The sequence below is a fragment of the Marmota monax genome, unplaced genomic scaffold, assembly GCF_021218885.2.
Source record: "Marmota monax isolate L192 unplaced genomic scaffold, Marmota_monax_Labrador192_F-V1.1 WCK01_AAM20220418_F8-fsc00148, whole genome shotgun sequence".
NCBI lineage: Eukaryota > Metazoa > Chordata > Mammalia > Rodentia > Sciuridae > Marmota > Marmota monax.
Window position 1 is genome coordinate 1,747,719 of NW_026693034.1, and position 243,793 is coordinate 1,991,511.

Here is a 243,793-nt window from a genome sequence, read left to right on the forward strand (position 1 = left end):
CTGGTGTCAAAAAATAAATAAAAATCACAGGAATCAGTTATTTTGAACCACGCTCCAGCACCAGGCCTCCACAGACCCGCCCACAAATAAAAATGCAGCCATTCATATTTAGGTTCCACCCAACGGAAGCTGAAGTGGTCACCGGACCTTCCTCCTCGTTTAGAGTGAGGGTCTTTTGCGGGTATCATTAAAGCGAGGATCTTGAGATGGGCTTATCCTAGGTTCATGTGGGCCCTAAACCCAATGCCAGTTAACTTCATGAGAGACAGAAAAGGAGAAGGCACACAGAGACACAGAGAGGGCTCCGGAGGCTGAGGCAGGAGGATTGCAAGTTGAAAGCCAGCCTGGGCAGCTTAGCACGATCCTATTTCAAAATGAAAAATACAAAGGGCTGGGGGCACAGGCCAGTGGTAAAGCATCCCTGGTTCAATCCTCAGTACCAATCACAAACACACAAAGAGAGAGACAGACAGAAGGTGGCCATGTGAAGATGGACAGATCTTGGAGTGAGGCTGCTACAGCCCAAGGAAAGCCAAGATCACCAGCACGGCCAGAGCGGGAGATAGGCCTGGGACACAGAGCGCATCCTCTAAGGGAATCAGCCTCGCCCAACCGTGAATTCACGCTCTGGCCTCCGGATCGAGACAACACGTTCCTGCGGTTCCAAGCCCCCAGCTCTGCGTTCATCTGTTTTGACAGCCCCAGGGAGGCAGAGTAAAGAGGGGAGACCCGTTGGCAGAAGGCTGTGGTCATTCAGGCAGGAAATGATAGGCTGAGGTAGCGAGTAGAGAAGAGAGTGGAGAGAGACTCAGGTGTGACCATCACGACGGGGCCATCAGTTGGATGTGGTGGAAGAGCAAATGGGAAATACCAAGGGTGCTCTGAACTTGGGCCTGTGCAGCTTGCAGAGCTGTAGTAGCCACTGGCTGGACATGCACAGTAACTCAGTTAAATCATCACATCAATCCAGGGAGGTAGGCGCTGTTACCGACCAGATTTTATAGACGACTAGGAGATGGAGGCACAGAGAGATTAAGTAAACTTGCCTAAGGTCACACAGCAAACTAGGGGCTGAGATTCCCGCCCCCCCCCCCAGGCAGTTTGGCTCCAAGGTCTTCAAACTAACCCACCACACTGCCCTGGTTCCCTGCATTTCACATCAGTTAAGGAGGAGAGAAAAATCCAAAATGTCTGTCCTTACTGATGACAACGGTGAACAAACCAACCCAAGCCTTCCAGAAAGTTCAAACGATGTGAGGTTTAATGTCTAGTAGGGTTTCTCTGGCTCCCCCTCCCCCTGCCCTGCTTAAATTCACTTAGTTCATAGTTTTTTTAATTTTTTATTTTTTAATAGCTCTGGGACTTTAAAGCTGAGACAGGCAATATTCAGAAGTTTTATGTCCCACATTATGAGGGTTTGATGTGGCTTCTGCAGGATTCTCCTTTATTGATTCAGGATTAGCTGCCACAGGGGAGTTTCATTCTCTGGTTGTGGGCCAGAGCTCCGTAGAGAGAGGAAACCGATGGCACTGCTCGGGGACTCTCAGTAAGCAGTCGATTCCCTGGGTCACTGAGCTGTAGGAGAGGATGCTGGAGGCACTTGGGGCAGATGCTGCTGAACCCACTCGTCAGCCTGGGCCTGCATCTGCCCTTTACTCCTCCAAGCCATTGAGAGCAGAGGGTACCAGCTTGGATTGTCTGTTCCCCATCTCAGCCCTGCTGCCCATCACCTTCACTGTAAGGTGGCCAACCTGGGCGGGGATACACAGACACAGTCCCTCAGTGTCCCCAGTGGCTGCAAGGAGGACTCACTGTAAGTGCTCAGTAAAGATTGAATGAGGGGCTGGGGTTGTGGCTTGGTGGCAGGGCGCTTGCCTTGCATGCATGAGGCACTGGGTTTGATCCTCAGCATCACATAAATAAATAAAATAAAGCTAATGTGTCCATTTACAACTAAAAATTTTTTTAAAAAAAATTGATTTGTTAACAGGGTGAGAAATAAGGAGAGGCTTTGGAAATAACAAGTGAGCTGGGCATGGTGGCACATGTCTGTAATCCCACAGCTCTGGAGGCTGAAGCAGGAGGATGGCAAGTTTAAAGTCAGCCTCAGCAACTTAGTGAGGCCCTAAGCAACTCAGGGAGACCCTGTCTCTTAATAATAATGTAAAAAGGGCTGGGGATGTGGCTCAGTGGTTAAGCACCTCTGGGTTCAATTCCTGGTACCAAAAAATAAAGAAATACTGTGTAATTTGAGTTACAAGGAGAGTAACTGCATAGCACCAAGGAGGCAGCAAGCCAGCCCGGAGGAATTGGACAAAGGAGATGAGTTTGTTTCTGAGATGTGCCTTAAGGACATAGCGTGTCCCCCCTTTTTTTGTGGTGCTAAGGATTAAACCCCTTGTGCATGCGGAAGCAAGCATTCTACCAACTGAGCTATCTCCCTAGCCCACGTGTCCTTCTTAAAGGGGACAACGAAAAGAGTCATGAGGCTCTGGAGTACAAGGCCCGGGGTTGGGACTCTGTCCCATGGCCATCAGGGACCTTGCATGGGTTTTTGAACTTTAACTTGTGGTCGGGGACATTTCAAACATATAAACATACATGGCCGAGTACGGGGACCCTGCTGCCCATGGTCCTCGGCTGTAGCAAACCTTTAATTCAAGGCAGCCTCGCCGGGCCTCCACCCGCTCCTTCGCCTTCCCATATGGTTAAAAAGCAAATTCCAGATGTCCTACTGCTTAATTTGTGAAAGTTTCATTATATATCTCAAAAAGGTAAGGGATATGTTTTAAAGAAAAAAAAAATACCCATGATAATAGAGACATTTTCCAGTTAGAAGATACTTTAAAAATCGAAACTTTTAAAGTTTTTTTTAAAAAAGACACAATACCACCACGGAAAAGAATAAGCAATTCTTTCACATCTTCAAATACCCCGTTTCACTGAAGGGTTTTTTGTTTTTTTTTTTCTGGGTGGGGGCATCAGGCCCAGGGCCTTACCCATGCTGGGCAAGTGCTCTACCACTGAGCCACAATCCCCAGCCACCAGAGAAGGTTTTGAACAGAGAAATGGTGTTATATTTTGTGAAGACATCAGCAGGGAGGAAGGACCAAAGGAGACTGGGAGGAGGCCACTGCTTTCTCCTAGGTCATGGTGGCCAGAGCAGTGGGACCAAAGGAGACAGTGGAAGGAGGCAGATGTGAGGCCTTGTGGGGATCTGTCCCCACCCCATGTGGAAACCCAATGGATCAGCAGAGGGGTTGGCACAGGAAGGAAGGCGAGCATCCAAAGTGGGGCATGTCCTGGGTGGCACCTGGATCCCGACCCTTCGGCCTTTCCATACTGCATAACACACAGGCCTGCACCGCCCTCCTCTTCACTGGGCTCGTGGTTTACTCTGCTAGCTGGCCCTCCCCACCACCCTCCCCAGCCTGGCAAAAGCTTCCCCCCTGTCTCATGCACAGTGTCATTGCCACCAAAGACAGTGAGACACCTTTGCATGGTGTATCAACCTCGTCTTCTGTTTTCTGAGCTTTTAACAACTGGGGCCTTGCTGACCCTGGAGGGACGGCTCTCCCAGACTCAGGAGAAGCCTCTTCTTTGGGACAACATACCCCTGATCTAATGCCCCCAGAGCCAGGTACCGGACAACTAGGGATACTCCCTGTACCCCTGAGCCCACGGACATTGTTCCAATTGGCCAATCTTCTGCTTACCCGGCCTTACCTCTTCCTTCCCAAAAGGAAAAGCCCCTGCCCACATTTCCCACTTTTTTCTGCTTCTTGAACAAAGTGGCCTGCACAGTGTGTCAGGCCCCTCCTCTTGGGAACTGAGTAAAAAACTACTTCTTTTTTTTTTTTTGTACTATGATTGGACACAGGGGCACTGTCTTAGTGACCTACATCCCCCAGACCTATTTTGTTTAAATATTTTGTTTTGAGACAGAGTCTTGCTAAGTTTCCCATGCTAGCCTCAAACTTGAGATCCTCCTCTCTCAGCCTCCCGGGTCACTGGGATTACCAGCAAGTGCTACCATATTTTGTTTGTTGGTACTGGGGATTGAAACTCAGGGGTATTTGACCATTGAGCTACATCCCCAGCCTTTTTTCTTTTTAATTTTGAGACAGGGTCTTGCTAAGTCGCTTGGGGCCTTGCTAAGTTGCTGAAGCTGGCTTTGAACTTGCGATTCTCATACCTTGGCCTCCTGAGTCGCTGGGATTACAGATGTGCACCACCATGGTTGGCTTTGGTTTTTTGGTTCCTTTTTTGAGGTGTGGGGGTGGGTTTGGTCCTGGGGATGCATGGCCCCTCACAATACTAAGCTATTGCTCTGCCACTGAGCTACATCCCAGCCCCTCCCTTTTGTTTTTTAATTAACCACCACATACTCTTGTTTGGGAAGGACCCCTAATAAGGATGTCCAGGGAGTCATGAAAGTTTGGACCCATGAAAGGACAATGAGAAGATCATCTCTGTAGCCCCATGGAGCAAGCCTACAAAGCGCTTTGCCTTTCCCTACAAGTCAGCAGAGATTTCAAAGTCCCCAAAGAGAGTTTTGTTTTTTTGTTGTTTTTTGGTTTTTGGTTTTTTTTTTTTTTTTTGCTAAATATCCTGCACTTTGTAAAGAATTCACCTTACCCAGAAAGAGAAATCGGTCCTTCAACTTCAGCGCCTGAGAGGTAACTTCTAAGTCCTTGGAATGTCGGCCAGATAAGAATATCTTTATCTGGGCACCTTGGGCCATGCCAAGCAGTCTAAGAATGTGATCTGTGGAGCACCTCTGGGCCATGGAGAATCAGCCAAAGCTCTGGGAGCACTGGAAACTGAGAGCCACGTGGGCTGCCAACCAGGTCCACATGATCCAGCCTCAGTCAAGACTCTGGACATCAAGCCTTCGTTTCCCAGCTGGGTACTCTGCTTTGGGTGTGTTGTGACGCATCACCGCTGGGAGAAGTTAACTCTGCCTGTGGCTCATCAGAGGGGACAACCCTGTGGGCTCTGCCCAAGGTGCCTCTCTGCCTGGCTAATTTTCATCTGCATCCTTCTCCTGTAATAAACTGTAACCATGATCAGCTTCCTCGTGACTTACCAAACCTCAGGGTGGTCTCAGAATCCCCTCAAATGGTAGATTTGTCAGAATGAGGGGGGTCTTGGGGGGCCTCTGAACTTTGAAAAAGGAAAATCCTGGGAAGTCAGGATGCCAAGTCTCTGGGGTCACTTCTGACACCAAGAGCAAAGTGAATGCAGGCCCAGGGAGGTGAGGATCCCACCTGTGAATTAAATGACCAGAGGAAGACAGTGGACGTTTGAGGAATCACCCCTATTCAGAGCCCATGGGCACCCATTCAAGGGACAATGGACCTCGTTCTTTCTCTTCACTGAGAATCCGAAACAAGCACTGGCCAGGTAGAACAGTCACTCCCCCGCATCCATCCATACCCACCCCGCGTCCTCTCCCTGGAAATTCCTATTTTTTTATTCACGTATTTACCCCATTCCAGAAACCATGTGGGAAAGGGGGCAGGAGACACAACCTCAGCCCACCCTGTCCCAAGAATTTAAGTTGGTCTCACCCAGGCATTGAGACCAATGACAGTTCCATGCCATTGCTTGTGATTGGCCCAGGCGTGAACATGTGGCCCAATTCTGTCCAGTGAGAGGTCTTCTAAGGGACATTAGAAGAAGAATCAGATGCCATCTGTGGATGGTGTGCATACGAAGGTGACACTGACGTATCTGCTATCTGAGGGAGCCATCCTGAAGTCCCCTGAGGTTCAGTCAACACACTATAGGTGGCCTTGTTGAACAGCTCGACATGTCCACCCTAGAGCTGCCAAGGGAGATAAGTACCCTTACTCTTGCTAAGGGAGATAAGTACCTTTACGGTTTATCCCAACTCGGGTTCAGGTTTTCTTTTCACTCCAGGAAAACAACAATAACAACAAAACTCCTTTAGGTCAGGCCTGGGGGCCTCTAAAGTGGACATAGTTATCCCTGGTTGGTGGAGAACTCTAAGGTATCTCAATTAAGATGTCAAGATGCAGTAACAGAAAACACACTTGGATCAGCTCAAATAAATAATGGGACTCAATAGAAATATACAAGGGCGTCACCCAAATAAGAACAAGCAGCCTATTCATTCAGGACTTGCTAGAGCAAGGGTGTCGACACCATTGTTTGCATTTGGTGGAGACTCAAAAGCTGTCGGTGGAGAAGGAAAGCATTAGAGTATTAAAAGGGAAGGCTTGGGGTGTGTGCTGGTTGGAGGCTGTTGGTCTAGAGAGGCTGGAGAAAGCTAATTAGAAGTGGAACATTCTGTGATCGATTGGGAAAGCGGTATTTGGCCTCCTTGGGTCAATTCTGAAATGCAAGTGGTTTGGAGGCAGGAACAAAAATTAGGGAAGCTGTGGGTCATTGGCCAAGTTCAGACCATTCTGAGACAATGCATGATGCAAAGGTGTGGTTTGACTTCCTGGATTGGTTGCTACAGAGGTTTTATATCAGAGTCTTATGTCATACATGGACGGGTCAACATCTATGGGGATCTCCAGAGGAGGTTTATACCTGCTTCAGTACTGGTTTGATCCAGGGGCTCACCATTTCGTTCTGTGTTTTTCTTTTGCTTTATAAGGTACAGACTCCCTTCAGGATGCACAAAGATAGCCCAGAGCTTCCAGGGCTGTGTGTTTCTTTCTCACATCCTATGGAGGCCTATGGGGCTAAGAAGCATTTTCCCCAGAATCCCCCAGCCAGGGGCCAGATGACAGGGCAGGAGGAGCAAACCACCCTGAAGATAGGCAATAAGGATGTGCACTCTCTGTGGAGAATTTAATAACAATAATAAACTCAATCCAAAGTTCATCTGCTTCTTATTATCACCTTGTGCAAGCCGAAGCGTCAGCAATAAACTACAAATGCACCTTGACTTAATGATGGGTTTAATCTTGAAAAACCCATCATAAGTCGAAAACGCATTGCACGCCTAATCTAGCAGGCATCCTAGTTTAGCAACATAGTAGAGTGCTGGTTATTTCTGCTTGTGATCACAGGCTCCGTGGCAGCTGCCTTTAGCGGCCACCGGCCAGTATCTTGATAAAGCTCGGCAGTGATTATTGCTAAAAAAAAGAAAAGATCAAAATTAAAAAATTGAAGTGTGATTTCTGCTGAATGTGTTATCACTTTGGCACTATTATGCAGTTAAAAAAAATTTAAAAATGATCAAGTGGCCAGTCATAGCGGCATACACCTGTAATCCCAGCAACTCAAGAGGCTGAGGCAGGAGGATCATAAGTTAGAGGACAGTCTCAGAAAATGGTGAGACCCTGACTCAAAATAAAGAACAAAATAAAAATAGAAAGGGCTGGATACGTAGCTCGGTGATACAGCTGGGTTCAATCCCCAGTATCTCACACACACACACCAACATTAAATGGAACCATATAAGTCAGGGACCATTTGTACTTCTCTATGAAAAAAATACTGTGGGTTTAAGTTTTATACAATTGGGGCAGTTCTTGTTGGGTTTTAATACCTATGCAAAATCCTTTTTAATACCTATGCAAAATACCTTTGCATATTTAAAATTCTCAACTGTAAAGCATTGCATACAAAGAGGTTAACTTAGAGAGGTCTCAGTTTTGCAGTTGGCCCCTACTGTATACACACTCACTTCTCAGTGGTTCCATGTGTTGGAACTTACTTTGGACCCAGTTTGTCACTCACGTCTATGTTCCTATAACATATTCCAGGTACCATGAGTGTAAAGACGAGACACAGAACTTGGGTTACTTCAATTCTGTTCTTTCGTGCAGCTGCTGGAGTTTTGATTTGTGTTTAAAGTTTGAAGGAGCAAGCTGATATGCCAACTGTGAGGTGGGAAGCTTTTATTAGGTATAACTTTCAGTCTGCAGGTAACATGTTTTGCTGAATTTGGGTATCAATAACCATAGGGACATGTTCTTCTCTCCTAAATTATTTTAGAACTGAAAAACAAATCTAGTCAATATTGTTTATATAATTGTTACTGGAGACATATCCTGGAACAGGGATGTGTTAAAAATAATCTGATTAGTGTTCCAGGTGCTTGGCACACAAGCCCCCTGGAGAAATGACTGAGACTGGGCTCAGGCTGCAGTATGTAGACCACATAGCCTCCCAATGGTCGGGGGGCTGGGAGGAGGGGGTGCTCCTCAGACACCAGGGCTTCTGGGTGTACGCCAGGGGCTGAGGGTGGAGGAAGTGGGGACTCACTGCTTATTGGGCTCAACAAGGTCTTTTTGATAAAAATATTCTTGAAACTGGATAGAGGTGATTGCACAACATTAACTAAACATTACTTTTTTTCTTTCTTTCTTGTTCTTTTTTTTTGGTGGGGGTGGCAGGGAGGTGAATAACAAGGGACTTGGAGCTCTTGATTACCTGGAACTACAGTAGGTGCACCCTCACCTCTGGCTGAATTAATTGGCTTTAAGAGGGTTAATTTTGTTAGGTGAATTTCACCTTCATGGAAGAGAAGAAAAGAACCCACGTGGGTTTCCAAGAAGAGGGACAACCATCAGGGCAGCCACCAAGAGCAGGGGAAGAGGCGTTTCAGCCATGCCTCTTCCATGCGTGACGGTGAGCAAAAGGGAAGGTTCAGGAGTGTTTGGATGGGAGGCCGCTGGCCTGGGGAAACTGAGGCAGCAAGGGAGAAGCCGGGCATCCTGTGTGATTAGTTAGGAGAGCACCATTGGCTTCTCCACTTGGTCCTCAGTCAGAGTCCCGGGCCAAAGCGGGGAAGCTGTCAGTCATTGATCTGGCCCTGGCCATTTGGGGCAGATGGGTGCAGAGGCTGTGTTTGGCTTCCTGGGCTGGTGGGGGCAGGTGTGGGTCACAGCCCTATTGTCCTATAGGGTCTGATGGCTGTTCCTTTGTATGCTCAGGCTCTCGGAGGGAAATGTGAGGAGTAAACACATTTGTCCCCACACCATGCAGCGAGCACCTGAAAGGCCAGGTGCACAGAGCAGCAGCTCAATCACATGAATACCCAAGCCTGGGCCCAAGCTCCTGGGTGCTGTGTGTCAACTCCACAGCCCTCTGCTTGGAGCCCATGGGTCCTGGCAGGATGGAGTGATGTATTTGTGGGACTAATCAGTGTCACAAACACATGGATGCCAGGGTATTATCAGGGCTCTGCATCCTCTGGTCCCTGCCCCTCCCTTCCTCTCTCCTCTTTTCTCTCAAAGCCATCTCACATCTTTACGGGCCAGGACCTGCCTGCAGGAAGTCCTTGGGGCCCTGCCCACCACAGGCCCTAATTTCACCACTGAAGTGGCCTGAAGCCAGAGCCAGGCTTCCTGCTGCTGGAGGAAGACACCTCAGAAACCAGGAGACTTCCCCATTCCAAGGGGCTCCAGTTAATGTGTATATAGGGGTGAGGACACCAAGAAAACTTGGGACCCCACAGAGGGGGCTGAAATGGAGTTGGACATACTCAATATCTCTTCAATATCTCCCAAGAAGACAGGGGACCCAGGGCCCTTGGTTTGGTTTCTCTAGAGGACAAAAATCCTGCATGGAATGAAACCTGAAAAACAAGCCCAGCCCCACACTTAGGAGGGCAGCACACACCGGAAATGCCAGGGACATTCTTCTGTTTTACCCTTGACCCAGAGATAATGGCTCCTAATCTCCCATCTTGAAGAATGTTCATGTGAGATCCTTAGGAAGAAGGCAAGAGCCAGGAACCAAGTGGTGATTTCTCAGCAATTTCCCAGCAAGCCAGAAGGGAGAGGAGGGGAACCCTAAACCCAGCACCAAGAGCCAGATGTGGGGAAAAGGGTAGCCAGGGTGTGGGGGCAGCCTGGATCCTGGTACAGAAAGAGGCTGACTCCCTCTTGCAGGGGAAGATACGGAGGGAGGGGCAGACATGGAGGGCGGAGCTTAATCCAGGCACAGCCAATCAGAAGGTGGGAATGAATGCTGAGTGACAGCGGGGCCTCTCCATGGCTCTTCATCTCCTTGGTGCCCTATGGCACAGGCCCCACCATTTTTCTTCCCCCAGAGATCATTCTCTATTTAGCTTAGGCCCTAATTTCAATAACTGGCATCCTTATAAGAAGAGATATGAGGAGAAGGACTTGCAAAGACAGAGGCAGAGATTGGAGTGATGCAGCCATAAGCCAGGGACTGCAGGGAGCCACAAGAAGCTGGAAAAGGCAGGAGGGATCCTTTCCTGGAGTCTTTGGAGGGAGCATGGCCCTATCCACACTTGGATTTGGTCTCCAAATTGAGATAATCTGTTTCTGTTTTAGGCCTCACTTTGTGGCCATTTGTTACAGCAGCAACAGGAGACTCATACGCTTGCCGTCCTCCACCTGTCCTCCCTAACCCCACTCCAGCACCCAAGGGAACTTCCAGGTCATAACCTTTGCTGTCTCCTTCCAAGGTGCAGAATAGAATTCACCCTCCATCCCACAGACTGGGGCTCCACAGGCTCTGGGCCCTGCCCTCCTCCCACTTCTCTCTTCCCTTGCTGAACTCCAAGCGTCAACTGTCATCTCCTTGAAAGCTTTTGCATCTAGAAACTTCTGTTCCAAGAAAAGTCACCAAGCTTGTTCTCCACCTCAGGACCTTCTCGGTTATTGCTCCCTAGGTGCCCTTCCTCTGGGTCAGTGGATCTCAACAGGGTTGATTTCTTTGGAGGGAGCATGGCCCTGTCCACACCTGGATTTGGTCTCCAAATTGAGAGAATCTGTTTCTGTTTTAAGCCTCCCTTTGTGGCTTAAAACAAGTCTCTGTAAAGACTTTGATATTCGGGAGGCTGCCCCTGGCCAGAGATGCTGCTCATCATCCTGCGACGCACACAAAGAGCCTCACCAGAGAGAATTATCCTGCCCAAAATGTTCACAGTGCCCAAGTTCAGAAACCTGGTTCTAGATCTTTCCATAATCCAGTCTTTCTTCCAAGCCTCAACTGAAATGCAACCTCCTCAAACAGACCCTCCCCAAGCATCCTTTGCAAAGAGGTCCCTCCCGTCACCCCTTTCTCTAGCCACCTGGGCTTTCTTCCTCTTGGTCCCTATTGTCATTAAAAACCCTCTTGCTTGTTTGTTTGTTCTTGTTTGCAAGCCTCTTCCCCACCCCCACCCCTGCTAAGCTATCCCGGTGGATTTTCACAGCCACTGTGGATGGAAATTTTTACTGTCTCGCGTCTCCCCGCCAATCCTCACCCCCACAACCCCCAGGGAGTCATTAATTGAAGGTTTGTTCTTTTCCATTTTGCCAACAGATACTTCTCCCGGTCTCCTGGGTCTTGGCGTGGAGGTGAGCTCCGCAGGCTGGGACCTGCCAGAACAAGCTTCAATCTTCCTGGTTTCACTGGCACTTTCTAGTCTTGCCAGGGCTGTGAGGGCGGCTGTGGAGAGGGTTGGCCTGGCTTCGTGCACAAGGAGGCTGAGGCTGAGGCTGACGCAGCTGGGCCCTTGTCTCTGAGCGCACCTGACTGACTGGGTTTCCTCCTGGTCTAGACACAGCCCTGGACCGAGGAGAGGCCAGACAAGGTCCCAGTAAATCTACACCTCCACACTTCAGAATTAAGATGTCAAAATGACAGGAGATGGGACCCTTAGGGACTGATGCTGTCTCTCTCTGATATTCACCTGTTGAAACCCTAGGATATCACAAAATGCCACTGTAGTAGCCCAGCACCGTGGCACATGCCTGTAATCCCAGTGGCTCAGGAGGCTGAGGCAGGAGGATCATGAGTTCAAAGCCAGCCTCAGCAACAGTGAAGTGCTAAGCAACTCAGTGAGACCCTGTCTCTAAATAAAATACAAAAAAGGGCTGGGATGTGCCTCAGTGGTTGAATGTCCCTGAGTTCTATCCCTGGCACACCACCCCCGTCCAAAAAAAAAAAACGACTGTATTTGGAGACCCGGTCTTTAAAGAGGTGATTAAATTACAATGAGGCTGTCAGACTGGGCCCTCATCCTCCTTACAAGAAGAGGATATCAGGACACAGACACTCACAGAAGGATGACCCTGTGGAGACGCAGAATGAGACAGCTAAGGAGAGGGGCCTCAGAAGAAACCAGCCCTGTCCACACCTTGATCTTGGACTTCCGGCCTCCAGGACCCTGAGACAGTACCTTTCTGTTGTTTAAGCGATCCAGTCTATGGTACTTTGTTATGGCAGCCCCAGAAAACGAATACAGGGGTCAACGTAGGTTCTATCGCCTTCCTATTCACATACTCTCAGGCCCCCTGGTCTTCCTGAGGGTCACGTTTGCTAAAGTCTGGGTTTGGCTTGGGGGTGTGCCCCACATGCTCAGGTGATAGAAGGGTGGTCCCTGGTGGGGTGGTGTTAAGAAGTGGGGTCTGGTGGAAAGTGGTTAAGTCATTGGGAGGGGCATTGCCTTTGGAAGGGACCCAAGTTAGTTCTCTCAAGAATAGGTTGTTATAAAAAAAAGACCAAGAATGGTGCCTTCCTGGGTTTTGGCTTCTTGTCTCCCCACGTGATCTCTTCCACATATGCGCCCACTATGATGTGAGCCACCCTATTGTAAAGCAGCTAAGAGACCCCTCGCCAGAGGCCAAACAGATGGGGCCACCCAATAGATCTTGGGTTTTCAGGCTCCAAATCTGTGAGCTAGATAAACCTCTTTTTTTTTTTTTTAAATAAAGTGTCCCACCTTAAGCTTTTGTTATAGCACTGGAAGATAATTACAATATTCTTCATTAATTTTGTGGAGATAGTAAGGCTGTACCTACTTTATAGAGCTCTTGTGAGGTAAATGAGATAGACTCCAAGTTTCTCAAGCACTCCAAGCTTTTGCTCATGATTTGACACGTATTTGTGTTGTTTCATTCTCACAATGACTCTTTGGAAGAGGTTCTCTTGTACCCATTTTAGGACATTAAGGCCCAGAGAGATCAAGTAACTTGCCAAAGATCACACTGCTGGTAAAAACTGTGCTGTGATTGTGCCTGACTCTAAAACCTGGGTATTTAACCATAAGGTATGTGATGTAGCTGGTGTGCAGAAAAGACCAGTGATTGTGAATACAATTCTTCTTTACCATAGACTGAGCTACGTAAGTGTTGGATAGCTATGGTTTGAACATATTCTCCAAATTTCATGTGTTGGAAACAACCTCCAGATTCATGTTCATAGTATTTGGAGGCAGGACCTTTGGGAGGTCATTGGGTTGTGAAGGCTCTACCCTCATGACACAAAAAAATTAGTCCATTCATGGATTCATTATCACAGGAGTGACTTTGTTATAAAACTGCACTCTCTCTGGCAGGCTTGTTCTGTCTCACCATATGATGCCCTTTGCTTCTTTTGAGACCCTCACCAGACACTGAGCAGATGCTGGCACTACACTTTTGGCTGTCCCAGCTTCCAGAACCATGAGCTATGTCAACCTATATTCTTTATAAATCATCCAGTCTATGGTATTCTGTTATAGCAACAGAAAATAGACTAAGACGTGGATAGAGGATGTAACTTTAGTACTTATTAAAGGATCACATCACTCAGAACATGGTGAATTCAAATTTGTAGACATTTGTTGAATACCTCATATGTTCTTAGCAGTATTTTAAGTGCTAAAAGGACAGGCTCTGATGTTAAAACTTGTAATTCATTCCCCAAAATTTTCTGCAAAGAAGACGAGTATGTGGTATAAATTAGCTATTGCTGCATTAACAAATAACTCTTACATATAGTGGGGCTGACTTTTGTGGCTCTATAATTTAGGGTAAGTAAAGCAGGGACAGCTTGTATTTTGATTTTTTTTAAAAGTTTTTTAAATTGTGACAAATATACATACAGTAAAATTTATCTTTTTAACTATACCGTTTAGTTGCATTAAGTACATTCACAATTTGTGCAATCATCATAACTATCCATTTCCAAAATTCTTCTCTCCTTCATTGTTTTTGCTTCTTATTTTATGTGTGTGTGTATGTGTGTGTGTGAGTGTGTGTGTGTGTGTGTGTCCCTTTCATGATGGGGTCTTGCTATGTTGCTGAAGCTGGTCTTAAACTCATGGGCTCGAGCAATCTTGTGGCCTCAGCCTCCTGAGTAGGTACAGGTGTGGGCCACTATTCCCAGCTTCTTTGCTTCTCAACATCTGGAACCTCAGTTGGAACTTGGGGAGGCAAGGGCAGTGGGAGATGCCAGAGTCATGTCATACACTACCAGATGAAGCAGCTGATGCCTTTAGTTGGAATTGTCACTTAAAGCACTTTCATATGTGGCCTCTGCATAGAGCCTGGACTTCCTCCAAAAAATGGTGACTCAATTCCGAAGCATCAAGAAAGAGACAGACAAGGGACAGAAAGCACCAAGCAGAAGCTGGGTCCTTTCGTGACTTAGTTGCAAATGGCCCAGAGCATCACTTGGGCTGTGCTCTATTCTATGAGAAGACACAAGACCAATGGCCAGACCCCTGGGGAGGGTACACAGACTCCACCTCTCAAAGGAGGCATGCCACTTAATCTGCAAAAAGAGCATAAAGGACAGGTAAATATACTGGTGACACCATCTTTGGAAGGGACAATCTGCTACATGCAGAGAGACTGAATGCATTAGTGCTGAGAGATTGCAAGTCATGGAGATGACCAGGGACAGATGCTGCTGAGCTTAGAACCAGTGAAATTGGAGCTTAATAGAAATAGAGGATTTCACATGGTGGGGAAAAGGAAGCAAAGATAGTTAACACTGACTAGAGAAGAGTTCAGGGATTCACAATTCCTTCATGATACCGATGGCCAGAGCTGAATGGGAGAGACTTGGGGGTGGGTGGGGCTCATCAGAGTGGTGCATTAGCCAGTAGAATCACATGCAAATCCAGCATATGTGTTTTCGATCCCCAGAGCCACTAACCCAACAGAGAGTCAATATGTTTGTGAATTTAGAATCTAATAAAGATGGCCCAGCCAATCAATGAGAAGAGATTGGGTACTTTTTAAAAAATTTTTTTAAATATTTTTTTTTAGCTGTCAATAGACCTTTATTTTATTTATTTATATGTGGTGCTGAGAATTGAACTCAGGGCTTCACACATTAGGTAGGCAAGTGCTCTACCACTGAGCCATAACTCCAACCCCAAGATTGGGTACTTTCATAAATGACTCTGGGTCATTGGTTAGCTTATTGTGAATAAGAATAAAATCAGATTTCTTAGTTCTCACTTGATGGTATTAAAAAAAACCAACCCTCCAGTTGAATTCAAGAATTCAATTAAAAATATGAGTCATCAAGAAAGTAAGCATATCTCAGAGGGTGTTTACCTGACTCTAAGGAGGGAAAGGTCCAAGTCAACAATCAGGAAAGGGTGTTCTCTATGCTGTGGTTTAGGAAAGAAAAACATCAGGAACCTCCCCACCCTCAAATGTAATAGTGGAGAATTAATAAAATAATTATTGGGTATATTCATATGCTGATATGTGGTTATTAAAAATCATGATCTTTTTATCTTTGTGGGTATAGGAAAACACTCATGATGTAATAAATGGAAAAAAGTGGGTTATAGAATATTTTAATTATACCATGCTATGTTTTTGCCGCTATAATTGTAACACTGGCTGAGGTTCTGATTACTATGTGTTCAGCACGATGCTAAGTACATTATGTGCATCATATCACTGAAAGCCACCCAAAGACCCTCCGAGGTAGATCATTACTATTCCCATATAATGATAGGTCAGAAAAGCGAGGTGTGGAGAAACTCATTCATTTGCTCAAGATGGCAGCTAAGAATAGGAGCTGGGGTCCTAACCCATGCCCACCTGTTTCCAGAGGTAATGCCTGAAAGTCACTCTGAGGTTATGAATTTCTGATTTGTCAAGAAACCAATTCCTCCAAAATGCGTGTAGAAAGGGGGCTACTGGAAAGAGGAGGACCCTAATGCTAGCTCTGATTATTAATACATGGGATGATGAGATGATTCTCCACATTTTCTACAGATGGATGTTACTTTTAAAGTAAAACACATTTACAAAACAAAGTTTTATAAAAGAATGGGCCAATAGAGAGGTCCACACTGATTGCTTATGAACCCCACTCTTGTCTCAGGGTCTGCGAGTGACCTGTCACCGAGAGCTCTGGGGGTTCCTGTAAAGACACAGTCATAATCAATGCCCAGAGCAGTGCGGGACACCAGGAGGCACCCTGCAAACCTTGGTCGGTCAATGACAGCAGCCGAACGTGAATGACAGCGCCTGGGGCAAGGCTGGATGATGCTCTATGGTGGGCAGCTGCAGCCAGAAGGGACCTAGAGGTCCCCACCTGGGGACGCTTCAGAGAGCGTGCCATGGTTAGGAGCAGGACTTGACGACTGGTCCAGCCAGGCAACCGAACCTAGTTGCCATGGATACCGCTGAGTGGTGGTGGTGGGGGAGCCAAATGGGATCCCAGAAGTGGGGAGCTGTTCTCATCTCCCAGTCTGGTTTCGTCCCCCACCCCATTGCCTCCAGTCCTGTCGCCCCGCAGTTGTGGGTTTCCCTGTCTTTCCAAGGAGGGGGGTGGAGAGGACCAGGTTGGACAACGAGAGACACTTTACACCACTGATTTGTTGTTGTTTTAAATTATGGAATGCCAAACTTTCATTTTTTTTTATTGTTTCCTTTTTTTTTTTTTTCTATTGCAAACAATGCCTTGATGAACATCTTCCAATCTTGCAGCTGGTGTTCCACACAAGAGATTGTCTCTGTAATATGTTAAGAAACACAGTTTCTGAGCATCTTGATTCACTGGGGATTGTCAATTGCTCTGTAAGTGCCCGAGGCAATATATAGCCCACCCGCAGGGAGGAGACTCTGCTTCCCCCTTGTACTTCCTCATGGGGTGGGAGGCTGGGTGACATGGGTGGTCACAGACCTCTCCTAACCAATTGACCCTTCCCATCTTTACTCCAGATTTTCCAAAATGACTCAAGGTTAAGAAAATGAAAACTATGGTCACGCACTGGGACAAACATTTGCAAAATGCTTATCAGATAGAAGACTTGTATCCCAAATATTCAAAGAACTCTTTAAAACTCAACAATAAGTAAGTAAACAACCCAATCAAAATATGGGTGAAAGAGCTAAACAGATACCTCATGAGAGGAAGCATACAGATGGCAAATAAGCACATGAAAAGATATTTACATGCCACGAGGGAATTGCAATCGAAGCAATAATGAGATACCATCACATGTGCATTATAATGGCGAGAGTCTGGGAACTGATATCATCAGATACTGGTGAGGATGTGAAGCCACTGACCGCTCATTCGCTGCTGGTGGGAATGCAAAATGGTGCAGCCACATGGGAACACAGTGTGGCAGTTTCTGGAAACGACTAAGGTGTCAGGATACAGAGTAATTTAGTACAGAAACACAAGTGATTTGTTTCTCTATTTTTTTTTTAACTTATCCACTAGGACAGAAGTAGACAGACCATCATTAAAGGAGAGTTGGATTGGACACTGGTTGGGTGAGAAGATAGAAGTGGTGAGGGCTGTTTTCTGGAGAAAGATTGATTGCAAATGGGATTCCAGGGCCTGAGACCTGATTTTGAGAGATTTCCCCCCATTAGTGGCAGAGGACTGAACCCCAACAAGCAGCACTCCACAGGGCACTGCTAAAGTGCCTCAGGACATCCTGGTTTGGAGTCCTTACCACTGAGTCATCGAATCTCCCCAGGAGCAAGGGAGACTCTTAGACCTATGCCCATCTTTCAGTCTGTGCAGCCTGGGGAAGTTGTCTCTGTGTCCCCCAACACCTGGGCAGTGACACCCAGCTGTGCTCCGGAACTCTGCATCGTTACTCTTAATCCATTCTACTGAGCAACTTTTATGTGGTGTCCAGTTTTCCTCTATTTAAAAACAGGGGGGAAAATGAACACCCATATATATATATCCAGTTGGCCCTCTCTATCCGTGAGTTCAGCCTCTGCAGATTTAGCCAACTAACAGCAAATTGAAAATATTTGAAAAAAGAAATTGTCTCTACTGAGTGTGTCCAGATGTTTATCTTAGTATTCCCTGAACAGTGCAACATAACAACACTTACATAACGATTACATTGCAGCAGGTATTATAAATAAGCCAGAGATGACTTAAGGTATACAGGAAGAGGTGCATTGGATATAGGCAAATATTATGCCATTTTACCTAAGAGGGTGGAGCATCCTTAGGTTTGGGTGTCTGAGAGAGGGTGTTCCTGGAACCAACCCCCCTCCCGGATACCAAGAGACAACCGCATGTGCGTAAAGGAGGGAGTATTTCTCCAAACACGGAAGCCACTAGTCCCATGTGGCTAGTCAAATAAAGTACATGTAACTGCAGGTATAGCTCAGTGGTGAGCACTGGCCTAGCAAGTACAAGGCCCAGAGTTCGGTCTCCAACTCCGCAAAAACAACAAAACCCAAATGAAGTACGTGTTGATATGATAAAAACCCAGTTCCTCAGCCTCACCAGCCACATTCCATGGCTCAAGTGCATTGCCAACAATTGGGACAAAGTAAATACTAAATATTTTCATCATTGCAGGAACAGGGCTGTGAGATCCGAGGCCTACGTTGTGTCTAGAAATAGGTTGAATTCTCAGCTCCTGTTCAGATTGGAGGGATGGGACAGCTCCCCACCCCATCCTGCCTGACCCTCCAGCCTTGTGCAGGCAGGACACAAATGGGGGAATCCCAGAGAAACCTCACAAACACATGAACTGGCAAAGAAGGAATGGGCAGACCTGAGCAGCCCAAACTCGGCTGGGAGGGGCAGAGCACTGTCAGTACCTGTCCAGGCCCGGGAGTGACCGACCAGGAATGTAGGTCTCCAGAGAGCTCAATTGCTGAAAGATGCCAAAAATCTCTCACTTGCTGACGCAAATCTCCACCCTCTGGAGAAGAGGCCACTGTTTTCGAGTTTTCTCGGCTGCATCCTGTAGCTTTTCTTACCCTTGCATAAGCCTGTGCGTCTCACACTACATTTATATCCCTCGGACCAAATTAAAATGCTTGAGATCCATTTGTGAGGTCAGAGCTGGAGGCTCCAAAGTGGGGGCAGCAGAAGCTGCAAAAAACAGTAGCTGATACTTGATTCTTGAAGGGAAAGCTCTGATTTGGAGCCGTTGCTGACATCCCTGGTGCGAATACTTTCAGTGTTGGCTTTCAGGTAGATAACTAGTAGGACAGGATTCCGGTGGAGATTGTATGTTGGATATTAGAACGTAAGAGGGTGAATGTGGTGGAAAGAGAAAGCCTTTGGGGACAGACTAAGAGTCCCAGGTTTGTCCAGATTCTTCTACTTGTCAGCTCAGGCAATTCCTTCCACTCCCTGAGGCTCAGATTTCTCATATAGAGAACAGGGATAGTAATGGCTCCTGGTTCATTGAATCACGACAAGGATGAAATTGGGGACAGTTGCAATAGTCCGTCACAACTGCTGCTTTGGACTGCCTCCTATCTCTTCACCCTTATTAGCAGTACCCCAAGCTTCCCTTAGAATATCCCCCCAAGGAAACGCAGTGTGTTTCTGGCAGGCAGTCTTCCTCCGCCTATCCTCACACCCCTCAGACACTGGGAGGAAGAGGAGGCTTGAGTTCATTGGGACAATCACAGTCCTGTGACAGTGATTAGTTCACAGACGAGCCTGTGACCTCAGATGGACCAATCGGCAAAGCCCAGAATCTGTTGGGTAGTTAAAAGTGTGCTGCTTCCTGCTATCTATTATCCCAGAAGAGTGCAGAACCCCATGAGCTGGTACATTTGCCTTATGATCACAAAGGGAAAACCTTGCATCAGGCGCAGTGGTGCACATCTGTAATCCCAGCAGCTTGGGAGGCTGAGGCAGGAGGATTGTGAGTTCAAAAGCCAACCTCAGTAACTTAGCAAAGCTCTAAGCAACTCAGTGAGACCCTGTCTCTAAATAAAAATTAAAAAAAAAAAAAGGGCTGGGTATGTGGATCAGTGGTTAAGTGCCCCTGGGTTCAATCTCCAGTACCAAAACAAACAAACAAACAAACAAACCAACCAAAGGAAAATCCTTTATGGCACCAATCCCAGGAAGCAGAGATGAGATGTAGATTCTGGTGAAGTTGTGTGTATGCTTGATCAAGCCCCACCTGAATCCCAAATGACTTGTGTGTGTCCACAGAACTGGGTGGATTTATTTTCACATGGTTCTGGAAGCTATAAATCCATGATCAAGGGGTCTGCAGGGATGATTTCTCCCAAGGCTTCTCTTTTGTTTTGCAGGTGGCTTCTGTCTCACTGTACCCGCAAGTCGCCCTTCCTCTGGGTACATATATCCTTGGTGTCTCTGTGTGTCTCAGTCTCCCCTTCTTTTGGGGACACTAATCAGATTAGCCAGGGTTTATCCCTATGGCCTCATTTTAACTTAATCATCCTTTTAAAAGCCTCGTCTCCAAATACAGTCACATTCTGAGCTCCCGGAGGTTAGGCCTTCAACGTATGAGTTGTTTGGAGGAGACGTACCGTAGCCCATAATTCTGCAGCTGCTATAATGAAATATCACAAACCAGGTGGCTTCAAAAAACAGAAATGCATCATTTTGCAATTCTGTAACCTCAAAGTCCAAAAATCAATCAACAACAAGAACAGAAACGCCACGCTTGTCTTGAAATCAGGTAGGTCACATTTCACACTGGGAAATGCAGATCCAGGTGGCAGCCCTGGGTGTCCAAGGTCCAGGGAGTATACCTTGGCATGACCCATGCAGAGAGCATCCACACTGATTAAGCCACTGGCAGCAAAGAAGAGGACAAAGAGAACTTACCCGTCCCATCTCTGCCACTCTCCAGGGCCCACCCAGTCTCTCTACACCTGTAGGCGTATTTTCTCGAAGTTCTCGTCAGCACAGATACAATTGTGGATTCTGCTTGTTTCGCTCAAAATTAAGTCATGGATTTTTTTTTTAAACATATTCCTGCAGTCCTTGTGGCTGTTATTTTTAAGAGCTGCTTACCACTCCATCTGGGAGATGTACCATCATTTATTTTGCCATTCTCCTACATCGTGGCCTGGTTTTATTTATTTATTTATTTAAAAAGGGGACCGGCCAACAGAACCCTCCAAGGACTCCTTCACCACCCCTAGATAAGGACCAAGACCAGACTTCTCTTCAAGTTGGGTAAAATTCTTTTTTGGATACTGAGGATTAAACCTTTGGGTGCTTAACCACTGAGCCACATCCCCAGCCCTTTTTTATTTTTTTATTTTGAGACAGGATCTCGCTAAGTTGCTCAGAGCCTCACTAAGTTGCTGAGGCTGCCTTTGAACTTGCAATCCTCCTGCCTTGGCCTCCAGAGCCTCTGGGATTACAGGGGTGTGCGCCACCACACCCTGCTCAGTTTGGGTAAAATTCTTTACCGCACAAGTAACTCTTTTGAGAAGTCAAAAAGATGAACAAGCCCCTGCGTAGGGAGAGTACAAGAAAATAGGCCTTCATAAATGATGATGATCCTTACGGAAGACAGATTGATGTTCTTGTACTTTATTGGGGGAAACAAATAGGAACAGACTTTGGAAGACCATTTGGAAAACTATTTATCCACCTGAAATGTCAATGGGCAAGTTCTTTGAAACAGCATTTCCACTTTTAGTGAAGGAGGTCACCTGACCAATTTGCAAATCCGGATGTTTTACGAATTGAAGTTTTATTTAAAAGAGTAAAATAATGAAAACAGCAGACATGTGCATTAATAGGAAATTGGTTGAATAAACCATTGACTATGATTGCTTTGAGTCTAGAGATCAAACAAATGGCTTTCAGTCATGATCAATCTTACTCAAAATAAGAAATATAAATCAAGCTGGGCCTGGTGGTATAGACCTGAAATCCCAGTGACTCTGGAGGCTGAGGCAGGAGGATGGTGAGTTGGAGGCCAGCCTTGGCAACTTAGCCAGACACTCAGTAACTTAGAGAGACCTTCAGTAACTAAAATTTTAAAAAATTAAAAAGGATTTGGCCAGGCACGGTGGCCCACGCCTATAATCCCAGAGGTTCAGATGGCTGAGGCAGGAGGATTGCAAGTTCAAAGCCAGCCTCAGCAACAGCGAGGAACTAAGCAACTTGTGAGACCCTGTCTCTAAATAAAATACAAAATAGGGCTAGGGATGTGGCTCAGTGGTTGAGGGCCCCTGAGTTCAATTCCTGGTATCAAAAATAAATAAATAAATAAATAGGGACAAGGGATGTAGCTCAGTGGCAAAGTATTCCTGGGTTCGACCCCCAGTACCCCCAAAATGTGTGTGTATACTAAATTTATATACAATTATATAAGTATAGAAATTAATATACATTATATACATTAGATAATATATTATGTAGATATACATTAATATATATTAATAGAATATATAGGTTATTATGTATTATAATAATCTATATATTCTATTAATATACCTATATTAATCTATATACATAAATAGATCAAACAAAAATGAAGCAGTATTTTCTCACCTCTCAGATCGACAAAGATAAAAGGTAGCACGTTATTGCTTAGAATGCAGGGAATGTCGGCATGATTGATGGGACCGTCGCCCACGGATGGTGCAAGCCATGTTTGGAAGACAATTTGGCAACAGCTATCAAAACAGAAAACGCTCAGGCTCTTGATATGTCAGTTCCACTTCTGAGAATTTCTGCCACAGACATACCGGGATGTGGATTCAAAGACCTGAATACGAAGCCCTTTATTGTGACATGATTAACAGCAGTCAAGGCGGGGTAAAGGCAAATTGTGGATGGTCACATCCGTTATGCGGCACCCATCCACCGGGAGGCCGTGCAGCAATTCCTTCTCGCAAGAAACATTTCTTGAGCATCTCTCCTTACCGGGCGGTATTTTAGGGGCTTGAGAACTAAAATAAGGTCCCTCCTCTCCCGGTGCTAAGGCTCTAGTTGGAGGAGACAGAACACTTTTCTAAATATTTGTAATGTTCATGCGGTCAGATGTGCTAAGAAGAAAAATGAAGCAAGATCAGGAGCAGAAAGTGTTGTGGTGTGTGCTTGTGTGTCCTATTTTATTGGCCAAGGAAGACATTTCAGATGACGCTGGGGGAGACAGCCCAAGGAAGTGAAGTGATCCACGCAGGTATCTGGGGAAGTGTTCTAGGCAGAGGGAAACAGCATGTGCAAAGGCCCTGAGGTGGATGGGGGTGATCCTTGATACCCCAGAGAAACAGCCAAGTGGTCCAAGTGGCTTGAGGAGCAAAGTAAGAAGAAGGGGGAGGAGGTCAGAGGGATGTCAGGGTGGCAGATCACCAGGGGCCCCGTCAGTAAGATTTCATGGCTGGAGGATACTGGTCTGAGCTAAGGTTTCCACGAAAAAGCAACAGCAACCACTTTATTCCAATGGGATTTACTTGTTATACAATTCATCTATCTAAAGTGTGCCATTCAACGGATCGAGGTGTCTTACAGCATTGATTTTTAAATTTATTATGATTAGCTATTAATTTATGATCATTAGCTATTAATAGCACTTTAGCTATTTTTAAGAGTGCCCTCCGTGGCGTTCCTTGCATTCGCTGGCTGTGCGACCAACACCGCAGTCTATTTCCAGAACTTTTTCATCGCCCCAGAGACTCTGTAGCCACCAAGCAGTCACACGCAGCCCCTGTGCCTGGCCAGCGCGTGACACCCTCCTATCCCCCGGCTCCATGCGGGCCTCTGTTCTAGGTGTCGCATACACATGCATCCTGCTGTGTCTGGCTCCTTGGGCGCAGCATCCAAGGTCCCTCCCTGGCATAGCATGAATCAGAATTTATTCCAAGCCTCCCGTTGTTTCCAGAAAACACGTGGCTGCCGTGTGCAGCCCCGTGAGGTGGAGGCAGGGAGAGGAGGAAGCGCTGGAGTCCAAAGAGGCGGTGACAGCTGCATCCAGGAGATTGGCACCAGGATGCAGGGATGGAGGAGGTGAGAACTGGAGGTTGATGGGTAGACTTTGAAAGTGGAACAAGTGGGGTGCCTAGAAGGGTTGGATGGGGGGTGGGCAGAGAGCTCTGACTCTGAGAGGGTGACCCAACCAACAGCCAGGAGACACGTGGCTCTGGAGCCATCCTGGCTGAGTTCAAGTTCAGCTCTGTTTCTCATTTGCTGGGTAACCATGGGCAAGTTCCTTGACTTCTCTGTTCCTCATCTCTAATAATACATAAATAAACAGTAGGGACTTATTTCATGGGGTTGTTATGGGGATTAAATGAGTGAAAGCACTTAGACTGGCCTCTGGGTCTAGTCTACACACTCTACACATTTGTTAAATAAAAATAAACATATAAGTCCTTGTCGAAAGTGGCTGCGCACTTTGGCACATTGGTTCGCTGAGGCTAGTCACTCCTCAGAATCAGAGAGGATATCTTAGGGGTGCTGAAGGGGGTGGGAAGAAAAGGTGGGACCCTTTCAGCCAGGTAGATGTAATGTGAAGTCCACAGGGGTGGTCAAAAGGATGGGGAGGCGGTAAGCAGGTCTTATTGACCCCCGAAGCTAGTCTGCTGCCCCAGAAGCCACTGCACCGAGATATAAAAGGGTTAAATGAGGACAAAGAAAATACCCTACTTTGCAGGCAGGGTGGCACAGGAACAGCTCCAAAATGAGGGATGCTAAGTGGAAACATAGACCCCTGGTAAGAGGATGCCCGGCAGAGACGAGGGGACACAGCCTCCTCCTTGCAGCTCTCCCTCTGGGGGGGAGGAGCAGATGATGAGGTGCTGAGTGGGGGCTGGCCTGGAGGTCGTGGGCCTGGGGGAGGCTGGGAAGGCAGCAGGAAGGCACTGTAAGGAACCCTGGGCTCAGCGCGCTCCAGAGAGGTCTGCCCTGGGGAGGGGGCATGACTCTGTGTGACCTGAGGCCTCTCTTCAGGGTGGCTGAGGGCCACCGTGGCAGCTGTCCCTGCAGGGAGGGAGTCAGTCCCTCACTCCTGGACAGGGTCACGGTGCTCGCCACCGCTGGGGACTGGGCAGCCCTCCTTGGGAGTGTGGGGAATCTGAGAAAGGGCAAAGCGCCCAGGGTGCCATCTGTCCTGCCAGTCTTGTGTCCTCCAGTCACACTTCTTTCCCTGAAGAGGTCTGGGGTTGGAGGCTGGGGGAGACTCAGGGATGGGCAGTCAGAAGCCACCGATCCTGGGTCTGTCGTTGGCCAGGAAAGGAGCCCTCTCTGCATGGCCCATCTCAGCCCCACTTCTCCCCTCCCGCTGCCCAACAAGCAGACAAAGGACAACTCCAGAGCCAGCAGCTTAGCCTCCCAGTGGCCATGTAGCCTGCAAAAAAAGGCCCTGCCTCCGCCTGTGACCAGCTGGGTTCCCCCACACACACACACCTAATATTGACAAAAGTGCTATCAGCACAAGGGTAGGGATCTCCAGGGGGGTCCAGGTCCCGGTTCCTGGCATCCCAAGCAAAGAACTGAGCAAAACCTTGGCAGGTATATTAAAAACAAAAGAACATTCTGGAGAGAGGAGTGGGCCAAGTTGCGAAGTAGCTCCAACCCCGTCTACATATACCCTGGAGCTTGCTCTTATTGGGCTACTTCTCCCCTTCTCCCAAGGGTGGACCTGGGGTTGACTGGAACCTTGATTGACAGCTGCATTTGACATAATGTCTTCTCTATTGGTCAAGCACATGTTTCTTTTCCCTTGGAAAATGTGCAAAAGGGTGTGGTAACCACAACTTTAATGATATGTTAACCTGCAACAAAGTAACTTTAGGTCAGTCCCTTGGGCTATTGCGCATGTGCATCGCATGCACAAGATGGTGGACTTTCCCTTCGGGATCTTGCGTTCACCTGTGGACTTCTGGCTTCCTCCCTTTAACTGCAAGATGGCCCAGTTTCCCTTCGTAGGAAGTGTGTTGGGTGGGACTGAGGTCCCTAGCCCTTCCCCATTCCCTGTCTCTAACCTGACATTGTACCCAGAGCCCAGTGCCTGGCAGTCAATAGGTCCTCTTACATCAGAGCCATTATTGCTATGATTTTGCCCCAGGGCACAAGCTTGGCTGGTAGAGATGATAAGGTGATGGGTTTCACTCTTAGACATGAGTTTACACCAGAGGGGGGACTTCTTTCCTTTTTCTTTTTTCTCTTTTTTTAGACCCAGATTCACTCTATTGCCCCCAAGCTGGCCTCCAACTCCTGGACTGTCTCCTAAGAAGCTGGAGCCCTGGGTGTGCCACGGTGCTCAATGAAAGGGAGATTTCTTAAAGGATATGGGTGTTTTCCAGCTGCTGTGAGATGAATTGTGTTCCCCTGAAATGTATGTGGAGATCCTAACTCCTAGTACCCGTGAACGCACCCTTATTTGACATACTGTCTTTCTACAGGTAATTAAGATGAAGTCACAATGGATGAAGGGCAGGGGACCTACATCCAAAGGCTGGTGTCCTTAAAAGAAATGAAGAGACGCAGAGGCACCCAGAGGGAAGACCGTCATGGGACATCGGAGATAGAAATTGGAGGAATGCAGGAATGAGCCAATGAGCACCAGGACCTGCAACAGGACCAGCCTGCAGCAGGAGCAGTGGCCCTGATGACACCTGGGTTTCAGAGTTCCAGCCTCCAGAATTGTGGAAAAATATCTTTCTGTTGTTTTAAGTCACTTTTCTTGTGGTCATTTATTACAGGGGCCCTGGCCCCGGGAGACTAAGACACTGTCCAACGATAGCACCTGGCCTGCTGTGGGCGGGCCCCAAGGTTCATTGGGAAGAGAAAATGCAGGCTTTGCAGGCTTTGCAGTCTTGGCGTTCTTTAAAGGGCTGTTTCTGCAGGTGCGTAGCCTGCTTCGATCTAATTTAGTCTCCCAAAGGCTCGATATTACCCCAAAAGCCAGGCTGAGTTCGCTCACTAATTCTGCCATCACTCTTCCCTCTCTGCAAGATTCCTGTCGGTCTAGTAACAATGAATGGCATTGGAAATGTAATCATAGAAACCATCCTCAAAATAGGTTCTCACTCAAATGATTCTATCATGAAATTCAAAATTGAAAAAGCACATTTGGGGAAAAAACAATTTCAACACTACTTAAACTGCTAGACCATTCAGAAGGAAAATTTGCCAAGTTCTTTTTACAATGACAGTCTAATCCCCTGTACTAAAAACTGATAAAAATAACTCCCCAAATAGAAATCTGCAGAGCAATCTCACGTCTAAATATCAATGCAAACAATTTTTTTTAATTTAATAAAATTTCATCACTTCTTTTAAAAGGCACATTACCAGAATGCAAGGATAGTTCAATGTTTGAAAATGTAAAGATAGTGCATTCACTTGAAAGGTCAAAAAGTGTATTCTTCCCTATTATGACTGTACAGTGGGTGGATCATCATGTTTAGAGGGGAAACACTAGAAACTTGTAAAAAAAATTTTGTTCCAGGTATTGAACCCACAGGTGCTTAACCACTGAGCCACATGCCCACATCCCCACCCCTTTTTATTTTTTATTCTGAGACAGGGTCTCGCTAAATTGTTGGACTTGAACTTGTAATCCTCCTACCTCGGTCTCCTGAGCTGCTGGGATTACAGGCATGTACCACTACACCCAGTAAAACCTTGTCATTTTAAAGGGAATAATAATGAGACTGCTCACTTGCCTCAAATTATTAAATCTTGTTCAGGAAGAATTAATTAAGGTAAGTAAACAAGAAAAAGAAAAAAAATGTTTGAAGTTATAATTATTTGCAGATAGAATAACTGGTCAGCAGACACTCCCTGCCTTATCTCCAAGGGGTAGTTCCAGAACCCCCCGTGGGATGCCTGTGTGTTTTGTTCTTACCATAAAGCTTAACAACATCTGCACATGATTTTTTTCCCCCTTTCCTGATTGAGTCAAAAACTTTCACCTTTTCACTTACAGGAAGTCTTTTCTCTTTGGCATATCTGAATTGCCAGCTTCACTCTTGTGCTTTGGGCTGTTATTAGGTAAAACAAGGGTCTTTGAACACAGGCACTGTGAAACCCCGACGTTGACCTGATCACTGAGATGGCTACTAAGTGACTCATGGGCACATACAATATGTATCTATTGGACAAAGGGATGATTCACATTTCAGGCAGGATGGAGGTGAATGGTGTGATATTTCACCATGCTACTCAAAACAGCATGCAATGTAAAACTTGTGAATTGTTTACTTCTGGAATGTTCCATGTCATATTTGTGGATCTCAATTGACCACAAAGTTTCAGCTAGTGGCAAAACTGCAACTAAGCAGTGACTACTGTGTATGTAGAATGTTGAAAAGAAACTATGCATTAGATAGGCTTCATTCAGGTGAGGGTGATAGTTTAATGTTAATGAATCAACTATATACATAGTATATTATGTATAATATGTGATATAGTGTGTGTGTATATATATATATGTGTGTGTGTGTGTGTGTGTGCTATTTATAATGCATATATAATATAAGCATAAAGTTTAAGTATTTATTTTTATTTAGGTATCGGGGATTGAACCCAGGGTACTTTACCACTGAGCCACATTCCTTGCCCTTTATATTTTTTATTTTTGAGATAGAATTTCCCTAAGTTGCTTAGGGCTTCACTAAGTTGCTGAGACTGGCCTTGAACTTCTTTCTGGTCCTCCTGCCTCAGCCTCCCGAGTAGCTGGGATTACAGGCATGTGCCACTGTGCCCGACCATGACCTGAGTGGAGAGGCGGGGACAGAAAGAGGTTGAGAGGCAGAGAATTGAGAGACATCTTTTTGAGCAATTTGGCTGCAAAAGAAGAGAAAGTTGGGGTTGAGCAGAGGGGGCTCTGGAGGGCTTCAAGCCTTTTGTTGTCTTTCTAAGGAGACAGGTTCAAAACCAGGTGAGAAGCTCCCAGCCAGTTTGCTGGGAGTTAGTGGAAGGCGAGGAGGAGGGTTCCAAGCATGGATGGGCAGCGGGTTCAAACAGAGGAGGGACAGCAGGGAGGGTCAGTCTTCAGGAAGCCACTGGCTCAGAGTGGGGAGTAGGGAACAGGGATCACAAGGGTGGTGAAATGGTTATTTCAGAGTGTGGAGGTGACAGGACCCCAGGGTCTCCCAGGAGGTCAGGTGCCTTGAGGATGTTCCTTGGTGAATTCACAATAGGAAGCCCTGGGTCTGCATGATTCTTGGGTCTCCCTGTCCCTAACCCTCCCTCAATACTCATCTCAGAAAGCAAATTATTTTTTTTCTGAACCTTCCCCCAATCCATTGGCCACTTACTGGCATCTCTTAAGAGATGCCAATGAAGAAGCTGAGAATAGGCACTTGCTGAGAATATGCACTTACAGAAACCTGGATTTAAAGAGACATCTGTCTACAAACTACCAAAACCTTAGCCTAGGGAACAGAAAGCAACTGTTTAGCCGGGCGTGATGGCGGATGCCTGTCATTCCAGCAGCTCGGGAGGCTGAGGCAGGAGGATCGAGAGTTCAAAGCCAGCCTCAGCAATGGCTAAGCAACTCAGTGAGAGCCTGTCTCTAAATAAAATACAAAATAGGGCTGGGGATGGGGCTCAGTGGTGGAGTGCCCCTGAGTTCAATCCCCAGTACCAAAAAGAAAAGAAAGCAACCATTCAATGTATTCACAAGGTCCAAGTTCAAGGCTTCCGGCTACTGGTTTTTAAAAAGAACACTGCGGTCAGCTCCTTCTGATGTCAAGAACGGGGAGGAAGTTGGCTTCATTCCGCCGGCACGTGGAAGAGACCCAGAGCAGGCTCCTCTCCCCCACAACTGCCATCTGTGCCTGAGAACAGCCCTCCCCGCTTGGCTGGCTCTGTTTCTGAGAGTCTGCGAGGGAGCGAAGCTTCTCAGATGTGGAGCCCACGGGAGACCCACACGTATGAAGCAGTAGACGAAAAAAGGCAGCTCAAAATAGATTCTGTCTACAGCAGAAAATGACTTCGTTCCAGAATGAAGAAGACTGACCAGAAATGAGCCCTTTTCAGGACCCTCTGGGCAACACACTGTGGCCGTGGGTGATGGGATCTCAGGATCCACTGGGACCCCCCGGGTGCAGGTGGACAGTTGCCTTGATGGAGAAGCCCACCCTTTTGGCCTGGCTTTCTAGAACCCACCTCCCCAGGATGAACTGGAGGCAGGACCCATGGCAGTCGTTTGGAAGAGAACACATGATATGCATATCAGGACATTTCTAAACACCGTGGGAGAAAAACCAGGGCGGTTTCTAAGTAAATGGCTTTAAAATAATTTTTGCACAGTTGCTGGGGGAGGCGACACACCTGTAATCCCAGCTACTCTTGAGGATGAGACGGGGAGAGCAATCGTGAGCCCCGCTTGGGCAACTGAGCAAGACCCTGTCTCCAAATAAAAATAAAAGAAGCCAGGCACAGTGGTGCACGCCTGTAATCCCAGTGGCTTTGGAGGCTGAGGCAGGAGGATCGAAAGTTCAAAGCCAGCCTCAGCAATAGCAAGGTGCTAAGCAACTCAGGGAGACCTTGTCTCTAAATAAAATACAAAATAGGGCTGGGAATGTGACTCAGTGTTCGGATGCCCCAGTACCCTCCACCCCACAATAAAAGCTGGGGGTGTGGCTCAGTGGTAGAGCACTAGCCTGGCACATGTGAGGCCCTGGATTCCATTCCCAGCACACACACACACACACACACACACAAAACCACGTTCTCATATATTTATAAATCCATTCTCATATATTTATATCTATCTATCTTATCAGTTCTATTCTTCTGAAGGTCCTGACACTATTCTATTCCTGCACATGTGACCCAAAAGAGAACAGGATTAATTTCTGGCCCGGACGCTGGCCAGACAAGCCTTGTCCCCAGGTGCTGTCTGTACACAGCAGGGACAACTTAGCACATGGAAATGCCTCTCTGCTCCCTCTTGGGCTGCCCACTGGTCATTTTGGCTCATCCAACATCCTGGGCATGGCCCAACACTTGCTTATGTCCTTGGCTCTGGTATTGAGGAGAAGTTCAAACTTTCAGCTTAAATCTTAAGAAATTGGAACTCGCCAAACACTTTCCCAGATTTAGCCACTTACCTTGTTTTTGTTTGTAAAAAGAATATGTATTTTCTGGAGATAAAAATAGCATGAGGTAGCCGAGTGGTGGCTTATACCTGTAATCCCAGAGGCTCCGGAGGCTGAGGTAGGGGGAATCACAAGTTCAAGGCCAGCCTCAGCAACTTAGCAAGGCTCTAAGCAACGGAGCAAGACCCTGTATTAAAATAAAATAAATAAATAGGGCTAGAGACATGTTAATGCCCCTGGGTTCAATTCCCAGAAACCAAACCCCTGTCAAATAGCATGAGATAATTACTTTGGGGATTTATCAGACAACAGCCCCACTCACCCAAATGCTGGTCTATATAAGAACTAAGTTTAGGGCATATCAAGTTCCTGCTCAAAGGTGAGCTGGGGGTCCAAATGCACGATTTCCAGGGATAGCCTGAAGCTCAAGTGTGTGTTGTCAGGAGGGGGACTGGGATTCCTGATGTGAATTTCCTGAGAGCGCCAGGACTCCTGGGAGGTCTGAGGCCACGACTGAGACTGTGCATCTTGGTGAGGCCATTTCTTAGGGCTCAGGACCCTCTCTCAGGCCAGATCCCAGGGATGAGCATCTGTGCAGGAGGGGTCTGCTCAGCACCCTACACTGCAGATGCCTCTTCCCTTCACACCTGGAGCCACATGCCCCAGGATGGTCAGCAAAAAAATCCTGAAGCATCCCCAGCTCCAAGTGTCACCTTGTGATAGCACTTTGGTTCTCAGTGGCAGCTGCTGGGGGTGATGTAGAGACAGTCTCTAGAATCCACGACTGAGTGTAACTCCTGGCCCTGTGTCTTGAGCAAAGCATTAATTTTGTCTCTCTGGGCCTCAGTGACCTCATCTGTCAAATGGGAATATTAATGGGACTTAACAGATGAGGTCACGGAGAATATTAATGGGATTGTCTTAATCCATTTCTTTTGCTGTAACGGAATACCACAGACTGGTTACTATCTGAAAGAAAGAAATTTATTTTTTATTTGTTTATGGAGGCTGGGAAGTCCAAGGCTGAAGGGCTGCAATTGGTGAGGTCCTTCTTGCTGGTGGGGACTTTTTGGTTTTCCTTACCCTCCTCCCTGACAGCTGTTTTCAAAGCGTGAGTCTCAAGGCGATGCTGGGCGTCATCTGGTGAGACAGCCGGCTAGTCAGAGAGATCTCACTTTTATAACCAAAGGTCTTGATAGCTGTTAATCCATGAATGGTTTCATTCACTCATAAGGACAGAGTCCCCATGACTAAATCCCCTCTAGAGGTCCTACCTGGTCTCATCTCTTAATACCTCGTGATGGGCATTACATGTCAACATGAGTTTTGGGGTCATTCAAACCTAGCATCCCTCATAAGGCTTATTTTAGCATTCAAACGAGTAATTTAGCCAGGTGCAGTGGGGCACCCCTGTAACCCCGGTGTCTCAGGAGGCTAAGATAGGAGGATCGAAAGTTCAAGGCCAGCCTGGGCAGCTGAGTGAGCCCCTGTCTCAAAATAAAAAAATAAAAAGGGCTGAAGATGTAGCTCAGTGGTAGAGCATCCCCGGGTTTAATCCCCAGTACAAAAAAAAAAATTAATCTATAGACAAAACACTTGGAATATTGCCTGGCATAGTGTAAGTTCTATAAATTATTAGTATTGTTATATTTCAAGTGGAGACAGTCCCCTAGACCAATGCATAAGGTAGTTTCAGAAATATAGTGTCTAGGAAGAAAACAAAATAGGAAGGAAGATCTTCATTTGAAGATACAACACACAAACAGGAAGTCTCTAAAGACTAGGAGAGAGAATACGGTGGCTTACAATTAACTTTTAAAAGTTAAATTTTAGTTATACAAGTAATACATGTGTTACTTGAAATATCTTTTCCATATAAAAATCTGAAATGTTACAGATCAGGGTTCTCAGAAGCAGGTCTAGAAAGGGACAGCTGGACTCCTGGAGATGGAGACGGGACTCCAACCCTTAATCCACTCACCCCCCCTGCATCCCATGGATGTGGGTGAATTCATGGTAGAACCAGGACAGTTTGTGGTAGAACCAGAAGGTTCCCTGGCCCAACACCCAGAGGTGTGTAAGTGGTCTGATCTGTTATTTAGATACATTCTTTTGAGTTCCACAGGACTCCAGACCTGCTCTCTTGGAGACCCTCCCATTTCCAAGCAGGACCCCCTTCAGAGACATGGGGATCTCTGGCTTCACTTGGGGAGACTGGTAATGACGAGGGGTGAGGAGGCTTTCCCTTACCCTCCTCCGTGACACATATTTTCAAAGCATGAGCTCAGCGGTGGCACCCAGGTCCAGGAAGCCACTTTTGTTAATTAAATAGAAAATGCATTCGCCCTTTGGAAGTTGCAGACTCCAGACTTGGATTCGGATTCTGGGGGCTCCCCCTGGCAGGGGACCAGTGCAAGTCAGCACCCGGGATGGTGGCCAAGAGTGTATACATCCTGTCCCCAGACCCTATGTGGACACACAGGCTGCCCTGGCCAGCCCAAACTGCAGGGCGCTCCTCTCTCCTCTTCCCCTCACATGTCTCTGAGAATGCTGCTCACATCACCAGACCCCGAACTCTCCAGCCTCATTTGGGTTCCCAGGAGGGACACAAGGGGATTTCAGAGCAAAAAAAATTCCTCCTGCTTGTTCCTTTTGGACCAAGCCATGGCGATGTCTGGCGTTCTCTTCCCCAATGACATCAGGCCTGGTCTGATCAGCTGCAAAGGTTAGAGGGTCCTTTCTCTTCTAATGACATGAAGGGTCCAGGAGTGTCCCTAAAGTCACTCATTCCAACCTTTTTTCTTTCATACGTGGAAACTAAAGCGTGGGTTTACCCAGGGCCTGAGCTGGCTTCCTTGGTCCTGCTCCCTGGTGCAAAGACCATGCTCATCTTGTTGCATCTGGGACGTGAGGGAATGATAACCTTGATACAGGACAGCGTTGGACTCCAGTGCACAGGTGCCAGCCTCAGGCTGCCCAGGGGCTGCTTGGCCATTCACCAGCCCCAGGACACGGAGCAACCACTTGATTCCCATTTAATAGCTGTTTTAACTTCAGAGAGTCCATTTGTGAAACAAAGAATAAAAATAGCAGCTGTTTCATACACTAGATGCCCAGCATCTGACATGTGGTTAAGTACTCAATAAATTCTAGATATTATCGTTATTGACTTTGACATCTTTCATTTGGGGTCTGTTTGTGAATTATGGCAAGAGGATATGCTGCAGAAGCGAAGGAGAGCATTCCTTTGCTCTCTCTGTGGCCAGGTCTGCAAATCCAAAGAGTTGCTACAGTTTGCATTAGCATCCAGTCATGCCTAGGGATAGTATGTAAATTTAAAAAAAGAAAAAAATACCCCACTTTTTTGGAAGTGCTGGAAATTGAATCCAATGCACTCTACCTCTGAGCTACATCCCCAGCCCTTTTTTTAAAAAATTAATTTTTTACAGAGCAATAGTAACAAAAACAGCATGGTACTGGCACCAAAACAGGCGGGTGGACCAATGGTACAGAACAGAGGACACAGAAACCAATCCACAAAACTACAACTACCTTATATTTGATAAAGGGGCTAAAAGCATGCAATGGAGGAAGGATAGCATCTTCAACAAATGGTGCTGGGAAAACTGGAAATCCATATGCAACAAAATGAAACTGAATCCCTTTCTCTCACCATGCACAAAAGTTAATTCAAAATGGATCAAGGAGCTTGATATCAAATCAGAGATACGCCGTCTGATAGAAGAAAAAGTTGGCTACGATCTACATACTGTGGGGTCGGGCTCCAAATTCCTCAATAGGACACCCATAGCACAAAAGTTAATAACTAGAATCAACAAATGGGACTTACTCAAACTAAAAAGTTTTTTCTCAGCAAAAGATACAATAAGAGAGGTAAATAGAGAGCCTACATCCTGGGAACAAATCTTTACTCCTCACACTTCAGATAGAGCCCTAATATCCAGAGTATACAAAGAACTCAAAAAATTAGACAATAAGAGAACAAACAACCCAATCAACAAATGGGCCAAGGACCTGAACAGACACTTCTCAGAGGAGGACATACAATCAATCAACAAGTACATGAAAAAATGCTCACCATCTCTAGCAGTCAGAGAAATGCAAATCAAAACCACCCTAAGATACCATCTCACTCCAGTTAGATTGGCAGCCATTACGAAGGCAAACAACAACAAGTGCTGGCGAGGATGTGGGGAAAAGGGTACACTTGTACATTGCTGGTGGGACTGCAAATTGGTGCGGCCAATTTGGAAAGCAGTATGGAGATTTCTTGGAAAGCTGGGAATGGAGCCACCATTTGACCCAGCTATTCCCCTTCTCGGTCTATTCCCTAAAGACCTAAAAAGAGCATGCTACAGGGACACTGCTACATGGATGTTCATAGCAGCACAATTCACAATAGCAAGACTGTGGAACCAACCTAGATGCCCTTCAATAGATGAATGGATAAAAAAAATGTGGCATTTATACACAATGGAGTATTACTTTGCATTAAAAAATGACAAAATCATAGAATTTACAGGGAAATGGATGGCATTAGAGCAGATTATGCTAAGTGAAGCTAGCCAATCCCTAAAAAACAAATGCCAAATGTCTTCTTTGATATAAGGAGAGTAACTAAGAACAGAGTAGGGTCGAAGAGCATGAGAAGAAGATTAACATTAAACAGGGATGAGAGGTGGGAGGGAAAGGGAGAGAGAAGGGAAATTGCATGGAAATGGAAGGAGACCCTCAGAGTTATACAAAAGTACATACAAGAGGAAGTGAGGGGAAAGGGAAAAATAATACAAGGGGGACAAATGAATGTCAGTATAGGGGGCAGAGAGAGAAGAGGGGAGGGGAGGGGAGGGGAGGGGGGATAGTAGATGATAGGAAAGGCAGCAGAACACAACAGACACTAGTATGGCAATATGTAAATCAATGGATGTGTAACTGATGTGATTCTGCAATCTGTATATGGGGTAAAAATGGGAGCTCATAACCCACTTGAATCAAAGTGTGAAATATGATATATCAAGAACTATGTAATGTTTTGAACAGCCAACAATAAAAAATTAAAAAAAAATTAATTTTTGTTTTGAGATAGGGTCTCTCGCTAAGTTGCTGAGGCTGGCCTCAAAGTTGTGATCCTCCTATTTCAGCCTCTCAAGTCATTGGGATTACAGGTGTGTGCCACTGCACCCAGCTAAAGTAGCCTATTTGTGTTGAATACTCCTAGACTTCAATACTTAGACTTTGCTATTTAGGAACTAGATAGAGATAGTGATTGCCCAGCATAGCAAATGTAGTAAATGCCACAGAACTGTTTGCTTAAAATGGTGATCTCTTTTCTTTCTGTTTTTAAAAACTGGTCCTGGGAATGGAATCCAGGGCCTCGTGCAGGCCGGGCCAGCACTCTGCCACTGAACCACATCCTTGGCCCTAAAACAGTAAATATTATGTGATGTGAATTTCACCTCAGAAACCCACACAAATGCCTAATCCATCTACAAGGAGCATTCAAAAATAAAAAGCAAAGAAAAAAATTATAAATAAATACAAAGAACATTCATGGGGATGCAGATCAGTGCCTGAGGCACTGTGTTAGTCAGCCTTGCCTTGTTATAACAAAATACCGGAGATAATCAACTTAATAAGGAAACATTGGCTCAAGATTAAAGGTTTCAGTCCATGGACACTTGGCCCTGTTGCTCGGGGCCTGTGGGGGCCCAGAGCAGCGAGCATAGCAGAGGAGGCCTGTTCACCTCGAGGAAGCTGGGAAACAGAGAGACAGGAAGGGGCCAGGGTCCCAATATCCCCTCAAGGACCTGTCCGCATGACCTCACTTCCTTCCACTAGTCTCCACCTCCTGAAGATTCTACCACCTCCTTGTAGCGCCACAGACTGGGGACCAAGCCTTATCACATGGAGCTTGGGGGGACACTCAAGATCCAGGTTCTAGCAGGTACATTTACATTGGGCCTTATCTCATGTTAAAAACAAATTAAAAAAAAAAAAAGTTCTTAAGGGTCTCTGTGCCTCTCAGATCCTGACGGCTTCAACTACGAAGCCTTCTTCTCCCAGGTGAGTTTAGCCAACAAGAGCATGGATCGTCTCAGGAAAGCAGCTTCCACCCTAGAGCAGGACCAGAGGGGCTTCATCACAGAAGATGAGCTTCAGTAAAACTTTTCCAAATATTGGGGGTTGGGGGGAGTGGACAAAGGGAGAGTTAAAGGTCCCTGGGGATTGTGACTTCTATGGGGACCTGAGAACGGCCCCCTGAATCCCACCCTCTCAATCAAGTGACTTGTTTTCCAGTTTGCTCCTCACCCTGTACCTGCCCTGGCAATCACAGGAAATCCAGAGGCTGCCAGCCATGGGAGCAACAGCTACACCGGCTGGGGATTCCCAGAGGGCAGTGCAGGCCTCCCCTGGCCGCCCAGCCAGGCCTCCTAACATGCCCTATTCCTCCAGACTGGATCTGACCCATTTCTCCCCCTCTGTCTGGCCCCTGACAATAAAGAGGTCCAGACCTCCCTCCAGGCAGGAGACTCTGACCTGAATGGCAAGACAGAAACAGATATGAGCCTGGCACAGTGGCACAGGCCCACAGACCCAGCTACTTAGGAGGCTGAGGCAAGAGGATTGCAAGTTTGAGGCCAGCCTCAGCCATTTGGTGAGACCTTGTCTCAAAATAAAAAATGAAAAGGGGCTGGGGAGGTGGCTCAGTGGTAGTGCACTCCTGGGTTCAATCCCCAGTACAAAAAAAAAATAAAACAGAAAGGAGCAAGTGGTGAGCAGGGCAGCCTAGCCTTCCTCCCGCCACAGCCCATGCACCTGTGTCAGGTGCTTCTCACACCCACCTGCCCTGCCCATCCCAGGTCCTCTGGTTCCCTGCAGGAGTTCCCAGCCATCCCTGCCAAACCCAGCCCCTCCCTAATTATTACTTTTTATTATTATAGAGGTCTCAGTCTGATTTAATTGAAGACTCTTAATTTCTCCTATGCCTGTCCAACCAGTGATTCTCAAGGAGGGGGTGATTCTGCCCCACCTGGAGATACTTGTAGCTGTCACAACTGGAGAAGGAAGGGGGGAGGGCAATTGGTATAGAATAGGTAGTGACCAGAGATGTCATTAATCATCCTACAACACACAGGACAGTCTCCCACACTTGGGAGTTAACCCAAGATGCCAATGGTTCCAAGGCTGAGGAGTCCTGCCCTGAAGTCCACGTTTGTGTGTGCTGAGAGAGAAAGCCCAGACCCAGGTTCCTCCATCTTGAGTAACATTGGGACCCTTTGAAGGAAGTCTTGGCTGGGACCCCTGAGAATATACTCTTAGGGCTCTGCGGATCCGTGCTTGAGAAGCAACAACTTCAGAATCTAATCTCTTATTCAATAAAAACCTGTGAACTACAAAGTATCCTCGGAACAAAGGATGAGTGTTTGAACTGCTGAGATAATTGTTGGAAAGACAGAGAAGGGGCCCCCCCAGGAACTTCTGTGGCGACAGAAATGTCCTATATCTTGATCTGGGTCATACATGGATGAAAAAATTTATGCATCTCCATGAAAAACTAGCCAACTGGGGAAGTGATAGAGGCAGAGAGGAGAGGGAATGGAATAAGCTGTATCAGGCTTTCTACCTGGAGAAGATAGTGGGAGGTGGAAAATTCTAGGGCAAAGAACTCGTCTCACCTCTCCTGGTCCAGCATTCATTGATGACTCTCAAATTAAAGCATGCTATTTTATGTAAATAAAAAATAAAAACACTGAATTTTTAAAACTCTCATAGAGACAACAGGCCCCCATTGGAGAAACTCTGGGCAGGGCACGAGATGAGTTAGGACCTGGGCCCATAGGGCTACAGCTCACCTGGCCACATGTGGGAGCTGTGCTCTGGGTCCTCCCATCTTCCACCCTCTTTCCTGGATTTCCGAAGGCCACCTTTGCAGAGCAAGAACCAAGTCTCAGAACTCTATTCCTGCAAGTCTACAAGGCTGTGTGTCAGAGCCAAGGTACCCGGATATGCTTCGTCCCCCAAATATCACAGATGCTGGCTTTTCAATTGGCCCCAAGTGATAGTGTGACTCAGAACACTTCCCTCAGCCTCAGTGACCCCCCTCAAGTTCCACCTGTGAGATGAAGCTATTGTTTGCTGAGTGACTCTGAGACCTCCCAAGTGCTCTCCAGTTCCACAGATGTCTACAGCTTGGAAAAGGTAGCCCTAGGATCCAGTAAGCCTGGGCTCCCCTCCCTTGGGGCTCTCTGAGAGATGGGGTGCTCACTTGTAGAGCAGGGAAAATAACCCCTCAATTTTTGCTGCAAGAACTAACTTGAGTTAGGAGATGAAAGAGACAGTAGATCCTGGGTCGGGTAGGACTGGTGCTTGGGGCTGGGTTTGAATCCCAGTTTCCCTTCTTGTCCAATTATATGGAACTTGGAGCAAATTATATGACGCTGAGCTTGATCAAAGTTTAGTTCCCTGGTAAAAGAGTCTGCAATACTCCTTACCTCAAGGGATGGTTGTAATTTAAAAATCCATTTAATCAATGAGCAGACATCCAGGATTTGGTTGGTTGTTGTTGTTTTTTTTTTTTTCCAGTGCTTGATTCAAAAGTTCTGGATAAATGTTGGCACTTGTTATTAGCCTCAGCCTGCTGGTACCTGTGCCCTCCTCCTGGGGCTCACCCTTTTTGACAGCAGCCTCTGCCTTATATGTGAAACACAGAGGCAGAAGCAAGATCTGGACCAAGGTTGGAAAGTGGAAAGAAAGAGAACAGATGGATGACAGAGGCGACGGAGGGGTCTTCTCTCTTCGAGAGAGACGGATGCACCACAATACAGAAGCAGCTGCAAACCAGAGTATGGATCTTAGGGTCTGCAAACCTGGGGTCCCGTCCTTGCTTCACCTTTTGCAACTGATATAACTTTGCACAGGTCCTTTAGTATCAGAGCCTGACTCAGTCTACCCATCTGTAAATGGGGATCCTAGCAGCACTCTTTCCAAAAAGTGATTTTTGAGGCTCTCGTGATGCAAGACACTTTGAGTTCTCAGAAAGTTTTCCAGAACTGGGACCCAGACCCTCTGACAGATGAAGTTTGTGATGCTTTTCTCTTTCCAGGGACCTGGACATGAATGTATTATCCCAAAGTGAAAGTAGTCACATCCTGTGCCCTGGCCCGCATGAAAAAAATGATCCTTCATTTCCTAGCCTGTGGTCATGATCCTGGGAGAAGATAATGCTCACATGTCTATAGCTCATTATATTTTTTTTTCCTGGAATTTTAACATCATGGTCTTTGTAAAATAGAACTTGGGGACTTGTGCGGGCAGGTGAAGTGTACATTGAACTGATGAGAGTCACACAGGTGGCCCAGGTTAACCCTGCCATTTGTCATCCCGCCCCACTTCGTCCTGAGTCAGATTAAACTTGGAGCAACCTGGAAGTTAGCAATGATCTGGCAGGAAGGTTCCCCATGTCCTTTTAGACATAGCCTCCAGGTGCTGCCTGCAGATGAGCCCTGGGATGGTCTGGCAAGTGTCCTGAGGGATGACAAAGATACTTGTCAGAGCAGAACTTTTCATGGACCAAGGACAGGCAGCCCAGGGAGGGGCTTATGTGGCAGGCCTAAGCCTCTAGTCCAGGGACCCAACTAGGGCATCAGATCACAGTTACATGGGGTAAAATGGTATTTCAGTCTATGACAGGGTCCCCTACGATTGGGACGGAGCTGGAAATTTCCTACTGGGTAGGATTTTCACTATGCCTTTTCTATGTTTGGATATGATTAGGCACATAAACACATCTCATGCTGTCCCAGTTGCCTGCAGTATTCAGTACAGTGACAGTCTGTACAGAGTGGAGCCCAGGAGCCCCACATAATCCAGTGTGTGGCAGGCTGCACCCCCAAGGTTGGTGGAAGGACACTCTGGTGTTTTCACAGTGACAAAGTTGCCTAATGCTGCATTTCTCAAAATGTCATGACAAAACAGCCCAGCTTTTGGCCCCATTCACATGGCCCAGGTTACATGAGAGAGCCTTCTGGAATTAAAAACCACCTCACCCCGTTTTGAGGCTCGGGTGGTTTTTTTTTTTTTTTTGGTACCAGGAATTGAACCCAGGGGTGCTTAACCACTGAGCCACCTCACCAGCCCTGTTTTATATTTGATTTAGAGACAGGGTCTCACTAAGTAGCTTAGTTCCTCACTAAGTTGCTTTGTTCCTCACTAAGTTGCTGAAGCTGGTTTGAACTCGAGATCCTCCTGCCTCAGCCTCCCAAGCTGCTGGGATGACAGGCGTGCACCATCATGCCTGGCGGGTCTGTGATTTGTGACACTCTAGCTGCCTATGTCTTTGCCTGCGTATCTTCCAGAAGTTCCCAGCAGAAAGGAAGGCCGGCCTAGGAAGAAAGGGAAGTTCCCACAGCTGTGGGTGAAGAATGGCCCTGTGGCCGCTGGCTGGGCTCCACTGGAAGCTGCATCTCTGAGTCCTGACCAGAGCAGAGCCCTCGGGCCCAGGGCACCTTGCCACCACCTTCTCTTGGACCCTAGCATGCTTATTCCTCAGGTTCTGCCCTGGAATCTTGCAGAAATGACTTGATTTGGTTGGCCTTCCTCCCTGTGCCATTTCTAATATGTATTTTTCCCAATCACTGGGAAAGGCTGAGGCAGCTCTGGGCCCAGCACAGGTCAGGACAGACCTCAGTGTTTTGTCCCCGAAGCCCTCTTCATTCTCCTGGGCTCCTCTCCGCACATTTCCCCATCATTTTGTGGCATCGACCCATCAACTGTCCATTGCTAACTGCCCAATCAGGACTGTTAGCCAAGTAGGCATATTAGGTGACACACCGTGGGTCCCAAGGGGACAGAGTCAGAGGCCAGCGATGTGGCAAATCACAGTGTGGCATTTGGGGCAGAAAAATAACACAAAAAGAAATCCACCAAGATATCAGATATCTGTCTTTCTCCCTCCCGCACCCTCCTTCTCTCCCTGTGCTGCCCAGCTTCCCACCAGGAGCATCTTTGTCCATGGATCCAGTGGCCAGTGGAGATTTTGGTCCTGCCTGGGTAGCCATCCTGGGACAAGAAGGCAGCAGAAAGTAGCAGAAACTGCCATGAATGCTAGGAAAGGCAAATGGCACACACACAAAAAAAAAAAAACAGGAATATTCAACTAAAGGGGAAAAAAGGATATTTGATGAAGACACAGGAAGAAAACATTCACATATATGTTTAGAATGTAAATTAGTATAAATTTCCAAATTCCTACTTGGCAAATGTAATAAGTCTTTAAATTTAAAATGTGTGTGTGTGTGTGTGTGTGTGTGTGTGTAGGAAAATATGGGAAGAGATGGGCCAACACAGCATAGTGGTTTATCTTTTTCTTTATATGGTTTCCTATAATCCCTCCCCCTCAATGGGGCTTTATTTCCTCAATGAACAGAAAAAGATACCTTTTAGAGGGAAAAGAAAGGAAATGAGGACAAGACAGCATGAAGGTGACTTCTGTTCTTTTTTGGGGGGAGGATGGGGGTGATCAGAGATTGAACTCAGGGGCACTCAACCACTGAGACACACCCCCAGCCCTATTTTGTATTTTATTGAGAGATAGGGTCTCACCGAGTTGCTTAGTGCCTCACTGTTGCTGAGGCTGGCTTTGAACTCGAGATCCTCCTGCCTCAGCCTCCCAAGCCACTGGGATTACAGGCGTGCACCACCGTGCCCAGCTGAAGGTGACTTCTTTAGCACATATGAGTCAAGTCAACCTGGGGAGGAAGACTTAGGATTATTTTCCAAAGCAACATTACCCCCAAACACAAAAAGACTTGGGGCCATGCTTAGAAGGGAGTTTTGTAACCCTAACAGGTAACTTAATCCCTTGAAAACTTGGTTTCTTTGTAAAATGGGGGAAAATACAGTCATCCCTGAATTTCTGCTGAGGATTGGTTGCGGGACCCTGAGGACACCAAAAATCTGTGGATGCTCAAGTCCGTAAATAAAATGTCTTAGCATTTGTATACAATCTACAAATATACTCTCATATACTTTAAATCCTCTTGATTACTTGTAATACCTAATACAATGTACATGGCATAGAAATAAATCATTGTTACACTGCACTGTTAATCAATTACGCCAAGAAAAAAGTCTACATGATCGGTACAGACATGGCTTGTGTTTGGTGGAGGGTGGCCCTGGGGACTTAATCCAGGGTCTCACACAAGCTGGGCAAGTGCTCTCTTGCTTAGCTACACCTATAATCTTTTTGGCTTGATTTTGAGACAGTCTCACTATGTAGCTGAGGCTGGCTTTGAACTTGCAATCCTCCTGCCTCAGTTTCCCTAATTGCAAGGATTGCAGGTGTGCACCACCATGCCCAGCCAGACACGACTTTATACAAATATTTTCCATCTGCACACTGTTGAATCCAAGGATAAGAACCCATGGATACAGAGGGAGGGGGAGCCCTATAATTATGAGGGTCTAAACTCACACAGTCCAGTACAACAGTCACTAGCCTCCTGTGTACTTATATGTAAGTGTATTAAAGTGAAATCTTCAGCTCTCCAGTCACCACATTTCAAGGACTTGAGAGCCATGGGTGGCTAGTGGCCACCACAACAGCCAGGCAAGGCGGAGGCCTTCCATCATGACCAGGGGTTCTATTGGCAGGGCTGTGCTAAGACACCTACGGCACCCAGCCCCTTTTAGGATGCAATCAACCAGCTGGGGGCTGTGATTAGGGGCTGGGGTTATGAGTCTTTGGAAACCCCCAAACCTAGGCCCATTGCAGTAGGCAGGGAAGTGAGAAGAGGATGAAAACTTAGAAAAAAAATGGAGATGAGAGCCAGGCACAGTGGTGCACATCTATAATCCCAGCAGCTTAGGAGGCTGAAGCAGAAGGATCGCAAGTTCAAAGCCAGCCTCAGCAATAGTGAGGCACTAAGCAGCTCAGAGAGACTCTGTCTCTAAATAAAATACAAAATAGGGCTGGGGATGTGGCTCAGTGGTTGAATGCCCCTGAGTTCAATCTCTGGTACCCCCATCCCCCCCAAAAAAAATTTTGAGATGAAACAATAGTGGAGTTTTTCTCTGGTAGACTCAGAACAGAGACATTACATCCCAGCTCCCCTCCAGAACAGCAGAAGAAGACTTCAACACAAAGCTTTATGTGCTCTGCCTACTCCAGAGACAGAGGTCACTGCCCCCAAAGAGATGAGACCATGGATTCAGGCTGAGCAGCAGTGCCCATGACCTGGAGAAGGTAAAGGGAGTGGCTCTCCCCTCCATCAGATAGTGTATTTACAAGCCAGGAAAAAAAAAAAGTTCTGTGATTAACCTCATCTGTTTTGAACAGTACTATTTCCAAAATTCCACTGCAGTGATTTAAGGGCACGTGTGTGTGCACGTGTATACAGGGTGACCATGTGCATATATGTGCATGCAGGCATGTGTGTGTAAGGTTAGCTCTTGGGCCAGCTACCAAGAGAGGGGATCAGAATTATTCTGCCCTTGGCTGTAACAAGGACAATCCTTGTTAAAATCTGACTTAGTTCATTCCGTGGAAGTTCATCGGGAAGGGATAAAGAATAAATGTGTCTGGGATGACAGCATTCAGCTGTTCACCCTCCCAAATGAGGGAAAGGGGTCCAGCTGTCTGCCTGGGGTCAGAAGCAAGGACACACCAGGTCCTCTCCAAGAGGTCTCATCCCCTGGATACTCACCGGGGAGGGCGTGCCGTGTCTGGTTTCCTTCTGCATACATATTTCAGCTGGGCATGTGAAGCCCCATTTCAGCACCTTAGAAGGACTTCTGCCAAGCACATCTATTTTAGATCCTGCAGCTGCGATCACACTCACTAAGTGGGTGTGAAGAGCTGAGCAACCAAGGACTCTCCACCCAACCCCAGCCCCGGCCACTGGCTCCTGTGGATAGAGCTGTGAGGACAAGCACCCTCGAAAGGTTCAGAAGGACCATTGCACTGTCCAGGGGGACTCTGAGGTCAGCCTGGCTTGGCCTGGCAAGACCACCAGGGTGGAGTTAGCTCCTTGGGAACATCAGCAGTGCCATGGTGCAGAAAGATGGGCAGATCTGATGCTTCTGTTTAGAGAGTCCAGTAGGCACCCGGGTTATCCAGCGTCTCTACTGCTCAGGCCAAAAAAAGTCGGTTCAGAGAAATGGGATACAAATGGAGATTTTCACACCTGTAGGTTACTATTTCAGCTTAGATCCCAGGGAAGGAGCCATAGGATGTCCCCTCACCAAACCAGGGGTCCTGGTTCATCCCCAAAGAGGTGAGACCCAAGGAGACACCAGGGAGCAGAAAACTCAGTCGATTCCCATGATAGAGTCCTGTGGTATTTACTCTCCACCATTGACTGTGTCTTCCAGAAGATTCCACCAGAGACTGCAAAATGGCACCTGTAGGCTAGACTGTAGACTGTTCTGTGGGCCCATGCAGCGCTTGAAAAAAAAAAATTGTAACTGCCAATATTGAAACACTTGGAGATTTTCTGTGGGAAATACATATATATATATATATGCCTTTTTAGATTCTCTCACAAAAATTGCCTATCTGGAGACATGGAGCCCACATTTAAACCTGGCAAGCATCCATGCAATGAGCTATTCAGGAGTGGCTGCCCCTACTTCCAGCCATGAATGGTGCTCCCTCCCAGGAGCCTCATGGGCTCCAGCTCTATGGACACGGACATGTATCACCCAGTTGGGAAACCGCAATTCTCAAAGCATGTTCCAACCAGGAAGGACCCTTCAGAGCCCCAGAGGAATGACCATCCGCCCCAGGCCTGAGGCTCACCACAGCTGTGCCAGCCTCCATCACCACCCCAGGTTGTGTTTATGAGGTACTTTCCCACGTAGGACCTCACCTGACGCTTACAAAAGCCCTCCAGAGGGAAATAAGACCTGGTAATGACCCACAGCAGGCCATCATTTAGGCCATCTGACTATGCCAATGTGATAGGCCAAAGTTTCACAGAGGAAACTTACCCTGGGAGGGATGGGCACGGGTCTTTGGATAAGATGATCTGACCCGTGGTGAAAGGGGTCAGGGTGAGGGGAAAGGGCTGGGGGCCTGGTCCTGAAGATGAGGAGCTAAATAGGGGCAGCAGAGGAAAGGTGGAGGCCCCAAGGGCCGCCCTGGGCTCAGAGCTGTGGGCAGCAGCGACCCCTGGTGGCGTGCGGAAGCCTTCTCTCCTTCCTCTGGGATTTTATAACCAAACCAATCATGGCAAAAAATGATCCAGAGCCGGGGAAAAATGTGGAGTCCACACTCCAGCATGCAGGTCAATAGGACCCCTAAAACTCAGGAAATCACGCCAAGAGTTAATAAATTGGGTGATATCAAATTTAAAAGCTTCTACACAGCAAAGGAAACAATTAAGAATGTGAAAGAGAGAACCTACAGAATAAGAAAATCTTCACTAGCTACTCTTCTGACAGAGGATTAATATCTAGAACATAGCAAGAACTCAAAAAAGACTCAACACCCAAAACAACCCAATTTGAAACAATGGGCAAGTGAATGAAACAGACATTTTTCAAAAGAAGAAATACAAATGGCCCACAAATGTTCAACATCCTTACCAATCAGGGAAATGCATACGGAAACTACATGGAGATTTCATCTCACTCCAGTCCAAATGGCAGTCATCAAGAATACAAGTAATAATAAGTGCTGGAGAGAATGTGGAGAAAAGGAACATGTTTACACCGTGGATGGGATTGTAAATTGGTACAATCCTTATTCAGGCATAAAGAAGAGAATGGAGGGAACCAGAGACAATAATATTAAGTGAAAAGAGCCAGACCCAGAAGGTCAGGGGTCAAAGGTTTTCTCTCACATGTGGAAGAGGAGAAAGGTGGTGGGGGAGGGGTCTCATGAAAATCAAAGGGAGATCAGTAGAAAGGGACCAGATCAGGAAAGGGAGGGGGGGGGGAGAAGGGGAGGGAGGCAGAAAGTGGAAGGAAGTAATGTCGTCCAAATTATATTGTTCTATTGTGTGCATGCGTATGTAACAACATTCCCACCATTGTGTACAACAATAATGCACCAATAAAAAAAAAATATGAAGCCAGGTGTGGTGGCGCAGGGCTGTAATCCCAGCAGCTCGGGAGGCTGAGGCAGGAGGTTTGCGAGTTCAAGGCCAGCCTCACAACTTAGTGAGGCTCTAAGCAACCTAGAAAAACTCTGTCTTGAAATAAAAATAAATTAAGAAAAGGGCCAGGGATGTGGCTCAGTGGTTAAACTCCCCTGGTAGTTCAGTTCCCCACTACCAAAATAATTTATTAAGCATCTGGAAGCTCAGGAGTTTGTAGCCAACCTGGGCAACAGAGTGAGACCTCCACCTAAAAAAGAGTAGTTAATTAATTAATTATGTACTTACACATGGATCCTAGAAGAAAGATATTCTCCGACTCCTCAGGTTTCCCAGCCATGTCCCTGTCACCCTTTCTTGGCATTCCAGAATCACCCCCTTTCACCTCCTGATAAAATTAACTCCTTCATAGAAAGAGGCGAATCTCAGGCTGCAGGTTCTCAGTGAGCTGCTTTGTCACCCTGGACCTCTGTTGAGAGGGTTAAGCTGATGTCCACTAAGGGGATCTTCCCAGCCAAGGGTGGCTGGGGATGGACCACTGCTCCATTCAACGTGGGCCATTACAACACACCTGAAGGGGAAGGAGAGGTTGGGAGGACATTCTCCTGGTGGGTAATTAAGCAAGACCGAGCACCGTGGCCCTTGGCCCTCATGCTAGCTGAAAGACGTCGGCTTGCTGTACTACCTCAAAGGCCCTTCCCTGTCCTCACCCTTCGGTGACCCACACTGGATGCATCCTCTTCCCTGCCTGTCCCTTCTTCCTTGATATGTCTGCATTTCGCCCCCATGGCCGACAGAGATCCAGTGTAGCGGAGTGGCTAAGGGCACGGACCAAGTCCTGGCTGTACCATTTCCCATCTGTGTGCCCTCTGGCAGATCACTAAATCTTGCTCCAGGCTTCAGGGTCCTGATCTGTAAAATGGGGATGATCGTAGCACACATGAGAGGGCTGTTGGGACGACTGAATGAGTTGGTACACATCAAGTTGTTGGGAATCGTCCCTGCAGGGGGCCTGTTCATTGACCAGGGCTGCCATAACAAAGTACCACACACAGGGTGGTTTAACCAGCAGAAATTTGTTTCTTCACAGTGCTGGAGGCGAGAATTCCCAGATCAAAGTGTCTACTATGCCTGGCCAAATTCCCCTTTTATATAAGGCCACTCTCCTTATTGGATGAGGGTGCACCCTAATGACTTCATTTTATCTTGACTATCTCTGTAGTGGCCCTGTCTCCCAATAAAATCTCACACTGAGGTCCCAGGGTTAGGATAAAACACATCTTTTTGGAGAGACACCATTCACACCCATACCCACATGGTGAGAACGATGTGTTTGCTGGAATGAGGACAGGAGCAGGGAGGGGAAGAAAGTGAATAACAGGGGATTAGCACCTTCACGGCCTTCATACACATCCTTTGCCCTGGCTCATGAGAACTGGGGAGTTAGTGCAAATGGCTACTTCTTTTTGGGGGGGTCAGAGGATTACCAGGGATTGAACTCAGGGGGCACTCAACCACTGAGCCACATCCCCAGCCCTATTTTGTATTTTATTTGGAGACAGGGTCTCACCGAGTTGCTCAGTGCCTCGCTTTTGCTAAGGCTGGCTTTGAATTTACAATCCCCCCTGTCTGAGCCTCCAGAGCTGCAGGGATTACAGGTGTGCCCCACTGTGCCTCGTGGCTACCTCTTTTTGATAGAAACCCTTTCTATTATATTTTAATCAGCCAGAGGGCAGGAGCTGTGTCTTTGAATTCTTGTAGCTCCCTCCCCAGAAATCACAAAGAGGACCCTCCATGAAGTGGGTCCCAATGAATCTGGTCCAGATCCAGCCTCACAAAACCTCTCCTGTCAGTCCCATCTCTTAGCGCCCTCTTGTGGGCATCTTTGAAGTTCAGGGGAACTTTACTGGGACGTTCAATTTTCAGACAAGGGTATCCAGTTCGTACACATGGTTAGTTGCCACCACCCACCTCGATGAATTATTAATATTTAAAACCATATGGAGCATTTTATAAATTTTTTATAATTCACGGAGCGTGGGTACTCCACAACGGATTCCTTTCTGCCTTGAAAATAATCTGAACTATGCAATGTGCTCACCCTTTAACCTAACAAGTCCTTATGAAAGGGTGCCTACCTCTCTGTCCTTGCATCTAAAATGACTTGGAGATATTTTGGCTCTTTTGGAATGATTCCAAGACTTTTGAACACTCATTCAATGGATATTACAGCGAATAAGAGAATCAAATACTTAACTCTTTGCAAGAATTAATCATAAGTGCTTTCATTAGTATGCTAGAGTTATATGTAATAATTGGGTTCATTCTGACATAATCATACATGCATGGAATTTAATTTGCTCCTTTTCAGTCTCAGTGTTTCCTCTTTCCCGCCCCTACTCCCTCCGCCTATTCCCTTTCCTCTTCTCTACTGGTCTTCCTTATATTTATGTACTTTTTTTTTTCTCTTTTTCTTTTGGCACCAGGGATTGAACCCAGGGGTGCTTAATTATTCAGCTACATCCCCAGCCATTTTTGTTTTTTTATTTTGAGACAGAGTTTCCCTAAGTTGCTTAAGGCTTTGCTAAGTTGCTGAGGCTGGCTTTGAACTTGTAATCCTCCTGCCTCAGCCTCCCAAGCTGCTGGGATTACAAGCATGCACCATACTTATTTTTTTTAATTGGTGTGGGGTTTTTTTTGTATATATATATATATATATATATATATATATATATATATATATATAGAGAGAGAGAGAGAGAGAGAGAGAGAGAGAGAGATTTCACTGTGATATATTTATACACAAAGTATAATTTTATCAAATTCATTCCACATTTCCTCCCCTTTTCCGTCCCTTCTCCCTCCCCTTCTGTCTCCTACTCCACTGATCTTCCCTCTATCCTTTTGAAATTCAACCCCTGCATCTTTTTCCCCCCTTGCTCTAGCTTCTGCATATGAGAGAAAACATTCAACCCTTGACTTTCTGAGTCTGTCTTGTTTCACGTAGCACGATGTTCTTCGCTTCCATTCATTTACTGGTAAATGCCACAATTCCATTCTTCTTTATCAGTGAGTAAAACTCCATTGTGTATATATATCACACTTTTTATCCATTCATCTCTTGATAGGCACCTAGGCTGGTTCCATAACTTTGCTATTATGAATTGTGCTGCTCTAATTTTTAAAAGACAGTGTTTGGGGGCAGCAGGAGTTACAGGGGTTGGGGGGTGGCAGGGAGCAGCCACCGGAATCAGTAATCTCCTGCTATATCCTGGAAGATGGGGGGTGTCTCCTGGTGGGAACCAGGAGGGTCTGGGGGCTGCAAATCCATCCAGAAACCGTTTATGAGCTCCTCTGTGGTGCTTCCTGCATGAGAAAACCCCTTTTAAAGATGAGAAAACTGAGGTTTGGAGTGGGGAGTCAATCTTCCCCAAACCAGAGAACAAATCATTACCTAGATAAGAGTAGTTGAGAGTAGATACTGCATGGAAATGCCTCATGTGCATTATTTCATATGCTTCTAAAATTTGGAGGCCAGGACTTTATTGGTTCTGTATCCTTTACTGGAAATGCATGGAACCAGCAGTGTTTTGGGTATCCGATTTTTTTTTAAATTTTGGAATGTTTACATATACATCATGAGAGATCATGGAAGTGGGACCCAATTTCAAACACAAAATTCATTTGTTTCATAGACGCCTTGCACACATAGCTAGAATGTCTTTTTTGTTTTGTTTTGTTTTTTGGTACTGGGGATTGAACCCAGGGGCACTTAACCATGGAACCACACCCTCAGCCCTTTTTTTTAATATTTTATTTAGAAACAGGGTCTCTCTGAGTTGCCGAGGGCCGTGCTAAATTGCTGAGGCTGGCTTTGAACTTGCCATCCTCCTGCCTCAGCCTCCTGAGTCGCTGGGATTATAGGTGTGTGCCACCATACCCAGAATATAATTTTTACACAACATCTTAAACAATTTTGTGCCTGAAATAAAGTTTCACGGGGTGGAATTTTCCACTCGTCATATCACAGCAATGCTCAAAACATTTCAGAGTTTGGATTCTGAATTTTTTTGGAGGAGGGATGCTCAATGCTACCATTAGAGTGAGAGAACCTAGACCCACAGGGACAGTGGAGCTTATCTGAGCACACAGCTTGTGATACAGCGGATTTGGGACTGGACCCTCCCCTGTCAGTCACATCCTACCCACGTGATGCAGATGTGCCATCCTGTACATGATGAGGCTGGAGCTACAGCCTTCGTGGGGTACAGCTGTCTTGAACCCCACAAACACATGCAGCAACTACGTATTCCTCGGGGAGAGCTGCCTGCCTTTAAGGCTCAAAATAAACTCATCCTCTGAAATAAAAAAACCTATTAAGCTGCTTTGCCAAAAAGAGGTTCAGACACACTGTTATGGATTGGATCTGGAACACCCCCCAAAGACTCATATACTTAAAGGCTCATTCCCAGTGCAGCGGTGTCCAGAGGTAAGGCTTTTGGGAAATTACTGGATCATGAGGGCTCCAACTTCATCAGTGGATTAATCCATTTGATAGATTAGAAATGTGAGTGGACTACTGGAAGGTGGTGGAAAATGTAGGCAGGTGGAGCCTGGTTGAAGGAATTAGGTAGATGAGAGCATGCCCATGGGGACTATATCTTGTCCCTGGCCTCTTTTCTTTCTTCTCCTTTCTAGAGCATCTTTTCCCTGCCGCGACCTTCCATCATGATGCTCTGCCTCACCTCAGCCCAAAGGGATGGAGCCAGCCAACCACAGACTGAGACCTCTAAAACTGAGCCAAAATAAATCTTTCCTCTTTTAAGTTGTTTTTCTCAGGTATTTGTTACAGCAACACAAAGCTAACTAATACACACTTTTATTAGTAAGTCTCCAAACTCTTCCTGTTCCTGTGGCAAGAGACGTATTGTAACTTAAGAATGTGCACTCCAGCTGGGGTTGTGGCTCAGTGGTAGAGCACTTGCTTCACATGTGAGGCACTGTGTTCCATCCTCAGCACCACATAAAAAATAAACAAGCTGGGCATGATGGTGCACACCTGAAATCCCAGTGGCTCAGGAGGCTGAGGCAGGAGGATCCCAAGTTCAAAGCCAGCCTCAGCAACAGTGAGGTGCTAAGCAACTCAGTGAGACCCTGTCTCTAATTAAAATACAAAATAGGATTGGGGATGTGGTTCAGTGGTTGAGTGCCCCTGAGTTCAATCCCCAGCATCCAAATAATAATAACAATAATAATAAACAAAAAATAAAGTTAAAAAAAGAATATGCACTCAAATGTAGCAATAAAGAAAAGTTGATATGATCACAAGGTCTCATTTTCATGTTAGCATCTATTTCCTTGTATATTTGCATGTTGTCTCCCTCCACAGGCAGGTGAGACTCAAGAGAGTTGGATCATGTTTGTTGATCAGCACTGTGCACCCAATATCTTCAATAATAAAGGTTGTTAAGTTAATGATATCCCTCAGTTGTAGTCAGCTTTTTCACTGCTGTGACTAAAAGACTGACAAGAACAATTTTAGAGAATGAAAGTTTATCTGAGGCTCACTGTTTCAGAGGTCCCAGTCCATAGACAGCTGGCTCCATTCCTTGGGGCTTGAGGGGAGGCCGGACATCATGGCAGAAGAATGTGGTAGAGGGAAGCAGCTCATATGATGATCAGAAAGAAGAGAGAGACTCCACTTGCTAGATATGAACTATATACCACAAAGCCACGCCCCCAATGCCCACCTCCTCCAGCCACACCCTACCTGCCTTCAGTTACCACTCAGTTAATCCCCATATTAATTCACTGGTTGAGTTAAGTTAATCCCCATTTTAATTCAATGATTTGGTTAACCCAATCATTTCACTTCTGAATGTTCTTGCATTGTCCTACACATGAGCTTTGGGGGGACACCTAATATCTGAACCACAATACCCTTATGGAAATGATAAATGCCAATTACTCTGATTTGATCATTATACAATGTATACATGTAGCAAGACATTATATTCCATTCCACAAATATGCACAGTTATTATGTACCAATTAAGTTTGGAATTTTGTTTTGTTTTATTTTATTTTGTTATGTGAGCTCAGTGGTAGTACACTTGCTTAGCACGGGGGAAGCCCTGAGTTCAATCTCAGCACAGTAAAATAAATAAATACAATGGAGACACGCACACACACACACACACACACACACACATTATTTCATGCAACAGAACAGACTTACAAAGGGTTCCTTAGGAGAAACATCTGCTTAAGCTCCATTTGAAGACCCAGCTTTTGAAAAGAAGATTTTGATAAAGTTTGACCCGAATTACATGGGTCCATATCCCAGAACACAACCAGATCTTTCCTCAATATTTGATTTTGCTGCTCATACTAATATTTATTGTAATAAGAATTGGCTCCATACTTGTTGAAAATCTTGGTTCCGTGGATGAAATTCCTTGACTCAAAACAAAACGCTCTTCTCTAACCTTCTGCTGTGGTGCTGTGGTTTTCTCTTTGGGATCTTTGTCCCTTCTGACTTGCCTTCCTCTGGTGACATCTACAGGCAGCTGCAAAATTCATGCCCAGAAACAAAGAAGGACTCAGGAGGCTGAAGCAGTCAGGATTCCACTGGAAATAAATCTTCTGCTGCACACACACACACACACACACACACACACTTTTTAAAAAGAAAATTCATACCCCTTTCCTACTAAAAACTTTAATATTTTATAGATTTTTCTCAAAATTCTTCTTCTCGGAACTAATTTTTTTTAAAAAAATTATGGAAACATCCTCTACTTGTGACAATGATGAATTAACCCTCCTGCCTTCAACACCTATAAAATAGAGCTGCACTATGAAACAGAAGTTTTTAGACACAGCAGCAGGTAGCCATGCGGGATGATGATCCCTAATAGAGCTGAAACAAGGTAAGGCAAAGCTTTTGCAGCCTGCAGGGCAAGGAGGGTTAGGCCAGGCAGAACAGCCTCCCTGAGCTAAGTCAGGAAGGCAAACAGCTGGGATCTGCAGGGCAGGGCATCAGAGGGGACAGGGCATAGGGACTAGATTTGAGATTAACAAAGGCTCCCTCTTGAGTTTGCAGCTCAAGCGTGTGAGGAAACCACCTGACGGCAGGGGAATGAATCCATGATAGAAGCAAGCAGAACAATTCCAGAGCCCACAGGGAGTGGCCATAGGTTGTGGTTCCCAGCAGATAGAGAAAAACACCTCACGATACCTGGGGCAGGAAGTCAAGAGCTCAAGAGAGTGGAGCGAAAGTGGCCCTAGGCTAAAGCTTGCTCTGGTTCTGCCCTGGGTTCAATCCCCAAATCCATAAAAAAATAATAATAATATTTTTTTAAGTTGTGGTTGGGCACAATACCTTTATTTTATTTATTTCATTTTATGTGGTGCTAAGGACTGAACCCAGTGCCTCGCATATGCTAGGTGAGCGCTCTACTGCTGAGCCCCAGCCCCAGCCCCCCAAAAAAATTTTGTTAAAGAATATATGCATATATATGTGTATATACATACATACATATGTATGTATATAATAGAAGAATATTCATCATCCAGCACCCAACAAAACAAAATTCACAATATCTATCATTGAAACAAAAATTACCAGGCATAGCCGGATGCGGTGTCTCTTGCCTGTAATCCCAGCAGCTGAGGAGGCTAAGGCAGGAGGACCACAAGTTCAAAAACCAGCCTCATCAAAAAGTGAGACACTAAACAACTCAGTGAGACCCTGTCTCTAATGAAAATACAAAAAATAGGGCTGGGGATATGGCTCAGTGGTAAAGTGCCACTGAGTTCAATCCCCAGTAACAACAACAACAAAAAAATACCAGGCATGCAAAAAAGCAAGAATTGTATCCCAGGAGGAGGAGAAAAATCATCAAGAGAAATGACACAGTTAACAAGGACATTAAAATAATTACTACAACTGCATTTGGAATATTTGAGATGGTGAAGGAAATATGAACATGTTAAGAAGTGTGACGCAGGCGTGGTAGTGCACGTCTATAATCCCAGTGGCTTGGGTGGCTGAGGGAGGAGGATAATAACAAGTTCAAAGCCAGCCTCAGCAAAAGCGAGGCGCTAAGCAACTCAGTGAGACTCTGCCCCTAAATAAAATACAAAATAGGGCTGGGACATGGCTCAGTGGTTGAGTGCCCCTGAGTTCAATCCCTGGTGCCAATAAATGAATAAATAAATACGAAAAGAAAGAAGATGAGGTGTGAAAAGAATTTTAAAAGACCTACATTGAACTTTTCAGCCCCTTCTGAATCCATGGGATTTCACCTGGTTTTTTAATAGAGTCGTCTACACAATGGGATTCTTATGGGTTGTGTGATGCACACTCATTTTAGGTGTATCGTTCCTGTACCAGCAATGTTTGGTGAATTAATTATCCCATTAATTAACAATTTTTATTCTTAGTGCCAAGCACCTAAGAGGCATTCCATAAAAAATGTATTGGGTAAATGAACAGGAAAACTGACTTTCTAAGAAATTACATGAATTTCTTAAGATCAGATGGTTGGGGAACTCAGAGGACAGTGAGATTCCATGTCTCCTAATCTCCCATCCATTCAAGGTCATGTAGAAATTGGAATATAAAGCCTTCCTAAGACTTTCCAACAATCTCCTGGATTTCACCCTGAAGTTGATCCCAGGTCTTTGAAATTTGGGGATGAAAACACCCTTCCTTGACATTTATCTTTTTGGATGGTTTTCCTGAGGGTCTGATTCTTAGGGGCATTTCTGCCCAGTGTAAGGAACCCCTCAGAACACTTGCCTGACAAAGAACAGGGAGATAAGAAAGGGGGGCCCTGGAGCAATCCAGACAGGCTCATTATATGGGGGTCAGTTCCAATTCTCCTTAATTAACTCATTTGAGTCTCCTTTAAAGGTTGCCTCCAGCACATGTAAACTGAGCCAAAGATGCTCACATTTCTTGTTCATGAAAAAATCAGCCTCCTACAGCGTTTTGATTCTGCTCTCCTATAGTATTTCATATGTGCCTGACAGGTTTGGGGCTCTCCCAGGATTTCTTGCCTTTGTTCAAAAATTGGTGCATTCATTAAAGACCACAAAGTTTGTTCAGATGGGGGAAACTCCAAGAAAGAAATATTTTAAGTAAAAACTGCTCAGGATCTTGGCAGGAAGTCCTCAAATGCCACTGCCAACAGCAAACATGCATGGAACAGGTGGGGTTGTAGTTGTCACTCTGACTTTAACAGGATGAGAGGAAGATGTGGCCCTGGAGAATTTCAGTTATTAGAGAGGAAACTAGAGGGGAATGAATGGGTCGTGTGATAGTTGTATCTTTAACAATTTAAGACACCGCCAACTTGTTTAAAGAATAAAAGGAGAATAAAGAGAATGAATTGGTCATCACTTGGGTCCCCCATTTCTCATCGCCCCCCCTTTGGAAGACAATGCCAATTCCTCCACGCCCTCCCTCGGCATCGGTCCATCTTTTTGATTTGGGACATTTGCGTTGTGTGTGTGGTGGCATCTGGTTGAGGTCTCAATCTGCACTTGTCTCAGGATGAATGACGTTCAGCGTCTTTTTCATTTGTGCCTGGACCATCCCCAGGGAGAATTAAAGGTAGGATCGACTCCAGCATGTTCGTGGGATGATAAAAAGATCTATTAGGGAATTAAAAAGTGCCGATCTAGGAGAGAGAGGAGGGTGAGCAGCGAGATGTGCTCAAGGGAGTAAGTAGGAAGGGGTAGGATCCAGTGTAGACACGGAGGAGGTGGCATGAGAGGGACTATGGCCGTTTTATCCCCTAGACAGGAAGGACAGTAGGAGGATACACATGCTGGTCGTGGGCAGATGTGGCTGGGGAGCTGGGGAAGGTTCTCTTCTGATTGCTTCTATTTTCTCAGTTAAGGAGGAGGATTCAAGGTCATCTCCTGAGAAGGAAGAAGTGTTAGGATGCGAAGAGAGAAGACAGGCATTGGGAATGAGAGAGAGAGAGAAGATTAGGGGTGTGAAGTCTGATGTTTCGGCAGACACTTTGGCCTCCCTGAGACATTTCAGACTTGCAAAATTATAACCGGCAGTGGTTGTAGTCTGACACCCTCGGATAGGACCCGGGATTCCCATTAACCAAATTTGGTGTCATCATGACCCAGTCACCCGATCCAGCCACCTTGAGCCTCTTTGTAAGCGCTTAAGGTGTTTTTTGGCGGTCGTCAGCACAGCGCAGCAGTATGATTCTCAAATGTCTGAATTATTCATAGGTCTGACCTATTCTAACGAGAACTTTGCCCAAAAGGCTAAATTATTAAGCACCCAGTGAGATCTAGGAGGATGCTGTCTAGAAAACCGAGACACAGTGAATTTTCTTGCTGAAAATTTTGGCTTCTTAAAGGAGCTGAACCTTTACTGACAGTTCACAATTGTTCCCAAAATGAGAGCCGGCGACGCCCAGTGGCATTAAAATCGCTGCACAGGGAGGAGAAAAGAGACCCTGACTAATGAGACAAAGGGAAACCAGCCACCCAACGAGAAGCCACTGCTGTTTTTAGAATATCATTAAAGGCAGTTCCTGGTGGCAACAGGTTGCCTTTCCTTGTGAGGCTGAGGCAACTTTTAAAAATAAACATTGATGACCTCCAGCAATGGGAGAACTAAAGCACATTGGACAGTGACCTAAAACCCCAAACAGCTGTTAAGCACTTGGGTGACAATACCCGGTGCTATTATTTATTTATTTTAATTTTTTACCCTGTGCTTTTCTGAGTTGGACCATCCACTAAAGTAACTGGATCAAGACGATACTGAAATCTTTTGTCCCTTTCTTCATTTTTGGAAAACAGTAAGAACATACACATTCAGGGCTGGGGATGTGGCTCAGGGGTAGAGCGCTTGCCTGATGGGTGTGAGGCACTGGGTTCGATCCTCAGCACTGCATAAAAAAATAAATAAATAAAATAAAGGTATTGTGTTCATCTACAACTAAAACCAATATATTTTTTTTAAGGCAACAGACTCTTTATTTAATGTGGTTTAAAATACATCAATATCAAGTCCCTGGCTGTTGTGAATACCAAAAGGAGATTAACTACCCCCACCCCCAAAAGCTGTCAGCACAACTTCAGACAAGTCTGGGTGGCCAGGATGGACCATAAGGAAAGCAGTTATAGGAACACAGGCAGCTCCCTCCCCAGGCAGAGTGAGAGGAGCAAGCAAATGCCTGGCTGTCCCAAGTGACCAACCCTGTGCTGTGCAAGGTGAGGGCTGGAGCAGCAGTTCAGCAGGCTTCAGCCTCCCCGCACAGGGCAGCTCCACTGGCCTCTCAGTCAGTCCTTGGCAGGGCCAACATGGTGGGGATGGAGGAGGCTTAAATAACCGTCTTTACAGAAATAACATTCATACACAAAGTGCCTGAGCTCAGCCCATGGTCCAAAAATCTCATGGAAAACAAACAACAAACAAAAAGTGCTGCTGACACCTCTCAAAATCTGGTGTGCATGAAGCTGGACAAGGCCCTGAACATGAGTTACACTTGTTCGCACAGCCAACATCTAGGCTCCAAGCCTCACCTACTGTGGTCCCCTGGAGGGAAAACTAACAATCTAAGAAACCAACACAGCTCTTGGTCCTAAAACTGAGGTTATGTGCATGGGACTCACCTGGGTGAGGAAGGCACTGGCCCTCACTCATGGACAGGCCACCTCCCCCACATCTGGCCCAGACTCCTGGCCAGTTAGAGTGGCACCCAGGCTGACTTTGGAAAGCAGAGTGAGCAGAGCAGCTGTAGTGATTGGTAAGATTTGGTCAATGGAGAGGAAGAAAAAGAAATCCCCATCTACAGATTGGTGTGGGTGCCTAGAAATGTATGGAACTGAGAGCCAAGGTTCCACCTGGTCCTGACCTGGAGGAGTCCAGCCGGGGCCACCTTCACACTATAGCCTCCCATCCCATCACACTGGGATCCAACAGACCTAACCCCCCATGGGCTTTAAGAGGTAGCTGAAGTGAGGCAGGCAATTATGTAGGCCATTGTAGGCCTTTCCACTTTCTTCAAGGGGGAAGGCAGCTCTGACTCCTCTCGGCACCTCTGTAATCTAGCACACCCTCTGTGGAGTTGGACCAATATATATATTTTTTTTTTAAAAAAAAGAATATACACATCGAGGGCTAGAGCAAAGACACAGTTACTAATGATCCAGTTGTCTATTTTTTATTCTTCATTTGAATAAAGATTTTCATCACTTCTATCTCATAATAGTATGGTAGTTGAAATACTATTCATGAAGAATATAGATATTTGTTCAAAATTCTAGGGCTAAAATTTCCTATAAAAGTAATGATAGACTTGCCTGATTTGCTTTAAAAAATCTCTTTTTTTTGGTACGGGTGGGGGGGTGTCTTCTACCTCTAAGTTAGATCCCCAATCCTTTTTGTCTTTTATTTTGAAACAGGGTCTCACCAAGTTGCCAGGCTGGCTTCGAACTTACAATGTTCCTGCCTCTGCCTCCAGAGTAGCTGGGATTACAGGTGTGTGCCACCTCACCCCATTCAAGAATTTCTGAAGATGTAGGGTGTTAGTCAAAGAACACATTGTGTGCATACTAAAGCATTGCGGGTGAAATGACATTCAGTCTAGGATTTGCTTTATTATCCAGCAAAGAAAGGGCAGGGGTTGGAGATAAATGAAGCCTAGCTAGAAAATGTTTATGGATGATGAGTGCATAGTAGTTAGTTCTGTACGTGTTCAGAAATTTACAAAATAAAGTATAAAACACATCATAAAATCCTCTTCTAAAGTGAATGTAGAGCTGTGTGTAGTTCAGTGGTAGAGCACTTGCTTAACATGCATGTGGCCCTGGGTTTGATCCCCAGCACCAAACACTCACACTCCCTCTCTCTCTCTCTCTCTCTCTCTCACACACACACACACACACACACACACACACACACACACCAAATTAAAAAAAAACTGAATCTAGAGATAAGCATGTGATATTCTCTAAACTAAAACCAACTTTTCAGAAATATCCTGTTTCTCTGTTTTGTTTTGTTTCTGACAAACAAAAACCAGGGTCAAGACAAAAATCAAATCAGCCTCCACAATTAGCAGATCAAAACGAAAACCGAATATTTTTACAATACAGTCTCCTCCTCAAGGTCTCTAACATTCTCTCATTGATTTGTTGGACACCGAGTGCCAAGCGTTCTTTTCCTACTGGTGGGAAACAAGATGAACAAAGACCTTTCCTTCATGGAACACAATGGCTGGTTGGGGAGAAAAACATTTAATCATAAATATATAAATAAATATCACCAGTGTTATGAAGGAGAAGAGAGTAGGATGATAGAAATAACAGCTGGGGTACAGGAATGGCTTCATTGAGGAGATGACATTTAACCTGAGATCTGAAAGACGTGGATGGAATTCTCCAGGCAAAAGTGTTGAAGTAGGAGAGTGTTGGAGTGTGGTGGACGGTGGGGAAGAGGCCCATAGAGATGGCACAACATGTACGAAGACCCTAGAGTACATCTTATCCTAAATGCAATAGGAGACTATCCATTTTTTTAAAATGCTGTTTTAGACTTAGTGCCTTTGGAACTAAGTGGCTTTGACAACACCATCTTACTTTCTAACAATTCTGTGGGTCCACAAGTTGGGCTGGGCTCAGCTGGGCTCAGCTGGGAAGGCACATGCATGCTCCACGTGTCAGCTGAGCTCACTCACAGATCTGGGGCCCGGCCAGGAATACTAGGACCATTAGAATGCCCCGGGCCTCGTCCGTCATTGGTCTCTCATTCTCTCATTACAGAGGCTAAGCTGGGCCTGCACAGCTGAATAATCTCAGGATACCAAGGATGAGGAAGAAATAGGAGGACCTCCACAGAACTCTGCAGCAGCCTTGTCCTGGGAGTGCATCAGTCTGATCTGTGGGGACAAAACTCCAGTGGACAGTACTTCCCATTCCCTACCACCTTGTACTGATGAGAAAGGAAGCTGGGAGTTATTTTAAGCAGCGTCAGTTTTAGCAGTTTTAGGCCACCCCAGCTGGAAGCCTGGTGAGCACCAAAGAAGAAAGAGTTAGCAACCCCCAGCCCTTGCTCTCTCAGCACTAGCCCAAGAAGAAGTGGAGCAAAGGCAGAGGCCGTCCGTTCTTTTTTTTTTTTTAATTCCAGGGATTAAACTTAGGGGTACTCGACCACTGAGCCATCCCCAGCCCTATTTTACATTTTATTTAGAGACAGGGTCTCACTGAATTGCTTAGCACCTCGCTTTTGCTGAGACTGTCTTTGAACTTGCGATCCTCCTGCCTCAGCCTCCCAAGCCACTGGGATTACAATACCATGGTACCAGGGAGGCCATCCATTCTTGTCAACTATTTAGATCCTCAATAGAGACAACTCTCATTTTTCATTAAGAATTTTTTTTCCTTCTTCTTCTTTTTTTTCTGTGCTAATTGGTTGGTGGATATATATATACATATACATATCTGTTCCTTTTTTCACATTGTTAACATTTTTGTGAGTTATTTTTCTTGTCGTATCTTTTAAGGGTCAGGGGTTTGTTTGTTTATTTACTTTCTTATTTTTTTTGTTTCTCTTTCTGTCCCTTCTTCTCCCACCAATAGTCAAATACTCTTGTTCTCTCCCTGACTCTCTCTCTCCCTTTACTTTGCTTTTTCCTATTTTTCTCCTTTATAACTATCATTTACTGTATATCTTCTGCTTCTCTCTTTCACATTTTCAGTGAGTAAACTTTTTTCTACCTTCCTCTCACATTTCCTTTTCTCTTAATGAACTGTATTTTTACCATCATTTAGAACTATTTCGTTTATATAACTTCTTCCCCCACCATTCACATTGTTGCAGCTATTAGTGCTATAGATGATGTAGTTGACACCTGCTGTTTACTTTAATGCCAGATCTAGTTCACATTTTTTTTTCTATTGGCAATTGCTGACCCCACCATTCCTATTTTAGGGGTAATCAGTATTGTAGATGTCATAGTAGGCACTAGGTATCAATTTTAATGCAATTTTAACCAAATCACTTGATTTGGTTGCTGCTATTGCTTGTTTTTCCCTTTGCTGTGAACTTCTGGGAAACTACAGGGACATTACAGATTCCTCAACTAAAAACAACTATGGGTGGGGCTGGATTTGTGCCTCAGTGGTAGAGCACTTGCCTAGCATATGTGAGCACTGGGTTTGAGCCTCAGCACCACATAAAGATAAATAAATAAAGGTATTGTCCATCTACAACTAAATTTTTTAAAAAAATAGAATAGCTATGGGTGGGCCCTCAGGTCCCACTCATGAACATCCACTCTTATAGCCAAAACAGAGAATTAACACAAAGGCTGTGGATACCATGCCTACAAAGAGGTCTCAATCTAAATTACTCTAGGACACTCTGTCAAGAAAAGACCGTGCCCTAGAAAGATTCACTCATAAGAGTGGAAGAGAACTTCATCCTAACAGATGTATAAAACTCAACGCAGGATTACAAGCAATGTGAAAAAAAATAAGGTAATACAATGTCTCCTTAAGTTCACAATTCATTGGTAACTGACCCCAAAGATATTGAAGAGGATGAAATATCATATAAAGACTCATAAGAATGATTATAAAAATGATCAATAAATTTCAAGAGAACACAGAAAATTATTGAATGAATTAATGAAGTTACTACAGGACATGAACAAAAAATTCAATAAAGATATAGAGATATCTAAAAACAGAAATCTTGGAAATGAAAGACACAATAAATCAAATAAAATATTAAGTGAAAAGTCTCTCTAATAGAGTAGACCCTGCTGAAGACAGTATTTCAGAGCTGGAAGATAAAGTGGCCTACCTTGAATATTCAGACAGTATTAAAGAAAAGAAAATAAGTAACTATGACCAGAATATACAAAAACTCTGAAATAACATTAAGAGACCAATTTTAAGAATTATTGGAATTGAAGAGGGTTGTAAGAAGTAGCCTAATGGCACAGGTAACCTCTTCAGGGAAATAATAACAGAAAATTTTCCAAACCTTGAGAATTAGATGGACAGAAGGCATTCAGAACCTCAAATAGACAAGATCAAAAAAGAACCTCACCATGACCTATTATTATTGAAATGCCTAACACAGAGAATAAAGATACAATTTTTAATGCCTCAAGAGAAAAACATCAGATTACATTTAGAGGTGAGCCAATCAGAACTGCTTCCACTTTTTCAGCACAAACTCTTAAGAACCAGAAGGTATTAGAATGGTGTGTTCCAAATAATAGGGCGGGGGGCAGGGGCTGTCAACCAAGATTGCTATATCAAGCAAAGCTATCCTTCATCAAAGAAGAAATTAAAAAAAAATCTTTCACAATAAGCAGAAACTCAAAGAATTCATGACTACTAAGGTGGCACTACATAAAATATTTGAAGAAATATTCCACACAGAAAAAATCAAATGAACAAATCTCATTTGAAGAGTAGCTAAGAAACAGGACCAAATTAAACAATAGAAATAAATCAAAACGGGAAGAATTAAAAAAAAAAAATCTATAGTAACATTGAAAGTAGTCTCAACTCTTCAATTAAGAGACACAGGCTTGCCAGATGTATTTAAAAAACAAGACTGAACTGTATGCTATTTGCAAGAGACTAACCTTGCAGGCAAAGACAGTCACAGACTAAAAGTGAAAAGATGGAAATTTATATATCATGCAAATGGAGCCCCCAAACAAGCAGGAGTAGCTACTCTCATATCAAACAAAGTAGACTTCAAGCTAAAATTAATCAGAAAAAAAAAGAAGGTCACTTCAGGGGCTGGGGCTGTAGCTTAGTGTTAGAGAACTTGTCTTGAATGTGTGAAGTACTGGGTTCAATCTGCAGCACCATATAAAAATAAATAAATAAAGATATTGTACCAACTATAACTAAAAAAAAAAAATTTAAAAAGAAGGTCACTTCATACTAGTGAAGGGAATGATCCAATAAGAAGATACAATGATGGGGCTGGGGTGGTGATTCAGTGGTAGAGAGCTTGCCTAGCATGTGTGAGGCACTGAGTTCAATTCTCATCACCACAATAAGTAAAATATTGACATTGACAACTTTATATATATATATATATATATATATATATATATATATATATATATATTATATGATATAACGATAGTAAATATTTATGTCTCAAATGGTACACCTAATTACATAAAACAGACACTCTTGAATTAAAGACTCACATGGACCCCAATACAATAATACTGGGTGATTTCAACACACCTCTCTCACTAATCGATAAGTCATCCAGAATTAACTCAGTAAAGTCTCTTTGGCCCTGGAAAATATTATAAATCAAATAGACCTAACAGATATACATAGGCTATTTCATCTAACAATAGCCAAATACACTTTCTTCTCAGTGACTCATGTTTAGGTTACAAAGCAACTCTTTGTAACCTAAACATACAATTATTTGCATCTGATCAGATAATTAGAAATCAAGACAAGAGAAGAAAATAGAAGACATAAAAACAGGAAAGGAAGAAGAAAAATGATCATTGTTTGCAGATGATATTATCTTACACTTAGAAGATCCAAAAAGCGCCACCAAAAGCCTGCTAGAGTTGATAAACAAATTCAGCAAAGTAGCAGGCTGCAAAATCAACATACAAGAATCAGGATCTTTCCTATACACCAATAATGAATCTGCTGAGAAAGAAATTGGTAAACAATCCCATTCACAATAGCCTCAAAAAAAAAAAAAAAACTCCTAGGAATAAATCTAACCAAGGAGGTGAAAACTATAGAACATCAAAGAAAGAAATTGAAGAAGATATAAGAAAATGGGAAGACTTGGCATGTTCATGGATAGGCAGAATTAATATTGTTTAAATGCATGCTATCAAAAGCGATGTACAGATTCAATATACTCCCCATCAAAAGACCAATGACATTCTTCACAGAAGTAGGAAAAAAGTCTTAAAATTCATTTGGAAGAATAAAAGATCCAGAATAGTCAAAGCAATTCTGAGCCAAAAAAAGAGAAAGAAATGCTGACAGCATCACAATACCTGACTTCAAATTATACTACAGAGCTATCGTAACAAAAATTGCATGGTACTGGCCTAAAAACAGACACATTGACCCATGGAAATTTATATATCATGCAAATGGAGCCCCCAAACAAGCAGGAGTAGCTACTCTCATATCAAACAAAGTAGACTTCAAGCTAAAATTAATCAGAAAAGAAAAAGAAGGTCATTTCAGGGGCTGGGGCTATAGCTTAGTGTTAGAGAACTTGCCTTGCATGTGTGAGCTATTGTAACAAAAATTACATGGTACTGGCCTAAAAATAGACACATTGACCCATGCTATAGAATAGAAGACACAGACAAAAACCCACACAGAGATATTTATCCAATCCTAGACAAAGGTGCCAAAACTACACATTGGAGGAAAGACAGCCTTCTTAACAAATGGTGCTGGAGAAACTGGTTATCTACATGTAGAAGAATGAGTCTTGATACTTATTTCTCACCCTGCACAAAAGTCAATTCAAAGTGGATCAAAATCCTAGGAATTAGACCAGAAACTATGCAACTCCTGGAAAAAAATGTAGTGTAAACATTCCAGCATATGGGCCCCTTTCTGTTTCTCTCTTTAGTTTCTCCACCATGAGAGGAACAGATCACCCCTCCCATTTCCTCCCACCATGATGTACCATGTTGCCACAGGCCCAAAGCAAAAGTTATCATGGACTGAAACTAGGAAACAAAATTTACCTTTCTTCCTAAGGGGCTGATTATCTCAGATATTTTGTCACAGTGACAAAAAGCTGACTAATGCTGTGCATGTGTAATAAGTTGAGTATGTGCCTTGTTTATTCATTTGTTGACTGTTCTGATCTAGGCAAGTATCATCTCAGTGCATATACATGCCAGTCTAGATCCATGCTATGCTTACATCAGGCTTTCCTAATATAATTCTTTTGGTAAACTATGGTAGACTGTCTTGCTCTTAGAAATTCTCCCTAAGAAAATTGGTCCTACCAAAAAACAAATAATCAATAAATGGACTAAGGAACTGAACACACTTCACAAAGAAGAAATACAATTGATCAACAAAGATACAAAAAAAATGTTCATCATCTCTAGTAATTGGAGAAAGGCAAATCAAACTACTCTAAGATTTCATCTCACTCCAATGAGAATGGCAGTTATCAAGAATACAAGCAATAATAAGTGTTGGCAAGGACGTGAGGAAAAAGGCACACTCATACATTGCTGGTGGGACTGCAAATTGGGGTAACCAATATGGAAAGCAGTATGGAGATTCCTCAGAAAACTTGGAATGGAACCACCCTTTGACCCAGCTATTCCGCTCCTTGGTTTATACCCAAAGGACTTAAAATCAGCACACTACAGTGACACAGCCACACCAATGTTTATAGCAGCTGAATTCACAATAGCTAAACTGTGGAACCAACCTAGATACCCATCAATAGATGAATGGATAAAGAAACTATAGTATATATACATGATGGAATATTACTCATCCATAAAGAAGAATGAAAATTATGGCATTTGCAGGTAAATGGATGGAAATAGAGAATATCATGCTAAGTGAAATAATCCAAACCCAAAATCCAAAAGATGAATGTTTTCTCTGATAAGAGGATGCTGATCCATAGGCAGGGGATAGGGAAGAATGGAGGAACTTTGGATTGTGCAGAAGGGAGTGAGAGGAGGGGTCAGGCAGTGGGAATGGGAAGTACAGTAGAATGAGACAGACTGCCATGTATTCTACTGTCATGTATAACTAATTAGAACAAATTTTTAAATTAAAAAAGAAAAGAAAATTGGTCCAGCACACCCATGGTCCTGGATCTAGTACAAATTATCAAGAACAGGTGGGAAAAAAAAAAAGAACAGGTGGGAACATGCCCCACTCTCCACCCTCCCATCATGGACTGCAATGATGCTCAGGATCACGTGTGTGACGTTCTCCCAGGTCAAGGGAAGGGAGCGGCTGGGTTATGTGAATGATTCTATGTTGGACAGTTCTTTGTCCAGCGGCTTCAAGACAAACTTGTGCCTCTTTTAGCTGTCTAAGGTGAAGAAGGGGCTCTAGGAATCCAAGGGCCTGAGTGTCTTTGGAATTTTTTAGCTGGTACCAAGGAAAACACCAAGGATGAGTTCTGGGTCTACCACTTAAGTAGCTATTTGACTTTCCAAAGTGTCACTGTTTTTTTTTTTTGTTTTGTTTTTTTTTTTTGCTCTCTTTCCCTCCATCCTTTCATTTTTTTTTCTTTTTGTGTGGTGGCATGATGCTAGGGATGAAACCCAGGGCCTTGTGCATGCCAGGCAAGTGCTCTACCACTGAGCTGCACCCCCAAGTCACTGGAATGTCACTTAACCTCTCTTTCCCCTCATGGGGATGATGATATTTCACAGATTTGTTACAATAAATGACTTAATGATGTGCTTTGGATAAACTGGGCAATATTGTACTTGTATCTATAAACCACCAGCAGGGCTAGCTTTGTGGATGTGGGGCCTGTACAGTCTCTAGGGCCCTGCACTTTGAAGGGGACCACACTTGCCTTACAGTTCGTGGACATCAGATTGAAATTCTTAATAACTTGAACAAGAAGACTCACATTTTCATTTTTGCACTGGGCCCACAGATGATGTTGCTGATGGTAGGTATGAGCCTTATTTCATTGCCAGACCTGTAGTAGGTCATGAGGGATGTATCTGGTCCCAGGAGTGATAAAAACTCCAAACCCAGGACACACCAACTCTCCTATACATGGGCTGTATGCTTCCTTGGCTAGGAACTTAGCTGTAAACCATGTAAGGTGCAAGGTGCCCGTCTCTTTCAGCCCTAAGATGTTTTACAGTCTCCATTAGTAGCTGCGCCTCACTAAGGAGCGTGGCCTAAGCCCCCATGATTAAACTTATTTACCCAATTATTGCTGAGTCTCTTTGGGTGAGGAAAGGCAATCCACCTCTAGAAAAGAGTCTCATCTATAAATAAAGACACTCTGGTAACTCTAGAATCCCCTTCTTCCCATATCACCACACAGAGACATCAGCTCAATGCTGAAGTTCAGATTTTTCAGTTTTTCTAACTTGTCAGTCAGATGTTGCTTTCCTGTGGGCCTTGCTGTTTCATCGCTGATATTTAAGAATCTCAGCTTTTAATGTCACCATATAGCTTGCTGTGGACCTGTAAGACACTGGAGAATTTCCTTTGGTGTTTGGAATTTGTCTGCCACAAAAGTCTCTCTTGCTGTTCTGATAACATTTTCAGGAAAACTGTTTCCATTGTTGGTCGGTGTCAGGAAGTTGCCTGACTTGGAAATTCCATGCAAAGCGTGGACTCTCTTAGAATGCATGGGGGATGTTTCCGCCATGCTGGTCATAGTTTAAAGGAGACATCAGGTGCCCATCAAGTCCACCTTAGAATCTCTTGTCTCCACTGCTGGACCCTCCAATGTTGTCCATTGCCAGGTGCTGGGGATTGAGGATGGAACAGCACATGCAAACCCTGCCTTCCAGAAATGTCCATTTGGGAGAGGAGAGGACAAGCAACCAACCAGTACACAAGGAGGCAAACCAGATCATTCCAGATCACAGAAAGTGCCTAGGATGAAAAACAGAGTGTGTTGAGATTGGGATGGCCACAGGGAGGTCTGTCTGCAATGGGGCCAGAACAGCGTTGTCCTTCAAGCTGCTGGATAACTTCCTTCCATCCCAAGGCACAGCGCCTAGTGGTTCCATCAAGCATCTCCATTCACAGTCCTGCTATGAACACTAGAAGTCCCAGAGTCTAGTAGCTGGGTCTTGGCTTATGGGAACCCTCCAAAGCCCTCCAATCATTCAGCCAAGAGGACAAGGCCTGAGCCACCACCTGCACCCAGCATACCTCAAGGCCAAAGTCACAGGGCAAGACCCTCGTCCTTCTCCGCCCAACAACCACTCTTTGGAGGTAACAACCACTGTTTTTTAAGTCGACTTTCTATCAGAGTAAAGCACACATAACAGGAAAGCATCTGATAAATCTCCCTAAAATAAAAATGCCCACACACCAGCAGTCAGATCAAGAAATAAAACATTATCAGCACCCCAGGACCTCCCCACCCTCAGGAATTACCCCCTCCTGGAGGGTACCTGCTCCTCTCTTTGAGCACCATACATATTTGCCTGGAATAGCTTCATTTGTAAAAGACTTTACTACAGGGCCAAGGAGGTAGCTCAGTGGTAGAGCACTTTACCACTGAGCTACTTCCCCAGCCCTTGTTATTTTTTAAATTTTTTAAAAAAATATTTATTTTTTTTAGTTGTACACAATAACTTTATTTTGTTTATTTGTTTTTATGTGGTGCTGAGGATCGAACCCAGGGCCTCACACATGCTAGGAAAACGCTCTACCGCTGAGCCACAACCCCAGCCCCTACTTTTTTAATTTTTAGGCAGGGTTTTGCTAAGTTGCCTGTCTGGCCTCATACTTGCTGCAATCCTCCTGCCTCGGTCTCCCGAGTCATTGGAATTATAGGCATACACCACCACGCCTGGCTACATCCACACTTGTAAAAGGGGAAGCTGAGGCTCAATGTCAGAGACTTGCTTAATTTCACATCGTCCATAAATATGTTCACTGAGTGTCTGAAATGTGACAAGGGATGTTCCGCTGAGAAGCTGAAGACAAAAGTGGACAATGGCCAGACCCTCTGTAAAAACAGAACTCTGGCCCATTCTCTAGAGCAACCAGCCCAGGAAGCCAGTGCTCCTCTAAGTTGGATTTGGAGGTCAGACCACTGTCTCAAGCAAATAGTCCAGGAAGCCAAACACTCACCCTGTATAATCCGCTCCCAGTAGCCAGGACTTGGTTAATAACTGCCAGCTTCCCTAATTTTTGTCCCTACTTCCAATTTAGAACCTACCAGAGAATGCCACTTGCCACTTGCGTTAGCCAGGACAATCACCTAGGATGCCCCACTTCTAACGAATCACCTCCAACATGTTTATTCATCCTCTTTTATCACTATTTTCTATCAAAGCAACCAGCAAGAACATCTAAAGTATCTTGTTTAACCCATACGCTATTTTCACTTAACTGGGCAAATTGTATTAGACCTATTGTGTGTGTGTGTGTGTGTGTGGTACCAGGGATTGAACCCAGGAGTTCTTAGCCACTAAGCCACATCCCAACCCTTTTTCATATTTTATCTAAAGACAGGGTCTCACTGGGTTGCTTAGGGGCCTCGATACATTGCTGAGGCTAGCCTCAAATTTGCAATCCTCCTGCCTCAGCCTTTCATTTTTTTTTTACATTTTTATCTCTGTGGACAATTGTAAACACTTCCATGAGGAATGTTTGGCCAGTTCCTATGACAATTTAATGTTAGGAAATTGAATTCAGATAACTTCTTTTGTTTTGGTTTTTGTTTAGTTGTTGGGAATCAAACCCTGGCTGGGCCTCACACATTAGGAAAGGCCTCTACCACTGAGCTACATTCCCTACCCCCACCCACACCTAATTCAAAACTCTCAAAATTTATTTTCAGATTTTTTTTTAAGGACTGGGCAGGTTGATACTGATTTGTAAGAGGGTTTTAAAGTTCTTTTTACTATTTTTATTTATTCTCTGATCAAATAGCTACTGACCACCCCCTAAGGCCCCTCTCTAGTACTCTGGAATTCTTTGCTTTTAAGCTATCTGGATGTTTTTGATTGCAATATGGGATATATTTCTACACCTAAAAAAAAAAAAAATCACCTCAAATCCAGCCTTTAAAAAGAAAATCTGGCCAGTTGTTATGGCTCATGCCTATAATCTCAGTGACTTGGGAGGCTGAGGAACGAGGATCGCAAATTGAGGCCAGCCTCAGCAACTTAACAAGGCCCTGTCTCAAAATAAAATAAAAACAGGCAGGAGGTACGACTCGGTGGTAGAACACCCCTGGGTTCAATCCCCAGTACAAAAAAAAAAAAATGTCCCAAATGGATGAACCTTGGGGACATGAAGCTAGCTGAAATAAGCCAGTCACAAAAGAAAAACATCACATGATTCCATCTAGATGAGAGACCGAGAGTAGTCAAACTCTTAGAAACAGAAAGTAGAATAGAGTTTGCCAGGGGGTGGGGAAGAGTGTAGAGTCTCAGTTTTGTAAAATGAAAGTTTTAGTGATCTATTGAGCAATAATTTGTACATGGTTAACACTATTGTAGTGTGTGTACAATTCAAAATGGTTAAGATGGACTGGGCATGGTGGCACACTCCTGGAAACCCAGTACTCAGGAGACTGAGACAGGAGGATCACAAGTTCAAGGCCAGCATGGGCAACTTAGGAAGGCCCTGTCTCTAAATAAAAAATTAAAAAGGACAAGGGATGTAGTTCAGTGGTTAAGCACCCCTGGGTTGCATCGCCAGTCTCCCCACCTCCAGAAAAAAAAGAGAGAGGGCCAGGGTTGTAGCTCAGTGGTAGAGCGCTTGCCTAGCATCCGTGATGCACTGGGTTCGATCCCCAGCACCACATGAAAAAAATAAAAATAAATAAATAAAGGCATTGTGTCCATCTACAAATATATCAGGGAGACCCTGTCCCTAAATAAAATACAAAATAGGGCTGGGTGTGTGACTCAGTGGTGGGGGGACCCCTGAGCTCAATCCCTGGTACCACCCAAAAACAAACAAACAACTTGAGATCTCAAATCATAATATTGTTATCTACAAATATGAGTTTGGGGGCTGGGCATAATTATTTGCTTTCCTTTGTTTTGTCTTCTGAGCATGTGCAGATTTCACTGGGAAATGTCAAAGTCAAGACTTGTAGGAAAGTCACCTAACCAGCGTGTCTCCTTTGCTGGACAAGCCCCGTGTGTCCATCTGATGACACTGACTCTGAGTCTGTCAACCCTGGATTGAGGTCAGCCTCCCACATCCACGGTTTCAGAAGCTAAAAATGGACCTGCCTCAAACGGCAGCCACTAAGATCTGGGGGACCTTTTCAGCTTACAGAGCACCCCAATGTGTGCTTATCTCATTTCAGCCACTGGCCCCTCCTTATCAGGCTTCCAGTATCTGCTCCACGTTTTGCCAAGCAGGTTTGTTTGCAGAATCGAAACCTTAGTTAGGTTTTGTTGAGGTGTTTTTTTTGTTTTGTTTTGTTTTTAAAACAGGCTGTTCCCAACCACATTCACTTGAGATATAAATAGAAGAATAAAAGGAGGTTTCATTAGTAAAGTAAGACATTTGAGCTACATCTATTTGATCCTTAAGAAGGAAATCTAAGAGGTTGTAACTATCACTTTTTCAATCCTATATAAGGTAGGTCAGTAAGGTAGCAGAAGCACATCTATGTTTTTCTCCTTGAACTTTTTCTCCCCTGATTCTTCTTGGGGGAAAATCTAAAACGGTGAGTAGCTGTGGACCTACCAGACCCCAAGCTCTTCTTCCCCTCATGCATTCATATTAGGTTTGTGCATGCTGTGCTCAGATTTTTCTCTTCCCATGACTTTGGCACTTGGAAGGATTTTGATCTCTAGTAGACCGGCTTTTCATCCATCTAATTCCTATCCTTCAGGAGAGATAGCATATCTTCCACAGAAGATCTGCAAGCAACTCAGGCTGTATCGGGGCCCATGTGGAATTTGCAACAATGCAATTCTCTGGCTGATGTATGAAAATGCTATTGCATTTGCAATGTGGTTTATTTTTGAATGATTTGCAGCCACCTATGTAAATGATTATGTAAATACAATTTTATAAGAAAACGGAATCAAATAGTTCTTTAGGTCGTATATTTTTATTTCATCTTTGGAGTGTATTCAGGAGATGGTGCTGAGACAAAGGGGGCTGGGATCTTTCTCATATCTGGTTTTGTTTGGATATTCTTTCCCATCACCCTTATTGCATTTTAAAAATTCTAGACAGGGGCTGAGGATGTAGCTCAGCGGTACAGCACTTGCCTAGCATGTGCAAAGCCCAGAGTTCAATCCCCAGCCCTGCAAAATAATTTTAAGAGGAGAATAAAATTTCTAGACAAATATACAGCTTCAATAAGCCCAAGAAGGTACCTACACTTCACCTGGATGTGCCTGTTCATCCCTGCTATTTATCACATCTCCTTCATTCCACGTGACTAGGTGGAAAATGAGCATCACAGATGTGCTTAGTGCTGATGACATCGCTGCTGCCCTGCAGGAATGCCAAGGTAAGGGTGTGTACAGCAGGTGCAGGCTGTCCCCCCATAGTCCCACCTCCAGCCAAGCAACAAAAATCGAAATGTGACCCTTGCTGGAAGACTCATGGAATCAGAGAATGAAAATGCTAATACATTAGATATAGGAATCTGGGATCTAAGCCTGTGATGGCACTTCCGTAAGATGAAAGAATCATAAAAGGGGCCTTGGAGGTAGAGGAGGGGTCAATGGATGCAATTCAGCCTGTTTGCATTTCTCCACTAATTACAACAGTGATGTTGGAGGCTTGGAAATACAATCCTTTGAGTGGGAGGGAGTTCGGGGGCAGGCAGAAAGCAGAGAAGGGAGAGGGAGATGGGATGAAATCAAGAAGAAAGATCTGGGGCTGGGGGCTAGGTGGTAAATTGCTTTCAGAGCATGCATGAGGCCCTGGCTTCAATCAAAAACAAATAACCCTATAATCCCAGTCACTAGGAAGACTAACGCAGGAGGATCTCAAGTTCAAAGCCAGCCTCAGCAATTTAGCAAGGCTCTAAGCAATTTAGTGAGACCCTGAACCACCAGGCTTAGAGAATCCTTGTGGATCAGCACCTTGGCCCAGATATGGAATGGAATCCAATGAGCATCAGAATAACCCATTTTCTGTTCTTTAGACCCAGATACCTTTGAACCCCAAAAATTCTTCCAGACATCAGGCCTCTCCAAGATGTCAGCCAGTCAGGTGAAGGATGTTTTCCGATTCATAGACAATGATCAGAGTGGATATCTGGATGAAGAAGAGCTTAAGTAAGCTGTGTCCTGAGCACCCCCAGGATTGCTAGGTGGGGCTGGTGTGCAGGGGGCCCAGTTTGCTTGGTATTTCTGAATGGCCAGGCTTGGCATTGGGCATCCAATTGACTGAGACTCATCAAAGCCAAGTCAGAGGGCTGCACTTCTATGCATGCAAAGCAGTAAACTTGGGCACTGAAAACCATAGCTGCAAAGATTTCTTAGTCTAAGAGATTTCCTTTGCAAATGGAATTGACAAAACTCTTAAAAATAAAATATCTACCATTGTTTTGCTTGGATCCACGAAGCGTCCCTTTGATTCAGGGATATTATGAAAGTACTTTTTAAAAACCTATGTTTTCAGCATATTAGTCCTTTGCTTTCTAAGACCTTGACTGATCATTGCAATTACTAGAAACAAAAGGTTGGTTTAAAGAAAAGAAAGGTCTGGGTGTGGTGGTGCACACCTATAATCCCAACCTCAGGAGGCTGAGGCAGGAGGATTGCCAGCCTCAGTAACTTAGTGAACTCCTGTTTCAATCCCCAGTGCAGGGGTAGGGGGAGGAGAAGAAAAGAAAGAATGGAAGGGAGGGAGGGAGGGAGGCAGAGAGAGAGACACAGAGCAAGAGAAAGGGAAGAAGGAAGGGTGAAAGGAAAGAGGGAAAGAGAGACACAGGTTCTTTTAGAAAATTCCCACCAATCTTTATGATCCTATAGGTTTTTCCTCCAGAAGTTTGAGAGTGGTGCTAGAGAACTGACCGAGTCAGAAACCAAGTCCTTGATGGCTGCTGCAGATAATGATGGAGATGGAAAAATTGGGGCTGATGGTACGTCCACATCCGTGCGTAGCATGAACATGTTAGTTTGGGGATTATCCGCAGGGGCTTGGCCGCTGACATCAAAGAGATGGAGGCTTTGAATCCCCCTTTCTTAACCTTGCTAAACCTCAACCTTCTCATCTGTAAAATGGGACTAAAAAGCAAGGCTGCCAATGTTGTGTGTAAAAATTCTGCCATTACTGGAGATGTTGCTCAGAGGGCCCTGGGTTCATTCCTCAGCACCAGACAGGCAGACAGACACACACACATACACACACACACAAAAAAATTCTGGCTTAAAGCCCAGGATATATATCATAGAAGCTGGTCCCTCTGATTATTATTGATGAATTAGGAGGAAAAAAAATTGGTTGGGAATGGTGGTGCACACCTGTAATCCCAGCTACTCAGGAGGCTGCAGCAAGAGGATCACAAGTTTGAGGCCAGCCTGGGCAATTTAGTGAGATCTTGCCTTTAAAAAACGAAAACAAACAAACAAATAAAACACTGGTTGTAGCTTATTGGTAGGGTGCCCCTCGGCTCAATCCCCAGTACAGCAAAACAAAAACAAATACAAATACAAAAAAAAAAAAAGAAAGAAAATATCCTTGGGGCTGAGGATGGGGAAGTGACTCGGTGGATCAATGCCTGCCTGGTGCACATGAGGTCCCAAATTCCATCCCAGCACTGCCAAAGAAAAGAAAAAAATTCCTTTACCCCAGTAGGGGACTAGTGAGCTGCCTGGCCAGTTATTTTCAGCATGCACTAATGCACTTCAAAAATCATGCAAGAATCTGAGCCCCTCTGGATAAAGGAAGGATGGGCATTCTCAGGATTGTGTCATATCAAAGAGTCTACTGTCTTGCACTGAAAATCCTCTAAGCTTTCAAGGGTTTAAACAAAGACATTTTAGTGGACATTAGACTCTCAAATGCATAATTAAGCAGAAGACAAATAAGTCAGCCACCATTTATGGAGCTTTCTATGTGCAGCTCCCTAGATTCAAATGTCATCATAGTCACATGGCTGCAGGTTATGATTTTTAGGGACTTTGTGCCTGATAAATCAGAGGGTTCTGCTAATAGTGGCACTAGTTTGAAACTTAAATTTGCTACCTTAGATCCGTACTTTTTCCCCTTTTGGGGGATTGAACTTAGGGCTTGGCACATGCTAGGTAAACGCTCTGCCACTGAGCTAAATCCCGAGCCTTTAGATCCTTATTCTTATTGTTATTTTTTGGTACCAGGAGCACTTAGCCACTGATCTACATCCCCAGGCCCCCCTCCCTTTTTAAAAAATATGTATTTTATTTAAAGACAGGGTCTCTCTGAATTGCTTAGGGCCTTGCTAAATTGCTGAGGCCGGCTTTGAACGTGTGATCCTCCTGCCTCAGTCTTCTGACCCACTGGGATTACAGGTGTGTGCCACCACACCCAGCTATATTCTTATTTTTAAAATCTGTTTAAAATGATATCACTATAGATTACTATTCAGGAGTTAATGCTGTTGTAGACAACTCAGAAATTTAGCTCAGGCCTGGGGAGGCTGATTTATTTACACATGAGCAAGAAAGATTTCCAGACAAAATTTACCAAAGTAACTCTCCCAGATTTCAATTTCAATCTGCAGCATCCACATCTTATTATTCTCATCATCTTTCTTGTAGTAATATAAACTCTGAGGGATGAGGTTAGCTCATGTGAATGTTACCTAAAAATGCAATATACTGCTGCAGAAAAAGGGAAGAACAATCTCCCATTTTTGTCTTAAATTGACCCAACACAGAGCTAAATGTATGCAGATTGCAATAGATGATGCTATTGAATGCCTTCCTTGTTGGAGGGAAAATATAGAGTTGGTGAGTTCTACTGAGTAGAACTGCATTGAGTTCAGCTGTTGCCAAGCTGAAGATGTTTGTTGAACGAGATTACACAGAGGGGTGGGAGGCTGTAGACTCCCTGGAGCTGCAGTTGTTGATGCCCACCTTTCTCTTCCTTCCAAGGGGATCATGCTTACCATCTGAGTATCGGCTTCAGTGTTCCCTCTTGGATCTATCACAGTGATAGTGCATCTGGAGAGTCCTGAGCCGTCTCCACTGACCTGTCACCTTTTATGTTCTAGAATTCCAAGAGATGGTGCATTCTTAAAGGCCCCAGTCTATGGAGAAAAAAAAAAAAAGAAGAAGAAGAAGAAGAAGGAACACTCAGTTGGAAAACCTGCAAAGCCCTCGGAATGGGAAGCCCCACATCCTACCCTGAACTCATTTATCAAGTCCCCTTGAAATGCTGCTGCAATCTGCTCATTGTTTGAGTGAGGAAATAAGTCAGTCCATAGTTTTTTAGTGGTGAGTTGGTCCCATGATTTCTCTAAGGACTCCCCGCAGGCAATGCCTTTAAAATCACCCAATAAAGACAGTTCTTCATCAATGGCTGACGTGTGGGTGTGTTTTTTTCTCAGCCAGGTGAAGGTACCAAAGCAAGTGGGACCAAGGGCTTGTCCAAAGATCTTGGGTCCCATCAGGTGCTGAGCAAGCCATACCGGCATTGGGTAGGAGGAAACAGGAAAATCAGGTTTAAAAAAATAAATGGTGTAGTTGTGCAAGGATTCTGCTCTGATATTCATCTGATTCTGAAATTAATATGAAGAGGTTTCAGCCAGCACAAAATCACTCTTACTGATGTGTTTTCTGATACTGGGTGTTACATTGCTCTAGGGAAGACTTAAGTAAAAGCAAACAGGATGAGACAGATCAACGTATGGAGACTTGCTATGGAGTCTCCATAAAGCTATGGAGACTTACTAACCTCATTTAACACAAACAGACTCATTTTCAAGCTTAATTTTTTTTTCTTAGAGAAAAAAAATGAACTCATGGGCTAGGGATACAGCTCAGTGGTAGAACACTTAACCAGGATGCCTGAGGCCCTGAGTTCCATCCCAATAGAGCAAGAAAAGAAATAAAAATGAGCTCTCAGAGAGACTTACCTGCCCTCACCTCCCCCTTCTTCTTGGCCACCATTTTCCTGGCTCTTAGGTGACACCACCTGAGCCGATTACACCCAGAATGGCCTTCCCATTCGAGGCCAGTCTCAAGGGTCCTGTTACAGGGCTGTCATGAAGATTGGGCAGTCTCGGGCCAGGAAATTCTCATCTGTCTTCCAACTGGCACACAAAGCTGTTCTCTGGCTGATCCTGAGAGCTGGGGACTCCTGGGTGTCACTGAGATATTTTCCCAGGAGCTTGTTTAAAAGCACATTCTTAATACAACTCCCAGGCTCACCACATGCTGGGACTTTTCCAGATTGCCTCCTACACACAAAATAGCTTAGTGAGTTTTGAAGCTGTGTTGTTTGAAAGATCATGTCTGGGCAGTTTCTCAAAGTCTGGGATATTACTAGTCTCAAAATGACTTTAGAAGGACAGGGATCAATATTTTTAATTGCAATGGCCATACAGAGATAGTTTCACCTAATCTAGATTAAGGTGGTAATTTCACTATTATTTTCCCTGTCAATCAGGAAATCCCCTGAGTAGGAAAAATGACTGGAATATGACAGAGTGCCCAGGGGACACCCTGTGTCATAGGTCTGACCGTTGATGTTCTATCTTGGAGGAAAAGCTTAGATGTATACAAAGAGAAAAGCTCAGATGTATTTAAAGAGATAAATACTCACAAACTTTTAATTGGTCAGTTATGGTCAATTATTCATGAATTTTATTCATTCTGTTTCAAAAATACGATTTCAATGATTTGTGTTCCCTTCAAATATGCTACATTTTCATTCTTCCAACGTGATCTTAGGACCTTAATCTCATTGTATGTGTCAATAGGCAATCAATTAGAATTAATGATTAGAATTAGCAATCAAAAAAAGCCTCCTCTGTGTTTAACACCCCCCCTCCCAAAGTGCCAAGAGGTATGCTTCAATGAAACAATAATCTTATCTTTACTCTTACCAAGTTTTAATTATGTTGTTTGGATTTGGGGTTTGATTTTAGGGGTTTGTTCTATTCTTGAAGGCAGGTAACAGCTTTTTGGGCATCAAACATATTTGTTAATTAAAACTTTTTGACTTGTTATTTTTTTTCTAAGTTTAAATTTGTTAAAAACATTAGCATTTATCCCAATCTTTGATGGAAACTACCATTTCAAAATACAAATGTTTTTCTAAAATTCTCTTGAGTTTAGTCATTATATGAATTTTGTGCAAAACAATTCATTTTAAAAGGGGTTCAACGTGTATCTCAAAGGAAAAAAAAAAGAATGAAATATATAGTAAAATATTAACCGTGGTTATCTCCAACTAAGAGGACTAGTGAACAATGAGATAAGACTGAAACCTTTTAACAATGTGGAAGATAGACTGGGGTGATAGTTCAGTGGTAGAGCATTTGCCCAACACGAACAGATCCCTGGGTTCAGTCCCAGCAAAACACACACACACACACACACAGTGGAGCACATTAACTAGAGAAAAGATGAACACAGACATAGAATTGTTGTCACTAACCAAAGTCACAGTAAATTCTCATTTAAAAAAAACTTTCATGGGGTTGTGGTTGTGGCTCAGAGGTAGAGTGCTCGCCTAGCATGTGTGAGACACTGGGTTTGATCCTCAGCACCACATAAATATAAAATATAGTGTCCACCTCTAACTAAAAAATAAATATTTAAAAAAAACTTTCATGCTAACGATGTGCCCCACACTCCAACTAATAAAAACCCTGCATAATGTTCTGTTACTGAAATCTCTACCCATTTTTGACTCATGCATATTTTATATGCTGAGGAAAAACTTTATAATATACCCAGAATCAAATCAAAATGGGAAGAATTATAAAGAAAATCTAACAATCCCCCAAAAAAGTTGAATAAGACGCTTGAAGAGCTTTATATCTATGCTTGCCTTCTCTATTTTTACCTAAGTTACAGGTGACCACCGACCTACCTCAAGAAGGCATGTCCAAGGGGCTGGGGATGTGGCTCAAGTGGTAGAGCGCTCGCCTGGCGTGCGCGTCCGGCCCGGGCTCGATCCTCAGCACCACATACAAACAAAGATGTTGTGTCCGCCTAAAACTAAAATAAATAAATAAATAAATATTTTTTTTAAAAAAAGGCATGTCCTCAGCACTGAAATAACATATTTTAATTTTAAAATGAAGATCTAAGCTGCGATATAGTTTACAAAGCTAAAATAACAAATAAACATCAAAAACCTAGGTATCCTGAGGGCTGGGGTTATGGCTCAGCGGTAGAGCGCTCGCCTCGCATGTGCAAGGCCCTGGGTTTGATCCTCGGCACTACATAAAAGTAAATAAAAGTTATTGTATACAGCTACAAAAAAAAAAAAAAAACCCTAGGTATCCTGTTATTTTTCCTAATTGTTTATAAATTAGGGCTGCAACTGGGGCTTTAATTTGGGCTGTTTTTATATAACCACAATTTTGGCTTGGAGCTTGGTACACTAGTTCACAATTAAATGGAATGTAATCTCAAAGCCAGCTTTGTGAATGTTCTCAATTGTTGAGACTGAGAATGATTACATCAAATGCTATCTGGTGGTTTTCTTCAGTACATGCACATTATGAATTATTAATAAGATTTAAATATATACATATAGGCTTTCACAGTAGCTCTTTCCAGCAAACATACACACCAAAAAATAAAAATAAAAATAAATAAATATAAATAAAAGGATGGGAAATACATGTCCATTTATTCAGGTTTACAAGGTGCATAGTTAATTCTATGTAAAAAGTACAGTTTCCTTTTATGCAATGAGTACTCAAGCATCCAATTTCAAGCAAAAACCTATCTTGTATGTCTTCCGCTAGTGTTAAGGTATGGTATTACTTTGCAAACACTTAAGAAGACAGATGAAATTGGACGCACCAGGATAGTTTCCACCTGGCCTGTTAATTGATTCACTGGAAAGACTATACATTTACATAATGTTTTTATCTCTCTCTCCCTCCCTCCCTCTCTCTCTCTCCCTCTCTCTCCCTCCCCCCTCCTCCCTCTCGGTGGTGGTGGGATAGATTTTGACATTGCTTCCTAGGGGTTTTTACAATGAATGTAAATGGATTTACACTTTAAATTGTTTTTAAGTCATGGAGTATTTCAAACATATGGATAAGAAGACAGAACAACATAAATACCTGTGTACCTACAGTTTCACTTTATCAAATCTTGGCATTGCTGGGGTGGTGGCATTGTTATAGGTCAACTGCTTAGGCTATAGGGATCCAGTTAGGGTGGGCCACCAGGCATGTTGCCTGAGATGTGGGGGGTGGCGTGAGGCAGCAGTTGTAGTGTTTTATTCTTGGGAGGTCAATTCAGGTGGACATACACCTGTTGGCTCACCTCTTTGGTTGTGGGATCCCCCTGCAGTTCCCTAATTCCTGGATATGCTTCTCTCTGTGATCAAGGACACCAGCTTTTTCCCGGAGCACCCCCTCATCATCAGAGGTGGAGACAGACAGATTGTCCTCATCCGCTGGTTCGCCTCACTCTCCCCAACTTTACATCCATCACCCCCTCCTGCTCTGCAAGGGTCAAGCTCAGGCATTCAATAGAAAAGCAAGCAGCCTTCCAGAGGCTGTTTGACAGCTCTCCCAAGTGCATAATACTGGCAATCTTTCACATATATTATATGATGACACCATTGCATGAAACATGTAATTTTATTAATCTAAAAATTATATTAGTACATGTAATATAAATATGTAAATGTATTTTTCTAGTAATCCTGCTTCTTCAGTTGAACCTTGATTAATAGAACTTGTTTCCACTTGTTTTTTTTTTGTTTGTTTGTTTTTGGAGACAGAGTCTCACTAGGTAGCCCAGGCTGGCCCCAAACTTGTGGTTCAAAAGATCCTCCAGTCTCAGCTGGGTCCCAGGTAGCTGAGACATGACCACCACACCCGAACCTTTCTTTTTTTTCTTTTCTTTTCTTTTCCTTCTTTCCTTCCTTTCTTTCTTTTTTTTTCCTTTTTTCTTTCTTTCTTTCTTTTTTTTTTTTTTTTGATATAGAGAATGAATCCAGGGGCATTTTATCACTGAGCTATATCCCAGCCCTTTTTGTTTCTGATTTTGAGACAGGGTCTCACAAAGTTGCTGAGGCTGCCCTTGAAACTGCAATCCTCCTACCTCAGCCTCCTGAGTTACTGGAATTACAGCCATGTACTACCACGCCTGGCTGGTTTTAAATTTTGACTAAAAAGAACCATGTTCTTTTTTAAAATATTTTTTTCAGTTGTTGATAGACCTTTATTTTATTGATTTATATGTGGTGCTGAGAACCGAACCCAATGCCTCACACTGAAAAACCAGCCTCTACCTCAAAGCAAAGCCTGTCCAAGGAAGGGGGTGTGACCCTTGTCCTTGGAAAGACCCACAGAGCACTCCTAGGCACATACCCACCCTGCTGAGTTGTTTATCTACAAATAACAGGAGAGATCTGCAGCGCCAGGTGTCCCTGACTCAGTTAGACTAGGTGAGGACCCATAGCAACCCCCTAGCAGCCACCAATCAGCATGAGACAGGGAAAATACCTGGGATGTCAGATGACCCTCCCAGTAGTTTATGGTGGTTGATAACATGTTGGGAAACCATGTAGTTTAGCACGTACTCCCCTCGTGGCTTAAACCAATCAGTCCAAATGAATCCCCCTCTTGTAGTAACCAATCACCCCTACCCAACTTGTTCCCACCAGTGAATGTGCTAATCATGTTTTGGAGTTGTTTTATGATTTTCTCGTGGTGTGTGATGATTTGCTAAGAGATGCTATGATGTACGTGAAGTCCCTGCCTTCCCCAAAGAGTATATAAAAAGAAGACCTTAGCTATAAAAGAGGGAAGATCTTGCCCTTCCACAGATTCCACCTCTCGGGTCCCCTTCTTCCTCTGGGAAGAAGTCTTTTCTGCTGTCCTTAATAAAGCTTCTACTTTCCACTCTAAACTAGCCTCAGCGTGCTTCTCTGGTGTTATACTTCAGCACTGGGGAAGCAAGGACTTGTCACAGGTAAACAGCAGTAACAGAAGGACACAATACCTTTATTTAATTTTATGAGGTGCTGAGGATGGAATCCAGTGTTCTATCACTGAGCTCTAGCCCCAGCCTGAACCACGTGTTCTTGAAGATACTTTCCAGGTGATGATGGAAGAGATGGAGGATGAGGACGATTTTAACTGAGGGAGGGAGGTGTACACCGCATCCAGCCGCTTCCTCTTGGAGCTCAATACTGACTTAAGTAGAGAACTCACTAGAACATTCGATCGGTCTGTGTCCATAGCTCTGTCAGCAAGGCATGAAGCAGCCAGAACCCTGAAGGAACAACATCTGTCTCTGATGTCCACTTCTCCACCCTCCCTGCTCCCTGCCTCTGTCAGTCATTCATTCAAGACACATGGATGTGAGCTTCAAGGTTGGCACTGAGTTAGCAGGAACAAGAAGGGGACTCTGAGAGTCCTACCAGAGAAGCTCATCTTTCCCGGTAGGGATGAGACATACAGTACGTGACAACTTATCCATAGTAACTCGTTCAGGAACCCGCTGTGACTTTCTCCTAGGATATGTGCCTTTCCCACATTTCATTCCCTTGAAACTCTGAGTTCACAAACTGTGCAAAGTTAGAAGTTCTATAACTGAACTTCGTGTGACTATTGTACTTGGTGTCAGAATCATAATTTAGAATTATGTTGGGCAATTTGACCTCATCGTCTCCTTTCTTTCCCTAGGTTTCAGGGAAAGAGCTGACATGTCAAGGCTCTGGATGGGAAAGGAGTGTGTTCAGTGTGTTCACATGGTGACCATGGAGTCATCCTCTTTTCTCTCTGTGATCTTCAGTAGCCACAGCTATCTCTTCATCATCCTGACCTTGAGACCTCTGAATACAGGCTTTCTCTGGATTATCTCTATGTGCAACATGTGGCTTCTTCCTGTACCAAGCAGAGCCTATTGCCTACTCTTGTGGCCACGGATATTTTATTATTGCCAAATCATGTTAGAAACACGGGGAAACTCTATAAGACTAGCCACCATGCCCCAGCTCCACAGGGAAGCAAGACACACATCCTCCAAACCTATGTGGGTGTCTGTCATCTCTCCCACTTGTATCTTGCACCCATGACCGTCCTAGGACTACACCAGGAGAGGAAGGTGAATCAAAGTCCAAGCTTTCTTGTTTCCTTGGCTTTGGAAACTTAAAAGTATTTTCTTCAATTTCTGGGTGTTTTGTGTCCTCTCCCCAGCCCACCTTGTGGTACTGGGATATAATCCATGACTTCATGCATGCTAAGCAAGTATACTACCACTGAACCACATTCCCAGCCCTTGATCTGTCTTAAGATAATAAATGCAATTAATTGTATGGGGTTGGGCAAAGTGTACAAGGAAACAGAAGTGTTCCCTAGGAGAAATCATGACTTGATACCATAAAATGTTAATCTCACACATTTACATAGTACTTTGTACTTTACAAAGGACTCTTATTTGTATCATCTAATGTAATCTTGGCAATCTGCAAGGCATGTTTTCATCTCATTTTATAGAAGAGGCAATTCAGGCTTAGAGGAGAGTTAAGGGATTGTCCAAAGGTCATACAACTGGTAAATGGCAAAGCCAGAACTCAAATGCAGGTTTTCCTATTCAAGTCCTGGGCTCTTCCTATTATTCTTCCAGAAGCATTTGCTCTGACATAGAGGAAAGAATTCTTTAACCTGGAATTTTCAAACTATGTTCCCTGGAGTTGCAAAGTTCCATGTCCATGTTTTAAGGTCCCTGAGAGAAATGGGGATGGTGGGTAGCTTCTGGAAGGTACTCTTAGACATCAGTCTATAGTCTACTATTTGGGCCCTTTCTTAACCTTGGTAGTTCTCTGTTTATTTTATATATTACAAGTTTCCATAAGAATCTGGGGGGAAGAAAAGATTTGTGTGGGTGTGAACCGAACACTGGTACCTTTAAAAAGTGGCTTTGAAAACTATTGCCTTAATGCCAAAATATGTAGTTTTGTTGTTGTTGTTTGTTGGCCTCCCCCTCCTCTTCCTTCTCCTCCTCCCCCCTCCCCCTTCTCCTCCTCCCCCCTCTCCCTTCTCCTCCTCCTTCTCCTTCTTTTTAACCAGGATTGGACCCAGGCAGGACACTTAACCTCTGAGCTACATCTTCAGCCCTATCTATCTATCTATCTACTTTATCTATTTATTTAACTATCTATCTATCTGTTTATTTATTTAGAGATAGGGTCTTGCTAAATTTTGCTTAAGACCTCACTAAATTGCTGGGGTTAGTCTCGAATTTACCTCAACCTCCCAGTCTCTGGGATTACGGCATGAGCCACCCTGACCAGCTCAAAACGCGCGGTTCTAATGGGAGGTCTTCATGCACTTAGAAGCAAGTTAGCAGCCAGGCCCAGTGGCGCACGCCTGTAAACCCAGAGACAGGAGGACTGCAAGCTCAATGTCAGCCTCAGCAACTTAGCGAGGCTCTAAGCAATTTAGCGAGACCCTGTCTCTAAATAAAATATAAAATGGCTGGGGATGTGGCTCAGTGGTTATGTGCTCAGTGGTTAAGTGCTTCTGGGTTCAATCCCCAATACCAAAAAAAAAAAAAAAAAAAAAAAAAAAAAATCCCTTAAACTAGCTGGGAAAGCCCAAAGCAAAGAAAAGTAGCAATCACTTGTTGCGTAATGATTGCATGCTGGGCATTTGAAGTCCATTGATAGTCCCACTTAATTCTCAAAGTGAAATTTCCAGTAGGCAGGAATCAACTGTTAGTCATTTTACACATAAGAGAGACCTGGAGAGGCTGGGTAATGGGTTCAGGGTCCCACACTAAGTGAATGGCAGAGCTAGGATGTGTACCCAGATCTGTCTCTTGAACAAACCCCAACGCTTCACCTCCCGAGACGTGAAGGACTACCCTGAGGGCTGGGTAAGAGAGGCCTTGTTTCCAAACTTCATCTGTGACAGATCTGGGTTTGGCCAACCGGTCTGCTAAGGGCTTGAATTCCAAATGTCGGACCTAACGAGCCCTCCAGCTGTCACAAACCACACGACTCCAGGCACGGGAATCCCAGGCGCGCCAAGGCCCAGAAATGGGCATTCCGGCGAACACCACATCTATTCTCGCCTTTGCGGCTCACACTGAGCAGGAGAAACTGGAGTTAAGACGCCTACTCCAACGAGCGGGGAGATCCAGAAGTCCCTTAAAAGGCATTAGAAACACCTCAGTCCAGGAAACACAGGGGAACAGGATCCACCCGGACGTGCCAGAGGGGACACTGCGTGGCAAGTTCTTTTTCCGGGCCGGCAGTAACCGCTTCCGGGGCTGTGGCGAGTGAGGCGGAAGTGTAGTTGCCTCGAGGCCACTGTCGTCTCTGGGCGGGCCGTGGGAGGCTCCAGAGGTGGGGGCCGGGCCGGGATGGCAGCAGCAGCGGCCGGGGCTGGGGCCGGGGCTTGGGCGGCCCAAGAGAAGCAGTTCCCGCCGGCGCTGCTGAGTTTCTTCATTTACAATCCGCGCTTCGGGCCGCGCGAGGGAGAGGTACGCGGAGGGACTGCGCGCCGGCGTCCGCCGGTGGCTGAGGAGGCCTCGGGGGCGGAAGGGCGGCCGGCCGGCCGGCGTCGGTACCCTGGAGCCACGGGGTGTGCCCGGGAGGCGGCCCCCGTGGTTCTGCGGTCCTCGAACTGCACTGGCTGTGCCTGCTGTGCGCCAAGTGTGCGGCGGGGAGCTGACAGCGGAGGCAGGGTCGGCTGCGTTGCCGGGTCGAGGTCTGGCTGCTGAATGAAGGTCCGCCAGGTTAACCACTCCACGCAGGTTGTCTTCTTTTCGCTTTGCATCAGTTATGGGGAACTGTCTTTATTATTGGAAGTATCCGAGAAGAACTGTGGAACCCGAGTGGTGGGCAGTAGCTTTAAGAGATTGCAAGCTTGGAGGACCCTCGGGAAGTTTTTTTTTTTTTTTTTTTTTTTTTTTTAATCAAAAGTAAATAAGACGCCAGGAGCTTTTGTTTGTTCTTAGGTGAGGATGCTGGTTTCCTCAAAAGATGTCCAGAGCTTTGTTTTGTGGTCAGCAAATCACAGTCCTTGTTAAAGCTGTCAGTCCAAATGCCGTGGAACCAGCTGGATTTAATGTTTGAGAGCTGTGTTCCTGGGCACGTGCGCACACACTTGCTTTTTATAAGCGCTGGTGTTACAACTCATCCCACGGAAAGAAATCCAGAAGTCATTGCAGTTATCTAGGACTGCTTGAGATGAAACGTTTTAGTGAATATCGCAGTGGCCGAAAATTTCAGACGAATGGTCGGTATTTACACAATGATGATGAGATAATTTCTGTTTTTCCAAAAAGTGTCTTTGGTTTTGTCCTTAGAGCTATTATAGGAGAGGTCGTTGTTAAACTTAGCACTTTCAACAGCTAAGATGAAGAAAAGCCTATGTTGATGTTGTGCTTCTGTTTCTTCATATTTTAGGAGGAAAATAAAATTTTGTTTTATCATCCAAATGAAGTAGAAAAGAATGAAAAAATTAGAAATGTTGGGTTATGCGAAGCTATTGTACAATTTACAAGGTAATGCCTTTAAATGTGCCTTTGTAGAGCTCAATGAATTCTTAAAACTTATGGTGGAGAGTTTTTCCAACATGTTATTTTAACTTTTTTAGGACCTTTAGTCCGTCAAAACCTGCAAAATCTTTACATACACAGAAGAATAGACAGTTCTTCAATGAACCAGAAGAAAATTTCTGGATGGTCATGGTATTTATACATAAGCATCTTTTTTTTTTTTAAATCAAAAAAAAATTTAAGTTGCTGATGGACCTTTATTTTATTTATTTTATATTTGGTGTTGAGAATCGAACCTAGTGCCTCATGCGTACTAAGCAAGCACTCTACCACTGAGCCACAACCCCCAACCCCTATACATAAGTATTTTTTTCTGAAGTAGTATGGTATGGGTATTCTTTACCATTAGGAATTTAGGAATGTTATCTCACTATTGCATCAAAGTAAGATTTCAGTAAAATTGGTTGACATTTTAAAGCCAAATTTCTGTTCAGTGTGTTTGTTCTTGGGGCGGTTTTAAGAAATTATGTTTCTGGGGGTGTGACGGGTGTAAATTATTTTTTTCTGTGGTGCTGGGAATTAACCCGGGGTTTTGATATGCTAGGCAAATGCTCTCCCACTAACCTACATCCCCAGCCCTAAATTTTTAAAAGTAAGGCAGAATTTAAAACATACATAATCAATTCATTGTATAATTTCAGTTTATCAAACATTGTAGGTTGTTCGGAATCCTATAATTGAAAAACAAAGTAAAGATGGAAAACCAATTGTTGAATACCAAGAGGAAGAGCTTTTGGTAATGTGTCATTTTTTTTATTTCATATTTTTTAGGAAAAAATTTATTATTGAATATGTTGAATGACTTATGTTTAAACTTATATTGAAATTACCAAAGTTTCTCAAGGTACATAGAAAAGTTTCGTGTTTAGTGTGTATATTAGTACAGTCTTTTAAAAACATATATGCATCCTGTATCACTAATAATTTTCTAATGATCATCTGTATGTGAAGCCTTTCTACAATTAGACTTACTGGTTGGTAAATTTGAATTTTCAACACACAAGTATTATAGGACCTAGTTTATAATTATTAAACTGTTTTGCCAAGAGTTACTCCACCTTTGCTATGCACAAAAGACAGTTTTTTTCCCGTGAATTGAGATTTGTTTTGTTTTCTTGTTTGTAGGACAAGGTCTATAGTTCAGTGCTACAACAGTGCTATAGCATGTACAAGGTAAGTGTGACTTCTTTTTGAATTGAGAGTCTGTCCAGTTCATCCTGTTACAAGCTTGGGGATTGTTTAAAAAGAATTCTTAGGTGCTACAAAATGGCTGTGTAGCTGTTTTGGGGGATAAAATAATATGGCCTTTGAAATAGGTGGTAAGGGGGCTGGGGGGTAATGTGGCTCAAGTGGTAGCGCGCTTGCCTGGCATGCTTGCGGCCCGGGTTCAATCCTCAGCACCACATACAAACAAAGATGTTGTGTCCTCCGAAAACTGAAAAAATAAATATTTAAAAAAAAAAAAAAAAGAAAAGAAATAGGTGGTAAGGTTTATGCAGACATTTATTCCATTTAGCATTAAACCCCCTTCTTTGTTCTAGTCCTGTAGAACTAAATCCTCATTAGGGAACAAATGAGTCCATCTTCTCAAGTAACATAAAAACTGCAGATATTTTGATAATTTAAAAATCTTGGTGATGTTATTTATGTAAATTGAAACTTGAGCCCAGGAGTTGGAGACTAGCCTGATATCATAATGAGATCCTATCTCAAAAAAGAAAAAAAAAAGAAAACTTCTAGAACAATTAAGTGGTTTCATAAAAATGACAGTATCACTTAATGGTGTATTTATTGTAATTAATAACTCAAGCTTTCTCCTGTGAATGTTTTCTGTTTATAAGGAAGTATGAGGGGATTAATGAACTGAATTAATTAAAAGGAAAAGAAGAACTTGTTGCATTGGGAAACTGATGGGCATTGGAAATTGATTTTTTTTTTTTCCGCAATGTCTTACACTATTTTTAGCTTTTTAATGGGACATTTTTGAAAGCCATGGAAGATGGAGGTGTCAAGCTCCTAAAAGAAAGATTAGAGAAATTCTTCCATCGGGTAAGTATTTCAAATTTTATTTATAATTTTAGTAGTATTCAGACAGTTCAGAGAGTTCGAGAGGTTGAGTTAGGATGATTACAGGTTTGAGACCAGCCTCGGCAACTTAGTGAGACCTTGTTTCAAAATAAAGAGGGTTAGGAATATAGATTAATGATAGAGATCTCTGGGTTCAATCACCAGTACCAAAAAGAAACATAGATGCAAACAAGTTTTTCGTTTTGTTTTTATAAAAACCCTGGAACTTGAAGGTGTCAAAGAGCTTTAGAGGTACTGTGGCAAAACCAGAGCAGTGAGGGACTCCTCAGGCCCACACTGGAGTAGAGCATCCTGTCCCTGTTCAGGGCTCCTGGAAGCATCTGGGACACACCTTTGGGCTTTGCCCTTGTTCTACCTGCATCCATCTGTGCAGACTTACTCAAAAGCAGTCATAGTATGTGGTAGTTTGGTCAATTAGCAAAAGGTAAGCAGTTACTAGAGTTGCATGTTATGGATTGGTTCTGTTCCTTAAAAAGGCATAATATATATTGGCTCAAGGAAAAAATTTGTGACTATGATACAGACTCTTATCATATTAGTGGTTTTTAGTATAACTTGTCCCAAATGAGAATGGCCCTAAATAATTGGCATTCTCTTTCATTGCACATTGCATTTTTTTTTTTAAAGAGAGAGAGAATTTTTTAATATTTATTTTTTAGTTTTCGGCGGACACAACATCTTTGTATGTGGTACTGAGGATCGAACCCAGGCCGCACATATGCCGGGCGAGCGCGCTACCACTTGAGCCACATCCCAGCCCACACATTGCATTTTGCAAATCTCACCCCTACTTCTGTCAAATCCAGTTTTATGGAAAGGAATAATTCTGTATTTTCTCCCTATAATACCTCTTATACTTTTTTACTCTGTCTCAGACATTTTTGATACTTTTTTGTGGGTTTTTGTTTTGTTTTGTTTTTATGAATTACTTTTCTTTATTTCTTCTCTTTAATGACCATAATAATCATTCTCATACTGTCTCCTGCTTCCTGTTTTTGTCCTTACTACTCTGGTTGATGGGACATCCTTCAAAGTGTCACTGTCCATCCGTGGTATATTAATATCCTAATGAGTAATGACTTAATCTGAGGAGCACTAATATGAGAATTTAAATATTTTAAAGGGATAAAATAGTAACTAGTTAGGGTCAATATTTTAAAATTGCTACTGATTTCAATTCTACCTATTTGTTGTTCTTGAAATTATACTTTGTCAATATGTAACTATACCATAAATGTTCATGTAACATAAGATTATTAGTTTCAGTTGTCAGAGAGTACTACATTAAATGTACTATTGTTTTATACCTTATTTTTTCCCACAGTATTTGCAAACGCTACATTTACAGTCATGTGACCTACTTGACATATTTGGTGGAATCAGCTTCTTCCCATTGGATAAAATGACTTATTTGAAAATCCAGTCCTTTATTAACAGAATGGAGGAAACCCTGAACATAGTTAAATACACTGCGTTTCTCTATAATGATCAGCTCATCTGGTAGGTATAACTTAAGACTTGGCATGTGAGAGGAGGAAGTCAGAGTAATAAACACAGCTGTGACTAAATCAGTAGCAGGTTGTCAAGCAGGAACCAACAGCAGGGGAATGGATAGAGAGCTTCCTTATAGAGGATGTCATAGTAAACAGGAATTATTTAAAACAAAACTAAGATTGTAATAAAATTACCAAGTGGGGGAGTTTAGAACTGACTCGATACTAGGTAGAGAAAATATCCCCAACTTCAAAGCAATGATAAAGTAAATGTGAAATGCATCATTTTTCATGCTTTCTTGTAAAGAAGCTGATTCTTTAAAATATCCAAGATAGCTGGACAGGGCGGCGCACATCAGTAATCCCAGTGGCTCAGGAGACTGAGGCAGGAGGATCATGAGTTCAAAGCCAGCCTCAGCAAAATCGAGGTGCTAAGCAACTCAATGAGACCCTGTCTCCAAATAAAATACAAAATATGGCTGGGGATGTGGCTTAGTGATTGAGTGCCCTTGTGTTCAATCCCCAGTACCTCCCGCCTCCAAAAAAAGAAAAAAAAATCCAAGATGACCATAAACTAGGAGATCACCCATTGTCATCCCAGCTATGTTTGTATCCTGTAGTGGGAACAAAAACACCATTTTGTTGAAGGAAATGTCAGTGTTCAAGAAGAAAAAGTAATATTAAATGTTATCATTTAAGACTAATTTCTGGGGAACCCACGTGAATGAGCTTGTGACTGTGGGATGGATATACCCCAAAGAGTAGTATGGCAGCCCTGCCTGTCACCTGTGTACCAGTCTGGCTGAGATTTGCCCCTGATAACCCATTAGGGAGCATCTGACCAGTATTCCTCTAGTAGCTCCTCTGGGGCCCTCAATTTTTATGTTTGCGTTTACTGTAACCCACATTTTTAAATTAGGGGAGTGGTTGTATTTTAACATGAGAAACTGAATTCAACTAATAGAAAAGGTGGTACTAAGTTGTCCAGAAGCCCATTCCCTGTCCTGTCAGAATTCTGTATCTATTTTCAGAAGAGAAACAGGATAATCTACAGAAATTTGAGTCCATAAAGTAATGGTTTAGTGGATTTCCCTGTGGACTTGTCTTCTGCCTCCAGATGAAAATCTATCCACTTTTCAATTTAACAAATTGCTTATCAGGCAACTTTATGCTGTGTTAACTGACGCTGCTCTAGTTACTTTCTGTGATGCTAATGCTGTGTTAGCAAAATAAAACTTACAAGGTAGAAAGATAGTTGTGCTTCTACAGCAGCAGTTCTGTGGAGGGAGTGGCCCCTCCACAGGTGAAAATTAGAGGTGCTGGGAGGGTTAACAGCCATCCTTGGTAGTAGGAGATATAGAGGCAGTGGTCCAGGGCCACCTCTGTACTGTCAGAAGACAGTAGCTCAGATTCTGATCTCGTAGCTCACAAGCCCTGATAACAGGTGCAAACCCTGTGAGTGAGGAAGGGAAAGGCCCAGAGCCAACTTGTTCTAGGAGACCCTGGATCCAGAGCAACCAGCAGGATTGGGCTCTGGAAGCCTGGATTCCCACAGCTACCTGTTGCCTGGCTTCAAGGGATCCTCTTGGCATCATCAGATTGTGAAGGGCATCCCCTGGAGTCAAACAGCACCAGCTCTGTGGTCCATCCAGTATGCGGGCAGGGAAAAGTTGCTCCCAGGAGGTAACAACAAGGAGTGAAAATAGCTGGTATATTTAAATACCAAGAAAGAATTTATGCCTCAGAAGCAGAGTATGTATTTACTCTTATTACTTCCTGTATTTTTTTTAACTTGTGTATCTGTAGCACATGACTGTGGCATGACACACAGTAGGTGCTCAGTAAATCTTGATGGTCAGTTCAAAGCAAGTAATGAGTAAAAAAAAAAAAACTCAGGTTCTGTTTGGATGACGCATTTAATGAATGGGTTTGGTTTTTGTAGCAGGCATTGCCTGGGTTAGATATTTATTGTTGTTGGATGGGAGGGGTTAGTTTATTTTCTTATTCAGATTTTGGCCAATTTTTAGAGAAAATTTTCTTTTTAGTTCATTGATTTACTTCTGAGGAATTAGCAAATTTATGAGTAAATGTCTTAGATATTTATTTTTAAGTATTTTTTAATTATAGATGGTCACAATACCTTTATTTTATTTGTTTACTTTTATGTGGTGCTGAGGATCAAACCCAGTGCCTCACATGTGCTAGGCAAGTGCTACAACCCCAGCCCTAGATATTTCTAAGTTACTCAAAGTTGACCATATTCTTTGCTCCTGGTAGATTATTTTATATGCAATATTTTAATAGTAGCACAATCAATATTTTAGAATAAACTAAGAGGAAAGATTCTGCATTTAATGATAGCCACCTCATTCTTGGTAGTGCTTCTGCAAAAAGAAGTTCTCAATAGCTTGATATTTCCATCAAAGACAAGGCACGGGGGATACATGTGGAAGTCCCTTTAGCACTGAAGTTGAATTGGCACAAAGTTACCCACAAAATAAGAATAATAATCAGTTTTGAACAAGTAATAGTGTCACATTGGCACACAAGTGAATCAGTTGAGATTTAAGCTAAAGAAACATTTTTGGGGTTTTTGTGTTTTTTTAAGATAGGGCCTTGCTTCTCTTACCCAGGCTGGCCTCAGATTTTGTGTTCAAGGCACCCTGCTCCCTCAGTCTCCTGAGTAGCTGGGACCACAGGCACAACACTACATCCATCTTAGGTGTTATGTTTTTTAAGAAAAAAAAATCATTACATTAAGTAATTATTTGAGAGACTTGAAGAACATCCTCTGAGTTTGAGTGGGCTGTTTTCCTATTTGATCTGAATCATTGATGGGACGGGGATTATTTGGGCCTGTCAGTGTAGGGTTTCATTTGTTTCACATATTATTTGTGCTTTAGAAGGGGCTCTTCTGTTCATTGTAAACTTTTTGTTTTGAAGTCCTTGAAGATTCACATGCAGTTGTAAGAAATTTTTCACTTAGTTAACTATATTATGATGTATTATTTCTGTAGGGGAGAGGGCCAGGGCACAGGAGGCAGATACTGGGGAAAGCTCACCATGCATGGTACCTTGTGAGGAGGAGGGCCTTTCCGCAGGCACTGAGGAAGCACTCCCTTGGGATTCTGTTGCTTTGCACAGCTGGCTGCAGCCTCACTCAGTCTTCTCTCTCGATTTCCTAAAACCAACACTGAAGTGTGGCGGGTCTAGCAGATCTTAAGTAAAATAATAAAAAGAAATCCCTGAGCACAGTGCATACAGTTAGCGATTCACACTGCTGTCGTCCCTTTCCTCCTATAGTTTGTTTTCTACCCAAGTGTCCTCTGATCGAGGACAGTACTGAATATGATGCAGGTCACATGTAAACTTTACATTTTCTAGTAGTCATATTGAAGTAGAAAGAGACTAGTGAGATTAATCTTAGTAAAATATATTCTTTAGCCTAATACATCTAAAATATTATATCAGTATGTAAACAGTATTTTAAAATTAATGAGCTGACAATTTTGTGCTAAGTTTAAAATCCAGTTATGTATTTTGTACTGTTTTTGGCCAACTACATCTCAGATGCTAATGATCAGATGTATCCATTAGCTCATGCTACTGGAAATGCAGCTCTTAAAAGATAGTTGCCCACACATTAATTCCTTATGTACTATCTTTTCTTACCATCACTCGTGTTCCCCAGTAACACTTACTACCTCTCAACAGGACGGTAACACCCAGAACCTATTGTTTTGTTTTCCTCCTTTTCCCTTATTTCAGTTATTTCTACAAAAGAAAAAAGTTGGTAACTTTCCATGTTTGATTTAGAAATTGTCTACCTGAGTGGCTGTGTGAGACTCTAGAGTTGGTGCTGTCATAAGACAGCATTGAGTGTTTTGAGCCACCTCTTCTTTTCTTCTTTATATCAGGACATCTCTTTCTGTTTAGAAAAGAAAATAAAACAAACATATCTTAGGGTGTAGGGCTTCTGTATCTGTGGTCAAGACTCATAAAAATTGAACCTCATCGTTATACAGAATACATATATGATGTTGTGATGAGAAAGAGAAGAAAAAAAAAGTGTGTCACATTAGATTGGATAGAGAGAAAGGATGGGAGAGGAGGGGAGGAGTAGGGGGGATAGGAAGGGTAGCAGAATAGACAATATGATTGATGTATGTACATTCCATGTATGTATTATATGTCAAAATACATTCTGCTGTCATGTATGACTTAAAAAAAATAAATAAATCGTATGGTTTAAAAAAAAAAATTGAACCTTGAAAGCAGAGTGGTAGTGGCAGAAAAGGAAAGGTAAGATGTCAAAGCAGAACAGTTTAAAGAACGGACCGCACTTATTTGCAAGACAAGCTAGAATATTTTCAACTTCTGACCTTACAGGGAAAAGAAGAGAGCTCCTCTGGAATATGGTGCCAAGGCTTGGTTCATGTAAAGTTAGATTTTCTTCCAGGAGTTTTCAGTTACCTTGAACCAGGAAAACCCCTTTCACAGCCTCATTGTCCAGTTTTTTTTGTTTTTTGTTTTTTCCTTTTCTAAAAATCTTTTCAGAGTCTGTTACCTTCTAGTTTCTTTCTTTTTTCTTTTTTTTTTTTTTTTTTTTTTTTTTTTAGAAATTAGAAGTTTATTAAAGGACAGCAGAAAAGACTTCTCCAGGAGGAAGAAGGGGACCCAAGAGGGGGAAGCTGTGGAAGGGATGTTGTCTCCCCTTTTTATAGTTCTTTTTCTGACCTGCGAAGGAAGGGGAGCATCCAGGAGGAATGGATGCGGGGTTGGGAGTGTTGCATGGCCCATACAGAGGCAAATGTGATTGGGGCTTTCCCTCAGTGCCATTCATCTACCGATCACCCTAGATACCCCTGAGGGCTGTCGGAAGGGGGCTCAAGAGAAAGGAACCTTAAGAATACGTCTGAGTGTAGCCCAGACCGGAATTCCACAGTTGTTCCAAACTCCTTCCTCCTCCTCCACACATCCGAGGCAGATCGGGATTCGGGACACTGTGTACTCACGCCAATTGCTCTCTGGGACCAGACAGAAAAGTTGGAAGCGGCTTTGGCAGAACCCAACATGCCTGCTCTGTATTGAACAGGTGATTGAGAGCTGCCTAGGCCGGGAAACCTCTCACCCGAGTCTTGAAGAGTGGCGGCTGCACTAATTGTGTTTAAGTAGCCGTCGGGTGCCCACCTTACCCTCCAGAAAGAAAGAGAGAGAAAGATGCACCTCAAACAGACATGGGGTGTGTGCACTTACCTCGGTGTAGAATCTCGGTCTGGGACCTCCAATATGTTACCGCTGTTGACCGGTGACAAGTCCTTGCTTCCCCAATGTTGAAGAATAACACCAAAGAAGCACGCCGAGGCAAGGTCAGAGTAGAAATTAGAAGTTTATTAAAGGACAGCAGAAAAGACTTCTCCCGGAGGAAGAAGGGGACCCAAGAGGTGGAATCCCTCTAGTTTCTTTCTTTAAAAAAAAAATTTTTTTTTTTATTTTTTAATTTTTAGTCATACGTGACAGTAGAATGCATTTTGGCAGAATATACATACATAAAGTAAAATTCCTTCTATTTAGACCTTCTAGTTTCTTAATGCTTTTTCTACAGCTCCTTATTCCTACCTCATTTGAAATTAAAGCTTATTTCTTTCTTTTCCTTTTTATACATTGAGATCCAGAGAATTAAAGTCCAGATGTATTTCTGCAACCTAGGATCAAGTTCCCTGTGTACAGCATGCCAGTATTTTCAGAATGTGGTGTTACTGTATAGGCCAGGAAGCTAAGGAACCCCTGCTGCTAGAATGCAGCAGTGTGCTTGTTAAGGCCCCCTAAATAATCCTACTTGGAATTCAGCCTGAGACTCAGATCCCTTGAGATTTCAGATGCCTATAAATTACAGAACTGCATTGCAGTAGCCTTAAGCAGGTTAGGGTGTAGTGCTTGTGCCAGCTCATGTCTAACTCACTCCCCACCTGAACTGCCCAGTTAAGGGCAGCCACCTTCTTAAAAAGGAAGGAAAGGTAAATTTTATCAAAGAGCATCGAAAAAAAACAGAAGACCAATCCAAACTTAACACAGTGCTTTCTGATGTTTCAGGAGTGGATTAGAACAAGATGACATGAGAATTTTATACAAATACCTCACCACCTCTCTGTTTCCCAGGCACATCGAACCTGAGGTATGGTTGGGCTCTGTAGATACACACATGCATACACTTTTGGACAGGGGTAGGGGGTTGAGTAATATGGTGTGTGGGGCATTTCTTAGCTGTGTTTTATTTTATTTGTGATGCAGTGATACTTATTGTGTATCACTTAGTAGCACAGAAACCCATGTGTGTCAGTTTTTCTCCAGTTTGTTTCATCCAAATGCAATAGTAAAAGTGTGTTCTTAAGAGGAAAGAGTGGGTTTTAGGTGAAGTCCAGGGAACCATGGAAATGGCAGGGATCCGTGACCAACTCTGGTCAGTCTTACAGTCTCTTCCATCTACAAATGTGAGATCTGATAGTGAGTAGATGGTATGTTACCTGCCTGGCTTTCCCACTCTGGTACTTAATTTCCCTGTTTTCTGTATAGAACTTTAAATTATGGCTGGGGCTGGGGCTGGGGCTCAGTGGTAGAGCACTTGCCTCACACATGTAAGGCACTGGGTTCGATCCTCAGCACCATGTTTTAAAAAAAATAAATGAATAAATAAAGATATTTTGTCTATATGCAGCTAATTTTTTTTTTATAAATAAGTAAATAATACCAGTGTTCTCCCCAAAGTACCCTTTCATTGCTCTAATTAGGTTGGAAGCAAAAAGTGTTCACAGCCCATAAAGTCATCATTTTTGCTCAGGAGCATGCATAGACCCACGTCGATTGCAGGCTCTCCCTCTTCTCCCTCTCCATCCTTCTTCCATGTCCCTTCTCTCTTAAGGGCTTGATTATGGAAACCAGAAAAATTTTCTTTAATAAGAAATTGAAAGAAAGGTTTTTAAGAAGGATCTCCTCCAGGTCTTAGCTTCTTTCCAGATGGGTTGAGGACAATAGCTGATGGTTCTGGGGTACCTCCTGTACACAGCCATGGTTCCCAATGCCCAACATGCCTGCAAGATCTTATGATACCATGACAGCAGTCCCAAGAGTTAAGTATGCTGTCCCATCCCACAGATGAGGCAATCCAGGGTCCCCCAGCAAAGACTTGACCTCAAAGTCTTCCAAATCCTGAAGCACCTACTTGTGAGCACATCCCTTAAGGCCACAGTGCTATGCCACCATAGACAACTGATATCTCTGTACAGCTTAAGAGAGAGACATAAAATAGGAAGCCACAGCACACAGTATGGCAGCGTGACATGGACACATGAAGCCTCTCAGTGCAAACTAAATGAATGAGAATTGGTCTGTACATTTTCACCATTGGGCTCATAAGGTGTTTTGGGTCTTCTGAGGTTCTGTGTTAAAGCTTTGTATAAACCAGAAGCGCATCAAGCATTTTTAACAGAAGTATCAAGTTTTCACAAACATGACTATTGTGTTTGGATTGTTTCATTTCCTATGTGTGTTGAAATAGTATATTTTTAGCAAAATTAACTAGGGATATGTGACAAATACAAATCTTAGAAGAGACATGGTGTCATGGCTGAAAGTAGAGACTTTGACACTGGACAGGCCTGGTCATAATGTCTGCCCCTGCCACTCATTGTGTTGGTGCAATTCTCCAAACTTCAGTTTCCAATCTAGGAAGTGGGAAGAGGACATTCCCCAGAGGGTAGTGTGTGATTTCCCAATTTATGCCACATGGGAAATTTTAGTTGTTTTTCATTTGTTGTTTGTTTGTTTTTAATAAGGAGCTAAATTAGTTTGTGGAATTTGGGGTGCGGTATGATGACAGGCATGGTTAAAATCAGTTCTTTATGAATGTCTATAATCTTCTACCCTTTTTTTTTTTTTTTTTTTTGGTGAGGAGGAATATGGAAAATTGATACAAAGTAAGTGGAACCAGCTAACAGATGGGAATGTTATTTGTCAAAGCTTTGAAAGTAAAAAAAAAAAAAAAAAAACTAATCAGTCATTTTTGAACTTTAAATGTGTTTACAGTTGGCAGGAAGGGATTCTCCAATAAGAGCAGAAATGCCAGGAAATCTTCAACATTATGGAAGGTAGGACCTTTGTTCTTTGATTTACAATATTGGGTTTCATTAGCTTTCCTGGTAAAGGGGAAATGATGAACACTGAATTACCTTTGTACTATTTTACTGGTGATAATCAACAGAGGAAATTCTTTTGTTTCCAATTAATTTAAACTATTAACTTTATCATATTCTGATTTCATGTTTTCCGTATAGCATCTAGTTGCAAAAATATTGATGTGTATTTCTATATTCCTGTTTATAATTTACCTCATTGAGTTGAGTCATCTCTGTGCTTACTTTTAAGATTTCTTACTGGACCCTTGAACCTTAATGATCCAGAAGCAAAATGCAGATTCCCCAAAATTTTTGTAAATACAGATGACACTTATGAAGAGCTCCATTTAATTGTTTATAAGGTAACAACTGTTTTTCCCTCCAGTGTTACAGATTAATACTAAAGTAAATCTTTCTTGCATGTGTACTTGAGTACGTATGCAAACCTCTTAAATGTTTTTTGGAAAAAATTGTTGGTAGTTCTAATTATTGTAAAACTCAAAATGGGTGCTCTTCTGGATTAGTGTGTTTTCAGCTCTTTTTAAACAATTTTGCTATTAGTGAAAGAATAGCTTGCTAAGGTGGTGCTTCTCAAACATTTGAAATCCTGTGTACTCACAAACCAAAGGCTGTCAGGGTGGTGCCACCTGTCAGTTAAATGCCCCCTGGCTATGGCCACACCTCCATGAAATCTGCTTTTGCTCTGATTCTCAAAGCTGAGGACTTGTTAATTATATAAGGATAGTATTTTTGTTAGGATACTCTCTCTTATAAGGATATGTACATTAGGTTGAGTTTTCTTTTTTTGTTGTTTTGTTTTTGTTTTTCTTGCCTGTTGCCCAAGCTGGTCTTGAATTCCTTGGCTCAAGCAATCTTCCCACTTCAGCCTCCTGAGTAGGTGGGTCTACTGGCACACACCTATACACTGGTTTTCTTTTTATTTAAAGACAGTTTTTGGTGTAAAGAAGAAGACCCAAGTATACGTATTGATCTTCTTTCCCACCCCAAAACTACAGTGAACTAGTTTTAATTCATAAAGACCTAGACATGATGCCCCAAGAGAACAGGAAGAGAATCCCATAACTAGAAGATGGAAAGGAAATATAAGAGTGGTGACTGAGAGGAGAGTGGAGAAGGCTCTGAGCCATGGAGTGAGAGGAGACAGGAGCCCAGAGAAACTCTTAACTCGGAACGGAGGTAGTCACCTGAGTGCCAGTGGGAACTCAGTGTAGAAAGAAGGGGAATAAGGAAGATGTTGTCTCAATTAGTCAGTACCCCATACCACCCCACCACCACTTCCTGTTCTTACACACAGACAGGCCTACAGCTGAGCACCTGTCCCTGGATGAAGAGTGAGGGTTTGTGTAAAAGATAATAAATAATTGAGAGAGACCTTGAGTAGTTAGTGTGGGTCTCAGCATCTGAGAATCAGGTCCATTCATTGTGACTTCATCTACCCAGCATAACTGCTTCTCTGTCCTCACCCCATGTGGAACTTCCATGCATAGGCAGCCTTCTGGTTCCTTCATTCTTAAACATGAACAGAAAAAATAAAACTACAGGCACCCAAAGAAAAAAACGAGAATTCTAGGAATACCCAGGAACTTTTAAAAATCAGTAGCCACTAATTGGAGAAGTTGTACCTACAAAAATTGAAGAGTTCGGGTTATATTGAACTCAGGTTAATTAAAAATATTTTAAGCCAGGCAATGATGTGCATGTCTATAATCTCAGCAACTCAGGAAACTGAGGCAGGGTCATGCGTTCAGAGCTGGCCTAGGCAAAAGAGACCCTGTCTCAAAAAAAAAAAAAAAATTGTTTTATTGTGGTAAAATATATATGTACTATAAAATTTTCTGTTTTAGCCTTTGTGTGTGAGGGACTTAATCCAGGATTGCTCTACCACTGAGCTATACACCTCTACCTCCAGTCCTTTTTTAAGACAGAGTCTCACTAAGTTGCTCAGACTGGCCTTGAATTTGTTATTGCTAGTATGGTAGGCATGTGCCACCCCACCTGGCTGTTTCAGCCATTTTTAAGTGGACAATTCAGTAGTATTAAATGTATTCAGAGTGTTGTGCAACCATCCAGAACTACTTCATAACTTTTAACTGAAACTCTGTACCCATTAAGCAAAACTCTTTATTCCCCAATCCTGAAAATATGATTTTAGACATGTGACATTCATTAGCAGGGTAAAGATAAGTTGGCCTGCTCCAGAATATAGATTAAAAGGACAGTTGGTGAAAATCATGGAAGGAAAGGTGAGAAGAAAGAATTAATTCAGGAATTTCACATAAGATAATGCCTATCTGAAGAGGAACATAATTTTCTAGAGTTAAAGATTCTCTGAATGTCTGCCATAATGAATGGAAAAGACTCATACCTACACAACATTGGGCAATGTTAGAAATATAAGGAGAAGATTTTGAAAGCTTCCAGAAGGAAAATCTAGTCAGTTGCAAAACTAGCACCATTAGTTTTCTAGCTAGGCCCAGATGTTGGGTTACAATGTTACATTTAAAGTTCTGAGAGAAAATAATTTTCAGTGTAGACATTTTGGATAAGCCAAATTATCAATCACAGGTGACACAGAAGAAAAGGTCTTATCCCTGCATCCTTTCAGAATGTTTCATGGAGCCAACCCTTATCAGAGTTAAGTGGATAAACCAGGACAGGGAGCACCTTGGAATCCAAACCACTGGTTCTGATCCAGGAGAGTAATAAAGGGAAGTCTCAAGATGACAGAGCTCTTAAGTTTGCCAGCATCTAACACCTCAGAGGTACCCATAATGGAGCAATAGGAAGAACCACTCTTGGTTTTCAGGGCCTCTAAAATATAAATATTTTTTGTTTGTGAAATGGTTTTTATTTTATTTTATATTTTTTAGCTGTAGATGCACACAATACCTTTATTTATTTATTTATATTTTTTATGTAGTACTGAGGATTGAGCCCAGTACCTCATGTGTGCTAGGCTAGCACTCTGCTGCTGAGCTAAAAATCCCAGTCCCTAAAATGTGATAAAGTGCCAGGGAAATTGAAGTTCCAGAGAAAACATACAAAAAGACGTGTTCCTAAAATGAGGCATGATTTATAGCAGTAGCTAGAGGAAGGAATTGGTCCATTGTCTGTCAAGCTAAAATTCTTCTGCTTTGAATGTCAGACACAATGCCTTTAAACTCTCAGGCTGGTCCATGAGTCCTTATCTTTGTTTCTGTTTTTTTTTTTTTTTTTTGTACTGGGGATTAAACTCAGGGGTGCTCTACTACTGAGCTACATCCCCAGCCTTTTCAGTTTTTATTTTGAGTCAGGGTCTCACTAGGTTTCCCAGGCTGGCCTTGAACTTGGTGCCCTCTGGCCTTAGGCTCCTGGGTAGCTAGAATTATAGCTGTGTACCACCATACCCAGCCTTATCTTTTTATAAGCAACTTTATTGAGGTATAATTCATATACCATAAAATTCATCCACTTAAAATGGTCATTGGTCAATTCAGCAATTTCTCATTGCAAAGTTCAGAAGTCCCCAAGACTGCCTTAAGGTTTGGCAGTTCCTAAGGACTAGAGGACCCAGAAAAGTGTTTATATTCACAGTCATGGTCTGTTACAGTGTAAGGGAACATGTGAAGTCAGCTCAGAGAAGAATATGTAGCAAAGGCTAGAAGTCACAGGCGTGAGCGCAAGTTGTCCTCTCCCAGTGGAGTCCTGCAGGCAGCACAGCACCTACTTCTGTGGCACAGTTGTGTGAAGTGTGTGGAGTGATGCCCTCCAAGGAGCTCACCTGTACCTCCACGTCTGAATCAGGGATTGGCTACATAGATGCAGTTGGCTCCATATGGCTGACCTCGTCTCCAGCCTGCAGAGGTCAGGATGATACTGCAGAGGCTGTGGTGATGAAGGATGTGGCCTGTAGTTTTCTTATGTCATGATAACTTTGTCTGGTTTTGCTATCAGGGTGATGTTGTCTTCATAGAATAAGTAGGGAAATGTTCCCTCCTCTCATTTTTGGGAAGATTTCCTGAAGAGTTGGTGTTAATTCTTTAATGTTTGGTAAATTCATAATAGAGCCAACTGTACCAGGGCTTGCCTTTGAGAGAAATGTTAAAATACTGGTCTCTTCACTTGTTACTGGTCTGATTTTCTATTTCTTCTGGAGACAGTTTGGTAGTCTGTGTCTTTCAAGGAATTTGTCAGTTGCATTGAGTTTTTCCATTTGTGGGTGTGCAATGGTTTCTAGTGGGATACGATGCCTTTGCTACTTTCTTTTCCTGTAAAGTCAGTAGTGATGTTTGCTTTTATTCCTGATTGTTGTCATTTGAGTCCCCATCCCACCCTCAATCTCCAGTCTAGCAAGAGATTTCAGTATTGTTGATCATGCCAGAGAAACAGCGTTTGGCTTCATTTATAGTCTCTTGTTATCTGTTCTCCCCCCTGTATGATTGACTTCTGCTCAGATCATTATTATCTTCCTTCATATTTGCTTTAGGTTCAGTTTGCCCTGTTTTCCAGGGTCTTAAGGTGGATGATTAGGTTATTGATTTGAGACTTTCTTCTTTATAACATTAGTTTAAAGTTTTGAAAGACTGTCATTATTCATACTGGATCTTTTTTAACACTGCATTGCTATGATAAATTTTAATTTTAAACATTTGGGTTATTTATTATCTTGGTTGCTGTAAATTGCTATTACTTGCCTAATGTCATAAGTGCAATTATTTGCTGGAATAAAGTGAGATAAGATAACTTCAATTTATAGTCTTTTTAAAGTTTTATTAATGGAAACTGTCAAGTACACATAGACTAGAATGATGAAACCCCAAGTACCCGTCACAGAGCTTAATCAATAAAAGGCTAATCTCTCATCTGTCCCATTGCGTTGCATTTGTCTTGTTTGCTAGAGCATTTATATTGCCAGACCCCTTCACTTGTAAATAGCTCCCTTTGCATCCCTGACTGATGAGGCTATCTCCTGTAGCATAACCACTAGACCATTGTCACACCTCACAAAACAGTCCTTCCTTAATATCCATTGTATCCAGATTGCTCCAGTCGACAAAAAAGAATCTTTTTACAGTTGGTTTGTTCAAATCAAGATTTAAACAAACTCGCTGCATTTTGTTATTACATTTAGCCTCCTTTTTGTGCTGTTTTATAATCTCTGGTTTGTTTTCTCCAGGCCATGAGTGCAGCTGTGTGCTTTATGATTGATGGTAGGTGCACACCTATGTCTGGTTTCAGCCTGACCACATAAGCTTTTTGTAATTTGCTATGTTCTGTTTTTAAGCAATAAATAATGTGCAGTAAAAAGCAACAGAGAGGCTATATTAAGGGCTGTTCCCCATGTGGGAACTCTTTTACTTGAGGGGCCCCTTCTTACCCTTCCCACTTGTCAACAATAGACCTGTGTATACCTCTGTACCTGCCGACTTGTGTGTTGGGGGTAGCAGTGGTGCCTGATTCAGAGGGACTTGGGGGTTAAATGAGGTAGGAATTTGTAAAGCATCAAGCAGCACATTACAGAGTGCTGTCATATGTTAGATCCACCTGGGCAGCAGCTGATTGCCACCCCTCAGGGTGCATGTAAAGCCACTTTTCACAGTAAGACTGTCTTTGAATCTTTTTTATCTTAAATATAACTAATTTTAATTCTTTCTCTTTTGTTTGGGGGAGGAGAGGTATCTGATCATCTGATTGTTTTATTTCCTAAATGTTTTGTTTGTATTTAATTGATAGTAAAGTTTTATTTGAATACTATTAAATATTGGAGGTAAAAAATAATATTGATATGTTTAACACAAAGTGTTGGTAACACTGAATATTATTTTTTAAATTACTCACTAGCGTCCATACAGCTGACGTTGGATTTTTGCCGAAGACTGGACAGCATTGTTGGGCCCCAGCTTACAGTGCTGGCATCTGACATTTGTGAGCAGTTTAACATCAACAAAAGAATATCTGGGTTTGTACTTTGCTTCGTGTTTACTTACAAGCACTTAACTGATCATGGAAAAATAGGGTGGTTTTTAACTTAAGAATATTGACCGTGTTAATATTCCGGTATTTACTCCAAATGGAGTAATATGCCATCAGCCTGTCTGAAAGTTTCCCAGGGAACTGTGCTTGAGATCTTTGCCCTTTGATGATGATTAGGGCTTAGTCTTCTACTAACATGACCCTTCAGCTCTCCCCATTGGTGGCATGACCAGATGGGGTTAGGTGAGCTGTCTGTGCCTGTGGCTTTGGCCTTTAGAGTGTCCCATAAGCATCCCCCTTGCCCAGCCCAGATTGTTGCATCACCGTGGCAGCATCAGGCAGTGTGGCATTGCTTTGCGTAAAGCAAAAGCAACTTTGCTTCTCCTGTGGAGATGCACAGTGAAGGTGGCCATGGTACAAGCCATTGGGCTCTGGTCCCAAGTCTGACACATCAGGAGACTTGGGGTTTGACCCCTCTTGTCAAAGAGCACTGAAGTCATTGAACTTTTTCTGCTTCTCTGTTCTCATTGTAAATTAGAACTATGATAAAGATAAAATGAGTAAATGGAAAGCACTTTGACATACACGAGCCCTGTTTATCAGGACTTTCATCTCTTTAAGCAGTTACTAAAATGCTGTGAATTTATTTAACAGTGTTCTCAGCCTTCATCTGTTAGTGTCTTTGGCATTGATAAGTGTCAGCCTCTAGGGAGCTCAAAAAAACTCAGGGTGAAAGTACTTTTAGATTTGGTACAAGTGCCTGTGGCTTACTGACAGCTTACTTGGTTTTAGAGAACTAAGAATGGACAGCAAAAGATAAGGTCAAGAAATGAAAGTGCTGACCGACTCCCCTCCTAATAGTGCTGCCTGCTGTTTTAATTTTTTGCCCATGAAACTGCCATATATTCTTTCTTGAAGGAGGCAGGAGTAAGTGAAATCTGTTTTGGATCTTACAAGTTGAGAGGTAGCAGATGGGTTAATAAAGTGTTTCTAGCATCATCCCCAAGCTCTCTGAGATTACTGGACTTGGTAACTGCTCTGCCCTTGCTTTCTGTGAATTCATGAATTCCAAGTGACTCGTCAACAGCTATCCAGGGGTGGAATTTGCTGTTGAGTACCTTTTTTGCAAGTATGGTGACCTGTCCTTTAAATTACACAGGAGAGAGAGCCTTGAATATTATTCTACCTCAGAAAGCAGTTTTCTCTGTGACATTTTATTATGAAAATCATAGTGAATACTTATCTACTCCCTGTTAGATTCTGTAGTTAATGTTTTCCTACACATATTTTATCACACATCCCTCTATCCTAGAGGACAGGATTTCTTTTACTTTTAAGAGAGCCTCTGTACAGTTATCACTAGTTCCCCCCCCAAAAAAATAGGGTACCTGGAAAACTGGATGGCAGGGTAAACATGGTACAATTTAGGTGCATAGACAAGAATCAGAATTCTAGAAATGTTGTTCTAGACCTTTTGATAGTTCTTGATGCATCTGAGATTTTATAAAAAGAAGCTATTGTTTGCTAAACAACAGAAATCAACTGGCTGAAGGTAAAAGCTTTGGGGTACAAAAGATAATGTGCTTTCCTTCAAGAAATCCTTTTGACTCAGACCAAACCATCTTATATACCTGACCGGGGCCCTCCCCTTTCTCCAAAACTCAAATTCTAGAGAAATTAGGTTGGCATGGTCAGGGGGGACTCCTGGGGAGAAAGGAAGACCTTGGCCACCTCTCCAGGGCATTGTTGAGTATTTAGGAGGCAGGGAGCAGAGCAGGGAGCCATCCTAGACCCAGAGGCTAATTCCAGTATCTCTGTACCCATCTGTTCTCAGCCTCAGCCCTTGCTGGAAATGCCCAGAGGCTGTTCTCCAGCATCCTTTGTGGTATGGAATCTGAGTCATGCACTGCAGTTGTTTGCTTCTTGCCAAGATGAAGTCCACCCCTTTAAAGAATGGCATGAAGCAAGGCTATTTGGTCTTGGGTTTCTATCATTAGTGTTATACCTTGCTTTTCTCTACTTAAGGACTTATTATAATTCTTATACTTTCCCCCTTTTTTTAATGGTGCTAGGGATCAAACCAGTGCTTTTTGTGTGTTTTTGTTGTTGTTGTTGTTTGAGAGTAATTTATTAAGAAATATAAATACTGGAAATCTTACCTATTTTTTCTTCTGACTTTCTATACTCGAACCCATGTATAAGCATAGTGATGCAAATACACCATGTTTTTACATGTGACTTTTTATATATATATATATATATATATACACACACACACACAAGTATATATATTATTGTTTTTTGTTTTTTTGTTTTTTTTTTAGTTGTAGATGGACACAGTAGCTTGTACTTATATATTTTTATGTAGTGCTAAAGATAGAATCCAGTGCCTCACATGTGTGAGGCAAGTGCTCCATCACTGAGCTATAGCCCCAGCCCTACATGTAAATTTTTAAAAATATGTGTTACGTCATAAATCTAGAACTTTTAAAAAATATGGCATGAACATCACTTTAAATTAATAAATATGGATCTGTCTTGTTTCTGATGGCATCATGGCATTAGATGCATTCTTGTTTGTTTGTCCTTTAGCAATCCGGATGTAGTCATTCTAAGTATTGTAAAAAGAAGAATCTGGCACATCACATTTTTCTCTGAGGCTATCCTTAGAGTTCACGGGCCAAAGGAATATGCAGTTAAAGGGTGGGTACCTGTTGCCAGATCACTGGCCCACGGTGGTGCCATTCTGTACACTCCCCAGCTCCGCCACCAACACCTATTCTTTGTACACTTTTCTTTTGACATTTTGGTAGGTGACACTGAAGTCAGGTGTTTCTTTGTGGTTCATTGGCATTTCTGTGTCCTCTGCAAATTGCCCTCTGGATTCTTTGAATCTTTCTATTGAAGGGTTTCTTTTTTTTTCTTTTACATCAGTACCCTTAATATAATACCCTTTGGTCATGGTATATATTTTTTTCTTTAGTTTTGATTTTGCTGTTTTGCACAATATATATGCATGGGGTTTGTATGTAATAAGTTTTTTCAATTCAGTTCTTTGGTATTCCATCTTTAGTTTTATACTCTGAGCTTTCCACCCCAATATAATAAAAATACAATCCCATTTTTACCTCTGGTACCATTATGGTTTTATTTTGTGTATTCAAATCTTTAGTTCACCAAGAGTTTTTAAGAAATTGAGGCAGAGTTCTAACTTAAAAATTTTCCCCCAAATCGATCGTTTTCTGAGACTCTAGTTTCTATTCCTTTCACATATCCCTATTCATTTAGTTAATTCTAGTACTAAATCTGAAAAGGATGGGGAGGAGGAAGTACAAAGTTTTCAGAAAAGGAACTCTTTCCTGTGATCTGTTTTTGAAGGGGGAGGTTGCTGGAGATGGGCTGCAGGGCCTAGTGCATGCTGGGCAAGCACTCTACCACTCATCCGCATCCCCAGCCCCAGTGGTCAGTTTTAGTATAGTTCTTTTTGAGATTGAGTAGGCTCAGATTTGTAAAGAAGTGAAAAGTATGGCCATTAACAGTAGGAGTCGATAATGAATCAGATACAGGATTGGACACTGACAGAGGGAACAGATATAGGATTGGACACTGATAGAAGGGAAGAGAAGGGAAGGGAAGGCTGGCCTAGCTAGAGCCATGGTGTGGTAATAGGGAAGAGGGAGGGGACGTCGTCCAGGAGGAGGCGTGTGCATATTTCCAGGATTCTTGGCGTACCTTCGCTTCCTCATTACTTTGGAGAGGCCAGGGGAAAAGAACTTTATTAAGTTAACTCATAAGTAAAGTCCAGTTTTCCTTTTTATGGTACCCAAATTTCTCAATTCAGCATTTCCTCTTGGCCTTCAGTTAGGTCAGATAAGTGAGGAACTCTCAGAGCCATATTTATCTAGAAATCGTGTATCTGGCAGTCTTAGCTGTTTAGAACACAGCCCATCACAACTTGAAACAGTGGTTATCTTTGTGCCTTCAGCTGTTGAAGCCCACAGGGGAAACTTCAAGCAGCTAGGTGCTCACTGGAGAAGTGCTGATTTCCTCCACTGTGTCACGGCACCCTTTCTGGGCATGCTTTTGAAGTTTGAGAATGTTTTCATACACCTGGTACTTAAACATTCAATTCTGGCATCTCAGTAAAATTATTGCTGTTTGTTCATGGGAGGTCTCCTCACATCTTCTCATGACATCTACCAATCATAGTTATGGTCCCATTCAGTACCTAAGGACGTGGATACCAAAATCCCTGGATGTTCAAGACCCTTAAAAGGCACAGCATTGCAGGTAACCCATGCATATCTTCCCATGTGCTGAAAATCATCTCTGGGTTACTTAGAACACAGTACAGTACAGTGCAGGTGCTGTGTAAATACTCATCCTGCATTGTGTGGGGAATAATGACAACAAAATGTCCATGCATGTTTAGTACAGGTGCAGTTTTCCTCCAGTATTTTTGATTCACAGTTGAATCTGCGGGTATAGGATATACAGACAAAGGACTGATTGATTATATTGCGTTTTAGCGTAGAGCAGAAGAAAATGAGTGAAGATAAGGCTGACCAGGAGGTATTTTTTTCTCATGGCTAAAAATGATGGGTCTATCAGAAAATAGGAAATCTTTCTTTAAAGTTAGTGCATACACAAACTGAGCTATAACCACTTAAAATGGACTCCCCCTCCCATGTGTTTTGAAGACATCATTGTGCTGTGGTTACTTTGTATACTGAACCTCAAAAGTCTTCATGAGGGCTGGGCTGTAGCTCAGTGGTAGAGCGCTTGCCTTGCATGCATGAGGTACTGGGTTCAATCTTCAGCACCACATAAAAAATAAGTAAATAAAATAAAGATATTGTGTCCACCTACAACTAAAAAAAATATTTTAAAAAAAGTCTTCATGAAGAATTCTGTACTGTTTCTTTGTGTTTAGAGTTTCCTACATGGACATTGTTAACTATGTTTAGTATGTTCTCTTTATAAGAAGGCATGAAACGTGTGATTTTGTGTTTGAAAAAAATGCTTTGATTTTTAGAAGGAATGTCTTAGCTCTTTGAAAAAGATATGAGGTAACTGTGGCTGCTGCTAATTCAAAACTGACACACTGTAAGGTCATAAATTTGATCACTAATAAGATTGTACACTGAAAATTATTCTGGCTATTTTGAATGCGAGCAAATTTCTCTTTTCCTTTTATTTAATAGTACATTGCAAGTAGCCATTTTTCTGTGTCTGTTTTTTATTATGTTTTGTGGAGGATGGGGTAGAAAGAGTTGCAATTATTTAACCCTGTTTTAACTAGTTAAATAACGTTTTTAATATAAATTCCAACCTGGGGCTACAATAGACAGAGTTTCAGTCCATTCTGAATGGACTAAAGAGTGTTTGGGGGTTAGACAAAACAGCCAGAACTTTAAGTTCAACTTAAGTTACTTGTGTATTGAGACAGCTAAATTGAAATTCTTTCCAAAAGTCTTAAATTTTTTATTTTTTCATCTAGTTTTTTATGTTATTTACTTTTCTTAGTTTTAGGGATCTATTAAAAACAAATTCTGGTTTTGTAAGAGATTTATTTTCATTTTCCTGGAAACTAAATCACCCACATTCTTTCTTTGCCTAGATGTAAAGTATTACAGTAGTAACCCACTTGTCCGGAGGTCGGATTTCCGGCACCCTCAGCCCTCCAGAACGTGGCTGCTAACCCTGAAGTAAGCGGAGAAGGCTTCTGAGCCCCCAGTGGCAGGCTGTGCTCAGGCTCTCCCCAGAACCCAGGGTGTTCAAAAGGGCACAGTGACATGGGAGGGGCGGGGAGGCACCTTATGAGCTGTGTAACCCAGTTGTCCCCATGGTTCCCTGAGAAAGACACAGGGACAAGTGAGAAGTGATTGTGCAAAGAAGGAAAAATATATATCCCAATTAAAATTTTACTTCAGCAGGAAAAGCTAATACATTTTAAGCATGATTTCCATTGAGGAGGATAAAGAGCTTTGTTACAGTATTAAGCTTCAGTTGTGTGACTGGGTAATCCACATGGAGCGCCTCCTTCATTCCCCAGCACTGTGGGATAAATGAGATGTTACTCTCCTGAGTCAGAGTTTGGCAAACTTTTTCTGTAAAGGGCTAAATAGTAAGTATTTTAGATGTTGTGGGCTATATATGTTGCAACTACTCAACTATTATTTTAGCTTGAAAGTAGCATAGATAACGCATAAATATTTGTATGGGCATTCAGTGTTCCAGTAAACTGTTATTTAGAAAAATGGCCAGATTTAGTTTCAGGGCTGTAGTTTGCTGACCCTTCCACTAGAAGATAAATAGCCTGTGTGGATTTCATTTGCATTTGTTAAAAAGTCAGCAAATAACCAAGTGATTACCATTTATAAAACACTATGATTTCGTTTAGAAAATACTTCTAGTGTTTAAAAAAGAAACTTTAAATGGGATAGTGGTGCACACCTGTAATTTCAGTGACTTGGGAGACTGAGGTAGGAAGATCAAAAGTTCAAGTCCAGCCTCAGCAATTTAGTAAGACCCTCAGCAACTTAGTGAGACACTGTCTCAAAATAAAAAGGGCTGGAAATGCAGCTCCATGGTAAAGCACCCCTGTGTTCAGTCCCCAGTACCCTCCCCTTCCCCCCCCAAAAAAAATGGTAAACTTTAGGCCAGACATGATGGCACATGCCTATAATCCCTGCTATATAAGAGAATGAGGTGGGAGAATCACAAGTTAAAGGCCAGCCTTAGCAACTTAGTAAGATAAAAAATAGAAATAAAACTTTTATTTTAGAAAATGGCTAGGGATGCAACTCAGAGGTAGAAACCTGGCATAGCATTTGTGAGGACCTGAGTTCAGTCCCCCTGTACTTCAAATCAGTCAGTTAATAAGCTTCAGCTCTCTGGAAAATTCCATCATGCTTGATATCATATAAGTGATTACTGAGTGAAGAGTCTGTTACATGTTAACTAAGATTCTTGAATTAAAGACCCAGCCTTTGAAAATACCAGGCTTTTGCCATATGGTTTTTAAAATGTAGCTGTGTAGTTTGTATAATGTTCAGAATGTTACCCTCTTAATGACATGTTTTTACAGGTCTGAAAAGGAACCACAGTTTAAGTTTATCTACTTCAACCATATGAATTTAGCAGAGAAAAGTACAATTCACATGAGGAAAACACCCAGTGTGTCGCTTACGTCTGTTCATCCGGATTTGATGAAGATTCTAGGTGACATCAACAGTGATTTTACTAGGTATTCCTGACAACTTCTCAAATAGGTATCCCTTTGTTAAAGGATATTAAAGGAGTCATCTTCAAAACTGAGTAGCCCAAAGCCCCTTCATAGAGGCCAGGTCTGACCACCTTTATGGGCACCCCTTCTGAATGGGTCCATAAGCCCTGTCCATTCACATGGGCCTTCCTGAACTTCTTAAGTGACTATTTAGTATCCAGTGTCTTGTTTTGAAATGCTTTTTTTTCCCACAGTGTAGCTAAGTGTATAATAAAATAGTACATTCTGAAACTCTTGCCTTACAGAGCAGATGAAGATGAAGAAATCATCGTGAAAGCCATGAGTGATTATTGGGTTGTTGGGAAAAAGTCTGATCAGCGGGAGCTGTATGTTATTTTGAATCAAAAAAATGCAAACCTGATCGAAGTCAATGGTAAATTGAATTTGGTATTTGACCGTAATTTTAATGCTACTGATATTTGGAAATTCTCTTCAATGTATTAGGAAACATGGTATATAGAGCAAATGATGATCATTAAGATTTTAGGCAGATTTCTCCATTTTATGTTTCTGTGTCCTGTGACAAGCAAGCTTAATCGAGACTAAAAGGAAATTATTTTCTACAGTGCTAAAATAACCCATGGCTTTATGTATTGTGTGTAAAAATGTCTCTTTTTATCAAAAAGATGAAAACACATCTTTTATATGCAGAGCTGCTGGATTCATATGATAGTCCCAGCTGTCTCCACCCATAGGCAGGATGAGAATTCTCCACCTTGCAACCAGAGTTGTCGGTCTGGTCCTTTGTGCTGAATGAGTCAGTGGGGTTCTGACAGCTGCTGTCCTGGGGAAAGGGCAGTGTCCCCTTCACTAGCCTCTCTGCTACTCTGCCTTACACCTGGAGCTGGGGCAAGCAGCAGTGCAGGTGGGGGGAAACGCACCCCCAGTACAAACTACAAGGAAAGTTAGATGCAAGGTTTTTAAAAATATATCTTCTAAGGCCTGTGAAATTTTTCTTCTATACTAAAACCTGTATTCATTGTGTATTAAAAACATAGTACAAGCCTGACTTAAAATGGGAATTCAGTAAAGATCATGATACCTCTATGGAGCCCTTGATCTACAATTCAAGGTTGCAACCAGAGTATTTGTGTTGTTGCATCAGATTCTGAAATTGACTGTATCTTGGATGTTGTAACCCCAACCTGTGGGTGTCTCAGGTACTATTTGCCCTGGGTTTAAGCTTTTTCAGGCCCAGAGAAGCAGGATTTCAGTATGTTGGGAAGTATTGAGGTCTCATGGGTTTGTTAGGTATGGAGTCTCTTCCCTTTTTCTTGGTTTATTACTTTTTGTTTGGGCTTCTGGAATTTAAAGTCAAAATTAATGCAGACATTTATTTATTCCCAGTTTTATTTCAGAAGAATTTAAGGCACTAACATGTAGCATACAACCTTTTAAGTAAGAACCCCTATTCCTTATGCACTGTTTTCTGTTCTTTTTTGCAGAAGAGGTAAAGAAACTTTGTGCCACGCAGTTCAACAACATCTTCTTCTTGGATTGACTGATAATGGCTCACGGAAAGCATCTTTTAAGAAACTCAGCAAACACTTTGTTTACCATTGCAAGTTATTGGTCATATTATTGACTGGATTAATGACAATAGTAAAGCAATACTTGCTTTGAAGAAACAAATTTCTACTCAGTCTGATGATCCCCTGAGGTTTTTAGATTTTAAATATTTATGCGGAATTACTTAAAGGTAGTTGGCTATATCTCTATCATTCCATTCTTTTGACATGTGAATATTTTACTGGAAAATAAGACTAATAAATTGTTAAAGTTTCTAAAATTCTGGTTTTGCGCTGAGGCACTCTTCTGTTGCTAGATGAAAGCATTACCAGTGGTTCCTGGGACGTGCCCTGGCGATTTAAAAGGTCATTTGATGCTTTCACAGCTATATTCCATTCCCTAGCTGTGAAACCCAAATAAGGATGTATTTGCCCAAAGTAATTGCTAGACTTGCCCTTTTTTTTTTTTTTTTGGTACTGAAGATTGAACCCAGGGGTGCTCTACCACTGAGCCACACCTCCAGTCCTTTTTATTGTTTGAGACAGGGTCTCACTAAGTTACTTAGGCCATCACTAAGTCTCTGAGGCTGGCCTTGAATTTATAATCCTCTTGCCTCAGCTTCTTGAGCCACTAGGATTACAGCATGCACCACACACCTGGCTAGACTTGGCTTTTATCCTGAGTACTATTGTGATTTTTTAGACTCATTTAATACAGAGAGCTTAATGAAAGTGCACAATGTGTTCTAAACAGAAAGCACTCCTCATTGTCATATGGAACTCCTGAGGAGCCATCCCAGGGAGCCACAATTCTGTCCTTGAATGAGATGAAATTCAGCAGTCTTAGTTATGCTGATTTTTATTATCTGGTCAGCCCAGGGTCTAGGTAAAAACTAGCTAAATGGTCCAAAAAACATGATATTTCACTAGTCCTAAAGTTTGCTTCCCATATTCCCTATCACTTAATGTGTATGAGCCTGTTAGGAGGAAATGGCTTTGTTGATTCACGGTACTTTCATTGTCACTTGGTCCTAAATAATTCACAATGTCCATTGTGATTTCCTCATCACCCTTGTGTTACTTCAGATTGTGGCTTTTGTGTTTATGGTGTGCTGTGTGCACACTGTGCAGTCATTTGCAGCTAGAATAGATGTGCTATACACATCATGTGGAATTGCTCTACTTCACAACCTAAAAAGTGGTCAGTGTGTCAAGTGTTAATTCTCTATTGCATTCTGGTTCCTAGCTCTGTGCTAATTCAGGGTTTATAGTTTAGTTGCTCTCGTCATCTGATCCCCATTTTCCTGCTTTCTGCTGTCAAGACGGCACTTCTCCCTGGGGCTCCCTCAGCTTTGCAAGGCTAATGTGTAGGTATGATGTTGCCTTTGGGTTGTGATAGTGCTTGCTAGTGCAGTTACCTTGAACAGATCAGCCTGGCGTATCTTTGTGTGTGTCTTTATTTTCATTCTTCCTGTGTGGCTCTAAGATAGTTCCCTTGTGAAGTGATGTTAAGGTGAATTTTTATTTTTCAGTGCCATTAAATTACCTCTGGGCTCGTTTGGGGGAGCAGTACGAGTGGGTTTAGTCTGTTTCCTTTGGCTGTTGGGGCATCCGCACTTTTCTGTTTCCCATCTTTCTGTTAAAATTGATGGTTTCCTGTATTCCTTTTGCTAATTTGGGTAGCTTTAAATTGGTGGTGACCCTTAAATTTTAACACAAATTATTAACTATAAAACTTTCAACAACCATCTATTGAACACCTGGCTCCTCCTCTCACTGCTGCCTGGACTCACTGCTGTGTGGTGGTTTTCAAATTCGATAGAGAACTGTGGGCATTTGCAGAAACGGGCCAGGGGAGAAGCCACAGGAAGTGGAACCTGAAGAACTCCAGGTGGTTTTGGGGATAGAGAATGTACCCAGTGTGGGAAACAAGAGTGTCTGAAGAAATTTTTTTTTTTTTTTTTTTTTTTTTTTTTTTTTTATATATAATGTAATTTGGCCAATATCATTCCCCAGAGACTTATTTTTTTTTTTTTAATTTTTTTAAGAGAGAGAGAGAGAATTTTTAATATTTATTTCTTAGTTTTCGGCGGACATAACATCTTTGTTTGTATGTGGTGCTGAGGATCGAACCCGGGCCGCACGCATGCTAGGCGAGCGCGCTACCGCTTGAGCCACATCCCCAGACCTGAAGAAATGTTTTGAATAATTTCTTCCATTCTCCACTGTCTTCTTTTTTTTTTAATTTTTAATATTTATTTTTTAGTTTTCAGGGGACACAACATCTTTGTTTGCATGTGGTGCTGAGGATCGAACCCAGACCGCACACATGCCAGGCGAGCGCGCTACCGCTTGAGCCACATCCCCAGCCACTCCTCACTGTCTTTTGATTCATTTTATCAGATTCTAACTTCATCATCATGGCATTACTTTTGATTTTTTAGACGTGTATTTAAAACATGTTCATTAATATGCGTGTGTGTGTTGGATATTCATTCAACTCAATTTCCAAAATGCAGGCCTTTCAGTGATCCAGCTGCAAAAAGCTGGGTGCAGTGGGTCAAGATAGGAGTGTTCCAGAACACCAAGAGCAGAAGTAAACTGCAAACAACTTTATTGTGCAGGACATTTATCATAGTTCCTGCTGTCCTGAGCTGCTCTGTGTCCTTGCAGTCTACCCTCAACATTTCGTGCCTTTACTTTCTCTTCTTCTTACTCAGGGTGGACTTGCTGGCCTGGGACACAGCTGTATCCTCTTTGGGAGGGCTTTGTGTGAGGACTGAGGACAGGGCGTCCCCTGGCTCCTTGATCACAGGGATGTCCATCTCAGTATCTTGTTTCTTGGCCTCTTCCTTCCTTAAGATATTCAGCCTAAAAAAGCAAACACAGGAAGGTAGATTTTTTTCCTTTGAATTTTATTTATTTATTTTGGTATTGGGGATTGAATTCAGGGGGCTTACCCACTGAGCCATATCCCCAACCCTTTTTTATATTTTACTTTGAGACAGGGTCTTGCTGAGTTGCTTAGGGCCTCACTAAGTTGTTGAGGCTGGCTTTGAACTTGCTATTCTCCTGCCTCAGCCTCCTGAGCCACTGGGATTACAGGCATGTGGCACCGTGCCCAATAGTTCTTATTCTGTGTATCAAGTAAAGTTGTCCATATCTGTATTTCAACAGTGCCTGTGACCAAAACTAAACTGCCATCACCTTGCCTGAGTTAGTAATAAGTAAAGCCATAGCTAGACAGCCCAGGTAGAATGCTGTCGATCTGACCTGAGGTGTCAACCTCTTTTTTCGGGGTGACCTTGTGACAGTCCTCATATGTTCCTGCCCTCTAGCATACAGCAATGCTTTCTCTAGTGAGCGGAGACACACATCACCAAGGGCAGGTGTCTGCACTGCTAAAGGACCATGCAGAGCTGAGCCTCAGCAGTGATACTGCGGTGAGTGCAGCATCCCGCCTTGCTTCCTGGACTCCTGGCCTTCAGCTGTCTTCCTGGCCCCAGCGGTCCTGTGAGGTATTACCATGACCCCACCTGACAGGCGAGGACAGGAGGCTTGGAGTTGTGCACAGAGCGGTGGGGGGGCTAGGGTGTGAACCATGGCTTCCTGTTGCCTCTCACACAGATGTCAGTTCCACTTAGACACCCCGGAAAACAAGCAGCTCACAGTGAGCCCCAAGCCCCCCAGACCAGGCGGGGACACCCCTTGACAATTCTGACACCACATTTTCTCTTCACCTCACCAACAGTCCAACACCACTGATATAAAATTCTTACACCATCTACTCACATTACCACAGACCTCACAAGTGACGGGAGTTCAGTCCCACGAGGCCACCCCCATCCAGATGCCAGTCACAAGTTCAGGACTCGGATACCTCTGACCAACCAGCTATGAATCAGAAGTGCCCACAACGCCCCCTTCAGGTTCTATAATATGCTAGAATAGCTCACAGCCTCTAGCAAAAAACTTTGCTTACATTTACTGGTTTACTTTAAGAGATACTACAAAGAATAAAAATGAACAGCAGCGAGCAGTGGTGCTCGACTGTAATTCCAACTACCAAAGGCTGAGGCGAGAGGATCACAAATTCTAGGCCCACTTGGGTAACTAAGTGAGACCTTGTCTCAAAAAATAGAAAAGGGCTAGGGGTGTAGCTCCATGGGAGAGTACACCTGGGTTCAATCCCCAGGACTACAAAAGGAATAAAAATGAACAGCCGAACAGCCAGATGAAGAGGGATGTACGGTCAAGTCCAGAAGAGTCCCCTGAGCACAAGAACTTCTGTCCCTGCAGACTTACCTTCCCATCACATGGATATGTTCAGTCCCAGAAACTAAATCCCACCCATGATTTAGTGTTTCTGTAGAGGTTCCATTATGTAGGCATGACTAACAGAACTCAGTCCCCAGCCTCCCCACCTGCCTAGAGACAAGGGCGAAGCTGGAAGTTCTCCAGTCACAGGTGGTTCCTTGGGCAACAAAGTTATCCAGGGCCCCAGCCACAGTCATCTCATTAATATATAAAAACATGCCTCCAGAGATGCCAGGATCTGGTAGGTCCTGGGGTCAGGAGCAGATGCTAGCCCCTCTATATAAACAAAAGATGCTCCCAGCCCTCTGGAAGAACCGGCAGGAGCAGAGGCCAGATATTTTTTTTATGCTCTGGACAACCTTGGGACGTTGTGTACTTGGCAGTGCAAGCATGTGTTCCCGATGCTCCTGGTAGCTACAAAGGATGGGGAAGAAAGCGGAGTTCATGCCAGAGGAGGGCCGGGGCCCTGCCATACCTTGCTTCTAGCTCTTCACTTTCCATCTTCTTCTGTTGAGCCATGGCTGCATCCCGCAACCGGTTTTCCTTTACTTTTTCCTTGAGCAGCTCCTCGTGCTTGTACGCCTGGAAGAGCGTATTCACAAAGAAGATGTACATGTTATTGACCCACGTGTTGAGCTTCTCCTTCTGGTCATTCTTGGGTTTTTCATTTTTCTCTGGAATAAAGTTTAATTAAAATGAGCGTTAATACAATCCTGCAGCCTGGAGTCTCTTACTCTAATTCTGCCCTTTCCTGTGATGGCCTCTGTGTCCCCATCCTGTCAGAGGGGGCGAGGAAACTGCAGAATGCTTCAGTGACCACCTGAGACAAAGCAAGTTCTCTGCAGACCCTGGCTGCTTGTCAGCACTGCCTTTGAACCTCCTGGTACCTGTTGTTTTCTCCTCAATAGTTGATGTTTTCCATGTTTTGGTGGGGAACCCTCCTGGCTCTTGCTTACGTTGTCTTCAGAGAGATTTAAATCTCTGTTGAATAACAAAGGTAAGGAGACTCTTGTCTTGAGTTCTCGCTACTCCACTATGGAGAATGGGGATGGGCAGTGGTGTTGGAACAGGTGCTGTGGAAGGGAGTGTGACCAGTCCACTCCACCAACCAGCCTCCCAGTCCAGGAGCCTCTATGGTATGCTCCAAGTACAAGGACATCAGGAAGATTCATGATCCCAGTGCCAGATTTTAGAGACTAATGGAGACCTGTGTGTGCTTCCCACATGAACCCCAGGCTGGAGAACACATAACCTGCGGCAGGCCTCGGGCTTGGGTAAGAGTTGTGCATGGAGGAATGAGGTAGGAAGTCAAGAAAACAAGCCCTAACCTGTCAAGGTTCTTGCTTCTTCTGAAGCAGCACTGTGTAGCACAGACTAGGGCCACGTGAGTTAGGCTCAAGGCCCCTCTGTGCCACATACTCGCTGCACAACCTTGGCCAGTTAATACTCTCTGTGCCAGTTTCCTCATCTGCAAAAGGGGCACCGTACTGGTACCTGCCTCACAGGTATTGTGAAAATCCGATGCATTAGCTTGCAAGCTGAGCACCACACACACAGGAAGTACATGGTAATGCCTGTCATGGGCATTACCCATGGACCCAAAGGACCAGTGTTATAACCCGAGGGAGCAGGTAGGATGGAATGGACTGATAGATTTGCAGGAAATTTAATTCTTTTATAAAAGATAGTTCATTGAGTAAAATTCTTAACTATTGATGTCAAGCTTGCTCATTGCAGAAAATACTAGATTTGTTAAAAAAACGTATACTGGGCACCATTTATATAGCAGACCCTGTTCCAAGAGCTGTAAGAAACAACAAAAATATGTACCTCTAGCATAACCAAAACATGAACCCATTTTGTCCCATGGTCCTAGATGTGGAACACCTATAAAAACCTTAGTATACAATATGTAATTATATAGTTACAAAAGAACATAACAGGCTGGGCACCATGGCGCATGCCTGTATGTAATCCCAGCAGCTCGGGAAGCTGAGGCAGGAGGACCTCAAGTTCAAAGCGAGGTGCTAAACAACTCAGTGAGGCCCTGTTTCTAAATAAAATACAAAATAGGGTTGGGGATGTGGCTCAGCGGTCAAGTGCCCCTGAGTTCAATCCCTAGTATCCCCCCACCAAAAAAAGTCTAGCAGTAGGAATATAATACATGTATATAGTGGTATATAGTAGGAATATATGTGGACATGATTATAATTTCAATATATATATACACATAATCTCTAGATTATGATTTCTGACCGATTTTAATGCACTTGTGTTAATTTCATTGAAATATTCACAGAATTGAAAACCTGGGAATTAATTAATGGGCTAATGACATTCTAGTGTACATCCTACTAGTAGTTATCAGAGAAGATAGATAACAAATATGGGGTCATGTGTCCTGTTTTTCTGTCAACACTGTATTCTGTAAGAGTTTTAATGGCTGTAAATCATTGTGATGTGCATGGAAACCACGGGAGCCAAGGGCTTTTCCATTTTCTGAGCAATGCTGCAGTGAACACCCTCATCCACACAGCTTTGCCCACACCTCTGAACATTCCCGTGGTAAATCCCCAGAAGCAGAGTTGCTGGGTGAAACAGAATGCTCGCATTTTAACCTTTGGTGCATGTTTCCAGACTGCCTTTTAGAAAGATTGAGCCATTTTATCATCCACCCCACTTTCAGTGCATGAAACTATTTTTCCCTTACATCACTGCCATAAGCACCATTTATTTTTGATAGCACTTTATTGTTTTAATTTGCATTTTCTTAATATCAGTGAAGTTCTTTTTATGTTTAGGGGTCACTTATGTTTTTGAAGAGTGGCTTTTTCCTATTTTTTTCTTATTTTAAGGATATTCCCTTAATGTTTTCTCTTTGATTTTTCATTGTGTTCTTGGCTTCTTTTGCCAAAAACTGATTTTGATTTCTATCAGTATTTTCTCTGTATTTTACCTTAGTTTTTATACGTAAGCCTTTATCAACACTAAGAATATAACATACACTTTTACATGCTCTCAATTCTATGGTTCCAGTCTTTACATTTACCTTTTAATCCACCCAAATATTTCCCCTAAATTTAGCCAACTGCAGCTGCATTTATTAGATAGTCCATTTTTCCCCTACCAAGGAGGGATAGCTACTATGTACTGAATGCCCATCTGTGTTTATAATAATCAGCCTATTTTTTTTTTTTGCAGAACCAGTTTACTTACTGAGGCTTTACATTTTTAGTATATTTTAATAAATAGAACTAAAATTATCCTCTTGATTTTCTTTTTAATATACTTGTCTGTTTCTGACCATTATTTTTCCAGGATTATTTTTCAAATTTGTAAGACTATTGGGATTAGAATTAGCTGGAATTGCAGTTAAGTCTCTAAGTTATTTTGGGGAGAATCTACATTGCTACAATACCAAGTCTGGGGCTGGGGATGTGGCTCAAGCGGTAGCGCGCTCGCCTGGCATGTGTGCGGCCCGGGTTCGATCCTCAGCACCACATACAAACAAAGATGTTATGTCCGCCTTTAACTAAAAATAAATTTAAAAAATTTAAAAAAAAATAAAAAAAAAAACAATACCAAGTCTTACCAGGTAGGTAATGTTTCCATTTATTCAAGATTTTTATAAGGTCTGTAAAGTTCAGTACTTTGGGGTACTAAAATTGTAAATTGACAAATTTTAATATATATACTTATGAGATATAAATATACAATGTAGAATGCTTAATCAAACTAATTAACATACCTATCACCTCAAACATACACATTCATGGTAAGAACATTTGAAGTTTACTCACAGAAATTTTGAAATATATTATTAACTATAGTCACTACTCCCAATCCTTGATAATCACCATTCTACTCTCAGCTTCTGAGTTCAGTTGTCCTAGGTTGTGAGATCATTCACCATTTGGCTTTCTGTGCCTTGCCTATTTCATTTAGCACAACATCCTCCAGGTTCATCCATATTGTCACCAATGACAGAATTTATTTTTAAGGCTGAATAGTATTCCATGTGTATATCTTTTTTTACTTATCTACTCATCCATTGATGGACATGTAGGTTGATTCCATATCTTGACTTTTGTGAACAGTGCTGTGATGGACATGGAAATGCATGTCTCTTCCAACATCATCATTTCAAATCCTTTATCTATATAGCTCAAGGTGGTATTGTTATGGTTTGAATCTGGAATGTCTCCCAAAGGCTCAATGTGTTGAAGGTTCAGTCCCCAGTGGGCAATGTTCAAAGGTGGCTCATCAATGGGTTAATCCATTGAAGGATTTCTAACTGAGTGGACAAATGGGAATTAGTGGAAATTGTAGGAGGTGGGGCCTGGTTGGAGGGAGTGGGTCCTTAGGGACTATATCTTTGTCCCCCACCCCTTCTTCTTCCCAGCTGTCATGAAGTAGCCAGAATTCCTGCACCAAGCCTTTCTGCCATGATGTTCTGCCTCACCTCAAGCTTAAGCAATGGAGCCAGCCACCCACGGACCAGAGCCTCTGAAACCATGAGCCGAAGCAAATCTTTCCTTTTGTTGTTATTCTCAGGTATTTTGTCAAGTGATCAAAAGCTAACACAATGTTAATTCTTTTAGTTTTATTTTTTTTTTTTAGTTGTAGATGGCCACAATACCTTTATTTTATCTTATTTATGTGGTGCTGAGAATCAAACCCAGTGCCTCACAGAAGCTAGGCAAGCGCTCTACCACTGAGTTACACCCCAACCCCTACTTTCAGCTTTTTGAGGAACCTCTATACAGTCTTCTGCAATGGCTAGACATTCCCACCAACAGTGTACAGAGGCCCCCCTTTTCCTCCACATCCTCACCAACACTTACTTTCATCTTTTTGGTAATAGCCAGTCAGTCTGACAGATGTGAGGTGATATCTTATTGTAGTTTAGTTCGCATGATTAGTGATGTTGAACATTTTTTTTCATGTTGGTCATTTGCATGTCATCGTTGGAGAAATGTCTATTCTAGTACTTTGCCCATCTTTAAGTCACAGTATTTTCTTACTCTTGAGTTCCTCAGGTATATTCTGGGTGTTATATATCTGGGTGTTACCCAGTTCTGAGATGTCCTGCTTGCAAATATTTTCTCCCAATCCATAGTTTGTAGCTTTGCTTTGCTCATTGTTTCCTCTGCTGTGCATAAACTTCTCGGCTTGGTGTAATCCATTCGTCTATTTTTGGCTTTGCTATTTTTTTAATATATATTTCACAAATTCTTTTTGTTTATTCCTAGATACTTTATAGTTTGTTATCATCAACTGAAACTTCTTTTCCTCTTCATAGTTTTTCTTTCTCCATATTTTCTGATTTTGCCGGGGGTGGGAATACCAGGGATTGAACTCGGGAGCCCTCGACCACTGAGCCACATCCCCAGTGACAGTTTTCATCTCTTTTGCAGGCTTCTTTCATTTAGAGACAGTTGCTTAGCACTTCAGTTTTGCTGAGGCTGACTTTGAACTTGTGATCCTCCTGCCACAGCATCCCAAGTAGCTGGGATTACAGGTACAGTCACTCTTAATATTTCAAGTGGCTTTCCAGTTGATGTTATGTATTTATTCATTAATACTTAGCAAGTTTTTATTGAATCCCTAGAAGCACACTTAGCATTGCTAGGCTGTGGGAATGCAGCAGTGATTGACAGCACTCCACTCTCAGAGGGCAGGACATTTCCATTCCAGGAGCAAGGAGAGGACTGAGGGACAGATGTTTCAGGCACTGACACTGCAAAGATGAGACTAAGGCAGAGGAAGGAAGCAGGATGGCCGGGGACACCTGCCCTAATGAAGTGGAGCATTCCAGGTGCCCCGCAGTCCTTAGTGCAGCGTTTGCTACCATCCTTTGCTCATGTCCTCTGATGTCCAGAGGAGGGGCTTGCAAGAGCAATAGTACTGGAATTCTTGAGTCAACTCCATCTGAAGACTAAAGTAAAATCCCAAGCTCATTTTCTCTCTGCTAGGAACTTAAGAAAAACATTTTTTTGGTATTTAAAACAAACTTTCCCTTTCTATTTCTCTTAAGGCAGTCTGATCTTGTTTATGTCTCACTTGCTCCCTTTGCCAGATGTCCTTGGGTTTGCTAATTTGCCTTCCTCTCTGTCTGTCTCTCTCCCTTTCCTGCCCTCCCCACAAGGACTTTTTAGTTGTCCTGGGTCAGGTTTACAGATGTCCTTTGAACATATCAGTCCTGTCTTTTCATTTTGAGAAAATGTTCAGGAAGTATCAATTTTCATATTTAATCTATTGATTTTGTGTTCTTATAGGGAGTCCTGTGACACTAGGACTTATTTGCCTACTTTTTAAATCTGTTTTCTTGAAGTCTTTTAGAATTCTCCCTTTCCCTTTCTATTTATCTTAAGGAAGTCTCTCTTTTTGTTTACTTTTTTCCTTCTAGTTTGGTCTTTTAAGAATGTTTTTCTTTTATTTCTAAATTCTTTCTTGAGCTGTTTTCTCATCTGAGGTTTTCTAATTCTGATTAATTATCCTGTCATCTCTTCTATCACATTCTCAATTTATTTGGGCTCATGTTACAATATTTGTGACAGTTTTCATCTCTTTTGCAGGCTTCTTTCAGGCTTTGGTTCTCCGTGGCAGTATTCTGCTTCTTATTCTTTTTTTCTTGTAATAATTTCATTTTAGACAAGACCATACCCTATTCTTTTCTACAGAAAAGTAGGTATCTGGGGCTGGGGTTGTGGCTCAGTGGTAGACGCTTGCCTAGCATGTGTGAAGTCTTGGGTTCAATTCTCAGCACCACATACAAATAAATCAAAAATAAAGATCCATCAACAGCTAAAATACATACACAGAGAGAGAGAGAGAAAGAGAGAGAGAGACACACACTGACACACATATATTTTAAAAAGACTATCCTCTCTTGTGGATTTTTTTTTTTTTTTTTTTTTTAAGAAAGAAAAGTAGGTATCTGAACTTTAGGGCTTAGGTGGATGACGCACAACAGTTTTTCTAGCCTCAGGATTCTAGAACTCCCCCTTCTGTTCTTTCAGTGACTTCCCAATTCCTTTTCATTGGATCCTTCTTTGCCCTTCTGCTCCAGGCTTCTCAGTGTGAGTTCTACCCAGCACTGTCTCCTCGGGCCTAGGTTTTCCTGAAGGGAGTTTGGGTGGTGAGTTCCTGGGGCTCCGCAGCCCTCATCTGAGCCCTGGAGCTCCCTGGTCCCCTGGAGCATACACATGCTCTCCCCCAGGCAGCTCTGCCAGGCTTGCAGAGTTCCTGCTGGGAGATCTGGATCCTCACATTCTCAGGTCTGGAAGATGCTCTGATTGCTTCTGTGTCTTATATCTGTTCTTTTCCTCTTGCGTCCATTTTTGCATTCTGAGGTCACTCAAGTTATGTAGCTAGTGATTTATCCCTTTCTACTCAAATTTTGACTTTCATGTTAACACCTTATCACAAAATAAGATTCTACTATAGTTTATGCTCTTTTGGTTTTGCATTCTAATTGTGCTTGCTTCATGTGGGGATCTAGAAATATGGAAAAAAAAAACACCCACGTGCCACCCTCATCTTCCCAGAATCCCCACTCTAAGTGGTTTTCATGTTACCCTTTTTCCCTGTTGAGAACAATGGTTACTATTTTCATTTTTTAATCTTCATTGAGTTTTTATAACTTGATTATGCTAATTTTTAAAAATATATTTTTTAGATGTTGATGGACCTTTATTTTATTCATTTATTTATATGCGGTGCTGAGAATCAAACCCAGTGCTTCACACATGCAAGGCAAGTGCTTTACCCCTGAGCCACAATCCCAGCCCTGATTATGCTAATTTTGTTAAATGACCTGGAAGGCTTATTTTATGCTGTTATGTTTTGATTTTTTTAAAAAAGATCTAAGACTAATTCTTATTGTTTCCTTAAATTTTGAATGAACTTGCTCATAAAAGTTTTGACAGTTTTTCCTCATGATTCAGGTTTTCTCCATTTCTTGTGTCTACTTTTGTTAACATCTTCCTATAAAATAATTTCTGGGTATTAGCTTGGAGTTGAACATAGGACTCTTTTACCATAAAGCCTTACTTGTGACTATCTACTTTCTCCTTCCTACTTAGTGCAGTTTGTGAAGCCCTAATCTGAAAATCTGAAATCCAAAATGCTCCAAAATCTAGAACTTTCCAAGTGCTGACCCCACAAGTAGAAAATTCATACCTGACCTTACGACGCATTGTCAAACACAGATGCACTAAAAATATTGTATAAAGTGACATTCAGGCATCTGTATAAGGTGTATGTGAAACATAAATGAGTTTCATGTTTAGACCTGTGTCTCTCCCAGAGATATCTCACTATGTACGTGCAGATATTCCAAAATCCAGCAAATCCAAGATCTGAAACCCATGGTCGTCATCACTTCAACTAAAGGAGCCTCAGCCTCTACATGCATTTTATCACCTCTGTTCAGACCACAAAGCTCAGGTTGTCTTATTTACCTTTTACTTGAAGGACAGGCATGTAGAATTCTAGGCCTACTACTTTTCTTTTGTTTCTAGTCTGTAATCTGTGAGTGTATCCTTTAGTACTAGGGATTGAACCCAGCAGCACTTGACTACTGAGCCACATCCACAATGCGAGACAGGGTCTCACTAAGTTGCTTAGGGCCTCACTAAGTTGCTGAGGCTGGCTTTAACTCATGATCCTCCTGCCTCAACCTCCCGAGCTGATGGGATTACAGGCATGTCCACCATGCTCAGCCTGTGAGTGTGTCTTGCCACTGCCTTCTTCCTGCTCTCTTAGTGTTTCACTATTTCTCCTTTCTGCTTTTTGGGGCTGAGTGTTTAGGTTATTGTTTTCTCGGTAAACTTAATACCGGTTTTTTCTGGTTGTAGTTTTGGCCATGTCCTATAGGTAATGTCTAAATTATTTTAATCTCCTAAGTGTTCTTAGAAATGCAATTTGAGGGTCAGGTGCGGTGGCGCACACCTGTAATACTAGTGGCTTGGGAGGCTGAGGCAGGAGGATCACAGGTTCAAAAGCCAGCCTCAGCAATTTAGTGAGACACTGTCTCTAAATAAAATATAAAAAAGGGGTAGGGATGTGGCTCAATGGTTAAGCACACCTGGGTTCTATTGCAGTACCAAAAAAAAAAATGCAATTTGATTTTCTTTTTTTTAATATTTTTTAGTTGTTGATGGACCTTTATTTTATTTATTTGTATGTGGTGCTGAGAATCGAACCCAGTACCTCATGCATGTTAGGCAAGCGTGTTACCACTGAGCCACAACCCCAGTCCCACAATTTGATTTTCTTTATAAATTATTTAAAATAATGGTGGATTTTTTAATAATTTTTAATTGTTGATGGACATTTATTTTGTTTACTTATTTATATGTGGTGCTGAGAATCAAACCCAGTGCCTCACACATGCCAGGCAAGTGCTCTACCCCTGAGCCACAACCCCAGCCCCTTTGGTGGATTTTGTTCTTTGATTTTTTGCCTTAAATTTTCAAGTGGTTAGATGATATTTTACATTTAAAGTCAACATACCTGGTCCTTTACTAAGAGCATCATCTTCTTCATCAATGTGTGGCAATCCATTATCTTCTTTGACATCTATCACTGCTTCTATATGTATTCCAGGCCCTGCATTTATATCAGACATCACATTTTGGGCTACAATTTAATAAGTTTTATGTTTGTGGAATTATTTTATGGTTCATGAATCACTTGATATCTTTTGCCAAAATAAATGGGATTTTTCTTTCTTTTCTTCTTTAGGGATTGAACCTGGGGTGCTTAACTACTGAGCCACATACCCAGCCCCCCCCCCCACTTTTTTTTGGAGACAGGATCTCACTAATTTGCTGAGGCTGTCTTTGAACTTGTGATCCTCCTCCTTCAGCCTCCTGGGCCACTGGCATGCACCAGTGCCCCCAGCTAAACAGCACTTTTCAAATTATTCACCTTGAAATTAAAGCCTTCCAGACTAGCTTTGTCAATCATTGTTATGTCCTTAGATGTGTTAGGCACATAAGAAGATCAGAGAACCCAAAACACAACCCTCTGGGCCTTCACGAGATGACTGGGACCACACAGGCATGGTGGAGTCACAAGAAGAACTTTTGGTGCCACCCTTCAGCCTCAGAGAGGCTACAGTTAAACTATTTAGATATCTGGGACAAAGTATTTGATAACATCTGTCTGTAATCTGCTTAGTCTGAAGCACCATTAAGACAAGAGAGGTATGTGCCTCAGGAAATTCTCTCTTCTAGAGAACTATGATTATTCTCAAAAGAGTAACTCAAAAGAGATATCCCACTTTCTACCCTTCTTGTCTAGGCTAATTGGTGTAATTCCTAATTTCCCCATCCTTTTAAGTGATGTTGATTTTTTAATCACTTGGCAGATTTTAAAATCAGAAAATCATATTATTGTATGCAGTCCAGGTCAGAACAAGACTGGATATGAAGGAAGATAATTCTTATGTTCGTTGTCATAGACACCTCCTAGCTGAAGGACAGTAAGTCACAGCCACCTGCATGCAAAAATCAGATGAAATGGGACTTTGAGAAAAGATGCCACATGGGCCAAGGGAAAAGCCTTGACAGCTGACAAAGTAGTAGCCATCGGCACAGTGGCTAGCAAACAGTAGGTGCTCAATCATTGCTAAAGGAACAACCAGAAAGATCCAGGGCAAGATCAAGGTATAGCTAGAACTAAAGATGAATCACCAGCTAATAACATCATTGGTGAAATACAGTAACTGGGGTTTCCTTTGTAGTTGTGTTGCTTTCATAGGAACTGTACGTCTTGAGGATGGCTTTAGGGACAGTCATGAGACTGGCTCTCTGCTAGGATGCTGATCACCATAGGAGAAAAACTGCACAGCCTTGCAGATTAGCCCCAGAGGAGAGGAAAACATAGAGTGAGGGTTGCGGAAGGAAGCCAGGGGAAGAGGGTTTCCTGAGAAAGCAGTTCACAGGAGGGCAGGGTTATGGGGCAACAGCGCAAAGTCACTGGTGAGGAAGGGGAGCGTTGGGTGTAGGGATGAGCCACGGGAGACACAGGCAGGCAAGCAGAGAAGCTGGGTGCAGCCTTTCCTCAGCAAAGGGATCAGAGAAAGCGAGAGACTGTGGAGGGCAGGCTGGATGACTGTGATCTCCTTCTCTACACGCTGCAGCGGGTGCTGAGCACGACCAGCTAGAGAGGGAGCGAGTGCCAGGAAGAGACAGTCCCTGCACAACAGATGCTCCAGGAGGAGGCAGCCCAGGACAGAGCCTTGAAGAAGTCACCATTTGGTGGGTAGCTGACCACAGGAACCTAGGCCAGAGCCACTGAAAGCACCTGTGAGATGAGACAGAAAGTCCCCACCAACTGTGCTAAGATCCAGGCCCTGAGGGGTCCTAGTGAGGACAGGGATGAAGTTGGAAGCGATGGGCAGGAAGTGAGGAAGCGTAGTCAGCAGGGGGACAGCCCAGAGGTGCTTCCCTAGGGAAACCAGAAAGGAGGCCAGTGAGAGCAGGCTGGCACACAGACCAGGCCTCAAAAAAACAGGGAGGATGAGACTCTTGAGTAATAACAGGTGACTGGGGATATAGCCCAGGCAGGGCCCAGGTGAGGCAATCCAGCTGTTTAGTCCTGGTCCTGCCTGGAGAGGGAATGCCCATGGCCCTCGTAAGAGGGCTGGGAGCGGCTTACCAGCCTCCTTATATAAGAGAGAAACTTGTAAAGTTTAGCAGACTGGATGTAACTGATTAGCAGCATTTTATAAGTGTGAAAAGTTCTCCAGTTAAGGGCTGCGGGTGTGGCTCAGTGATGGAGTGCTTGCCTCACACATGTGAGGCCCTGGGTTCGATCCTCAGCACCACATAAAAATAAATAAACAAAATAAAGATATTGTGTCCATCAATAACTACAAAAAAATTTTTTTTAAGTTCTCCAGTTAAAATACTCACCATTCTGGGATAAGAAGGCCAGCCCTTTTCCTGAAGGTTTAAAATTCATTTTGGAACATTTGACATCACTTAGAGACTTCTTGATCTTGGGCTTTTCCATTAAAACAACAACAACAACAACAAAGTGAAATATTACTTCTGCATCATCATGGACTATAAAACTAGTTTTCTACATCATAAGTAATTAGAAAATTCCTAATAGGGCCATTCTCAGCTAAATTTGACCTTTTTTGGAGGGTGGGGATACCAGGGACTGAATGCAGGGGCACTCAACCAGTGAGCCCCATCCCTAGCTCTATTTTATATTTTATTTAGAGACAGGGTCTCACTGAGTTGCTTAGCTCCTCACTTTTGCTGAGGCTGGCTTTGAATTTGCAATCCTCCTGCCTCAGCCTCATCAGTGTGACCTTGGCATCACTTAGACCTCATCAGTATGAAGAAGGGTTGTGGTGACAGATGCACATTCTGGGGACAGGCTGCACAGTACAAACCCAGCTCCACCATTCACTGGTTACGAGATCATGGACATAATCTTTCAGTGCCACAGTCCTCTCCTGGAGATAAGACGACCTTTAAGGTCATTTGGGGCATTAAGTGAGCTGACACCTGGGAAGTGCTTGGCATCTGGTAAGGCCCCCATAAGCATGAGCTGCTGCCATTTGCTTGCTAGAATCTCCCTTTCCTCATCAGCAGGTGAGTGCTTGTGAGACAGGCGTTCTGTCCACTGCTGGCCACAGCTGTGTCAATGTGGCATGGTGGGCTGTAAATACAAACCTCTGATTTCCTTATTCTCATATCAGGGAAGAATCCTAACTTGCTTGAAGATGACTTGGTGTTGCTAAAGGTAACGACATCAGACTCGTGGCTCGTGACTACACTTGGACTCCTGTTGTGGATGCTCTAAGCAAGGACAAGCACAGAGGGTTTCCAGCTTCCAGGGAGATGCGTGCACACACGTTCACATGTGTTTTTCTAACAAGGTATAACTGGGTTCCCTCCCCTACTAGGCAACCACTGTTTTGCTTTCCATCACTACACATTGCTTTGTACTTTACAGAATTTTATATAATAGTCATCACACAGTGTCCATCCTTTTTGCCTGGATTCTTTCACCCAGCATAAATTATTTTGAGATTCATCTGTGTTGTTATTTTCTCACTGAGTCATGCCCCACTGGTCTGGATATAAAAATGTCTTTAGCTAGGTGGGCGATCTGAAGATTTTTGACTATTGAACTTGTTTTATGGCTACCTATTAGGTGTGAGGCAGTATCTTACTGTGGTTTTGACTGGGATTTCACTAATGATTAGCAATGTTGATCATCTTTTCATGTGTTTATTGGCTTTTTTTTTTTTTTTTTTGGTAGCAAGGATTGAAGCCAGGGATGCTTAACCACTAAGCCACATCCCCAGCCTTTTTAAATTTTATTTTATTTATTTTTTTGTTTTTGAGACAGGACCTTGTTAAGTTGCTAAGGCTGGCTTTGAACTTGCAATCCTCCTGCCTTAGTTTCCTGAGCCACTGGGATTACAGGTGTGCACCACTCACCTGGCTATTTGTATACCTTCTGTGGAGAAATGCATATTCAAGTTCTCTGCCAATTTTTTTTAACTGGGTGGGTTTTGTTGCTGTTGTTGTTTTTGCTATCGAGTTTTAGAAGTTTTCTGTATATTTCATATGTGTTGTAACCTTTTTTTTTAAGTTGTAGATGGACACAATACCTTTATTTTATTTATTTATTTTTATGTGGTGCTGAGGATCAAACCCAGTGCCTCACACATGCTAGGCAAGTGCTCCATCCCTGAACCACAACCCCAGCCCCTGTGTTGTAACCTCTTAGAGGATATGTGGCTTGTAAATACTGTCATCCCTTACCCATAGGCTAATAATGTCTGATGCACAGAATTTTTCAATGTACACAGTTTATAGGTTTTTATTTTTTAAGCAATCTAATAGTAGTGACCTTTGATACACCATCTTGTCCTTTCATTTCATTCTGCATTTATGATTTCTTGCAGAGTAGGTCTCATCATAACTTACCCACCTCAACTTTTTTTTGTTTATCTGTGAATTTCTTAATTTCTTACTTTTAAAGCGAGTGATAAAAGAATTTTGGTTGGCAGATTTTTATTTTAATGTTTTGAATATATCAACCCACTGTCTTCTGGCCTCCAACTATCCTCGGGGACTTGTTTAGCATCTTTTGTGTACTCATATTTTTATGTCCCTTGATACCTTTGCTCTGGCACAAGCTTTCTGGTCTTTTAAACACTACATACACATGACTGATAATGACATCAGATTTCCCAATGTTATCTAATCAGTATGCATGCTGGCCTCCATTATGATACTTTCACTGCTGTGGCTAGGAGTCTCCTTCTTGGACCATTTCCAGGAAATACATTTTCCCTAACTTAAAAAAGCAAAACAAAGCAATATACACCTTTCAAAACGTGAAAAGGCATAAATTTTAAGTTTTAAATTATTTCCTAGAAGGGTTCAAATGCCCAAGATAGTTTTATTTTTTGATTTTTTTTAGTTGTAGATGGACACAATACCTTTATTATATTTATTTATTTTTATGTGATGCTAAGGATTGAACCCAGTGCCTCACACATGCTAGGCAAGCCATAGCCCAGTCCCCCAAGATAGTTTTGATGGAGGTTTAGCCATTCCAGAATAAAACCATTCCTTGTTTGTAAATTCTAAATTATGTTACCTGACTCATTACCATTTGAATACTTCCAATTTTGTTTCCAAACAGATCATCATATTGAGCATGTAAACAGGATTTATTCATTTGGTCAGGAACATAGCTGACTGCAAAGCATAAGAGAGCTTCAAAGAATTCCAGGAAAACCAGCTGAAATAGAAGAAAACATAGGGATGTCACTCATTCTGACACACCTAAAAGCAGACCAGAGATTGATTTGGGTGTTCATTTCTTATTCATTTTTCTGACATTGAAATATCCTTCTTTCTAATATTAATCTCTATTATTCTAACAATCAAAAATGTATATGTGGGCTGGGATTGTGGCTCAGAGGTAGAGCACTCGCCTGCCGTGAGTGAGGAACTGGGTTCAATCCCCAGCACCACATAAAAATAAAATAAACATATTGTGTCCACCTATAACTAAAAAAATAAATATTAAAAAAATGTTAAAAATGTTAAATATTAAAAAACTGTTTCATATATTTGGGTTCAGATTCTTTCAATCAGATCTTGGTTCTTGGTGTCCAAGGCAGAACAAACACCATTTGTGACACATCTTTACAAACCTCAAGTTCTAAGTTGCTGTCGACCCCATCATGTATGAAAGGATTGTCCTCTGCTATTACTGCCACAAATTTGGTTGCAGTTAATTCTTTATTTATCATCCTAAAGTCCTATAAAAGCAAAAACCAACCACATCATAACTGTGCATAATTAATTATAAACAGGTATATATTTTAATGTCATGCACATGCTAGTGTTATATAACACTTTAAGAAAATATGCCAGAAATCAATATCTTAAAAACTATCATTGTGAAAAGCATTCTGGACTACCATTAGTATTTGCCTCTCTACCCCTTTTCTAATCTCTCTAAAACAACAAAGTATGATTTTTTCACACAGACACAGGACAGACAAAATGGAAGTTGGATGATCCAGGTTTAAAATATCAACACGTTCCATGGGCTGAGCGGGCTGAGCTGCTGGCCCCAGCAGAACAAGGCAAAGGCGCTCAGGGCGGGAGAGGCCAGTGTGCAGCTTGGGAAGGAGAGGTGCCACAGCAGCCCAGCTCAGGAAGTCGAGTGTGGCTGGTCCCCTCTCTACACTGAAGGTTTTCTCTTCATAAAAACTGGGTCAGAGAGAATTTGGGCAGAAAACACAGTGCTTTGCTCAAAAGATAGATTAAATGGGTCTTGATAAGGCCCTTCTCCCACACCCAGTTCTGCCCTTCACTCTGTCTTAAGGCCTGTGATAATCAGGCACCTGTGTCCCACGCAGGAGTCAGGAGACATCTTTTGGAAAACCCCAAGAGAAAAGCTCCATCAGCATTCACAGTTTGCAGCAGGGCAGGTTCCTGGCTGATCCCTCTACAGTGAAACCTATTCTTTGACAAGTGCCACCTAATAGCTTTAGAGCTGCAGCCTTATATGTGTGTGACAGCCAAGGTTCACGACACATCTGAAGGAAAGGCTTACTGTAAACACCAAGGAACCAAACCAGACAGACAAAAAACAGCATTTGGAGGGAACAGAGGTATTCTGTAAGAACAGAGAAAAACCATTAAGCCTCCCCCCTTCAAATCATGTCTTCAGTGGGATAAGAGATATTATGTCCATATTAAAATTAAAAACCCTGAATTGCTAGAATACTAATTCATTATTCTGAAAATTAATCAAGGAAAAAAAATCAACCATTTCTCCCTCCCTTCCTGTATGGATTATATCTCAAGAGTACTCAAACAATGAAGTAAGTTCTTGAAGACTCACAGCTAATGAATGTACAAGAAATGACAGATTTGGAAAATTGCCATTGTATAGTCTCTTGTGAACTAATGGACATTAGTATGACCACTGGGGGCTGCAGAGCCCCTAGACAGGGTTTATGGGAAACATTATAATAGATGATCACACTGACACTGTATGACCCACTGATCAATCACAGCATCACTACAAGGAATCCCTCTTGATGGGATGTAACAGGAAGGACACATACCACCTGTGGCTTGGTCACAAAATAAAAACCTGAATCTCATCAATCCCCTAATCCAGCCACTATAATGAGAGTGTGGGGAAAAGAAGAAGATGTCAGATGCCACCTCTAAGAGCCACACCATTCTCTTCAGAGACAGTCCACAGTGCCTTTGCCAGGAGTATGAACCCTTGCTTGCCGCTCTGTAAGTCCCCCCTCTGAAATCCTTCATGTGGGAGCGTGAGGGCAGATGGCTGCAGATCCCCATGGATCACTTGGGGATCACTTGAGCCCCATGGTCACTTGGGTCCCATGGAACCCCCTCTACCACAAAAACCAGGATGTCTGACTTAGTCTGCAAGGACAGATGACCAAGTTTCTTCAATAATAAATGACCATGAAGAAAGGGGAAGGTAGACAAACAGGTATATAATATTCTAGCCCCCAAATCATATACCCTTAAAAATTATTTTCCTACAGTAAGACACTAAGTAATTGTCAGTTTTTCATAATGCATAGCACTTTAAAAATGTTAAGCACTCTATCATTAGTGTTCAATTTTCCCATCATTTGCATTCCCAAAATTTCAAGTATTGTGGAATAAAACTATTGCTAGTATAAGAACATTGCATAAATAAAGTCTCACTATTTTTCAAATTAACTTTTAAAAATCACTTTTCTGATGAGCATTCTTTTTTTTTCTTTTTGAGACAGGACTCGACGTTGCCCACACTGCCTCCACCTCCCAAGTACCTGGGACCGCAGGCCATGGCATGGCACCCCACATGAACAAGTCCTCCTCCTGTCTTCCTTGAAAGGCAGGATTGCAGGAGTAAAGGTGCTGTCACCCAGGCTGTTCCCTCCCCTCACCTGTGGCACCATCCCTGTATCTGGGCTTCCCACCATCACAGACCGTTTACATGACTCTCTTCTGCCAAAGGGGACTCAGTAAACATTCAGTGACCATGAAAATCCATCCCAAATCTTCACCTCATTACATATCACACCTAGAATACCTTTCCTTTAATTAATATAAAAATACCTATAAATAGAAAACCAACTTCAGAGACTTTGTTTTTCCTTATGGTACTGGGGATTTAACCCAGAGGCACTCTATCACTGAGCTACATTCCCAGCCCTTTTTAAATTTTTATTTTATTTTTATTAGACAGGGTCTTGCTGAGGTGCCCACAGTGGCCCTGAATTTGTGACCTCCTGCCTGAGCCTCCCAAGTTGCTGGGATTTACAGTGGTATGCTACCATGCCAGGACCAGTTAAAGCCAATTTCAAACCTAAGTGGTATTAAACTTACTCTCAACATCCAGAGGAAGTGTCTTATCTTCATTGTAAGCTCATTGGGTGGAGCTGCATTTGGTCTGCAATAAGCTATGTAAATCTCCCAGCACTTATCAATGTAATTCATTGAGTAGAGTGTCCTCTGTTGCTCACTGAACAAAGTGCCTAAAATAGAACATTCCGAAAATGATTATAGAATTAAATTGTGAAGAAATGATAGCAAATGTAATCCTATTTTTCTTTTTCTTTCTTTATTTTTCTTTTTCTTTTTTTTTTTTATACTGGGGATTATACCCATGGACACTTTACCACTGAGCTACATCCCCAGCCCTTTATATTTTTTTGAGATAAGGTCTCACTAAATTGCCCAGGCTGAACTCAAACTTTTGATCTCTGAGATCCTCCTGCCTCAGCCTCCTAAATTGCTGGGATTATAAGTATGCAACAGCACCTAGCCTGATCCTATTATTCTTATATTTACCTTTTACTTGGTAGGCATTTGGATGGATATTCTCAGTCATCAGTTTTGTGAAACACAAAAAGAGCGACGGACTTCTGCTTCTGTGATTAAAAATACCATAATTAGGCCTGGGGTTGTGACTCAGCTGTAGAGCACTTGCCTAGCATGTGCATAGCCCTTGGTTTGATCCTTAGCACCACATAAAAATAAATAAATAAAATAAAGGTATTGTGTCCAACTACAACTAAAAAATAAATATTTAAAAAAATACCATAATTACTCCTCTCCCCAGAAGCTAGAACTTAATTCTTTTCTGGATTGTGGGCAAGATTTAATACTTCTAAAAAATACAGTATAAATAGAAATGGGAGAAGGGGAAAATGTAAGTTTCAGTAGAAAAACTTGCCTAATGCCATTTAATCTGTGAGCCAGGTTAGCATAACTAGTAACAAGACACACTGACATCACACACTGCCTGTATGACATGATAGGAAGGGCAGTTCTCTGCCACAGTGTTCTTCACCCAAATCCACGCCACAGTGTAATCAAGAGAAGATATCAGATGCCAACCAAAACCATGGGACATTTTACCAAATAACTGACCAGCATTTCTTAAAATGTGAAGGTTATGAAAGACAAAGAGTCCAAGAAAGTGTCATAGATTAGAAGAGTCTGAGAAGACATGACAGCAAAATGAATTGTGGGATCCAGGATTAGATCCTGAAACAGAAACAAGAGAGGGGAAAAACTGGGGAAATCCTACTAGTATCTAGTTTAATTAATAATATTATAGCAACATTAATTCCTTACTTTAATTTTTTTGGGGGGGTACCAGAGATTAAACTCAAGGTCACTTGACCACTGAGCCAGCCACATCCTAGCCCTATGTTGTATTTTATTTAGAGACAGAGTCTCACCGAGTTGCTCAGTGCCTCACCATTGCTGAGGCTGGCTTTGAACTCGAGATCCTCCTGCCTCAGCCTCCAGAGCCACTGGGATTACAGCTATACACCATTGCACCCAGTGATTCCTTACTTTTGATAAATGCATCATAACTACATAAGAGTCACCAGTAGGGGAATTTGAGTGAAGGATACACGGGAGCTCTACACACTACTTTGGCAACAACTCTGAAAACCTAAAATTATTTTTTAAGATAAAAAGTTAAAAAAAAAAAAAAAATATATATATATATATATATATATATATATATAGAGAGAGAGAGAGAGAGAGAGAGAGAGAGAGAGAGAGAATCACTTTTGCTCTAAGACAGACAGGAAATTATGACCTAAGAAGTAAGAGTTAGTTGTGATTACTTCTGAATAGAATTCCAAGAGCTATTTGCAATATTAAACAACTCAGATACGAAGGGTTTTCAAAGCCTAATCTAATATCTTAGGGCTTTGTGGGTGATATTTGTGGAAAAATTTTGGTCCTAGTCCTGCATTTCAAAGATATGTAAAAACACTGATTAACAGAGACAAGAGGACAGCACTGTAATTACAGCACAGGTGGGCTCCGCGTCAGCCCCTCACAGGGATCCAAGAGTGGTACTTACTGAAAGTCTTTGTGATAAATGTGGTAAGCCAAGCGCAGCAGATAGTTCAAGAATGTTCTCAAAAGTATTGTTCTAAATGGAGAATGAATTTCTTCAACTGGTATATCACTGTTGGCTAAAATTTAAAAATTGGAAAGGATGTGTAACATATTCTAGAACCTTGAGCATTGAGAGCACTGAGATCAAGGACACAGGTTAATTTCTGGAACTCCTTTCCCGACTTTTGCCTTCCCTACTCTCTCAACATTTCTGAACTCGTTTGCAAGTGGCAGTGTGATACACTGTCCTCTAAACCCAAGGAAGTAAAGGACCTTGAATACTCACCACTTAATATCCTGTCCATATCAGCAAGAGTTATATTGTGGTGATGAAATTTGCAATCTTTTAGAAATCTCCAGAAGTGAAGCTTTGTCATCAGAAATGTATTATCCAGAGAGTGATCACATCCTAGGCTACTGTAGAAGCTATAGATTCTTCTTAATTCTGTAATGTTTCTTAAGACAGCGAATTCTACCTGAAAAAAGTTGGCCATGTATCTTAATCCTGCTTCATAGGAGGAACAGTAAAAGACAAAGCACCTGTTTTCTAAATCAAATGAGGACAGTACATGTAAAGAAAGCAGGTACTTCTTACCTGGGGGAGCTCAATGTTTTATTCTGCCTGTCACCCCTAGTCAATAAAATACCATTTCTGAACAGTAAAAAAAATCTGGAAAATGAAGTTCCTTTCACACTGCAATGTGATGGCATCCTGTCTCAATGGCAGCAATAAAATTCTATTGTCGTTATCCCTCCTGAACATAGATGCAAAAATCCTTGTGACAAAATAATTGAATCCATATGTAAAACAAATAATACATCAACACCAAGTGGAGTTTATGCTGGCTGGGGGTGCAGGGATGGTTTGGACATTTGAAAAAACAATCAACAAAATTCACCATATTGGTACATTAAATAAGAAAAGCTTCATGATCATACCAGTTTATGCATTTGACAGAATGAACATCCATTCATGATAAAACCAGCAGCAACTTAGGAATAGAAGGGAACTCCTTAACCTGATAAACAGCATGTACCAAAGACATCTAGCTAACACAGTTAGGGATGAAGATATAGGCACTAAGCAATGTCCATGTTGATTGCTGTACTAACCTTTCTCTGTCCCCAGTTCACCTTTTAGTATTTTCCCAGGCCTCCGATGCCCTTATGCTCTCCTGAACTCCCCATCCACACAGCCTGACAGCCTGTATAGTGTCCCCCTCTTCAAAACCAGTTAGCCTGTGTCTCTCCCTCTTAAACATTCAGAGAATGTGAAGAATAGCATTTGGGGTCCCCAAGGAGAACCAAAAGCCCCCACCTGGATGGTGCATCAGGCATTGGTTACTCTTGCCATTAACTCCTGCTTTTTGAGATTCAATTCAATGCACAACACAGAATTTGTCTTCATGAAGCTTAAAATCCAGTAATAAACGCAAGACATGCACCTTACGCAATAAGGAGGTATCGCTGAGAGAACTGAACCAAGGTGAAGAGAAATCCTAAAGCAGCAGCTCCTTGGAGGAAGGTGCACTTGAACTGAACCTGGGAGAACAGAATGAGCAGTAGAATTTCACAGAGCAGGCACCCCAAGGAGAGGCCGGGCCTGGAACAGACAGTGGCTGGGGTGGGGGGCTCCAGGAACACCAGGAGGGCTTGCAGTGAAGCAGTCATCCCCTTCTGCCCAGCCCATCCTGTGCAAAATGGGACAACCCCAGATCTGCCCAGAGGCTGCTGGGAGGATTCAGTGAATTGAAGGCATTTGGGACCGTGCCCAGAGCCAAGTGTGACTCTGCAGCAGCAAACCAGTGTTCTGTGGGTCATGGTGAGGAGGAGAGGACTGACAGAGGCAGACTGGAAAGGGGCTGATGTCAGATCACGTGACAAAGGCAACCATTTGAGGGAGAACTGGTAGCTCAAAGGCTCAGAGGACCATGGCCTGTTTGCTTTAGCTTATTCTGGTCGAAAATAGAATAATCCAGAACCTCTACTCAGATACCCACCTTTTGACAGAATGCCAATAATAGATAATAAACACATATACTTGTGAAGAAAATCTTAAACCCAAATTGAGAGAGATTCTAAAAAATAACTAAGGAAGCTAGCCAATCCCTAAAAAACAAATGCCAAATGTCTTCTTTGATATAAGGAGAGTAACTAAGAACAGAGTAGGGTTGAAGAGCATGAGAAGAAGATTAATATTAAACAGGGATGAGAGGTGGGAGAGAAAGGGAGAGAGAAGGGAAATTGCATGGAAATGGAAGGAGACCCTCAGGGTTATACAAAAGTACATACAAGAGGAAGTGAGGGGAAAGGGAAAAATAATACAAGGGGGACAAATGAATGACAGTAGAGGGGGCAGAGAGAGAAGAGGGGAGGGGAGGGGAGGGGAGGGGAGGGGGGATAGTAGAGGATAGGAAAGGCAGCAGAACACAACAGACACTAGTATGGCAATATGTAAATCAATGGATGTGTAACTGATGTGATTCTGCAATCTGTATATGGGGTAAAAATGGGAGCTCATAACCCACTTGAATCAAAGGGTGAAATATGATATATCAAGAACTATGTAATGTTTTGAATAACCAACAATAAAAAATTAAAAAATAAATAAATAAAAAATAACTAAGCAGTCCTCTTGAGAGGTCTCAAGGTCATGAAGACAATGGAAAATGAAGGAGCTGTCACAGGTTAGAGGGTTAAGGACACAGACAACCCAGTGCAACATGGGGTCAGGTTGAATGCCAGAACAGAAAGAGGGCATTAGGAGAAAAACTGGTAAAATTCTGCCCTAGAAGTTGGTAGTGGGGCACCAGGGTTGCTGTAATGCTCATTCCTGGGGTCTGTCCACTGTACCATGGTCATGCACGATGGTACATTAAGGGAAGCTGAGAGAAAGATATATGGAGACCACAATTTTTTCAACTCTCTGTAAGTCTAAAATCAGCTCACAATCAAAAGTAAAAAGTAAGTTATAGAAAATTCACTAAATTTCAATATGTCTATCATGAAATATTATAGTCATTAAAAACATTTAAATGTATTCCCCGAGTGTAGAATCACAGGATCCTTTACTTTCTGTGTCATATTTCCATAATGTTTGAATTTTTGGTAAGAGCATGTGTTCCCTTTGTGATTATGATATAGTCAAGATATTTTTAAATCTATAAGTTGTATAAGACCCACATATTTGACAGAACTCCAAAGTGTAAAATGGTATAATAATAACATATAAGAGATTTTATATATATTACATTATTATAATATAAGAGATTAGGGAGAGAATAATGTAAACAATATGATCACACCTTTCTTGGTAAATCAGTATATATTATTCACCTAAAAATTATATTGTAGGAGCACATCTTATGGCACTGAATAGCTAGCATTAAATTCCATGTGAAGACAAAGATTTTGTGAATGGAATGATTCTAGTTCTATCTATGAACATTAAAAATTGGAAAGAGGCAGCTCAGGAGGCTGAGATAGGAGGATCACAAGTTCAAAGCCAGCCTTAGCAACAGCAAGGTGCTAAGCAACTCAGTGAGACCCTCTCTCTAAATAAAATACAAAACAGGGCTGGGAATGTGGCTCAGTGGTCAAGTGCCCCTGAGTTCAAGCCCCAGTACCATCCCCCACCAAAAAAAAAAAAAATTGGAAAGAAGGAGCTGGGCTTGGTGGTACACGCCTGTAATCCCAGTGATTTGGGAGGTTAAAGCAGGAGGATCACAAGTTCAAGGTTAGCCTCAGCAATTCAGCAAGACTCAGTCTCTAAAAAAATAAAAAGGGTTAGGGATTTAGCTCAGTGGTAAAGCATTCCTGGGTTCAGTCCCCAGTACACCCCCAAAAAAATTTGGGGGGAAAGAGGGTCACAAGATTTTATTGGGATGGAAAGCCTCTTTTACTTTTTCCTTATCTGCTTTCTACATTTTCTACTTCTGAAATTAGGGAATGTGATGAAGACTCCTATTTTTTTTTTTTTCAGTTGTTGATGGACCTTTATTTTATTTATTTTTATGTGGTGCTGAGGGTCAAACCCAGTGCCTCACCCATGCTAGGCAAGCGCTCTACCACTGAGCCACAACCCCAGTCTGAAGACTCATATTTTTAACACGAATCTTGCAGTAGAATTTTGATTCTGGGAGCCTGAGTTACAGTGATGGCCTTGGAACCCAAAATAGGAGGAGAGGAGATGGAGTGAGGCATCTTCCTGAGGCTCAGAGAACCAGGAGCCAGAGGAAGTAGTGATGAGGAAGAGGAAAGGGCAAAGACGCTTTGCAGCGCAGAGGCTGGCTGGTTCTTGAAGTAACATCTTCAACAAGCGTTTCTGGAGGAAACATGCTGGTCCCCAGTCTAAGCAGGGGCTGTGGTCTAACTGGTACCTGGTAGCTATAATTTTCCAGACAGTCATCTGTCTCTAAAGACTTCTCAATTTCCAGTGATTTCTAAGGGCCTGAAGTTCTCCTGAATCCTAAAAGTCTGCAATAATGTACAACAGAATTAGCATCCCACCGAGGGAGGTGGCTACAGTCTTGGCCTTCAAACTGACCTGAGTGTGGGGGTGATGTGACTTTCAGTTTCCCTGAACTCAGAGAAACTGAATCCCTCCCTGTGGGCTTCCATTTTCTCACCAGCCTGCTCACTCACAGGGCTGCCTTGCAAATTAAACAAGATGATCTACTTAAAGCCTGTTATGCGTGTGTATAGAAGACACTCGACAAGTGGCAACAATCACCAGCTCTAGCATACCAGGACTGTGGAGATTCTGTTATTTAAATCTACAATATAAATTTATAGAATAAAAAGGTTTCTACCTGCTTTTTTTCTTCTGCTTGGTTTTCCTTAGGATACATGTTCAGCAGCAAATTTAGGTCCAGTTCAATGCCTGATCCTAACACAGAACGACTTTTACTGCCATCAAGCTTTCTGATAATTTCTAGCAAATGATGAAGACAAATAAAGGGGATAATTAAGAAAAACAATGTTAAAAGTTTTCACCATTATGTCCAAATGTTTTCTAACAAAATGTGATACAACCATATGAGGAAAAAACTAAGAAAACAGTTGCTACAGGAAACTTCTGTTTTTTGAAGTATCAGACATATTTTCATGAATGGACACATAGATAAAAGCAGGCTGATTTGTTTTCAACTGAGTAAATGATCCTACCAGCACTATCAGAAGATTTGCGTTGCCTGTCTATTTGGGCATCATCTACGGGCAGGTCCAGGTAACTTATAAATTCAACTTCAAGATCTGGAAACTGTGCTATGTGGTCATTGAAAAACGGGCCTTCATACACACGCCCATTCTTGAAAGTCAATCGACCCTGCAGGTAGAAAACATTTTGCAGTTTGGGAAATGTTTCCTTGGGGGAAAAAAAACATTGGTGGATGCACATCAAAGGCTCTTTCGAGGGTTTGGAGTTGAGGATTTTTTTGGTGTTGTTCTTGTTGTTGTTGGTGGTGGGGTTTTGTTGTTGTTGTTGTTGTTTTGTTTTGTTTTTGGTACTGGAATTGAACTAAGGGGCACTCGACCACTGAGCCACATCCCTAGCCCTACTTTGTATTGTATTGAGAGACAGGGTCTCACTGAGTTGCTTAGTGCCTCGCCGTTGCTGAGGCTGGCTTTGAACTCTGGATCCCCCTGCCTCTGCCTCCTGAGCTGCCTGATGGGGCTATTTGTTTTGAAGCTGCCGCATACAGCCTGGCTCCTAGGGTATCATATCTCTGTGTAAATCCTCTTTTCTCCTCTTCTTCCTGCTGCTTCTTCCCTCCTTTACTCTTCTTTCTCTCCTCTTTCTATACCTACCCCAGAACCTCTCCCCAACTATAAGCCCCTTTACATCACAGAATGGGTCTTATTAAAACTATGCACATGACCAGCAGAGTGCCCAGGGCACAAGAGGTGCTTCCTGCTGCTTGTCAAAGTTCAATTACTGATTCAGAGGTGAGCAAATGATGCAGTTCAGCTCTGTGAAATGAGAAGACATTTATAGAAGGATTTAGGGAAAAGAATTTCTTTTCTTCTACTTAGTGTGGCACATGGGTGTGAAGTCTTGAACTACAGCAGCTATCCTGCAGTCATGGGGAAGGGACAACACAAGAGTGAAGCTGACATGGGGGCAGATGATGTGGACAGACGAAAGGAAATCCTGATATCAAAAAGTCACCGAATCAAACCAACCTAAGCCCACATTCACATTAGTCTTTATTATATACGGCACATCAAACTAGATTGTCTGATACTTTGAAACCCAAACCATCCTCACACACATACACACACACACATGAAACACAAACTAAATAACCTCTAAATATCCAGGAAATAGAAAACATGTCAAAAATATTTTAAAATTTATGTAACCACCTTAACAGTGAATTATCTATGCAAAATCGATAATGCAATTTACTGGCCACAAATGAGTCACGTTTTACTGCATTTCAGTTGCTCTGTGTAATGTTTTAGATATAATCTTCCCGGGACCCTCACCATGCCGTGTTTTTTATTGGAAACCCATTCTCCCGCATACATGGCTCCACTGGCATAGTAAAACTTTCCATGTCCATGACGACATCCGTTCACAAACTCTCCTATGTATTCATTTCTTAAAGGATACTGGGAGTTGGGGATTCTCTTGAGAAACCATGTGTGTGTTCCAAAGCCATTCTGAAAAGAAAGTGAGATGCCATCAGAAATGCTCAAAAGACTTCCTCCTTTTACCTGAATTCATTTGAAATTAAGACAAATACAGTGATAACTTGGAGGACATGAACTTTGGAGCCACACAAACTAGGTTCAATATCAGCTCAACTACTTACTAACCAATCTCTTTACCTAAGACAAATTATGTAAGCCTTTAAGGGTCAATATCCATTCATAATAAAAACTGTAAGGAAATTGAGAATTAGCTGGGCATGGCAGCTAATGTATATCCAACATCTCAGGAGGCTGAGGCAGGAGGATTGTAAGTTCCAGGCTAGCCTCACCAACTTAGCAAGGCCCTAAGCAACTTAGTGAGACCCCGTCTCAAAATAAAACACAAAAAGAATTAAAATAATAAGAAGAAGAATTATTAAAGAGAGCTTCCTGAACCAGAAAAGGGCATCTATGAAAAATCTACAGCTAACATCAACCCTGATGAAAGACTGAATTCTTTACTAGTAGGATCAAGAATGGCATAAGGATTTCCGTACCTCTATCATACAGGATGTCCTACCCACAATACTATTGTATTATAGTAAGAGGGAAAACTCCAGACAGATTAGAAAGACGATATAAGTTGACTGTACTTGCAAAGATGATTGCCTATATAAACACCACCAAAGAACCTACAAAAAAAGTGAAGCTATTATGTTAGTTTAACAAGATCCCCATTACCAGATTAATATATATTAGAAAATTCAAGTTTTATGAACTGATACCAGAGTTTTTCTCTTCTGTGCAGGAAATCCATCATTTGTTTCTTTCTTTCTCTTGCTTTTTCCCCAGTACTGGGGATTGAAGTCAGGGGTGCTTTACCACTGAGCCACATCCAAAGCCTTGTTTTATCTTTTTTACATTTAAAATAAGTGTTTCCACTTTTCCCTTTTTTATTGGCTCTTTTTAGTTATACATAACATTAGGATTCATTTTGACATAACTAAAAAAGCACGGAATATAATTTGTTCTAATTCAGTCACTAGTCCTTCCTTTTCTCTCCTCTTCTCCCCCGGATTCCCTTCCCCTCCACTGATCTTTCTGCTATTTTTAGTTGTTTGGGTTTTTAAAATTTTTTTTTCCAAATATTTATTTTTTAGTTTTTCACAATATCTTTATTTTGTTTTTATGTGGTGCTGAGAATCGAACCCAGTGCTTCACACATGCTAGGCAAGCGCACTACCACTTGAGCCACATACCCAGCCCCTGTTTGGGGGTTTTTTATTTTTGTTTTTAGTTACTATTTTATGGATGTACATGATGATGATATTCACTAAGTTATATTCATATGTGCACACAGGAAAGTTAGGTCAGATTTATTCTTCCCTTAACCCTCCTTTCTTCCTCTTCCTCACTTCCCTGCATCTTTATTTTTATTTATTTTCTCGGGGAACTACCAAGGATTGAACTCAGGGGAACTAACTCACCCACTGAGCCACCTCCCCAGGCCTATTTTATATTTTATTTAGAGACAGGTCTCACTGAATTGCTTAGCACCTCACTTTTGCTGAGGCTGGCTTTGACGTGCAATCCTCTTGTCTCAGACTCCTGAGCCACTAGGATTACAGGCATGTGCCACTGCGCCTGGCTGATCTTTTATTTTGGTGGAATACCTCCGTTTCCCTTCTTCTCTTCCCTCCTCCCCTTATTTTGGACAGGCTTCTGCAGACCAGAGGAAACATTCGACCCTTGACTTTATGAATCTGGCTTATTTCACTTAGCATCTTGTCCTCCATTCCATCCATTTACCAGCAAATGCCTTAATTTCATTCTTCTTTATGGCTATATCCATTGTGTATATGTACATTTTCTTTATCCATTCATCTGTTGATCTCACAATTTGGCTATTATGAATTGTGCTACTACAAACACTGATGTGGCCATATCACTATAGTATGCTGATCTTAGATATTTTGAATATGTACCAAAGAGTGGGATAGCTGGGTCATATGGTAGAGATTTTTGAGGAATATGCATATTTCTTTCCAGAGTGGTTGTACTAATTTGCAGTCCCTCCAACAATGTATGAGTGTAACTTTTTCTCATATCCTTGCCAACACATTACTACTTGTATTCTTTTTTTTTTTTTTTTTGGTTCCAGGGATTTAACCCAGAGGCACTTTACCACTGAGCCATATCCTCAGCCCTTTTTATTTATTTATTTAAAATAGTCAATGGACCTTTATTTTTATTTATTTATTAAAATAGTTATTCTTAAGTTTGTTTTTTTTTAAGGTGGATACAACGTCTTTATTTTACATTTACGTGGTGCTGAGGGTTGAACCCAGTGCCTCGTGCATGCTAGGCGAGCACTCTACCACTGAGCCACAACCCCAGCCTCTATTTTATTTATTTATTTATATGTGGTGCCAAGAATCAAACCCAGTGCCTCACACATGCCAGACAAGCACTGTACCACTGAGCCACAACCCCAGTCCTTTTTATTTTTGAGAAAGGATCTCACTAACTTGCTTAGGGCTTCACTTAATTGCTGAGGCTGGCCTGGAACTTGTGATCCTCCTAGCTCAGCCTCCCAAGTCACTTGCATTACAAGAATGTGCCACTGTGCCTGGCTACTGGTATTCTTGATAACTGACATTCTAATTGGAATGAGATGAAACCTCAGTGTAGTTTTTGAGTAGCATTTCCCTGAATGCTAGAGATGTTGAACGTTTTTCCATATATTTTTTTGTCATTTGTATTTCTTCTTTTGAGAAGTGTCTTGTTTAGTCCTTTTGCCCATTTACTAATTGGGTTATTTGGTGTGGTAAGTTTCTTGAGTTCATTATATATTCTGGATATTAGTCCCTATCTGAGGAGTAGGTAGCAAAGATCTTTTCTCATTCTTTAGGTTCTTTCTTCACACTTTGCTGTGCAGAAGCTTTTTAATTTGATGCCATCCCATTTATTGATTTTGGGGGTTGTTTCTCGTGCTTTAGGAGTCTTCGTAAAGAAGTCAAGCCCTGTGCCAACATGTTGGGAGTGTCGGGCCTATGTTTTCTTCTAGCAGTTGCAGAGTTTCTGGTCTAATTCCTAAGGGGATCAAAGTTGACTTCTGTGCAGGGTGAAAGACAAGGGTCAAGTTCCATTCTTCTATATATATTCTTCTATATATTTTTTTATTTTTTATTTCAAGACAGAGTCTCATTAAGTTGCCCAAGCTGAACTTGAACTTGCAATCCTCCTGCCTCAGCCTCACAAATTGCTGGGATGACAGGGATGTGTTACCACATGTGGCTGAAAATCCAACATTTCTAAAGTACAAATAATAGTCCCTGCCCTTACAGGAGCCACCTGAATTTATGAAGTTGCCAATGGCAGAATCTAGCTTGTGTATGACACTATTAGAGAACACTAAATAATAAAACAGCAATTAAAAAAAGATACAGTTGAGACCAGTAAAGAATATTTTGAGTTTCTAAATTCAGCAGAGCTTTAATTTTAGACTATTGAACAATATCATTCACATACCAGGGCTAAGGATGAGTACAGCATCGCTGTGGGTGTGCCACGCCAAGATGGCCCAGTCCTACCTGGACTCCCCTCTCCCAGGAGCCGGTATACTCCTCATTTGTTGTCAGCCATCTCATCTTGCCTTCCCCGTGGCGCATATTGTCTTCCCACTGGCCTTCATATATGTTTCCAGATTTGTAACTGGAACAAAATAAACCAACAGGCAGCAAGCAGTGACAGAAATCCAGCCCTGGGACCCCAACACTCTTCACTGTGCTGAAGTCCAGCAGGTGGGCATGTGGTCAGTAAAAATTATCATCTTAGGGAGCAGAATAAATCACTTTATTAAACCCACTGATATTAAGGTGACAAAGTAGGTAAGAAATAATTCACTATCATATGATGACTAGTTAATATTTGTGCCTAAATATTTTAATCATTTTATTAAAACATTAAAAATCCTTTTAGTAAAATATTAGATTCTACATCTGAATCCAAAATCAAGCAAATGTGTCATCATTCTTCAGAAAATATACAACAAATAATGAAGACTGATGATTAATACAAAGAACATAGAAAGGCAGTTTCTACCTAAACTGAATCAGTATGTTTAATGTTATTTTTCTAAAATTTTTATGGAATGTTTTCTTCACTTTGGAGATTAATTTAAATATTCCACCTGCTTTGACAGAAATGTATCCTCTTATCTGTAGGCTAAGTGAGAGTTATTTGGGCCCACACACACTTTTTCACCTACACCCCAAACGTGGCAGTGATCATACCTACCATCTTATTCCCCAGCCCTTTTTGATGTTGTAGACCCAATCTCCCTCGTACCAAGAGGTACCCTCCTGATTGTAATAAATGGAGCCCTAAAACGAAAAATCCAAGCTTCATAACATACTTTTTTAAATGTAAAAATAAAAAATATATAAACTTATAAAACTACACAGAATACAATGTCACACTTCACATGAGACACAGAAGCTATTAAGTTTCTATTTTACAATCACAAAAATGGCACAGCAAGGGCGAATGAGATATCACAAACCAATTATCCCTTAATAACAAAGTGCCACATTAAGGCAGGAATGAGTGCACTCATTGTATTCATTAACTCTTAGTCACAGCCCTGGAGAACCCCATTTTTTTGGTGCACCTTCCTCATAACTGGAGGTCACTCTTTCACAAACCAAAGCCATTTTGTTTTATACATTTTGACATCTTACCCATTTTGTTGCCTCTGTGTATGAGCAACATGCAGTAAGCTTCCTTTGATGATTCCTTCAAGGCAATGGTTCATGCCACTCTGCAGTGTGTTTGGATCTATGCTGAATGGCCTCTAGTTACCTCGTGGCTATTTATCCCTGAGTGTGTGTCCAATCATGCACACACGTGTACCGATACACACAAGCAATTTTTATTTTTAGTTGTAGATGGACACAATACCTTTATTTTATTTATTTATTTATTTATATTTAAAATTTTTATTTATTTTTTTTAGTCATACATGACAGTAGAATGCATTTTGATATATAATACATACATGGAATGTACATACATCAATCTTATTGTCTATTCTATTCTGCTGCCCTTCCTATCCTCCCTACTCCTCCCCTCCTCTCCATCCTTTCTCTCTATCCAATCTAATGTGACACACTTTTTTTTTCTTTTTCTCATTACAACATCATATATGTATTCTGTATAACAATGAGGTTCTCCTTCCATCTTCTGTGCAACTCCCCTTCTCCCTCTTTTTCCCTCCCACCTCTCTTCTCTATTTAGTGGTAGTCTTCTTCTCATGCTCTTCCTCCCTATCCCATTTTGAGTCACCCCCCTTATATACTTACAGGGACACAGCCACATCAATGTTTATAGCAGCACAATTCACAACAGCTAGAATGTGGCACCAACCTAGATGCCCTTCAATAGATGAATGGATTTTAAAAATGTGGCATTTATACACAATGGAATATTACTCAGCACTAAAAAATAATAAAATCATGACATTTGCAGGCAAATGTATGGCATTAGAGCAGATTATGCTAAGTGAAGTTAGCCAATGCCTAAAAAACAAATGCCGAATGTCTTCTATTTTATTTATTTTTATGTGGTGCTGAGGATGGAACCCAGTGCTTCACACATGCTAGGCAAATGTTCAAGCCCTGAGCCAAACTCCAGCCCTCTCTTTTATTTATTTATTTATTTTGGTACTTGGGATTGAACCCAGGGATACTTTGCCACTGAACCACATCCCCAGCCTTCTTTTTTTATTTTGAGACTAAATTGCTGAGGGTCTCAATAAGATGCTGAGGTCTAAGTTGCTAAAGTTGGGCTCTGACATGTGATCCTCCTACCTCAGACTCCTGAGTTGCTAATTATAGACCTGTATATACAAGCCCAGCAATTTTTTTTTAATCTTCATTATCCAGCTACCTTGCTCCTTCTTGAAGCCATCCAGGTGCTTCTGACTAGAAGTCACTATCTCCAAATCTCCAGTCTCAACTGACTTGCTATGAGCTTAAGAAATACCCATAACATCACATAAGAGAAAGAAAAGCCTGAACAGAGCAGGAGGGCTGAGGTGGAATTTTGAGAGCCTGTGAGGGAAAGCCAGGTGCCAGGTGTCCTGTGGATGCAGCCATGCAGCCCTGGCTCACCCCTCCCCCTCCCTACTCTCCTGGTCTGTGTCCCTTAAGGAAGAAGGTTGGACTAGATCCCTAATCCCTCTCAAACTCACTCTGTTTTGCTTTTGGGTTTTTTGTTTATTTGAAGTGCTGGGGATCAAAGCCAGGGCCTTGAACATTTGAAGCAAGTATTCTACTGCTGAACTACATCTCCAGCCCCATTTTCAACTTAAAACCTAGATATTCCTTTGTGCATGGACTTTGCAAGGCCTTTGGGGGAACTTCCAGTAGTTGGCACATGTCTCATGGAAGGACTTCTTCGGTTTTAGTCCATCTGGTTGTTCCACTTAAAAGGAAAACAGTAGACAGACCAGGCCCTTTCTGGAAGCAGGCCAGAAGCTGGAATTTAATTATCGGTGTTGTTCAGATAAAAAGACTCATAGAGCCAGAATTCTCCAAGGTTTCTCAGAGCTGTTCACAGATCTGCTTCTGTGCTCTGCTTTTTCATATAGCACTACTTGAAGGACCGGCACTGATTTCTGTGGAGCTTCTAAATAATGTGCCAAACTCATTACATTTACTTCTATGGGTCTTAAAATAAACCAGGGTATTTGCCTTATCTTAGTAGGCAGTCATAAAGTATAAGAAGGAAAAGGAAGGGGCTGGGGCTGGGGCTCAGCGGTAGAGCGCTCGCCTAGCACATATGAGGTCTTTGGTTCAATCCTCAGCACCACATAAAAATAAAAAAATAAAGGTGTTGTGTCCAACTACAACTAAAAAATAAATATTAAAAAAAAGAAGGAAGGAAGGAAAAGAAAAGGAAATAACAAGAGTCTCCCATTGTTTAAGAAACCATGGGTGAATGTTGTACAATCAAGGACTTGGGAATAATACCCTCTCAAATTACATTTTCCAACCTGTTAATGTTCAGCTAGTGAGGATTATAATGGTACACTTTTCTTACATATTTTCTAAAAACTACAAGATTTTAAAATTCTAAAAATTGCTGAATTTTATCAACCTATACAAAAGCAAAACAATAATTCCAAAAATAGCAAACGTAGTTAAAAATGAATATGCTCTGCATTGCTGTTGGAGGTATAAAGGGTGCAGCTGTTGTGGAAAACAGTTTGGTGGTTCCTTAAAACATTAAACATAAAGTTACCATATGACCTAGCAACTCCACTTTTGCGTAAATGCCCCCCAAAATTGAATATGAGTACTCAAATCCATCCACATATATTCACAGCTGCATTGTTCATAATAGTCAAGATGAAAATAGCCCAAATGTCCATCAACAGATGAATGGACACATTATGATCAATACTTATAATGGAAGATTACTCAGCCATAATAGAATGAAGTACTGCCACATGCTAGGACATGGATGAACCTCAAAAACATGCCAAGTGAAAGCAGCCTGACACAAAGGTCACATGTCATATGATTCCATTTATATAAAATGTCCAGCAAACCCATAGTAACAGAAAGCAGATGAGGGACTACAAGGGTACATGGAAAGGCAGCAATGGGGAGCAACTACCTAATGGGCAAGGGATTTTATTTTTGGGTGACGAAAATGTTTGAGACTAGACAGTGGTGATGGTTGCATAACATTACGAATGGACTTAGTGACACCGAACTGTGACTTTAAAATGGTTAATTTTATGTCATGTGAACACCCCCAACACTTCCCACCCACCATGTCTGCACAGCCTGTGCACAGATGGTACCTCCACCCACCTTCCCGTGTCTCTTGCCTTGGCACCAGTGGCCGACGTAGGACACAGGCTGTGTGCTGCACTTGAACATCCCAAATCCGTTCCTCATGCCATTCACCACTTCCCCTTCATACATGCTGCCATCTGGCCAAGTGTACACGCCATGGTTCATAGGAATGTTCTTCACAAAATCCCCCTAAGGCAAAATGTCTGTAAGGGGGATGAGAAGGCGGAGTGCAGGGCCCTCTTATCCTATGGGCTGTTGGAGACCAAACCCCTGATGCTGCCCCTGCCCCTCTTCCATGGGAAGCTGGACATGCCTCTAGCTTCCTCTCTTCTCCCTCCTCTGCATTCCCTGTTCTCTCTCACCTGATCCTCCTCTGCAAGGAAGTGCAGGGAGAATAAAGTATGAGGAAGGCTGTGTAGACAAAGCTCCAGGGGGTGAGCAGGTGATATGGTAAAGAGGCAGCTGCCAGCCCTGACCTTGGGACTTCAGATTCTTTACGCCTGCCTAGAAGTAGGTTCATTCCCTGTTCTCTCCAGATGTGACGCAGTGATTGACCACCAGTGGAAACTCCTCCTTCTATCTGTGGTCATCACAATATACTGCAGGCACATCTTTAGAGACTCTGCCCTGCATGGACTGGGATGTCTGCTGGGCACAGTACTATTCACCATGGCTTAGGCCAACAGATTCTCTTCCAGGAATCTGAACTTACTGGATGTTGCCATCAGCGAGGAGAGAACACAGTGCTGCCTGATTGGCCACTAGCCAGATGCTACTGCCTGGTCTCCCTGCCTGAGGAGCTCTAGTGAGAGCCCCAACCCCACCCACAAAGACATCTGACTGGGCTGATGCAGGGGTCTGTGCCTGGAAGGAGGAGTCCTTAACCCCTGAGAATTTCCAGAGGCAATGAAGCAGAGGGGTCTCCATGCCAAATTTGAATCAAAAATCTTGAATGTTGGCCACGAACTAGAGGTGGATGTCTGTAGGAATGGAGTCCCCCCGAGAAAGGCTGGCCCCAGACCAATAAGGTTGAACCCCTCCTTTGCTCTCCTTGCACCTCTGCAGCCTGCCTCCCACCATTCAGCTCCTGCCTAAATGTGACTGTTTCTGTCCTTGATTAGCTCTTATTTGAATAAGTGCATCACATACCTGTATTTTAAATGTCTTCATTACCATTTATAAACACCACTATGTTAGTAGCTCTGAAATGGAGATTTTTAGAGCGCAGTTTGGGCACTCACACTTTGTGGGTGGGAGTCAGAACTGGCACACTCTCTTGGAGAACAAATCTGTCCTAGCAGTCAATTTAAAAATACATATTCCCCACAGCCTGGCAAGTTGGGTTAAGTAAAATCCAGATAGTGGAATACATGTAGCCAGTAAAAATAGACCTAGATGTCTGGATATTGTTTGCTCACTAAAAAATAAAGTCATAGAAGAGAATGTATAATAAACTCTGTATTTGTAAAAAGTAGGAGGGAATAAATACATATGTGTTCTGTACATGAAAAGAACACATAAAATACCTCTAGAGCTACAAACAGATCCAGTTATAACAATTCCTGGCACCATGCAGTCATTAAGTTACTCTACCCTTTGATTCTGTGTATTGTTTTAAATTTGTGCTAAATTACTTTATGAAAATAATATGTCTAGTTGTGGGGGCATGATTGTGAAATTTCATAATTGCACTTTAGAACTGTAATTATCATATGCTTTACCTCATACTTCAATCCGTCAGCCCAAATGTAAGTCCCTTGTCCATGCATGAATCCTTCTGAAAACATACCCTTCAAAACAAAATAACAGCAAACCCTCAGAATGAAACTTGGTTTTAAGCACCTACTGCCACAGGCACAGTTACTTAGAGTGGAGCCTTGTCACTCTCTCCCTGTAGGAACATGCCGTCATCACAGCAGCAACAGCAGCAACATGAGAGCCGGGGTCTGAGCCAACATGGCATGGGGGTCCACCCTGTCCTAAAAGGGATATAAAGAGGGATCCCCAAATACCCAGTTCTCTAAAATGTACACCAGGCAATCTGAGTGTCCCTCGCCTGAGTAAGTTGCTAGAAAACAGTATAGTTCAAAACAATTCAAAATTTTTGGTTTTATCACCCAAAATTTTAAAATTTTTTTAAAATTATTTTAACTAGGTAGACAATTACAACCATCATCTGAATATCAGACATTATTACATTCATAAATTTTATGCTCTTGCCCGTTTTCCTTTACTGGGAATCACCAATGTGTGTCCTGAGCCACATATATGTATACATATACTGTCCCTCAGTATCCATGGGGGTTTGGTTCCTGTGACCTTGCTGCTCTGCCACTGCAGCTTATATTAAAACTGAGAGTTTTTTTCCTTTCTTCTTCTCCCTCTTTCCCCTCCCTAAGAGAAAATAAGATTATCCTTTTTCCCATCCTAGATCACATTATCTGTCTTTGAGTACACACACTAGAGGAATAAAGTAATTCAGACCTTGAGACTGACCTGGACAAGATGATCTAAGACACAGCTACCTCTCAGGGCCAAAAGTAGATTATAATCCCTGACAGGGCACACCTAGAATGGAACCTTTAAATTACCTCTTTAAAAACCCTCAGTTTCCCCTGAGGGGGAGATTCACAACTTCAAGAACAAAAGTCCTCTGTGTTTCTCCTTTACTAGCAGAGAAATAAAACTTTATTTTCCTCAAAACCTTGTCTTCATTATTACATTGGCACTGTGGACAAAGACCAAGCTTTTGGTAACACCAGGACCAAAGTCCTTCATATAAAATTATAGAGTATGTACTGTGATCTAACCACACCCTCTATACATTTTATTTACTTGGTGCTGAGGATTAAACCAAGGGCCTCATGTATACTAAGCCTGAGCTCAACCACTGAACTATGTCTCAACCTCCTTCTATATATTTTAAATAATCTCTAGATTACTGATAATACCTAATGCAATGTAAATGCTAAGTGACCAGCTATTATACTCTATTACTTAGGAAACAATGACAAGAAAAAATATCTATACATGCCCAATACAGACACAATTTTTTTCCAGAATACTTTCCATCTGTGGTTGACTAAATATGTGGATGCAGACCCCATGAACATGGCGGGCCAGCTATAGCACTGCTAGTATAGTCTAATGTTGACACATAAGAATAGTCACAAAAAACAACATAGCTGAATGTCTAAGTGCAATCAGAGTAAACAATGATAAAATTACACCCAGACCCTTCTGAAAATCATCTAGTCAGAGGCCAGGTGGGTGAAGGGAGCCTAAACAAAGAGTGTCTGCACAAAACAGAACTTGAGGTTCTCAGACACTGCTATGTATGAATGGGGGTTACCTGCAGGCTTGTTAAAATGCAGATTGCTGGACACACTTGGGGCTCCCACTCCACTTCTCAGCAGGTCCGAGTGGAGCCCCAGAATGTGCATTTCTAAAACATTCCCAGGTGATGCATGTGCTGCAGTAGGGACCACACTTTGAGAACTAATGCCCTAACCTGGCCAGCAAGAATCCATTTCAGAATCAATCCAGGTTAACTCACCACAGACAGGGCTGGCAGGCAGGAAGGCAGCCCAGAAATGTCATACTGCAGTCTATGATCCTGTTTTGTCCTATGGAATCAATTCAATGTGTCACACCGGCCAGCATTTTTACTTTAAAAAACTAAAAAATAATCAGCCCGTATTCACATACTAAGGGTGCTGTTTTCTAGAATGCTGGCTTTCACTATCTTTACACACATACTCACACGTGTACACTAGGAATTGTGATCTGAAAATGTGACAAAGCCTGATCTCACCCACCTGAAGCCTGGGGCTGAGTCTCTGGGTCTATCCCTTACCTGGAAAGAACTTAATGGTAACACCGCTCTCAGGCCTCAGGGATTCAATGTTCTAGGAATTGAAAATCTCTATTGATGCATGAAACATGAGCCACCTTGATGCAAACCAAAACAGAGGGGGCAAGTCACTGCACTGCTCTCAGTATGTTTTTAGGGGTGGCCTAAACTAATCCAAGAGCAAAAATCTAACTAGAAACTCACATTGCTAAAAACATTTTTTTTTTTTTTTTTTTTTTTTTAGGGCTAAGTGTAGCTCAGTGATAGAACATTTGCCTAGCATGTGAAAGGCCCTGGGTTTACTCTCTAGCCCCATAAGTAATAATAATTATTTTTTTAAAGTTGGGTTGTTGACCTGTAGTCCTAACTATCCAGGAGGCTGCAGCAGGAGGATTATTTGAGCCCAGGAGTTTGGGGTCAGTCTGGGCAACATAGTGAGACTCCATCTCAAAAACAAACAGAAAACAATTTAAAGAAAATCCAGCAATGATTGCTTTTTGTCAAAATCATTTGGGTCTTGGGAAAACATGGCAAGTTTACAAATCAAGTAGCTGGCAGTGCAGGCCGAGGAAATGGAGAGTGTTTCTTCCCCCCTCAGTGGAAGGACAGGGAAGGAAGCCAGCTTTCACAGCAGAAGGCAGCCATGCTCTTTGCACACACCTAGTAATAGACTAAGAGCACCTGGAACAGAAAGGGCAGTCACAGGGCAAAGTGGCTCATGCCTACAATCCCAGCAGCTGGAGAGGCTGAGGCAGGAGGATCAAAGTTCAAAGTCAGCTTTAGCAACTTAGCAAGGCCCTAGGCAACTCAGCGAGACCGTTTCTAGATGACAAAAAAAACATGGGGGGCCAGGGGATGTGGCTGAGTGATTAAGCATCCTTGGGTTTAATCCCTGGTACCAAAAAAATGAAAGGAAGAAAGAAAGAAAGAAGGAAAGAAGGGCAGTCTCATTCCTCCCAGCAAAGAGGTCTAGTCTAGGATAGCCCCTAGGTGTGAGCTGAAGCAGGGATGGAGCAGGGGTGTGAACTGCTAGATAAACAATGCTGCAAAAGGCCTGCAGAGACAGGTGTGGTGGAGCACACCTGCAATCCCAGCGCCTCAGAAGGCTGAAGCAGGAGGATTGTGAGTTCCAAGCTTGCCTAAACAACTCGGCAAGACCCTGTCTCAAAATAAAATACAAAAAAAGATCTTCGGATGTGGCTCAGTGGGTAAGCCACCCTAGGTTCAATCCCTAGTACCAAAAGGAAAAAAAAAAAAAAAGTCTGCAGAGGAGAGAAGACCCTGACCAAAATAAGTGAAGCCCTGTGGATACCAGGAGGCAGACACAGGCCAGAGGGGGCAATCATTTAGTGAAGAGTATTCAGTCATGAAAAGGTGCTCCTGAATAGCTTTTATGACAAAGGAAAATAAACACAAATGTTAAGGGGGAAAAAATCAAGGTACTAACACTCAAACTTTCTGGCCTCAGCTACGGAAATTTGTTCTCCTATAATAAGCATACATTTTTTTTTTAATGTCTGGTAACATTTAAAAAAATTTTTTATAGTTGTAGAGGGACAGTATACATTTATTTTATTTGTTCATTTTTATGTGGTACTGAGGATGAACCCATGCTAGGTAAGTGCTCTGCCACTGAGTTACAGCCCCAGCCCCAGCACACATTTCTATTACCATGTGAATGAATAGATAAATATCTTCATTGTGGTGTTATTGCAAAGGAAAACAGCAAAAGCTCTCCAAAATTATCCAACAACTATGTAATTAGTTATGACTAGCAAATTAGAACACTACGCAATATCAAAAACAACAGGAGGATGGGGATTTAGTGCTTAATGGGTACAGTCTCAGTGTCATTTTGGAATGACAAAAAAGATCTAGAGGTGGGTGATAATGATAGTTGCATAACAATATGAATGTACTTAATGCCACTTAAAATAATGCTATGTATATTTCACAGTAAAACCATTTATGAAAACCATGCAGCAAGCTGAGCATGGTGGTGCACACCTATAACCCCAGTAACTCAGGAGGCTGAGGCAGGAAGATCACAAGTTCAAAGCCAGCCTTGGCAACTTAGCAAGACCCTGTCTCAAAATAAAAAATAAAAAGGGCTGGGGATGTAGCTCAGTGGTTAAGCAACCTTAGGTTAAATCCCCAGGACCAAAAGAAAGAAAAAAGAAAACCATGCAGAAATAGATTCACAAATGAAAAAGAAAATTCAAAATGTTACCAATGAAAGTAATATGCCACATAAAAATAACGATATATCCATTAATAGAAACATGGCAAATGGAAAACATTCATGGGAAAATGATGGAAATACTGAGATTTTATTCTTCATCACAATTGGCCTCTATATCCATGGCTTCCAAGTCTGTAAATGGAACTGACCTCAGATGGATATCTACTATGCTGACATCTACTATGTAGCCAGGCCTACTGTGGTTGCACCTGTACTAAAGACACATCTTTTTTCTTGTCACTCTTCCCTAAATGATACAGTATAACATCCATTTACCTAACATTTATGTTACATATTGTAAGTCATCTAGACATGATTTAAAGTATCTGAGTGTGTATATATATGCAAATACTATTTTATATAAGGGATCTGAGCATTCCAGGATTTGGGTATCTGAGGGGATCTGGAACCAATCCTCCATGATAACCAAGGGACAACTGTTTTTGCTTTAATGATATTCTTAGAACAACAGATAAAAATCAGAGGGAAAAAAAAATCTAAAGTGACCATTTCAGTTACCCTGGGCCACATTTTTACCTTAAAAATGTAGCATAGATTCAGGCTAAAATCAGCATGAAGTATTTCCAATTTCTTTTGAAGAATCAATGGATCTTTGGGAAACCTTGCAAATTAAAACATATGACCTCACACCTTCCTCCTCACCCTGCAAGTTCCAGCAGAGACTCACGTGGTAGGTACAACCACCTTGAAAGACTGCAGAGCCTTCTCCTTCGTACAGTCCTCGGACTTTCTCTCCTTCATAGCTACAAAGAAATAAAGCTCAAAGTAATGAGTGATGTGAATAAACCTACATGACAGTGGGTTAAATTGTATAGTTGAAATATACAGTAGAGGTTACCAGGGGCTTGGGGAGGAGTGGGGAACATGGGCTTAGTGTTAAATGGATATTTGGGAAGATGAACAAGTTCTGGAAATAGAGCCAGATGATGTAACTGTACTTAATGAAATTTAAACACTGTAACTGTACTTAATGCCATTGAATTATACACTTTATATGGTCAAAACTGTAAATTTCATATTATGCATACTTTACCATGATAAAAATGTTTAAAATTTAAAAAGCAAAAAGACCTATTCTGGACATGGATACAACAGAGTGTGCTGATGAGATAGCTTTGGGAAAGGGAGGTTTTAAGAACAGTGCCCAGATTTTTAGTTCAGAACCAAAAGGATAATGTGTGATTTGTCACACAGTTCACCTGGGGTAAATGAGAAGAAAACAAATGAGCCTGTGATGGGTGTGACCAAATTTGATTTCTTCCAAGAATCCAAGGAAATTAAACTTCAGAAAAATTTATGAACATAATTCAATACATCAGCAAACTAAAAAGAAAACCCAAACATTTGATAAATTCTAGCAATTATTTCTAAAAATTATTCTAACATAATATGAGAAAGCTACTTAAACATAATAGACCAATGAAAAAATAATAGCATGCATGATTTTTAAGAGATGAGAAACAATTCCAATTCAGGAACATGAACAAGATTCCAGTTTGTTTGTTTGTTTTTAAACTCAGGGACACTCTACCACTGAGCCACACCCTCAGCCTTAGTGTGTACTTTATTTATTTATTTATTTATTTTTTAAAAACTCTCTCTTTATTTATTTTTTTTCAGCAGACACAACATCTTTGTTTGTATGTGGTGCTGAGGATCAAACCTGGGCCGCACGCATGCCAGGCAGACGTGCTACAGCTTGAGCCACATCCCCAGCCCCTACTTTATTTAGAGATAGGATCTCACTGAGTTGCTTAGCACCTTGCCATTGCTGAGGCTGGCCTCAAACTTGCAATCCTCCTGCCTCTGCCTCTCAATCCGCTGGGACTACAGGAGTGTGCTACTATGCCCAGCAAGATGCCAGCTTTTACCACCAATTATTCAATACCCATTTTAGAATTTCTAGTTAATGCAAAAGTTAAGAAATTTAAACAACTTATGTAAATGCTGAAGAAATACAAAATAGAAAATTATGTGATTATTTACCTATAAAATCCAAATGACTTTATGGTAATAAATGAGAGCAGGAGGGGTGTAGCTCAGTGATAGAGCACTTGCCCAGCACACAGAAGGCCCTGGGTTCCATCCCCAAAACAAAACTCAAAAAAAAAAAAAAAAAAAAAAAAAAAAAACAACCCATAATTAACAAGAGTGGTAGGAAGAGGAGAATTTGAATAGGGTGGAAGGGGACAATTAACTTTTTATCATATACTGAATTATTTCACTTGTCATAAGAAGCATACATAGCTTCAGGAATTAACAACAATAAATTTAAAAAATATATAAAGGATTTGGAAGAGTTCCTAACAGCCCCATATGGTGGTATCAAGGACACCTCCCCTGGCTCCCAGAGCACATGTATATCCAGGAGCTCTGGTTGGGAGCCTCCCGCTGCTGTGTCAGGACACTCTATCCTACTGCTCCTGTCTCAAGGTAATTGCAGGCCCCACCTTCCCAAACCAACTCAGTACACACTGCTCTGAGCTTCTCTCAAAAGAGCCCACCAGAGAACACAATCCTGCACTGCCTACACTGACTATGTTCAATACTTTTTAATATCCCTCTAGAGTGCTCAGCTATAGCTGGGAGTGGGCACACAGTGGAGAGTAAACAGCTGCTGGCATCATGCAGATTGTGAATCTTGACTGAGCACCTACCGGGCCTGAGGCCAGGTATGTGAAGTTCTGGTTACATCTCAGCTCCTGAATAATTTAACCAGGCAGAGAAGCTGAGGGCGAATAAGCCAATTACAATGACACATACATCATATGTATGCATGTATTGAAAAGTAGTAAGTACAGTGATACATAACAGAAAATAGTAACTATGATTAAAGGACTTTAAATTTCAAAGGGCTGGGGGTGTAGCTCAGTGGCAGAGCACTTGCTTAGCATGCACAAGGCCCTAGGTTTCAACCACAGCACCAATAAACAAAAGAAGTGCTGAAAAGGTTGGCCCTTGAAGAGCAGGTGGGATTTGTTTCTGTTCCCAGAAACAAGGGAAAACACTCCAGCCAGGGCAGTTGGAGAAGCAAAAACAGAACCAAATGGAATCAGTAGGAAATTGAGGTGGACCTCCCTGTTGGGCAGGGCAGGGTGAAGTGGGCCGGGGTCAGACTGTAGAGCTAAGTGGTTTCATTCTGTACTCAATGTGAAGAAACTCAAGAGATAGTAAGGAAGAGGAATTTAGTGTCTGGACTCCACATAGCTCATGATTCTCACCTTGTATTCATACCCACATGGAATACCAGTGACCTATGTGACCACTAGGCTATTATAGAGAGCAAGAGGGTGATTTCTGAGACTGGGTCTTGGAATGTGTCATAGAAGACATACTGTAGCTTCTGCCTTTAGATCCCTCTCTCTAGGGAAAACCAGGTGCCATGTCAGGGACTCAGAGGCCCTACAGAGAATGGACCATATAATCAGGAAATGAGGTCAGGCCTCTTGTCAACAGCCATAGGAGTGAACTCCTTTGAAAGCAGATATGTAGGCTGTCAAGCCTTCACATGACAGCATCCAGGGTCAACACCTCAACTGCAACCTCATGAGACCTCAGCTGTGGGAATCCTGAACCCAGAAACCACATGAGGTAGCTACAAGCTGCCAAGTTTGGGATATCTGTTACACAGTGGTGGTTAACTAGTACAGGGAGAAATGTAGACAGCCCTGCATTAGGAAGGTAAATCTAAACAGGAGGCCTCAGGAGAGGCACTAGAAGCAGTCTAGGAAATGTCAGATCACTCTGACAAGAAGGAATAAGGTCTATGCCAAGGGAAATGACTAAGGAGAGAAGAGTGGAGGGAAAAGAAATGTGACAGGCATGGGGAGGACAGTTCTGTTGTGTCAGGCCAGGAAGATTGTGGAAGATTGTGTTGCCATTACAGAAATGGGAACAATGGAGAAGGTTACAACTAAAAGAAAAAGAATGACATTCCCAGCAACCTGTTAAGGTGGGTATTCTCATATTCCCCAGTTGAGGACCTGAGGCTCAGAAAGACTCTAGGATGGATGGGGTCAATGTCACAGAGCCAATACTCAAAGCTGGACTCGTCTTAAGCCCTGCAGTCTGCACTTCTGGACTGGGGAGTTTGGAGGAAGTTAAAAATTTGAATCTGATGGGGCTGAGGTTGAGGCTCAGCGGTAGAGTGCTTGCCCAGCATGTGCGAGGCCCTGGGTTCAATCCTCCGCACCACATAAAAATAAATAAAGTAAAGGTATAAAAAATATATAAGAAAAAATTTGAATCTGAAATTCTAGAACGGAACTAAAGAAAGTAGTTTTATACAGTCATCCAGGGAGATGTTAGGTAAAGCTACAATGAGAGAAGAGATTGCCTAGAGAGGACATAAAAGTGATAGAAAAGGGAGTCTGGAAAAGGCAGCCCCCAGAAACCTCAATGGGGCAAAGCCAGCACCACAAAAAGGATCACACAAAGACAGAGCCTAAAGAGTGGTTTTCAGAGGTGGGACAATTATGTGATGATCATAAAAATGTGTGAGGATTCACATGCTTGCAGTGAAGCACACTTTTGAGAAACACCTGATTCACAGCATTCAATCCTGCCCCGCCCTGTGAAAGTCACCTTTCCACTATGAGTTTGGTCAGAATGGGTTCTTCATACTGAGTGGCATCTTCACTCTGTTGAAGAGCTTTAGACTCTCTTTTGGGTAATGGTTCCTTATGTGGCAATTCCAGTGCCTGTATGCCACTTGGGGGCGGTTCTTGCCTAAGAGCACTGCCATCTTGCTTGGAAAACTCTGGAAACTCTGAGCCAGAAGAGGGAGAATGGGCTGACTTATCTCCTTTTTTGTCTGCTTTTTTCTTTTCTTTCACCATTGCCTTTGGAAGTCCTAGAGTTTATATATAAATATCCAATGGGTCCTTCAGTTGATAGCTGTTTTAAAGCCTGATGAGTTTTATCTGAAAAATAAAAATTATGCCTCTAAATACTTGGAAGTCTCACTTATAAAAACTTAGCCTTATAACAGTATCATTATCATTCTCCTAAAACCTGAGAAAATAATTACAAGTATCACCAGGTTTTTAAAAAAAAAAAACAATACAATCTCAACATTACACTGGTGGTTCCTGAAATTTTTAGCACTGGAACCCCAGCTAACATGCTTATTTTTCTATTAGTACTGCAATAAGAAGGATAATCCTATATGCAAAAATGACTACCTGGCGGCTGGAGTGTGGCTCAGCAGTAGAGCACTTGCCTCCCACGTGTAAGGCACTGGAGTTTGATTCTCAGAACCACATAAAAGTAAATAAACAAAATAAAAATATTGCATCCATGTTTAACATTTTAAAAAATGACTACCTAACCCATAAGATCTTGCATGCTGTCAAATCATACATTAAGAGCCCCTCTCCTAAAGTGAGCATTGTGAAGCGTTCAAGAGTTGGGGTAGGCCCTGCATCTCACTTTATCAGCTCTGTGACTTTAAGTAAGTTGCTTAATTTCCTTCTCTTGGATATCAAAAAGAAATAACAATAACTTGTCTCACCACAAAGATTAAATGAGATGATGCACAGAAAAATCTCTTACAGGATACAAAGCAGTCGATAAATGGAGTGATTATTTTAAATAGTTACTTTTCCTTTTTTGAACTTGAAATCCCTGGCTACCTACTCCTTGTAACAATATCACCTCTTACAGGCCAGAGGAGAAAATATATGCCAACAATATGTCCAAAATCTCAAGGCAGAGAAGGGCAGGGTTCCAAAGCCACAGTTTTCATTACCCTCCCAAACTGGCCCCACCAGAAACATCCTAGTCCACTAGTAAGGACACACAGACATGTCCTGGGAGTCAGGCCTCTGCTCATGCATTCTACAATGTGAGGGACTCTATCTGATGGCATCCTCTGGACCCTACTTGGCCAGTTCAATCCCACCTCCAGGCTTCTCTCTGCCTTCAAAACCCACATTGCTCTTTCCCCCCCACCCCCCACCCCAATTATTGCCTCAGCAGAACCATCCTCAGCAGTCCAGCCCAAACCGCTCTCATCCGGATCTTTAAAGGCTTACTATCCTCTATCAGTGAAATTCAAACTACAAATTAACTTCATTTCTCTCAGTGTTTTCTATTAAAGCCCTCTGTCCTAGGCTTCAGCAGCAGCTTCAGCTGCAAACCCCGTTTTCTGAGCCTTGGTCCCAGCATTGCTCTGCCCTGCCTCAGGTCCCTCGCCCATCACGCACATGCTGAGATCCTAGGAGGCTGAGGAAACAGCCGGCAAGGTCCTTACACTATCACGGTACGCAGGGGTCCCTCGGGTGCTCACTGCTCAGATGCCCAGGGTGCGGTAGACCCAGAAGTGGCGCAGGGACACGCGTCCCGGAACTAGGTCCGTCTCCGGGCAACCACGTTGCCACACACTAGGCCCCTCCCCCTTAAAGGGGCCGCCACTGCAAATCCATTGAGCAGTCCATTCTGGTCTTTAAGGCAGGAGAAAAAAGTGCTGGAGCTGGATGCATTTGCCCTGAGTTTTCCTGGCTTTGGTAAATGCCTTGCACGACTTCTTGGCTTCTCCACAGGTTTCTTCACTACGAAACAGGCATCAGTTTTCCATTGCTGCCTTTTTAAACAAATCACCACAAACTTAGTGGCTTAAAACAATAAGTTTATTATCTTACAGTTCTATTAGTCCGCGAGGGCTGGTCTTTCTGGAGGTTCCAGGGAAGAATTCATTTTCTTGTCTTTTTCCAGCTTCTAGTGATGCCTTAGCTAGTGTAGCCTTCTTCCATCTTCAAAATCAGCAACACTGCATCTCCCTGACCAGCTGGAGCTGGGAGGGTGGTCTCTACTCTGAAGTCTCCTGTGAGAGACTGGGCCCCCTAGACAGTACAGGCTAATCTAACTTAAAAACTCTGCAGAGTTCCTTTTGTCATGCAAGATGACATCCCACACTGTGAGGATTAGGACCCAGCCATCTTGGTGGGGCATCATAATGCCTAAAGCAATTCCCAATTTGTAGAGTTCTTGTGGATATTAAATGAGATCATGCAGAAACACAACCAGTATACAGCTTGGCACAGTGAATGCAATGACTACTGTCTGGTTACATCTGAGGAATGCTAGACTTTGGAGGCCTGCTGTCCTAAGAGGCCACTCTCTAGGGAAAGGGGTGGCAGTGCGTTGCTCATACTTGTCATCACTGTACCCCTACCACCATTTGGAATCCATAGTAAAAGTAAAGTAAAAAAAAAAAGGGCATTTTTACTTCCATTTTTGGCAACAGTTCAAATGGGGAGAGCCCATGAAGGAAACATCTGCAGTTCACACCCCAAGGAAACCAAATCACAGTATGAAGGTACAGAAATATCAAAATCTTTTCTTTCCCTCTGCCTAGAACAGCAGTTTCCAAATGCTTGCTGCACTGGGAGCACTTAAAAATAGCAACACCATCCTCATCCAGTCATTTGTTTTAGCCAAGCAGACAATTCTCTTTGCATTTTTGTGATTAGTTCTTTTTTAAATTTAATATGCATTAGGGTTGAGAATAACTAACCCCAAAGAACCATAATCTTAAGCTAATGAATTTCAACCAAAATGAATTTAATGATCACTGAGGTGGAAAGCTGCAGACTAAAACACCTCCAGCAGAACTGAGGCCTAGGTAACTTCCAAAGTATTCTTATTTTTGTAAAATAAGTTCTTACCTGTATACACATATACATTCAAATGCAGAACAAAAAAATTTTGCAAGCAATGCTCCACATGGTTTGAAAGATTCTCAAGTCTTTTTTTTTTTTTTTTTTGGAGACAGGGTCTCAATATGTTTTCTAGGTTGGGTTGGAACTCCCAGGCTCAAGCAATCTCCTGTCTCAGCTTCCTGAGCAGTTGGGACAACAGGAGCACATCATCAACACCTGGCTTAAGATCATTTTTAAGTGGATTTGGTACAATTTTTTTAAAGTAGCAGGTTAATTTTGAAACAAAAAAGTGTTACTTAAGACCCTGTCTTTCAAAACACAAAAATCTACAATAAAATCTACAAAGAAAATGACAAGTGTCAGTTCTGAGAAATGACATCCAGATTGGCAATGTGCCTCATGGTTGGCCTTCCATGGGGACAGTTCCAGGGGTGGTCCATCTCACCCATGTGGGTAATGAGCTTCTTCATCTCGCTTGTGTTAAGAGCGGTGCCAATCATCACCTGAGAACAAGACACAATGGTTTAGAGTTTTACTGGTCTCTGTTACAATACTCTTCAGAAGCACTCTTGTCTACAATAAACTTCCCCAAAGACGCCCCCTTCTGCTATCTCAGCCCTCTGCCTTTTGGTGGGTCTAGGGCAGCTCTAGCATGGCAGCACCACCTCTCCTTGAGACACCAACCCATCCCATCCAGAATCCAACCACTCTCAGCAGCTCCACCCTGTCTGCTCCAGCCACCCTCATCTTTCACCAGGGCAACTGCAGTGGCCCTATTGTGGCACCGAAGGGAACTTCTATGCTGGAGGCAGACAAACAATAAACAAGTTAACAGAGAAGCAGGATGAGTATCACACATGGGGCTGTGCAGATGGGAAGGAGCCAGGCCACGTGAAGGGCTGAGGGGCAGACCCAGGCAGAAGGAAGAGTAGAAAAAGGGATGGAGTGGAGTAGGTGGAGTGGCTGTGGAGCTAGAGAGGGCCAGCACAGCTGGAGCACAGAAGGGGCTGGAAGGATGAGCAGGGCATAGCACAGGCCTCCTGGGCAGGGAATGAAAGAAGAGAGCCCAAGGGGGTAGGCACAAGGGGCAGAGGAAGAAGAGATGCATCAGGATGCAAACCCCAGGGCAAAAATAAAGCTCATGTTCTGTGGTTCTAGGGTCTTCAGCCGTGAAGACAGAGAGGTAAAGTGCCTGCCCTGCTCAGTCACTCACTCAGACTCCAGGGTTGGAAGGTCAGTGTTAGATCTTCATCAAACAAACACCTGTCAGATTCTGAGTCCTCTTCTAATTAAACTCTTCCCTGGAGTAATTTCATCCAGTCTCACAGCTATGCATTCTACCCGTCCATCAGCAGTTCTGACACTTCCCTGGAGCCCAAGACTCACCAATGTACTGTTTTCAGACACCTGGCTTATAGAGTCACATGGGATCTCACACACAGCATGTCTACAGCAGTGCTCTTCACCCTGCCCGCTCCCTAGATGCTCTAGCCCTTCCCAAGCACTCCACCCCCATCCAATGTTCCACCCATTCCCCCGAAATTCCACCTCCTTCTTGACTCCAGACCCAGCATGCCTCACAGCTTTGCTTCCATATGTCCCTCTCAAGGCACATGGACCAGCCTCTGGACCTATTCAAACACCCTAAACCTTTGGATTTGCTATTTCTCCTAACCAGAAAGTTCTTACCCAAGGTAGCAGCTCACACAGCCATTCCCTGACTGCCCATCTCACCTGTTCCTCTGGTTGTTTCCTATCCCAACACACTGTGGGAATTTCTTTACAGCACTCACATCTAAGGTGTCATGTATTTTTGTTTATTTCTCCCCATGAAACAATCAGCTCCACATGAGCAGGGACCTCACCAGCCTAGTTACCTCTGTGTCCTCACATCTGGAACAAGGTTGGCCACAAAGTGGGCTCAAGGAATATATGCTGAATAAATAAGGAATGTGACAAAGTGACAAAGCCATTTACTGGACTTGGACATCATCAGGTTAATCCCTAGCCATTGCTACTATTTCCACTACAGATCTAGGCAACAGCAGGGACACAACACTGGCCACTGTGGAACACCTGTGACTCAATGACTCCACAGAAGCATAGATGGCATGGTTTTGGCCTGGCAGCAGCAAACCTTTCTCAACCAAAGTTGCTGTTGCTGTTACCCACAAGGACCATGGACAGGCAAGGTGCATGCAGAGCTGACCATGCTAGGACCAACAAAAGCCCCAAGGTGGAATATTGCTTAACTATGTGGAAAAAGGGCAACAGGCGTGAATTAGAGGACAAAGATAACACAGACCTGCTGGCTGGTATGTTGTACTAATAGAGATGATCTGACTCTTGGCATAACATGTTCTGTGGCGATCACGAAGACATTCAACAACACTGACCCAATCAGGAGCTGAACTGAGAACTTCCTAAGACCACAGGCATGAGCAGACCCACCATGCCCCACAGTGGGGCTTTCTATACTTACAGACTTCCGACAGGCTCTGGAGGCAAACATCTGCCTGACTCGGGATGGCCGGCACATGACCCCAGGGCTGTCACTCAGCATAAAGATCAGCTCATCTATATCTTGGGGTCCAAAAGTCCAGTTTTTACTGGTTGGCAAGGAAATCAACTTAGCCCTTTCGGTGACTGGAGCTAAAAGAATAAAAGTTTGAGAAAAATCCACTATTTGAGAAATATCTATTATTTGAGTACTACTGCAAAGGAACATCTGAAGACACAAAATGCTTCTTGGGAAGCCTTTGCACCTTTTACAAAATAAATAAACTGATTAAATAATGTCAAAGACTGTTCCCAGCTCTTAAAAAAATACCACAATTTGATAGTCATGATTACTAACTTACCATCTTCATCAATGACAAAATCAAAGCCATTCTTTCTGAATATTTCCAGATTTTCTATCAGGACAGATTCATTGACAGCAGTTAAGTTGAGGGTCTGAGGTCTGAAAAACAGGAGATTCACACTGTAACTTGACATTAACATTTACCCATAAAGCAGAAATGAAAGTGAAACATTAAGCTGGATGTGGTTGCATGCCTGAAATCCCAGCGGCTCAGGAGGCTGAGGCAGAAGGATCACAAGTTCAAAGCCAGCCTCAGCACTAAGCAACTCAGTGAGACCCTGTCTCTAAATAAAATACAAAATAGGGCTGGGGATGTGGCTCAGTGGTCAAGTTCAATCCCTAGTACCAAAAAAAAAAAAAAAAAAGAAAGTGAAACATTAATATTATATACTAACTTTCAAAAAATGATATAACATTATTCAGCTCTGGACCTTTCCACTATTCATCACAAAAACCTCCTGCACTATTTCTTTTAGTTTTCTTTTTCTTATAAAGTTCATATTAAAATTTAATGTGAAAAGTAGTTTGCTTTCTCCTCAATCTGCCATCCTATCCCAGGGACCAGGTCTTTTTTCAGATCTTCTCCTTAAGGATAAAACTATGCCAACATTTCCACTTCACAATAAAGATCATTTGAAAACAATGAACATGAACAAGAATTTTGCTATCCTGCTCCCTCCTCTGCCTACATTTCTTATCCACTCATCTCTCCTAATGGATTCATAATAAGACAACACTACTGAACACAGGAAATAGTCTGGTGAGCAAACAGAGACTAGGTCTCTGTCTTATATTAGTGAGGAAGAAAGACACTAAACAGACAGTCAAATCAATTATAACTACAAACAACAGTGAGATAGGGAAGAAAAGACATCCAGTGCCATAAGAGCATACAGCAAGTGGGCCTTGGCTCTAAGGTCAGGGGAAAAGCTGAGCTATGAGGACAAGGAGGGCAAATCAGGTAAAGGGAGAGAGGTAGGTATGGGATGAGTGTTCCCAGCAGAGAGAACCATCTGTGCAAAGGCACTCTAAAGGACTGCTCATGCTCCCAGAACCACACATCAGGGCTGGGGTTGTAGCTTAGTGGTACAGTGCTTGCCTAGCACATGTGAAGCACTGTGTTCGAATCCTCAGCATCGCTTAAAAGTAAATAAATAAAACAAAAGTATTGTGTCCATGTACAACAAAAAATATTTTTAAAAAAAGACACATTTCATTTTTCTCAATGAATTCCATGGCTGAATTAATCAGGATGGCCAGGATAAAGCCAGAGTAGCTCAAGAGAATAAGAAGGGAAAATAGAAAATGCTAAAGAGGTCATCAAGGGCAAACTGTGCAGGGTCTCATAGGCTAGGAAGGAATTTTAGTCTTTATCCTTTAATCTTGAAGTGTGGTCCATGTGGAACCCAAAGTGGCCTGTGATTATCTAATTTAACTTGTGATGTTGCACATTTATGCAAAATGTCAAAAGATCCCGTGAAACAAGCAGAAATATGTACACATTATAAAGCAGCTCACCAAACATCTTCACTATTACCACTACTCCTGCGGAAAATGAAAAGGATTAATGCATTCCATGGGAAATGGAGCATTCAGTAAGCTGGACACACTTTCCCAGCTGAGGACTATTTGGGGGGATGTTTCTCTATGCCCCATCTACCCCTTGTAGTCTGAGTTCATTTATCTACATAGTTTTATTTCCCAAATGAAATCAGTGACCTCTCGTAACCCCGCTTAAGACAAACCTGCTGGTTTACATGACAACCATCACAGCCCCTTGAATGGTGGTCACTGAAAACATTCAAACTTGACACAGGGGAGAGAAGTGCTGACTTCTTCAGCAATAAGCCACTGCAACAAGCCACTGAAACTGCTCTGCTACACAGGTAGACTGAGCTGCACACTCTGCTGCCTTTCTGAACACACAACCCTTCTGCACTGTAACTATGAATACTGTGAACTATCAATTGCCCTTCACCAAAATAATTTTTTGGCCAACCAGTGAGCCACATTTTTGAAAAGCTAAAAATTCTAATACCTAAAGAACACATCAGCTAAGTGACCTCTAGCAGGCTTTTTAGCATCTCTGTTTTGTCACCTGTGAAATAGTGATGGAGACAGTAAGTGTCTTGTAGGTTTGTGAGGATTAAATAAACCAGTGCATGCAAACTGCTTCAATAGTCCCCGGCACATGATAAACACTTAAGAAATGACAGCCAGGACTAGTACTACATAAAAAGTGTAAAACTGCTGCATGGATGTCCATGGCAAAGACTAACATGCACATAAGCAGACACTTATAAGTTCTTCAATCTTAAATGAGGGGAGGAACTAGGGAAATAGCAGTGAAAATTTAGGACTCTATGTGAACTTACGCAATGAGCCTCTGAGCCTGGAGAACAGTGTGCTGCTGCAGCATCTCGAAGTTGTACTTCTCGTCAGCGGCATGCTGGTCCACGAGGAAGATGTCCTCCTTCAGTTTGGTTATTATAAATCCCAAGTTAAACTGACCAAGGACCTCCATCTCTGCAAACATTGTTTTACTGCATTAAGAAAACATTCATTATAAGAAATCTTAAAGATTATTTTTATGATTACAATCCCACTTTCTACAGATAACACTGATTATTCATTCATCCAACTTCCCAGAGATGACATTATTCACTGCCTTTCATAATTTGATATATATATCCTTCTAGACCTTTGCCTATACACAAATTTGTTATTAAAAAAATAAAAATTAAACTTTATTCTTCACACCACTCTACTTCCATCACTTAACACATTGTAGAATTATTCTCAGATCCACACACATATACCTACTTCATTCTTTTTTTTTTTTTTAAGAGAGAGAGAGAGAGAGAGGAGAGAGAGAGAGAATTTTAATATTTATTTTTTAGTTTTCGGCAGTCACAACATCTTTGTTTGTATGTGGTGCTGAGGATTGAACCCGGGCCGCACCCATGCCAGGCGAGCGCGCTACCGCTTGAGCCACATCACCAGCCCCTACTTCATTCTTTTGACTGGCCACATAGGAACTCACTGTGTAGATGCAGCATACTTTGACAAATTCTCTACTGAAAGACATTCAGTTGGCCAACCAGTGAGCAACATTTTTGAACAGCTAAAAAATTCTAATAATGCACACAAAGCTGCAACAAGACCTGCTCATTCATAGGAGTTTTTCTGTGAGATTAGTCCCTACAACTATGTATGTACAGTTTTTTCTTTTCATAGCAAGTCTGTAAAAGTTTGCGCTCCTAGGGCTGGGGCTAGAGCTCAGTGGTAGAGTGCTCATCTTGCATGTGTGAGGCCCTGGACTCGATCCTCAGCACCACATAAATAAATGTATTGTGTCTACCTACAACTAAAGAAAATATTAAGAAAAAAAAGTTTGCGCTCCCACCAATAGTAAGTATAACTTTCTGCAAATCCTGGGTATTAATCCTTTTATTATCTGCCAGGTTTAACTACTAAGTCCCTTGGTAGGTGACTTCAAAATCTAACTCAACACTGTGTAGGTCAATGCAGACCAGAGACAAACCTCAACTTCACATAAGAGATAGATATAGTAACCCTGAAACCCACACAATTAAATTTTAGGAACATTTATTTTCCTCAACATAAGCCCCAGCTACGACAAAAAGCAAGATTGTTAGTGCTTATCACATGCACATCAGATAAAAACAGCAGACTTAAAAACAGCATACTACAGGGACAAAGCCATATCAATGTTTATTGCAACATAATTCACAATAGCTAAACTGTGGAACCAACCTAGATGCCCTTCAGTACATGAATGGATAAAGAAAATGTGGTATATATACACAATGGAATATTATTCAGCATTAAAAGAGAATAAAATCATGGCATTTGCAGGTTAATGGATGTAGTTGGAGAATATAACGCTAAGTGAAGTAAGCCAATCCAAAAAACCAAATGCCAAATGTTTTCTCTGATTTAAGGATACTGATTCACAATGTGGTGAGGTGGGGTATGGGAGGATTAGATGAACTCTAGATAGGACAAAAGAGAAGGGAGAGGGCATGGAGGTAGGAAAGACGGTGGAATGAGATGGACATCATTACCCTAAATACATGTATAAAGACACGAATTGTGGAACTCTACTTTGAGTACAACCAGAGATGAAAAATCGTGCTCTATATGTGTAATATGAATTGTAATGCATTCTGCTGTCATATATAACAAATTAAAATTTAAAAAAGAAAAAAAAAAAAAACCTCAGTGGTATCACTGCCACTGAGAATCAGTTTTCAGTTTCAAGCTGGTTAGAACAAAACATACCCAATAAACTCACAAAGAGAAAATTTAAAAAAAAAAAAAAAAGATTCTTAGAGCTGCTTTGGAACTCTCTGCCTCTCAGACAGTGGCCTGAGCAGAGAACAAAAGAAGCTGAGACTGCCATTTATTTTTGTAAATGCTCCAGGGCACTGTCACCAATACTTGTTCAGCAGCAGCAGCCACTGGGACTTCTGAGACACTGGCTTCATTACAATGAAGTGACAAAGTTGGCACCTCATCACAATCAACCACAGATGACAGATAGTGTGACTGTGATTCCCTCTGCATGCCACGGATTATAAACCCAAGTCATAACCAAACCAGTCCCTAAAGCCTATCTTTGAGGGTCTGTCTCCTGGCACCATTCCTGGACCATTTCCATATCAGTCAGAGTCCAGTCAAGGGATAAAAACACGCCCATGATTGATAAAGGAGAATTTAGAATAAAATTATTCACAGTAAAATGCGGCCAACTATTAAACTAAGAAATAAAGAGCAGCAAACACAAGGAGTAGCTGCTACCTATAGGGAGGGAGAGTGCCCAAAAGGGGAACTCCTGGAGAAGGTGCCACCATGGAGACTGAGCTCCAGCAGGAGTGGCTGTTAGCCCTAAATGGAAAGAAATGGCCAGAGTGAGCCATGCAGGGGCTCCTGATTGCCTCTGGCAGCTGCGCTGTGAAAGAGAACAGGCATTGGAAAGCAAGGAAGGAAGTGTCTGCTTTGTCATGCAGTGTTCCCCCCAGCAAGCTCTCTTGATGAAGTCTAGCAATGCGCCACGAGAAGTGCCTACCCATGTGGTCTAGCCTCCAGGAGTAAAGCAGCATGAAGACTGGAGAGCATGGAGCCAACACTCAATATGCTGGTAACAGCAGATTCCTCCTCTCCTGGAACTGTCTGCATGTGCTCCAGCTCCCTAGGAGAATGATCTTTGGGAAGAACCTGCGTGGGCCTCAAGACTCTTTGGTAGGTTTCTCTCCTTCTACAGAAAACAGTATCTGGTTTAAACAACTATAGAAGACGGCTTGATATGTTTGGTTGTAACTCAAAATACAGAATGTGGTAGTTGGTGGAGGCAGTGCACACCTATAATCCCAGTGACCAGGAAGCTGAGGAAAGAGGATCACAAGTTCAAGGCCAACCTGAGCAACTTAGTGAGATCCTATTTCAAAATAAAAAACAAAAAGATGCTGATAATCCCAGTGGCTCAGGAGACTGAGGATGGATGATCACAAGCTCAGGACCAGCCTCAGCAACTTGGCAAGATCCTGTCTTAAAAATAAAATATAAGGGCTGGGGTTGTGGCTCAGTGGTAGAGCATTTGCCTAGCATGTGTGAGGCATTGGGTTTGACTCTCAGCACCACATATAAATAGATGAATAAAATAGAGGCCCAACAACAACTAAAGACATATTTTAAAAAATAAATAAAATAGAATATAAAAAGAGGTGGGGATAAAATTCATGGTAGAGTGCCTTTTCCCCAGTGAGTAGGATTTAGGTGGTGAGCATTACCTCCACGTCATCTATTACTACCTACTCTTTTAACTAGAAATGCGTCTCTGAGAAAAAAGTAAACCATACCACACCTTGTCAGAACAAGAACTCTGAACCAGGAGCTGTGGCCAGTACAGCAACTGTGTGCTAGCAGCCAAGAGCCAAGGCAAGGCATGCTGTGGGTCGGGGATTTGTGAGGCAACCATCTATGGTTCTTGCAAAACTGCCAACTCCCGGGGTTGTAATGATCCACTGAGAAAGAAGGGTCTTGATGAGCTGGCTAGCCTGGACTTGAATTTACAATCCTCCTGCTCAGCCTGGCATGGGCCACCATGCCTAGCAAAATTAATCTGTTTTTCAAAGAAAGCACTTCCTGAACACTTAATATAATTTATATAATTTATCTTAATATAAACTAGGTTTATGAATATCAAAGAAAGTATATATTATTCTTTGTTGAAGCATATTGAATATGAACTGGGTAAAATCTGTGATCCAAAGTGCCACAGGAGGCCACTACAATTAGAGTTGTAGAGTGTGCAGCATGTCTCAGTAATTGGTGAGACAAAACATACCAGAAGTTTGTTTTTTTTTTTAACTATTAAAAAAGCCACAATGGGGCTGGGAAAGTTCCTCAGTGGTACAGCACTTGTCCAGCATGCCTGAGGGCCTGGGTTTGACCCCCAGCACTGGGAGGAGGAGGAAGCACCAGGGGGTAGATCATGATTACTGTGAAGAAAGTGGTAGGTAGCTACCAATGTTTCCCATTATTTGCCCTGTTATTTTTTCTTAAATTGACTCTCACTTATCCTTTACAACCACCAGACTGACAATGAGCTAGTGGTAATTTTTCGAAATATACATTAAACTAAAAAATGGGAAATGGTGATAATCTACCAAATCTGCCATAAATTTAACATCAGAAGTCACTATGGGTTGGAAATTGTCAGGAACAGGGATAAAACTGGGGTCAAGAAGACTTTGCTTAATTGGACTGATCTGAAAAGAATACTGGTGTGATTCAGATATAATGTGTCCCCCAAAAGCTCTATGTTGGACAATGCAAGAAAATTAAAAGAGGGGCTGGGGCTGTTGCTTAGTGGTAGAGTAGTCGCCTAGCACATGTGAGGCACTGGGTTCGATCCTCAGCACCACATAAAATAAATAAATAAAATAAAGGTGTTGTGTCCATCTACAACTAAAAAAAAAAAAAAAAAGAAAATTAAGAGATAAAATGACTGAGTTATGGGGCTGGGGATGTGGCTCAACCGGTAGCACGCTCGCCTGGCATGCGTGCGGCCCGGGTTCGATCCTCAGTACCACATACAAACAAAGATGTTGTGTCTACCGAAAACTAAAAAATAAATATTAAAAAATTCTCTCTCTCTCTCTCTCTCAAAAAAAATGACTGAGTTATGAGCCTTAACCTAATCAGTACTTTGATCTACTGATAAGGATTAACTGGGTGGTAACTGCAAGAAGGTAGGGTATGATCAGAAGAGATGGGGCACTGGGGGTATGCCTTTGGAGTTTACATTTTGTCTGTGGGGAGTGTTCTGCCTCACTTTGGGCACAGAGCAGTGGAGCTGGCCAACTATGAGCTAAGCTCTGAAACTGTGAGCCCCAAATAAACTCTTCCTCCTCTAACTATTCTTATCAGGTCCTCTGGTCACAGCAGAAAAACAGCTGATCATTATAAAGTGCTGAGAAAATCTAAGGAAAAACAAGTTAGAAATTTTCTAGCAGAAGAGTGTGGGAATGAGTTCTTTAAAGAAAATTAATATGACAGGTGTATGAGGCAGCAAGAAGGCGGTGGATGGAAAGACCACTGCCAAGAGTACACGGCAAAGCCAAAATTCAATCTGTGGCGTCATAGTCAGCCCTGACCTTATAATCTGAGAGTGAGAAGCAAAGAGGGCAAGCTCAAGAGGGACAGAAGTCTGTGGTGCAGGGAAGCCCTCAGACAGGGCTATCCTGCTGGGCAACACAGGTCAGAGGACACATTCTGGTGCCACCCTACCCAAGCCAGACAGAAAAGTGAAAGCCAGAGATTCCAATGCGGAGTCTGAGGACCAACCTCTGGTTCACTCAAAGCCACCAGCCATAAACCTGACCAAAACACCATTAAGAGCAAGCTTTACCTGATCTCTTTTCTCAGCTCATCTTCTGCTGCTTGATTTTCTCCAGGGCAAATTTTTGCCCTAAATTTCCTATAATTCTGCCCACTTTGACTTTGCTGTTCTTGGTGATTTAACTGCTTTACTCGTTTAGCTAAAGACTTCATGGAAAAGTCAAGGGGCACTATTTTCTTACTAATTTTAACAGCTACATCAACCTGAGCCACTGAGAAGTTCTGAGTAGTAACCAAATTTTGAGGAGTGTCAACATTTGAAGAAATTTCTTCTTTTTTAAAACGCTTGGTGTTTGAGTATGTAATATCAGTTGGTGGAGGCAAAACTCTTAATTTATATCCAGTATCTTCTTGGTTTAAACAGCTTTCCACATCTGAAAGGTGATATTCCATTTCAGGTATTTTCTCACAAGAGCCCACATCCTCCTGTGAAGATCTGTCTTCTGGGGAGCTCACCGCATGGTCACTGCTACAGTGACTGCTGGCTTCTGGAGTGCTGAGCCCTCCCTCTGAGCCAGCTGAAGTGCTACTGCATCCTGAGTCTTTCTCCATTTCCACTCTGTCCACACAGTCCTTCCTGGGACTCACCACCTCTCCCTGAGGGTCCTGAAAGCCTCTGCCAGAGACAGGATCTGAGGCACTAGAAGATGGTACACCCCTTTTTTGTACTGGAGAATTCCGCCTGGGTTCAGGAATCTCTAGGCCCCGAGACTGGGTCCCTGTGGTGTGACGAAGAGAAAAGGCCTCTCTCAGCCTGGAAATGGACACTACCTTTGTTTCTGCTCCTTGAGTCCTTAGAGAAGGGGAACTCGCCTGCTTTTCTGGCAGAGGCGTTTCCATTTCTGCCACATGCATCTTTATTAAGTTGCCTAGGCAGATGAGAACAGAGAAAAATATCAGGGACTGTACTGAAGTGAGACAAGAGGATGTTTTTTAGATGAACAGGCATTTCATAAAAAAGGACAAGCAGCTAATTAAATATGTAAACACTACCCACAGTTAATTAAAAGGGGCACAAATAAAAATAATATGATGCCGTTCAGCACCAGAATGGGTAAATTTAAAAGCAACTAAATGTTCACAAGAATGAGCCTCATGAGGAAATCTTAAACACTACTGGTGGCAGTTAGACTGGTACGGCTGCTCCGTAATACTCTGGGGAGCATCTCCTAAGTGCATGCACCAATGACCCAGCTCTGCTCCTCCCCCCACAAACAACTACGGATGGTCACCAGAAGACATGTGTGAGAATGCTCATGGCAGCTTTCTCTGAAGCCCCAGACGGCAAACAACCCAAATACCCACAAAGAAATTGTGGTATGTGAACACAGTGGAATTCTGTACAGCCACCAGAATGAATGAACGGATGGCCCATGTGACTTGGCTGAATGTTATACACAAATCATTAAAAATACTCATTAAATGACTGCAAATTAAAAGCAAATTAAACTAATGCTGCTGCAAGTCAGAAAATAATTTACTACTGGTGGTTAGTGTAGGAAAAGGGGCACAAGGGTGGTTTGTGGGAGCTCTTTCTCGATCTCAGGGCTATGACATTTAAGCCATACATACAATGTCTGTTTCTGTGTCACTGTTCCACTTCAACAGAATAGCTAAAAGACAGGCACTGAGGTCGCTATGCCTCCCAATACAGTGGTTCTAAATGGTCTATTATGAGGTGGCCTCTCCAGCTAGGTCTGGAAAGAGCTCAGTCACCAGTTAGCCCTTCCATCAGAGGCATGTGCTGCCAACAACCCTCCTCAGTGTTTCACAAGCAGAGTGATATCCCCACTCTCCCATGAAAACAATAGTCAGGAAAATCCTGAGTCTTCCAGATATAAGTCAGCCGCCTCGCCACACCAATACTGGCATTCAGTGTTCTTCTCCCACCACCCACTGGCTCACCAGACCATCAGGAGCCTCAGGCCCCCTACCATATTCTCGGATTCTCCCAATTGTACTCTGTGGCACTCTACAAAAGCCCACCCAACCATTTTCCAAATCAACCTCTTTCTGCCTTCAGGGTATTGGGAAATGTGAGGACAGAGAGCAGTCTCTCTGTTCCTACTCTGCATCCTGCTCCCCTTAAACCTGCGGACCTACAAGGCCGCCTGCTTGTCTAGGAAAGACCCGAGAAGGCCATAGTTTTGCTGTTCTCAGCACCTCCCTTTAGAGCTTCTTCCAGTCTCAGACTCATCGCAGAGCATTTTTCTCCCACTGGCAGCATGAAATGAGCACCTGTCACCTTGTAGCTTCCTACTAAGACTAGTTCCAGTCTTGCAGTAATTCTCTGGCCTTTTCCCCCACCAAGGACACAATTATGGTCTTCCACTTCTATCCCTTCACATTCAGACATAGGGATCAGGGGAAAACTGGCTTATGAACTTAACTAAGATAGAGTGGTCTGGCCACCAGACAGGAAAGGTCAACTCCTCCCTCTGCCAAGGAAGGAAGCTGGGGTTCAACTTTGGCACCTCCCACAGGTCATCCAGTGTTTATGGTTTGACTGAATAAAAACGAAAACATTTTATTCTGACAAATGGATGACAACATATGACCAAGTAGTAAAATAATGATTGAGCACAACATGACAGAGATCAGATCACCTTTGTGACAACTCTCACTTCAATGTGACACTCAATGAAGACTACATGGGATGACCTCAGGGAAAATGGCAGAGTGAGGACCTCCAAAGAGACCCTCCTCCTTAAAAGGAATAAGAAAACTGGCAAAAAAAAAAAAAAAAAAAAAAAGGTCAGAATCAACTTTTTCAGAACTCAGGAGGGAATTAATGTAAGACTTACAACAACTGGAGAGTATTTATTCAAGAAAAATGGTCAGATCTCCATAAAAACAGTAAGCTCTAAGGCCACTGAACTGGGTCTAGCCCCAGTCCCTCCTTCGCAGTCTTAAAATAGCCTTGAAAACCAATAGACTGAGCTCATAGTACAACTACAGAGGCCTAGCAGCCACCAGACAAAACAAGATGGTCTGTCAAAATTTCACGTCCTAGAGACATACAATAACTTGACCTGTCTGGTAGTTTCTGGAGCACCCCATCTGCAAGGCTGTCTATATTTGTGTGGACTCAGTTCACCCAGCACAAAAAGGGCCTTCCTTGAGAGTCATGGTCAAACCTTATTCAAGATAATTGCTTAAAATCATAGTCTGAGACAAAATCAGAGACTTCATGGCTACACATAACCAAAAAACACAGGTTTCACAGAGATTTTTTTTTCCAGTTAAATGAACAAACAAACAACAAAAAGCAACAAAAACAAATGCTAGGGAGGGGAAAAAATTTGATTTTGAGTTACCATATATTCTATTACTTAAAATGTTCACTTTTCTGTGGGAAAAAAAAAAAAAAAAGCAAGGAAGTATAACTCATGTAAAGGAAAAAAGATGGTCAATAAAACTATTCCTGAAGAAGCTTATCTAGGGACTTAACTAGACAAAGATTTTAAATCAGCTATTTTGGGAGAAGGAGGGTATTAGGGATTGAACTCAGGGGCATTCAACCACTGAGCCACATCCCAGCGCTATTTTGTATTTTATTTAGAGACAGGGTCTCACTGAGTTGCTTAGTGCCTCACCATTGCTGAAGTTGGCTTTGAACTCAAGATCCTCCTGCCTCATCCTCCCGAGCCTCTGGGATTATAGGCATGCATCACCACTCCTGGCTTAAATCAGCACCAGTATAAATGGTTCAAAGAACCAAAGGAAACCATATGTAAAGAATCAAAGAAAGTCAGATATTGTGGCACATGCCAGTAATCCCCGGAACTTGGGTGGCTGAGGCAGGAAGATTTCAAGTTCCAGCCCAGCGTGGGCAACTTAGTGATAAAAATAAAAAATGCTAGGGGTGTAGCTCAGTGGTAGAGCATCCCAAGGTTCAATCTCCAGTCTCTCAATCTCTCTCTCTCACAACACACACACACACACACCCCAAACTATAAAAATAATGTCCTGCCAAATAAGATTATCATTAGACAGAAAAAAATTCTTTTTTTTTGTACTGGGGGTTGAACCCACAGGCACTCTACCACCGAGCTATATCCCAGCCCTTTTTGGTTTTTATTTTGAGAAAGGGTCTAAGTTACTTAGAGTCTCACTACATTGCTGAGGCTGGCTTTGAACTTGTGAACCTCCTGTTTCAGCCCCCTGATAGAAATTATTATTATTATTTTTTCAAAGTGGCATATGTCTTTATTGACATTTCCAGATGGGATGTAGAGGGAAGAGAGGAAAGGAAAGCAGAGAAATCTGGAAGGACTATAAAAAAAAAGTCCATGCCTCTGCACAATATAAATGTGCCTCAGAGTCTCCAGTGGACAGGCTGAAAAGTAGGTGGGCCTGATAGAAATTTTTAAAAAGAAGTCTGGAATTGAAAAGCATAACCACTGAAATAAAAAATTCCCCAGAAAAGCTCAATAGAAGATTTCATCAGGCAGAGACATCAGCAATATTGGTGGGTTAACTGAGGTCATCTAGTTAGAACAGAAAGAATAAAGGAAAATGAACTGAGACTCTGAGACCCTCTGGAGACCATCAAACACACCAATGTACACAAAGTAGGTATCCCAGGAGAGAGAGAAACAAAGAGGCAAAAAGACTATTGGATGAAATGATGGCTCACCAGGATTGGTGGCACATGCCTGTAATCTCAACAACTCAGGAGCCTGAGGTGGGAGGAACACAAGTTTAAGGTCAGCCTGGCAATTCAGCAAGACTCTTAGCAACATAGCAAGACCCTGACTCAAAATAAAAAAAATTGAGGGGCTGGGGTTGTGACTCAGTGATAGAGCACTTGCCTTGCATGCATGTGGCACTGGGTTTGATCCTCAGCACTATATACGTAAATAAAATAAAGGTATTTAAAAAAATTGAAAATGGCTGGGGAATGTAGCTCAGTAGTAAAACATCCCTGGGTCCAATCCCTAGTATCCTCTACACCCCCACCCCCCCAACCCCAAAAAAGAAAAAAGAGACGATATTAAGACTAAAAAAAATCATTAGTATAGATCTGCCTTACAGGAAATCTAAAGGGAGTCTTTCAAGATGAAACAAAAGGACAACAGACAGAAACTCAAATCCACATGAGGAAATTAAGAGCACTAATAAAGGTAAACTATAAAGGAAGGTAAATATAAGAGAAAGAATAAATGTATTTTTTATTTGTATCCTTTTTCTACTATGTGATTTAAAAGATAACCATACAAAACAAAAATGATAAATCTGGTGGTAGGCACCAGATAAATCTGGATATTATTGAAATTAAATTATGGTTACTCTGAATTCAATTGCTATGCTAATTATAATCTCCAGGGTGAGTGCTAAGAACTTAACTCAAAAATATATAGTAAAAGAAATGTCAAGAGACTTAAGAATCTATAATAAAGGCAGACTTCTGCTCAATGTAAATCTTGTGTCATCTGCTGATGATTAGAAAAACGAGAGTGGTACTATGGATCAAGAAAGACATCACTAAACACCCATGGGAGGGCTAAAGGTGCTCACCCCTCGTCTCTTTGTAACAGATTACCCTAAGCCTACAGCTATACACTTTCTAGGGTGATATATCCTCTAAAGAGATTTTGTTTCACCTGAAGGAAAAAAGCAAGTCTCACAGGCTGGGGTTGTAGCTCAGTGGTAGAGTGCTTGTCTCCCATGCGTGAGGCCACTGGGTTTGATTCTCAGCACCACATATAAATAAACAAAATAAATAAAGGTCAACTTTAAAAAAATAAAATAAAAAGTAAATCTTGGGCTGGGATTGTGGCTCAGGGGTAGAGTGTTCTCCTAGCATGCATGAGGCACTGGGTTTGATTCTTAGCACCACATACAAATAAATAAATAAAATTTTTTTTAAAAAAAGCAAATCTCACAATAGCTAGAAGCTTTAGAAGCTATTCTGTCACTGCATTTTTCTTACCTTCAATATCCAACAGTGGCTGCTGATTGACATTAAGTTTGTTTACATCACTGTCAAACATTCCTATCAAAGAGGTCTTTAAAACTGCCAACAAAAGCTTCTCTTCTTGTAGTAAAATTTGCCTTTTATCTGGAGTTACATTGATATCAACACATTCTAAGACCAAAAAAAAAAAAACAAAACACATCAATTATGTTTTAATTCATCTTTAATTATAGTAATTTGTCCATCTACTACTCCATTCACTTATTCTTACCAAAAGTACAACTTACTAAAAACAACACAGGGAGGAAGAGGGAAAAATCAGTTGAGTTCAAGACTCCAATTGCATTGAGCCTGGCAATAGGCAGGAAGAAACACAAGGGGTAGGGCCCTATAGCCCTGTGCCTAGGGAGTCCAGTCCTGCTAATGGTTGCATAAGGATGCCAGTGGAATCAGAAAAACCAATGTGGGCTGCTTGAAGAACAATCTTGGTATTGAGGAGTGTAAGGTCAAATGAGCAAGAAAGAATTGCAGTCTGAGGAAAAGGCTGTAAGACAACACCTACATTCTCGAAGCAAATCAATTCTTGGGACTCAGAAGCAATTAGACACCCAATCAAGAGAGGTTTTCTGCAAAATGCTGACTAGTCATCTAACTCTGTTGGAGTTACTGAGAATGTTTGTCATAGTCTTCATTTTTCAAGCAACTTAAAAAATAAAATGTATACAATTAATAAAACCAATTATGGAAATAGTTTGAAAAGTCAAACAATGATACAAAGCTTTCAATTGACCCATTCAATCTTTTGTTCTGTGACCTGCATCTCAGCCTGTGCTGGTTACCTGCTTGCCTCACTATAAGTAACATTTCAAACTTTTTCACTTTTGCTTTAGCTCTTCAACATGTTCTGGCACTTACTTTCACATTTTAAAAATGCATATAATGCTGTCTTAAATATTCATTCATCTTACAGGGTTTTAAAAACTTCCTCTGGTGAATATTTCCAGTCTCCTTCCCCTTCAGAACACATGAAAGACTGTACTGCTTAGCCCAGTCTGGCTAAGTTAAACAGGGTCATGTGACTATTTCTGGACAGTAAAATATAAGAGGAAATGAAGAGCATCACTTCTAAGTTAAGACAGTAAAAAATGTAAAGCTCATGCATGCTCCTCTACTCTGTCCTGTCACTCTCTGCCTATGTTCAGATGGTGTAGTTATAAGTTGGTGGAGCCTCTGACTGAATCCCTGAATGACCAGATGGAGAACATCTGATGACCCAAGTGAGAAATGTGTTAGTAAGACAAAAATTTCTCTTAGACACGCCATTTGATTTGAAGTTGTTACTACTGAATACTTAGTCCAACCTAACTGGTATATATCTTACTATAAGAAGTCTAGCTACTTATAACCATACTTCTCTTAATTACATTTCAACTTTTGATTAAGCATATCACTATTTTCAATTTAATGACTCTGTAAAGTCTGCTTCTGGTGAGCTACATAGTGTTATGATTAAATCTTTTGTGTTTATTTTGCTAGATTTAGTAATTGTCTCATTTTAACTTTAATTAGTTCTCTTTGATATTCTAAATTATCCTCATCCTTCAACAACCTTCTACAAAATGTTACAATGTTAAAAAGTATTATGGAGGGGGTGGGGGTTGTGGCTCAGCAGGAAAGCACTCACTTAGCATGTGTGAGGCCCTGGGTTTGATCCTCAGAACCACATAAAAATAAATAAATAAAATAAAGGTATTGTGTCCAACTAGAACTAAAAAATGTTAAAAAAAAAAAAAAGTATTATGGGGGCTGGGGTTGAGGCTCAGTAGTACAGCACTTGATTAGCACATGTGAGGCACTGGGTTTTGATCCTCAGCACCACATAAGAGTAAATAAATCAAGGTATTGTGGCCACCTACAACTAAAAAAAAAAAAGTATTATGGTATCCAGGTTAATATTCATAAATTAGAGCTTTGAATGTAGCTCAGTGATAAAGCATTTGCCCAGTGTGTGCAAGGCCCTGAATTTAATACCTAGTGTCAAAAATAAATAAGAAATTATAAAATTAGTTTTTTCAAACAAACAAGAAAAACATGAACAATTTTTCAAATAGACAAAATATATAAGGATTTGAATGGGTAAACTGTAAAAGAAAAAGTACAAATAAACACATAAGAATATATAAGACCACAAGCAGTGGTGTACCCCTATAATCCCAAAGATTTCAGAGGCTGAGGCAGGAGAATCACAAGTTCAAAGCCAGCTGGGCAATTTAGCAAAACCCTATCTCAAAATAAAAAATAAAAAGGTCTGGGGATATGAATAAATGGTAGAGCACCCCTGGGTTCAATCTCCTGCACTGCCAAAAAAAAAAAAAAAAAAGAAAAGAAGAAGAAAAGAAAATGTAATGTATGAGAAAAATGCAAGCTTCAATATTTTATCCCCTACTGAATTTAGTTTAAAAATTATAATACCTAGTATTGTTGGCAGATGTATAAATTGACACAGCATGCCTTGAATTCAACACAGCAAAAAGCCTTAAAATGATCATATTCACTGACCCAGTAATTCCACTTCAAGAAATGTATCTTATGGAAACAATCATACAATGATTCTAAAATATAGCATTTGAAATTTCTTAAAATTGAACAACTTGAATATATCAAAAAATAAAAAAAACTGCTGAGCACAGTGGCACATGCCTGGAATTCCAGATGGCAATAAACCAGAATTTTTAACAATCAAAGAAAAATACCTAGATGATAAAATTAATTAGTTATTTTCAAAATCAGAGAGAACATTTTAGTCTACTTCCTCCCTTTATTGATATTAAAAAGTCAAATTTTCCTAATAACACAATTATGCCTGTGTGTTTCAAGTAGAAAGCAGGAAGGTCTATAAAACTCAAAATTTTATCACCATAAATTGTTCTCTTTCCAGTCAAGTCAGAGCTTTACAAACTTCATTTTCTTCTTTTAGGAATAAGTCTCCCATTTTATTGAAATCTCAGTGAAACGTACCTGAATCAACAGAAATGTTAAGAACAACAAATGGATATTGATGCCGATTATATATATGGTAGACCTCGTTCACAAGTCTGGAAACCTGTATAAAAACAAAAATGAGAAAACAATAATTGCTCCCTTCTCCCACTGTTGTTAACAACATGCTAGTCTAAGTTATCTCTAAAAGGGTACATTTTTGTTAAAGCATTATTAAATGAATAAGGTAATACTGGTATGCAAAAACCTGCACATATTTAAAGTATACAGTTTGGTAAGACTCTTCCAAGCAATCCTACTCCTGAGCCTCCCAAGTTAGCTGGGACTACAAGAACACACAACTGCCAACCTATATAACGTGTATATGTGTGTGTGTCTGTGTGTCTGTGTGTGTGCACACACACGTGCATGCCTATAGAACTATCCCACAATCAAAATCACTCAAAAGTGTTATCATGTCCCTCAAAGAGATATTTTTTAATCATAGACTCCTGAAATTGAATCCTTTTCCAATCTGAAGATGCTCTTCAAGAAATTTTAATAAAACTCAAGTGCAGTTTAAATGTTCAAAAGCACTTTCAAATGTACTAAAGACACATATATACAGGACATCATGATCAGATTACCTAATGGCATTAGAGATTAAACCATGGAAATTGCACTAACTAAAAACAGGCAGAAGCTAGGCGCAGTGGCGCACACCTGTAATCCAGCCTCAGCACAGCAAGGTGTTGAGCAAGACCCTGACTCTAAATAAATTATAAAACAGAGCTGGGGATGTGGCTCAGTGGCTGAGCGCCCCTGAGTTCAATCCCCATTACCAAAAAAAAAAAGATAGAAAGTGAACCACATGTGGTAGGTACAAGTAAATTTTAATCTGTCACTGGAAAAATAGAAAATATTACTAAGGTACTATGTTGCTGAAGATAGAAAAGTCAAAACTGAACCACTAAAAACCTATGTAACCATATCAAGATGATCAGTTTCAGTGTGAGGCAGAGGAAAATCTGGGCCCTTATTTTCCTAGAAAATGGCAGAAGGAAGAGAAAATATAGATAGAAACATATGCATGTAGTCAATCTATGCTGAAAAGTCTAGATGACAGAAAATGTTCTGAAACGTTTATTTTCTTCAAAAAGTGATAGCTTTTATGATAATAAACATACAGGTAATTAATATGTGCTTATCTATTTATGCTTGTGTGTATACATATATATACACACAATTGAAACAACTGCAGAGTAGACTTTCATAAATGCTTAAAATAATTTTAAAGCCAAATTTCTCAGTTGGTCCCAAGTTCCATGTAAATTACCTATATCATGAAATAATAAATAAAAAAACTCAAAGGCATTAGAATAAATTAATACATGGGGCTGAGGTGTAGCTCAGTGGTAGAGTGCTTGCCTCGTATACATGAGGCACTGGGTTCAATTTTCAGCACCAAATAAAAATAAATACATAAAATGAAGATATTGTGTCCATCTACAACTAAAAAAAAGAATAAATTAATATAAAAATTTTGTAAATACCTTTGCTGGGTCACAGGGCCGCCGATTGATGAAGAAAAATTGTCTGTCAGTTGAGCTCCTGCCAACACCATGTGCACAGCCTGCGATGAAGCCTGAGATACTATCAAGGATAATATGTAAGGGCAGGTTCCAAAGCTAAGCTAAGTGTTAAAACATTTAGCACAAAGTATGCAGTTAAAATCAAATAACAATGGGACACCTGGTGACCTGCTGATGAGTATTCCTACTTCTATTCCAGTGCATCTCTCCTTTATCCAAGAATCACAAAAAGAGCCCAGAAATTCTGAAGTGCCCTAAACTTCCACAGACTAAAGTCCATCTCAGATAATGTAGTGGGTGCACTGCTAACCTCCTCAGCTCTCTTTTCACCTTCCCTAGGAAGTCTGGGCCTCCATGTCAGGAGTGGGCCTCACTCCAAACACATTCTCAAGACCTTTGCACTATCCCCACCAGCTTGTCAATGGAGTCTACCTATTTGTTTTCAGAATCTCTACCCACATTCCCTCTCCTTTTAAAATCTGTTGTCAGCAAACTTATCTCTACTAAGGGATTGATGAAGTGCTTATTCTATATGAGGTCCACCCAGGGATATCTGCATTTCTATAAGAAAAATCACTTAACATAAAGAAATCAATTTTCAATTTTTCTTTTTTTCTTTTTTCTTTTTGCACTTTCAGGCATAAGCCAAAGACAAGTGGACGAGGAGTAAGCAATATGGACTTTGCCAGGGCCATTCCTACTTATGGAAGTGTACATTTTTCACAAACTAAAAATAAGGATGCTTTATAATATAAATAAGACCAGATTCTCAAAAAGTCAAACATTATAGATAAAATAATTTAAATATTATTCCAACTAAAGAGCCTTAACAAAGACTAATTCAATAGGAACCCCTTGAAATGTGCCATTTACCTAGAATACTGTTTGATTTAAGTAATTTTTATATAAACCCCCTTTCTCAACAGTGAAACTGTCCATGGTTTTAATAAGGGCATAAAAATACTACAAGCTTTAACATCTCTATTTAAAAAGGTTAAAAAACAAAAAAAAACCACCCTCAGGAAAAAGTGTGTGGTTGTAGTTTTCCTGGCAACAATCTACTTACTAAAACAAATTATGTAGAGCATCGGAACAGCTCAGACCATATTCTTCACAGACAGAGTCACTAGGGGGCAGCTGAACGAAAGGAATGAGGTTTTGCAACTGAAAGAAACCAAGAGTAACGGTTATTTCCTAATAAAGACAGAATGGTCCAAACTTCAGAGAAGATAAAATGTGTTTTCTTTTCCAGTTAAGCTATTCACATTAAGAACACATAAAAATTCAAAGAATCCCAATAACTGTTTTGCAGTGCTACTAAAAACCTGACTGTTTTGGGCTGGGTTTGTGGCTTAGAGGTAGAGTGCTTGCCTAACATGCATGCGGCACTGGGTTCGATCCTCAGTACCACATAAAATTAAAAAATAAAAAGTGAAAAATAAAAATACAGATATTGTGTCCACCTATTCTAAAAAATGGTTAAAAAAAACATGTTTTAACTACAAAGATGAAACACACTTGAGTTTCTATATTTATAATCACCACACTGACCACTCTAAGCTTTTTCAGAGAGAAATAAGGATATGGTATTTCATTTCTGGAATAATAACAAAATTTTTCAGCTCTAAAAAACATTTTTTTTACAATACATATCTTAAAAACTCAGTTCTTGGACTTATGCTCTATTAGAAAGGATGACAACCCTGTCATAATCTCTATAGCAATAAAATGTTCTTAAGTAACTGGCCACCATTACCTGCTTCTGCCCAAACACAGAGCCAATATTTTCCTTTATGCTGGAGCTTCCACTGGTGCATACCACAGGCTGTCGCTTTCCTTGTCCAACTTGATTGGTGCAACTTATACGGACACCTGCTGAAATGATGCAGTATGCATGTAAGACCTGGACCATTTTGGCATACTCCTGTGTAAAAAAACACAAACACAAGACTAAACATTATGTTTACCTTACAAGAATAACATGGCCCAAGTTAAAACATCCAATTCAACTGTGTCCTGTAAAAGGAAGCTCAGGCTTCAGCTCCTCTGCACTGTCCTCGTACTTACAGATGCACGTTCAATTTGACCTTGTAATCCCTCCCCTAGAAATTTATCCTGTTTTGTTATTCTTGCTTTATCTTATCCTTAACGAGGTGTGGGAGCACACACCTGTAATCCCAGAGATTCAAGAGGCTGAGGCAGAAGGATTTCAAGTTTTAAGCCAGTCTGGACAACTTAGAGAGACTCTGTCTCAAAAATATTTTTAAAAAGGTCGGAGGATAAATAAAGCTCAACGGTGGAGCACGGTTGGGTTCAATACCTAGTACCACCCAAAAAACAATTTTAAAAATTTTATATATTTTTTTTATTTAAAAAAGGGAGGGGGGCTGGGGATGTGACTCAGTGGTTAAGAGCCCCTGGGTTCAAGGTTAAATCCCTAGTACCAAAAAAAAAATTTTTTTTTTTAAATTATGGTATATCTGCATTGTGGAGAAATGATAAAAGCATAAGATAGTGTGCTGACCCAAAAATAACAATATGCTGAGTGAAAAATCAGGCACAACAGTTTATAGGAGATACAATTGTTTCAAAAATATCTAAACACATGTATAAAAGCTTCACACACAGATACCTTATAGTCTAAAGAATATAAACCAAATTCTAAGGGGTAAGCAGACATAATTTCAACTATTTACCACATATAATTCTCGATTATATAAAGGATATCCTTTCTGTATTTCTTGTTTTCATTACATTAATGTATCTTGAAAATTTTTCTAATACTTATATACATATGAAATTAAAGAGCATTTGAAAAAAACATACAGACTGTTAATAATGGTCATCTCTATCAAGTATAAGTTCTATGTTCCTTTATTTTTCTGAGGCACTGATTATTTTTTACCATCAGATGTAAATAAAATTTTCTCTATTTTTGTAAAATTTAATAAAGTTAAAATTAGCACAAATTACTGTATAAGTAAAGAAAGTTTTTAACTATACAGACTTAAGCAACTTTTTGTTATTATTAAAAATACATATACAGGGCTGGGGATGTGGCTCAAGCGGTAGCGCGCTCGCCTGGCACGCGTGCGGCCCGGGTTCGATCCTCAGCACCACATACAAACAAAGATGTTGTGTCTGCCAAAAACTAAAAAAAAAATAAATAAATATTAAAATTCTCTCTCTCAAAAAAAAAAAAAAATACATATACAGGGGCTGGAGTTGTAGGTCAGTGGTAGAGCACTTGCCTAGCACATGTGAGGCACTGGGTTTGATCCTCAGCACCACATAAAAATAAGTAAGTAAAATAAAGGTTAAAAAAAACAAACAAACAGAAATATAGCCAGCACAGTGGTGCACACCTGTGTTGCCAGCTACTCAGGAGACTGAGGGAGGAGGATTCCAAGTTCAAGGTCAGTACCAGCAATTATTGAGACCCAGTCTCAAAATAAAAAATAAAAAGAGCTGGGGATGTAACTCAGTGGTAAAGCACCCTTCTGTTCAATCCCCAGCACCAAAAATATGTGCATGTATATCAAAGAGAAAAGCAACAGGACAGCAAAATGCACAAGATCTCACATCCAATGATAACCTCTCAAACATTCAAATGTCCACTCTTCCAGCCTTTTTGCAACACATATTTAGGTCAGTTGTTTCATTTATTCAAAACTGTACTTATACAAAGACAATTTCATAATCTGCTTTTGAAATACAAAATAGCATTTTGCCATCCATTTGCATTCAAATTCAAAATAATTTATTTTTCAGGAAATCAAGAGAAATAATCTTACTTTAAAATGAAGATGGGATCTAGGTATGGTTACACACACCTTTAATTCCAGCAGCTCAAGAGGCTGAGCCAAGAGGATGGCAAGTTTAAAGCCAGCCTCTGCAACTTAGCAAGGCCCTAAGCAACTCAGTGAGACCCTGTCTTTAAATAAAATTCAAAAAAGGGCTGGGGATATGGCTCAGTGGTAAAGTGCTCCTGTATTCAATCCTTGGTACTCCCCCCCAAAAAAATGAAGATGGAAGCTGGGGTTACAGCTCAGTGGTAGAGGAACTGCTTAGCATATGCAAGAGCCTGGGGTCTACACCCAGCTACACACACACATAAACACACACACACACACAATACAGACAGAATCAAAAATATTATTTTTTAAAAGACCCATTTCTAGAATATCTAATAAACACTATTTATTGATTATTTGCAAAAAGAAGGGTAAATCATTCAAAGTTTAGTTTCTTTTCTTTCTCTTTTTGCAGTACTGACGATTGAACCCAGGTCCTCACACATAGTAGGTAAGACCTCTACCAGTCAGCTATACTTTTAGACCTTTTCATTTTAGTTTGAGACAGGATCTCATTAAGTTACCCAGACAGGCCTTACACTTATGATCCTCCTGCCTCAGCCTTCTTAGTAGCTAGGAAGTCTTTTTTTTTTTTTTTGGATTTTTTTTTTTTTATAGTTGTAGATGGACAGAATGCCTTTATTTTATTTGTTTATTTTTATGTGGTGCTGAGGATTGAACCCAGTGCCTCATGCATGCTAGGCAATCGCACTATCACTGAGCTACAGCCCCAGCCCAGCTTAGGAAGTCTTTGATAAGGAAAATTAAACAAATTAAACACACACACACACACACACACACACACACACACCCCCAATACAGACAGAATCAAAAAATATTATTTTTTAAAAGACCCATTTCTTAAAAAATTAAGGAATGAGAATTAATTGAAGAGTAAACATCTTGATTAAATATTTGGGCTGAGGATAGAGCTCAGTTGGTAAAGTGCTTGCCTTGCATGCACAAGGCCCTGAGTTCAATTCCTAGCACCATAAAAAAGAAAAAAAATCTTTTACTCATGTGCATTATACTATTGATACTACTGAAGATTGGAGTTATGAATTTACCACACCTTTTTAATATTCCTTTGAAATTCCTTATGGCGCACAGGTAGCGTATAAAATAATTGCTGCACACAGACTGACGTCCCTCTGGGTCGTGGGTAGGGGGTTTTCTGGACAATTTTCCCATTATGATCAAACACCAATCGAGTCCCAATTTTTGCAGATGTGTGGCAGGTAGAAATAGTTACATTACTGTAAGAAAACAGCAGGCATGGCTGTATAGTTAGAGATCACAAAGGTTAAACACAACACTACTTGATATATTTTCTTTCCTTGATGATCCCTCTGAGATATTCAAGAGAGTTTAAATGGGTAAAGAATTATAAAATCTAAGGTTTGACATACTGAGAGAGTTCTATAAATGCTGTTTTGATAAAAGCGTTGATTTAGTTTTTTTAGGCTGAAGTGCAAAAACAACACATGATGTCAAAATTTAGTCACAAATATTTTTCAGTTTTGTTACTACTGTTCTAAAAAAATTTGGTAAAATAATCCAAAAGATATTAAAATTCAAATGTATAAATAATTACAATGTTTTAAAATCTTAGAACAAATAAAAATAGAATCTTTTAGATAGAATAGAATCTTTAGAATTTTAGAATAAATAAGTGTTTTGGTTAAATCTTTTCCTAAAAATTGAAAGTAAATCAAAACCAGTGATCCCTATAATTTATTACCTGTGTTTTCTGTTTGTTTGTTTTTGCTGGAAATTGAACCCAAGGCCCCACCCATGCTAGGCAAGCACTCTACCACTGAGCTACTTACCCAGCTTCAGCATTACTTTAAAATTGAGAAACTACTGCTTTAAAATGGACAACAATGTTTTTTACAATACTGTTTGTTTCATTTCATCATTTATTGCTCAAGTTTCAAAAGATTATCATTTAGACTGTCAGATAAAAATTCAGAAGTTAGAGATTGAGACTTTCTGATAGGAAAGAGTAAATAAGGGCTGGGGCTGTAGTTCAGCAGTACAGCACTTTGCTAGCAACCATGAGGTACTGGGTTCCATCAAAAATCAGTTCCATCAATCAGTATAATGATTCTAATAATAGTGATTCTAATAATGATTCTAATCATACTTATCAATTTTCAAAAGAATTTGTATAAGGGTCAAGTTAATGGATAAAAATGCTGTTATCACCTCAGTGCACAAAGTGAGCTCAGAGCTTCCCCCCGAAAGCCAAAAGTTTCAACCTGAGTGAGGTCAGCGAACTCCTGAATCTTAGAAGTGTGATGTTTCAGAGCTGAAAAAAAGAGTGAAAGGTAAGATGTCTCAAGGATAATTAAATATACACAATGACTGGTTTTAAAAAGATGTGTTTCCTAAGACAGTGTTATTCAAAATTCTGAGACATTTGGCCCAATTATATCATATATTCAACTTACCAAGGCCTTCAAAATTTTCTTCTTCTACCCCACATCCATTGTCTGAAACTTCAATGAGATCCATTCCATAGTCTTTAAGCCTTAGATCTAAAAAGTTTAAAATATTTATTTCTCAAGATTGATCCATGCTGAAAAGCTTTTATGTATTAATATTTGCAATATATGATACAAATTTAAGTTATAACCATAAATTTAAACATACTACTGTCATTTTGTATATTTTATTTTTTTAAAGTCCTTTTGGGCTTTTTACTGGCCAAGATTCAATAATTTTTAAATTTTTTTTCTTTCAAAAGGAATGATTTTAACATAAGTCATTAAAGAGAACAGGCTCTGAATCAAGACTTCCTAGGTCATATTTTACTAGCTTTATAATCTAAAAAAATGTAAGTTCCTATGCCTTAATTCCTCACCAATATAATGGAGATAATAACATCTAACTCACAGTTATTCTGTATATTAAATGAAATATTCCATGTATAATTCTTAGCACAATGCCAGCCTGGCACGTAGTAAGAATATGGTAAAACTTAACCATTATTATTATTCTTACCACATAGTGCTAGTACAATAAATGGTAACTTTAACATTAAAATAGTAATTCATTGGTATATTAACACTTCATGGTTTTATTACAGTAACAAATGGTTCTTTAATGAAATTATATAAACTGATTATTTCTTGAGGCTTAACACTTTCCTAAACTTACCAATATTAGTAGCACCAGCATCCACACTATTTTCTACCAATTCTTTCACAGCAGTGCTGAGATTCAGTACTACCTGCCCAGAACAAATCTGATGAACTGACTTCCGGTCAATAGGTTTGATGGCTTTAGCAAGTTCCATACTAAAGAAAACAGTTATAAGAAACAAAACAAGTATTCAAACAAATCAAGTAATGCATTTTCACTCTGATATTAACTGTGGGAAATGACTGATCAGTTATTTAATGGACCTAACCCATTCATTTATTATATGAACATATTCATTTATTATATTCACAAACACAAATGTTCTATCATCCTTAAACATCTGCCAAAAATACTTTTGAATAGATGCTTCACATTCAATAGAGAATTAAATTAAATTATACATGAAACTACATGTAGGAAACATATATTCCTCAAGCTACAGGTCAATAATCTTTTACAAAGAGATCTTTCTTGAAAAGCAAAAGCAATATTGCCCATACAATTTGAAAAACTCAAAGTATGGTGGGAATAAACAATGTTTATGCCAAAACCATCTCAGAAACTGGAGTGCCAGTTGTCTCACTATTCCCATAGCTGCCTTCGAAACCCCAATCCAAATCCAAGCTGCCAGCTATGCCTTGGCAAAGATCCTCAAAGTCCTTCCTGTATTTGCTTTCAGAGTTTTACAACTATTTGGTCTCTAATCCATTCTCCATACTACCACCTATTATTTTTGAAGTCACAAATCTGGTCAGATAATTTTTAAAAATTTACTAGTGCTTTACTGCCTATTATATGAAATTTAAAATTAACCATGACTGGATCCCAATCTACCTTATTTTCTCATTCTCTCCCATCCTTCTCCCTCCATCAAGTCCCTACATTTTAGTCACAGTAAACAAGCAGTTCCTGTAATGGACAACCTCTTTTAGATCTTTTGCTCTGTTTGGAGTCTTCTCTCTAAAGTGCCTCACCCCCTTCCAGGCCAACTCCTTCTCATCCACACACACACAAAAAAAAGTATTCCATATCTTCATTAATATGTAGACATTTTCAACAAATGGTTCAACTCATCGGTTGGATAAAATAGAACACAGGAGCCTCCCAGGAGAAAAATCTTTGTATTTTCCACAGCATCTGAAACATACCTAACAGACCTTCAACAAATACTAAAACAGAATAAATAAACCAATTAACTCCCCCTTCTACCTTGCAAAGAATCTCACTTAACTTTACAATGTGCAACTGCAGATGACCTCGCAGAAAATGGAAAGTTATCTCTAAAAAATCAGTTTATTTGGCAATACATCATAGGCTGAAGGTCCATTTCAGGTACTCAATGTGAGGTGGGGGTCGGGTGAGGCATAACATTTAAATACAAACTGCGAATGTGCGTTGACATTGAATGCAACTGTGCCGACATCAGACTCGCTACATGTAATACGGTGTAACTTGCCAGCCAGAAATCAAATACTCAAAGGCCATGCAAATTAACATGCGCTATGAGCTAATCCTATCCCCAATTAGAGTCAGACAGACACCAGGTAAAAACGGAAATTAATTCAGTCTAGGTGGATTGCGTGTCCCAGACTCAGGTCCGCCTTCTAGTGACAGCATTTGGGGAGGCCCGCCCAGCGCGAGCCAAATCTATCACACTCAGGCGCCGACTCCCCACCCGCAGCCCGGGATCAGGAACTGGCGTCTGGCCTCACAGAACACCTTCACTGAGAACCCGGCCGGGGCGAACCTCGAACGCCGCTCCGGGCCGTGCTCGCCGCGTGCCTAGGCCATTTCCTGTCCTTTTCGGGGGCTGGGACGCCGTGGGGCTCCACAAAGGTGGCCCCCCTAGAAGACCGTGAGTCCCGCTCACCTGGGACCCTCAAGTCCTTCCATGGACCCTGAACACGACTCGCTTCCAGGACTGAGAGTTCCCGCTGCTGTTCTGACTCTGGCCGAGTTTCCCGGCTGCCCATTGGTGGACTTTGGTGCCAAGTCCCACCCCTTCCGGGCGGGGCAGCGAACGCTTCCCAGAACTCCTTCTCGTGGATTCGTTATATCAAAGGTCGAGAAGTGACGTCCAGAACGCCTGAACCAATTAGAACTCACGGACTACGTTTTCCCGAACGCCTCAAGCAGGGTCAGAAAGAAGGTAGCCGTAGTTCGTCGTGACCCCAGACGGTTTTTTAGCGTTCGTGTCCCACGCTCGCCACCTTCCTTCCTTTGGTTCCCGCCATGCCGATGTACCAGGTAAAGCCCTATCACGGGGGCGGCGCACCGCTGCGTGTAGAGCTTCCCACCTGCATGTACCGGCTCCCCAACGTGCACTGTAGGACCGGCAGCCCCGCGCCCGAGGCGGGCCACGTGCAGGTAGGAGTGCGCGGCCCCTGCCCAGTGCGCAGGCGCTGCGGCTGGGCCGCACCCCGCATCCCCCTCCACCTCTCCAGTGCGCAGGTGCTGCGTCGGCCCGGACCCGCCGGACCTGGCCAGGACCCACCTATCTGGGACAAACTGGGCGCTGGACCCGGCTGCCAGCCCCACTCTGGCCCCGCTCACCGCCCGGTCTTCGAGTCATCCTAAATTATATCTCTTAAAAGATCTATCTTTTCTCTACTTTTTTGGCATAAGACTTCTTAAGCATTTTTATTATGAAATTTTACCCACAGAAAAGTGGCTAATACGTAAATACTCATTTAAAGAATTAGCGAACTTCAAAGTCACCACCACCCCAGTTTGACACGCATTATCAGCGCCCCACCTTCCCATTTACAACTTTCCTCCAAAAGTCCTGACTGATGGTAGTAATGTCTTGCTTGTCCCTGCTGTTTTGCATGCTAAGTATACATCCCTATACAATATAGTTTTTTTTAAAACTTTTTAAAATAACTGTTTATTTATTACGTGGTGCTGAGGATCGAACCCAGTGCCTAACATGTGCTAGGCAAGCGCTCTAGCACTGAGCCACAACCCCCGCCCTACAATATAGTCTTGCTGTAAGTGAGGCATACAGTATCTTTCTGTTGTGACTGCCTTTCTTTTGTAGACGTGATTTTTAAGTGTAATTTTACTGCAACAGTGAAGTGTTTGTCTTCTCTGCAGTGTGATGTTCCACTGAGTGTCTATACCACCATTATTTTTCTTCCTGCTGCTCGTGGGCACTGGGTTGTTTTCCATTTTTCAGCTATTCTGAATAATCCTGCAGCGAATAGTCTTATTCATTACCTGACACAGGATATAAACTAAGAAATGGGATCATTGGCCCAGTGGGCAGATCAGTCTTCTACTTTACTGGATAAATGGCTTTCCAAAGTGGTTATACCAGTTTATCCTTTTACTAGCCTTGGAGAATTCTTCATGTTTGCACTCTTCACCAAGCTGATGGGAGTCTAATGAAGTCATCTTAATGTAGGTGTCCTAAGGTAGTTGTAGTTTGGATTTCTCCAACTTTAAGTAAATTGAATGCCTTTCCATGTTTTCTTGGCCATTTTGATTGCCTATCTTATAAGTATTTTCACTCTTTTATCGATTGCAAATGCATATCTGGATTTCTAGTAGCAAAAACATTCTGTCCATTCTGACAGGAGGTGAGTAAATAGATTTTTGTGTCAGTTTTCCCATTGTGTATTATCCTTCACTTTGTCGTAATGACTTTCTACCTAGATTGGAAGGAATGTTAGTTTGAAACCCAAGGACATTAATAATCGTTTCACTACAGAGCTAAGCCAAAAATGACAGATATGGTTCAGTGGTCCTTCAACTAGAGACTGCCACGGAGACATGGCCCCTTCAATTGCACAATCCAAGAGAACCATAAAAAAAAACCTGGAGAGGGATGTCATACCTTTTTTTTTTTTTTTTTTGGGGGGGGGGGACTGGGGATTAAAACCAGGGGTATTTTATTAGTAAGCTACATCCTCAGCCCTTTTTTATTTTTTTATTTTTTATTTTGTGAAACAGGGTCACATTAAGTTGCTGAGGCTAGCCTTGAACTTGTGATCCTCCTGCCTCAGCCTCCCAAGTCACTGGGATTACAGGTGTGTGTCACAATGCCTGTCTGTCATCTCTTATTTGAGACCCAAATTTTGTTCATTTAAATCTGCTGCCTGAATTCCTTTGGGCTTTAATCTATGAATTTATGACAGAAAACACACAGTCCTGCAGCTCTGGCAAATCCCTTAGCACATGTTAATATAGATATACAAATAATTAGAAACCAAGCATATCTAGAGCAAATGAGAGTAACACAAAGAAGCAGTTGCTTCTAAATACATATGAGATAAAACAAATGAGTACCAAGTCACAATCTCTCACCTCAACAAGGAAAACTAAGACCAGCACTGGAAGAAATCCATGAGATAAAGCAGATCTTGCAGATCTTGAGCATTTTGGCATTATTTAGATCAAGAAGGGCTAGGTCAACCTGTGCTGGGGCTCAGAAATCACAGACCATGTCACATGTACAGTTCTTACTTCAGACATTCCCAGAGTGGGTTGACTGAGTTTTTAATTTAGTTGCTCTTCTTTGGCCCTACTGGGTAAGTAGAAATGAGCAAAACTGTGTATGGGTTGGTTACAAGAGATTGGAAATGTTACTCAGGGGGAGCGTCTTCACATAACAGGATGTTATCCAGGGGCTAGTCCTACCTGTTGCATCTTGCATTCAAACTCACTTCCAGCCAGCACTTAATTATTTAAGTGGCACCCTTTATTATTATTTATTCTATCTAGAAGTCAGTGGACTTAAATTCCTTTGATGTCTAAAATCTTAAGAGCAACAAGCAAGGAGAAATGAGATAGTGCTTATTAAGTGCAAGCATAAGTAGAAGTTAATCAGACCACAGAGGAGAAAGTATTGCAGATGGAGGGAACAGCATGTGTGAAGATCCTGTGGTAGAAGGGAGCCTGGTGTTTTAGAAACTTATAATGGTGTGGTTTAAGTGCAGAATAAGGGAGAGAATTGTGTCGGAGACACCAAGATTCTAGATAATACAAGGTATTTTTTAAGCCATGTTAAAGACTTTACTTTTATTTTAAGAGTCTAAGCAATTCAACTTGTCACCACAGGGGAAATGGTGACAAGGTCCAAATTTGTTTTTAAAACTAATTAGTATTTTAAGGAATGAATTGGAGCAGCAGATCAGAATGGGTGCTATGTGACCAGTAAGGAAATTGGGCCAGGTGAAAAAAATGGTGGCCTGGCCTTGGGTGGTGATGGTAGAGGCAATCCTAAAAGCCAGAGGATTCCAGAAATATTTGGGAGGTAAAACTAGCAGCAGCACCTGGTGACAAGTTAGATATAAGAGAGAGGGAGGTATGACTGGTGGGGGAGCAGATGTTCCTAAGAAAATTGAACTTGGCTGCACACAAATGTAAGCAAATACTCCTCCACTCCCATTGTATCACGAGTATTTAATTATAATAAACTCAAAGTCACTGCCACTTTTTTGATTATTCTATCTAATATGAGCATTTTCCTGATGCTGAATTTATTTGTTTGCTCAACTCAAAATGGATTATCTGTTGTGAGAACTCACAAATCTGTCAACAGGTTGTATGATATGATTGTGGGGAGGTTACTTGTTATTGCCTTTTAAAGTACATCTGTAGGACATATTTCTCAGCGAATATTATTGGTTATTTTCTGTGTACCAGACAGTGTACTGTGTAAAAAGAATGCTGCTGGGTGTGGTGGCACATGCCTATAATCCCAATGACTTGGGAAGCTGAGACAGGAGAATCACAAGTTTGAGGCCAACCTCAGCAACTTAATGAGGCTCTGTCTCAAAATAAAAAAGGGCCAGGAATGGAGCTAGGGTTGTGGCTCAGCGGTAGAGCGCTCGCCTAGCATGCCCAAGGCCTTGGGTTCGATCCTCAGCACCATATGAAAATAAATAAATTAAATAAAGGTATTGTGTCTAACCAAAAAAAAAAAAAAATTCACACCCTGCTGAAGGAGTCTTCTTAAATTCTGTCTGTGCTCCCTTTTCCCTTCTGTCAGTGTAAATTATTAAGTTAGTCTCATTGTTCCCTTCCACTCTTTGTTAACTAATGTAAGTATTTTTAATTACTTTATTATTAAGAATAGAGAGTGTTGGGTGCAGTGGGAGGCTAAGGCAGCTAAATTGCTTGAGCCCAGGAGTTTAGGGCCAGCCTGGGCAACATGGTGAGAATGAGTCTCAAAAAACCATTAGCCAGGTGCCTACAATCCCAGCAGCTCAGAAGCTGAGGCAGGAGGATTGTGAGTTCAAAGCCAGTCACAGCAAACTCGAGGCAATGAGCAACTCAGTGAGACCCTGTCTCTAAATAATAATAATTATATATATGTATGTATATATATATATATATATATATATATATACATACACACACACACATACACACACACACACATACATACATACACAAAATAGGGCTGGGGATGTGGCTCAGTGGTCAAGTGTCCCTGAGTTCAATCCCTGGTACCCCTACCCCCCAAAATTATAAAGTGATTTGTGTTCATTTTCTACCCTTCTCTATTCTTGGACAAAATTACCTGAAATAGGAATCAGACAATTTCAAAGTGACTTTAAGTCACAATGTTTCTCCCTTATTTTAGAGCATTTGTGGATCTATTTGGAGAACCTGTTAGATGGGAGGGTTGGGGGATGAAATGATTTTGCTGATTCATTGTAATGGCTTTTAAAGAGTGGCGAGTGCATGGGACAAAGTAAAACAAGTGATCAAATGTAGGCCAACTGTGTGGATGTTGGTTTGTTTAGGAAGCATCTGACCCCTCTCTGCAAGCTCTTGAGTCCCGCCAAGATGATATTTTAAAACGTTTGTATGAGTTGAAAGCTGCAGTCGATGGTCTCTCCAAGATGATTCACACACCAGATGCAGACATGGATGTGACAAACATCATGCAAGCTGATGAGCCCACTACTTTAACAACCAATGCATTAGATTTGAATTCAGTGCTTGGAAAGGTAGGTTCATTTTGAAAGCTGAGTGACAGTGTATGTGTTGGATAGTTGTTTGTGCCAGAAAAATCATGCCAGTGTGATTTTTGCCTTGCTTTCTAGTTCTCAAAGGTAGAGCAAGGAGCATGTTCTTTTTTTCTCTAAATAATTGTACCTTGGCACAGAACAGGTTTAGAAGGCAAGAGTGAAGCCAACGCAAGCTCCAAAGTTCCTTCTTAATTTCTCAGACCCTGGGGAGAATGGGAGGAGCAGTAGGCAGAGAGAGACAAGTTACAGTTTCCTGAGGGTCCAAGGTCTGTTTACCAGCCTTAGAGTCCTGAAGTACAGGTCTCCACTTATTTATGAGTCTTCTCAGAGGCTCAGTAGTGGCAGCCTTAACGTTTTGAGAGAAGCATTGGCTGCCCAGGCACGTGTATCTCACCAATCCTTTTGAGATACATTACTGAAAGCTGGTCCCACATTCTGTTTCCTGCATATTTTCTTCAAATTCAGTTTGCTGTGTTAGAATATTCCTTGTCAGCCAGCTTTCATGATTGAAGTTTATAGGTTTCAGCTAATTTAGGGGAATAATCTGCTAAGCAAAGAATGTCTTATTAAAAGCTGGTATTTAGGGCTGGGGCTGTAGATCAGTGGTAGAGCACCCAACTGGCACCTGTGAGGCACTGAGTTTGATCCTCAGCACCACATAAAAATAAATAAAGATATTGTGTCCAACTACAACTAAAAAAAAAAAAACTGGTATTTAATTGAGGGTTCAAAGGGTTTGTCCCAAAATTCCCTACTGTATCTATTCCTCTGCCCACCCATTCTGTACTGACTTCTAAAGGAGTCCTGACCAGGCCCCCAGCACAACAGAACAGTGATTTCTCAGTGTGTGGCATTTTGATACCTCTGAAGGCACAGCATCGAGTAATGTGATCTTTTTGGGGAACTGCAAAGTGTTCTGTTTAGCTTGGCGTGAAGGACATCAATCCAACGTGGCAGGCTGTGTGCAAAAGGTCAAGGAATCAGGTTATGATTGTCTACATGAATTGTGTTTGTTATTAAGAGCAAAAGCATAGAAATAAGAATGTCAACCTCTAAAAAATGACTGTAGGTATAGCTGTGTTCAGTGGTATGTGCCTATAATCCCAGCCATTTGGGAAGTCAAGACAGGGGGATCACAAATTCAAGGCCAGCCACAGCAACTTAGTAAAGCCTAGTGAGACCCTGTCTCAAAATAAAAAACAAAAAGGGCTGGGGATGTAGCTCAGTGGTAAAGTTTCCCTGAAAGCATTCAGTCCCCAGGACAAAATAAGTAAATAAAAAGGCTGCAAGCCTTGGCACTTTGGTCAGCACTAAGGATGCAGAATGTCTTCTCCCCTCTTCGGCAGTGACCTCTGGAGCCAAGACCCTTTTTCAAGGGGCACTTCATTGAAACACCTTGATGAACACAAATTGGTATAGAAACCCTATGTGTGGTCATTGTTAAGATTGGTAGCTGGAGGAATTACACATTGATTGTTTTTAACTTGGTTTTATCTCAGAGATAAAAAAGGACAGACAGAAATGTCATCCCCAATGTTGTTTTGTATTTGACAGTAAAGTCTACTTTCTAATCATGGGGAGCCAGCAGTGGAGAGCTTAAGACATGGAGTCAGCCACATCCAGCCTCCACTTCTGAGCTCAGTATCCTTTTAGAAGTTACTTGCCTCACCAGGACTCAAGTTTTCCTGGCCGTAAGGTGGGATCCTAACAGTACCTCCTTTGTGGGAGCCAGGGATTCAGTTCAGTAATCCTGGCAATATCCCCTGGCACATGCTCTGGATGGCTGTGTTGTTCTGGTCTCTCTCCTAGGACTATGGAGCACTGAAAGACATCGTGATCAACGCAAACCCTGCCTCCCCTCCTCTCTGCCTGCTTGTGCTGCATAGGCTGCTCTGTGAGAGCTACAGGGTGCTATCCACTGTGCACACACATTCATCAGTGAAGAGTGTGCCCGAGAACCTTCTCAAGTGCTTTGGGGAACAGACTAGGAAACAGCCCCGTCATGAGTATCAGCTGGGCTTCACTTTAATTTGGAAGAATGGTGAGTAGAGGACAGAGTTAACCTTCACATATGAATAGATAGGCCACAAAGGGACAGGACACTACAGCAGAGTGGAGCTGCTTGTCATCGGGTCAGATCCTCTCCATATAGAAAACTTGGGGCAGTTCTAGAAGTGGAACAGAGATGAATCTTGACACAGGATGCCCTCATTGCTCTAGGTGGTGAGGATTTTCAGTGAGAGACAGTTCCAGGTGGAATCTATCCAACCAGGCAGAACTGAGGTGAAGCAACATAGTTGACCCTCTCCTTCTAAAAAACTTATGCCAGGGACACTTTACTTTTCGTACGGCCCTTGAAGGGTGTGTCACTGACCTGTGTCCTGTTTAGGTTTATAAGAGGGCGGTGAGTTAATGCCCTTCATCAGTAATGACTTCACTGCCCTCAGCTCCACGAGTAGAGAAGTTATGAGGGCAGAGTCCCTGTCTAAGGCTGTAGGACTCCCAGTTTCCTGTCCTCAACTTCCAAATCCCTTGGCAACAGAGGTTGGGGTAGATGGTCTAATAAGGTCCTTACAGCTTGAAAATTGTCAAAATCAAATAGCAGAAGGGCTACTTGGGTATGTTTTGTTTGTTTTAATATATTTTTTAGTTGTATATGAACACAGTACCTTTATTTTTCTGTGGTGCTGAAGATGGAACCCAGTGCCTCACATGTGCTAGGCAAGTGCTCTACCACTGAGCCACAACCCTAGCCCTTGGGTATGTTTTTAACATACAGTTTGCATTTAAATGCTCTTGGAGGTGTGAAAAATGTGATGTTCTTGAAAATACTTTCCCCCCTTGCAAGTTTGTGATTATTGGTGACTTCCCCCTTCCAGACAGCACAAGTACCTCCCTCAGCAGCTGCCACTCACATGCTGCCTGTTGTGTTTCTCCCTTTCAGTGCCCAAGACTCAAATGAAGTTCAGTGTCCAGACAATGTGCCCCATTGAAGGAGAAGGGAACATTGCACGTTTCTTGTTCTCTCTGTTTGGCCAGAAGCATAATGCTATCAACTCAACCCTCATAGATAGCTGGGTAGATATCGCTATTTTTCAGCTAAAAGAGGGGAGCAGTAAAGAAAAAGCAGCTGTTTTCCGCTCCATGAACTCTGCTCTGGGGAAGAGCCCGTGGCTGGTTGGGAATGAGCTCACCGTGGCAGATGTTGTGCTGTGGTCTGTGCTCCAGCAGACCGGAGGCTGCAGTGTGACGGCACCAGCCAACGTGCAGCGGTGGCTGAGATCATGTGAAAACCTGGCCCCCTTCAATGCTGCGCTCAAGCTCCTTAAGTGAATTTCAACAACTGGTTTTAAAGGATTTTCATTTTAAGAATGGTGCTGCTTCATGCCTATTGTCAATAAGGGGACTTGTACTAGAATCAAAGTCTTTATATTAGGACAATTTTCAAATATCAATAAAAGCATCACATAACTTACGGGTTTCATTTTATTTAAAATTCATTAAAACTGTGTGCAGTATGCATGAGGACTGCAAACTGTGGGAGGCACATCAGATCACTGCCTCAGGAATGTAGGCTGTTGGGGAAGCTGAAGGCCAGGGCAAAGGCAGGAAAGGTGGTACTGCTGTCCTCAGGTCACCTAGGTGCAAATTCAAAACTCTCTGGGGCAAGTGTATAGAATGATGCGGAGTTGGAGGTGCAAGAAGAGAGGTAAGTTGGAGATGGTGCAGAAAAACGGAAGTTCCACCTTAGAAGCAGCCAGAATCAGCAGGTGGTTTTGAGCCAAGGAGTGATGCAATAAGGTGTCTTTCTGGTAACTAGCTTCAGCAGCAGTGCCACAGGGCTGGGGAGAGTAGCACCTGCTGGAATGTGACAATCCAGCTGGCATGCAGGCCTCCACGTGGGCAGTGGAAAAGGGAGAGCACCCTTGGATTTCTATAGTAGAACCTTCTGGAGGAGGACTGGATGGCCAATAAGCAGAATTTAAAGAGGAATTACTGAGTGATGCTTAAGTTTTTAGTTTCAGAATCTGAGCAGAAATATTTAAGTAGGAAACTCAGGAAAAGAAGCCTGTAAAAGAGAAGAGGGAAAGAGCAGAACAGGTTTAAGGTAGAGGGGCTAGAGATCTGGCTCAGTAGTAGAGCCTTTGACATGCAGGAGGCTCTGGGTTCAATCCCCAGAACCACACACAAAAAAAAAGAAAGAAAAATTAATTTAGAGCAAGCTTAGATCATGAAAGAGCTACTTAAGGAAAAGGCAGCTGGGGGTACTTTTATATCTTTAATAAGTCTTCTACAGGTTTCCTAAATACAATTAAGAATTATACAATCTATACCCTACTGAAGATTGAAAGTTTACATTCCAGTTGCTTATTCTAAGAAGTAAGTCCACTTTCATATTACTGATGTAGCCTAAATTAAGGCTAGACAGGTAAGCTCCCATTTTACATGCCATCTTTTCTTTTCTCCCTTCCACGCAGCCACCCGGCTCTTAGAGCCTGGCCTGTGCCTGCTACGCTTTGAAAGAGAGACAGAGCCTGGCAGGAGGGGACCTGGGTGCTTGGGTGGCCTCAGGTTTGCAGGTCATCCTTAACACCTCTGTCTTGAGAAAGAAGGCTTAGCTGTTTCTTTAGTTCTTCAATTTCTTTTTCTTGCTCTATTATCTTCATCTGTAGGGTGAGATTAACCTGGAAAGAGAAAATGTTTAAGTTCCGTTAAAATGGCTCAGTGGTAGAGGATACAGGCAGCCAGCCTGCCTGAGGCCCTGGTGATCCCCCACACCACAATAAATAAATAAACAAAACAGTAACAGGCAGTTGCTTTGCCTAGTTCCAGTATACATGATTCCAGTTTTCACAGATTAAATATCACCAATCACCCAAATGCATGGCTCCAGGGTCAGCTGCCATGATATGTACTAACTACAACTGTGTATAACTTTCCTCAGCTCCCAAGGTACTGTGTAAATGAACAAAGCACATTAAGATAAGGGGCCAAACTTATCTTTGAAAATCTATCAGTGCTAGATCACTATACATCTGTTAGTTAACAACAAGTGATTGTGTTGCCTCCCTGTCTTCCAGTGAGGAACCTACCTAACATTTTTTTAAAATGGGTAATGAAAGAGCATACTGGCCAACAAATATGAAAAGTGTTAATGCTGGAAGCAAATATGAATCAAATGTAAATGGGGGATAGAAGAGTAGCCTGGTTGCAGGAATGGGGACACTATCAGAAAAACACTAGATGTGTGCTCACAGAATAAGAACAGATTTCAATCTAAGTTAGGAAACAGGTGATCTACCAGCAAAAAAACATACTCTCAGAGATGTTTCACAACACTAAAAAGAGAAAGGGGGGTAGCATGACAATTAACCAAGTGACAGAAAACAAAAGGTGCTTGCTCCATATCCCATGCTACCAAATGAAGGAGGCAGGCACTGTTCACACTATTCCTGGAACTCATTAACATTCTTTATTACTCTGCACTATCTTTTTTTACGATCTTTTTCATTTCAGTGTGAAAATTTTAATGTTTTCAAACTTTAAAGATCACAGAACAATTGTAACCTTTCCTATTGATTATAAAGATCCCTTGGCATGTTTTAACTTTGTAGTCACTTTTACAGTCCCATACCACCATGCAAAGAAAGGACTGCCTATGTACAAACCATACATGTACAAGATGTGTGGGGTTTGTTTTTGTTTTGTTTAATAAAACCTTACAAGATGGGAGGATCTTTTTCCATAAGTACCAAATAACTATCAATTCTAATAGCTCCTGACTGGATGCTAGAGAATCCTTCCTTAAGAGGATAAATGCCTATGCTTGGTTTTAAAAGAACCACACTTGAGGCTGGGATTGTGGCTCAGCGGTAGAGCGCTCCCCTAGCATGGGCAGGACCCGGGTTCAATCCTCAGCACCACATTTTAAAAAATAAATAAATAAAGGCATTATGTTGTGTCCATCTACATCTAAAAAATAAATATTAAAAAAAAAAAAAAAAAAGAACCACACCTGGGGCTGGATTTGTGGCTCAGTAGTAGAGCACTTACCTAGCATGTGTGAGGCCCTGGGTTCAATTCTCAATAAAATAAAGATTTTTTTTTTTTTTAAAGAATCACACCTGCTACTTTCATTTTCTCAAAGAAAAGTATCACATCTACCATTTTACCATTTAAACTAATAAAATTTATTTTTAATTGAAAATTAATATGCTTTAAATAAAAGAAAAATCAACTTCCTGATTTTTCTCCCCTTTGGCTGCTAGGGAAGGAACTCAGGGCTTTATGCGTGCTAAGCATACCTCTACCACTCATTCACGCAAATATCCCCTATGGATTCTTTTAAACAATCATTACAATTGATTTCCAAACAACTGCTATCAGAATCACTTCAAGAGTTTGTTAAAATACAAACTGCTGCCCAATCCCAGAACTCCTTTCCTTCCCTTGTGCCTATTTTTTTTTTTGGTACTGGGAATAAACTCGGGCACTTCACCACTAAGCCACATCCCCAACCCTTTTTATTTTTTTATTTAGATACAGGATCTCGCTAAGTTGCTGAGGCTGGTTTTGTAGTCACAATCCTCCTGCCTCAGCCTCCCCAGCCACTGGGATTACAGGTGTGAGCCACTGTGCCCAGCTCAGAATTTATCTTAACAGGTTGGGAGACTGGTGAGGGCCTAAGAATTCTACCAAATTCCCAAGAGATTTTCTTCTGCTGACCTAGAGACTAAGAAAACTTCCACACTCACAGACTGCTGCACAAACACTTGTTTTAATTACTTGGGAATCTTGCGAACATGCAGATTTTCACTGAGAATGTTTGTGGAGCTCCCAGGTAGCACTGATGCATGCAGCTGATCTGAGGACCATACTTTGAGCAGCAAAACACTACACAATGTGTGAATATATCTTTGACTCAAGCTTTAATTAAATCTTAGAAAGTTTCTTGCCCCACCCCAACCTTTCCTGAGGATTGAACCTAGGAGTGCTTCACCACTGACCTACACCCCAACCCCACCTTTTTTTTTTTTTAATTGAAACGGGATCTTGCTAAATTGCCATGGCTTCAAACTTATGATCTTTCTGGTTCAACCTCCTCAAGCTGATGGGATTATATGTGTGTGCCACTGTGTCCAACTTAAATCTTACAAGTTTCTAGAAGAACAAAATGGATGAATTACCTACTGGTTCCAATATACGCAGACTAGTGACTATACCTGACACTGTGAACATGGTCAGGAAGGAGGAAGGGAATGGGATCCCCTGGAGAACACCATATCACAGGGCTGAAAACCAACACTGAAAGCTCTCCTTGTGGCAAAGGTTTTATCTGCCACCACTGTTCCATCTACTCCTTAGAATTATTACTCTCTTTTGCCCTTTGATATGTGTCCCTTTTTATTAGTGGACACTTTTATAATAATTTAGAAAAGGTTCATGATTGAAAAGGAAAAATAAAAACCTTCTTACTGACTTACTAGCAAGATGAGCCTAAAAAGTGAAACTTAGTTTTAGACTGGAAAGCTGGCAGTGAGTCAACTCATGTAAACCCCCAATACAAGTGTGCTACAGTATAAGCTTACACTTGTTATGTTGTTAGGAAACCCAGAATGGGCTTAAGGTTTCCAAAAACCTTAACTGAAACTCAACTGATCTTCATGAAATAGGATTCACAATTAACAAATTCTATTCAAGCTGGATACTTCCCCCAGAATTAAAAAAAAATTACGTACATTTCCGGAAGTTTGGAAAAGTTCACTCTGCAGCAGCTGAAGAGCAGATGGTCTCTGAGATGCATTCCTCCTAGTTAAGTGCTGGATATACTTGGCTTGTACTGGACACCTTTTACTGAGGGATTCAGGTATGTGACCAGTTCTTACTCCTGTTAAAACTGCTGCTCGCTCCATTTCTGTCCCAAAGGGCTGAAAGAGTTCAAGCAGGATCACACCCAAGCTGTACATATCTGACTGGAAAAGAACAAAAAATGGGGTTCAAGAATACAATTTGAAGTTAGAATGGCACTTCCAAGGCAGTTTACACTCTCAAACAAGCAAGGATTTCTAAGAATGAGGATTTACAGCCACAGACAGGAATACAACAGGAAGGCCCATGCTTTACAGAGACAAGTGTCTATCCCAAGCAAGAGGTAACCAGGATTTTCACAGCCTGATCTCTTTAATACCCAAAAGGGGCACCCCTAGGCATGCAGGATTGGTGGTCAGTGAAAGGACAGCAATATTTCCCACCACCCACAGCAATCATAGCCGTACAACTATCTCCACCATCCATGACAATCCAGGCCTGACGCAGGCAGAGCAACATAAGCTTGTGACTGCTAGTGCCATCAATACAGGACTATCACCAGGTCCTTTTCTGGTTTAACCTCTACCTATACTCTAAGCATTCCTGGTAATGTTTGCAAATTCTGCATAAGATCTGTGCTACTGGGCTGGGGCTATAGCTTAGTAGTAGAACACTTGCCTAGCATGTGTGAGACACTGGTTTTGATCCTTAGCATCACATAAAAATAAACAAAGGCATTCTGTCCATTTATAACTACAGAAAAAAAAAAAAAAGAATCTGTGCTACTGCTAGGAATGATGGCACACACCTGTAATCCCAGCAACTCATGAGGCTGAGGCTACCCTGAGCAGCTTAACAAGGCCTTGTCTCAAAAAATAAAAAGGGCTAGAAATATAGCTCAGTGGTAGTGCCTGGATTCACACCCCAGGACAAAAAGGGAAAGAATGAATTACTTTCCCTAAAAACTAGTTTTTTAGGATGGTCTTTACCAGATAAGCTTTTAGAGACAGCCATGGTTTCTTCTGCCAGTTCTTTCCCAATAGCTAAAACACTGATGGATTCCTCAAAAAGAAGAAAAATGAATAGACTTATTTTGAAAAGAGAATTTACTTTAACGCTTCTTTAAGGAAAATAAAAGATACTGGGCACAGTGGCGCACACCTGTAATCCCAGAAGCTCAGGAGACCAAGGCTGGAGGACAGTGAGTTCAAAGTCAGCCTCAGCAATTTAGAGAAGCCCTAAACAACTCAGTGAGACCCTATCTCAATAAAATACAAAAAAGAGCTAGAGTGTGGCTCAGTGGTTAAGCATCCCTGGGTTCAATCCCCAGTACCAAAAGAAAAAAAAGGCTTCCCTGTAGCATTTATTTACATAAGCTTGAAATGAAAAGCTGAACAAATGCCTCTAAGAATTCTTACTTCCTGAATTGAATGGTGACATTTTAAAGGGGAAAGTTCACTTCAGGAACAATTTGAGACATCCATGGAGTTAGAAATAGTAAAGTAGCCTAAAGGGCAACACAATCAGATTCAGGTGAAAAGTGAGGCTTCTTACTAGAGCAGCATGGTTAGTGGGTCACCTGCAGGGATATTCTCTCCAGACATTTCTACTATACAGCTTCTGCACTAACTGTCCTATTTGATAATTAATGATTGCAGAACAACTCAAATGAAAAAAAAAAGCAACAAATCCTACCTTGGCATCGTACTCAGATCCTTCCAATTGCTCAGGTGAGGCGTACAGACAAGTACCCACTCTGGAAGTATGTGTTGGTGTTCCTACAGTTGAAAAAGCACATATTAAACACTAAGAGTTAACACTGTCAACATTAAGAAATATGATAAGCAGGGGACTGTAGCTCCTACAGGGACAACAGCTATATTTTGTTTTTAATCTTAGTTTTGTTATTACATTTTTATGATGGTCTTTAAATACCAACATGTTTGACCATGTTCCTTTTTTAATGCAAAAACAAAAAACTGCTTACCCTTCCCATTTCTATTGGTCCAATCTGAATTCTTCTGTATGATGTCTGTGCAGGCCAGGCCAAAGTCTCCTATTTTCACTTGCTGATCAGGACCATGAAGAAAAATATTTCTAGGCTGTACACAAACACAACATGTCCACTCCTTACTTTTCTTAAAACAAATAGTGAAGACTCATAAATGTTAAGAGCTATTAACTCTGACACAGGATACAATGGGACATGCCTGTAATCCCAGCAACTCTCAAGAGGCTGAAGCAGGAAGACGGCAAGTTTGAGATCAGCCTAGGCAACTTAGCAAGACCCTTTCTCAAAAACAAAATAAAAAGGGTTGGCTATGTAATAGTCAAAAAAAAAAAAAATAAAAAGGGTTGGGGATGTCAACATCTGTAGGTTGAATTCCCTAATACCACAAAAAAAAAAAAAAGAAGATGAAGAAGATAGCAACTCAGAAGTAAGCAGCCCTGTCAAAAATTAAAACTTTAAGCAACAGTTCTCAAATTTGGCTGTATGTTAGAATTATCAGAGGAGTTCATAAGAATCTCAACATCCAGGCTGGGTTGTAGCTCAGTGGTAGAGTGCTTGCCTAGCATGTGTGAGGCACTGGGTTCGATTCTCAGCACTATACATAAATAAAGGTCCGTCAACAACTAAAATTAAAAAAAAAAAAAAAGAATCTCAACATCCATGTCATTCCTCATACCCACTAAGTGAAAAACTGGATGGGGCTGGATGTAAGTCCCAAAGTCCCAAAGGTATTTCACATTTAGAATTATTAATGTAAGAGCATGCTTTATACCAAGACAAGTGCTTCTTGACCTTGTCTGTGTGTTATCATGTGAGAAGCTTTTAAGAACTGTCCTCTAATAGTCAAAGACTGATATTTTTCACGAAAAACTTCGGGAGTTTGCTGTTTTTTGGTGGCGTAGGAAGTGTTATGAATTGAACCTAGGGTCTTGTACATGCTAAGCACACTTCCCCAGGCCAACTTTTTTTTTTTTTTTTGAAAACAGCATCTCGCTATTTTGGCTGATCCCAAACTCCCAACCCTTCTGCCTCAGTTTCCCCCAGCCACAAAGCCCAACAAATTTGGTATTTTTCATAAGTTCTCACATATCTTATATGTTAGTTAGGGTTGGGAACAACAATTATCACACTATGAAGACAAACATTTGATATATTTAAGCAATCTTCACAGATCCAAAACATCTTCCAACCACACTATTCCTACACCAGTGAAAAACTGCATCTAGCCAGGTACAGTGGCACATGTCTGTAATCCTAGCTACTGGGGAGGCAGAGGCAGATCTGATAGGATAGCAAGTTCAAGGCCAGCATCAGCAATTTAGCAAGGAGAACTATCTCAAATTTCAAAAGGGCTGGGGATGTGCTCAGTAATAGAGCACTTCCATAGCATATGTGAGGCTGTGGATTTGATCCCCAGCACAGCAAAAAAAATGAAAAAAAAAAAAATGCACCTATATGGGGAAAGAAGATTCTACTAAAATTAATACACACACACATACACACACACACACTTGGATTGAAAGTTGTTTTCTTGGGATGGGATTGTGGCTCAGTGGTATACAAGAACAAGAGGACTTGCTTCACATGTGTGAGGCACTGGGTTCAATTCTCAGTACCACATATAAATAAATGAATAAAATAAAGGTCCATCAACAACTAAAAAAAAAATTTTTTTTAAAAAGTTGTTTTCTTACTTTTAAATGTAATAATTTGATGTTAATATATAAATACCCTGTTTAGTTCTGTTAGTTGTTTGAACTAAGTTATCTGGAAGAGAAAGCAGAAATAAGTGTAAGATGACAGTTAAAATGTTTTTGTGACTGTGTAGAAAAGCCTAAATACTCTGCTGACATTTGGTTCTATGCAATCAGATAACAAAGTCTGAAGAGGTTTGGCTCCAATTAAAAAATGAACTGTATTCACAAATATAATCCTCAACAATTCTAGAATAGTTCTAGAACTGCACTAAAGGGATCATCATAAAGAAACAAATTGATTCCATAACAGCAATTTCCCCTGAACTCACAAGTCTCAAGATTTTCTGATGGGAAATATAACCAAGAAGGGAAGCAGAAACCTGGTAGTTGACAGTACCAAGTCACTGGAGGACAGCTCAACCACAGCACTGCACACTAAGCTTTACGAAGCCATAATCAAAGATGACTGCACTACAATCAAGGCACTTCTCAGAAACCACCATGTCAACCAGCCCCTGACTATTCTGGCCAGCTCCACCAGCTATAGATTACATCTGAGCCAGGTACCCTCTTTTATACTTAGTCACTTTTAGATAAAAGAGGGAGGAACATGATCTAACACTTGTGAACTATCTAAGCTCTTTGCTGCCCTAACAAAACATGTGGCTCAGCCACTAACCAGCCCATCCCCCTACAGGGCAGAGTGCAGGTCTGCAAGACCTCCCTTCCATTCACTATGTGTAAACTAATGGAAGAAAAGACTAGAACTTATTTGGCTCAAAGAACATTAGATCACCCTTCTCAAAGATAACCCTTAGTAAGGCCCTTAGCAACTTAGTCCTGTCTCAAAATAAAAAAATAAAAAGGGATGAGGACATAGCTCAGTGCTCAAGCACCCCTAGGTTCAGTCCCCAGTTACCATTTAAAAACAAAAAAGGAGGGGCTAGGGTTGTAGTTCAGCAGTGGAGCGCTCACCCAGCAGGTGCGAGGCACTGGGTTCCATCCTCAGCACCACATAAAAATAAATAAATCAAATAAAGGTATTGTATCCAACTACAACTAAAAAAAAGAAAAATTTTAAAAAAAAGGAAGTCAGCTTCACTTTTCCTCCTCTCCCCCATATCTTACAGCCACAGTATAAAACCACACATTTCTCTCTCTCTCTCTGTGTGTGTGTGTACACATATTTTTTTAAGAGCTAGCATAAACAGCTCTGCTAATCATAGACAGAACATATGCTACGTTATCTTTGAAACCCCAAAAATGCAAGGTTTGCTACTGATGATATGACTTTGGTAAAGCCTTAAACCCAGCACCTACTTGCTTGTCACTACAATTTAAGGATAAATAACTTTAGAGCATTAATTTTACACTATGAGTTCTTCACAAAGATACAGCTTTCAAAGTCATGAGTGTTGCCTTGATAAATTTGCATTTCTGTAAAATACAGATTCTATAATATGAAATCCCCTGGATACTGGTCATTTAAAATAGACAATAGCAAAGGAAAATTTCAACACATATGCCAGAATACTACTGAACCAATGTAAAACTAACATACTTGGTTCCCTTGGAATGGCAAGCTAGCACAAATTGTGCTTTTAATACATTTTGGTCTCCCCACAGCAAACACAGTCCATTATCCCAATTCATCTGGCCGCAGAATACCACAAGGCACCAAGTTTGCTCTGTTTGTTAGAACATGGAGCTGATCCAGAAGTAAGGTAAGTGAATTTAGCAGGCCATCTAAAGTGACCATCTGAGTGACTCAGAGGTTATCTATCCTAGTTACTTAGGGGCTTGTTCATTCTTCATGGGTTATGAACTACAAATCATCATGTTTTGAATGAACCTACTTCTGTTATGACTAGATGATATACTAGAAAAATTGGAGAAGATGCAAAAACACAAACCAGACAGCCAAATTAATGCACACTGAGTATTAAGTGCTCAATAACAGTATTGTGGAAAATACATTAAGTTCTGGCCAGAGCCCTCAGGAAGTCTAATAACCTAAGAAAAAACAAGACAATGGGTTTTCTTGTTTATGACTCTCCATTAGAAGGTAAGCTTGATGACAGAGAAATTTATCCTCCTCACTACTCCATCTCCAACACCTAAACCAAATGCCTGCCACTGATAGACCCACTCTCAATCTCTCCTTGCACCTTCACCCCCACCCCAGCTTTCCAAGTCTCCTCCAAACCTGCCCCATCCATCATGGACTCCCCACATCTCCTCAGGGGTTCCTCCGAGCACCCCTTCCTCCGAGCACCTCAAAACTACATAACATCCCTGGATGAAGCCCCTGCACCTCTCTGCAAGTTGCCCACTTCCAATATTACTCCATGGGTTAACTATTCTCTGATCTGTAAGCCCTCCAGAGGCAAGGGCCACTTATTGTTCACTACGTCCTTGGCCCAGGGCCTCACAATAATAAATATATATAAACTGAAAACTTGTGGATATCCTAAGAAATTACCCAGCAACAGAGATTCTGAAACATTTCTTCAAAGTAGTTAAAGGATATTAAGAAAATGTTGCCTTCTTAAACATTTAATTTTTTCATGCAGAGCCATTCTCACTGTTAATCTAGTTAACATGTGATAAATACCCTTCCAGGGACACACGCGGCCTCACAGCTCTTCACTTGATGCTACTGCATTGGCCAATCACTTCTACCACATGGACAAAACCAGGCGACAGAATCCAAAGGATCCTGACAGACATTCAGAATAATGCTGTACTGTGTCTCCGCATTTTATGTGAACATGGAGCTCAAGTTAATGCCCGGGTAGACAACAGCAACAAACATTCACCCCTCCACCTGGCCATAACATATGGAACCTACCCAGTTCTCTCCATTTTGGCCCAAAATGGTGCTCAGGTCAATGCCATTAATGAATCCAGCATGACACCCCTTCACATGGCTGCAGATGTACTGAATAAGGAAATGATGGAAACGCTCATTGCATGTGGTGCAAATGTTAACTGTGCTGTCTCTTCTACCGGGAACACAGCCCTGAAGCTGGCAGTGTGTACAGCATCAAGCAAGGCAGGCCGATTGCTAGCAGCAGGGGTTAGCTGCATCCGTATGCTGCTAATTCACGGAGCCAAAGTTAATGCCCAGGACCATGAAGGTCAAACAGCTCTCCATGAGGCATGTTTTGGAGGCAGAGAGGCAATAATCAATCTCTTGCTGGAATTTGAAGCAAATGTCAACATTTTAACAAAAAACTCAGAATCTCCAATTTATATGTACCTTCAACGCAGTTCCAATGTCAGAGATACGACACTTCTTGCCAGGCTACTTCATCACACTTACCCTTTGAGACTGACCAATAAGCAAGGTATCCTACCTGCAGGAATCATGCTACCAGAATTCCACCTCTTAAAGGAAAACCTAATAAACTTATCTCAAAAACCTTTATCCCTAGAGGATATCTGTAAAAGAAACATCAGAAACGTTTATGGTGAGAAATACAAACAACACCTGAAGAAACTTCTCCCGATGAAGATGTGGAACTCTATATACTGCTGTTATGATTTAGCTTACCTCTTGAAATAAGACCTCCAGGTTCCTTAGTGCCAGAGAATTTCAACAACTCAAAATGTTTTTTCTGGCTAGACATACACCAGAAAATACATAACTCATCATCCTTACATCCCAATGTAGAAACTACTGGTTCCTAAACCCTTTTCAAAAAATAAAGTGATTTGCACATCAATTTTTTAAATATTTTTAGTTGTACATGGGCTCAATACTTTATTTATTTTTATGTGGTACTGAGGATAGAACCAAGTGCCTCACGTACAAGGCAAGTGCCTTACCACTGAGCCACAATCCCAGCCCCTGCACATTAACTCTTATGCTCCTTAATTTTCTTTTAAATGCCTTTATCACAATTTAAGTTTTGCCTGAAAAATAAACAACTTACTTTAAAACTTGTCAGCAAAAGAAGAAAATATTTTTCTTGATAGTCTTTTGTGGATTAAAAACTGGAATAGTGCTCATCATCATTTTTCAAGCAGCAAAAAATTAAACTTTCCCAGAAAGTTTATTATCTAATGCTATGATAATATATAAGCATTTCTGACAGTAAAAGTACATTCAGCATCACTAATAGTACCTGGACTCCAAGAGTAATGTTCAAATACTCTAAAATTGCTGTTTTTAATTTAATCTAAGGTTTTCTTGACTGGACCTATGCAATGATGATTTATACAGAAGTAACAATGACCTTCCAAGTATATGAACAAGGATACATCATCTCACTGTACCCAGGGAGCCCACATCAAGTCACCCCTCACATAAAGTCACCACTACTGCTTTCAAGGATTCAGATACCCAACTTACCTTCAGATCTCTGTGTACAATTCCCATGTCATGTATGTAAAATACACCTTCCACCAATTCTTGAAAAATTTTTGTTGCAACACTGGCCATAACATAAGGACCTGGAAGGCAGGGTGGGAAATAGCTTCATTTCTCTATTTTTTTAAATCCATTATATTAATATCTAAATGTTAAGGTGATTCAGACACTTAGGCAACACTCAAGTTTTTAACAAAGTCAAGGAGCTGTGGAGCACAATCTGAAGCACAAAGTCAACACAGAAAGTGTTCCTCAGCTAGAGAAGAAACCATCAGACTGGCACCCAATCCTTGATGGACTGTGTCACCTGAAAGAAAGGACCTCTAATTTCACCCAGAATCAATTTCACCCTGTATCAATTACCTTTTAAACAATTCTCAGGCATTAGATGACTAGCTTAGATATAGTTTAAGTTCCCATCAACCCTTGACATCCTGAGATCTAATGCTAATAAATCCAATTTATTAGCCCACAATATATTAAAGATATTACAAATAGTGGAATAAGATAAATTTCATTTGATTGAGAGTTTTAAATTTCTATCATCTGGAAGACTTATTTGCAAAAATGACTGACAAATGAAGTACGTGGCAAAAAGAAAAAAGTATAGGGCATGGTGGTGCAAGCCTATAATCCCAGTAACTTGGTAGGCTGAAGCAGGAGAATCAGAGGTTCGAGACCAGCCTGGGCAACTTAACCCTTAACTTAACCCTTTCCTCAAAGTAAAAAATAAAAGGGATTGAAGATATAGCTCAGTAGTAAAGCATCTTTGGGTTTCCCAGTACCAAGAAAAAAAAAAGTGAACTAATTCATCTAATTAATATTTATAAGACTAAATAAAAATTAATAAAGAAAGAAATCCTGGAGTTTGCCTGCCAATTAAGTTTAGTAATATCAAACTAAGCATTTAATAGCTCAGTCATTTTAAATCATTAACTAATCTATTGTTTACATTCATATAAAAGAACCCTGCATGTTCTTCTTGAATGAGCCTTGTTTGTTTTAGAGCTCAAACCTACTCCACACACACACACACAGAGGATAACTTTTTACAATATCTAGTTTATAATTGGGCAAGTACTTCAGAAGACAAACTACTCTCTCTCTCTCTCTGTGTGTGTGTGTGTGTGTGTGTGGTGTGTGTGTGTGGTAAAAGCAATGGTTCCATTTATAAAAGACCCCTGCTCTGACTACCTATCACACAAAAGTGATTACCATACTCCTGTCTAGATAGAAAAGTAAGAAAAGCTTTTGACTGCCACAACTATGTAGAACCACTACCTTCCTGTGGTGTCTTGAAAACATGTGGTTCTTGTTTTATCCACCCCACATCTCCAAATGGCAGGCAATAGTCACAGGATTCAAACTGGACCTGGGGGCAGACCTGGAAGACAGGGTACTGATTCTATGGCAGTAGTGTCCATTCATGCCATTTTCTGTGCCTGGCAATCTGCTACATCCTTTATATTCCTCACATTAATCCTCACAACAACCCCACACCACAGGGACAACCCACAACTGATAGATGATAGACAGACAGAGTATTCCCAGACTTGCATGGAAACTTAAAGCTGGTAAGTATAGTCAGGACTCAAATCCAGGTCTGCTGTTCCTGGGATTATTGGGAATGGTGAAATGTGAAAACAGAACTGATGTAAAGTGGGACTGGGGTCATGCCTCAGTGATAGAGTGCTTGCCTACCATTTGTGAAGCACTGGGTTCAATTCTCGGTACCACATAAAAATAAATAAGGGGTTGGGGCTGTAGCTCAGTGGTGGAGCACCTGCCTAGCACATGTAAAGCATTGAGTTTGATCCTCAGTACCACGTAAAAGTAAATAAATGTATTATGCCCATCTACAACTAAAAAAAAAAAATTAATATATAAAGGTTCATCCATAAGTCAAAAAAAACTAACATGAAGCTATGAACACAGTGTTGGACAACACTACAAAGTTAAAACTTCAAAATATTTTAAGAAGAAAACAGCCCAGCATGATGGCACATGTCTATAAGTCCAGCTACTCAGGAGGCTGAGGCTGGAGTATCACAAATTCAAGGTCAGCCTGGGGAACTAAATGAAACCTGGTCTCAAAACATAAAAAGGGCTGGAGATGTAGCTCAGTGGAAGAGCATTCCTAGGTTCAACCTCCAGTACCACCAAAAAATTAAAAATAAGTAAATATTCTGTATATGTATATATTACATAAACATATATACATATACACATATACACCATCCTAGCAGCATCATACATATTTTGCCTTTATTGTTTTAACAGACTTCTTGAACTGGATGGTAAGGATTAAAATTCTCCTGCCATACTCATTACTTATTCTCTAAATGGAAGTTTAGAGATCAGCAACTGCATATGGTGCTTCAATAAACTATGTCCATTTTCCTAAGGAACTGCACACGGCACTACAACGGTCATGCAGCAGGCTAAAGACACATACACAAGGCACTGAAAATAACCAACACACCACCTGCCACAACCGAACTGAACCAAGTGCATTCCCTCCACCTAAGTACATGGTAAACCAGAGAAGCAGCACCGGAGTGCATAGAGGAGCTTCTGGAGACATTGTTTTTGCATTGGAAGCTGGTCTCAGATTTGAGTAAGGATATCTTAGACCCAATAAAGAACAGCAAATGATTAATGACTGACATTTAGTTTTGACTTAAAATCAAGTCACTCACAGGCTGGGGTTGTGGCTCAGTGGTAGAGCAATTGCCCAGCATGCATGAGTCACTGGGTTCAATCCCCAGCCCCACAGAAAAATGAACAAATAAAATAAAGGTATTGGGTCTATCTACAACTAAAAAAATATTAAGAAAAAAATCAGATCACTCTCATCTACCATTCTGATAATCTAATATTGTGATTTTTAACTTTGGCTAGACATGAGAATCAAGTAAATTTTCCAATAAGTGTCAAAGACCAAGGTCTATCTTAGAACAATCACTCTATATAAAAATAACAGATATACTCCCAGATAGCTTTCTTTTATTTTTTTTAATCTTTATTTTGTTTATTTATTTTTATGTGGTGCTGAGGATTGAACCCACATGTGCGAGGCAAGCGCTCTACCGCTGAGCCACAACCCCAGCCGCAGCAGTTTTCTTTTAAAACAGATTTTACATTTTAAAATAATCTTGAATTTACAGAAAAACTGAAAGGATAGTACAAAAAGTTTTCATAAAACCCACACTCAGTTGTCCCCTTTTTCTTTTTTTCCCCTTTAGTGGTAGGATTGACTCCAGAGCCTTGAGCATGCTAAGGAGGCTCTCCACCACTGAGCTACATCCCCAAGCCCCCACTTCCCCTTGTTATCAACACCTTACATTAAAACGATACATTTGTCACAATGGGTGTACCAATATTGATACATAATATTACTAAATAAAGTCCACAGTTCACTCAGGTTTCCTTAGTCTTTACAGTTTCCTCTTTCTATTCCAGGACCCCAATCAGGATATACCTATCATATAACATGGAGTTGTTGTGTATCATTAGATTCCTCTGGCCTGTGACAATTTCGAAAAGTACTCATCAAGTATTCTGTAGAATGTCCTTCAATTGGGATTTTTCTACTATTTTTCCCATGATTAGATTGGGACTATGGTTTGGGAAAAGGAAGATCACAGAGATAAATTGCCATTCTCATCACATCATACCAAGGATACTCACACTAACATGACTTATCAACACTGATAGTGACTTCCATCTCTGGCTAAGGTTGTATCAGGCTTCTCCTCTGTAAAGTTACTCAACATTTTTAAAAATCCTACATGTGATTCTAAGGTGCAGCCAAATCCGAGAATCAGTGTTATATTTTTAAATATCCAACAAAGTGTTTCTAGAAGGACCTATATATATAGGGTGTTGATGGGAGGCGGGGAACCTGGATTATATAAGAAATTTTTTATAATTTTATATACGAAATTTTTTTTATAAGAACACCAATTTCAGAATTTAAAAAATGATAATAATAAAGTAAAACAAGTATTTAAATTTGTCTTAGGGCTGGGGTTGTGGTTCAGCGGTAGAGTGCTTGCCTGGCATGTGAGAGTACCATGTATAAATAAATAAACTAAAGGTCCACTGACAATTAAACAGATTTGTCTTAGAAATGTTAAAATTCTACCCAAGGGCTGGGGCTATAGCTCAGTGGCACAGCACTTGCCTCACATTGTGTGAGGCACTGAATTTGATCCTTAGCACCACATAAAAATAAACAAATAAGAAATATCCATACTACTTTCCAAATTGGCTACACCAATTTGTAGTCCCATTATTAATGTATGCATGTGCCTTTTTCCCCCACATCCTTTTTTTTAAATTTTTTTTTGTAGTTGTAGATGGACAGAATACCTTTATTATTTATTTATTTTTATGGGGTGTTGAGGATCAAACCCAGTGCCTCATGTATGCTAGGCATGCACTCTGCCACTGAGCTATAACCCCAGCCCTGTCATTATTTGTATTCTTAATTTTCTTTTTTTTTAAAGAGAGAGAGAGAGAATTTTTTAATATTTATTTTTTAGTTTTCGGGGACACAACATCTTTGTTTGTATGTGGTGCTGAGGATCGAACCCGGGCCGCAAGCATGCCAGGCGAGCACGCTACCGCTTGAGCCACATCCCCAGCCCCTATTTGTATTCTTAATAGCTGCCATTCTGACTGGAGTGAGATGAAATCTTAGAGTGGTTTTGATTTGCACTTCTCTAATTGCTAGAGATGTTGAATAATTTTTCATATATTTGTTGACTGACTGACTGTATATGATCTTCTGAAAAGTGTCTGTTCAGTTCCTTAGCCCATTTGTTGATTGGTTTACTTGTTTTTATGAGTTCTTTACATATCCTAGAAATTAATGCTCTGATGTGCGTGTGGTAAAAATTTGTTCCCATCTGTAGGTTCTCTATTCACTTCACTGACTGACTGTTTTGCTGAAAAGAAGCTTTTTAGTATGAATCCATCCAATTTATTGACTCCTGATTTTAATAGGAATTCTATTAAAGAAACTGGGGCCTAATCCGACATGATGAAGATTTGGGCCTACTTTTTCTTCTATTAGGTACAGGGTCTCTGGTTAATTAGCCAATATAGAAAGCAGTATGGAGATTCCTTGGAAAACTGGGAATGGAACACCATCTGACCCAGCTAACCTACTCCTCGGTTTATACCCAAAGGACTTAAAAACAGCATACTACAGGGACACAGACACATCAATGTTTATAGCAGCACAATTCACAATAGCTAAATTGTGGATCAACCTAGACACCCTTCAATAGATGAATGGGTAAAAAAAATGTGGTATATACACACAATGGAATATTACTCAGCATTAAAAGAGAATAAAATCATGGCAATTAAAGGTAAATGGATAGAATTGGAGAATATAATGCTAAGTGAAGTAAGCCAATCCAGGGCTGGGATTGTGGCTCAGTGGTAGTATGCTCACGTAGCATGCATGAGGCACTGGGTTCTATCCTTAGCACCACATAAAAATAAAATAAAGATATTGTGTCCCCCTAAAACGAAATAAATAAATAAATATTTTCTAAAAAAAAAAAGAAACAAGCCAATCCCCCAAAACCAAATGCCAAATGTTTTCTTTGGATGTGGGGTGAAACGTGGGAGGAACAGACAAACTTTAGATAGGGCAAAAGAGAGGAAAGAGAAGGGAGGGGGCATAGAGGTAGGAAAAATGGTGGAATGAGACAGACATCATTACCCTAAGTACATGTATGAAAATACTTTGTGTACAACTAGAGACATGAAAAGTTGTGCTTGATTTATGTAAAATTAATTGCATTCTACTGTCATATATAACAAATTAGAATAAAATTTTTTTAAATTCTACCCAAAATCATTAACCTAAATTCCATCATAGTACTCTTTCAATTTAATAAAACTTTATTACTTAGAAATTTATCTTCCAAATTTGTTCTTGCAAAATGTTGAAAAAAAGCACAACTATTTCTTTGAACTTTTTTATTGTTAGTTTTCTTATTCTTTTTTTTTTTTAAAACCTAAAGCCCCAGAGGCAATTCCTAACATTAGATGAGAAAGATCTGACTATCTTTATTTCCCCTTCAGTATTTACTATTCAGATGGTACTTACAGGCAGCTTCATCCACACATTCTTGGTTCCGCTTGTTCCTCTCGGCTATCCAGTCAAACAGGGACAGTTCACACAGCTGCATTTGGATATGCAACATCAGGTGGTACTGCACCTAGGACAGGACACACTGTGGGCTCCCATATTTGCTAATTCACGCAACACTCAACGTGCCTACTCTAGGCCAAAAACAATGGCTAAGCACTAAGGACCCAGGCCTGCCCAAGAAGCAGAACAATAACTCAATAATTAAAATAGTGTGTCATAACACAAGGAGGCAAGGGTAGGCCAGGCTAGAGTCAGTAGGAGTCCAATGGTAGAAGCTCCCGAACATGACACACGGAGGAAGCAGTTCTGAAACTGGTCTGCAAACAGTTTTTAAATCTAAGATAAAACATCAAAGAAGCTTATGTAGTACTCTATAACTCTACTGAAGTATATATACTTTAGCTTCACATAGTATATAATAACTTGATTCAAGAAAATTATAAGCAAACATTAAACTTCCTACAGCCCACTCATTTAGGCATCAAAGGAAATTTTCCAAATACAGAAATACAGAACAATGAAACAATTCTGATTAGAAGTCCTTCAAACTAAACTCCTTTGGATTCAGGTGAATCCATTCAAAGTTTTTCATTTAAAAAAAAAAAAAAAAGTTGGGCTAGGGTTGTGGCTTAGTGGTAGAGCACTTGCCTAGCATGCATGATGAGGCCCTGGGTTCGATCCTCAGTACCACATATAAATAAATAAATAAAGGTATTGTGTCCATCTACAACTAAAAATATATAATGTATATATTTAAAAAAAAAAAAAAAGCTCACACATCTGTAATCTCAGCAAGAGGAATTCAAGTTCAAGGTCAGCCTTAGCAACTTAGCAAGGCCTTAATCAACTTAGACCCTGTCTCAAAATAAAAATATCAAAAGGGCTGGGGACAGGCTGGGGTTGTGGCTCAGTGGTAGAGTGCTTACCTAGCACACGTGAGGTACTGGGTTCGATCCTCAGCACCACATAAAATAAAGATATTGTATTTCTACCTACAATTAAAAAATAAATATTTTTTTAAAAAAAGGGCTGGGGACATGGGCTCAGTGTTTACGAACTGGTATCAAAAAACAAAAACAAAAACATACATACAGACATATATATTCCTTGACAAGAATTCTGTGTTCTGTGTTGTGTATATATAGCTGAGATATACAGTTTTGCAATTCTAATGACAGATTCTGTAAAGACTTTGTTAATGCTCACTTTTTAAAATACTAATATTCAATACCAGTGATGGAAGTCTGACCAGCATATTAGTATAACCCTCAATAAGAATATTCTGAAAACTGACCTGGTAATCCTACAGGACTCATCTAAAATAAAGCTCTAAAAATAGAAAACTCTTTGCATAAATATATTTTTACAGCATGATGCTAACACACTACAGAAATAGAGTGTGAATGAGACTTCCAAGTCCAGCGCAGATATTAAAGAATGTCTAGAGAAGCAATGACCCACTAGGGAAGTCAGAAAAGGGTCATTAGTAGGAGCTAAGTGAAGGAGGCAGACCAAATATAAGGGCCATATGGCAAGAGAAAACATGGTGAGTCCAAGACTGAACACAGCGCAGAAGAGCGAGAGCAGAGACAGGGAGGCATGCCAAGTGGGAAGTCAGATGAGAAGGCAGGCCCATTACAATCCTTCATACAATTTTTAAGATACATCTCATCAGTAGGTTCTGGGAAAATGCTCTACCTCTGTCTGTCCCAACAAGTTAAAGTTTACTTCAGAAGACTCTTCAGTGGATGTGAAATTCCCTTCCAGGTCTGAATTATGCCTGACTGGCAGCTGATGTTTGACAATCGATCTGTCAGACAAATCAGCCAAGCCATTTTCCTGGAGATCAATGGATGACTCAAGTTCATTGCTGTCCCTTATAACTAAATCTGTGGTGTAGTTCACCAATTTGTTATTCTGATTTTCGATGTCACATTCTCCAAAGGGTTTTTCTTTTTCTGAGGTAAACTCAGCAAAGATAATTGACGAGCTGCTACTTTCATTGTCTTTAACATCATATTGATCCCTGGAGGAAAAAAACAGCAAAAAATAAAAGTGACTGTAAAAAGAGATCAAAAGAGTATCTCAACTGCTTCTTCAAGTCTGTAGGAATCTTATAGATAAGATTTTTGAAAAGGGTATCAAATTGTTCCAGTAGCACCCTTTATTTAACATACTAAAATACTTGAGGAGAAAGCAATTTAATATTTTTTAATAAAAATAAACAAAAAGAAAGCCTAAAACACTCCTGCCAAGCTCCCAATAGGAAAAGGCAAAGGCAAGTCAGTGCAGGCCACAGTAAACAATGTCTAATGTGCATACACCTCATACCTGTCCACATCAGAGAGCACTTCGAGAGAGGGCAACTGAATAGGAACTCTGCCTGTTGAACAAAAACAAAATATAAATATCTGCAAGCAGCCCAGTACTTCAACTTAAAGTTAAAAGCAGAGCTAAAATGTATAGATAATACCAAATGAGACTATAAGTCAAAATGAATACACCATCTTTATTAAAATAGCAGGCTTGTTTTAGAAAGTATAAAAACAGACTTGTTGTATACACCAGGAGTCAGCAAACTTTTTGGAAAACCTGAAAGAAAATAGTTTAGGTTTTGTTAACTCTAAGGGACTCAGCTGCAACCTGAATTCTGTTGTAGTGCAAAAGCAATAGGTACATAAGCCTGTGTTCTAATAAACTTTTTTATTAAGTTCCAATAAATCACATTCTGAGCTTAGATAACCCAATTTGAATTATTCATAACTCCCCAAATATTCTTTTCATTCCTTTTAACTATTTGAAAATCAAAAACCATTCTCAACTTGGAATATACAAAAACAAGGGTAGGCAAGATTTGGCTCACAAGTAGAAATATGCCAACCATTTTACTATATAGGTTAAGTATCTTTTATCCAAAATGCACAGGACCAGAAATAAATCAGACTTTGGATTTTTTCCAGATTCTGAAATATTTACACAGACTACAAAATCTAAAAAATTTTAACACTCTAAAAGTGTTGAATTTCAGAGCTTTTCAGATTTCATGTTTTCAGACATGGGATGCTCAATTTGTATAGTCAAAAATGACTTACCTTGGGGCTGGACCACATGAACATGTTCTATCCAGGCAGTATGATAGCCTACAATATTAGGGTGCTGAAGACCTGCCAGCACCTTTACTTCCCGTAGTACCTAAAGAAAATGTAAAAAGATTTTACCAGCAATTTGTTAAGTGTTTATTCCTCTTGAACACTTCTTGTTCAAGAGCAAATAATAAAAATCTCTCTGTACAAGCAATCTGAACTATGTCAATGGGGATATTCTAGTGAGAGACAAATAGTTACAGCAACTAAATAAATTTATACAGCACTTTATGTTTCGTAAAGCTCATTCATTATCATTCTCTCATCTGATTTCCTACATCAAATCAAGGTAAGTAAAAAAAACACTATAGTCAAGTGAGAGAAACAGCAACTCAGAAAATAAGGCAGTTTTCCCAGAACCACAATAGCATGTAGGGGGAAGACCTAGACAAACCGGGCTCATGCTTTATAGTAATAAATTGTACTATACACTAATCATTTACCTGAAAAATTAATTTCCCCAGCAATGACTTGAAATGTGGTAGTCTACAAAAAATTACCTTAAATAAAAATTTAGTTTTGATATTTATACTATACTACAATCTCATCTTTTAAGAGAGCAATCCATACCACCTACTATTTGCCAAATACACATATAACTCCTTTGAAAAGGAACTTAATTCACAATTATACAAAATAAATCTTTGTTTCTTTCTTTGAAATGAGGCTTGCTATGTTGCCCAAGCCCATCTTGAACTCCTGGGCACAAGTCCCACCACAGCATCCCAGCAGATGAAATGCAGGTACATGCCACCACTGGGTCTAGCTCAAAACACTTCTTAAAATCATACCTTCATGCAGTCAGTCTTAGTTGCACCCTTAATCAGAATTTTCTTAATTGCATAATGCTGGCCATCTAATTTATTCCTGACCTAAAAAGCAGAAAAGACCAAGTATTAAGTTCCAATAAATTATAAATTAATAAGTTCCTCTATTCTGAGCTTAGTTAACCCAAACTAGCCAAAAAGATCAAATTAAGCTAAAGCCAAGAATCTTTGCCCCTGTTTTCTGGGAAGTGAGTCCTACTCGGCTGGACTGCAGCTTTGTAAACTGTGTGAGTCTGACACCCAAAGATTCCAGGTCTAAAGAACAGGAACATCAGCTAACCTACCTAAGCCCCAAAATGCAGGATATTCTTTTTAGTAACACTGTGTGTGTGTGTGTGTGTGTGTGTGTGTGTTGCTGAGGATTAAACCCAGGACTTTACACATGCTAGCTCTATCCCAAAACTACATCCCCAGCCATATTAACACTTTTTTATTTTTTTAGAGAGAGAGAGAGAGAGAGAATTTTAATATTTATTTTTTAGTTTTCGGCAGACACAACATCTTTGTATGTGGTGCTGAGGATCAAATTCAGGCTACACGCATGCCAGGCAAGCGCGCTACCGCTTGAGCCACATCCCCAGCCCCAACACTTTTTTTTTTTTTCTTTTTTGTACTACGAATTGAGCCCAGGGGTACTCTACCACTGAGCTACATCCCCAGCCCTGTTTTGGATTTTTTTTTAATTTATTATTTATATATGACAGCAGAATGCATTACAATTCTTATTACACATATAAAGCACAATTTTTCATATCTCTGGTCATGTATAAAGTATATTCACACCAATTCATGTCTTTATACATGTACTTTGGATAATAATGATCATCACATTCCACCATCATTTATAACCCCTCTGCCCTACCTAGAGTTCATCTATTCCTCCCATGCTTCCTCTCCCTATCCCACTATGAATAAGCCTCCTTATATCAGAGAAAACATTCGCATTTAGGATTGGCTAACTTCACTTAGCATTATCTTCTCTAACTCCATCCATTTATCTGCAAATGCCACGATTTTATTCTCTTTTATTGCTGAGTAATATTCTATTGTGTATATATGCCACATTTTTTTTTTATCCATTCATCTACTGAAGGGCATCTAGGTTGGTTCCACAGTTTAGCTACTGTGATTGTGCTGCTAGAAACATTGATGTGGCTATGTCCCTGTAGTATGCTGTTTTTAAGTCCTTTGAGTATAGACCAAGGAGAGGGATAGCTGGGTCAAATGGTGGTTCCATTCCCAATTTTCCAAGAAATCTCCATAATGTTTTCCATATTGGCTGCACCAATTTGCAGTCCCACCAGCAGTGTATGAGTGTACCTTTTTCCCCACACCCTCGTCAACACTTATTGTTATTTGTATGCATAATACCTGCCATTCTGACTGGAGTGAGATGAAATCTTAGAGTGGTTTTGATTTACATTTCTCTAATTGTTAGTGATGATGAACATTTTTTCATTTATTTATTGATTGATTGTATATCAGGGAACAGACATTTCAGTGTCTGTTCAGGTCCTTGGCCCATTTATTGATTGGGTTATTAGTTTTTTTGGTGCTTAGCTTTTTGAGTTCTTTATATACCCTAGAGATTAGTGCTCTATCTGATGTGTGAGGGGTAAAGATTTACTCCCAAGATGTAGGCTCTCTATTCACCTCACAGATTGTTTCTTTTGCTGAGAAGAAACTTTTTAGCTTGAGTCCATCCCATTTACTGATACTTGATTTTAATTCTTGCACCACAGGAGTCTTATTAAGGAAGTTGGGGCGGCCTAATCCCACATGATGGAGATTAGGCCCAATCCTGTTTTTTATATTTTACTTTGAGAAAGGGTCTTTCTAAGTTGCCAAAGCTGGCCTTGAACTTATAATCCTCCTGTCTCAGTCTCACAAGTAGTTGTACATTTTTAATAAGAATATACCCTAAGGGCTAGGGTTGTAGCTCAGCAGTAGAGTGCTTGCCTAGCACATGCAAGGCCCTGGGTTCAATCCTCAGCACCACATAAAAATAAATAAATAAAAATAAAGATATTGTGTCCAACTAAAACTAAAAAATAAATATTAAAAAAAGAATATACCATAAAACAAAGCTCTTATGTTTTCAGAATACACCTAGTATTCTTAGAAAAATATTAAAACTTGGGCTGGGGATGTGGCTCAAGTGGTAATGTGCTCGCCTGGCATGCGGGGGGCACTGGGTCCGATCCTCAGCACCACATAAAAATAAAATAAAGATGTTGTGTCCACCGAAAAATGAAAAATAAATATTAAAAAATTCTCTCTCCTCTCTCTTTTTAAAAAGAAAAAAGAAATGAAAAATATTAAAACCTACATACTTCCCTGTAAATAATAAATCATAATGATAAGTAAATAAATGTGACATCTAGGCATTCTCTGAGTGCTTTATAATAATAATAATAATAATGAAACCAACTTCTCAAAATACACTTATTTATAGAGTAATGGGTCAAAATGAGCAAGTAGAAAACAAACCTTGTATACTCTTCCATATCCGCCTTTTCCTAAGATGGCAATTTCTTCAAATTCATTCAAGTAACGTGAAGTTTGTGCTTCAAAGGCTATTTCCCTGGATCTAAAAGTTAAATACAAACACATAATCAATATTTTTGGTTTTATTTTTGGTACTAGGGATTGAACCCAGAGACACTTTACCACTGAACTACATTCCCAATGCTTTTCTTAAATTTGAGACAGGTTCTCACTAAGTAGCTGAGGCTGGTCTCCAACTTGCAACACTCTTGCCTCAGCCTCCCAAATCATTAGGATTAAAAGTCTACTCCCCTTCAGTGGCCAAATATATAATCAATATTAAAACCTGAAACAATATGATCTAGGACAGTTCGCATTCACTGTATTATGTACAAATCTGCTGACTCATCTATTACTAAACTGCAATCATCTATTACTAAACTGCAATCATTTATAAAAATATGAACTGAAGTGGGGCTGGGGCTGTAGCTCAGTGGTAGAGCACTTGCCTAGCACATGTGAGGCACTGGGTTCAATCCTCAGCACCACATAAAATAAAAGTAAGTATCCATCTACAACTAAAATATATATATAAAATGAAGTAAAATTTTTCATTCTTTATAAAGAAAACATTGGCTAAGCAAATCAACAATGTACTGAAAATAGCAAAGGGGTCATTAAACTAATTTCAAGTCCCTTACCAGTTATAAATTACCACCAATGTTTTACAACAGAAATCCTAAGGAAGGTTACTGGACAGTAATTGATTAGGTAAACTCAGTAACAAATTTATTTAAATTACAATGCAGACCAGACATAGATTTTAAATATTTTGTAAACAGATGTTCCCTAAAAGAGATGGGGTATCAATAAGGTGAATTAACAGTGGGGCTTAACAGAATCCACACTCAATGGGGACAAGAGTTGGAAGAGGAAAGAAATGAGAAAGCAAGTCCTGGAGCAGGACTAAGCGCTAACAACACAGTCTTAAATTGTCATTAACTATCCTAGTGCAGTGGAGCACGCCTGTAATCCCAGCAGCCTAGGAAGCTGCAGCATGAGGATGGAAAGTTCCAGGCCAGCCTCAGCAACTCAGTGAGGCACTAGGCAACTTAGCAAGACTCTGTCTCAAAACAACAAAAAAAGAGCTGGGGATGTGGCTCAATGGTTAAGCACCCCTGGGTTCAATTCCAGGTTCCAAAAAGAAAAATTCACAAACTACCCTAACAACATTATTTTTTAACTCTCAAATTAATACTGATTTCTTTTGAATAGTTTAGTCTGTGCATAATCAAAGAAGTACTTAACACATACCTGATCTTCTGCATATAAGAATTATCCTCACAAGGATCCTGAAACAAAAAAAGTACTTTTAAAAAACCGTTTTGAAAAGTTTGAAATATGCAATCTTTCAAAATTCAATGTCACATTTATAGCCCCAAATACTCAAAACAATATTGAAAACAAAACCAAAAACAACTTTTGGCGATGGGTGGGGATCAGAATACCAGAGATCAAATCCAATGATGCTTAACCACTGAGCAACATCCCCAGCCCTTTTTTATTACTTTTTTTGAGACCAGGGTCTCAGTAAATTGCTTAGGATTTCAACTAAATTGCTGAGGCTGGCTTTAACTTGTGACTCTTCTGTCTCAGCTGGGGCTCATTGGTTGAATGCTCCTGAGTTCAATTCCTGGTACCAAAAAAAATAAATAAATAATAAAATGTAAATCACATTATGTCACTCCTATGCTCAAAAAATTGCAATGTGTCCCATCTTATTCTGAGTAAAAACCAAGCCCATTAAAATGGTCTCAAGGGCTAGGGATGTGTCTCAAGCGGTAGCACGCTTGCCTGGCATGCGTGCGGCCCAGGTTCGATCCTCAGCACCACATACAAACAAAGATGTTGTGTCCGCCAAAAACTAAAAAATAAATATTAAAAATTCTCTCTCAAAAAATAAATAAATAAATAAATAAATAAATAGCACGTGTGAGCCACTGGGTTCAATTCTCAGCACCACATATAAATGAATAAAATAAAGGTCCATCAATAACTTAAAAAAATATTTTTTAAAAAAAAATGGTCTCAAGGTCCTACTTCATCTGTCCCCTCCACTCCTTTCTTTCCCTGAATTTAGGTGTTCCCTCTAAATTCTCCCCTTTGCTCACTCTACTCCAGCCATAGGGATGCCTTTCAGTCCCTCACTCCCAGCCTCAGCACACTGCCACTTGCATACCCACCATGGGACCCTCCTACACTGTTCCTCTGCTTGGAATGATCTTCTTCTACATATCTGCATAGTTCATTCTCTCACCTTCAACTCTTGACTTTAACATTGTGTCAGTGAGGCCCTCCCTGGCCACCCTATGTGAAAGTTACACAGCCCCTCCCAACATCTCCAAAGCCCTTTCACTTCCTTATGTTTGTCTTTTATATTAACACCACCTAACACCTCATATATTTTTATATTTTTTCCTATTGTTTTCTGCCCTCTCATCCAAATATAATCTCCATGAGGGCAGGGATTTTGATCTATTTTGTTCAATGATTTTACCTCAGCACCTCAAAGAGTCTAACACATAATATTTCTTAAATGTTGCTGAATAAGCAAAGTTTATATTTTAAAAAACCTGACATGTAATTAGAATTTCATAATGCTTTAAAATTTAGTTCTCTATTTTTTTCATACACAGAGCACACCCATTAGGGCTTACCTGGCGAACTCGCTCTTTGGCAGACCTCATTAAATGAGTAATAGCTCTGTTGTGATGTAGTCTCAATGAGCTAAACTCATCACTGCAGGTGAAAGAAGACAGCAGCCCCATTTTGATAAAGGTCTCACAGAGTACTATAAAAGAAGAACATGCAAAACGAAGATTTTGCATTAATAAAATGGCTTGAAGATTGATTCTCAAACCGGGGAGCAACAGGTACATTAACTGATCAAGAACACATTTGTAATTACTACCATCTTAAACTGTAGTCATTTGCTATTTTGTGTTGCCAAGTATGCTATGCTTACATGCCTAGTCATTGAAGTACTAAGTTCCATTAAAAAGATGGGGGGGGGGCAAGAAAAAAATGTAAAATCTTCACACATTACATTTTGTTGATAGGCAATAAGATAATAGAGATAGGAGAAAAAAACATAAGAAGTAACAACAGAAGTGAGTATTAACTGTTCTTTTCTGTTACAGAACATCTTAAGCTAACATGCAAAGAGCACAGTAGATGTATATATAGTCCAAATACCAGGCTCTTCAGAAAAAGAAGTTTCTACAGAGATGCCCTGGCTTTTACTCATGAGAAATACAGATATCATAGAGGATATTCTGTTCACACTCAAAACTCTCCACTGAGATCAAGTAACTGAATCACAGCAAAAATATTTATTTAGGAACATTTATTCTATAGAATTGAGATGTTGCTTGATTCTAGAATCACAAAATTATTGTGGGGCAGGTCACTAAGAAAACATACCACGTCCCAGTTTTGTCCAAATTTTGTCTTTATCTAGCCAGCCAGCCAATGACTGGCCCCTGCAGGACCCATAACTATCTCTGCAAGGAATAGCCCCAAGCCTGAACATTTTAGGATATTTATATATATAAGACAAAAACCACATTCAGGTTGATCAGCTGCAAGCAAGCAGGTACAGAAGCTGAATTGGGCAGTTAGTGGGACAATGCGTTGGGTACACTGGTATTTCCCATGGGAATTCCCAGGTTGGCATAGCAGCAAGCAAGCAGAAAGGACATGGGTCAAAATGACCCTAGTTCAGTACAAGTTAGAGAATAGTTACTAACATCTAGACAATCTCTGACAAGGTATACTGCCCAAGAAAAATAGAAACCAAAGAGAACAATTTTACATAAGAAAATTGCTATAAGAATTGCTATTTTGGGGCTGTGATTAAGGCTCATTGGTAGAGAGCTTGCCTTACACACATGAGGCACTGGGTTCAATTCTCAGCACCACATATAAATATGAACAAAATATAGGTCCATCAACAACTTAAAAAAAAAAGTGCTATTTTGTGTTGCCAAGTTTGCTGTGCTAGGTAACTCTTAATGGGTACAGAGGTGGGGCTTTCCCATGGGAGAAGCATTGCTTACATGAAATGTAATCTTAGGGTAAAATGGAGTTTGTTTGGTCATTGCCCATATAGCCCGACCCATAACAAAAATAAAGCCAACTAGAATCTTCTCTAAAAAATTAGAGTTTTTAAAGTTCAGTAATCTAAAAATGCTGTATATAAGGGATTCAAAATTATCTTAAAATTAGGCTGGGGGCGTAGCTCAGTGAACAAGGCCCTGGATTCAGTTCCCACAATCACCAAAAAGAACAGTAAGATTACAAATCTGTTTTCACTATAAGCAATGTTACTGCAGCAACATTATTATAACTTACTTTCTATACCATGAATCTAATGCAATAAACCCTAGGAACCAGGGTTCTGGAACCTAAGAATCACCTCTTATGCCCCCCACATATGCCACTGCTTAGAATGTACAGTATAAGATTTGCTTTTATTGAGAAAATAATGAATGTACACTATACAAACATTTTTACTACTTTTTATGTCCCATCAAGTTTACAAAAATGAGAACATCTTTTAACTAAAATATATTAAGTTCTAAGACCACATAAATGTATAAGTTTGAGAATTTCTAACACCAAACAAGACCTGCGAAGACCTTTTTAGTAGAAAAGAACCTCAGAATCTGTGACTGGAGATATTAAAGCAGCTACAATGGTCTCAAGTCAATAAACAACCAGCTGGGCGCGGTGGCCCATGCCTATAATTTCAGCTGCCCTAGAGGCTAAGGCAGGAACAGTGAAAGTTTGAGACCAGTCTAGGCATTTTAACAAGACCCTATCTCAAAATGAAAATTAAAAACGGCTGGGGATGTAACTTACTGGTAGACCACCTCTGTGTTCAATCCCCAGTACTGCAAAATGGAAAAAAAGTGCTGAACCAGAAACATCATCTATAATTCTATTCACTTTTTGGCTCAAGTTTCTCATACAAGTACCCTATGGTAGGAATAAAAAACATTTTCAACAACACAATATGCAGCTATTCTAGTTCTCTGGTCTGGTCAAGAACTGGTTCAGAATGCATACATGTGATTTTCTTTTAGCTGCATGTCAACCAAATCAAAACAGATCTTCAAAAATCATATGAATATCACATTATACTACAGATACGAAAGAATGCTCTTTTAGCTGAGAGCAGTGGCACACTCATTTCCAGCACCTCGGAAGGCTGAGGCAGGAGGATCGAAAGTTTGAGGCCAGCCTCAGCCACTTAGTGAGACCCCATCTAAAAATTTAAAAAATCAAAAGGGCTGAGGAGGTAGCTCAGTTTTAAAGCACCCCTGGGTTCAAGCCCCAGTACCCAAAAACAAAAACCAAAAAAAGTCTTTTATTTATGCAATTACATGCAATTTCGGAGCCCCAGGAGTTACCCAAAGAAAATATGAATTTAAGGGATGTAAATTATTCACACTTAATATTGACTCAATTTTATACACCAGCTGTTTCTTGGACCCACATTAAACAATATAGTGTTTTCATAAGCTTTACTTAGCAAGATCAAGTTATTTTTACTTACATTTAAACACTTGTTTTGATCGACGTACGTTTGGTTCATGAACATGACTCAAGTGTTCCAGCAAAGAAACAAGCAGTAGCTGGTTTGCAACTGCAAAAGGGAAAGTTGGCTGTTGTAGGGGTTCTTTTAACACCTGGAGTTCTGCTGGCACATCAGATTCTAAAAATTTTAAAGGAAAAAATTATTGGTAAACATGTCTCAAAATGAAAAAAACAGCATACTCCAATTAATGAAATACAAATTATTTAACTGAAGAGAAATAAAAAACAAAAGAGTAGTCATGCTAAGTTGAGTTAAGAAAAGCAGGCTTTGTGGAAGTGAGTTTCAAGTTGAATTTTATAAGATGGAGGACCAGTAGCAAGATGTCATGAGGCAGAAGGGAAACAGTTTTGGTAGCAATGATATGTACAATGGAAGGAAAAAAACAAAATGATTTTAAAGCAAATAAGCAAGCAAGTGTAGAATAGGATGGCCTCCATCCTCTGGGGAGCAAGCATAAAGAAAGAAGGCTGACAAAGGAGAGAAGGAAAGAAGGATGGAAACTACTGTGAACACATGATTGCATATGTACAGGTGTTGTACGTGTGTAATCTCTTCTTTTTTGGTACTGGAAATTGAACCCAGGGGCACTTAACCACTGAGCCACATCCCTAGTCCTTTTTTATATTTTATGCAGAGACAGGGTCCCACTGATTCGCTTAGGGCCTTGCTAAATTGCTGAGGCTGGCTTTGAACTCGCAAACTTCCTGCCTTAGCCTTCCAAATTGTGCGCCACTGCACCCAGCTTCTTCTAATTTTTAAAAAACAATATAAAGTGTTACCATCACCATTTTTTACAGACATTTTTTACAGATGAGGACACTGATCTAAGAGATTAAGGACTAGCAAATCAGGCAGGTTAGCCTGACTCCCAAGTTCACCCTCTCACCACTATGCAAGATCAAACAGACAGATGAGCTGGCACTTCAGTTGAAGGTCATACGTTCTCACTAATGGTTTATTTAATAAATTATTGAACAGGTAAAAAACATAATAAAGGAAAAATACTTGAAGACACCATGATGGTGGTCTGGAAGGAGGCAGGAAGTAAACAAGGGAAGATGTGGATAAACTGAGTAAAGGAGGTAAGTTATAGAACCATTGAGAGCAGGATTTAAAACACTAGGAATGGGGAGGAAGAGGTATTAATGAGTGTGAAAACTTGTAAGAGGAGCTGTCAGAGGAAAGATGAGACACATCAATTCTCAACAGTTGTGGATGCATTCAATTGGAAATATCCTGCAGGCAGATGACTGTGTATCTTTTATACCTTCAAAAACTGGCACACACCTGTAATCCCAGTGACTTTGGGGGCTGAAGCAGAAGTATTGTGAGTTCAAAGCCAGCCCCAGCAACTTAGCAAGGCCCTAAGTGAAATCAGAGAGACCCTGTCTCTACATAAAATATAAAACAGGGCTGGGGATGTGGCTCAGAGGTTAAGCGCCCCAGGTTCAATCCCTGGAACCAAAAAAGTAAAATAAATAAATAAAATTGGCCCATTTCAAATATTCTGTTCCACTCTCCTCTATCAACCACTAAATGTCCTGGAAGACCAGACATTTTCAAATCCAGTCTTTATTTATCAATTTCTTCTCTGATCTGTAGGTAGGGGGGGACACACCCGCATGACATTCTTGTAGCAGATGTGCTATTCATTTTAAATAAATACTTAGTTGTTTGAGTATGGGAAAGAAAAAAAATGAAAAATGTGGCCTCACAAAAACTTCCTTATGTGAAGACATCTTAAAAAAAAAAAAAAAAAAGCAAGAAACACTGTTGTATATCTTTATTTATTTATTTTCAGTGTCAGGGATGAAACCCAAGCCTTCATGAATGCCAAGCAGACACACTACCACTGAGCCACATCCCCAACCCATATAAAGACATCTTAAAATACAAATCACAAATTCAGACACAGTACTTATGTCTGTATTATGCATGACAAGAAAAGGAAATAAAACTTACATAGACGTCTCACAAGCTAATAAAAAGCACAATTAAAATTTAACAGGTTTAATGTAACTGGTAATTAATGACATACATATTAAAATATCTAAGGCACTAGAGTCTGTTCATCACATTGGTAACTATTTAAAGCCTGAAATACTTGGTATTGCCAAGGGCACAGAAAAAGCAGGCATGGCTGGGTGTGGTGGCAAATGCCTGTAATCCCAGCCACTGTGGGGCCTGAGGCAAAAAAAAAATCACAAGTTTGAGGCCAAGCCTGGGCAACTTACCAAGACACTGTTTCAAAATAAATAAATAAAATAAAAAGAGATAGGGAGGAGTTAGCTCAGTGGTGGAGTGCCTGGATAGCATGAGCAAGGCCCTACATTCAATCTCCAGGGCAAAAAAAGAGGAGGAAAGAAAAACAGGTATGTTCAAACACAAGAGATACGAAAGTGTTTACAACATTTGACAATACAACTGTAGAACTTGAAAAGTGCAAACCTTTGATCTATCAAAGCACAACAAAAATGCATACAAGACATTCAGTAAGATACTGTTTAGAATACTGAAAATTTTTTAAAAATTAAATATATACAAAACACTACTATGCAGCAGTTAGAAATGGTAGTGTATAGAAAGATAATCATAAGGTTTATTATCAAATCAAAGAAGCAAGCTATAAAACAATACTAAGAAAAAAACAATTAATACTAATGAAGGTAACATGAGACAGTTTTATATGTGGGAGTACATGCCAACATAACCTTCCCTATCATCACTGTATCAAAAATCTTAAACATACAAAAAAGTAAAAAGAAAAAAGGGGAAAAAACTAACCACGTTACTTCTTTGATCCAACAATCCTACTTCTATGGATTTATTCATGGATTTATTCTGAAGAAATAATCAGACAGTACAAATATATGAAAACAAATCCCACCACTATGTATGACTATAACACATCAATAAAAAATAAATTTTAAGGGCTGGGGATATAGCTCTGTTGGTAGACTGCTTGCCTCACATGCACAAGGCCCTGGGTTCAATCCTCAGCACCACAAAATAATAATAATAATAACAATAATTTTTAAAAGAATAATAATGACAAAGATTTATGTATGTATACAGGTACATGGAGTATGTATGTATATAAGCGTCCAACAGTATTATTTCTATCATTTTTTATACATTATTTCTAACGATAAAAAAGACAAATCTTTTTCAACAATAGAGCACAAAACTAAATTAACAATAGTATGAATGTTACACAGTCTTATTTGTAAAAGAGCAAAAATAAATGATACTACAAATGGTATACCATCTAGTTTTGTTTCATTAACAGTATTGGTGATTGAACCCAGGGTCTCACACAGGGTCTCTACCACTGAGCTACACCTCCAACCCTTTTTATCTTTTATTTTAAGACAAGGTCTTACCATATTAGTAGGGTTGACCTCAAAGATGCAATCCTCCTGCCTCAGTCTCCCAAGTGGTAGAGACTACAAGGCACACACCACCATGCCTCCTTGATCAAAAATCTAAAATGCATTTACTTTATAGTTAAATAAATACACAAAAATTTTGAAAGCTGGAAAGAACAAAACAGACTAAATTTCTGTCCCCTTGTTTTTAACGATATAGCTACAGATTTTGTAAAAGAAATTAAATTATATTATAATGCTGTTTTATAGTCTGACTGTTCCAAATATATAATATAGTATGGAGGACAGTGACTGGCATACAGCTCTCAATAAATACCTGGAAATAAATATATCAAATTGTTTCTCTTTCTTCCTTTTATTTATTTAGTTAGTTAGTTATTTGTTTTCTTTATTTCTCTTTTTTTTTGCAGAGCTAGAGATCAAAACCTGGGCTTCTCCCATGCCAAGCAAAAGTTCTACCACTAAGCTATACTCCCAGCCCAAAATATCAAATTGTTCACAGTGAGTATTCCTCTGGGATGTGAGTATAGGCAATTACCCTCCCAACCCCTTTTTTTCCTTTATACTTTTAAATCTTTGTGAATGTATTTCAACAAAATTAGATGGAAATCATCAATCCATTTCTGTTACCTTTCTTGGACAAACATTTTAAAATGTGAAATCATTAATAAAAACTGTCTTTAGCTACACCAAAATGTAAACCATAGCCTCTGGATGATGAGATTATGGTTTTTAAATCTTCATGCCTTTCTATATTCTAAACATTCTGTTAATGTAAAAACTTCTCCCTGACCCCCATACTGGGGATTGAACCCAGGGGCACTTTACCCCTGAGCTACATTCCCAGGCCTTTTTAATTTTTTATTTTGAGACAGGATCTCACAGAGTTGCCAAAACTGGATTCAAACTTTTGATCCTCCTGCCTCTGCCTCCTGAGTACCTGAAATTACAGTGCTGTGCCACCATGCCTGGTAAAATTTTTAAAAATATGTACGCTTAAGGGGATTGAACTCAGGGGCACTTCAACATTGAGCCACATCTCCAGCCCTATTTTGTATTTTATGTAGAGACAGGGTCTCACGGAGTTGCTTAGCACTCACTTTTGCTGAGTCTAGTTTAGGATCTAGTTTAGTGATCCTCCTGCCTCAGCCTCCTGAGCCACTGGGATTACAGGATAGCGCCACCACGCTGGGCTCGTACGCTTAACCATTAAAGTGGTAAGACTGTGGATAGGAGGGTTGTCTCCTTCTTTATACTCTTAGTTTTCCCCATTTTATACAATGAGAAAATTCTATCTTATTTACTTATCTACCTTTTTACATCTGGGGATCAAACCCAGAGCTAGGGATATGCCAGGCAAGCAGTCTGACAATGAGCTATATCCCCAGCCCAGAAATTCTACTTTTTAATATAAAGAAATAAAAGAGAAAAGTTGGTCATTTTTCAAATGAGCTTTTAATAATTCAAGAAAATGGACAACATTTAAAAGACCAGAGGAAAGATATTCAAATGAGTAAAATGGAAAAGAAAGAAAGGCTGAAGCTGAAAGATTCCCATTTCACAGTACTGGTTATGAGTAGAAGAGAAAAAGGAAAGTAGCAAAGAGGTAAAGTTCTCATAAAATGGTAAGAAATAAGACACAAATACTAGGGCTGGGGTTGTGGCTCAGCGATGGAGTGCTCGCCTCACACATGGGAGACCCTGGGTTCAATCCTCAGCACCACATACAAAAATAAACAAGTGAAATAAAGGTGTTGTGTCCAACTACAACAAAAAATAAAATTAATAAAATTTAAAAAATAAAAAGATAGACACTAGATGAATTCGAGATCTAGACTTCTGCCAAGCAGGATGGGAGTATACAAACAGGAAAGGGATCATCTAATTTAATCTCCCCAGGAGAAGCGGAAGACAAGCCCAGAAGATAAACTTGTAATAACTTTTTCTTTTTTCAGTTGTAGATGGACACAATATCTTTATTTTATTTATTTATTTTTATGCAATGCTGAGAATTGAACACAGTGCCTCACACATGCTAGGCAAGCACTCCACCATTGAGCTACAATCCCAGCCTCCCTGAAATAACATTTTTTAAAAACTGTCAGATGAAGAGAATGAATGAAACCATGGGCTTACTGCTGGCCCTCTTTATTGAACCCAGGGCCTCCTGCATGCCAGGCAAGTGTTCTACCACTAAGATATATCCCCAACTCTTTTCATTTTATTTTTGAGACAAGATCTTGCTAAGTTACCCAAGCTGGCCTCAAACTTGTGATCCTTCTGCCAGAGCATCTTGAGTAATTGGGATTACAGATGTGTGCCACTGTGCCTAGCTCCTGGTATTCCTTATGCTCACAAAAAGAAAACCTACAAAAACTTTATCAAAGGCAGATGTTGGTTTTAAAGAGAACAAGAGAGAAGAAAAATTTTTAAAGTTTATCTAAGATCACTCCCTTCAAAAGTAATCTTTGGTTTGCAGAAACGCTTATCACAGAAAGAAACTTGCATGTTTACAGCTGGGGCTTACCCTATGACATAACATGTTCCACAGTATTGAGCTGCTGTTAATATACCACCTAAAGTGAGGGGGGGGGGGAATCTATGTATCTATTAAAAAACTGTTATCTTACAAATTTCCTCTGTAAAACTCTACCTAAATTACCACCACGGTCTGCTTTTTTTTTTTTTTTTTCATTGTAGTAAAGCATTACAGGCAGTATTAGGAATGAAAATGCAAGGACTTTTCCAAAACCTTTTCAACTCAATTTGCACTTTTAAATCCACTGCAACAAAGTAATATTTATTCCATGCTTCAACTGAATGTGTATTCTCTGTAGTCATTTTATTAGGAATACTGTATAGTTAAAACTTCTTTGAGTCCTTGTCCGTTTTGGTGCTGGGGATTGAACTCAGGGTCTCATTTATGCTTAAACACCAGCTGTATCACTGAAGCTTTCAGCCCCAGCCCCAATGTATTCATTCTTGATACCACATTTAATTTTTAAAATTGTCCAAAAAAAACTGGCAGCAACTAACAACCCTGCCAGTGCAACTAGCAACCCTGCATTTTCAGTAAAATAGTAGAGTCCTTGTTTTAGGACCTCTCACTTTATGCTAGTTGACTTAAGTAACGCCATCTAATAACCAAAAGCCTCAAGAAAACGGGCATTTCCACTGCCTCACTGTGAGAAATCATCATTCTATTACTGATGCAAAACTACAAGCTACAAATTGCGTCTCCTAGCCCAAACTGTTCTGCATATAGTCTGCAGAACAAAGATCATTCTCAACGACTGACCAAACCACACAGCGTAAGAGCTGGAAAGTGGCCACCTGAAAGTCCTGAGCCATCCAAAGGCCTCAGTCCGCAAAAAGGAAACCAAGGAGCAGAAATGTAAACAAACAAGCAGATCGGAGAAGCTTTTTCAATAAATATTTACCTTACCCTGACTGCCCGCACGCCACCCCGGGTGCAGCCCGGAGGCAGCTGAACTAACCCAGGTACTGAAACGACCGCTGCCGACGCCGAACTGCACTGAACCGCGGATGGTCAGGGGACAGCCAGACGGCGCGCGGCAGCGGGTTCACTCACCATCATACTTGGGATCCGAGCCCTCGGCCGGAAAGTCGATAGCGGGCGGCGAGACTATAGCTCCCGCCCGGGCGCCCTCGGCTTTGTCCTCCCGGGCCCCAGAGCCGCCCCCCAGCATCTCCAGCCGCGCGCGGGCCTCAGCCCCGCCCGCAGGCTTGCCCAAAACCACTTATGCTCGCCACCAGCAGCGATCAACGCAGACCCGGAAGTAGCGCCTCGCTGGGCGGAAGTCCCGCCCCTGCCTCCCTGGCGCCGCCGGAGGGGCGGACTCAGTGCAGACTCCGCCCGGTCCCACGTCCTGGCGAGTGCGCCCAGTAGGTTATTCTAGGGCCTCGCTGGTTCTGGGTGCATGGTTGCACTGAGTGTGTGGGTGTGCTGCTGCCAGTCTTCCCTCCCGGAAGACTTGAGTCTGTGCAGACGAGTTTTAACACATCTCACTCCAAGAGTCAGGCGTCAGTGTAAAAATTATTTGTCTGAGAGACTAATTAGAAATATTTAATTTTTGTGGGTACAATGCTGAATTTTTTTTGGGTGGACACAATATTCTTATATTTATGAAGTGCTGAGGATCAAACCCAGTGCCTTATGCGTGCTAGGCGAGCACTCTACCACTGAACCACAACCCCAGCCCCCTGGATTTATTTTTGTAAACCGTTAAGCCACAATCAAGTAGGAAATGCCAACTTGATCCCAGAGTGAATTTAACCTTACAGAAATAACGCTGGTTTGGGGACTGCATTTACAATTGAAATGTTTTCAAACCTGAATACTTATTCCCATGTGACCTCCA

The 243,793-nt window shown here is 41.5% G+C and overlaps 7 protein-coding genes across 27 annotated transcripts; 4 read left to right on the top strand and 3 right to left on the bottom strand.

Annotated features, from left to right (window-relative positions):
- Positions 1 to 73,231: 73,231 nt before the first annotated feature.
- Ocm2 (oncomodulin 2) lies at positions 73,232 to 77,014 on the top strand. The gene is made up of 4 exons (XM_046453622.1): positions 73,232 to 73,292; positions 73,935 to 74,067; positions 74,767 to 74,876; positions 76,989 to 77,014. The coding sequence occupies exons 1-4, from the start codon at positions 73,232 to 73,234 to the stop codon at positions 77,012 to 77,014; spliced, it is 330 nt and encodes a 109-aa protein (XP_046309578.1).
- Positions 77,015 to 86,241: 9,227 nt separating this feature from the next.
- Ccz1 (CCZ1 homolog, vacuolar protein trafficking and biogenesis associated) lies at positions 86,242 to 114,291 on the top strand. The gene is made up of 15 exons (XM_046453746.2): positions 86,242 to 86,409; positions 87,338 to 87,435; positions 87,528 to 87,621; positions 88,148 to 88,225; positions 88,615 to 88,662; positions 89,455 to 89,538; positions 90,902 to 91,077; positions 97,164 to 97,245; positions 99,153 to 99,214; positions 99,492 to 99,603; positions 104,418 to 104,451; positions 105,083 to 105,200; positions 112,305 to 112,463; positions 112,748 to 112,875; positions 113,948 to 114,291. Exons 1-15 carry the CDS (start codon positions 86,290 to 86,292, stop codon positions 114,001 to 114,003), a joined length of 1,449 nt encoding a protein of 482 aa, XP_046309702.1. The 5' UTR covers positions 86,242 to 86,289; the 3' UTR covers positions 114,004 to 114,291.
- Positions 114,292 to 116,309: 2,018 nt separating this feature from the next.
- Positions 116,310 to 166,716, bottom strand: LOC124098759 (radial spoke head 10 homolog B). 17 transcript variants are annotated; one of them, XM_046453698.2, is made up of 21 exons: positions 166,579 to 166,716; positions 163,496 to 163,833; positions 159,579 to 159,654; positions 154,517 to 154,585; positions 152,811 to 152,984; positions 149,227 to 149,312; positions 148,521 to 148,641; positions 144,781 to 144,957; positions 143,458 to 143,617; positions 143,103 to 143,224; positions 138,578 to 138,767; positions 138,254 to 138,368; positions 136,717 to 136,796; positions 136,252 to 136,400; positions 133,536 to 133,643; positions 132,974 to 133,117; positions 131,029 to 131,154; positions 130,255 to 130,345; positions 127,847 to 127,942; positions 118,803 to 119,001; positions 116,313 to 116,881 (listed from the first exon to the last, which is right to left on the bottom strand). In XM_046453698.2, the coding sequence occupies exons 2-21, from the start codon at positions 163,747 to 163,749 to the stop codon at positions 116,707 to 116,709; spliced, it is 2,712 nt and encodes a 903-aa protein (XP_046309654.1). In that variant the 5' UTR covers positions 163,750 to 163,833; positions 166,579 to 166,716; the 3' UTR covers positions 116,313 to 116,706. The 17 variants fall into 17 exon arrangements, with proteins under 17 accessions (XP_058438415.1, XP_058438416.1, XP_058438418.1 ...); XM_046453696.2 differs by lacking the exon at positions 166,579 to 166,716 and adding an exon at positions 165,165 to 165,375; XM_046453695.2 differs by lacking the exon at positions 166,579 to 166,716 and adding an exon at positions 165,118 to 165,375.
- Pms2 (PMS1 homolog 2, mismatch repair system component) lies at positions 166,454 to 196,981 on the bottom strand. Its single transcript, XM_046453706.2, has 15 exons — positions 196,724 to 196,981; positions 194,869 to 195,008; positions 194,160 to 194,246; positions 193,915 to 194,017; positions 192,779 to 192,962; positions 189,609 to 189,776; positions 188,919 to 189,016; positions 187,814 to 187,913; positions 186,300 to 186,384; positions 183,297 to 183,452; positions 177,372 to 178,230; positions 171,811 to 171,978; positions 169,434 to 169,534; positions 169,055 to 169,224; positions 166,454 to 167,075 (listed from the first exon to the last, which is right to left on the bottom strand). The coding sequence occupies exons 1-15, from the start codon at positions 196,744 to 196,746 to the stop codon at positions 166,932 to 166,934; spliced, it is 2,586 nt and encodes an 861-aa protein (XP_046309662.1). The 5' UTR covers positions 196,747 to 196,981; the 3' UTR covers positions 166,454 to 166,931.
- On the top strand, positions 196,944 to 205,311 carry Aimp2 (aminoacyl tRNA synthetase complex interacting multifunctional protein 2). Of its 3 annotated transcripts, none has more exons than XM_046453711.2 (4): positions 196,944 to 197,220; positions 201,609 to 201,815; positions 203,646 to 203,877; positions 204,781 to 205,311. In XM_046453711.2, exons 1-4 carry the CDS (start codon positions 197,086 to 197,088, stop codon positions 205,167 to 205,169), a joined length of 963 nt encoding a protein of 320 aa, XP_046309667.1. In that variant the 5' UTR covers positions 196,944 to 197,085; the 3' UTR covers positions 205,170 to 205,311. The 3 variants fall into 3 exon arrangements, with proteins under 3 accessions (XP_046309667.1, XP_046309668.1, XP_058438427.1); XM_046453712.2 differs by having other exon boundaries at positions 196,944 to 197,100; XM_058582444.1 differs by lacking the exon at positions 196,944 to 197,220 and adding an exon at positions 198,814 to 198,884.
- On the bottom strand, positions 205,305 to 243,219 carry Eif2ak1 (eukaryotic translation initiation factor 2 alpha kinase 1). Of its 3 annotated transcripts, none has more exons than XM_046453708.2 (15): positions 243,004 to 243,219; positions 235,981 to 236,139; positions 233,078 to 233,211; positions 231,675 to 231,712; positions 230,364 to 230,463; positions 227,838 to 227,918; positions 226,996 to 227,095; positions 226,235 to 226,286; positions 225,602 to 225,929; positions 223,859 to 223,970; positions 217,711 to 217,811; positions 211,633 to 211,747; positions 211,341 to 211,423; positions 209,576 to 209,809; positions 205,305 to 206,521 (listed from the first exon to the last, which is right to left on the bottom strand). In XM_046453708.2, exons 1-15 carry the CDS (start codon positions 243,119 to 243,121, stop codon positions 206,405 to 206,407), a joined length of 1,872 nt encoding a protein of 623 aa, XP_046309664.1. In that variant the 5' UTR covers positions 243,122 to 243,219; the 3' UTR covers positions 205,305 to 206,404. The 3 variants fall into 3 exon arrangements, with proteins under 3 accessions (XP_046309664.1, XP_058438426.1, XP_058438425.1); XM_058582443.1 differs by lacking the exon at positions 233,078 to 233,211 and adding an exon at positions 238,807 to 238,863 and having other exon boundaries at positions 243,004 to 243,067; XM_058582442.1 differs by lacking the exon at positions 233,078 to 233,211 and having other exon boundaries at positions 243,004 to 243,143.
- On the top strand, positions 213,598 to 218,541 carry Ankrd61 (ankyrin repeat domain 61). The gene is made up of 3 exons (XM_046453713.2): positions 213,598 to 213,916; positions 214,980 to 215,077; positions 215,976 to 218,541. The coding sequence occupies exons 1-3, from the start codon at positions 213,701 to 213,703 to the stop codon at positions 216,919 to 216,921; spliced, it is 1,260 nt and encodes a 419-aa protein (XP_046309669.1). The 5' UTR covers positions 213,598 to 213,700; the 3' UTR covers positions 216,922 to 218,541.
- Positions 243,220 to 243,793: the final 574 nt, after the last annotated feature.

Excerpts from the sequence above, each read along its gene's own strand:
- Ccz1 (XM_046453746.2), top strand. The coding sequence starts at position 86,290 with ATGGCAGCAGCAGCGGCCGGGGCTGGGGCCGGGGCTTGGGCGGCCCAA. Across the intron at positions 91,078-97,163 it reads TATAATGATCAGCTCATCTG|GAGTGGATTAGAACAAGATG; the intron begins GTAGGTATAACT and ends CTGATGTTTCAG. Across the intron at positions 97,246-99,152 it reads CCAGGCACATCGAACCTGAG|TTGGCAGGAAGGGATTCTCC; the intron begins GTATGGTTGGGC and ends ATGTGTTTACAG.
- Ocm2 (XM_046453622.1), top strand. The coding sequence starts at position 73,232 with ATGAGCATCACAGATGTGCTTAGTGCTGATGACATCGCTGCTGCCCTG. Across the intron at positions 73,293-73,934 it reads TGCCCTGCAGGAATGCCAAG|ACCCAGATACCTTTGAACCC; the intron begins GTAAGGGTGTGT and ends TCTGTTCTTTAG. Across the intron at positions 74,877-76,988 it reads TGGAAAAATTGGGGCTGATG|AATTCCAAGAGATGGTGCAT; the intron begins GTACGTCCACAT and ends TTTATGTTCTAG.
- Eif2ak1 (XM_046453708.2), bottom strand. The coding sequence starts at position 243,121 with ATGCTGGGGGGCGGCTCTGGGGCCCGGGAGGACAAAGCCGAGGGCGCC. Across the intron at positions 223,971-225,601 it reads ACTTGTTGGGACAGACAGAG|GTGCAGTACCACCTGATGTT; the intron begins GTAGAGCATTTT and ends GTCCTGTCCTAG. Across the intron at positions 217,812-223,858 it reads ATGTGTGGATGAAGCTGCCT|GTCCTTATGTTATGGCCAGT; the intron begins GTAAGTACCATC and ends CCTGCCTTCCAG.
- LOC124098759 (XM_046453698.2), bottom strand. The coding sequence starts at position 163,749 with ATGGTGAAAGAAAAGAAAAAAGCAGACAAAAAAGGAGATAAGTCAGCC. Across the intron at positions 136,401-136,716 it reads AAATGCCTACCAAGTAAAAG|GCACTTTGTTCAGTGAGCAA; the intron begins GTAAATATAAGA and ends GTTCTATTTTAG. Across the intron at positions 119,002-127,846 it reads TGCTCTTAGTAAAGGACCAG|AGAAAAATGAAAAACCCAAG; the intron begins GTATGTTGACTT and ends ACTTTATTCCAG.
- Ankrd61 (XM_046453713.2), top strand. The coding sequence starts at position 213,701 with ATGGGAAATATAACCAAGAAGGGAAGCAGAAACCTGGTAGTTGACAGT. Across the intron at positions 213,917-214,979 it reads ATAGATTACATCTGAGCCAG|CAAACACAGTCCATTATCCC; the intron begins GTACCCTCTTTT and ends GTCTCCCCACAG. Across the intron at positions 215,078-215,975 it reads GGAGCTGATCCAGAAGTAAG|GGACACACGCGGCCTCACAG; the intron begins GTAAGTGAATTT and ends ATACCCTTCCAG.
- Pms2 (XM_046453706.2), bottom strand. The coding sequence starts at position 196,746 with ATGGAAGGACTTGAGGGTCCCAG. Across the intron at positions 183,453-186,299 it reads TAACATTTCTGTTGATTCAG|AATGTGTTGATATCAATGTA; the intron begins GTACGTTTCACT and ends TTTTGGTCTTAG. Across the intron at positions 169,225-169,433 it reads TTTTGTCATTGATGAAGATG|CTCCAGTCACCGAAAGGGCT; the intron begins GTAAGTTAGTAA and ends TTATTCTTTTAG.
- Aimp2 (XM_046453711.2), top strand. The coding sequence starts at position 197,086 with ATGCCGATGTACCAGGTAAAGCCCTATCACGGGGGCGGCGCACCGCTG. Across the intron at positions 201,816-203,645 it reads TGAATTCAGTGCTTGGAAAG|GACTATGGAGCACTGAAAGA; the intron begins GTAGGTTCATTT and ends TCTCTCTCCTAG. Across the intron at positions 203,878-204,780 it reads CACTTTAATTTGGAAGAATG|TGCCCAAGACTCAAATGAAG; the intron begins GTGAGTAGAGGA and ends TCTCCCTTTCAG.